The sequence below is a fragment of the Heptranchias perlo genome, chromosome 3 (assembly GCF_035084215.1).
Source record: "Heptranchias perlo isolate sHepPer1 chromosome 3, sHepPer1.hap1, whole genome shotgun sequence".
Lineage (NCBI taxonomy): Eukaryota > Metazoa > Chordata > Chondrichthyes > Hexanchiformes > Hexanchidae > Heptranchias > Heptranchias perlo.
Genome location: NC_090327.1, coordinates 68406145 through 68694502, shown reverse-complemented (window position 1 = coordinate 68694502; position 288358 = coordinate 68406145). Strand labels below are relative to the sequence as shown.

Below are 288358 nucleotides of genomic sequence, written 5' to 3'. Positions count from 1 at the left end.
TGACTTGCTATTTATTCTTTAACAGCTGTAACTGGCAACATTCCTGTAACTACCTGCCATTTCCATGAATCAGGTTAACACCCTGTTGCTTGCCAGCTGTTACAAAACAATTGGACACCACTTTTGGATTGTCAGTTCTAAGGGCAGCCTGGGGACTCTCCTTTTATCAGGTCCGACGGCAGCAAAGATGCTGTCAACTCCACTCACTTCTTTTCTCTGTTTTTTGCTGTCAGTTTTACAAAGTTTAAAAAACTGAAATGTCAGTTTATGGCTGATTGCTGTGCTGATAAGAAACACAGGAAGTACGTAGGTGGTTTAAAGGTATAAGAATAACATGTTTTACACACAGTATGGTATTGCTGTTAGTCACCTCATGAAAGAGAAAACCACAGTTTGCAGCAGTTATATGCAAACTACAAAAAACTGCTACAAATGGTGATCAAAGGTAGCGTAGATTTCTGAAAATAGCCTTTTTGTCATTCCAGCCAGAAGCATATAGATAAACATGTAGAATAGTGTTAAAATAATTACTACAAAAGTTTGTACTAAAAACCTTAAACCTTAGCCTATGATGTGAAAGCATTCATAATCAATGTTTGCTTTCTGCTGGATGATCAATTTTGTATTATCTTGCGGATATAAAAAACATAGTCCAAACTAACTTACAGTAAACTATATAACATCATTCACATTAGCAATTTCTGGAAATGTGTGGGTAAGTGGGCCAATACTTATTTTGACCTGCTTACTGCAACTCGTTAGAAAACTCTTTAAAAAAATACGATTGGATGATCAGAAACAAAAGCAGACTGTAACGTTCCAGTCACAATGAGAATGTTTTTCTTCTTTTTGTGCTCATTAAAGTGAGGGAGGCCGCTGAAGGAGAATAGAACACTTTCCCATTTCAACTATCAAACACTGCCAGGTCAGATATGGCACAGTTCATTGCAAAATAAAGCTCCCTCTATTCTGCCCCAACATTAGGTTGGAATTGGGCTCTGCGATATTAGTGATGAATACATTCTAATTAAGTCATTAACCAGATGAGTGTCTTCGTTAAAATGGCGGTCAAAGGAATTAGTTACTAATATCGCACAGCGCGATTTCAACCCAAATGTGCCTTAGCCCCAACCTCTGCACAGTACCAGTGAGACATTTCCATATCCCATTAACCCACGCAGTATTTGTGTATATGAGTGAATAATTTCACGCGTGCTATGGACTGCAAATTTTACCTAGTTTTACTGTGCGTAACAGGGCACTTAGAAAATCATAATATGGGAAATCGTGTTTGACAAATCTATTAGAGTTATTTTGAGGGTGTAACTGGCAGGGTGGATAAGGGGACACCAATGGGTGTAGTATATTTGGATTTTCAAAAGGCATTCAATAAGGTGCCACACAAGAGGTTGTTACACAAGATTAGGGCTCATGGGATTGGGGGTAATATATTAGGATGGATTGAGGATTGGTTAATGGACAGAAAACAGAGAGTAGGAATAAATGGGTCATTTTCAGGTTGGCAGATTGAAACTAGTGGGATGCTGCAAGGATCAGTGCTTGGACCTCAGCTGTTTACAATATATATCAATGACTTAGATAAGGGGACTGAGTGTAATGTATCCAAGTTTGCTGACAATACAAAGCTAGGTGGGAAAGTAAGCTGTGAGGAGGACTCAAAGAGGTTGCAAAGGGATATAGACAGGTTAAGTGAGTGGGCAAGAAGGTGGCAGATGGAGTATAAATGTGGAGAATGTGAAATTATCCACTTTTTTAGGAAGAATAGAAAAGCTGAATATTTTTTAAAAGATGAGAGACTAAGAAATGTTGGTAGTCAGAGGGATTTGGGTGAGCATGTACATGAATCACAGAAAGTTAACATGCAGGTACAGCAAGCAATTAGGAAGGCAAATGGTATGTCAGCCTTTACTGCAAAGGGGTCGGAGCATAAGAGTAAGGATGTCTTGCTGCAATTGTATAGGGCTCTGGTGAGACCACACCTGGAGTACTGTTTACAGTTTTGATCTCCTTACCTAAGGAAGGATATACTTGCCTTAGGTGGGGTGCAACGAAGGTTCACTAGATTGATTCCTGGGATGAGAGGGTTGTCCTATGAGGAGAGATTGAATAGAATGGTCCTATGTTCTCTAGAGTTTAGAAAAATGAGAGGTGATCTCATTGAAACATATAAAATTCTTAGAAGGCTTGACAGGGTAGATGCTCTGAGGCTGTTTCCCCTGGCTGGAGAGTCTAGAACAAGAGGTCATAGTCTCAGGATAAGGGGTTGGTCATTTAGGACCAAGATGAGGAAAAATTTATTCACTCAGAGGGTCCTGAATCTTTGAAATTGTGTACCCCAGAGGGCTGTATATACTCAGGTGTTGAGTATATTCAAGCATATTGAGTATATTCAGATCGATGGATATTTGGACACTAAGAGAATCAAGGGATATGGGGATAGGGCGGGAAAGTGGAGTTGAGGTTGAAGATCAGCCATGATCTTATTGAATGGCGGAGCAGGCTCGAGGGGCCGTGTGGTCTATTCCTGCTCCTATTTCTTATGTTCTTATCTTCTTAAAATTACTCCCAGCATGAAGTGCTATAGTCGGTGTTATAGTGCTGAATCCATGTGGCAGCATCGTTTAGCTTGATATTGTTGACTTACCTACTATTTATTGATTTCTAAGCAGTGTTACAGCAACAGCTGCAGACTGCTTCATTCAGAACAGATCACTCAGACAAGTGAGCAATTGCTTAAGCGGCATTGAGGACACAATGGGAATTGCATTTGGTGTGCCATTTGCACTGCACTTGGTTGAGAATGATCAGGAAGTATGCAGAGACAGCCCAGGACCCAATTTACTCAATGGTCTAAAGTTAGGATGGGGTGGGGGGGGGGGGGGGTGGTCTCTCCTCCATTCAAGTTTGCTCCCATCATGCACTGCCTTATGGATGGGAAAATTATGCATGCCACAAAGATTTTTCTCTCATCCTGTTATGACTGAGGCTGCATGCTAAGCCCTCACGAGCATCACTTTCCAAGCTCCATATTCATGTTCCTACTGCAGCAGAGTGCACTCTGATTCCTGCTGCTTCATACAGCAACTGTTGTCACATTACTAATTGAAAAGGTGAATCCATAAGCCAACCTTGCAACACAACCTGCCTGTATGGTGCATGTTGAATTACTCACACACAAGCTGGGATATAGATGGACACATGGGTATCATTCAATGTGTTCTACAAACTTCCAACATCTCAACACTACTTCACAGCTTGCAATCGTGAGTCTGTGGAACTCCCTTCCCCAGAGAGTGGTGGAGGCAGGGTCATTGAATATTTTTAAGGCTGACTTAGATAGATTCCTGATCAACAAGGGAGTCAAAGGTTATAGTAGGTAGACGGGAACGTAGGGTTAAGGTCACAATCAGATCAGGCATGATCTTATCAAATGGCAGAGTTGGCTCAAGGGGCCGAATGGCCTACTCCTGCTCTTAATTCGTATGTTTGTATGTAGATCATGGTCCCCTAATTTTAGACCAGTGAGTAAATTTGAACAAACATTTCTCAGCATAGAAGGAGTGGCTAGGACTGGAGGCCTCCCAGAAGTTCAAGACTGGTATAATCCTTTCTCTATTACTGTTCCTCCACTCCATTCACTTACTCACTCACTCAATCACATGCCGTCAATCCAGCACACCACCATAACACATATTATTAGCTTTGTAAGTTCTGTTTGAAGAGGTGTCTTGTATTCAGCATATGACATATGTTCCTTGCCTGTTTCTAAAAGTGAAACTCAAGAACAAGAAACAGGTCCCAGTATCTCAAAACACCCTACACCACTCACTTCATTTGTAGCAGGGACCAGCACAAGTATATCTACTCTGGAGGATTTAGTTACGCGGTCTGAAGAGGATATACTGGCTGATACACGAGGCACGAGTGAACAGGAATAGTGAGGTGGCAGAGGAGAACCAGGTGCCTGATGGACAGTCCGTCAGCTAACATCTTTCCTCAGCTAGACGATAATGATTCTGACCTCCTGTGACCTGCATTAAAAAGATCCTATCTAAGCACCAATGTATTTTGCTGTCATTAAAGAATGTGACAAATGCTATTTGGTGGCGATTGTGACGGAGTCCACTACCTGCGTTTGTACAATTATGTCTGACTGCTCAACAGAACTGTAGTCCATTGTGGCATTGATGAGAACTCCAGGGCCATTTGCAGTGAAGTGAAGCCAGCTAACAAGCTTATTGTGTTGCTGGTCACTAACCATTTGGCCATTGACAGGGTGAAATCCCATGTGGTTTGTGAAGGGCATGATCCTCAGCTCAGTTAGAGTATCTCAGGAAAGTGACTGGGGTAAGGATAACCAGATTGTGTCAGGAAGGGACAGAGCGAACAAACAAAAGACAACAAATAGGATCCAGGTAAGAAAAAATAGTAATAAGACAAATAGGGCCATAGTACAAAAAAATGTTAAGATGTCAAAAAATGTTAAAAAGACAAATCTAAAGGCAATGTATCTGAATGCACGAAGCATTCATAATAAGGTAGACGAATTAACAGCGCAAATAGATATAAACGGATATGATATAATAGCAATTACAGAGACATGGCTGCAGGGTGACCGAGGCTGGGAGCTGAATATCCAAGGGGATTCAATATTAGGAAGGACAGGCAAAAAGGAAAAGGAGGTGGGATAGCGTTGTTAGTAAAGGATGAAATCAGAGCCATAGTGAGAAAGGATATTGGCTTAAAAAATCAAGATGTAGAATCAGTCTGGGTGGAGTTAAGAAGCACCAAGGGGCAGAAAACACTGGTGGGAGTTGTCTATAGGCCTCCAAACAATAGTGGTAATGTAGGGGATGGCACCAAACAGGAAATTAGAGATGCATGTAACAAGGGCACTACAGTAATCATGGGTGACTTTAATCTGCATATAGACTGCCCAAACCAAATTAGCAATAATACTGTGGATAATAATACTGTACAAGATGTTTTTTTAGACCAATACGTTGAGGAGCCAACCAGGGAACAGGCTATCCTAGATTGGGTATTGTGCAATGAGATGGGGTCAATTAATAATCTTGTTGTGCGGGGTCCTTTAGGGAAGAGTGACCATAACATGATAGAATTCTTCATTAAGATGGAAAGTGAAATAGTCCAATCTGAAACTAGGGTCCTAAATCTAAACAAAGGAAACTACAAAGGTATGAGGAGTGAGTTGGCTCTGATAGATTGGGAAGCTTCATTAAAAGGCATGACGGTGGATAGGCAATGGCTAACATTTAAGGAACGAATGCATGAATTGCAACAATTATACATTCCTTTCTGGCGCAAAAACACAAAAGGAAAAGCGGCCCAACCATGGCTAACAAAAGAAATTAAGGATAGTATTAGATCCAAAGAGGAATCATATAAAGTTGCCAGAAAAAGTAGCAAGCCTAAGGATTGGGAGCAGTTTAGAATTCAGCAAAAAGGGACCAAGAGATTGATTAAGAGGGAAAAATAGAGTGAGAGTAAACTTGCAAGGAACATAAAAGTGGACTGTAAAAGCTTTTACAAGTATGTAAAAAGAAAAAGATTAGTGAAGACAAATATAGGTCCCTTACAATCAGAAATGGGAGAATTTATAATGGGGAACAGGGAAATGGCAGAGCAATTAAACAAATACTTTGGTTCTGTCTTCACGAAAGAGGACACAAATAACTTCCCAGACATGCTAGGAAACCAAGGGACAAGTGAGAAGGAAGAATTAAAGGAAATTAATATTAGTAAAAAAATAGTGCTGGAGAAATTAATGGGACTGAAAGCCGATAAATCCCAGGGCCTGATAATCTGCATCCCAGAGTACTAAAAGAGGTAGCCATAGAAATAGTGGGTGCATTAGTTGTCATCTTCCAAAATTCTATAGATTATGGAACAGTTCCTGCAGATTGGAGGGTGGCAAATGTAACCCCACTATTTAAAAAAGGAGGGAGAGAGAAAACAGGGAACTACAGACCAGTTAGCCTAACATCAGTAGTAGGGAAAATGCTAGTCTATTATAAAGGATGTGATAACAGGACATTTAGAAAATATCAACGGGATTAGACAAAGTCAACATGGATTTATGAAAGGGAAATCATTTTTGACAAACCTACTGGAGTTTTTTGAGGATGTAACTGGTAGAATAGATAAGGGAGAACCAGTGGATTTGGTTTATTTGGATTTTCAGAAGGCCTTTGATAAAGTCCCACATAAGAGGTTAGTTTGCAAAATTAAAGCACATGGAATTGGGGGTAATATACTGGCTTGGATTGAAAATTGGTTAACAGACAGGAAACAGAGAGTAGGAATAAATGGGTCTTTTTCATGGTGGCAGGCAGTGACTAGTGGGGTACCGCAGGGATCAGTGCTTGGGCCCCAGCTATTCACAATATATATCAATGATTTAGATGAGGGAACCAAATGTAATATTTCCAAGTTTGCTGACGACACAAAACTAGGTGGGTTCATGAGTTGTGAGAAGGATGCAAAGAGGCTTCAAGGCGATTTAGATAAGTTGAGTGAGTGAGCAAATACATGGCAGATGCAGTATAATGTTGATAAATGTGAAGTTATCCACTTCGGAAGGAAAAACAGAAAGGCAGAGTATTATTTAAATGGTGATAGATTGGGGAATGTTGATGTACAAAGGGACCTGAGTGTACTTGTACACCAGTCACTGAATGCAAATATGCAGGTGCAGCAAGCAGTTAGGAAGACAAATGGTATGTTTGCCTCCATTGCAAGAGGATTTGAGTATAGGAGCAAGGATGTCTTACTGCAGTTATACAGGGCCTTGGTGAGACCATACCTGGAGCATTGTGTGCAGTTTTGGTCTCCTTACCTAAGAAAGGATATACTTGCCATAGAGGGAGTGCAGCAAAGGCTCACCAGACTGATTCCTGGGATGGCAGGACTGTCATATGAGGAGAGATTGGGTCGACTTGGCCTGCATTCACTCGAGTTTAGAAGAATGAGAGGGGATCTCATTGAAACATATAAAATTCTGACAGGGCTAGACAGATTGGATGCAGGGAGGATGTTTCCCCTGGCTGGGGGGTCCAGAACAAGGGGACACAGTCTCAAGATACTGGGTAGGACATTTAGGACTGAGATGAGGAGAAATGTCTTCACTCAGAGGGTGGTGAACCTGTGGAATTCTTTACCACAGAAGGCTGTGGAGGCCAAATCACTGAATATATTTAAGAAGGAGCTCGATAGATTTCTAGACACAAAAGGCATCAAGGGGCATGGGGAGAGAGCAGGAATATGGTATTGAGATAGAGGATCAGCCATCATCATATTGAATGGTGGAGCAGGCTCGAAGGGCCGAATGGCCTACTCCTGCTCCTATTTTCTATGTTTCTATGTTTCTCTGATGAATGCACAGTCTGTTGTTATAGAAGCCCTGGGGTCCAATCTACAACAGGCCCACATATGATGCTTCAAATTACTTGGAGATAGGATGGAGAGAGCCATTACACACGTTTTCACTGGCCTTATAGATACACAGTAGTCTGACCCACACAAGTGAGTGGATATGTCAAGAGAGTTCCCTGCAGTAGGCCTCTGACTGAAACAAGCATGGAAGAAGCTGCTGCCTTTCATTATGATGACACATCTGGCCCATCCTGCACCTCCCCAAATGGCAAAAGCTATGCCAGAAAGTGAACAAGACCAGCCAGTCACTGCAGCAATGGATATAGCAGCAGCAGCTGCAGAGCCATTTCATGATCCAGCCCAAGGAGGTACAGGGCCACCACTATCCCAAGAGCTCCTACTGACAGGCAGAAACCAGCCACCTCATTTACTCCTGCCACCAAATCAGCACCTAGAAGTTGCACAAGATTAGGATGGACAAACGTACACTATCACCAATGGGAAACACTGGGACAAAAGAACACTACCCACATGCACTTAAACTTGGTTGCAGTTTATGTCAACCATGTCCAGAGAGTTTTGTTCTGAGAATGTAGAACAAGGTGTTAACAGATCATGTTGGTTAATTTGGTGCATGGGTCAATGTTTCTGTAAGGCCACACCATTGTGCACATATTAATGCAGTGGGTGGATGTGGCACTTAGCTAAAGGTCTTCTTTATGAGAGCTTGCCATGTGGCTCTTGCTGCCTGCAGCAGTCTTTCAACAGGAACATCTTCTGGCTGGTTATCGCTCCACACTCTTCAGGCTCACAAACCCCTCACTTCTTCCTATCTTGGAAAATCCTCATTCTAACTTAATGCAGCTGTCTCAGCAAATCCTGCCAACAGCTGCACCTTATAATTCCCATTCTAACTTACCCCGAGTGCAAAGCAGGAAACTTAGAGCTACGGAGGTCACTGGCCCTCATTATAATATATGTAAATTAGCCCACTTGGCCCTTGGTAGAGAAATCACGGGAACGGCCAAAAGGACAAGGGAATTTGGAGGATTGATTTTGGGGTGAAAAACCAGCCTAAACGGCTTCTTCCCCATTTTGCTGCCAAATAAAGTTACTTGTCCCAATCATACACTGAAAATGTGCTGAAAACAATGTGAAATTTCTACCCCATGGACTCTAACATGGAGCAAGCAATCCTCATCAAGTCTATTGGTCTACATTTCTTTGAACTATACTGAATTGATCAGTAAGAAGTTGATTTTCTCTTCAACCTGTCAAACAGTATTCCATCACTGGGTGTTTATAGGTTTTGGATGACACAAAGGGTGTTAACAATGACAAATATGACTCAGATATCTTGAAGGATGCAGCTTTTGCAGCCATCTTTGCAAGTTCTTTGCTCCAGGATGGATCAGATGTAATTACCAAACCAAAGAGCCCAAGGTTTGTAACAGAAGAGCTTTCAACTGCTACTGAATAGAGATGGGTGGATAGTATCAGTCAATCTTTCTCAACAGAGTTATTTACCTGGCCTGAAGAATACACATCATTTATCTACCTATGGTTGGATTCTGTCTATATCTGCTTGCAGTGATTTGGGCACCAATTGTCCTTCAAAAGGCGAATTAACTACTTTATAGAGATATTTCTATGATACTCATTGTCAATGCCATTCTGAGTTCAACTGACAGGAAGATTCAGTCCTTTAGCTATGTGTGGAACATCTTCATGGATCTTGATCCAGGTTGCAAGGTGCCTTTTTAAAAAATACTGGCAATATTGCTTTTTTGAGCTTCTTACTAGTTATTGTGTAGTGCGGCATTGATTTAGAGAAACCTATGGACAACTCAAGAATTTTCTGAGTTGGAAAAGGACATCAAAAGTGAATGACTATTGAAGAGGAGAAAAGAGAAATAAAAAGGGCTAAATGTTTATTTTTAAAAGTGCATTGGTTACCAGAAGTTGGCATCCATATGGTGGAAGTGGGCAGGAAGCGGGAGCCAGCCTGTGAAAAGTCAGGTTGCCAGCTGGCATGCAGGTAGGTGTGGGTCTATGAAGGTCTTGTGGGAAGGAAGAAGAGGGGTATCCAGAGCAGGGGAGGCCTAAACTTTCCTGCTCCTTCTGTCCTCACAAGGAAAGTAAAAAACCTTCTTCTGGTCTCGAAACGTCTCCTCAGCAGCGTGTCCACTCAGGCCAGCATTTCAATACCAGTTAGGGCCCAATGACATGATCGGACCCCAATCTGCATATGTCAATGAGGACCCCGCTATCTTTGGGTGGGAAGATTAGCCACCCATCTAGGAGCCTGAGTCAAAATCGTGAGTGGAGGGATCCCGGCATCTGGAGGGCGGGTAAATTTCCTGGACGATTTTATTGCCTACCTGCCCAATTTCCACCAGGCAGGTAGGCTAAAATTGACATCTGAGAGTTAGTAGACCACGTTGCCTTATTAATCATCAAAGTTGAGCCCAATTTGGTCCATTAAGTGTCTGCACACTTGCACTTCCAGCAGGGATAGCTAGGTAGTAATCAAAAACAGAAACCTTAGCTCATTTTTTCCCCTCCCTAACCCAAACACATTAAGACCAATTGTAGCAACCCTACTGTCACTGGAGCTGAGGTCGGATAACTTGACATAGATTGGAGATTCAACCTGGAACCTTCTTGGTCTATATGGCTTGGTTACTTTAAATTAACTAACTGAGCCAACAGAGAAGCCCCAGCCATCCTATTTAATACATCAGCAAAGACTGAAAGAATACTAATCATAGAAGCATAGAAAGGTTACAGCACAGAAGGAGGCCATTCGGCCCATTGAGCCCATGCCAGCTCTTTGTAAGAGCGATCCAGTTAGTCCCATTCCCCCGCTCTTTTCCCGTAGCCCTGCAATTTTTTTTCCTTCAAGTATTTATCCAATTCCTTTTTGAAAGCCACAATTGAATCTGCTTCCACCACCCTTTCAGGCAGCGCATTCCAGATTGTAATTACTCGCTGCGTAAAAAAGTTTTCCCTCATGTTGCCTTTGGTTCTTTTGCCAATCACCTTAAATCAATGTCCTCTGGTTCTCTACCCTTCTGCCAATGGGTACAGTTTCTCTTTGTTTACTTTATCTAAACTCTTCATGATTTTGAACATTTCTATCAAGTCTCCTCTTAACCTTCTCTGCTCTAAGGAGAATAACCCCAGCTTCTCCAGTCTATCCACGTAACTGAAGTCCCTCATCCCTGGAACCATTCTAGTAAATCTTTTCTGCACTCTCTCTAAGGCCTTCACATCCTTCCCAAAGTGTTGTGCCCAGAATTGGACACAATACTCAATTGTGGCCGAACCAGTGTTTTATAAAGGTTCAACATTACTTCCTTGCTTTTGTACTCTATGCCTCTATTTATAAAGCCCAGGATCCCGTATGCTTTTTTAACCACTTTTTCAACCTGTCCTACCACCTTAAAAGATTTGTACAAATATACCCCCAGGTTTCTCTGTTCCTGCACCCCCTTTAGAATTGTACCATTTAGTTTATATTGCCTCTCCTCATTCTTCCTGCCAAAATGTATCAATTCGCACTTGTCTGCGTTAAATTTCATCTGCCATATGTCCGCCCATTCCACCAGCCTGTCTATGTCCTCTTGAAGTCCATTACTATCCTCCTCACTGTTTACTACACTTCCAAGTTTTGTGTCATCTGCAAATTTTGAAATTGTGCCCTGTATACCCAAGTCCAAGTCATTAATATATATCAAGAAAAGCAGTGGTCCTAGTACCGACCCTTGGGGAATACCACTGTATACCTTCCTCCAGTCCGAAAAACAACCGTTCACCTTTACTCTCTGTTTCACTTAGCCAATTTCGTATCCATGCTGCCACTGCCCCTTTTATTCCATGGTCTTCAATTTTGCTGACAAGCCTATTATGTGGCACTTTATCAAACGCCTTTTGAAAGTCCATATACACAACATCAACCATATTGCCCTCATCGACCCTCTCTGTTACCTCATCAAAAAACTCAATTAATTAGTTAAACACGATTTGCCTTTAACAAATCCATGCTGGCTTTCCTTTATTAATCCACATTTGTCCAACTGACTGTTAATTTTGTTCCAGATTAACGTCTCTAAAAGCTTCCCCACCACCGAGGTTAAACTGACTGGCCTGTAGTTACTGGGTTTATCCTTAAACCCTTTTTTGAACAAGAGTGTAACATTTGCAATTCTCCAGTCCTCTGGCACTACCCCCATGTCTAAGGACGATTGGAAGATTATGGCCAGTACCTCTGCAATTTCCACCCTTACTTCCCTCAGCAACCTAGGATGCATCCCATCCGGATCTGGTGACTTATCTACTTTAAGTACAGCCAGCTAATACCTCCTCTTTATCAATTTTTAGCCCATCCAGTATCTCAACTACCTCCTCTTTTACTGTGAATGTGGCATCATCTTCTTCCTTGATAAAGACAGATGCAACACACTCATTTAACATCCCAGCCATGCCCTCTGCCTCCATGCATAGATCTCCTTTTTGGTCCCGAATCAGCCCCACTCCTCCGCTTACTACCTGTTTACTGTTTATATGCCTATAGAAGACTTTTGGATTCCCTTTTATGTTGATACTTAAAAATATTTCCAGCAGAGGTAGCTAGACAGTAAAGAAAGAAATTTCATGTATAATACTTTTCACATCCTCAGGATATCCCAAAGCACTTCACGGCCAATAAATTACTTATGAAGTGTAGTCACCGTTGCAATATCGGCAAATGCACTAGTCAATTTGCATACAGTTAGATCCTCAAAACAGCAATGAGATAAATGACCAGATAATCTATTTTTTTTAGTAATGTTGGTTGAGGGATTAATGTTGGCCAGTCAATCAAAAGAACTCTCCTGCTCTTCTTCAAATACTGCCATGGGATCTTTTAAATCCGCGAGAGGGAATGCAAGGCTTCGGTTTAACATCTCATCTGAAAGATGGCACCTCTGACAGTGCAGTACTCCCTCAGTACCGTAATGAAATGTCAGCTAGACTGTGGGCTCAAGTCTCTGGAGTGGGGCTTAGATACAAGAGGCAAGAATGATACCACTGAGTCAAGGCTAACATGCCCAATCAAGAGTAGGAACCCTGCCTGATTTTTCCCGTTCCGAGCCTGCGAATACCAAGTCCGACTGTTGTCCTAGCTGACAGTGGCTAACGCAGCATGGGAGCATTCTAATTTTTATTTTTGTGTTATTTTCTTTCGGGCCCACCCTGATTTTAGGAAGATATATATATATATAGAAAACTAATCTTTAATGCCACTCAGAGACAATGCACAGTGGACCAGGAACTGGAACTCATTTTAACGTCTTGCAGTACTGATACAGAATGTAAAAATGGAGTGGCCAATTGAATGAGATAGAGACTACAGCAGAACCGCAGCAATCTAGACCTGTGAGAAATAATTCACCATCATACCGCTCAAGGGAAGGTTATCATTTCTTGTGGTAAATGACGTGGTTGCCTTGAATACTTTCGAGTCATGTAAGAAATACACTATACAAAACCAGTGAGAAACTTGAAAATGAATTTTAAATGTCCAATGCATTCGAGGGCTAGATGACAAATCCTTGTTGTGTAAATTTCTTTATTGCTCTAGGCAATACATCATTTACATTTTGATATCAATTTCTTCATTTCCAGACTAGGTTTGTACCACTTATAATAAAAACCCTACAAACTGATCATTTTTTTAAAAATTGAATTTGAAGAAGCATATTATCAAAGTCCAGTAACCAGTAAAGTAATAAAGGACAAGGGGTGCAAAGACACCGAGTTACATCGAAACTACAGCCCTTTGGCCCAACTGGTCTATGCCGACATTTATGCTCCACACAAGCATCCTCTCTCCCTACTTCATCCAACCCGATCAGGAGACCTTTCTATTCCTTTCTCCCTCATGTGCTTATCCAGCTTCTCCTTAAATGCATCTATGTTATTTGCCTCAACTACTCCTTGTGTTCCAAATTCTTATTGGGAATCAGGGGAAAAACTCTCCAGTGGCTGGAGTCATACCTAGCACAAAGGAAGGTGGTAGCCCCAGGACATTGCTGCAGGAGTTCATCAGGGCAGTGTCCTAGGCCCAACCATCTTCAGCTGCTTCATCAATGATCTTCCCTCCATCATAAGGTCAGAAATGGGGATGTTCGCTGATGATTGCACAGAGTTCAGCTCCATTCATAACCCATCAAATAATGAAGTAGTCCGTGCCCGCAAGCAGCAAGACCTGGACAACATCCAGGCTTGGGCTGATAAGCGGCAAGTAACGTTTGCGCCAGACAAGTGCCAGGCAATGACCATCTCCAACAAGAGAGAGTCTAACCACCTCGCCTTGACATTCAACGGCATTACCATTGCCGAATCCCCTACCATCAACATCCTGGGGGTCACCATTGAACAGAAACTTAACTGGACCAATCACATAAAAACTATGGCTACAAGTGCTGGTCAGAGGCTGTGTATTCTGCGATGAGTGACTCACCTCCTGACTCCCCAAAGCCTTTCCACCATCTACAAGGCACAAGTCAGGAGTGTGATGGAATACTCTCCACTTGCCCAGATGAGTGCAGCTTCAACAACACTCAAGAAGCTTGACACCATCCAGGACAAAGCAGCCTGCTTGATTGGCACCCCATCCACCACCCCAAACATTCACTCCCTCCACCACCGCACATCGTGGCTGTAGTGTGTACCATCTACAGGATGCACTGCAGCAATTCGCCAAGGCTTCTTCAACAACACCTCCCAAATCCGTGATCTCTACCACCTAGAAGGACAAGGGCAGCAGGCTCATGGGAACAACACCAACTGCACGTTCCCCTTCAAGTCACACACCATCCCAACTTGGAAATATATCGTCGTTCCTTCATCATCGCTAGGTCAAAATCCTGGTACTCTCTTCCTAACAGCACTGTGGGAGAACCGTCACCACACGGACTGGAGCGGTTCAAGAAGGCGGCTCACCACCACCTTCTCAAGGGCAATTAGAGATGGACAATAAATGCTGGCCTTACCAGCGACACCCACATCCCATGAATGAATTTTAAAAAAACACTCTTTTGGTAAAGAAGTTTTTCCTGAATTCCCTTTTGGATTTATTAGCAACTATTTGATATTTATGACCCCTAGTTTTCGACTCCCTGATAAGTGGAAACATTTTCTCTACATCTACCCTATCAAACCCTTTCATTATCTTAAAGACCTCTTTCAGGTCACCACTCAGCCTTCTCTTTTCTAGAGAAAAGAGCCCCAGCTTGTTCAGCCTTTCCTGATAAGTATATCCTCTCAGTTCTGATATCTTCCTTGTGAATCTCTTTGCACCTTCTCCAATGCCTCTATGTTCTTTCTTTAATATGGAGACCAGAAGTGTTCACAGTACTCCAAGTGTGGTCTAACCAAGGTTCTATACAAGTTTAACATAACTTATCTGCTTTTCAATTCTGTCCCTCTAGAAATGAACCCCAGTGCTTGATTTGCCTTTTTTATGGCCTCATTAATCTGCGTCACTACTTTTAGTGATTTGTGTATCTATACCCTAGATCCCTTTGCTCCCCTATCCTGTTCAGACCCTTATTATCCAAACAGTACGTGGCCTCCTTATTCTTCCTACCAAAATGCACCACCTAACACTTATCTATATTGAAATTCATTTACTAATTACATGCCCATTCTGCAAGTTTAATGTCTTATTGCATTTTGACACATTGTTCCTTTGTATTAACTATACCTCCCAATTTAGCATCGTCCGCAAATTTTGAAATTGTACTTCCGATCCACTAATCCAAATCGTTAATTAAATTGTGAGCAACAGTGGTCCCAGCACCGATCCCTGTCGAACACCACTTCCAGTCTGAAATGCTACCCCTATCCCCTAATCTCCGTTTTCTGTTTTGTAGCAAACTTGCTATCCATTCTGCATGGATGACTCTACATCACGCTCAGTTCTTAAAACTGTAATAGCCTCCTAGTCACAAGATGCTCCTTACGTCAACTATAGGAAGCATACTTTGTTCAAACCAATGTGCATTGGTGGAAAACATCATCTGTAGACAAATATGAGTCATTTTTAATCATCGGCCACATCTGTCAGCATCAAAATTAAGTATTACAAAACTGAGGAATTTCATTGTTTTTGTAAGGAACTGTTTGAAATTGTCTTGACACATTGTGCTATGCGATCTGACTTTTTTCTCAACAGAGGCAGCTGTTATATTGACCTGATATTTAAGCAGTTTATGTGTTTTTGCTTCTGTGTGCTATGGACATAACCACAAAAGACAGCAGCAGTATTTTATTTGTAGAATGGGTCCAAAGCAGACTCTGAAACCTGAATCAAATCATGAGCTTACCTTCAAATTGCCACGTATTAGCACCACCATGAGTTTAATTTTTTTAATAACTTTTGAAATTATTGCAAAGCTTATGAATACCTTGCATTGTTTTGAATATAAGTCTAATATCAAAATTACTGGTTCATTAGTGGAGAATAATCCATGTCTAAAATATACAAATGCAATGGGGAAGTTTCCTCTGTGCAAATTACTACAGACATTGTAAACCTGTTTTTCATACATTTAGTCCACAGAGGAAATCTTCCTCCATTTTGAGCAAAGAAGCTTTGAGTTGCATAGTTATAAAATATAATTATGACTAATACTTCAATTAGCAAAAATAAGTGTGCATGAAATTGGGGGTAACCTTGTAACATGGGTTGGTAATTGGTTTGGAGGTAGAAGACAGAAAGTAGGAATAAAAGGTTCGTTCTCTGATTGGTGGGATGTGACAAGTGGTGTTCCCTAGGGATTTGTTCTGGGGCCTCAGCTTTTCATTATATATATTAATGACTTGGATGAAGGAAAAGAGAGTTGTATATCCAAGTATGCGGATGGCACTAAGTTAGAAGGCACAGTAAGTTGTGGGAATGGGAGCAGGAAGTTACAAAGGGACATGGACAGACTGAATGAGTGGACGAAGCTATGGTAGATGAAGTTCAATGTAAGGAAATGTAAAGTCATCCACTTTGGATCTTAGAAAGACAGATCAGAATATTTTGTTAATGATGTGAGATTAGGAGCTGTGCAGGGGCAAAAGGATTTAGGTATTCATGCACACAAATCACTAAAAGCTAGCGCACAGGTACAAAAAGTAATCAGAAAGTCTAATGGAATGCTGGTCTTTATCTCAAGGGGGCTGGATTCAAAAGTGAGGAAGTGATGCTTCAGTTGTACAGAGCCTTAATCAGATCCCATCCGGAGAACTGCATTCAGTTTTGGGCACTGAACCTCAGAAAAGATATATTGGCCTTTGAGAGGGTACAGCACAGATTCATCAGAATGCTACCAGGGCTTAAAAGATTAAATTACAAGAACAGGTTTCATAAACTTGGCTTGTTGTATCCCTTGAGTTTAGAAGGTTGAGGAATGACCTAAGCGAGATGTTTAAAATAATAAAGGAATTCGATATGGTAGATACAGAGAAACTATTTTCTCTGGTGAAGGAATCCCGAACAAGAGGGCATAATCTTAAAATGAGAGCTAGGCCATTTAGGAGTGAAATCAGGAAGCTCTTTTTCACACAAGGGGTAGTGGAAATCTGGAAGTAGCTCGCCCAAAAGGCTGTGCATGCTGGGATAATTGACATTTCCAAGACTGAGACCGCTAGATTTTTATTAGGTAAGAATATCAAGGGATAGGGAACAAAGGTGGGTAAATGGAGTTGAGATACAGATCAGTCATCATCTAATTGAATGGTGGAACAGGCTCAAGGGATTGAATGGCCTACGCCTGTTCCTATGTTCCTATTACTGATGCTAAATATTTGCAGAAGAGCACAGTTTCTTAAACTAAACCTGGCTACATTGTACTCCAGAAGAGCACCACACAGAAATATGCCACAATCCATCTGTGATGTTTTTACTAATAATGCACTTTAGTACTCAGTGTAGCTAATGTGCTACTGTAGTAACTCAATGGGGGTTATGTTGACTTCGGGCGGTAGTGTAAAAAACATAATGAAAACGTGACGACAGCTTCCTAGGTAGCTGCATTAATGTGCAAAATAAGGTGACTGGCATCGCACACATATTGCACATTAATTGAATGAAAACCTTTCCTATTCATAAAACTTAAGGAGTTGTCATAAAGGGCTTTCAGTGCCACATGTGTTCTTTCAATTGCTCCTTGCACCTATAGGAACCCTGTCAGTCTGCAGAATTGGATAGCTCTCTCTTTATCTTGTTCATTAAGAAAGAAATGAACTGCACAGCCCACCTGAAGAGGCTATCAGTGATCATCTTTACACAATGGTGAGCTGCTGCCTGTCTTATGTGGCAAAAGTCACCAGATGCTACCTAGAAGGATTCAGTTGCAAATAAATTCAAGGCAGTGGCGACTTTGACTGGTACAGATAATACTGTTCTCCTAGTGGAAGTGCGCTGCTAGTCTTCAGCCAGCAGCTGATATATCTTCCGAGTAGCCTCCAAGGGGAAGGTCAACCTTCTGAGGCTGCAACATGCAGAAAAAACTTAGTAAGACCTTTTGGGTTTGTAAACCCTATGGAATGGGTAGCTACATAGAAGAAACAAATGTCTTCTGTGATGGCTCACTCTAATAGCTTCCAATCTAGTTTCTTCCATATTCTCCTCCTCATCCTCTTCAAAATATAGGAATAGAGGGATTCCCATTGGAAAATTTATGTCCCCTGTCCAAATCTGTACTTTCTGCAGAGCTGACTAAATATTGCAGGAATAGTGTTGAAAGAACCTTCAGAGCACCAAACAGTTAAAATTGATATGCAGGCAAAGTAACACCAACATCCAGCTCCAGCAAGCAAAATGGCCACCTGAAAGTGATAATTTGCCTCAGGAATATCACTGCTGCTCATACTACCAGTTACATGGTAGTGGTTTTAATCTCGATTGGGCTTGGGAAAAATGCAGTGGGAATGTTGGCCGCGCCCATCCTACTCATTTAAGTACAGTGGGGCGGGCTCTGGACTGGCATTAAAAGGGAATGTTGCACTTGGGGGGTAAAGTTCCGGTGCAATTTTTGAGGCAGTAATTCTTACTGCCCCATTTTATTCAGTTCAGTCAGCTTCAAACCCGCCCTAAAACAAGCAATGATTTGAAGGAAAATGCAGGCCATTATGTCTATAGTTTATTTTGTTTACATCTGTCCTAAACACATAGGACAGCATGTAAATCTACCAGTCTCACATTTAGCACCAATACAAAGTAATTCTCAATAACTTGGTGGCAGAAATACATCTTACATTACAGTATGGAACTATGCACCACTAGATCAATATTTAAAATTTAATTTAAGATGGCAAATATCTGGATTATGGGGAGTTTTCTAGCACACCGACAAGAATATCCAGATAACATTTCATGCAAACATTACACTTACTTGTTCTACATAATTGTGTCTGTAGTATAGTGTCACACTAAGAACTGTTAAATGAATACAGTATTTGGCAAGTACAAAACAAAGTGTCCAGTTGCTCTTATGTTATCAATAGTTGGAAATAGAAGCAGGAAATGCAAAAAAAAATGCAGAGGTATTCTGTATATAAAAAAAATTGTTAGCATTCAACAAAAATGGTGCAGTGGTTATTTAATATACAGATAATTATTTTTATAGTTGCTATAAACATGTGCCGGGGACAGATTACAATGACCTTGAAATCCCTTTTGACCGCACAGTATTGGGGCAGAAATTGCTTGGAAAATAACGGTGAGCTTAACAGCTCTCACTGTTGTTAGTGGCAAAATGGAGCAGCAAATTCCGTCGTTCCCACATGCACAGTGAAACACGGAAATCCCGAACTTGCTCCTATTGATTCGCCGGCAATATGACAGCTTCGAATTAAAGGTATATCGCCGGCTGCAATCAATGAAATCATTGAAAAAGCGCCAACTTGCTCATCTGGCCAGCTGTAAAGTAATTAATATTGCCACAAAACAGGTACGTTTAAAAATACCATGTCTAAACTAAGTATTATTAGTCTTAGTGACTGCCAAACAACTAAAAATTAACTTATAAAAATGTGGAGTCTCATTACTCCTTATTTTAATCATTTTTAGTCATTAAAAAAAATTAAAATTAAATTTAAAAAATGTTTCCCCCTTCTATCTCTTTTATTTAATTCTAACTATAATTGTTTTTACAATGATTTTAATGTTGTACCTTTCACTTCCTGGTTTTCATGCAGAAACAATTTCGCAGCTTGTTAAAAATGCTGCAGTCTGAATGCTCGCTTCTCCCAGGGTCCTAGCTTCGCTTGAACTAATGCTGGGCTCTTCTCCACTTCCTATTCGAGGAAGTGCCCAAAGTAAAGACCGCGGTAAGTAAGTTTGTTCATTTAAAACTATGGAGTAGCGATAACCGTTACTTTACCACTCCAAGCAATTTCTGCCCCGCTATCATTAAAAAACCTGTAACAGAGTGCATGCTGTTTCTGATGTTACCAAGATGACAGAGGCCTCTTGACATAATAGTGCTAATTTTGGAAAGTTGAATATGGAAACAGTGGGAACATTTTAGTATTGTGCTACCTCTATAGTCACAATATAATAAAATCCTAATGCTGCAGTTTGGCATGCTGCATGATGTGTATTTACTTATCCCTACCACTTCCTTAAGGGTGCAGCACACAAATCATGTCGCACCATTAATAATGTAAGTACCACATAATCACTGGGGTTAAAGCAATCTAATGGCAATTAAATTAGAATATTGAGACTGTAAGGATATTTTTTTATGACTAGTTTTCTCTCCTCCCCTCTTCCAGTCCTGAAGGTATTGACTCCTTGCAAGGGTTTGGTTCCACAGGTGCAATAACCCTCCAGTACCTTGTCTACGTGCTCATTGTTCATGTGTGAGCCTGAATAGTAGGCTATTTGACAATGTGGGCCATTACAGCCGAGCCAGATCTTGTCCCAACTGATGTCCACACATTGTCACTTCCAGCAGCAGTCACTGAATAGCAATTGGAGAGGAAACCCCAAACAATTTTTCTCTACCACCACCTGGGCTGAGATCAACTAATTCAGCACAGGCCAGGGATTAAACCTGATACTCTCCTGGTGTCTTTGGCTCAACTACCCACTGAACAAGCTGAACAAGTGGAGGAGCTGTGACAATTCTTTTTAAGACCAGGATGTTGGGTTTAGGATACTCACTATCCTTCCCTTACTATACAGGCACATGGACTCAAGAGATAGAGAGACATCTGGTTAATAAGCATTATTATAAACACACTAATACAACATCAGTGCTCATTAGATTGGTACCAATAATACTCATGAACAGAGAACTCATCGGGAGTTCGTAAGCTGCATCCTCAAGACCATGGTAGCGCTATGCAAGGCTAGCTAAAGTTCCAGCAGTTGCTGCAGTGCATCTTGTAGATAGTATACACTGCAGCCACGGTCCGCCGGTGGTGAAGGGAGTGAATGCACCAGGTTGCAGTACCTTTATATGGTTAATCACGTAAGTGAGGGTTTGGGATTAATATGTCAGTGCATTTCTATTGTGTGCGATTAGTGCATGAGTACACACGGCTAATTCGTTACCGCGTTCACAGACGCATGGATAATTTCTCCTTCCTGCGCAAGTTCATTAGTACTACTATCTGTTTATTGTTCTCTGGACATTCCCCACAGATGAGTGACTGTGCCTGTCCTTGACGGCCTTCACTTCTTTATCTCTCTTAGATATTTAATACATAGAGACATACTCTCCTTTCACACTCTCCTCCTGATTTTGAGATGCCCTGGCACTAGTCCAACAATTAATATTCCAATCTCACCCCATCCTACTCCTAACTGTTGTGTCCTGCATCTTCCTGTGTTCGGAGACTGATTCATTCCTATTTAACCCTTACTACTGCTATAACTTAACCATCCACATAATTTTCTTGTCATTCGGCTGAGATGATTGGCCTCCAACAACCACTACCATCTTCCTTTGTGCTAGGTATGACTCCAGCCACTGGAGAATTTTCCCCCTGATTCCCATTGACTTCAATTTTACTAGGGCTCTTTGGTGCCACACTCGGTCAAATGCTGCCTTGATGTCAAGGGCAGTCACTCTCACCTCACCTCTGGAATTCAGCTCTTTTGTCCATGTTTGGACCAAGGCTGTAATGAAGTCTGGAGCAGAGTGGTCCTGGCAGAACCCAAACTGAGCATCGGTGAGCAGGTTATTGGTGAGTAAGTGCCGCTCGATAGCACTGTCGATGACACCTTCCATCACTTTGCTGATGATTGAGAGTAGACTGATGGGGCGGTAATTGGCCGGATTGGATTTGTCCTGCTTTTTGTGGACAGGACATACCTGGGCAATTTTCCACATTGTCGGGTGGATGCCAGTGTTGTAGCTGTACTGGAACAGTTTGGCTAGAGGCACGGCTAGTTCTGAAGCACAAGTCTTCAGCACTACAGCCGGGATGTTGTTGGGGCCCATAGCCTTTGTTGTATCCAGTGGACTCAGCCATTTCTTGATATCACGTGGAGTGAATCGAATTGGCTGAAGACTGGCTTCTGTGATGGTGGGGCTATCAGGAGGAGGCTGAGATGGATCATCCACTCGGCACTTCTGGCTGAAGATGGTTGCAAACGCTTCAGCCTTGTCTTTTGCACTTATGTGCTGGACTCCGCCATCATTGAGGATGGGGATGTTTACAGAGCTTCCTCCTCCAGTTAGTTGTTTAATTGTCCACCACCATTCACGACTGGATGTGGCAGGACTGCAGAGCTTTGATCTGATCCGTTGGTTGTGGAATTGCTTAGTTCTGTCTATAGCATGTTACTTCCACTGTTTAGCATGCATGTAGTCCTGAGTTGTAGCTTCACCAGGCTGGTACCTCATTTTTAGGTATGCCTGGTGCTGCTCTTGGCATGCTCTTCTGGGTTGTTCCCCTGGCTTGTTGGTAATGGTAGAGTGAGGAATATGCCAGGACATGAGGTTACAGATTGTGCTGGAATACAATTATGCTGCTGCTGATGGCCCACAGCGCCTCATGGATGCCCATTTTTGAGCTGCAGGATCTGTTCTGAATCTATCCCATTTAGCACGGTGGTAGTGCCACACAACACGTTGGATGGTGTCCTCAGTGCGAAGACGGGACTTTGTCTCCACGACGACTGTGTGGTGGTCGCTCCTACCAATACTGTCATGGACAGATGCATTTGCGACAGGTAGATTGGTGAGGACGAGGTCAAGTAGGTTTTCCCCTCGTGTTGGTTCGCTCACCACCTGCCGCAGGCCCAGTCTGGCAGCTATGCCCTTCAGGTCTCGGCCAGCTCAGTCAGTTGTGGTGCTACCGAGCCACTCTTGGTGATGGACATTGAAATCCCCCACCCAGAGTACATTGTGTGCCTTTGCTACCCTCAGTGCTTCCTCCAAGTGGTGCGCAACATGGAGGAGGACTGATTCATCAGCTGAGGGAGGGCGGCAGGTGGTAATCAGCAGGAGGTTTCCTTGCCCATGTTTGACCTGATGCCATGAGATTTCATGGGGACCGGAGTCAATGTTGAGGACTCCCAGGACAACTCCCTCCTGACTGTATATCACTGTACCGCCACCTCTGGTGGGTCTGTCCTGCCGGTGGGACAGGACATACCCAGGGATGGTGATGGAAGAGTCTGGGACGTTGGCTGAAAGGTATGATTCTGTGAGTATGGCTATGTCAGGCTGTTGCTTGACTCGCCTGTGGGACAGCTCTCCCAATTTTGGCACAAGTCCCCAGATGTTAGTGAGGAGGACTTTGCGCGGTCGACTGGGCTTGGATTGCCTTTGTCGTGTCCGGTGCCTAGTGATCCGATGCCGGGTGGTCCATCCGGTTTTATTCTTTGTATTCACTGCAGCAACTCGCCCAGGCTTCTTCGACAGCACCTCCCAAACTCACGACCTCTACCTCCTAGAAGGACAAGGGCAGCAGGCACATGGGAACACCACCACCTGCACGTTCCTCTCCAAGTCACACACCATCCTGACTTGGAAATATATCGCCGTTCCTTCATCATTGCTGGGTCAAAATCCTGGAACTCCCTTCCTAACAGCACTGTGGGAGAACCTTCACCACACGGACTGCAGCGGTTCAAGAAGACGGCTCACCACCACCTTCTCAAGGGCAATTAGGGATGGGCAATAAATGCCGGCCTCGCCAGCGACACCCACATCCCATCTTGGTATAGGAGTTAGCGCAGGCGCAGATAACAAACACTGGAATCATGTAAAGTAGGGAGAAAATGGCTTCAATCAGTGTGCAACGCTGATTTAAAATGATATTCACCATTTTGCAACTTAATGCTCAACTCAACGCACGGTCTTAACCCCAACCATCTGAACGTGTCTTAGACGCCTGCAGGACCCCCTCCAGCCCTATTTTAAGGAACCATGCAGGATTTACAGGTTAGTGGCTGGGTTATTGCTTCTGGCTGCCAAGATATTTGTAAGTGCTTTTGGAGGTCTCCTGGACTTCAATTCTAGGATGTGGGGACATAGCTTAACATTTTGAGCTAGGACGTGCAGGAGTGAAGTTAGGAAATGCTTCTACATGCAAAGGGTGGGAGACGTGTGGAACACTCTTCTGGAGATGGCAGTTGATGCTAGCTCACTTGTGAATGTTAAATCTGAGATTGATAGATTTCTGTAAACCAAGGGTATTAAGGAATATGGGGCTAAGGTGGGTATATGGAGTTAGGTCACAGGTCCACCATGATCTCATTGAATGGCAGAACAGGCTCGAGGGGCTAAATGCCTCTGCCACTTGATATGTGCCACCTTCTGCAGGAATGTGGGATGTGTGTCTGGGTGATGTGCCTGTCATGGTTGAATAGCTGTGTGGCCTGTGAGTTGTGGGTGGGTGGCTTGAAACAATGGTAATGTTTAAGAGTGAGAGGAAGCATCTGATTGGAAGAGTTGAGTACTGATGGAAGGAGTTAATTGGTATGCGGGGGATGGGGGGTGTAGTGTCTGATGCAGATGGTAGGAGACGCCATTTGACAGTTGACCTCATTCATCTTGACCACTCATTTCAAAGCATTGAACTTCCTCCTGCACTGCATCCATATTCGTGATGTTGTGCACCTGGCATTGACTTCGTCCCCCACCGCCTCCCACTGTCTTTTAAATATATGTCTGGAGGTCCTCTTGCTCCCCCTCCACCCCCCGCGGATATAGGATGTCCCTCCTTCTGTCCACCTCTGAACCAAGGCTTCTAGTGCATCAGCAGAGAACCTTGGTGCATGCACTCTCGCAGGCCTGGTACCAACTCAGATCAGCAGATTGGTGAGGTGTGGCGTGCAGATTGGAGGATGTGGGATTTAGTAATGCGCAACCTTTTTTCAATGTTTTAACATAACTCATCAGTGTGTAAACATAGGGATGGGATCTACATCTGTGTTTTACATGTGTGATGTTTGATCTCCATTCAGACTCCATGCAGACAGTAGACTGTTATTTTCAGCCAGTAACAGGTACCAGCTACCTTTAAGAGATTTCCACAAAACATCTTTAAGAGGTGGAGCTCCCCCTGCTGGTGGAAAGTGTGAATTGCATTGATTCCACGTGCAAGGCCTGGAAAGGAAGGCTTTTTGCAGGTAAGTCCTCGGGTGGGTCCAAACTTGCGTCCAGGCTGCGTAGGGTCCATTGGGCACGGGGTACTTGCACATCGTGCTACCCCAGGCTGAAATGGACCCTTATCCAATTTTACCCCCTCAGTATCTTTCAAATGTGGATAAATATAATTACTGCAGAAGAAGCTAGTTAAGCCAGAAAAGGAAGCTTTCTAGGATAAGGGAAGTTGCCAGTGTTTAAATCTGCTCTGGGATATATATTCAGTGAGGTCAAAGTCTATAATGATCCCTGAGATCCCAACATTATCAGCAATAAAAATGTTGTTTCTCAATAGTCTTTACTTAAAACCAGCAGTACTTAATTCAGCAAAATGCTGGCCTTATTTACATCAATTTACACCAATTGTAATGACCTTTCTTATTAAATTTGGTAGTTGCTATATTAACTGCCTAGCTACGAGAGTTTTTTCTTCCCAAAAGATATTTTTCAATTCCACGATTGGAATTTACAACGGTGATGCCCAATACTGACCTAAAAAAAAGCCTATCTTGAAACGGAAAATAAGCCTAAATTTAGGTAACATTTTAATCCTGGTGTATCTTACTTTTCATTTGAAAAAGAATGTCTGCAACAATATTTTTGTATTCCTGACACCTGCTGGCTTCTATTTAGAAAACAACAGCTGTTTTGATGCTGAGAGAATACTGTGGAGCAATTGTTATCATTGTTGCTGACAGAGGATAATGCTGCATTTAGGTTAAGTTTATTACAAATGCCAGGTGGTCCAGCAGCTCCAGAGGAGGGCATTGGATTTCTGATTCTAAGGGGCTGGTGTTTGAATCCCATCCTTAAATGACAATCGAACTGCTTGGCTTGATGGGGCAAGTGTTTTCAGTTCTCAGCTGGGCTGTTCAGTGTACTATCTTGAAAGGATCATGGGGTAGAGAAGATAGTCCTACACAACAGAAGCACACATCTCGGGCTTGATTTTATAAGGGTGGTGGGATGGCAGCGGTGTGGGAGTGCAATGGGCAAGTGGCAAACCTGAATAATAAAAAATTATCTACCCCACGCGATCGCGACTTAATTGGTGGCCATTAACCTTATTTCCGGGTTTGCCGTCCGAAAGCTGTGCAGTGGGTGGACTGCGCACCCACATGACAGGCTTTGTCAGCTGGAGCATGTGGATTTAAAGAGCTATTGCTCCAATGGATTTTGCTGGAGCAAAGAGCCAGAAGACCCAATGGAGCAGCACAGGGGCAAGGCTGCTCCAAGATTCAGCAATTCTTCACTTCAGCTGCTACTGGCCAGGATGAGGAGGAGGAGGGAACTATTTAACCAGCCGACTGTAGGAAGCGCCCTGCCTCTACCACCAAGAAGGCCTAGCTCAAGGTGACAGAGGAGATCACCAGCAGGAGCAACATCTCCCGCTCATGGATCCAGTGTAGGAAGAATTTCAAGGCCTAACTAGGTCAGCAAAAGTGAGGATACTTACTGATTCTCCTGCATTCCATGTCGCACATCACCACCCCGCCCACCCCCCAGTCCCCCAACTCATTCTGCAGTGTCAAGACTACTCCATCACATCACTCCTCACACCCACTTAAAGCTCATCCTCTACCTATCTTCACTTCCTGAGCACTTGCTCACCTCCCTATTTGTGACCCCATCATTACCACTCACCCCAATTCTGATCCAATGTGATGTCTCTGTCTGATACTCACCCTCTGATGCACCTCTTTCACGGTCAGCCTCACCCAAAGCAACGCATTCATTGATTGGCCACTTCACCATCACTCACTCACACGTCTACTTTCTCCCCTTCTAGGAGAAGAGAGCGCAAAATACACACAAGAAGGTGAGGACTGGAAGGGGGCTACAACAAATAGTGGTCCTCACAGATGCAAAGGAGGAGGCCCTGGAGATCAGCCACACCCTCGAGTGCCTGTCCGTCGGGTACGCCGAAACTGGCAGCCGACAAACGTCTGGTGACATAACTTTAACATTCATCACACACAACTTGAATTGATGTTAACAATGCTTGGCATGTTGAACACCTCATTGTGCTCATCGCAACATTTCACATCTGAGATGATGCTTAATATTGCCTTCTGCTCTCTTACAGGCCCTTCAATGACCTCAGTGACAGCAGAGGGTGATTCCTCAGAGGACCTGCGAGCCTCTGAGGGCGCACCTTTGCATCTTAACGAGCTATCCACCAGCGCAGATACTCACACTTCGGTGGGTCCTAATAGTCAGTTAGTTGGGTTGACACCTGGTGAGTCACCACACACAAGTGAGCACGAGCAGACACTGGTGGCAGGGGCAGCTGTGGAGAGTCCATGTCGGTGGGAGCACTCCTGTCCAGGCTCTGCTCAGCTGGACGCAGATGCTGAACCCTGGGGGCCATCCTTTAAAAGGAGAATGATCGAGGGACAGCAGCACATTTGCGAAGGTACTGGAACAGGTGCCATGCACACTCTCCACAATAGCGCAAAGGAGGAGGAATCCAACTCCTGCATTAGTGGAATGGTGGCACAGGTACGGGAGGGAATCTCTGAGATTGTATCACAGGGATGTGAGGGAATCTCTGAGATAGTGTCGCATGTAACTGCGGAAATGTCTGAGATAGTATCGCAGGTAAGTGCGGTAAGTCTGCGATGGAGAGGAGGCTAGCCTCTGTTGAGCTTCAAGCACGGCTCACAAATGAATCCATTCAGGCCCTGACAACAGCCGTTCGGACTCATGGTGAATAACATTTTGCCACCTTAAACAGGCAGACAGGAACTTTAGAACTGGCCTTACAAGGCCTCATATCCTTACATATCCTCCAAACTGTTGTCCAGCAGGGTGGTAGGAGTGATGTGGCCCTGGCCCAGGAGAGGGATGATAGCGAAAAGGGATATGGAAGTAGGGACTCCACTCAAAGCGCTCCCACGTCTCATCCATTGCCCCCCCCAACCAATACCTGCAATGCTGCCTCCTCTCCAGATGGCCGAGTCTACCCCTACACAGATGCAGGTGGAGCAGTCTTTGGAGGGGCCCTCACAGGCTCCAAAACCCAGAGGTCATAGGCCGAAAGCTTCTAAGCAGTCTGGGCATGAATCTGAGCAACCTGCCACTACGTCTGCTGCAGCCAAAGGGGATGCACCACATCGAAGCTGTAGGAAGAGGAAGTCGAAGGTTTTGTAATCACCAAGGGTATGCAGAAGGGTGGCTGACAGACTGTCATATTTTTCATTTATATTTGGTTTATGTTAAAATCAGATTAAATGTTATGATTATCACCAATACTGCCACGTTTTGCCCATTCTTGAGTCCTGTTTGTGAAGGCGGCCTTCCATGTGGTTGCTCATGAACAGCGAGACTTGATGCCACCCATTGGGTGCATTTGCAGTGGGTGTATGTGTTGTTGTAGGACTGTTTTGTACAACCTGGGGGGGGTCTTGTGGTTGTGGTGGTCCTTACAGGCGGTCTGAGTACTTGGCTGTAGTCACTTTGCAGATCTCCCGATGAGAACCTATCAAATATGAGTTACTCCCTGGCATGATGAGCAGCCAGATGAGACGCTGCTCTGCCGATGGTTTGCCCATCGTCCTCCTCCTCATCCTTCTCGTCTTCCTCTTCAATGTTGATGGTAGGTGCGGCTGCTTGTGAAGCACATAGGAACTCATCCACCGGTAACTCTATCTGTTGAGCAATGTAGTGCAGGATGCAACACACGAGTATTATTCTACACACTCGTCGGTGAGTACTGAAGAGCTCCCCCAGATCGATCCAGGCACCAGAAGCACATCTTCAGCATTCTATGGCTTGTTCAATGATAGACCTGGTGGTGATGTGACTGTCATTGTACTGCTGCTGTGCCTCACAGGTGGGGTTTCCCACAGGTGTCATGAGCCACATCTGCAGGGGGTATCCCTTGTCTCCAAGCAGCCATCCCTTAAGTGTGTTTTGTGCATGGAAGAGGGCCAGGATGTTGGATTCACGCTGAATGAAGGAATCATGGCATCTGCCTGGGAATTTGGCACACACCTGCAGAAACCTCTTCTGGTAGTCGCAAACCAGCTGCGCATTGACAGTGTTTTTGGTTGATGAACATTCCTGGGTCATGTGGAAGTCCTCGGATTGCTACGTGTGTGTAATCAATTGCGCCCTGTACCCGTGGGAAGCCAGCCAAAGAGTGGAAACCAACTGCCCTCTCAGTCTGGCTGATGTCGTCGATGGGGAAGTTGACGTAGTGGGATGCCCTGGCAAACAAGCCATCTGTGACCTGTCATATACACTTATGGAAAGACAACTGAGAGATCCTGGTGATGTCACTGATGGCGCCCTGGAAGGATCCGGAGGCGAAGAAGTTGAGGGCAGTGGTGTCTTTAACTGTGACGGGCAATGCATGGCCACCAGGCCCAGTCGGGAGCAGCTTTGCATAAAGGAACCTGCAGATATTTACGAGCATCTGCCCACGCAATCTGAGCCTTCGTAGGCATTGCTCCTCAGACAGGTTCAGGAGCTCAACCTCTGCCTGTAGACCCTCTCACAAGGGTAATGCCTCCTGCAGTGTCGGCCCCTCCGTTGTTTCCCTTTCTGCTCTTCTGCAGGTCCCTGTGGTGCACCTCTGTCTTGTGGAGCTGCAACTCCCAGAACTGCACGCCGTGCCTGGCGCGGATGGTGATGTGCCTCCTCCTCGGATGTAGTGCTGAATACATCCATTGCGCCCTCCACCCTGATGGTGTCAGCTTGAGGGGGTCCAAAATGCAGGTAAATATGTCTTGAAAAAAAGAATCCTGAGTGTAAACAAAGAAATCTGAGTCTAAACACTAAGAACTCCCAGGCAAATGTTTTTCTGAGAGAACTGCTTGCCCTGCTGTAAAAACTCACCTTTTATCCCCATTTGTCAATTTCTGGTCTAAATGTCCAAATGGCTGCCGGCTGCAACTCGCCTCCTTTTCGATGGCGTGTTTCAGAGGCCACGGGAGACATGTTCAGGCAGAGTTAAAATCGTTTGTCTGCCTCACTCCCCACAAATTTAATTGATTTAAGTACTTCAACGATCTTAATTCCCCCTTTAAATGTCATCCCGCCAGTTGTGATTGCTGGCCAGATGTGTCTGGGTGAAATTCATTTCTCGGCACGTTGGAGCCGGGACTCGTTCCCGCTCCAAACTTTAACATTTTTTACTGCCCCCCCCTTCCCGTTCCCCCCCCCCCCCCCCGTCCCCCCGTCCCCAACGCAACCATTCTTTGGGGTTAAAATCATGCCCAGTAAGTGTGATGGTAGGTGGCAGTGGTGGGGCCTCGAGAGCAAAAATGTGAGAAAAGTCTAAGGAAAAATGTGCAGGGCTACGGGGAAATGGAGGGGGAGTGGGACTGATTGGATAGCTCTTTAAAAAAGCTGACACAGGCACGATGGGTCGAATGGCCTCCTTCTGTCTTCTATGATTCTATAAAAAGTAGTCACAACTAATCAGATTATGTCAATAATAGGTTTTAATACTTGCAGTAATGGAAATAATTATAATGTCACCTCACTGTAAATTTATCAGGAAACTGCAGCCATTTGAAGTTTATAGTTGTAAATTGACCCCTGAATTTTAAAAAAACTGTGTGATTACATATACGCAAGGAGTGTATAGTAGTTCCATTGTGTGAAGGATTTCATCTTTCCCAAGTGACGCGAGCGATGGGTGGAGTGACAATCTACTTTGTCCCAGGAGGAGTCATTTTAATCTGCAATTATATTTGAGAATTCACCACACAGACCATGTTATAAATGGTAATTCACTCTATTAAAACATTGTTTTACTATTCCATTCTCCCTGTCCTCCTTCACCCCAGACTAGTTAGCCTCCAACATTCATGCTATCCTCCTTTTTAAGAAGGAGGAGCAGTGAAGCTCAAGGATATTTCTACAGATTTTAAATCCACTTGCTGGGCACATTGGAGGATGAGCTTGAGCTATTTAGGGAAGAAGCTCGTGCCAGCGTTCCCTCTGTTTCCCAACAACTTAACCAAAATGTACATATCTTGCCCTTGAGGGGAAGCTTGGGGACAAATATCAATGGTCTGCGATGTGAACTTAGCTTTTCCTAACGGAAGTTTAATGTTACAACTGCTATTGCCATATGAATTTTAATTTTAGAACATATACAGTTTACTTTATCTTTTTCTCAAAATTCTATCCCTATAAATTGCATGTTCAACATTAGCAAATGCAAATATTTTGTCTGTTAATTTTGAACATTCAGCATCAGATGTCCATTAATACAGTGTGTCTGGGAGATCACTGCTGCTCGCTATTGACGACCTCCTTACTTGTAAGCTCAGATGAATCCTGACACATCCTCCTTATTTTTTGGGGCAATAACATGCAGAAAAAAGTGATTATCAAAATAACAGATGGTTGGGATGCATTACATATGAGTATTGGCAAGGACCTTGTTGATTTGGTGCCTATGCATGTATTTGTGGTTTTACTGTACTTGTATATACTTGACTCAAACCAACTTGACACTATCTACATACATCTACATCTACAATTCACTTCTGACCATCTGTTATTTTATGCTCATTTCAATACAGTGAATTGTCATATCCCTGAGCAGTCAGACTAGAATGCATTGAATTACCCTTTATAACTTCATTCAGAGCATCCTGTATTTGAAGGAGTCTTTATGCCATTCCACATTTTCCTAATTCTTCAGTTGTGGCTAGAATTAATCTTTTTGCAGAGGCAAGTATGTGCTGTGAGAAATTTTTAAAAAAGAGTTCTCAGAAGGTTTAGTATATGAGGTTATAAAGCTTGGCTAAAACATTAGCTCAAACCCACACAGTGGACACATTGTAAATTAAAAGGAATGACATTTGTTTCCCCTTGAGTATTGTTAATAGATTTTACAAGATAAGGTGCTGATTATCTAATATTAGCCTGATTGTGCTTTATTGGTTTCTATTAACTTTATTTAATGAGTGAGGTTTGTCTGCCCCCTACTGGTAGGCACCATTTAATATAACTAGCAAATGAGGAATACAGAGAAATTCAGAAATATATGGGGATGGAAAGAAAGAAAAACATTACAGTATATAACACAATTAAGGTCTCAGATGAGAGAGGATAATGCTGTTAAAATTAATAAATTAGAATAACTTAAAAAAATTACTTTTGCTACATGTGTTTGGGAAGTAGAACAATACAAAGCAGCCCGCTTGATTGGCACCCCATCCACCACCCTAAACATTCACTCCCTTCACCACTGGTGCACAGTGGCTGCAGTGTGTACCATCCACAGGATGCACTGCAGCAACTCGCCAAGGCTTCTTCGACAGCACCTCCCAAACCTGTGTCATCTACCACCTAGAAGGACACGGGCAGCAGGCACATGGCAACAACACCACCTGCACGTTCCCCTCCAAGTCACACACTATCCCGACTTGGAAATATATCGCCAGTCCTTCATCGTCGCTGGGTCAAAATCCTGGAACTCCCTTCCTAACAGCACTGTGGGAGAACCTTCACCACACGGACTGCAGCGGTTCAAGAAGGCGGCTCACCACCACCTTTTCAAGGGCAATTAGGGATGGGCAATAAATGCTGGCCTTGCCAGCGAAGCCCACATCCCATGAATGAATAAAAAAAAACAAATGGACAATAAAATATTCAGAAGTGAAAAAGATTTGAGGATCTTCCTCAAGACCAAAAATGATGGCTCAGCATGATGAAGTCACAATTGAGCTATCAAGATCATCCTCAAGAGTAGGACAAACTGATGTTTGGCTGTTCCCCACTGTGGAATTTTTTTAAACAAATCTGTTTTTCTGTAGGTATATGCAGATATTCACTGACTGTATGGGAAGCAGTTCCCCTCCTTTCAATGGTCTTTATTGAGCTTAAAGTTAAGAACAAAATCAAGGGCATTTATATAATACCTTTAATGCAGAAATACGTCCCAAAACGCATCACAAAGGCGTAATCAAAATATGGACGCAGGCCAAAGAAGGAAAATATTAGGAGGAGAGACCAAAAGCTTGGTCAAATGAGTGGGTTTTAAGGAGATTCTTACAGAAGGAGAGGGAATTGGAGAGGTGGAGGGGTTCTGGGAGGGAATCCCAGAACATGGGCCCTAGGCATCTGAAAGGGATGAAGGGAGGGGGGGATGCACAAGAGTAAAAGGAAGAGAGAGTTTGGGGGGGGGGGTTGTAGGGCTGAAGGAAATTACAGAGGTAGAGAGTGATGAGGACATGAAGGGGTTTAAACATGAGGATGAGAATTTTAAATTTGAGGTGTTGGAGGATTGGGAGCCAAAGTAGGTCGGCAAAGACAGAGTGATGGGTGAGCAGGATAGGATATGAGCAGCAGAGCTTTGGACAAGCTGAAGTTTACAGTGCATGGAGGGCGGGAAGCCAGCCAGGAGAGCTTTGGAATAGTGGAGTCTGGATGAGGGTTTCAGTGACAGATGGACTGAGGTAGGGGCAGAGACAGGCAATGTTACATAGGTGGAAGTAGGCAGTGTTTGTGATGGAGAGGATATGGGTTGGAAGCTCAGCTCAGGGTCAAGTTGAATTCTGAGGTTGCAAACTGTCTGTTTTAGCTTGAGACAGTGGCTGGTGAGGGGGATGGAATCAGTGGCAAGGGTACAGAGTTTATGGCAAGGGCTGAAGACAATGGCTTTGGTCTTTCAAATGTTTAGCTGGGGGAAATTGTGGCTCATCCAACACTGGATGTCAGGCAAGTAGTCCAACAATAGTGAGGCAGTGGAGGGGTTTAGAGTGATGATGGAGAGGAATAGCTTGGTGTCATCAGTGTACATGGAAGTTGATCCTATATCTGCGGATGATGTCACCAAGGGGACAGATGAGGAAGAGAAGGGGCCAAGAATAGATCCTTGGGGGACTTCCGAGCTGAAATGTGGGGGTGCAAAGAGAACCCTTTGCTGGAGATACTCCGGGTTTGATCAGATAGGTAAAAGCGGAACCGAGCTGGACAATGGAGGAGACAGTTTATAATCATGAATGCTGTACTGTGGAGATTTTACTCCCAGTTGCCAGTAATTGACGTGACTCCAATTTGGTAAAAAGATGCTTTATTGAACTTCACAAAAGAACCAACACACGCAGTGTTGGGGCAGTGGTTTACAACACAAAGAGATCATATCACCTGTTCCGCTCTAGGTAGAGTCGTGTCTGTCTAGGAGTCTTGAAGAAAATGCGCTTTCCACCCCGCTTGGGGTACCTTCGTCGATTGGTTATCTCTCACGTCTTCTGCCCCGCCTGGGGTACCTTCGTCGATTGGTTATCTCTCACGTCTTCTGCCCCGCCTGGGGTACCTTCGTCGATTGGTTCTCTCACGTCTTCCACCCCGCCTGGGGTACCTTCGTCGATTGGTTATCTCTCACGTCTTCTGCCCCGCCTGGGGTACCTTCGTCGATTGGTTCTCTCACGTCTTCCACCCCGCCTGGGGTACCTTCGTCGATTGGTTATCTCTCACGTCTTCTGCCCCGCCTGGGGTACCTTCGTCGATTGGTTATCTCTCACGTCTTCTGCCCCGCCTGGGGTACCTTCGTCGATTGGTTATCTCTCACGTCTTCTGCTCCGCCTGGGGTACCTTCGTCGATTGGTTATCTCTCATGTCTTCTGCCCCGCCTGGTTACCTCTTGGACTCCTCGTCCTCAGTCCTGCTCCGCCTGGAGCCACTTCTGTTGATCCGGATTGTTCGTTGAAATGTCAAATAGCGGTTTGGCTGGTCTCCAATGCTGCCAGTCGTTACTCCTGCCAAGTCTCTACAACCTGATACCAGCGCAGGGTGCTCCTTTTATGCCACTTTTGGGGGTGGACCCAGGGTCAGCTATTGACAAGGGCCCTTGCCCTTTTGGGGTCTCCCAAAAGGGCAAGGTGCCCAATAGTGCCTCGAGTTCTTTGTTTCTTTAAGAAAAAGGGGTCAGTCTCCCCTGTTATCTTCCACCTTTCAGGGGTCTGCAGAAACAGCTTGTGTCCCACCTATGGTCTTAATCATCACCTTACACAATGGCTCAAGACTATTTTGCCTCATCTTATCTAGTTTTGCCTTGTTGTCAAGGCTGGGAGACCCTGGTGCTCCAGGCCTCAGTTGACTCCTTCAGATTCCAGGCCAGGTTTCATGGACCTGCTTTGTAAGGCTCCATTGTTTATGGTTGCCCAGTATCTGAATAAGGGTCCCAGCTCTAACTAAGTCAGGAATGTTTGTTTGTTACATCTTTTAGCTTGTTCGTATAAACAAGCCAGAAGGTAGAATGCTGAGACTGCCTTTCTTGCAAGCTGATGTGAACTAGGAGCTCCCGGCCCTGATATCAGTCCTGCTCGGTTCATATGTCCAGCACCAGAGTATTTAATTATATACAATCATATAAAAGAAAAAGATATGCATGCAAACCCCATTATAGCTATTTCACTTGCCCACTGTACTATGAGCAAGGGTCATGATCTTGTAGTACTTTCTTTTGTCTTCAAATGGAAATATAAATGAAATGATGCAAAGTAATTTGGGGCTGAAAACAGTGAAAATGCTTCCAAAAGCTCTGCACTGTGTACATCCTAGGAAGGATCCCCACGCAGCAGTACAATGAAGTGCACAGATCATGAGGACACGAAATAATGGAAACTGAAACCTGCACAAAGAAATCTGTCCGTTGAAAAGTAATAAAATAATAAAACAAGTATGGTTGTAGCGACGTTGAAGTGAACGTTACGTTCTGAGATGTGTCTGTGATCTCGAGTTGGTTTGAGTCAGGTCAGAGGTGTGAGAAACTTGGGAGAGAAGTTATGGCGGGAGATCGGAGAACCCCCACAGAAATAAGCGGTGTTTGTGTCAATTTGTACAAATGAAGTGAGAATGTTGGTGTCAGTGCTGGAGGGCATGACCCTAGCATAACGACCAGGATGGCGGACCAAGCAAATTTGGGACCATAGTCACATTCCAAGAGTGCACCCTTTGGAGAGGGCTCCAAATTTAGCGAGGTCCAAATTTTTGGAAGCCTTGCACAGAGCTTGTGCAAGCTTATTACTTCTCTTAATTTTATGCAATCCTGTGTAAAGTGGTCCCACACCAAAATCTGCGATCTTTTTAATCTATTCACTCTTTCAACGCTGCCCACTTGTTTAAAATAGGCACTTCTGGGATTCCCTACTCTTGCCTTTAGAGGTTTGATTCTAAAAGATGTGATGGACAGTATAGTGTTCGCCTGGAACATCTTACACAAAGAGAAAAGGATCATATGTTACCGTGGTGTCTGTATCAAATAGTTGAACACACAATATCAATGCTTATATATTGAGTGTCATGCTGCTGATGGGCAGAAGGGCCTGTGTGTAATGAGGAAGTAAGTCTGAATGAAGAGCAATAAGAAGTTAAGCAGAACACTTGCCTTGTTGGGCTGCCAGCAAGCCACCAAACTTTTCCTGGCCTGCATCTTCTATTACCATGATTTGAAGGTCTTTTTCCTCATGGTGGTAAAGAATTTGAAAGTTGGCAAGGCCTCCAACAATCTAATTTATCTCTCTGGTTTTATGCAGCCTTTTCCTTCTAAAATAGACAAATAATATTATAAAGAGCACCCTAGTGCCTAGTCTTCACCCCACCTTGTGTAAATGAATGACTTAAAAAGCATGAAAATACTTTCAGGTGGCATCTTACTTGATGGCACAACATGCAACAATTTGTGTAAAATTAGAAGTATTTTTATGTGCCAACCACAAAGTTCAACCTGAAGTATTATAGACATAGAAGTACAGAAGTGAAAGACACAAGAGGTGGTGCCATTGTGTTCCATGCTCCCTTGCTAACACTGCACCATGTTTAGTGCACAGTGCCTGTGGGACTCCATAGGCATAGGCTTAATCTGAGGTATCAAACTGTGGGCAGCCTTACCTTGGCATTCATCCTCAGGTCTGAGAATTCCTTCCTCCACGAGCTATGGACATGGGAGACAGTATTCACTCTATATTCACTCTATGCACTATCTCCTGTCATGTTTCTTGCACATTGTGACTCCCCTGAGCCTCAAATATGCCAACCCTCCTCAGCTGTACCTGTTCCAGCAGAATATCCAAACTGTCATAATCAAAGGGGTCAGTTCTGCCCACACTCCTTTGCTGACCATCTATAGCTGCTCTTCAATGCAGCTAAAGCAACCAAATATGTTCAAGTGGAGCAGTATCTGCTATTCTCAGCATTCCCCACTCCCACCTATTCCTTGCACACCCTGTTCTCATGAAAACATGCAGAGAGCACATGCAAATTATTATGAATTACTGACCTCACTGAATCTAGGGAGGTCACCTCCCTTCTCCAGTGCTACAAAGAATCTTGAGCGTATACTGATCATGGCTCCATTTTTGCAAATGTCACTGAATCTTCCCACAGACATTTGCCCTGAACTGCCACTGGGTTAGTGTGACTGGCTGGAGCAATTAGGCCAGAGCTGATCATGGTAGCAGCAAAACTCTGTGTAGGTGACATCAATTCTGTTATGGGTAAAGAATTTTCTAGTAAGCTTCTCAATTGCCATATTTCACAGGCCAGGAGTTATGAATATCGAGTTTTATCCTGCATGCCGAACTAGAAAACCAGGAAAACCTGACCGACATCGTCAAAAAAGCTTCCACTGCCGCAAAATGCTTTAACCACTCGTCATAGGAATATATTCCTATGACGTGTGGTTACACTGAAAATGCAGTGGACATGGGGCTTATCATAACTTAAGTTGTATGTATGTTAATTGGTGGGCCTTGAGATTCTGCTGTTTGCTGGTGAAACATGGACCTTATGCTTTGAAGGACACTGCTGAGGAGCTGACATTTATGCAGTTATTTCTCTCCAGCAAACCTGTCTCGTTATCACAATAAATTGATACCGGGGTGGGGGGGGGATTTTAACCCCAAAGAATGGGTGGGTTGTAGTCAGAAGGGAGGTAAAAATAACAGATATTGGAAGCGGGACGGCATCCCGGCTTCAACACGCCCACTTCCAGGTTTAACCCAGGCGTGTTAGGGTACACGTGCGCAACCAAAACCCAAAAGTCCTGTCCCCACTTAATGCCAGTGGCCAGCTTGTTAAAGGGGCAATGTAGGTAATTCAAACAGTTGAGGTATTTAATTTTTTGTGGATTCTGCAACAGAAACAGATGTAACTTCTGATGCATAGGTTTTCCATGGCTTCTGAAACACAACATTGAAACAGAGGCGAGATGCAGCCGTAGCTCGTTTGGTCAATAAAAGGTCAGGTGTTGCAGCTGGTCACTCAGTGCTCTCAGGCAAACATTTGGATGGGAGTTCTTTGTGTTTAGAATGAGATTTCTTTGTTGAGACTGAGAATTCTTGTGTTCAGACAAATTTACCTACATTTTGGAGCCCCTCAAACTGACAAGATCAGGATGGGGGTCGCAATGGATCTATTCCACAGTACATCTGAGGAGGATTCACATTACCATCTGCGGCAGGCACGTCTTGCAGTTCTGGAATCTGCAGGTGCACAATACAGAGGTGCGCAACAAGGACCTGGAGAAGAGCAGAGAGAGGACCAGGTCGCAGGAGGCACTACCCACGTGAGAACATAAGAAATAGGAGCAGGAGTAGGCCCCCTCGAGATTGCTCTGTCTATCAATAAGATCAAAGCTGGTCTTCGACCTCAACTCCACTTTCCCACCTGATCTCCATATCCGTTGATTCCCTTAGCGTCCAAAAATCTATCAATCTCAGTCTTGAATATACTCAATGACTCAGCATCCACAGCCCTCTGGGGTAGAGAATTCCAAAGATTCACAACCCTCTGAGTGAAGAAATTCCTCCTCATCTCAGTCCTAATTGGCCAACCTCTTATCCTGAGACTATGCCCCCTAGTTCTAGACTCTCCAGCCAGGGGAAACAGCCTCTCAGCATCTACCCTGTCAAGCCCTCTCAGAATCTTATATGTTTCAATGAGATCACCTCTCATTCTTCTAAACTTCAGAGAGCATAGGCCCATTCTACTCAATCTCTCCTCATAGAAAAACCCTCTCAACCCAGGAATCAATCTAGTGAACCTTTGTTGCACCGTCTCTAAGGCAAGTATATCCTTCCTTAGGTAAGGAGACTAAAACTATACACAGTACTTCAGGTGTGGTCTCAGCAAAGGCCTGTACAATTGCAGCAAGACTTCCTTACTCTTGTACTCCAACCCCCTTGCAATAAAGGCCAACATTCCATTTGCCTTCCTTATTACTTGCCATACCTGCATGTTAACTTCCTGTGTTTCATGTACAAGAACACCCAAATCCTTCTGAACACCAACATTTAATAGTTTCTCACCATTTAAAAAAATTCTGATTTTCTATTCCTCCTGGTGGCTTTCAAAAGGAAATTGGAAAAGCACTTGAAGGGAAAAAAATTGCAGGGCTATGGGGATAGGGCGGGGAAGTGGGACTAGCTGGATTGCTCTTGCGGAGAGCTGGCACAGACTCGAAGGGCCAAATGACCTCCTTCCATGCTATAAACATTCTATGATTCCTACCAAAGTAAATAACCTCACATTTCCCCACATTATACTCCATCTGCCACCTTCTTGCTCACTCACTTAACCTGTCTATATCCCTTTGCAGCCTTTTTGCGTCCTCCGCACAGCTTACTTTCCCACCTAGCTTTGTATAGTCAGTAAGCTTGGATACATTACACTCAGTCCCTTCATCTAAGTCATTAATATAAATTGTAAATAGCTGAGGCCCAAGCACCGATCCTTGTGGCACCCCACTAGTTACAACCTGCCAACCTGAAAATGACCCGTTTATTCTTACTCTCTGTTTTCTGTCCATAAACCAATCCTCAATCCATGCTAATATATTACCCCCAATCCCATGTGCCCTTATCTTGTGTAATAGACTTTCATGTGGCACCTTATTGAGTGCCTTTTGAAAATCCAAATATGCTACATCCACTGGTTCCGCTTTATCTAACCTGCTAGTTACATCCTCAAAAAACTCTAATAGATTTGTCAAACATTATTTCCCTTTCATAAAACCATGTTGACGCTGCCTAATCATGTTATGATTTTCTAAGTGCCCTGTTACCACGTCCTTAATAATGGATTCCAACCTTTTCCTTATGAATGATGTCAGGCTAACTTGCCTGTAGTTCCCTGTTTTCTGTCTCCCTCCTTTCTTGAATAGCGGGGTAATATTTGCTACCTTCCAAACCAGTGAGACCATTCTAGAATCTAACGAATTTTGGAAGATCAAAACCAATGCACCTCTTTTAGAACCCTGGGATGTAGGCCATCAGGTCCAGGGGATTTATTGGCTTTTAGTCCCATTAATTTCTTCAGTACCTTATCTTTACTAGTATTAATTACTTTAAGTTCCTCAGTCCCATTATACCCTTGGTTCTCCACTATTTCTGGTATGTTTTTTGTGTCTTCTACCATGAAGATGGATATAAAATAATGTCTCTGCCATTTCTTTATTCCCCATTATAATTTCTCCTGTCTCATCCTGTAAGGGACCCATGTTAACTTTTGCTACTCTTTTTTTACATACTGTAGGAGCTCTTACAATCTGTTTTTATATTTCTTGCTAGTTTACTCTCATAGTCTATTTTCTCTCACTTTATCAATTTTTTTGTCATCCTTTGCTGGTTTCTAAATTTCCCCCAATCCTCCGGCTTACTACTCTTCTTGGTAACATTATAAGCCTCTTTTAATCTAACACTATCCTTAACTTCTTTAGTTAGCAATGGATGGATCACTTTTCCCATGGAATTTTTATTTCTCAGTGGAATGTATATTTGTTGAGAATTATGAAATATTTCTTTAAATGTTCATCATTGCTTATCTACATCATATCTTTTAATATTTCCGTCATATCTTTTAATGTAATTAGCCAACTCACCGCTTATACCTATGTAATTGGCTTTGTTTAAGTTTAAGATGCTAGGTTCAGACTTAAGTACATCACACTCAAACTCATTATGAAATTCTATCATATTATGATCACTCTTCCCTACAGGATCCCTTACTATGAGATTACTAATTAATCCTGTCTCATTACACAAGACAAGATCTAAAATAACCTGTTCCCTGGTGTATTCTTCTAGGAAACTGTATCGAGTGCATTTCATGAACTCGTCCTCCAAACTACTTTTGGTAATTTGATTTGCCCAGTCTATATGAAGATTAAAGTCCCCCACAATTATTGCACTACCTTTGGTACAAGCTCCTGTTATTTCTTGATTAATACTACTGTTAGGGGGGCCTATAAACTACTCCCACCAGTCTTTTCTGCCCCATGTTATTTATTATCTCCACACATACTGATTCTACTTCCTGATCTTCAGAGCCAAGATCCTTTCTCACTGTTGTCTTTATGTCATCCTTTATTATCAGGAGCAGTGCCTACGCAGGCTCAGATTGAGTTGGCATGTGGTCGCAGACATCTGGAACCCCCTTGAGGAGGAGTTGCTCCCCTGGTGGTCATGCATTGCCCATTGCAGTAAAAGTCACCACTCGCAGTGACATCTCCAGGGTGTCTTAATTAAGTGCACTTAAATGTATAAGGCAGGTGCCGCATGGCTTGTTTGCCAGGGCATCCGATTACGTGAACATCCCCCACGACGGCACCAGCCAGAATGAGTGGCAGTGGATTTCACCTCTCTGGCTGGCTTCCCACAGGTGCAGAGTGCAATCGATTGTATACACATGGCAATCTGAGGACATGAACCAGGAGTATTCGTTAACTGAAAGGGCTATCACTCCATCAATGCACTGCTGGTGTGTGATCACAACCTGAGATTTCTGCAGGTGTGCGCCAGATTCCATGGCAGCATTCATGATTCATTCATTTATTTTGTGCCAGTCAAACATTCCAGACCTCTTCCAGACAGGAGACAGAATTAACAGCTGGTTCTTTGGAGACAAGGGATACCCTCTGCAAACGTGAATTGTGACACCTGTGAGGAACCCCACCAATGAGACACAAGAGCAATACAACCAAAGTCACATGACCACCAGGTGTGTTATTGAGCAAGTCATAGGCATGTTGAAGATGTGCTTCAGATGCCTCAACAGGTCTGGGGGAGCCCTTCAGCACTCGCCAGCGAGGGTCTTCAGGATAATCATGGTGTGCTGCGTCTTGCACAACATAGCATTGCAGAAAGGTTTAGAGGTGGTCGGGGACGAAAGGCTCGACAAGCATCCTCTATCGGCGGCAACATGGAAGATGAGGAAGATGAGACGGAGGACGAGGAGGAGGAACATGACATTGGTGCACCCATCGCAAGATCAGCCATGCACATTGCTGCCTGTGATGCCAGGGATGCCCTCATCTCTCACAGGTTCTCATATTGACAGTCCAAAAATAAAGATATTTGAGCTACTCATGCCACCTGGCACAATCCCACCACAAACACCAAGCCCCGCTCTCTCCCACCCTCCCTTAGCACAAAACAGTCCCTCAACGAAGCATACACCAATTGCACAACCACCCAATGGGTGTCGTCATGTATTGGCATTCATCATGAAGCAAATGAAAGGTCCACTTGAAAGTCTGGAAGCAATAATGGCCAAGACTTGGAAGTGTTGATAATGAATAATTTTGATGTGCCATCTAAAAAAATAGAAATCACAACATAACATTTGCCCAACAATTTGTTCTAAGACCGGCACAGGCTTGATGGGCCAAATGGCCTCCTTCTGTGCTGTAACCATTCTATGATTCTAGAACACCCTTGTGCATACCCTTGGTGAACTAAAAGTGCTTAAACTTACGCTTCCTACTGCTTCTACGTGATGCATCCCCTGTGGCCTCAGCAGAGTTAGAGGCAGGCTGCTCAGATCCTTGCCCTGACTGCTGAGATGCTTTCAGCCTACGACCTCTGGGTTTTGAAGCCTGTGACTGCCCCGCCAAAGACTGCTCCACCTGTACCTGTGTAGGGGCAGACTCGGCCATCAGGAGAGGAGGCAGCATTTTGGGTACATGTTGGGGGGGGGGGGGGGGTGGGGGAGTCAATGGGTGAGACATGGGACTACTCTGAGTGGAGTTCCCACTTCCATGTCCTCTTTCGCCATCATCCCTCTCCTGAACCAGCGCCACATCACTCCTACCACTCTGCTGGACAGCAGCTTGGTGAAGATCAATGACGCATTGATAAGGTGTCTGTCATCTTGTTTAAGGCGGCAGACATGCTGGCTTCCAAAACTTTCATGGCCGAGATAATGCTGTGCATAGACTCACTTGTGAGCCATTCTTGAAGCTTAGTGGAGCCGGCCACTCTCTCCATGGCAAACAGCCTCGTAATTACCTTGACATCACTCCACTGATGCTGGGGTTGGACTCCTCCAGCCTCTCAGCTATTGTGGAGAGTGTGCGTAGCACATTTTCCAGTCTCTCGCAAAGGTGCAACTGTACCTCACTCATTCTCCTTCTCAACAATTGCCCCCAGGGATCAGCATCTGTGTCCAGCTGAGCAACATTTGGAGAGGAGTGCGCCCCCCCTGACGCGGACTCACCACATCTGCCCCTGCCACGAGTGTCTGCTCGTGCTCACTGGTGAGTTATGAATCACCAGGTGACAACCCAACTATCTATAGAAGAGGACCCACCAAAGTGTGAGTATCAGCGCTGGTGCATGGCTGTATGTCCTGTGATGGTACATCCTTAAAAGAAATGAGATCCTCTGCGGAATCGACATCATCCATATCCGCGGATTGTTCTTATAGACGTGAATGCCCTGGAAGACAAAATAAAGCGAAATGACTTAGCCTTGGCACAATAACAATCTTGCCAATGTCCACCCTCAAGCTTCTCATACTTCAGGCATTGATTATATAGAGTCATCATCTTTGTGAAAGATGTTTTAAATTGTGTTACCAGCCATCTGTGAGCTCCCAGTCTGTCCATCTCTGATTGAGAGGACCACAGATGCCTCCATTGAGTCCTCCTCAGCATCAGTTAGTTCCACAATTTGTGGCGGTCCACCGCCAGTCCTCGCCCTCTCTCTTGCATTTTGCACACAAGGGGTGACAGCACAAATCTGTGAGTGACGTCTTCAACCGATGGTGCAGTGCATTGGGTGAGGATGACTATCATACAGATGCATCAGAGGGTGACTGTCACACAGATGCTTCACATTGCATCAGGCTTGGGGTGAGTGGTAGTGTTGGTTGCATAAATGGGGAGGTGAGCGAGTGGATAGAAAGTGAAGGATGGTTGCTGGTGACATTTAAGTGGGTGTGAGGAGTGGTGTGATGGAGTAGGCTTGCCAAGACAGTGTGATGAAGGAAGTGGGGGGGGGGGGGGGAGGGGGTTGTTGTACACAACTAGAAGTAGGTGAATCAGCAAATATACTCACTTTTCCAGACCTGGTCAGGTCACTGAAGCACTTCCTGCACTGCAGCCAAGACCTGGGCACCGTGCTCTGCTTGTCACCTCTTGTGCTACCTCCAGCCAAACCTTTTTGGTGACAAAACCGGGTTTCTTCCTGCCATCCCTTGGATAAGGAACCCCCTCCAGCCGACTCTCACTGCAGCCAGTAGTACATCTAGGGAGGCATCAGTAAATATAGAAGCTCCCTTTGCTCTCCTGGATTCCATTTCTCCTTTCTCCTCCAAAATCCATTTTTGAATTGTCCCTTTAAATAGTAGGCATTAAATCGTGTCATTCGGGTGCGCAGTACGCCCGCTGCACAACTTGGTGACATGAAACCTGGAAGCAAAGATAATTGCCTGCAATCAAGTGGCGATCGCAGATTTAAACGCACAATCTTGACTTCCGGGTTCCCCACGCGCAAATCCACCCACCCGCTGAGTTCCCAGCTCCAAGTTAAAATCCAGGCCCAGATTTCCAAATTGTGAACTGGAATGATATTTGTGAAAAACAGACTAGAGTCATTCAAACAAACTACTTGGCCTCAGAAAATGTTGACAACAATCGTTACGGGGAATATGGGCATGGAAATACTGGGTTGGCAGTCATGTTACAGGGTACAGATTTTCAGGGATGTCCATTGTGCTGCTTTACATTAAAAGAGGCAATCTGTACTTCAAGCTTGCTCTCAGCTCTCCCGGTCTCCATAAGTTTTTCTTATGCCAATATACCTCCAGTAATCACGAGCCTGCCTCGTCCCTTCAATGACAAGTACATTCTGTCTGGATCAGTAGGAGAGCAGTTGTGGACAAGATGATGATGTCCTATGTGACAATGGCACTGGGTTTGTGCTAACAATGTGAGGACTGCACCATTGATTCCGATGTTTCACATTGCTTTTAACACTCTGAGCTGGTTACTGTTTTGCAGACATATATTTTTGGCTTGATGCAAAATACTCCTAATAGTATTTCACCTTTAATTCAATTTCAGGTTGCAGCAATTCTACTTCAGGGAATTTAATTTGCTCCGGTTGTGCACTGGTTAATGTGCTTGTACAGAATTCCTTTGTGTGCTATTTTAACACAGTCGTTAATTTGTTTATTTTGAACAGTTTAACAACTAATTAAAATAGCGCACAAAGGATTGCAAATACATTAACCACTACACAGCCAGATGAAATATCCCCAACAATTTTAATAGAGCTCTCAAGCTTTTATTCAATTAATAAACTATTAAGATGAAACTTGACACTGACCTGTCATTGGCTCCACATCACAGCCTGAAGTTATTTTTTAACAGCTGTCTTAAGTTTGGAGTTTTAATGCACCAGATGAATTATGGCAGCTTTTCATTTTACCTCTTTAGCACTTCTCATTCAAAATGCCAGGAATTTCAATTATTTTGATGTCAATTTGTAGCTCTTCAGTGGCTATAGATGAGAGATGGCTGATACAGGACTGAAACAGAAATGTTCACTTTCCACTTTATGCTTTTAATTCTCTAACATGCCCATTAATATGAATACAGTAGTTTGCATAATTTATGTAAAATGTCTTTTGGTTCCTTTGATATGAATTTTAATAATTTAAATAGTGTTGTAGTTCAATAAAGAATATAGAGTGGCTTGCTTTCAAGTCTGAATTAGACATTTTAATTTACATACAATATAAACTCTTCCTTCACAGTTCACTAAAACTACACCAGAAAATGTATTAGAGCAATCTGACCCTCCAGAATGATAAATTTGTAGTAAAACTATATGCACCTTAATCTGATAGAATTTCAATTTGTTCCAGTATACTAGCAACTATTCCAATATTAACATCTATCTGCGAAGTAACCCTTTGGTTTCAATAATACCTCACACTTCAAACAGTTTTTACATGGCTTAAAGGAATAAGTTTTGCAAGACTGCACACCAACAGGACCTCACATTCAGCTGACAGGAATTGCAAAATCATAAGCAGGGGCATGGTGACTACAATTTTGTAATTCCTGCCATCTGAGTACGCTTGTACCACAAAATTGAGACCCTAAAATTATGTTGGGGTTCTTTTAATCTCAGAACGCAATTTTGGCAGGGGACCAATGAAATCCCCAGTTGTTTACAGCTGTTTACACTGTTTCTCCGGTGTAGCACTGGTCTCCCACTAGAGGCCTGGACTAATAATCCAAAAGACATGACTTCAAATCTCACCATGGCAGTTTGAGAATTTGAATTCAGTTTTTTTTAAATCTGGAAATAAAGACCTGGTATCTGCAAAAGTGATTCAGTAATGTCCTGTTCGGAAGGAAACCTGCCACCCTTACCCAATATGTGACTCCACTCCCACACTAACATGGTTCACTCTTAACTGTCCTCTGAAGTGGCCTTGCAAGTCACTCAGTTGATTCAAACAACTATGGGTAATAAATGCTGGCCTTGCGAGTGACGCCCACAGAATTAATTTTTTTAAAAGACCAGGAGAATACTCGTAGAATTTCAGGGCCTTACATTTTAATCTAGCACACTGAACGTAAAGGATACTACAGGGTAAGTTTTGTATTAAAACTTAGATATTAAAATCCAGCTGAAAAGGGCCCCATACCGAATTTGACAACTTTAGGCCTCGCCATAAAAACTGGGCGTGCCAGGTTCCTGCTAAATGTGACCTCTGTTATTTTTGTGCTTTCATGTGTCTTTTGCTGCATTCTGCTCATGCATTGTTCATTTTGCAGGGTAGTTCTCCACTTTTGCATTTTTTTCCCCGCCAGTACTTTATTATTTTTGGTTTCTGCTGGCTTTAATGTTGCACCTTACAAAGAAGCATGATACACATTACTTTAGGGGTTCCTAATGTACTGCATAATTGAAATGAGGATGAGGAGTTTTTCAGATGCCAACAAATGCAGGTGGTAACAACCCAGAGGCATCTTGGCCACACCGTCATGATCAGAACCTGTACCTCGTTGTGTCAGAGGAGTCCTGTCTTTGCCACCTCTGTTTTACAAGACAGACTGCCACATAGTTGTACCAACCTCTGGATCTGGGACTGGATCTTCCCATAGAAATGAAGGTCACCAAAGCATGAAGTATTCATGTTACCGCATCCTTCCAAACACCTCCCCCCACCCCACTCCTCCTGGAAACATCTGCATTGCATATATGCATCAGGGAAGAGACAACCACTATGTTTGCAAAGGGGAACCACCTTAATCATTTTTCCAAGGAAAAGAGGCTTCAACTGAACAGGATGCACAGCTTTCAGAGGCTGGCAGTGGTCCCTCAAGTGTGAAATGTCTCACATAGTACCCCCTGTGTGCATCTGAGCTTTTCATAATAACCCCGTGGCCTTTAGGAACAGAAAGTGTTTGCATTCAATAAATATTAACCTGGTATCTGCCAAAGAAATGTCAGCATGCATGGGCTTTCATTTATATCCATGGCTGTTGACCCTGTTTAGAAACCACTTAACAGCAGAGGAGTACCTCAGCCTAGACACCTCAGCATATGTTGCTGTTCATCAGCTGCCACCTCCAATTCAAGAAAAGCATACCCTGCAGTTTAAGCACAATGAAAGAGAATAGAAAAGGGAAATGGTTTGCACAATGCTTCAAATGATACCTCCCAACTTCGGCATGTGCAATGCATGATTAGCCTTACAAGGATTGTGTGCAAAAGTGAAGAGCACACTCACCTTCACTTTGCTCCTGATACCAGTACACTTCTTTTTCAAGGGGACATAGATTAAAAATCAAATGTGAAAGACTTAGGACAGAGAGCAGGAGAAACTTTTTTATATAAAGGATTGTGTGGTTGTGATTGAAGCACAGACCACGTTAACAGTTAAGAATAGGTTAAATAGGTTGTGGAAGGAAAGGGGAATGAAGAGATATGGGAACAGAGCAGGCATATGGGATTATGACTACTGCTCATGCAGAGGATAAACAATAACATGGACTGGTTGGGCAAAATGGCCTGTTTCCATGTTGTAATTTCGATATAATTTGCAGACAGGTACAAGGGAACTGGGTGCCTGCATTGACTCGGTTGGCGACCTCCTTCCATTTAGCTGGCATCCATGCTTTTGAATGGTGGCCCTGAGCCCCAAATAAAGCCACTTTCCTTTAGTGCACCTTCTGCTGCAACACCTATAACTCATCAACAAAGAGATTAGTGTTGCCCACATTTCTCCACTGTACCATTATGAACAGTTAGCCCAATGTTCTGTCAATACCAAAACTTCCAATTTTATGGCGAGCTGCAGCCCTTTAAGAATTGCTGTCTTGAAGGACTTTGTGCTCCTCATCCAAGTGTGCTCTCTGGACAAACTTTTCTGTGCTTATGACTTCTTCAAAATAAGGAGCGTGTCGTGTATCACAAAATTCACCAGGGCTTACTGCTACATTATGGATTTAGCACCTCTTCCATGGGCATGAGCAGCCCCAATTTTGCCAGAATCGCACAATTGGGGCATATAAATCATTGTGGTTATTCTTGGCAATCACAGGCACAACCAAGCTGAATACAGAAAGTACAGGGGAGAACTGAAAAAGGAAACAAGAGGGGCAAAGAGAGTGTATGAGAATAGATTAGCGGGTAACATAAAAGGGAACCCAAAAGTCTTTTATAAACATACAAATAGTAAAAATGTAGTCAAAGGAAGGATGGGACCGATTAGGGACTAAAAAGGAGATCTTTTTGTGGAGGCAGAGAGCATGGCTGAGGTACTAAATGAGTACTTTGCACCTGTCTTCACTAAAGAGCAGAAAACTGCCAATGTCACAGTAAAGGAGGAGGTAGAAGAGAAATTGGCTAAGTGACAGAAAGAGTAGTGGTGAATGATTGTTTTTCAGACTGGAGGGAAGTATACAGTGGTGTCCCCCAGGCGTCGGTATTAGGACCAATGCTCTTTTTCACATATATTAATGTCGTGGACTTGGTATACAGGGAATAATTTCAGAGTTTGCAGATGACACAAAACTCAGAAATGTAGTAAACAGTGAGGAGGATAATAACAGACTTCAGGAGGACATAGACAGACTGGTGAAATGAGCAAACATATGGCAGATGCAATTTAACACAGAAAAGTGTGAAGTGATGCATTTTGGTAGGAAGAATGAGGAGAGGCAATATAAACTAAATGGCATAAGTTTAAAGAGGATGCAGGAACAGACAGATCTGGGGGTGTATGTACACAAATTTTTGAAGGTGACAGGACAAGTTGAGAAGGCTGTTGAGAAAGCATATGGGATCCTTGGCTTTATAAACAGATGCATAGAGTACAAAAGCTAGGACGTTATGCTAAACATTTATAAATCACTGGTTAGGCCCCAGCTGGAGTATTGTGTCCAATTCTGGGCATCACACTTTAGGAAGGATGTCAAGGCCTTAGAGAGGGAGCAGAAGAAATTTATTAGAATGGTACCAGGGATGCAGGACTTCAGTTACGTGGAGAGATTAGAGAAGCTGGGGTTGTTCTCCCTAGAGCAGCAAAGGTTAAGGGGAAATTTGATAGAGGTGTTCAAAATCATAAAGGGATTTGATAGAGTAAATATGGAGAAACTGTTTCCTGTGGCATAAGAGTCAGTAACCAGAGGACACAGATTTAAGGTAATTGGCAAAAGAACTAGAGGCGAGATGAGGATAATTTTTTTTACGCAGTGAGTTGTGATCTGGAACGCACTGATTGAAAAGGTGGCAGAAGCAGAGTCAGTAGTAACTTTCAAAAGGGAATTGGATAAATACTTGAAGGGAAAAAATTTGCAGGGCAATGAAGAAAGGGCAGGGGAATGGGACTAATTGGATAGCTCTTTCAAAGAGCCGGCACAGGTATAATGGGCGGAATAGCCTCCTTCTGTGCTGTATCATTCTATGATTCTATGAGTCTTCCACCAAAAATACTGAGTGGAAGATTATACTCAGCCTCTACCTGAGGTCCCCACTATCATTGACACCAGTGTCCAGCCAATTCAGTTCACTCCATGTGACATCACTCCACTGATGCTGGGGTTGGACTCCTCCAGCCTCTCAGCTATTGTGGAGAGTGTGCGTAGCACATTTTCCAGTATCACGCAAAGGTGCAACTGTACCTCACTCATTCTCCTTCTCAACAATTGCCCCCGGGGATCAGCATCTGTGTCCAGCCGAGCAACATTTGGACGCGGACTCACCACATCTGCCCCTGCCACGAGTGTCTGCTCGTGCTCACTGGTGAGTTGTGAATCACCAGGTGACAACCCAACTATCTATAGAAGAGGACCCACCAAAGTGTGAGTATCAGCGCTGGTGCATGGCTGTATGTCCTGTGATGGTACATCCTTAAAAGAAACGAGATCCTCTGCGGAATCGACGTCATCCATATCCGCGGATTGTTCTTATAGACGTGAGTGCCCTGGAAGACAAAATAAAGCGAAATGACTTAGCCTTGGCACAATAACAATCTTGCCAATGTCCACACTCAAGCTTCTCATACTTCAGGCATTGATTATATAGAGTCATCAGCTTTGTGAAAGATGTTTTAAATTGTGTTACCAGCCATCTGTGAGCTCCCAGTCTGTCCATCTCTGATTGAGAGGACCACAGATGCCTCCATTGAGTTCTCCTCCGCATCAGTTAGTTCCACAATTTGTGGCGGTCCACCGCCAGTCCTCGCCCTCTCTTTCTCTCCCAATCCTTTGTGCACCTTGTTTCTCCTTTCCAGTGCTACATTATGGTGCCCATCCCCCTGCCAAATTAGTGGGAGTGTCTCGATGGATTGCAGCTAGTTCCTATGGGATAGTCTGTAGCTGCTGGTTCCTGTAGGAGTGTTTTTTGCTCTGTATCTCTGCTGGTTCCTGTTGAAGTGTCTTTCAGCTTGTCTCTCTGCTGGTTCCTGAGGAACAAGCCTGTCCCCCTTTGTTCCTGTGGGAATATTTCTGGGTCCTTTTCTCTGCTGGTCCCTATGGGATGGTCTGTCTCTGCTAGTTCTTGTAGAGCTGTGTTGCGGTTTATGTCTCTTTTGCTTCCTATGAAAGTACCTCTCAATTCGTATCTGTGCTTTTCTGTAGGGTGCTCTGTCTCTACTGGTTTCTGTGGGAATGTCTCTGGGTTTGTGTTTCTGCTGGTTCTTGTACAGCTTTATCTTGGTCTGGGTCTCTGTTGGTTCCTGTGGCTGTCTTTTCTGGGTCTTTGTTCTGTCAGTTCCTGTGCAACAATCTCTCTCAGTCAGTGTCTCTGCTGGTTCCTATGGAGGTGTCTCTCTGGCTGTGTCTCTGCCTCTTTTTGTGGGAGTATCTCTGGGTCTGGGTCTCCTGTGGGAGTGTCTGGTTTGCAGCTAGATGCCATAGAAATGTCTGCTGCTTCCTATGACAGTGTCTCTCTGTTTTCCAGCTGATCACAGTGAGAGAGTCTCTGAGTCTGTGCCTCTGCTGGTTCCTGTGTGAACGTCTCAGTCTCTGTCCTTGATGGTTTCTATGAGAGTGTCTTTGGTAAGCAGCTGGTTCATATGGGAGTGTTCCTCTCTGGGTCTGGGGAAATGGAGTTGAAGTACAGATCAGCCATGATCTAACTGAATGGTGAAACGGGCTCGAGGGGCCGAATAGCCTACTCAATTCTTATTTCTGTGCCCTGCAGTTCCTGTGGGTGTATTTCTCAGTCTGTGTCCCTGCTGGTTCCTGTGGGAGTGTCTCTCTGGGTCTGTACCCCTGCTGGTTCTTGTGCGGGTGTGCCTGGTTTACAGCTGGTTCCTGTGGGAGTGTGTCTCTGATCTGTGCCCCTGCTGGTTCCTGTGGGAGTGTTCCACTCAATCTATGTCCCTGCTGGTTCCTGTGGGAGTGTCTCTGGTCTGTGCCCGTACTGGTTCCTGTGGGAGTATCTCTCTCAGTCGATGTCCCTGCTGGTTCCTGTGGGAGCGTCTCTCTCAGTCCGCGCCCCTGCTGGTTCCTGTGGGAGTATCTCTCTCAGTCTATGTCCCTGCTGGTTCCTGTGGGAGTGTCTCTCTCAGTCCGCGCCCCTGCTGGTTCCTGTGGGAGTGTCTCTCTCAGTCCGTGCCCCTGCTGGTTCCTGTGGGAGCGTCTCTCTCAGTCTGTGCCCCTGCTGGTTCCTGTGGGAGCGTCTCTCTCAGTCCGTGCCCCTGCTGGTTCCTGTGGGAGTGTCTCTCTCAGTCTGTGCCCCTGCTGGTTCCTGTGGGAGCGTCTCTCTCAGTCCGTGCCCCTGCTGGTTCCTGTGGGAGCGTCTCTCTCAGTCCGTGCCCCTGCTGGTTCCTGTGGGAGCGTCTCTCTCAGTCCGTGCCCCTGCTGGTTCCTGTGGGAGTGTCTCTCTCAGTCCGTGCCCCTGCTGGTTCCTGTGGGAGCGTCTCTCTCAGTCCGTGCCCCTGCTGGTTCCTGTGGGAGTGTCTCTCTCAGTCCGTGCCCCTGCTGGTTCCTGTGGGAGTGTCTCTCTCAGTCTGTGCCCCTGCTGGTTCCTGTGGGAGTGTCTCTCTCAGTCCGTGCCCCTGCTGGTTCCTGTGGGAGTGTCTCTCTCAGTCTGTGCCCCTGCTGGTTCCTGTGGGAGTGTCTCTCTCAGTCCGTGCCCCTGCTGGTTCCTGTGGGAGTGTCTCTGATCTGTGCCCCTGCTGGTTCCTGTGGGAGTGTTCCACTCAATCTATGTCCCTGCTGGTTCCTGTGGGAGTGTCTCTGGTCTGTGCCCGTACTGGTTCCTGTGGGAGTATCTCTCTCAGTCTATGTCCCTGCTGGTTCCTGTGGGAGTGTCTCTGGTCTGTGCCCGTACTGGTTCCTGTGGGAGTATCTCTCTCAGTCTATGTCCCTGCTGGTTCCTGTGGGAGTGTCTCTCTCAGTCCGCGCCCCTGCTGGTTCCTGTGGGAGTGTCTCTCTCAGTCCGTGCCCCTGCTGGTTCCTGTGGGAGCGTCTCTCTCAGTCTGTGCCCCTGCTGGTTCCTGTGGGAGCGTCTCTCTCAGTCCGTGCCCCTGCTGGTTCCTGTGGGAGTGTCTCTCTCAGTCTGTGCCCCTGCTGGTTCCTGTGGGAGTGTCTCTCTCAGTCCGTGCCCCTGCTGGTTCCTGTGGGAGTGTCTCTCTCAGTCCGTGCCGCTGCTGGTTCCTGTGGGAGTGTCTCTCTCAGTCCGTGCCCCTGCTGGTTCCTGTGGGAGAGTCTCTCTCAGTCCGTGCCCCTGCTGGTTCCTGTGGGAGCGTCTCTCTCAGTCCGTGCCCCTGCTGGTTCCTGTGGGAGCGTCTCTCTCAGTCCGTGTCCCTGCTGGTTCCTGTGGGAGCGTCTCTCTCAGTCCGTGCCCCTGCTGGTTCCTGTGGGAGCGTCTCTCTCAGTCCGTGCCCCTGCTGGTTCCTGTGGGAGTGTCTCTCTCAGTCCGTGTCCCTGCTGGTTCCTGTGGGAGTGTCTCTCTCAGTCTGTGTCCCTGCTGGTTCCTGTGGGAGTGTCTCTCTCAGTCCGTGCCCCTGCTGGTTCCTGTGGGAGTGTCTCTCTCAGTCCGTGCCCCTGCTGGTTCCTGTGGGAGTGTCTCTCTCAGTCGGTGTCCCTGCTGGTTCCTGTGGGAGTGTCTCTCTCAGTCCGTGCCCCTGCTGGTTGCTGTGGGAGTGTCTCTCTCAGTCCGTGCCCCTGCTGGTTCCTGTGGGAGTGTCTCTCTCAGTCCGTGCCCCTGCTGGTTCCTGTGGGACTGTCTCTCTCAGTCCGTGCCCCTGCTGGTTCCTGTGGGAGTGTCTCTCTCAGTCTGTGCCCCTGCTGGTTCCTGTGGGAGTGTCACTCTCAGTCCGTCCCCCTGCTGGTTCCTGTGGGAGTGTCTCTCTCAGTCCGTGCCCCTGCTGGTTCCTGTGGGAGTGTCTCTCTCAGTCTGTGCCCCTGCTGGTTCCTGTGGGAGTGTCTCTCTCAGCCTGTGCCCCTGCTGGTTCCTGTGGGAGTGTCTCTCTCAGTCCGTGCCCCTGCTGGTTCCTGTGGGAGTGTCTCTCTCAGTCTGTGTCCCTGCTGGTTCCTGTGGGAGTGTCTCTCTCAGTCCGTGCCCCTGCTGGTTCCTGTGGGAGTGTCTCTCTCAGTCCGTGCCCCTGCTGGTTCCTGTGGGAGTGTCTCTCTCAGTCCGTGCCCCTGCTGGTTCCTGTGGGAGTGTCTCTCTCAGTCTGTGCCCCTGCTGGTTCCTGTGGGAGTGTCTCTCTCAGTCCGTGCCCCTGCTGGTTCCTGTGGGAGTGTCTCTCTCAGTCTGTGCCCCTGCTGGTTCCTGTGGGAGTGTCTCTCTCAGTCTGTGTCCCTGCTGGTTCCTGTGGGAGTGTCTCTCTCAGTCTGTGTCCCTGCTGGTTCCTGTGGGAGTGTCTCTCTCAGTCTGTGCCCCTGCTGGTTCCTGTGGGAGTGTCTCTCTCAGTCTGTGTCCCTGCTGGTTCCTGTGGGAGTGTCTCTCTCAGTCTGTGCCCCTGCTGGTTCCTGTGGGAGTGTCTCTCTCAGTCTGTGCCCCTGCTGGTTCCTGTGGGAGTGTCTCTCTCAGTCTGTGCCCCTGCTGGTTCCTGTGGGAGTGTCTCTCTCAGTCTGTGCCCCTGCTGGTTCCTGTGGGAGTGTCTCTCTCAGTCCGTGCCCCTGCTGGTTCCTGTGGGAGTGTCTCTCTCAGTCTGCGCCCCTGCTGGTTCCTGTGGGAGTGTCTCTCTCAGTCCGTGCCCCTGCTGGTTCCTGTGGGAGTGTCTCTCTCAGTCCGCGCCCCTGCTGGTTCCTGTGGGAGGGTCTCTCTCAGTCCGTGCCCCTGCTGGTTCCTGTGGGAGTGTCTCTCTCAGTCCGCGCCCCTGCTGGTTCCTGTGGGAGTGTCTCTCTCAGTCTGTGTCCCTGCTGGTTCCTGTGGGAGTGTCTCTCTCAGTCCGCGCCCCTGCTGGTTCCTGTGGGAGTGTCTCTCTCAGTCTGTGTCCCTGCTGGTTCCTGTGGGAGTGTCTCTCTCAGTCTGTGTCCCTGCTGGTTCCTGTGGGAGTGTCTCTCTCAGTCTGTGCCCCTGCTGGTTCCTGTGGGAGTGTCTCTCTCAGTCCGTGCCCCTGCTGGTTCCTGTGGGAGTGTCTCTCTCAGTCTGTGCCCCTGCTGGTTCCTGTGGGAGTGTCTCTCTCAGTCTGTGTCCCTGCTGGTTCCTGTGGGAGTGTCTCTCTCAGTCTGTGCCCCTGCTGGTTCCTGTGGGAGTGTCTCTCTCAGTCCGTGCCCCTGCTGGTTCCTGTGGGAGTGTCTCTCTCAGTCCGTGCCCCTGCTGGTTCCTGTGGGAGTGTCTCTCTCAGTCTGTGCCCCTGCTGGTTCCTGTGGGAGTGTCTCTCTCAGTCCGTGCCCCTGCTGGTTCCTGTGGGAGTGTCTCTCTCAGTCTGTGCCCCTGCTGGTTCCTGTGGGAGTGTCTCTCTCAGTCTGTGTCCCTGCTGGTTCCTGTGGGAGTGTCTCTCTCAGTCTGTGTCCCTGCTGGTTCCTGTGGGAGTGTCTCTCTCAGTCTGTGCCCCTGCTGGTTCCTGTGGGAGTGTCTCTCTCAGTCTGTGCCCCTGCTGGTTCCTGTGGGAGTGTCTCTCTCAGTCTGTGCCCCTGCTGGTTCCTGTGGGAGTGTCTCTCTCAGTCTGTGCCCCTGCTGGTTCCTGTGGGAGTGTCTCTCTCAGTCCGTGCCCCTGCTGGTTCCTGTGGGAGTGTCTCTCTCAGTCTGTGCCCCTGCTGGTTCCTGTGGGAGTGTGTCTCTCAGTCCGTGCCCCTGCTGGTTCCTGTGGGAGTGTCTCTCTCAGTCCGCGCCCCTGCTGGTTCCTGTGGGAGTGTCTCTCTCAGTCCGTGCCCCTGCTGGTTCCTGTGGGAGTGTCTCTCTCAGTCCGTGCCCCTGCTGGTTCCTGTGGGAGTGTCTCTCTCAGTCCGCGCCCCTGCTGGTTCCTGTGGGAGTGTCTCTCTCAGTCTGTGTCCCTGCTGGTTCCTGTGGGAGTGTCTCTCTCAGTCCGCGCCCCTGCTGGTTCCTGTGGGAGTGTCTCTCTCAGTCTGTGTCCCTGCTGGTTCCTGTGGGAGTGTCTCTCTCAGTCTGTGCCCCTGCTGGTTCCTGTGGGAGTGTCTCTCTCAGTCTGTGCCCCTGCTGGTTCCTGTGGGAGTGTCTCTCTCAGTCCGTGTCCCTGCTGGTTCCTGTGGGAGTGTCTCTCTCAGTCTGTGACCCTGCTGGTTCCTGTGGGAGTGTCTCTCTCAGTCTGTGCCCCTGCTGGTTCCTGTGGGAGTGTCTCTCTCAGTCTGTGCCCCTGCTGGTTCCTGTGGGAGTGTCTCTCTCAGTCTGTGCCCCTGCTGGTTCCTGTGGGAGTGTCTCTCTCAGTCTGTGCCCCTGCTGGTTCCTGTGGGAGTGTCTCTCTCAGTCTGTGTCCCTGCTGGTTCCTGTGGGAGTGTCTCTCTCAGTCTGTGTCCCTGCTGGTTCCTGTGGGAGTGTCTCTCTCAGTCTGTGCCCCTGCTGGTTCCTGTGGGAGTGTCTCTCTCAGTCTGTGTCCCTGCTGGTTCCTGTGGGAGTGTCTCTCTCAGTCTGTGCCCCTGCTGGTTCCTGTGGGAGTGTCTCTCTCAGTCCGTGTCCCTGCTGGTTCCTGTGGGAGTGTCTCTCTCAGTCCGCGCCCCTGCTGGTTCCTGTGGGAGTGTCTCTCTCAGTCTGTGCCCCTGCTGGTTCCTGTGGGAGTGTCTCTCTCAGTCCGCGCCCCTGCTGGTTCCTGTGGGAGTGTCTCTCTCAGTCCGTGTCCCTGCTGGTTCCTGTGGGAGTGTCTCTCTCAGTCTGTGCCCCTGCTGGTTCCTGTGGGAGTGTCTCTCTCAGTCCGCGCCCCTGCTGGTTCCTGTGGGAGTGTCTCTCTCAGTCCGTGTCCCTGCTGGTTCCTGTGGGAGTGTCTCTCTCAGTCTGTGCCCCTGCTGGTTCCTGTGGGAGTGTCTCTCTCAGTCCGTGCCCCTGCTGGTTCCTGTGGGAGTGTCTCTCTCAGTCTGTGTCCCTGCTGGTTCCTGTGGGAGTGTCTCTCTCAGTCTGTGTCCCTGCTGGTTCCTGTGGGAGCGTCTCTCTCAGTCTGTGTCCCTGCTGGTTCCTGTGGGAGTGTCTCTCTCAGTCTGTGCCCCTGCTGGTTCCTGTGGGAGCGTCTCTCTCAGTCCGCGCCCCTGCTGGTTCCTGTGGGAGTGTCTCTCTCAGTCCGTGCCCCTGCTGGTTCCTGTGGGAGTGTCTCTCTCAGTCCGCGCCCCTGCTGGTTCCTGTGGGAGTGTCTCTCTCAGTCCGTGCCCCTGCTGGTTCCTGTGGGAGTGTCTCTCTCAGTCCGTGCCCCTGCTGGTTCCTGTGGGAGTGTCTCTCTCAGTCTGTGTCCCTGCTGGTTCCTGTGGGAGTGTCTCTCTCAGTCTGTGCCCCTGCTGGTTCCTGTGGGAGTGTCTCTCTCAGTCTGTGTCCCTGCTGGTTCCTGTGGGAGTGTCTCTCTCAGTCTGTGCCCCTGCTGGTTCCTGTGGGAGTGTCTCTCTCAGTCTGTGTCCCTGCTGGTTCCTGTGGGAGTGTCTCTCTCAGTCTGTGCCCCTGCTGGTTCCTGTGGGAGTGTCTCTCTCAGTCTGTGTCCCTGCTGGTTCCTGTGGGAGTGTCTCTCTCAGTCCGTGCCCCTGCTGGTTCCTGTGGGAGTGTCTCTCTCAGTCTGTGTCCCTGCTGGTTCCTGTGGGAGTGTCTCTCTCAGTCTGTGCCCCTGCTGGTTCCTGTGGGAGTGTCTCTCTCAGTCTGTGCCCCTGCTGGTTCCTGTGGGAGTGTCTCTCTCAGTCCGTGTCCCTGCTGGTTCCTGTGGGAGTGTCTCTCTCAGTCCGCGCCCCTGCTGGTTCCTGTGGGAGTGTCTCTCTCAGTCTGTGCCCCTGCTGGTTCCTGTGGGAGTGTCTCTCTCAGTCCGTGTCCCTGCTGGTTCCTATGGGAGTGTCTCTCTCAGTCTGTGCCCCTGCTGGTTCCTGTGGGAGTGTCTCTCTCAGTCCGCGCCCCTGCTGGTTCCTGTGGGAGTGTCTCTCTCAGTCCGTGTCCCTGCTGGTTCCTGTGGGAGTGTCTCTCTCAGTCTGTGCCCCTGCTGGTTCCTGTGGGAGTGTCTCTCTCAGTCCGTGCCCCTGCTGGTTCCTGTGGGAGTGTCTCTCTCAGTCTGTGTCCCTGCTGGTTCCTGTGGGAGTGTCTCTCTCAGTCTGTGTCCCTGCTGGTTCCTGTGGGAGCGTCTCTCTCAGTCTGTGTCCCTGCTGGTTCCTGTGGGAGTGTCTCTCTCAGTCTGTGCCCCTGCTGGTTCCTGTGGGAGCGTCTCTCTCAGTCCGCGCCCCTGCTGGTTCCTGTGGGAGTGTCTCTCTCAGTCCGTGCCCCTGCTGGTTCCTGTGGGAGTGTCTCTCTCAGTCCGTGCCCCTGCTGGTTCCTGTGGGAGTGTCTCTCTCAGTCTGTGCCCCTGCTGGTTCCTGTGGGAGTGTCTCTCTCAGTCCGCGCCCCTGCTGGTTCCTGTGGGAGTGTCTCTCTCAGTCCGTGCCCCTGCTGGTTCCTGTGGGAGTGTCTCTCTCAGTCTGTGCCCCTGCTGGTTCCTGTGGGAGTGTCTCTCTCAGTCCGCGCCCCTGCTGGTTCCTGTGGGAGTGTCTCTCTCAGTCCGTGCCCCTGCTGGTTCCTGTGGGAGTGTCTCTCTCAGTCTGTGCCCCTGCTGGTTCCTGTGGGAGTGTCTCTCTCAGTCCGCGCCCCTGCTGGTTCCTGTGGGAGTGTCTCTCTCAGTCCGTGCCCCTGCTGGTTCCTGTGGGAGTGTCTCTCTCAGTCTGTGTCCCTGCTGGTTCCTGTGGGAGTGTCTCTCTCAGTCCGTGCCCCTGCTGGTTCCTGTGGGAGTGTCTCTCTCAGTCTGTGCCCCTGCTGGTTCCTGTGGGAGTGTCTCTCTCAGTCTGTGCCCCTGCTGGTTCCTGTGGGAGTGTCTCTCTCAGTCTGTGCCCCTGCTGGTTCCTGTGGGAGTGTCTCTCTCAGTCTGTGTCCCTGCTGGTTCCTGTGGGAGTGTCTCTCTCAGTCCGTGCCCCTGCTGGTTCCTGTGGGAGTGTCTCTCTCAGTCCGCGCCCCTGCTGGTTCCTGTGGGAGTGTCTCTCTCAGTCCGCGCCCCTGCTGGTTCCTGTGGGAGTGTCTCTCTCAGTCCGCGCCCCTGCTGGTTCCTGTGGGAGTGTCTCTCTCAGTCTGTGTCCCTGCTGGTTCCTGTGGGAGTGTCTCTCTCAGTCCGTGCCCCTGCTGGTTCCTGTGGGAGTGTCTCTCTCAGTCTGTGCCCCTGCTGGTTCCTGTGGGAGTGTCTCTCTCAGTCCGCGCCCCTGCTGGTTCCTGTGGGAGTGTCTCTCTCAGTCCGCGCCCCTGCTGGTTCCTGTGGGAGTGTCTCTCTCAGTCTGTGTCCCTGCTGGTTCCTGTGGGAGTGTCTCTCTCAGTCCGTGCCCCTGCTGGTTCCTGTGGGAGTGTCTCTCTCAGTCTGTGCCCCTGCTGGTTCCTGTGGGAGTGTCTCTCTCAGTCTGTGCCCCTGCTGGTTCCTGTGGGAGTGTCTCTCTCAGTCTGTGCCCCTGCTGGTTCCTGTGGGAGTGTCTCTCTCAGTCTGTGCCCCTGCTGGTTCCTGTGGGAGTGTCTCTCTCAGTCTGTGCCCCTGCTGGTTCCTGTGGGAGTGTCTCTCTCAGTCCGTGCCCCTGCTGGTTCCTGTGGGAGTGTCTCTCTCAGTCCGTGCCCCTGCTGGTTCCTGTGGGAGCGTCTCTCTCAGTCTGTGCCCCTGCTGGTTCCTGTGGGAGCGTCTCTCTCAGTCCGCGCCCCTGCTGGTTCCTGTGGGAGTGTCTCTCTCAGTCTGTGCCCCTGCTGGTTCCTGTGGGAGTGTCTCTCTCAGTCTGTGCCCCTGCTGGTTCCTGTGGGAGTGTCTCTCTCAGTCTGTGCCCCTGCTGGTTCCTGTGGGAGTGTCTCTCTCAGTCCGTGCCCCTGCTGGTTCCTGTGGGAGTGTCTCTCTCAGTCCGTGTCCCTGCTGGTTGCTGTGGGAGTGTCTCTCTCAGTCCGTGCCCCTGCTGGTTCCTGTGGGAGTGTCTCTCTCAGTCCGTGCCCCTGCTGGTTCCTGTGGGAGTGTCTCTCTCAGTCTGTGCCCCTGCTGGTTCCTGTGGGAGTGTCTCTGCTCCGTGTGCCCGGTTTCTTGTGTCGCGGTCTAACTCTGGCCCTCCGGCTTCGCTCGGCTCCCGGTCCCTGGTCTCTGCGGATGCTTCTTTACCCGGATGGCATTTGTGAAGAAGCAGCAGCGCCACAAGGAGAGGTCGGTACCGGCCCGGCGGGCGGGCGGGCAGTGCTGCAACTTCACGCCAACCCCCGGCTTTAGGATAGAAACCAGGCCCAAGAACTGGGCCAAACAAACCTGTCGAGCTGGTCGGTGAGGGGGGTCCCGGGGGTCGGTCGGTCGGTGAGGGGGGTCCCGGGGGTCGGTCGGTCGGTGAGGGGGGTCCCGGGGGCGGGTCGGTCGGTCGGTGAGGGGGGTCCCGGGGGTCGGTCGGTCGGTGAGGGGGGTCCCGGGGGTCGGTCGGTCGGTGAGGGGGGTCCCGGGGGCGGGTCGGTCGGTCGGTGAGGGGGGCCCCGGGGGCGGGTCGGTCGGTGAGGGGGGTCCCGGGGGTCGGTCGGTCGGTGAGGGGGGTCCCGGGGGTCGGTCGGTCGGTCGGTGAGGGGGGTCCCGGGGGCGGGTCGGTCGGTGAGGGGGGTCCCGGGGGCGGGTCGGTCGGTCGGTGAGGGGGGTCCCGGGGGCGGGTCGGTCGGTCGGTGAGGGGGGTCCCGGGGGTCGGTCGGTCGGTCGGTGAGGGGGGTCCCGGGGGTCGGTCGGTCGGTGAGGGGGGTCCCGGGGGTCGGTCGGTCGGTGAGGGGGGTCCCGGGGGTCGGTCGGTCGGTCGGTGAGGGGGGTCCCGGGGGTCGGTCGGTCGGTGAGGGGGGTCCCGGGGGTCGGTCGGTCGGTGAGGGGGGTCCCGGGGGTCGGTCGGTCGGTGAGGGGGGTCCCGGGGGTCGGTCGGTCGGTCGGTGAGGGGGGTCCCGGGGGCGGGTCGGTCGGTGAGGGGGGTCCCGGGGGTCGGTCGGTCGGTGAGGGGGGTCCCGGGGGCGGGTCGGTCGGTCGGTGAGGGGGGTCCCGGGGGCGGGTCGGTCGGTCGGTGAGGGGGGTCCCGGGGGTCGGTCGGTCGGTCGGTGAGGGGGGTCCCGGGGGCGGGTCGGTCGGTCGGTGAGGGGGGTCCCGGGGGCGGGTCGGTCGGTCGGTGAGGGGGGTCCCGGGGGCGGGTCGGTCGGTCGGTGAGGGGGGTCCCGGGGGCGGGTCGGTCGGTCGGTGAGGGGGGTCCCGGGGGTCGGTCGGTCGGTGAGGGGGGTCCCGGGGGTCGGTCGGTCGGTGAGGGGGGTCCCGGGGGCGGGTCGGTCGGTCGGTGAGGGGGGTCCCGGGGGTCGGTCGGTGAGGGGGGTCCCGGGGGCGGGTCGGTGAGGGGGGTCCCGGGGGCGGGTCGGTCGGTCGGTGAGGGGGGTCCCGGGGGCGGGTCGGTCGGTCGGTGAGGGGGGTCCCGGGGGCGGGTCGGTCGGTCGGTGAGGGGGGTCCCGGGGGTCGGTGAGGGGGGTCCCGGGGGTCGGTGAGGGGGGTCCCGGGGGCGGGTCGGTCGGTAATTAGTCGTGACCCGAGGCCCTGCCGTGGGTTTCCGGGCTGCAACTCTTCATGTGAAGCCTTACTTTTGTGTTAAGTTTTAATCACAATATGTTGCACTTAGAGAACCTTTTGTTTTCAGGTAGTTACTGTATTAAAACTTGGATTTGGTGTAAATAATGTGATAATTTTCTGTGGTAAATATACATTGTATCAAATCACTAAGTTTTGTTTTTTTAATCCCCTCCCTGTTCAGTATTTGCTGCAGCTTTCTTCCTTTGTTTGTTGGAGGAGTTGGCTTCCTTGTCCTCAGGATTGCAGTTTTAAATTATTTCACAGGGTTTTTTGTTCTATAGTTGCTTCAATGGTGGTGTAATTTACAAAATAAAACTTGCCGTACTAATCAGTTTTAAAAAATGACAGTCACAACTATTTTGCATTCCAAGCCATGCACTGTATGGTAAAGATGCCAGGAAGCTTTCATTGGCCTCCACCTCAGCTGTTTTGAACTGGCTGCTATATTTTCTCTGTTCTGTGCTGGGAACATAGGAACAGGAGTAGGCCATTCAGCCCCTCGTGCCTGCTCCGCCATTTGATAAGATCATGGCTGATCTGTGATCTAACTCCATATACCTGCCTTTGGCCCATATCCCTTAATACCTTTGGTTGCCAAAAAGCTTATCTATCTTAGATTTAAATTTAGCAATTGAGCTAGTATCAATTGCCGTTTGCGGAAGAGAGTTCCAAACTTCGACCACCCTTTGTGTGTAGAAATGTTTTCTAATCTCGCTCCTGAAAGGTCTGGCTCTAATTTTTAGACTGTGCCCCCTGCTCCTAGAATCCCCAACCAGCGGAAATAGTTTCTCTCTCTCCACCCTATCCGTTCACCTTAATATCTTATAAACTTCAATCAGATCACCCCTTAACCTTCTAAACTCCAGAGAATACAACCCCAATTTGTGTAATCTCCCCTCGTAACTTAACCCATGAAGTCCGGGTATGATTCTAGTAAACCTACGCTGCACTCCCTCCAAGGCCAATATGTCCTTCCGAAGGTGCGGTGCCCAAAACTGCTCACAGTACTCCAGGTGCGGTCTAACCAGGGTTTTGTATAGCTGCAGCATAACTTCTGCCCCCTTGTACTCCAGTCCTCTAGATATAAAAGCTAGCATTCCATTTGCCTTCTTGATTATTTTCTGCACCTGTTCATGACACTTCAATGATCTCTGTACCTGAACCCCTAAGTCCCTTTGGACATCCACTGTTTTTAACTTTTTACCATTTAGAAAGTACCCTGTTCTATCCTTTTTTGATCCAAAGTGGATGACCTCACATTTGTCTACATTGAATTCCATTTGCCACAGTTTTGCCCATTCACCTAATCTATCAATATCGCTTTGTAATTTTATGTTTTCATCTACACTGCTTACAATGCCACCAATCTTTGTGTCATCGGCAAACGTGGATATGAGACTTTCAATGCCTTTATCTAAGTCGTTAATAAATATTGTGAATAATTGAGGCCCCAAGACAGATCCCTGCGGGCTCCACTCGTCACATCCTGCCAATGTGAGTACCTACCCATTATCCCTACTCTCTGTCGCCTTTCACTCAGCCAACTTCCTAACCAAGTCCGTACTTTTCCCTCGATTCCATGGGCTTCCATCTTATCAAATGCCTTCTGGAAGTCCATTTAAATAACATCCATTGACATTCCCCTGTCCACTACTTTAGTCACCTCTTCAAAAAATTCAATCAGGTTTGTCAGGCACCACCTACCTTTCACAAATCCATGCTGGCTCTCTCTGATTAACTGAAAATTCTCGAGGTGTTCAGTCACCCTATCCTTAATTATAGACCCCAGCATTTTCCCCACAACAGATGTTAGGCTAACTGGTCTATAATTCCCCGGTTTCCCTCTCACTCCTTTCTTAAAAAGCGGAGTGACGTGCAATTTTCCAATCTAGAGGGACAGTTCCTGAATCTAGAGAACTTTGAAAAATTATAGTTAGGGCATCCGCAATGTGCTCGCCTACTTCCTTTAAAACCCTGGGATGGAAACCATCTGGTCCTGGGGATTTGTCACTCGTGCTTTTATTTTCTTCATTACTGTTGCTTTACTTATCGAGTCCCTGTCCCCGATTCAGTATAAGCTTTCTTGGGATTTCCGGCATGCTATCCTCTTTTTCGACTGTAAATACTGACGCAAAGTAATTGTTTAACATGTCCGCCATTTCCCCATTGTCAATGACAATATCCCCACTTTCAGTTTTTAAGGGGGCAACACTGCTCCTGACCACCCTCTTTTTTCCTAATATAACTATAAAAGTTCTTTGTATTGGTTTTGATATCCCTTGCGAGTTTCTTTTCATACTCTCTTTTTGTAGCTCTTACTATCTGTTTTGTGACCCTTTGTTGATCCTTGTATCTTTCCCATTCGCCAGGATCTGTGCCATTTTTTGCCTTTTTGTATGCCCTTTCCTTATGTCTTATACTGTCCCTTACCTCTTTAGTTGTCCATGGCTGTTTTTTTTTTGCCCCTCAGGGGTATAAACCGATTCTGTATCACGTTAAATGTTTCTTTAAACATTTCCCACTGATCATCAGTTGTTTTACCCATTAACAGATTTGCCCAGTTTACTGCGGACAGTCTCTGCCTCATCCCATTGAAGTCGGCCTTGCCCAAGTCTAGAATCTTAGCAGCTGATTCACTTTTTTCCCTTTCAAACACTACATTGAACTCGATCATGTTATGATCACTATTGGATAGATGTTCATGCACAGTTAAGCCGTTAACTAAATTTGATTCATTACTCATTACTAAATCTAGTATGGCTTGCCCCCTTGTTGCCTCCAGGACATACTGCTGTAGAAAACTATTCTGGACACACTCAAGAAATTCTGACAGTTGCTAGTCTGCTTTTCCCAATCTATGTGAAGGTTAAAGTCCCCCATTAAGACCACTATGCCTTTCTTACACACTTGTCTAATCTCTGCATTTATACAATCTAGAACTTCAGAGCTGCTGCCAGGGCTCCTATACACAACTCCCACTATAGTCTTAGATCCTTTCCTATTTCTCAATTCAACCCATAAGGTCTCTGTTGGCTGCTTACCTCTCGTTATATCCCACTTTATCATTGAAGTGATTTCATCTCTAATCATTAAGGCTATTCCTCCCCCTCTTCCATTTTCCCTATCTCTCCTGTAGACCTTATAACCTGGTATATTTAGTTCCCAATCCTGACCATCCTGCAGCCATGTCTCAGTAATAGCTATCATGTCATTCCCTCCAATTTGAATTTGAACCTGTAGTTCATTTAATTTATTCCTTATACTCTGTGCATTTGTATATAGAACTCTTAGTTAGGCCACACACCTTCGCCTGACCTTCAGCTTTGATGCTGGGTTAATCACCTTACGCCTTCTAGTTTTTATTTTATCTGTAGTGCCTAAAGTACACTTTCTTTACGCTGCTCTACGCTTTTCCCTTTCACTTGTTCTTGAACAACTGTTTGTACTATTTGTATTGTAAATTTCCTCTGGGTCTTCCCCTCTCTTGCTGCTCTGAACTTTACTCCCTTCTGACTCCCCGCTCAGGTTCCCATCCCCCTGCCACTCTTGTTTAAACCTTCCCCAACAGCACTAGCAAACACCCCCGCGAGGACATTGGTCCCGGTCCTGCTCGGGTGTAACCTGTCCCGCTTGTACAGGTCCCACCTTCCCCAGAACCGGTCCCAATGTCCCAGGAATCTAAATCCCTCCCTCCTACACCATCCCTGCAGCCACGCATTCATCCTGTCTATTCTCCTGTTCCTATACTCACTAGCACGTGGCACCGGTAGTAATCCTGAGATCACTACCTTTGAAGTCCTGCTTTTTAATTTAACTCCTAACTCCTTAAATTCGCCTTGCAGGACCTCATCCCTTTTTTTACCTATGTCGTTGGTACCAATATGGATCACGATTACTGGCTGTTCACCCTCCCCCTCCAGAATGCTCAGTGCTTCCCCACATTGATTTGGCAAAAATTGAAACTCAGAAGTGTGAAGGATCATAGACAAACTCATGCTGTGTTGTGCAATGTATTTGTTACCCCGCTATAGATTGTGTATAGAATTAAGTGTACTTCGCTGATGGCTCACAGAGTTTATCTGATGAGTAGCTGAGCCAAAGAGATCAGGAAGGTTCCAAGTTTAATAACTCTTCTTTGATGGCCTCAGCCAGACTGGTGACAGGCATTACATTTTCTCTCAGTGCATCAGAGCTAGGGAGCGGAAAATCAGCTAAACTTTATGCACTTGATCGCTATGCAGGAAATTATGTTAGAAGTGCAGAATGTGGACATAGGGTGAGGATAGGATTGTCATGGTTCTGCAGTTAAATAATCTGCTGACGCTCATTGTCATAGTTCGAAGATGAATAATGGGTATGGCCAGTTGGACAAGTTATCAGCTGGGATCCAGTGCTTGTGGAACTGAATACTGTCAGGAAGGGAGAAAATTGATAAGAACTTTTTAAAAAATTAAGTGCGAGCCATAAGGTTGTAATTTAATAGCTTTCTGATTGTTGTCCAGCCAAGAGTTATTTGTAACCTGAATCAGAGCATTGAGTTGCAGCTTTTAACTGTGTTGTCCTTTATTTGAGTAAAGTGTGCAGAGTGGCTTATGTGGCTCCTGGGCTGGCAGCTCCTTAATTAGACATATCTATGTAATCTGAATTTCCTCTGTGTCCATTTGTGTGTCCATTTTGGCAGCGACTCTGGACCTGAGCCCAATACGTCTATCTCCCTTTTTCTTTCTCTTCTCTTTCACCCCTCTTAATAGCTCCTTCTTTGGCTCTGTGTCAATTTTTGTCTGATTACACTCCTGTGAAGCACCTTGGGACGCTTTCCTACATTAAAGGCGCTATATAAATGCAAGTTGTTATGCAGTATAAGTCATTGAATGATGTCTGACCTAGTGTGAGTTTTAGCTGTGCAAGTCCACTGTAACTGTGTATTTGTGAGTAGTTTAATTTCTTTAATCAGCATCTACCAGTATGTATATAAATTTCATATTTCATCATTTTAAATGTATTAAAAATAAAAGTGAGCGCTGTGCCTGTTGGAGGTTCACTGTATTTTGATTTTGCTTCCCTTTTAGCATTCACTCCACAGTTGTGCAAAATGTAATTGTAGAACAGCAACTATATTAAAGGTAGTGCTGAAATTATATTGAATGCTGTGAGAGGCTCGTACAATGCTTGTGATTCACAGGATAGTATCATAAGGGAATTATGTTGCAGTTGGGAATCAAAGCTGTAGGGTACTTGAGACAAATTGTGTTTTAGAAAATACACTGTACATTGTATTTTCTATCATGTCCATATTACTTCATAGTGCACTGGTAACGAGACACTGAACCACAAATGTTGCTTTTCTGCACATCAAAGTTCTGCTTTTTTGGACAGGGAGTATGTATCGCAGAATATACATTATTGATAATATACTGTCAGGTAAAATGTCTCTTAATAGCCTCTTTTTGTGGAGCCCAGTTTATGGAACGTCATGAAAATACTTGCAAATTGTGAAGGAATAAGAAACATACATCACATAATTTAAGTTCTATGGGTAATTATCTAGAATCCTCTCAAAACAAATTGAATCCCACTACATAGTTGAGTATTGAAGCCATGCCTTCTTCCAGTATGTGCGCACCAAACAATAACAACAACTTGCATTTATGTAACGCCTTTAACATAGTAAAATGACTTAAGGCGCTTCAAAGGAGTGATTATCAAATAAAATCCACATAAGGAGACAGGTGACCAAAAGCTTGGTCAAAGAGGTAGGTTTTAAGGAGCATCTTAAATGAGAGAGAGGTAGAGAGACAGAGAGGTTTAGGGATGGAATTCCAGAGCTTAGGGCGTAGGCAGCTGAAGGCACGGCCGCCAATGGTGGAGCGATTAAACTCGGGGGTATGCAAGAGGCAAGAATTGGAGGAGTGCAGAGATCTGAGGGTTGTAGGGCTGGAGGAGGTTACAGAGATAGGGGTGAGGCCATGGAGGGATTTGGAAACAAGGTTGAGAATTTTTAAATCGAGGTGTTCCTGGACTGGGAGCCAATGTAGGTCAGCGAGCACAGGGGTGATAGATGAACGGGACTTGATGCGAGTTAGGATACGGGCAGCAGAGTTTTGGATGAGCTCAAGTTTATGGAGAGTGGAAGATGGGAGGCCAACCAGGAGAGCATTGGAGTAGTCAAGTCTAGAGGTGACAAAGGCATGGATGAGGTTTTCGGCAGCAGATGAACTGAGGCAGGGGTGGAGACGGCGATGTTACGGAGGTGGAAGTAGGCAGTCTTGGTGATGGAGCACATATGTGGTCGGACGCTCATGTCAGGGTCAAATAGGATGCCAAGGTGATGGAGCCATGTGATAAAGCCACATCTTGATCTACTGATTTTATTCATGTGACGTTTGTAGCAAAAGATTATAGGTTATTAAGGTCTGACTGATCCATCGGAGCCGTGTAACCCATGGGGATAGGGACTTGACATCTTTTTTTAACAGTTAGAATCATATAGCACAGAAGGAGGCCATTCAGCCCATCGTGCCCATGCCAGCTCTTTAAAAGAGTTATCCAATTAGTCCCACAGTTATAGCTGTTCTTTTGTCTTACTTTTTCCAGACTACGATGTCTTGCCCAACCTGCCTAGAGCCACGGGTGACCCTTCTGGCCTACAGTGTCACTATCCCAGGCATCCTGAGTGCTTCGGCTTTGCACTGGCTCAGGCATCCTCACCAATCTAAGTGCTACGGTTGAGCAGTAACATGAGCCTGAGATACCCACTATCACCGGCCTTGGTCACATTAAAATCTCTATACACCTTGCCCGATTGCTCCATGCGAGGCCTCTGCTTCTTTCCCCAACCTGTACTGTCTCATGCTGGCTGCTGTTAAAGTATTCCAAGTTTCAATGCTGCATTCCCTGGCCTCATGTAGGGCCAGTCTGATGAAGTGCAGTTTCTCACCCAGTCCTGGAGAAGATGTAATGCCTCCCCTGTTGAAATGTTGCTGTATCCTTATGCTGACTTACACATTCCCACTGGGTCTCCCTGCCTCCTCACTCCCTTCCAGCCTAAGGCCTTAAGTGCCTACCCAGACTTGCCTCCCATATTCTCAGACAGTACTAAAAATTAATTTTTCCTCATTCAGTCAAAAGTGCCCCCATTTTGATTGCAAACTAGACTAGAGTAATGCCAGCAGTAGCCTTGCTCCCTTTTGGAAGGTGAGAAGGTAGAAGACAGACAAATAACAGCCATGGGGGGGTGGGGTTGGAGTTGGAGTTGGAGTTGGAGTTGGAGTTGGAGTTGGAGTTGGAGTTGGAGTTGGAGTTGGAGTTGGAGTTGGAGTTGGAGTTGGAGTTGGAGTTGGAGTTGGAGTGGGGGTGGAGTGGAAGGCTGATCATTGACCAGGTACAATATCACCGTCCAGCATAGGGGCTTTAGAGCGAAGGGGGTCAGTGAACAGGTGGATCTTACCTACAGCAGTGTCCAGTGTTGTAACATAAGATAAAGAATTCCAACAAGGATAGTCTTCTTTGAATTTGAAGGACCACTGCCAGTATTTTAGTGCAAGAATATAAAATTGGCAGATCTGTATGTGGTGCCTTGAAACCAAATGTATAGATTTTAAACTCCATTATGGCAGATTTCTTGTCCTTGCTTATATTTTGAGTTTCACTGACTTTTACCCAGCTACAAAGCCCCACCCTCATTCCTCCTAGCCTAATGCCACTGACCCCAATCTCTCCCAGCCCTCGCACCCCAGCATCCCTGCTACTTCCCAGGTAGATCCTATTTTTCTTTTTATCAGTAAGATTCTTTCTTCTATATTGTCTTCTTGTCAACTTCCTGCCGATCCAAGTCCTTTGAGTTCTCTCACTACACATGTTGGTTTCTCCTTTCTGTGCCTAGCCCGTGACTTCTCCACTCTGTTCCAGTAATCATGTTGACTCCCATTTTTCTGTGGGATTTTTTAAAAAAGGTAAAAGATGTAAATTGAGTAAATCAGTAAAGTAACATTTGTGAGAGGTGCACAGAAAAAGTGGAATGCATACAGGAGATCGAATCGAAGGAATGAGTGTCACAGAAACAGTGAGAAAAAGAATGATTAAGAAGAGTCAGATGGAATCAGAGCGGTACAGAGAAAATAAGAAAGCATCCAAGCTGTACAGAGAGAGAAAGTGGAAGACAAACTGCAAGACAGATCAACTACCAGCCTAGCTACCTGCTCATGATTGAGTGGGTACACAAAGTTAGATCCCAGCCCAGCCCAGCCCACCCCAACACTCTTGGTCGTATGCCAATGAAGAGCACACCTGTGCTCCAAAACAACACATCTGGTCATCACAGCCACCCAGGTCCAAGCTTCCTATCAATATTAAATAGAAGAGAGAAAGGGACAGATGGACTGAGAGGATAGGCCCAAAGCAGCATGGCCTAGGACCCAGGATTGGGGGCAGATGGTTGGTTGAAGAAATGCAGGAGAAGTTCCTAAGTACCAAACCAATTACTTTTTTATCTGCAAGCAAGACTCTGAGGATGCCCTAGTTTCCTATGTATTATTAGTAGTGACCTTTTTATATTAAAGATATGGTAATGTTGGCAGTATCTTTGCTGTTTACTGTTTGTGAGGAAGATTGGCAGTTACCAGATATTTGCCGAGTAAGTTCCAGATCCTGTTGGATGCTTAGTGACAGCTCTGAGAGGCTCTGTTTACTAATTATTTGGACAAAGACAGGTGAGCAATAGATTCAGAGATTTAACTGCGAGTCATAGATTGCACTGTTTATATTGATCTTCAGAAACATAGCTATGGGAATGAATTACTGTTTGACACAAGCTGGCAATTTGAATATATCTGCTATAAATTGTGATTTCTGCTGAAAGCTAGAAACCATTTTTTTTGTTTGCCGCAGTCCCTTGTTCTGACTGGAAAAGTTCGTCCTAATTTTAGTTTTTTTTATTCATTGATGGGATGTGGGCACCGCTGGCAAGGCCAGCATTTATTGCCCATCCCTAATTGCCCTAGAGAAGATGGTGGTGAGCCGCCTTCTTGAACTGCTGCAGTCCGTGTGGTGAAGGTTCTCCCACAGTGCTGTTAGGAAGGGAGTTCCAGGATTTTGACCCAGCGACGATGAAGGAATGGCGAAATATTTCCAAGTTGGGATGGTGTGTGACTTGGAGGGGAACGTGCAGGTGGTGTTCCCACGTTCCTGCTGCCCTTGCCTTTCTAGGAAGTAGAGGTCACGGGTTTGGGAGGTGCTGCCGAAGAAGCCTTGGCAAGTTGCTGCAGTGCATCTTGTAGATGGAACACACTACAGCCACGGTGTGCCGGTGGTGGAGGGAGTGAATGTTTAAGGTGGTTGATGGGGTGCCAATCAAGCAGGCTGCTTTGTCCTGGATGGTGTCGAGCTTCTTGAGTGTTGTTGGAGCTGCACTCATCCAGTCAATTGGAGAGTATTCCATCACACTCCTGATTTGTGCCTTGTTGATGGTGGAAAGGCTTTGGGGAGTCAGGAGGTGAGTCACTCGCCACAGAAGTCAAGGGGAGGTGGTTAGACCATCTCTTGTTGGAGATGATCATTGCCTGGCACTTGTCAGTCCAAGCCTAGATGTTGTCCAGGTCTTGCTGCACGTGGGCGCAGACTGCTTCATTATTTGAGGGGTTGCGAATGGAACTGAACACTGTGCAATCATCAGCGAACATCCCCACTTCTGACCTTATGATGGAGGGAGGGTCAATGATGAAGCAGCTGAAGATGGTGTTGAATTTTAGTGTAGTGCTCTGTATTTTGACTCGACATATTTGTATACAATTTTGTAAGTTTGTAGAACTGTTCTTGCAATTTTGTGGATATTGCTCAAAATAAGACCTAACACAGATTGATCAATTTAATCTAATTGCAGCTTCAGTTTATCATTACAAGGAAGGTTCTTGTTAAAGAGAGGTTCACAGGAAAGGAAAAGGGTTGGACCCGTTATTTTGATCCAGTTACATTTAGACTTGGTAAAATATTAAAATTACTAACGGCTCAGATACTACACAGCCCGGAATGGTGATGTCCTTCCATAAGCTTATGGCATAATAAACCACGAGGCAAATTTCTGTCTGGAAGGAAATGTTGAGCTGTAATTTCCTCAATCCGACTTGTGCAGAAATCTATGCTGATTTCTGCGCTGATCTTGCCAATAGCAACTTGCACCGAAATTTCCTGAGAATCTCATTAGCACATGGCAGAATGTAGAAACCGAACTAAAACAAGTGGAAATCAGTGTAAGCAATCGGGGCCCGAGGAATGCATGGAACATACACCATTTTCCTTCTTTAAGTCTCTCCTTATTTTATTGATGATTTGGTATAATTTTCATAACATTCATGCGCATTAAACACAGCATGTTTTAACAAAATGTAGTTTTTCTCTTATTTATGTGTCAGATTCTGATGCGATTTAAAAAAAAAACATTCACGGGTATAAAAAAAATACTTTGTAGGTCTCATTAAAGAGAAATCAAAGGAATCGCTTTAAAACACAAGAAATAGTCACTTAGGATCTTGCTGCACCTAAAATATTGGGTGTAAATTTACGCTGTTCAGAATTGGCGTAAATGCAGGAAAATCATGTTCTCTGGCCTTTTGCATGGAGATGGAGCTATGTTAATCAGCTAAGTTGGGTTTCAGTGGATATAACGTGGGAAATGATTGAGGAAATTTGCATGTATCAGTGTTTCAGTGTAAGACTGGCATAAGTCATGTGTGAATTTCTGCGGGGTGTAATGGCACAACTCCGCTCATACGCCATTGTTATGCTGAAACTTTCCAGGAAATTCAAAGCCAATGTTTACTTTCAGAGGACTTTTGAATAGTCATTCTTAAAAACTGGTTTCAGTGCACTCCTTTGTTTTCAGAAGTAAATTGCTGTATGTTGTATATATGCTTGGCTCGTTGGTAGAATTTCCTCATTTTATACTTCGTTGTGTATGTATGTATGTCTGAGCGACATGCATTTTAGTTCTGTAATGTCAAGGGTACATGGTTCTTGAATACATTATTTTGAATGTGTTTGATTTTAAAAGCGGCTGTGACCGAGTGTACAGATATAGTGTGCATAAATCTTATGGCTGTTCCTCTTAATATTTACTAAACAATAACCTAAATATATAGCTTTGGTATTTGGAAATGGAAAATCATTTCTTTTTGGTGCCCTGGTTCATATTTATTTTTTATATCAAAACAGGTTTTCTCTGCTGCTGCTTGACCTCGAAGAGTATTATTTTGACCATCACACGTTTTATTATGTATTTGCCAATAACAAAGGAGAAAAAAGGTACTATAAATATGAATTCTGGAAATGTTGACTCAAATTATTGTGTTGGGTAATTGATGCCTGCTTCTTACTACTGGTGTGCTCAAGCAGCACTGCTAACGTGTCTCAACTAACCTATTGCATGGCAAATGTGAGGTGGTGTGAATTATAGCTGTGATATAGAAAAACAGCTAATCTCTAGGGTAAGAAAGAAACAGACCACAATGTATTTGGGGGATAATTTTCCCTGAGGTGACCCGCAAGTTGTAAAATTACTTTACTTTTAAGCTTGCCATAGGCTAGAAGCTGATTCGAATTTCTAGTCCTTGCTCCAGGAAGTTAAAGGACACTTACCGTGGCCCATGTTCTTCTGGACATTTTAAAAAATAATTAAATGATGCATTTTTAAAATACAGCAGAGATGCTGCAATTGGCTTCTGTCATTCTGGGCTAGAGAGAAGATTCAGTATGGGGTCCCACTCCCGATTGCTATCTGGTGACTGTTGCTGGAAATGGATATATATGAACATCAGGTGAGGCTAGGAGTAGGCTCAGTTGTGATGTCCTTTATGGATGAATATGCTGTCACTATCTACACTCACATAGAAACATAGAAAATAGGAGCAGGAGTAGGCCATTCGGCCCTTCGAGCCTGCTCGTCCATTCAATATGATCATGGCTGATCCTCTATCTCAATACCATATTCCCACTCTCTCCCCATACCCCTTGATGCCTTCTGTGTCTAGAAATCTATCTAGCTCCTTCTTAAATATATTCAGTGACTTGGCCTCCACAGCCTTCTGTGGTAGAGAATTCAACAGGTTCACCACCCTCTGAGTGAAGAAATTTCTCCTCATCTCAGTCCTAAATGTCCTACCCAGTATCCTGATTCTGTGACCCCTCGTTCTGGACCCCCGAGCCAGGGGAAACATCCTCTCTGCATCCAGTCTGTCTAGCCCGGTCAGAATTTTATGTTTCAATGAGATCCCCTCTCATTCTTCTAAACTCGAGTGAATACAGGCCGAGTCGACCCAATCTCTCCACGTACGACAGTCCTGCCATCCCAGGAATCAGTCTGGTGAACCTTCGCTGCACTCCCTCCATGACAAGAATATCCTTTCTTAGGTAAGGAGACCAAAACTGCACACAATACTCCAGGTGTGGTCTCACCAAGGCCCTGTGTAACTGCAGTAAGACATCCTTGCTCAGGTACTCAAATCCTCTTGCAATGAAGGCCAACATACCATTTGCCTTCCTAACTGCTTGCTGCACCTGCATATTTGCTTTCAGTGACTGGTGTACAAGGACACCCAGGTCCCTTTGTACATCAACATTTCCCAATCTATCACCGTTTAAATAATACTCTGCCTTTCTGTTTTTCCTTCCAAAGTGGATAACTTCACATTTATTCACATTATACTGCATCTGCCATATATTTGCCCACTCAGACAATTTGTCTAAATCGCCTTGAAGTCTCTTTGCATCCTCCTCACAACTCACAGTCCCACCTAGTTTTGTGTTGTCAGCACACTTGCAAATATTAGATTTGGTTCCCTCATCCAAATCATTGATATATAGTGTGAATAGCTGGGGCCCAAGCACTGATCCCTGTGGTACCCCACTAGTCACTGCCTGCCACCCCGAAAAAGACCCATTTATTCCTACTCTCTGTTTCCTGTCTGTTAATCAATTCTCAATCCATACCAGTATATTACCCCCAATCCCATGTGCTTTAATTTTGCACACTAACCTCTTACGTGGGACATGGTGGTGGTGGGGGTCGGGTGGCGTGGAGGGAGGCTACCAGCACTAATGGCATGTTTTCAGTCATTCTGATTTATTTTAAAAAATGTCAACTAATGTTTTTCAACCTTTATATTTAATCTTTTTGTGGTGTACGATCAACATAAAAAGCTGAGACGTCCAGAGAAATCTTTCTACTTGTTTGCTTAAAGAAATTTCTGATGAAAAAGAACTGTGTGCCCCCATCAAATGTTTTTCATACTTGATGTTTATTCTTTTTACAGTTGATAAGAAACTGAATCTGTTCAACTTTGGGTTGTGTTAAAAACTATAGTGAGTAAGTTCCTGGGACTTAGGTTTTAATATTTAAAAAAAAAAGTCTACAACACACTTGACAGCACTGCTGTTTGTTTCTTTCTCCTTGCCTGTTTCAATTATGTTCTTTTGTTTCATTAGCTTACATCTGTGTATCGATGGGCGAAAGTTTTATTTATTTTTTCAACACTTTCTGCTCTGGTTCTGACTGACTAGTTGCTGTGGGGCAGAAAAAGAGATGCGTGGGCCTGTTTTCACTGTAATAGTTATCTATCATGATATGTTTATATGACACCAACACTTATAAATGCCTTTGTTTGTTGCAGAACAATTAAAGGTTCCCTGAAGATATGTTCTAAATCACTGATCTTTGAACCAGATCAAATAGCAGAACCTATTTTAAAGGTACAGACAGTAAGAACTGTTTTGCATGTTGACAGTACCTGATGTGTATTAGTATATATTTATGTATCTCCAATGTGGAAAATTGCCTAGGTATGTCCTGTCCACAAAAAGCAGGACAAATCCAATCCGGCCAATTACTGCCCCATCAGTCTACTCTCAATCAACAGCAAAGCGATGGAAGGTGTCGTCGACAGTGCTATCAAGCGGCACCTACCAATAACCTGCTAACCGATGCTCAGTTTGGGTTCTGCCAGGACCACTCTGCTCCAGACCTCATTACAGCCTTGGCGCAAAGATGAACAAAAGAGCTGACTTCCAGAGGTGAAGTGAGAGTGACTGCCCTTGACATCAAGGCAGCATTTGACCGAGTGTGGTACCAAGGAGCCCTAGTAAAATTGAAGTGAATGGGAATCAGGGGGAAAACTCTCCAGTGGCTGGAATCATTACCTAGCACAAAGGAAGATGGTAGTGGTTATTGGAGACCAATCATCTCAGCCCCAGGGCATTGCTGCAGGAGTTCCTCAGGGCAGTGTCCAAGGCCCAACCATCTTCAGTTGCTTCATCAATGACCTTCCCTCCATCATAAGGTCAGAAATGGGGATGTTCTCTGACGATTGCTCAGTGTTCAGTTCCATTCGTTACCCCTCAGATAATGAAGCAGTCCGTGCCTGCATGCAGCATGACCTGGACAACATCCAGTCTTGGGCTGATAACTGGCAAGTAACATTCGTGCCAGACAAGTGCCAGGCAGTGACCATCTCCATTAAGAGAGGGTCTAATCACCTCCCCTTTACATTCAGCGGCATTACCATCGCTGAATCCCCTACCATCAACATCCTGGGGTCACCATTGACCAGAAATTTAACTGGACCAGCCACATAAATACTGTGGCTACAAGAGCAGGTCAGAGGCTGGGTATTCTGCAGCGAGTGAGTCACCTCCTGACTCCCCAAAGCCTTTCCACCATCTACAAGGCACAAGGCAGGAGCGTGATGGAATACTCTCCACTTGCCTGGATGAGTGCAGCTCCAACAACACTCAAGAAGCTCGACACCATCCAGGACAAAGCAGCCTGCTTGATTGGAACCCCATCCATCACCCTAAACATTCACTCCCTTCACCACCGGCGCACAGTGGCTGCAGTGTGTACCATCCACAGGATGCACTGCAGCAATTCACCAAGGCCTCTTCGACAGCACCTCCCAAACCCGCAACCTCTACCACCTAGAAGGACAAGGGTAGCAGACACATGGGAACAACACCACCTGCATGTTCCCCTCCAAGTCACACACCATCCCGCCCTGGAAATATATCACCGTTCCTTCAACGTCGCTGGGTCAAAATCCTGGAACTCCCTACCTAACAGCGTCGTGGGAGAACCTTCACCACACGGATTGCAGCGGTTCAAGAAGGCGGCTCATCACCACCTTCTCAAGGGCAATTAAGGATGGGCAATAAATGCTGGCCTTGCCGGAGACGCCTACATCCCATAAACGAAAAAAAAATTTGAAATGTTTTTCATCTACCGCATACTTATTCCTCACAACTGGCTATTCGGTGTAAGCTGGTAGGGTTTAAATTTGCCATATACTTATTATATTTACCTTTCAGACCTTCCAGCTCATGATTTGCATCTCCAATATAGGTGGTGCTATTTTCCAAGGCGCCACTCCCTTCATATTACATTTTTTTCCTGGGTACGATCGTCTTCTGGCCCCAGAGTCAGAGCTTTGTCCCTGGCCAGATTAGACCCTTGCCCCAACCTGCACCCACCACCAGAAAATGTGCCTGGTGCCCTAGGTCACTCTGCCGGCCACCACCAGCAGCTTTTGGCAGCGCCCTTCCCTGCCATGCTACTCCACCCCACCAGCTCCCATTCAAAAGTACAGAAAGGAAGGAGAGAAAGAGAGACACACAAGCATGAGAGGACACGAGGGAAAAGGAGAAAATAATTGATCACAGTTGCACAAGCAGAAAAGCAGATTGATTTGAGAAAGTGTTTGTTTTGATGGATGATGCTTTTGGACCCTTGTGCACTCGAAGTTGTGCTATGTTTTCTTTGTTTTTGGCCAGGGTTGGCATTGCCACATATAAAATGTGATCGTTTCATTTAAAAGTAAAATTTGGACTGACTGTAATAGTTTAACTTTTTTGATGGGTTGGTGTCATTGAAATAGGTGCTGCAGCTGTAGGCAGGTAATGCAAAAGATGTGCTATGAAATTCCTTACTTCTCAACTGCTCCATTTTTTTTTTAGCAGAAATAGGTACAAAACATGGCAATGATCAGAAGTTTCCATCTAAATTTATATTTTGTTGTAATACAAAATGGAGTATAAAATACCTCTTTATAAGAGTTGTTTTTCATGGGAGACTCCCTGCAAATATTGGTATTTTCCCACAGATCCCTTTTGCTAAAATTTCCAAAAGTCACCTTCAACGAGCCAATAATACAGTGCTGTTAGTGCGGACTTTTATTAATATCGACAACAGAAACATTGTGCTTGGATGCCGATCTGTTGGAATTGTAGATGCATTAACAGAAATCTAGGTTTCACATTATGACCTCATGAGTCCTTTGGGAACATCTTGTTGACTCAAGAATATGCAAATTTCAGTTCAAAAACCACTGCTTTACAATCCATTCTCGGATAGCATTACTACAAGGCTCCGCTCTTTAGTACCCGATATGTAAAATAATTTTATACGTGTACAATTTTGAACTAAGATGGGAATCTTTCCACTGTGAAGTCTGCCATTAGCAGTCTGTGTATAAAGTCTTTACATTTCTTGAATAATAATTTGCTGTGTTTGAACTCTGGTCCTTGCGTATAGAGATTGGAATTGTTAATGTACACTGACCTTTGAAAATTTGCAGTTCCCTTTCAGAGACTGCAGCAGAATTGAAGAGAAAGAAGATAAGAACAGTAGTAATCCTTTTGAAGAGTGAGTTTAGACTTATCTATATACACATTTTCAATTTCATTTGAGGTACAGTAGCCAGTGGTGAATTCATGTTTATTTGCAATAAAATATTCTTTTCCAGAAACCAAATTTGTGGATTCTGCATCACGTGCCGCCAGGTAAGGACCTCTCCATCTTTATTTCTCTTGCATGCACTCTGTCTCTCATGCTCACTCTTTCTCTTGCTTGCTCTCTCACATGCAGCCACTGTTTCTCATGCTCACACTTTCCCTATCACTCAGTCTATCACTTGCTGGTTCTCGTGCTGTATTGCTTGCTTAGTGCCTCCTTCCTCCACTTTTGTTTCTCTTTTTATCTCTCTCTCTTTCCCTGCTCTTTTTCTTGTCCCTCTTCTTACTGTTTTCAATCTCTCGCTCTCTCTCGTTTGCCTTTGCAACCAAGGCCAGGGAAAGGTAGCAACACTGGAATCTGGCAAGTAGGTTAGAGGCTGCAACATCGGGTGCTTAATGGGAAAAGGCTATTTGCTATACTGGGAGAGAGTAGTCTGAGAGACTCTGGGTTGCTGCTTTCCATGGACTGTAGGAGCAGGGGTGCTGACGTATCTAGCCTCAGCAGCCTTCTGTAAGGCATTTTTAGGGTTTGTTTTGTGGGCTGGCCAAGATTTGCCTCAAGCCTCTCTCCCATTTGCAGCATTGAACCACATTGAGTGAGGTTAATAAAAAGTGTTTGCCTCCAGAAACAGCTGATCTTTTGCTAGGAAATAAAACAGATGGTGGCTTGAAGTATATCCCACCTGTAACATATAACCCCTCTTAATCCATCCTGGAACAGATGAAATAAACTCTCCCCTTCAACAAAATGAAGTTCCTGCCCCAAATAAAGTTGCCTTTAAAACATATTCACTAAATTCTTACCCAGGGAGATTTTATTTTGAACTAAAATCAGTAGAAGGGGTTGTATTGGCTGGATTTTTTTGCAAGGATATAAAATTTAAAAATGACTCTGAGCTGCCCACCAGCAGAAATAGCTGATCCGTTGGATTATAAAACAGACAGTTAGCTCTGCCAATTCTGTTGCCTGGCACGCTGTTCTCCTCCAGTCAGGACCTGCCTCTGCAATTCACTGCTCCAGCTTCCATTGGGGAAGGATATTTAGAATGCATGGATATTGTGCATTGGTGTGTAATTAGCATTACAGAAGGTTAACCTACTGAAATAGATTTCATCTGTTTCCTTGAAATTAGATTTATTCTAACCATTTCTGAAACAGTGCACAAAATTGATGTCATGAATTCGGTGTTACCTGTAACAAATCCCATCCCCTCCAGGGTGCTCTCCAACGTACAAAATGGAATTTAAGTAATCCTTTTGAAGATTGAATCTCAGAAGCATTCACTGTGTATGGAAGCATCTCCATTAACACCTGGACATTATTGCAAGAAAATGTCTTCTTCAGCTGAAGTTAAATTCTGTTATTTGTGCTATGTGGGTACAATGGCTCAAAATTTAATAATGTAAAGCCCAAATTAATTTACTTTTATCATTTTTAAAAAAGGCATCTATATTTAAGGGCAATAACATAAATTCATTACATGCACTGGAATCATTAAAACTTCTCCAAACAACTGCTGTCCTGTAGAAATGCTACAAATCCTAGTTAGTGTTTGGAGGTGAATAATTTTCACTCTTCTCTTCAAAATGTAAATGTTTCTGAATAATCTTTTTGAGGAATATGGCATTGGTTTCATACTAAATTTTAATGGTCTGATTTCTGTAAATTTTCTTGTATTCTTGCCAGAACATATTTTTAACATAGGGACTATGTATTGATTACAACAAAGGAAAACTTTAAAACCAATGGAGCAATAATCCTGGAAAAATTAGCAGTATTTGTTTCTAAGGCTTTCCATTTTTTTTATCACTTTACATTATTAGAGGGCACACATCAGCACATCCATGTGCCGTGGAATAGTTAAGAGTGTGAGTTCATGTCTATGTTCATGCTGAGTTTTCAGTTTCAGCTGTGTCAGCATGACATGGCACAAGATGGAGGCAAAGAAATTGGACAGTTTCAGAATGGCATTGGTGGAAACCTGAGAACAGGTCCACTTGCCTGCCATTTTGAGTGTGGATGATGCATATTTCAGTGACAATTTTGGGAAAGTGGAGGAAACATAAAGGCTGCAAGGGAAATCTTGCCCTTAAGTTACTCCAGCACAATAATTATAAACAAATTGGCTGCATTATATTGTATGTGTCAGAATTGCACTGACTACCAACTAAACTCGACTTTACTCTTGAAGTTGCAGTTGAAGACTGCAAATTTGGGACTTGAACTGTTGTATTTTGCAGTGGCAGTAATTGTGTTTTGTTTTCTCTTTTAGATCTGCTTAATCAAAGAACAAAGTCTAGTGGCTCCATATAAAATTGAAAGAGTAGGTTGATGGGTCTCCCTTATTTTCCTTAGTTATTAAACTTTGTTAGTGAACTGTTGAACTCTGTGTATGTGTGCACTAAACTTAATCCTATAAAAGAACAGAATGATTTTAACTTGCATTAAAATATGTATAATGCCTGCAGCAAGCCCTCACTGTGTTTGATGTATTCTTTGCTTGTACCGATCTCTTGAAGTATAGATCAGTGTGATCTGATCAGAAGTTCATTGTAACTCCTTTAAAATTAAATTTATCAGATTGTGACCTTTGAAGATGTGGTATTTGTAGACCTGTGCCAGGCACCTCCTGCATTAGGCGAAATTGCATTGGCCCCAGTTTGTTTTGTAAGTGTCTCAAGTGGCCTTATTACTGTAGATCCACCTCACCTATATGAAGGTGAGGATGGGTGAATAGATTAAATTCTACTTGCCCATTCAAAAGCCCTTTTTTGTTTGTTTTAATTTATTTATTTTTTCAAAATCATTTAGTGATGCTTTTGTTCAGAGTATTACTCAAGTATTTTTGTCACGTTTTTATCTGTTTACTTGAGCTAGTGTTGCTGCTTTTGGCAAGATTTCAGTTATGTGTTACAACACAATTATCTAACTATTCTGGATGGTCTGCCTGTGAAAAATTGCAATGTATAAGCCTTTGCAATGTATTTATATTTGTACAAGTAATATCAGATGTGATATTGATGTCATTGCATACCTTGCCCTTTGAACTATCCAGACTATGCCTGTTCAGACTGAAAAGTCTTGTGTTAAGGTTTGCATGTTGGAGTGGACTACAGAGTCTGTTTTATTTTTGTGTTTCTCTTCAAGCATTTTAACCCATCTTAACATTTAGGTCACGTCAGGAATTTGTTATTGCAGGATAAAGCAGATTGGGAGCACTACAACAGGCAAATTCCGGTCTGGTTTGCCTCCCTTTTTAAACTGTAATTGCATATAAGGTGGACCAAGAGTAGAAGTGATTTGCTTTTAGTTGATAAAGAAAACAAATATTTCAGCTGATAAGTTTTTGTAGCATATGTAGCACACAAGGCTTTTTAGCAGACAGTAGGGATACTTATAGCTTTCCTAATATAAAAAGCTAATAATTTTTTAAAAAATGGATTTATTTAAAGTTTCAGATGTCATTTTTTTAAATGTTTGTGGTAAAATTAGATAAATTCACAAATATACAAATCCCTGTTGTGTGAATTTTAAATGATGCTCAATTCCTTTACAATGTGAGGTCAGCGATGTTTTGTGTAAGGCAAGTTATTTGTAACTTTTTGTTCTGGGGGACGAGGGTCAGATGTGTCCTAGAATTGAGCTCAATTATGCAAAAATGTAAGTATTATAGACTACATTTTCTATGTGGTATATGAATGCGTACAGGGGCGTTTGCAGCGAGACACCACACACCTGCTGTTTTGTCTTTTTTATGCCTATCATTTTCTTTTTGTACAAGTATAATTTGCATAATTTTTGAATGTGTTCGTGTTCACATAAATTATGCTATAATACATTTCTAAAAATGCAATGGAGGTAGTTTGCCTCCATTGCTCAATTACAAAAATAATATATATTTTTCTATTCTAGATGCATTCTTTAGACTTAGGTGCCAGGTCTAATTTTGCAGATTGGAACGTGTTTTTGAGGGGGGGGAAAAGGATATCAGTCATAGGCAGAAATTAGATAAAACACTGCTGTCCAAGCTTTTCCCAACACTTTTTCTGTCTTTACAACATTTTTGCTTGAGCCACCATGCCAGGTTATAAAATTAATCCCTAATCACAGTATATTGCTCATTGATTCGAGGTTCTTGCAACCCTTGTGGACAAGTGCAGGGACTGCGGGGAGGACGAGCAAACTGACCACGACACCGTGGTACAGGAAGCCGTTCAAGTGGGGGGAGTAAAAAGGAAGGTGGTTGTAGTAGGTGATAGAGGATAGACACTGTTCTCTGCAGCCAGGTGCATGAGTCCCGAAGGCTATGTTGCCTGCCCAGTGCCAGGGTTAAGTACATCTCCTTCGGGCTGGAGAAGAACTTGGAGTGGAAGGGGGAGGATCCAGTTATCGTGGTCCATGTAGGTACCAACGACATAGGTAAGACTAAGAAAAAGGCTCTGCTGAGAGAGTTTGAGTAGCTAGGGACTAAATTAAAAAGCTGAACACAAAGGTAATAATCTCTGGATTATTACCTGAGCCACAAGCAAATTGGCATAGGGTCAATAGGATCAGGGAGATGAATGCGTAGCTCAAAGATTGGTGTGGGAGAAGTGGGGCACTGGCACCAATACTGGGGAAGAGAGAGCTGTTCTGCTGGGACGGATTACACCTGAACCATGCTGGGACTAGAGTTCTAGCGAACGGAATAACTAGGGAGGTAGATAGGGCTTTAAACTAAATAAGGGGAGAGGGTCCCGGTGGAGAGAAATCTAGAATGCTAAAGAGAAAAGACAAGGAAGCAGTGCAGGAAAGTGATTGGGGTAAGGATAACCAGATTGTGTCAGGAAGGGACAGAGCGAACAAACAAAAGAGTGTACTAACAAATAGGGACTGGGTAAGAAAAAATAGTAATAAGACAAATCGGGCCATAGTACAAAAAAATGTTAAAAAGACAGATCTAAAGGCACTGTATCTGAATGCACGAAGCATTCGTAATGAGGTAGATGAATTAACAGCGCAAATAGATGTAAACGGATACGATATAATTGTGATTACGGAGACATGGCTGCAGGATGACCAAGGCTGAGAGCTGAAAATCCAAGGGTATTTGATATTTAGGAAGGACGGGCAAGAAGGAAAAGGAGGTGGGATGGCGTTGTTAGTAAAGGATGAAATCAGAGCAATAGTGAGAGAGGATTTTGGCTCAGAAAATCAAGATGTAGAATCAGTCTGGGTGGAGTTAAGAAGCACCAAGGGGCAGAAAACATTGGTGGGAGTTGTCTATAGGCCTCCAAACAGTAGTGGTAATGTAGGAGATGGCATCAAACAGGAAATTAGAGATGCGTGTAACAAGGGTACTACAGTAATCATGGGTGACTTTAATCTACATATAGACTGGCCAAACCAAATTAGCAATAATATTGTGGAGGATGAATTCCTGGAGTCTGTACGAGATGGTTGAGGAGCCATCTAGGGAGCAGGCTATCCTAGATTGGGTATTGAGTAACAAGAAGGGGTTAATTAATAATCTTGTTGTGCAGGATCCTTTAGGGAAGAGTGACCATAACATGATAGAATTCCTCATTAAGATGGAAAGTGAAGTAGTCCAATCCGAAACTAGGGTCCTAAATCTAAACAAAGGAAACTACAACGGTATGAGTTGGCTATGATAGATTGGGGAGCTTCATTAAAAGGCATGATGGTGGATAGGCAATGGCTAACATTTAAGGAACGAATGCATGAATTGCAACAGTTATATATTCCTTTCTGGCACAAAAACACAAAAGGAAAAGCGGCCCAACCATGGCTAACAAAAGAAATTAAGGATAGTATTAGATCCAAAGAGGAGTTATATAAAGTTGCCAGAAAAAGTAGCAAGCCTGATAATTGGGAACAGTTTAGAATTCAGCAAAAAAGGACCAAGTGATTATTTTTCCCCTCTTAATCAGAGTATGAAAGTAAACTTGCAAGGAACATAAAAGTGGACTGTAAAAGCTTCTACAAATATGTAAAAAGAAAAAGATAACTGAAGACAAATGTAGGTCCCTTACAGTCAGAAATGAGAGAATTTATAATGGGGAACAGGGAAAGGCAGAGCAATCAAACAAATACTTTGGTTCTGTCTTCACACAAGAGGACACAAATAACTTCCCAGACATGCTAAGGAACCAAGGGTCTAGTGAGAAGGAGGAATTAAAGGAAATTAGTATCAGTTTAAAAAAAAAATAGTGCTGGAGAAATTAATGGGACTGAAGGTCGATAAATCCCCAGGGTCTGATAATCTGCATCCCAGAGTACTAAAAGAGGTAGCCATGGAAATATTTGGATGCATTGGTTGTCATCTTCCAAAATTCTATAGATTATGGAATAGTTCCTGCAGATTGGAGGGTGGCAAATGTAACCCCACTATTTAAAAAAGGAGGGAGAGAGTAAACAGGGAACTACAGACCCGTTAGCCTAACATCAGTCGTCGGGAAAATGCTAAAGTGTATTATAAAGGATTTGATAACAGGACACTTAGACAATATCAACAGGATTAGACAAAGTCGACATGGATTTATGAAAGGGAAATCATGTTTGACAAACCTACTGGAGTTTTTTGAGGATGTGGCTGGTAGAATAGATAAGGGAGAACCAGTGGATGTGTTGTATTTGGATTTCCAGAACGCCTTTGATAAAGTCACACGTAAGAGATTAGTGTGCAAAATTAAAGCACATGGGATTGGGGGTAATATACTGGCATGGATTGAAAATTGGTTAACAGACAGGAAACAGAGAGTACAAATGAATGTGTCTTTTTCGGGGTGGCACGCGGTGACTAGTGGGGTCACAGGGATCAGTCCTTGGGCCCCAGCTATTCACTATATAAATCAGTGATTTGGATGAGGGAACCAAATGTAATATCTCCAAGTTTGCTGACGACACAAAACTAGGTGGGCTTATGAGGAGGATGCAAAGAGGCTTCAAGGAGATTTAGACAAGATTAGACCTCCCAAACCTGCGACCTCTACCACTTAGAAGGACAAGGGCAGCAGGCACGTGGGAACAACACCACCTGCACGTTCCCCTCCAAGTCACGTACCATCCCGACTTGGAAATATATCACCGTTCCTTCATCGTTGCTGGGTCAAAATCCTGGAACTCCCTTCCGAACAGCACTGTGGGAGAACCTTCACCACACAGACTGCAGCGGTTCAAGAAGGCGGCTCACCACCACCTTCTCGAGGGCAATTAGGGATGGGCAATAAATGCTGGCCCCGCCAGCGACGCCCACATCCCATGAACGAATAAAAAAAAGACAAGTTGAGTGAATGGGAAAATACATGGCAGATGCAGTATAATGTGGATAAATGTGAAGTTATCCACTTCGGAAGGAAAAACAGAAAGGCAGAGTATTATTTAAATGGTGATAGATTGGGAAATGTTGATGTACAAAGGGACCTGGGTGTCCTTGTACACCAATCACTGAAAGCAAACATGCAGGTGCAGCCAGCAGTTTGGAAGGCAAATGGTATGTTGGCCTTCATTGCAAGAGGATTTGAGTACTTGAGCAAGGATGTCTTACTGCAGTTATACAGGGCCTTGGTGAGACCACACCTGGAGTATTGTGTGCAGTTTTGGTCTCCTTACCTAAGAAAGGATATACTTGCCATAGAGTGAGTGCAGCGAGGGTTCACCAGACTGATTCCTGGGATGGCAGGACTGTTGTATGAGGAAAGATAGGGTCGACTCGGCCTGTATTCACTCGAGTTTAGAAGAATGAGAGGGGATCTCATTGAAACGTATAAAATTCTGACAGGGCTAGACAGACTGGATGCAGAGAGGATTTTTCCCTTGGGGAGGTCTAGAACGAGGGCTCACAGTCTTAGGATACGGGGTAGGACGATTAGGACTGAGATGAGGAGAAATTTGTTAACTCAGAGGGTGGTGAACCTGTTGAATTCTCTACCACAGAAGGCTGTGGAGGCCAAGTCACTGAATATGTTTAAGAAGGAGCTAGATAGATTTCTAGACACAGAAGGCATCAAGGGGTATGGGGAGAGAGCAGGAATATGGTATTGAGATAGAGGATCAGCCATGATCTTATTGAATGGTGGAGCATGCTCGAAGGGCCGAATGGCCTACTCCTGCTCTTATTTTCTGTGTTTCTATGTTTCTCTTGAAGACTATATGGGATGCCCACTGTGTTATCCTGTTCCTTCTCAAAGATAGGCAATAATACTGTCAGACCAGTACACACAACCTTAAACTGCTTGGCCAGGTTTTATAACAGTTTAAGTAATCCACAGAAGCCAAAAGAAACTGCAAGATATTAAAAATTAAAATGAGTCCACAAGGGGTCAATGTATCCATTCTAGAATGGTATCCTTAGTCTGATAGGCAGCAAGACTTCTAAATATAGCAAGTTTGTTTCTTGATAGATCTTCAAAATGAGATGTTTGTGAACAATGCAAATTTTAGTTTGCCCGAGGAATTTGGTTGCCTTTGCCAGAACTAAAGCTTTGCAGCCAGGGTTGTGTTTTATGCCTTGATGTTTTCATTTTAAAACTATTTCTTTGAAGAAAACAGCAGTTCTTGTGCATTGTGAGGTGAGGCTTTAGTGTTTGGATGGAGTTATGCCCTATAATGAATTCTTATAAAGGCACAGTATTTTGTATAGCCTAATAAGCTTTGAAACAAGTGGAGGAAAACCTTTCAGAGCAGACATTTCTCATTGAATACGATGTCTTGGTCTAATTATATATGTCCATTTACATGTATGACAAGTTCAATATTTATTTTTGGTACGGTTATAGTGAACTGTACAGGAGAGATTTAAAAATAAACTGATTCAAACAATGGGGTCCTCACATTGACCTCCCAAAGATCTAGCTGGCTGAAGCCATTTATTTTTAAATTGAATTTACTCTGACTATCTAAAATTACATCAAATAGAATCTCTCTTATTTTAAAGTGATTACATTTTCCCTGTATTGTAAAATTTAGTTCATGTATCATTGACAAGTTCAGTATTTATTTTTGGTACAGTTATAGTGAACTGTACAGGAGAGATTTAAAAATAAACTGATTCAAAGTAATTTGGGTAATTTAAGTAATTTCATCTACTGCTTAACTAGGGCCCAAAGGACTACGTTTTCAGGATAGAGGACACTTCAAAAGCAGAAGATGTTGTGCAAAGTTTACTTCAGGTAAAATGTTATGAAGTGAAAGTACTTTTACAAGTCATTTCTGTGATTCCTTGTAAAATATTATTTCTTTCACCATACATACTTCATCATGCGTATGTGATTTTCTACAATGGGGAATGTTTTCCTCACCACTGTAGGCACATTGCACTTGTGAGCTCTGTAACAAACTCTTTATCCCACATATGGAGATCAAACATAAGTCACAATCTCCAAGTACAGCTCTACAACGTATTTGTGCTATCCATGTTCAAACATGGCTCAGAAACCTGGGTACGCACCAAAGTAATGAATAGGCAAATCGATGGATTTGATTCTAGATCACACACTACTAAAGGTTAAGCCTCAGGGCAAAATCTTAAATGAGATTTTACACAAACTGATTAACCACCATTGCCCTGGTTGGTTGGTCATTACAAGCTCCTCTTGTATGGACTCCCCATGCACCATCTGACCCTACCAGAGCATTCACCACCAATATGAGAAAGGCCATGAGGCAGACCCAAAACAAAATGGGATGACAACATAAAAGTGCTCTTTAACACCATGGCCCTTACTGCCCATGAGGTTCAAATGAGAGCCCTGAAACATAATGATTGGAAGAAGCAGCAACGTCCTCTAATGGATAAATCCCTAGATGATGATGACCTTACATTGCTGTGGGAATTTAATTAAATAGTTATATACAGCATCAGCTGAGTTGCTAAGTGTTTGAAGTTATTTGCTTTGTGTTTATCTTAACAGTAACAACAATAGTAGTTTTGGTTAAAATACTTTAGTTCTATAATAAACCTACTAAAATGATTAATTATGAATGTTCCTTTCCTAGCTTCACAGAGCTTCTCAGTTGGACAAAATGGCAGACCAGATTGCCATGGTAAGTGATTTCTGCATGAAGATACAAGTACATGTTTTTTAAACACTTAGTGTAGCTATATTTGTTTTATTGAATTTAACTCCAGAATCAAGTTATGGATAGCAGGCTATTTAGATTCTGAGCAATAAAGCATTCCAAACAAAAATCCAGTCCCAAATCATTCTTATTAAATTTGTGTTCAACTTCATGAATTGTAATCAAATGAATGTAATTTTTGTCAGGGTTTGTAAAGTTTAGAAAAGTGTGCATGTATATTTGTAATGAAGTAGTTTCTTTTACACATTGTGCTTTCTTTAAATATCAGTTAATTTAATATATCAACATTAAAACTAGTTTATTGCTTTAATCTTAGCACATTACTTTCATTTTATTAGTACTAATGTTTTTTTGTGTAAAACCTTTTTATATTCTCTCTCTCTCTCCCATTGTAGATCACAGCCATCTTGCAATCTCGATTGGCTCGGACTTCATTTGATAAAAATAGGTACTATACACAAGATTTAATGATTAGATGTGTAATATTCAGCCTATTTATATGTCTATTAAATAGTGTTTTGTGATCTAATGCACAAGATTCAGAACAGGTTACCAGTATCTAAATCGAAATTTCCACTGCTTTTAGTTTTAAGTAGTTTTTGGTGGGGAGTGCTAATAGTACTTGATCATAACACTTGGTTCTCACTGTTTACTGTGCAGTGATGTTTTTACTGGGTGATGCTTTACTAATGAAAGCATGTAACAAAATAGTAGAAATGAAGTGAAAAAAACTTTTCTTGTAATTTCTGAAATTTTTTGCACTTTTACTTGTACTACTAGACTAGGTTATGAATGCTGGACAAATTAAGAACCAGTTACTGAAGCAATGTTCGTTAGTTTTGATGTAACTTTTTCGAGGACTCTTGACTATGTATGTGAATGTGTTTCCTCTTTTTTTATTTCACTGTCTCTTGTGTCTTAGAATATTTTTAATGCTGTGCTTTTTTAATGGAGCAAATGGTATTTGATAGTCAACAAATAAATAAATGTTTATGGCTAGATACTTGGATGACCAGCTACCCAGGAACAAATCTGTCAGATGAGCCATTTCTCCTGCCAATAAGAGGTTAAAGCAGGATCCTCACTGCCGGTTCCGGTGCATGTTAAAAGATAAAATGGGCTGAAGAGTATGAATCTGATCATATCTCATGAAGTTAATTTTCAACTTTGGGTTAAAAATCTACACTGCTTTAAGTAATATTGTTGTATTTTCACCCTCCACCCCAACCACTACTATAACAGCCTGCATTTATATAGTACTTTTAAAGCAGTAAACGTCCCAAGACCATCACAGAGTCGGACAGAATGAGAAGAATTAAGGGAAGCAGCCAAACACATGATCAAAGTGTTTTGAGGAGGTGTTTGAAGGTGAAAGGGAGAGTTCGAGTGTAGTGTCCAGACAGTGGAAAGCTGCTTTCTTTGCAATTAAATACTGGGAAGACCAAGGTCTTCGATCCCCACCACAAACTCCATTCTCTAGCCATCAACTCCATCCCTTTCCCTGGCCACTGTCTAAGGCTGAACAAGACCCTTCGCAATCTTGGCATCCTATTTGACCCTGAGCTGAGCTTCTGACCCCATATCCTCTCCATCACAAAGACCCCATACTTCCACCTCAGTAACATCACCCATCTCCACCCTGCCTCAGCCTATCTGCTGCTGAATCCATCATCCATGCTGTTGTTACCTCTAGACTCGACTATTCCAATGCTCTCCTGGCCAGCCTCTCATGTTGCACCCTCTGTAAACTTGAGCTCGTCCAAAACTCTGCTGCCTGTATCCTAACACGCACCAAGTTCTGTTCACTCATCACCCCTGTGCTCGCTGACCTACGTTAGCTGCAGGTCCGACAATGGCTTGATTTTAAAATTCTCATCCTTGTTTTCAAATCCCTCCATGGCCTCGCCGTTCCCTATCTCTGTAATTTCCTTCAGCCCTACAACCCCCCCGCCCCGAGATCTCTGCGCACCTCCAATTCTGGTCTTTTGCGCACCTCCGATTTTCATCGTTCCACCATTGGGGGCCGTGCCTTCAGCTGCTTAAGCCCTATGTTCTGGCATTCTCTCCCTAAACCTCTCCATCTCTCTCCCTCTCCTCCTTTAAGACACTTCTTAAAACCTATCTTTTTGATCAAGCTTTTGGTCACCTGTCCTAATATCTCTGTGGCTTGGTGTGAAATTTTGTTTGATATTGCTCCTGTGAATCGCCTTGGGATGTTTTATTGTGTTAAAGGTGCTATATAAATGCAAGTTATCACCTTATGGCCTGTTGCTGCTGACTAATCAATTTCAGGAACCAATTCCTCCAACAGTATTTGGTAAATGAAAAGAAAACTTACTGGAATTCAAGCACCATAACAAAAAAGTAATTTTATGATCTGTACAGTTTTGTAATTTGTATAATGTCTGTTTTCTTATTAAGCACATTGCTTTTAGGCTGATATTGTTTGCTCCCCATATTTTAGCAATCAGTGGTAACTGATATCTCTTGTAGATTTCAGAGTGTTACTGAAAGGCCCCACATGGAGTGTGTGGCTGAAATGGTCACTCCTTTGGTGTCTAATCCTGGACATGTCTGCATCACAGACCAAAACTTGTATTTCCAGCCTCTGAATAGCTACCCAGTAAGTTATTTGCTATCATTATATTACACAATATAATTTCAATATTTTGTTTAGAATCTAGAAGATTCCTTGATGTTGTACATTTACTGTTAAATCTTAGTAATTTTTTTTGTAATTCTTTTAAAAGGTTTTTAAATTGTTCTTTTCCCACTCAGTTTTTTTTTAAAGTTGCACGCATCCCTTGTTGACTCACTGAGTCTGTCTCCTGCCTGTTGTTGTGCTGAGCCTTACAGACCAAGAAATCCCAGATTTAATCAGTGGCGGCTGGTGAACTGTTTGACAAGTGTGGCACACACTATACAGGCTGAGCCACGCCAGCTTGTTACCATGGCAGCGGGCCTTTGCACATGTGCAATCAACTATATCTTTACACTTTTTCAATCTGTTGTAGTCAAACTTGTTGGAATTATTTTCTCATTTTATTTTAACTTTATTATATCACATTGAAAAAGCAGCATTTCAGAATCCCAAATAATTCACCCAAAGCACCAAGGAATTTGGTGTTTGATGTTGGTTCTCGGGTGACCAGGACACCAGTTAAAATAGATTCTTGTTTGTGTAGTATTTAGGTTAAAAAGTTTAAAGACTTGTAATGAATTTAGTGTTTTTAATAGTTTTCACATTTGACATTTGTTAATATTTGTAAGGAAAAGAATGAGCAAGTTACTAATAATTTGAGTTTTTGGATAAGAAAGGATTGATTGGCTTGTACAACTTCTAAGGATGCATTTAGCAGTCCTACTTTAAAGTTGTAGTGTAAACAAAGAGTCAGAAGTGATCATGGTCACACTTGGAACGGGAAAACCCAAACTACTGAACCCTGATTTCATATAATTATGATCTTCAACAGTTTGGGTACCAAGCTATTTTTTCCCGTGTGTGTAGTCTTGTAAAGTCATCACATCAGAATGCCACCTGGCATGAAAACTGGCTTCAGAAAGAGAAAGAAAATAATTTGCTCTCCGATCGCTGTATGCTGTGTAAGTGCACCCTGAGTCAGCCTGTTGACCGTGATGCTGCTTAGTATTGGCTGAACTATATTCAGTGAACATGATCACTGCATTAAATGTGAAAATGTGTAGGTTATAGTGTGAGAGACATCTTTGCTCACAGGGCTTTTTATGGAGCTCAATAATCCTCCCATTCTCAATTGGCTAGTATGGAGTAGGCATGTCTGGACTGATATAAGCCAGGGATTATCTTTGGCATGTCTGCTCCACAGCAAAGGATCTTCCTTTGTCAGTCTGGTAGCAACTGATCTTATTGAGATATTTTTTCCGAAGTCTCTGTTTATGGTGCATTGAAAGGGATTCCTGTTGCCTAACCTCATTCCAGCCTGTGAACTGTATACAGGCTACCAGGGATGAATGTTTAGAGAAGAGAAAAGTGACAAAATATTTCTCCCAAACCAAAAATTCCAATTCTTTTTTAAATTAATCTAATATGGAAGAATTGACAAGAAAAGTGGGTCTCCGAGACAATTAGATGTGTTTCTGGTCAGAAAAGGGACTGAAACCTATCCTCACAAGGGACAGGCTTACCTGTTAAATAAGGAACACACCTATGACAGCGCATATCCACAGAGTTGTCGTCTTCGACATTTACTTTGTGGTCTACTATGTGTAAGGTGTGCAAGCACTGAAATTCAGAGCTTAAAGTTTTGTGACCAGTGAGTACAGCCATCTCTTTCAGTCTCCTAGTATTTGGGTGCATACAGGAGAGCATTTTCTTGAGGCTCACTTCTACTGAAACTTCTGCAGTGTATCTGCAATGTAATTTTTGGTGCAGAAAAATATTGAGATCTGAACAGACTTTTATTATGCAATACTGAGATACATTGTAATCTGATTTCTCGTGCTTGAAGCCATACTGCATCATATATTTGATGTAGTTCAACATGTTGCAGTTTCTTCAACCGTTGCATCTCACATCACACAGTAAGCATGATTTCTAATTTCTTTGTCATAACTATTTGAAGTACTTAGTGAAGCTTTTAGGGTGAATGACTGACAGAATATCAAAGAAATCAGCATATAGGTTGCACTCAGGTGCACACTTCATAAAAGCCTGAGTAAATGTGTGACACCAACATCTTGTTTTATACTACTCCTAAATAACTGATAAACTTTGCATTATCATCCTATTATGTGTTTTAGGAGCCAGTTGTACAAATAAAGTTGCATGATATAAGACGCATTTACAAAAGGCGGCATGGATTGAAACCTTTGGTGAGTAACTGGTGACTTTAATTTGATTTGTTTGACTTTATTTTGCAACAATTTACATCAACAATCAACGTGCGTAAATAAAATATTTTAAAAATTGGAAAATACTTCAATCATTGTTCGGTGTTATATTTTCTAATATTATCCATAGTACACCAAGGTACTATGCTTTTAAAGTGAGACCTATACTTTAATTTTACCATAGAACTTTGGAGGTTATACAATGTTTGCTGTCATATGGGTTGACCTCGAGTAATGTGGTGACATTAACTACTTTTTTTTTGCCTACTTCACTCTCTCCCTTTAGGGTCTTGAAGTTTTTTGCACAGAAAATGACCTTTGTTCTGATATCTACTTGAAGTTTTACAACTCCAAAGATCGTGATGAACTCTATTACTATATTGCAACCTTTTTAGGTCAGTTAATTTACAAATATGGTACCCATGTATTTTAACTGATTTACCACTTAATTGTTGAATATAGATATAAAATGCCAATTCTGGGAAAAGAAAATGTAACCAATTTTCTTCTCTCAAATCTGCTTGAAAACTGACTACATTTTTGTAACTGAGATAGGCTGATTTAAGTGGTGGTCAGCTTTGGAACTTGACCTGGTGTCCATTTGGTCAGCTGAAAGTGATACAACACATACCATTTTATTTGTTGACATGTCAAAGGATTATTTTGACATATAGCAAAATAATTCAGTAAAACCAATGTCAGACTTGTGCACATTGAACTTATACTTTGATATGATTCTTTTTCAAGTGAAATCTTGCAACAAAAAAAATATTGTGAATCACTGTAATGTCCTTTTCTGCCTGTTTCTGATAATTTGTGTAAGCAATGTTCAGGGACAATCAAGGGAGCTGGCATAGAAGATTTATGAAAGCCCACTGTGCAAAGAAGCTGAATTGATGCACAGTAATGATTGCTGAAATACTCTGCATTACTAAATAATAATTTTAGCTCCACCATACACAGTCTGACTATAACTCCTCCAAGCTAGCTCCCTGTTTTCAGTCACTATTTAAATAAGTGTTTATCAGAAATATTTTTATAGGACTACTTGATGATGAGGCTTCTTCTCTACTTTGCATTTTGTGGCCTAGCAGATGTGAATTTATATAACTGCAACATTGCAACATCAATGAAAATGAACTTTGTTTGCTACTTCTGCCACGTACCATATGTTATCTTCATTCCACTTCATAACTTAACATTGTAAATTGCCCCACAAGTATCCACATTTTGAGCAGTTTAAGGGTTTTTAGCTTCCAATCAGAATAATAAAGTAACTTCTTGTTGCTCGGTTTGTCTACTTTTGCGGCTCGACCCAAGTCTAAATCATAGGCTGCATTGGTAAGGGTGAACTGAGGTGCCAACATGGTAAGAGGTGGGATTTATGTCCATAAATCCCTGCGTGACTATTCCCAATCTCAGGGGAGATGCTAAGTGAATTGGGTCCTTCTCAAGGCTACGGACCAAGAGCTGGAAAGTGGGATTAGGCTAGATGGTCCTTTTTCGGCCGGCACAGACATGATGGGCTGAATGGCCTCCTTCTGTGCCGTAAATTTCAATGATTCTTTGTTAACAGAAGGAAGGAAAACAAGCAAGCCACAATTGGGTTCTTGTGCACCTGTTTCCTCTGTCACAGAATGTTACACATCATGGCAATGGAACAATGAAGATGAGGGAGATAAATTAAGTCAATTGTTTGGGTTTAATTTGTTTGGTTTAAATTTTTTTTCAGTTATTACATGAGGTTTTTAAAAAAAATATAAAATCCTTGATCTTGCCCACTACTGTAGCCACCTGCAGCCCTACATCTCAGCTTGCACATTCTGCTGTTCTAACTCTGATCTACATACAGCAGGAGTAATTTTGATGGTTTAAACGGATGTTATACATCCCTCCCGATTTTCATTTCCAACATCAATGGAAATGAAAATCAGGAGAGATGTAAAACGGGTGGCTGAATCGATATCGGTCATTTTACACTATCACCCAAAGTCAAAATTACCCCCAGTGTGTCTACGTTATTCTCCCTCTCCCCGCCGCGACCCCCTCCCCCACTCAGCAATCAGTCCCCTGGACTCTGGAATACTCTTTCTAAACCCCTCCACCTTGCTGCCTCTCTTCCTCACCTTCAAAAGTCTTCTACCTATCTTTTTGACCATACATTTGGTCACCTTCCCTAATTCTGCTCTTCCTACTCCCCTTGATATTCAATAGCATTACCATCGCTGAATCCCCCACCATCAACATTCTGGGGGGTCACCATTGACCAGAAATTTAACTGGACCAGCCACATAAATACTGTGGCTACAAGAGCAGGTCAGAGGCTGGGTATTTTGTGGCGAGTGACTCACCTCCTGACTCCCCAAAGCCTTTCCACCATCTACAAGGCACAAGTCAGGAGTGTGATGGAATACTCTCCACTTGCCTGGATAAGTGCAGCTCCAACAACACTCGACACCATCCAGGACAAAACAGCCCGCTTGATTGGCACCCCATCCACCACCCTAAACATTCATTCCCTTCACCACCGGCGCACCGTGGCTGCAGTGTGTACCATCTACAGAATGCACTGCAGCAACTCGCCAAGGCTTCTTCGACAGCATCTCCCAAACCTGCGACCTCTACATCCTAGAAGGATAAGGGCAGCAGGTACATGGGAACAACATCACCTGCACGTTCCCCTCTAAGTCACACACCATCCCAACTTGGAAATATATTGTCGTTCCTTCATCGTCGCTGGGTCAAAATCCTGGAACTCCCTTCCTAACAGCACTGTGGGAGAACCTTCACCACATGGACTGCAGCGGTTTAAGAAGGGGGCTCACCACCACCTTCTCAAGGGCAATTAGGGATGGGCAATAAATGCTGGCCTTGCCAGCGACGCCCACATCCCATGAACGAATAAAAACAAATGTCTGTTTCTCTCCTCACCCACCCACCTTTGCCTCAGGAGTTTTGCTGTGGTAAAGGTACCATATAATTGCAAGCTGTTGTTCGGCTGTCTTCACACATCACATGATGATATTGGCCAAGGATCCCAGGGCCCCTATCCTTCTCCTGAAAGAAGAGATAGTGAGTGAGATGGGGAGTAACTAAACTCAATTTATTAAAACTATGTACCAGCAAAAGCCTTTGAGAATAAGTGTAAATCTTTCCTAATTTAAAAAAAATAAAAACCATTATGACATTTCATTTCAATCTGCAAAATATTCACAATTTAAAAGAATAAGATGAATACAGAATTACTGGTTCCTTTATAGAAAGAAACTACTATTTTTAGTTATATTCTGAATCAGTAATTGTGACATGTTTTCTTCCCTGCTGCCCACCACCCCCCCCCCCCCCCCCACCCACCATCCCTCAAAATTTCTTTCCACAGAAAATCACATTACCGAGCACACGGCTGAAAGCTACATGCTACAGTGGCAAAGAGGACATCTCTCAAATTATCAGTATCTTCTGCACCTCAATAATCTGGCTGACCGCAGCTGTAATGACCTGTCTCAGTATCCCATCTTTCCTTGGATCATAGCTGATTACACTTGCTCAGAACTAGGTAACTTTGATATCAATCATTATTTTCAGAAACTTAAGGGCACACTTGTACCTTAAAATCAGCATATTCTTTTAAATTGTGTTTTGTATGTATCTGTGTGCAGATATAATGGCACATCTCTAACTTTTGTTTTATAACAGATCTGTCAAATCCTGAAATATTTCGTGACCTTAGGAAGCCAGTGGGTGCCTTAAATAAAGAGCGGCTAGATCGATTGTTGGTAAATGTTCTTTTCAAACAGCAAACCATTTTTTGGTGATATAATTATATCAGTATAGCTTGTCTGCTTTTTGGTTGAATGTAAATCTCCCGATGGCCAACTCACTATTGGATAACCATTGATAATTCCAGATGGTTTTTCCATTTTATCATTTGGCCAGATCTGGTGTTCAGGCTATTTGTGTTTCTAGGTATTAATAGCTTTAAAGGCAATGTAGTGCAAACGAATAACCCTCTTGACATTTCCCATCTCCATTTTTCTAGTGCAGGCTTCTTAAAATGGAGATGTTAAACTTGACTACATGCAGTGAGCCCAGGACAAGATGAGGTTTCTCAATAATGTGTCGCCCACAAATAATCTGTTCACTCCCATCCTAGTTACTACTGACCAGAGGTTTTTTTCACCTTCACTTGTCTGATTCGATTTAACCTGTTTTTTACCTGTATTTAATGTTGGTGAATGCTGCATGGCCCAAATCCATCACTGGTGTGAACAAAAGTAATGTCAAGTGATTAGCGATGAAATCACTTCAATGATAAAGGAGGATATAATGAGAGATAAGCAGCCAACAGAGACCTTATGGGTTGGAATTGAGAACTAGGAAAGGATCTAAGACTATAGTGGGAGTTGTGTATAGGACCCCTGGCAGCAGCTCTGAAATTCTAGATTGTATAAATGCAGAGATTAGACAAGTGTGTAACAAAGGCATAGTGGTCTTAATGAGGGACTTTAACCTTCACATAGATTGGGAAAAGCAGACTAGCAACCGTCAGAAAGGTAGTGAATTTCTTGAGTGTGTCCGGGATAGTTTTCTACAGCAGTATGTCCTAGAGGCAACAAGGGGGCAAGCCATAGTAGATTTAGTAATGAGTAATGAACCAGATTTAGTTAACAGCTTAACTGTGCGTGAACATCTATCCAATAGTGATCATAACATGATCGAGTTCAATGTAGTGTTTGAAAGGGAAAAAAGTGAATCAGCTGCTAAGATTCTAGACTTGGGTAAGGCCGACTTCAATGGGATGAGACGGCGACTGTCCACAGTAAACTGGGCAAATCTGTTAATGGATAAAACGACTGATGATCAGTGGGAAATGTTTAAAGAAACCTTTAACGAGATACAGAATCGGTTTATACCCCTGAGGGGCAAGAACTCTACTTGCCAAAAAAAACAGCCATGGACAACGAAAGAGGTAAGAGACAGTGTAAGACATAAGGAAAGGGCAAACAAGAAGGCAAAAAATGGCACAGATCCTGGAGAATGGGAAAGATACAAAGATCAACAAAGGGTCACAAAACAGATTGTAAGAGCTACAAAAAGAGAGTATGAAAAGAAACTCGCAAGGGATATCAAAACCAATACGAAGAACTTTTATAGTTATATTAGGAAAAAGAGGGTGGTCAGGAGTGTTGGCCCCTTAAAAACTGAAAGTGGGGATATTGTCATTGACAATGGGGAAATGGCGGACATGTTGAACAATTACTTTGTGTCAGTATTTACAGTCGAAAAAGAGGATAGCATGCCGGATATCCCAAGAAAACTAATATTGAATTGGGGACAGGGACTCGATAAAATTAACATAAGTAAAGCAACAGTAATGAAGAAAATAATAGCACTAAAGAGTGACAAATCCCCAGGACCAGATGGTTTCCATCCCAGGGTTTTAAAGGAAGTAGGTGAGCAGATTGCGGATGCCCTAACTATAATCTTTCAAAGTTCTCTAGATTCAGGAACTGTCCCTCTAGATTGGAAAATTGCACATGTCACTCCGCTTTTTAAGAAAGGAGAGAGGGGGAAACCAGGGAATTATAAACCAGTTAGCCTAACATCTGCTGTGGGGAAAATGCTGGAGTCTATAATTAAGGATAGGGTGACTGAATACCTCGAGAATTTTCAGTTAATCAGAGAGAGCCAGTGTGGATTTGTGAAAGGTAGGTGGTGCCTGACAAACCTGATTGAATTTTTTGAAGAGGTGACTAAAGTAGTGGACAGGGGAATGTCAATGGATGTTATTTATATGGACTTCCAGAAGGCATTTCACATAAGAGACTGTTAGCTAAGATGGAAGCCCATGGAACCGAGGGAAAAGTACGGACTTGGTTAGGAAATTGGCTGAGCGAAAGGCGACAGAGAGTAGGGATAATGGGTAGGTCCTCACATTGGCAGAATGTGACTAGTGGAGTCCCACAGGGATCTGTCTTGGGGCCTCAATTATTCACAATATTTATTAGATGAAGGCATAGAAAGTCTCATATCTAAGTTTGCCGATGACACAAAGATTGGTGGCATTGTAATCAGTGTAGATGAAAACATAAAATTACAAAGGGATATTTGATAGATTAGGTGAATGGGCAAAACTGTGGTAAATGGAATTCAATGTAGACAAATGTGAGGTCATCCACTTTGGATCAAAAGAGGATAGAACAGGGTATTTTCTAAATGGTAAAAAGTTAAAAACAGTGGATGTCCAAAGGGACTTAGGGGTTCAGGTACAGAGATCATTGAAGTGTCATGAACAGGTGCAGAAATAATCAATAAGGCAAATGGAATGCTGGCCTTTATATCTAGAGGACTAGAGTACAACGGGGCAGAAGTTATGCTGCAGCTATACAAAACCCTGGTTAGACCGCACCTGGAGTACTGTGAGCAGTTCTGGGCACCGCACCTTTGGAAGGACATATTGGCCTTGGAGGGAGTGCAGCGTAGGTTTACTAGAATGATACCCGGACTTCAAGGGTTAAGTTACGAGGAGAGATTACACAAATTGGGGTTGTATTCTCTAGAGTTTAGAAGGTTAAGGGGTGATCTGATCGAAGTTTATAAGATATTAAGGGGAACGGATAGGATGGATAGAGAGAAACTATTTCCGCTGGTTAGGGATTCTAGGCGTAGGGGGCACAGTCTAGAAATTAGAGCCAGACCTTTCAGGAGCAAGATTAAAAAACATTTCTACACACAAAGGGTGGTCGAAGTTTGGAAAACTCTTCCCCAAGCGGCAATTGGTACTAGCTCAATTGCTAAATTTAAATCTGAGATAGAAAACTTTTTGGCAATCAAAGGTATTAAGGGATATGGGCCAAAGGCAGGTATATGGAGTTAGATCACAGATCTGCTATGATCTTATCAAATGGCGGAGCAGGCACGAGGGGCTGAATGGTCTACTCCTATTCCTATGTTCCTATGTTGAATGCCATTCCTGTTTCTCTCTCACTTATGTTTGATAGTACTGTATTTTGCTCTTCTCCTCTCAGCCCCATGTTTTGATGCTCCTGACTTCAGAGCAGGACCATGAGAATAACTAAAGTGAAGAATGTTTGTCACTTTAGTGATTTAATTCATATTAGACTGCTTTGTGTCTAGTTTAATTTCCAAAAATGAAAAGAGATGTAGCCAGAAGCATGTCTTGCTTTGTTTATGCTGAGACACACCCAGTGTTCTAATGGATCAACACTAAAATTTGCTGCTTTCCTTTTATGGATCTGCCTTGTTTATACAGTGTGCAACTCCAAAAACAAATAGACAACAAAATATCCTTGCTTGAGCTGCTTCCATCTTCCTGTTACTAGTTCATTCACCCTCATGCATGACCATGCAGATTTTTCTTTGCCTGATATTAATTTTGCTTAGTGAACGTGAAGTTGAAGAAGGAAAAAACAATTCTTTGTTCAATGGAGGGAATGGTCAGAGCCTCTTGACCATACTATTCAAGAAAAAAATTAAAAGTGGTCTGGCAGGGGTCCAAATAGAACTCTTAAAATAATAAGTTAACTTTAAGTAGAAATACAGGCTTAAAACTGATAGAATTCAATATTACCAAGTCCTGATTGAAAATTACGACATGTTTGGAGGACTGGATGTTGCAATGCATTAAAGCAGTGTTCTCTCACCTTATTTGTGCCTTTGTTGCCTCTAGTCTCAACTATTCAATTGCTCTCCTGGCTGGCTTCACATCCTCCACCCTCCATAAATTTCAGCTCACCCATAACCTCTGTGTTCGTTGACCTACATTGGCACCCGGTCCCCTAATGCCACATGTAAAATTCTTATCCTTATGCTTAAATCCCTTCAAGGCCTCGTTCCCTCTCCCCTTTTCTCTGTAACCTTCAACCCAACGCGAACTCCGCATTCCTCTAACTCTCGCCCCTTATGCATCCCCCACTCCTTTTCACCACCATTGGTAGCCGTGCCTTCAGCCGTCTAGGTCTGACGCTCTGGAATCCCATCTCTAAACCTCTCCATCGCCCTCTCCTCCTTCAAAATCCTCCTTAAAACCCACCTCTGACCCAAATCACTACTCCTAATTTCTCCTCCTTTTGACTTAGCGTCAATTTTTGTCTTGGTTATGCTTCTGTGAAGCACCTTGGGACGTTTTTCTATATTAAAGGCGCTATATAAACGTAAGTTGTATTGTCGTATGGCCTGGGTTGGATTCCAGCCTAAGCTGAAGACAGCTCTAATGCATTCCTGCATGAAATGAGTTGGGAGGCCTCTGCCTGGTTCCTAATGAGTGTGAGCTCATGATTCAAAATTGCCCACAGGTTGGTTCTAGTTGATACAAGTCATCAATCATAGAATGATTGGAACATAGAAGGAGGCACGTTGAGCCCGTGCGGGTCTCTGCAAGAGCAATCCAGTAAGTCCCACTCCCCCGCTCTTTCTCCGTAGCCCTGCAAATTTTTTCCCTTCAAGTATTTATCCAATTCCCTTTTGAAAGCCACGATTGAATCTGCCTCCACCACCCCCAAAAGCAGTGCATTCCAGATCCTAATCACTCGCTGTGTAAAAAAGTTTTTCCTCATGTCGCCTTTAGTTCTTTTGCCAATCACCTTAAATCTGTGTCCTCTGGTTCTTGACCCTTCCACCAATGAGAACAGTTTCTCTCTATCTACTCTGTCTAGACCCTTCATGATTTTGAATACCTCTATCCAATCTCCTCTCAACCTTCTCTGCTCTAAAGAGAACAACCCCAGCTTCTCCAGTCTATCCATGAAACTGAAGTCCTTCATCCCCAGAACCATTCTAGTAAATCTTTTCTGCACCCTCTCTAAGGCCTTCACATCCTTCTTAAAGTGCGGTGCCCAGAATTGGATACGATACTCCAGTTGTTGCCAAACCAGTGTTTCATAAAGGTTCATCATAACTTCATAGCTTTTGTACTCTATGCCTTTATTTAGAAAGCCCAGGATCCCATATGCTTTATTAACTGCTTTCTCAACCTGCCCTGCCACCTTCAACGATTTCTGCACATATACGCCCAGATCTCCCTGTTCCTGCCCCCCCCCCCCCTTTAGAATTGTACCATTTTGTTTATATTGCCTCTCCTCATTCTTCCTACCAAAATGTATCACTTTGCACTTCTCTGCGTTAAATTTCATCTGCCACGTGTCCGCCCATTCCACCCAGCCTGTCTATGTCCTCTTGAAGTCTTTCACTATTCTCCTTACTTTTGACTACACTTCCAAGTTTTGTGTCATCTGCAGATTTTGATATTGTGCCCTGTACATCCAAGTCCAAGTCATTAATATATATCAAGAAAAGTAGTGGTCCTAGTACCGACCCTTGGGGATCACCACTTATACCTTCCTCCAGTCCGAAAAACAACCCTTCACCATTACTCTCTGTTTCCTGTCACTTAGCCAATTTCGTATCCATGCTGCCACTGCCCCTTTTATTCCATGGGCTTCAACTTTGCCGACTAGCCTATTATGTAGCATTTTATCAAACGCCTTTTGGAAGTCCATATACACCACATCAACCACATTGACCTCATCAACTCTCTCTGTTACCTCATCAAAATAACTCAGTCAAGTTAGTTAAACACGATTTGCCTTTAACAAATCCATGCTGGCTTTCCTTTATTAATCCACACTTGTCTAACTGACTGTTAATTTTGACCCGGATTATCATTTCTAAAAGTTTCCCCACCACCGAGGTTAAACTGACTGGCCTATAATTGCTGGGTTTATCCTTACACCCTTTTTTGAACAATGTTGTAATATTTGCAATTCTCCAGTCCTCTGACACCACCCCCCGTATCTAAGGATGATTGGAAGATTATGGCCAGTACCTCTGCAATTTCCACCTTTTAATTCCCTCAGCAACCTAGAATCCATCCCATCCGGACCTGGTGACATCTATTTTAAGTACAGCCAGCCTTTTTAGTACCTCCTCTTTATCAATTTTTAGCCCATCCAGCATCTCAACTACCACCTCTTTTACTGTGACTTTGGCAGCATCTTCTTCCTTGGTAAAGACAGATGCAAAGTGCTCATTTAGCACCTTAGCCATGCCCTCTGCCTCGTGCGTAGGTCTCCTTTTTGGTGCCTTATCGGCCCCATCCCTCCTTTTACTACCCGTTCACTATTTATATGCCTATAGAAGACTTTTGGATTCCCTTTGTTAGTTGCTAGTCTATTCTCATACTCTCTCTTTGCCCCTCTTATTTCCTTTTTCACTTCCCCTCTGAACTTTCTATATTCTACCTGGTACTCACTTGTATTATCAACCTGACATCTGTCATAAGACCCCTTTTTCTGCTTCATCTTACTCTTTATCTCTTTCATCATCCAGGGAACTCGCGCTTTGGTTGCCCTACCATTCCTCCTCGTGGGACTGTACCTAGACTGTACCCGAACCATCTCCTCTTTAAAGGCCACCCATTGTTTGATTACAGTTTTGCCTGCCAATCTTTGATTCCAATTTACCCGGGCCAGATCCGTTATTAACCCACTGAAATTGTCCCACCTCCAATTAAGTATTTTTACTCTAGATTGCTCCTTGTCCTTTTCCATAGCTAATCTAAACCTTATGATACTATGATCGCTGTTCCCTAAATGTTCCCCTATTGATACGTGCTCCACTTGACCTACCTCATTCCCGAGAGCCAGATCCAGCAATGCCTTTTTCCTAGTTGGGCCGGAAGCGTACTGATCAAGATAGTTCTCCTGGACACACTTCAGAAATCCTTCTCCCTCTCTGCTCTTTATACTATTACTATCCCAGTCTATATTAGGATAATTAGAGTCCCCCATTGTCACTATTCTATGGATCTTACACCTCTCTAATTTCCCTGCAAATTTGCTCTTCTGTATCCTTCCCACTAGTTGGTGGCCTATAGAATACATCCAGTAGTGTAATGGTATCTCTGTTGTTTCTTAACACTAACCAAATAGATTCTGTTCTTGACCCCTCCAGGACATCCTCTCTCTCCAGCACTGCAATATTCTCCTTAATCAATACTGCCACCCCCCCACCCCCCCCACTCCTTTCTTCCCTATCTTTCCTGAACACCTAGTTTCCAGCAATATTTAGTACCCAATCTTGCCCTTTTTTGAGCCAGGCCTCCGATGTCGCCACAACATCATGTTCCCTTGTGGCTGTTTGCGCCTGCAGCTCACCAACCTTGTTTAGCATGCTTCGTGCGTTTACACACATGCACTGTAAACCTATCTTAGACCTTCTTGTATTCTCTCTTATGTAGGGTTGTTCTCACCCTATTGATCGGTGCAGATATCTGGTCCCCGGTCTAGCCAAGGAACACTTGTACCTCATGGATCGGGGGTTTAGGAAACGGGACTTATGCTAACGCACCCGGTGATGGATCACTTAGCCGAATAGCACAGAGGACACACAAACTCGGTGTTTGAATTGAATTGGAATGTTGGTTTTATTATACCGTCAACACAAGGAAAATAACGATAAAAATGGTCCTACACAGTACATTGAGTTACACACACCCACTACTGTACTTTATCCCGCTAAACTAAGAGGTTGGTGCGGACCCTGGAGACACCTATCTCTCTCTCCACACTCACTCACTCTCTCACACACACACACACACACACACACACACACGGTCGAGGCTCACCAATCCTTTGCACTTGCAGGTCTGGCTGACCGGTTCTCTCTCGTAGGGTTCGTTGGTTTCGCTGGAAGCTGCTCTCCTCCCTGGAGAGCTCGGGAGAAAAAAAAGAGCAGGAACTAAGGGGAAGAGAGAGAGAGAGCTGGAAGAGAGCAAAACAAGAGAGAGGGGGGTTTCGAGCTTCCACTTATATACCCCTCTCTTGCAATGGTCTTTGTCGTTAAATGAGGCACTTCATGTCTGTTTAAACAGTTCTTACAAAGTCATCATGTTACAATTGCTTCTCTCGATGGGTCATTGTTCTACGAATTCATTCCGATTTGTTGAGCACTTGCCACACAAGGCTTCCTTTTCATCCCACGTCCTAGGTGTCGATTGGTTTTGCATCAGAATTGAGGCATGGTCAATGGCCAAAGTTTTACATACTCAGGGACAAGGTGGAATTCCCAGAATTCTTACACTTAGTCTGATCCCATCTAATAGTGTACTATTTCTCACTCTATTGCACAATTCTTTGTGCCCCTTGTTTCTCCTTTCCAAAGCTACATCTTGATACCCATCACCCTGCCAAATTAGTTTAAACCCTCCTCCACAGCACTAGTGAACCTCCCTGCAAGGGCTTTGGTTCCAGCTCTGTTGAGGTGCAACCCGCCCGGCCTGTACAGGTCCCACCTCCCCCAGAACTGGTCCCAATGCCCCTCACTCAGAAAAGTCATAATGGTGAATATTGTGAGAAGTGGAGACATTACGCTGTATTTGGGACTAAGGTACATTGTTAGTGTAGAACGGGAGGAGTCTTAATTTTGTACCTGGCCATCCAGTACCTTACCTGGGAGTACTTACTGACAGTCTGTGCCCAAAATGGAAAAGCGTTCTATTTCCCAATACTAACATTTCTCCCCTTGATTAGTACAAAAATTCAAGGGGTTGGTGCGGTGGGGGGGGGAAACAATTTTACAAAACACATAGGTGTGTTCCTTATTAGCTCGATCGAAATCAGACTGAGTAAATAAGCACAATCACAGCAAATAGATTCACAATGTTCTTTAATTTTAGAGTCGCTATCGAGAAATGCCAGACCCAAAATTCATGTACGGAAGTCATTATTCTTCTCCGGGCTATGTCCTCTTCTACCTTGTGAGAGTTGGTAAGCTTACATTTTTTGATACTGTTTGGTGGAAAATTCTCTGACTTTTTTTTGTAAAGGCAATAAGCATAACTTCTATCGTAACTTGCCCAGGGTAATACTGTTAAATCTGCTGCTGATGTTACCCTTGGTGTTACATCATCTGTGATTTAAAAAAATTCAAATTGTGCATCAGATTTCCAGGTCTTTGAAAAGCTGTCTGAAGGGGTGACCTAAGAACAGTTTTTTCTGATATAAAACTTCTGATCAAATTGCAGTTTGTAAATGTGGAACTTATTTAATGTTGTGCTGAAGAAAATTTATATTGAGTAAACAACTTCAAATTTATAGAATTTTTATTTACTATTCACCATCCTGTCCCCTCACCAAAGTCAACTTCAGCTGTGAACATGGTGCAGCTGCTTAATCAGGAAACTGAAATGGAAAAGAATGTTCATAAGTGTGTTCTAATGCTGCATCCTTTACTTGACAAATAGTGTCACTGTGGAGTAGTGCTACCTGCATACAAGTTGCTAAAACTGTACAATTCTGTAAGTGGAAGGGGGAAACTGTGAAAGGGGGGAGAGGAAGGTCAAGATTAAAACAGTTTTTAATCTGGACACTAAGGGAATCAAGGGATATGGGGATAGGGTGAGAAAGTGGATTTGAGGTAGATGATCCGCCATGATCTTATTGAATGGCGGAGCCGTATGGCTTACTCCTGCTCCTATTTCTTATGTTCTTATGTTCTTAAATGACTATTGTCATTGGATTGCCAGTGCTCTATTTGTCTGCCCTTCAATTCTTTTCTGTGGATGTTCGTTAGTGATAGATATAAAGATAAATATTACAAATGTGTGCTCCTGGCATGGAGCCTTGGTGCCTGGAGCTCATTTTGGGATTTTGTGCATATGTTTTGACCCACCCCCACACTGTTTATCATCCACTAAAATTAATAGATAGAAAATTATTGGAAGCATGTGTGATTTCACAGTATAGGCTCCTGGTGAGTGAGGCTCCCTTTAATGTCTTTTTAACTTGGATAGTTGTTGCAAATTAAGTGTATTTTAAAAAAATCTTTTTCCTGGGAAAGTTCCACTGTACTCAAAGGGTTAAAATTAATCAAGTTACAACTTAAATATAAATAAACCCTGCGAATTCTGGAAATCTGAAATATAAACAGAGAATGCAAGAAATACACAGCCAGCACAAAATATTAACTGGTTTTTACTCCTTAAAGATATTGACAGACCTGCTGTATATTTGTAGCATTTTCTGTTTCTAAGTTGGATGATTATGCATATAGAAAGTTTTTTTTAAAAAAATGATTCCCATTTCTTTTTCAGCCCCTGAGTACATGTTGTGTTTACAAAATGGAAAATTTGACAATGCAGATAGAATGTTCAACAGGTTAGTATTAATACCTTGGGACAATCTGATACTTCATTATAAATATTCATGTGTGTGTATATGTGTGTATATATATATATATATATTGCACTAAATATCTCTACTATGTTCAGTATTGCAGAGACCTGGAGAAATTGTTTAGAAGGTGCTACAGACTTCAAAGAGGTAAGAGATGATTGTTATATTTATTCTGGTGTCTTGCATATGGAACAAAGTATCTGAATTACCAACTGTTTTGCTAATCATTATTTCACTTTCTAGTTGATCCCAGAGTTTTATGGCACAAATTCCAGCTTCATTGTGAACAATTTGAAGTTGGATCTTGGAAAGAGGCAGGGAGGGAAGACTGTAGACTCTGTGGAACTTCCACCATGGGCTTCAGGTAATTAGATCTGATATAGCTTCTCAAGTTCTTCTTTCTGTTATTCAGTGCACGGAGGAGCCGCACATATTTCAACACGTTCTTTATTCATGCTCACGTATCCTGGACATCAAAGCATTTATTCCCTAATGAATGCAGCAGGTGTTTTTGAATTGATCAAAGCCTTCTGTCTATCAGGAATATGGATCGTGCTTGATTTAATAAAGAGCATACAGTCCAACTCCCGGACCTTTAGTTTTAGAGATCCTTAATGGACCAAGCCATCTTTTCCCTTCGCTGGAAGGCTTCAAAGTAACTTAAGGATGAAATGTGAACAATAATGATGTGCATTTAATTACTAAAATAGAGATTGCTAGTTAGCATACTTCCCTTGACATAAATTTTTAATTTATAATCTTGCCCCCACCCCCCTCCCGCCAAATAAACATGGGGTTTGGCAGGGTTGGGGGGGAGCAAAAATATTGTAACTCGCTCACATTGTTTTATATTTCATATATTTCACACAGGAGTACTTGTAATCAGGTAATCAAGATTTTATATTTGCTTCCAATTCCTCCACTATTCTCTATTTCCATTTTATACATAGTTTTTTTTAAAATTTGCTTTCGGGATGTGGGTGACACTGGCAAGGCTACATTTATATTCCATCCCTAGTTGCCCTGAGAATATGGTAGTGTGCCTTCTCCTTGAACTGCTGCAGTTCTTGGGGTGATGGTGCTCCCACATTGGTGTTAAGTAGGGACTTTCAAGATATTGTCCCAGCGATAATAAAGGAACGGCAATATATGTCCAAGTCAGGATAGTGTGTGACTCGGAGGGAAACTTGCTAGTAATGGTAATTCCATGACATTGCTGCCCTTGTCCTTTTTGGTGATAAAGGTCAGACAGGACAGTGCTTCTGCTAGAGTAACCTTGGTGAGTTGCTTCATTGCATCCTGTAGATTGTACATATTGCAGCCACAGTGTGCAAGTGGCGGAAGCAGTGGATATTCAGTCCATCTGCAGGAGAACCGGTCAAGCAAATTGCTGTGTCCTGGATGGTGTGCAGCCTCTTGTGTGGTTGCAGCTGTACCCATCCAGGCGAGAGATCAGGTATGGCCTTGTCTGTGATTGAAACAAAGGGAATAGAGAGGCCACATGAGATGGCAAGGTAGAGAGCTGTGCAAATGGGTCGGAGAATTTATATGGAGGGAGAGGTTAAGGGTAGACAGAAGGCCAGTGAACACAGAGGAGAGAGGGCAAGGTGAGTTGAGATAGAGGTTGAAATTACCGTGGTTGAAAAGTTGCTTGGTGCAGAGACTGAGGGAGGAAAACAGTGAAGATATCTCAGTGAATAATTGATAGATATTTCATCTGTTTTGTTTTGGAACTAGCGTGTTCGTGCTTGTAGATGGGTCTTTGCTTTTACTTTTGAAGATTTTGTCTAGCCGAAACTGTGGATGCCCTTGGGATTAACAAGCATTGGTTAGAGCTGATTTCTTCACTGTTGTCTACTGGTGTTTCGCGAGAGGCTGCATTTTCCAAAGTATGAATTAGCACATGCATTGGCCTAGAAATTTGAGTGCGCCCAAAAATGGGGATGAACTGAATGATTCCTGTGCTTGAATGAATAGGCCCACGGTGCACATTATATTGGACCTCGGACCTAATTATCATCAAGCTGCTGCAGACACCTTGTAGGTGTCCCCAGGCAGCTCGCCGGCGAAGAGGACTCGAAGATTGAGTAAGTCATTAAAGGGAACCGGGAAGGGGCGATCGGATCAGGAGAGAGCGGCATCTGGTCAGGAGAGTAGATGTGGCCAGGCAGAATGGTAGCGATGGCTGGGAGAGGGGTTAGTGGTGACTGGGATCAGGAAGGGCGGATAGCAGTTAGCAGCGAGCGGAGAGGGTAGAGGCCGAGATTGGGGGAGGAGGTGCTGAGGCAATCGGTGGGGGAGTCGCAGTGGGGGTGGGGGTTGACCAGCAGCATCCAATGTGGTTTTAATGCAAGTTCAGGAGGAAGACTCCTGCTCTGCCCAGTTCCAAATTCAGGTGAGTATATTTTAAACACTTACCTTGTTGGTTACGGCCTACAGCGATCCCTTTAAGGACTACCTGTTATGCTGCATGTGGACTCGGTGTTCCTGGCCGGCTGCGTCCAGGGCAACTCAATATTGCAGAGGGGGGTTTCAAACAGTCGTTAGGGCCCCTTATTTGAATATGCACCAAAATCTGGGGTGGCGCATTTCTGGCTTGTAATGAGTGCGTGCTTCCTGCCTGCCGTTTAGGAGACCATCCAGCACCTGAATAACGGGTGCTGCGTGGTTGAATTTCTAGGATAATATATTCCAACATTCAAAATTATGAAATTGGGCCAGTACTTTCAGGTTGTGTGAATATGCAAGAAAGAAAAAAAAAATGGTGATTGAATTCAAATTAATAAAATAGCCCTCTGTTGTACTTGGAAATCATATTATTTTCAATACATAATTGATGAATTTATTCTAGTTTTATTGAATTGCCGGTACTCTATAATGAGATGAATAGCCAGTCTCATGTAATAAATGTTAAGTTTCCCTAGCTCTCAACATATTTACTCTGACAACTAGCGTGCATCTACTGGTTTAGCATCTTCCACAACTGCTAATCCCGTAGCAATGATATGTAGTCCCAACCTTATTAAGGGTGTATTTACAATGAAACTACTGGTCTGAAACTGGTAGCTGCAGGTCAGTTTCCAGCCAGGCAGAACTCTATTCACATTGCTTAGTTCGTGCCTGTCTGGAACGCAAACTATCCCATTAGTAGGTAAGCTCTGTTCATTTCTGGATACACACATGCATATAGAGCGTGCGTCCAACAATTAGAACTTTAAATGTTTAAAGAGTAAGAAGGGGCGAATCCCTGTACTTTCAACATTGAAATTGAGGTACAGTTGGTTTAACAAGTGCCTAATAGATCCCAGAAAATCCCCTGAGCATTTTGTAAACACTCCATGCAATATCCAACTGAAGTGGTGTGAGACTAATGCCTCCAGGGAATCTCTCTTTACTTCATTCCAGAGCTACGTTGGTTCTCAACGCCAGATTTATACTACAATCTTAGTATTGGTCCAAAGTGGAAATCACTTTGCAGTGATTCTAAACTTGCAGTGTATGCATCCTAAAATTCTGGGTATTATAACAATTTCATAAATTTAATGTTTGTTCATGATTCATCATTCATCCACTGTGCAATGTAACATGAAGTTTAAATTCAGTACTTGATTTTCAATCAAAATTATTAAAATTATCTGAAATAAACCAATATGATTGCTCTTAATTTGGTTTGAGCAAAACTGCAATAACACCACAAAATGCAACTTAGTACTAATTACTGTGATAGAACTGTTTGTTAGAGCACTCATCACTAGTGAAATTTGAGATTAAAGGCATTTCAGACTATGATAGATGCTTTATAAAACACAGCATTGAAAAATCAACAAAACTCAGTGACCAGCCAATTTGAAAACTAGGACAATGTTGAGGGAATATATTGTTAAATCTGCTATTTTGCCCTTTGTATAAAAATACTATTTGCATTACTGAGTTGATGTGGCTAAACAAGAGTTAAAATTAATTGTGCCTTTTAGGTCCTGATGATTTCCTCCAGAAGATCAGAGATGCTTTAGAGAGCCAGTATGTTTCTGAACATCTGCATGAGTGGATCGATCTAATATTTGGCTATAAGCAAAGGGGGAGTGAAGCCATTGCATCCTACAATGGTATGATTTGCCTTGCATTGCCTGTTTTAAAAATAAAAAAATCTGTTAAATTGTGAATTGTTGTAATACGGAATTTTGGTAAGTAATGCATATTTATGTGTAAACATTTGTTTTCCCTTGCCAGTTAAACTTTTCAGTGGTGAAATGTCAAAACGTTGAATTTAAAGGCATAAAATGCATTTGTAACTTAATTTTACAGCCTTGCTGTCTGCGCAGTGTTTACTGAATTAAAAGCTTAAGCAGTTTAGCAGAAGTGGAACCTGTAGAGACTGAATAGGGAGGGGACAAATCTTCTTCCTCTTATCCGCAGCCCACGAACTCTGATTCAGACATCAGATACAGTATGCTATTATTGATTTACCAGCCCCTTTGAAGGTAAGTTCCGACAGTCTGACTGGACCATATTTTGTGCACAGCCATCAGTACACTCAGTACACAACATTAGGGGCTGATAAAGTAGACCGATAGGGATCAGGCTAGAAAGGGTGGTGTGGAGAGTATGGGAGGAGAGTGAGCAACACAATTGAAAGGGAAACACTGACACAAGAGAGTTCCACATTAAGACCCAGCTATAGAGACGCCACAACTGCTCCCACGATTTGCAGCATTTTTTGCCATTAACAAATTACTTGCCAGCTATATTATATTCAGTCAAAGAATGATTTAAAGATGAATAATTTACCTTTTGTCAATCTATACAACCTTTTGATCACGCTTCAGGAAGAATCTAATGGAGTCCTATTTGTTCATCAAGTCTGCCAAAATTAATTATGATGCCTATGCTACATTTTTAAGGCTCTATCAGATATGGCAAAAGAACCAGGGGGGAGTTAAGAATTTTGTTTTTCTTTATTCGTTCATGGGATGTGGTGTGTAACATTTTCAGTCCTCCAGTCCTATGGCACCACTCCCATTTCCAAGGAGGTATAAAAGATTGTGGCCAGAGCTTTTGCTATCTGCACCCTTGCTTCCCTCAGCAACCTAGGACACATCCCATCCAGACTGGTGACTTATTAACCTTGAGTATGCATTGCTGTGGGTCTGGAGTCACATATAGGCCAGACCGGGTAAGGACGGCAGGTTTCCTTCCCTAAAGAGTATTAGTGAACCAGATGGGTTTTTACGACAATCCGATTGTTTCATGGCCACCATTACTGATACTAGTTTTTTTTAATTCCAGATTTTTATTTAATTAATTGAATTTAAATTACCCAGCTGCCTTGGTGGGATTTGAACTCATGACTCCGGAATATTAGTCCAGGCCTACTGGATTACTAGTCCAGTAACATAACCACTATGCTACCGTACCCATCAAGTGAGTTGTAATGATCTGGAATGCGCTGCCTGAAAGGGTGGTGGAAGCAGATTCAGTAGTAACTTTGAGAAGGGAATTAGATAAATACTTGAAGGGAAAAAATTTACAGGGTTATGGGGAAAGAGCAGGGGAATCGGACCTATTGAATAGCTCTTTCAAAGAACTGGCACGAATGGCCTCTTCCTGTACCATACCTACTATGATATTTCTATCCTGCTCCATGCCAGAGACCACTCCCGTAAGCAAACCCTTGTTCTCTACAAATCGAAGTGTGATTTTATACATCTAATATTTAGTAATGTAGTATTGCCCAAGGGTCAAACTAAAACCTTTGTCAGCTTAATTAGCTCTGAATTAAAATGAGCCCTCTTTTGTTCCCGCAGTCTTTGAATAGTGAAAGAATAAACACACTATTAGACCGTTTGGGCTAAAACTAGATCAAGTTTATTGAAAAAAAACAGCAGAAAATCAATACAGCCAATTTCACTTGTTTACAGTACAAAAATAACAAAAGAGACAATACCTCACTAACCCTCTCACTAGTACTAGCATTCAGCATTCGTAAACATTAACTTATTTTTCTAATCATCACAAAGCCATCAGCCTTTCTTGATTGTGTCCTTTAGGTCCTGACAGTTTCCTCCAGAAGATTTAGAGTTAAGGAACAGAAAAGGAGCTGTTACATTGTTGAGTGTTTAATATAGAGCCCTAATAGTGAGAAGGAGATGGAGGAGCAAATCCTCAGGCAAATTTCAGAGAAGTGTAAAAATAATAGAACAGTAATAGGGGACTTCAATTACCCTAATAGACCGGGGAAAAAAGCAGTGTAAAGGGCAAGGAGGGTGAAGAATTCCTAAAATGTGTACAGGAGAACTTTCTTAATCAATATGTTTCTAGCCCAACAAGGAAGGAAGCAGTGCTTGATTTAGTTCTGGGGAATGAAGTAGGGCAAGTGGAGTGTGTTTCAGTGGGAGAACATCTGGGTACTAGTGATCATAATAAAATTAGGTTTAAAGTAATTACAGAAAGGGTCAAAGAAAAATCAATGGTGAAAATACCCAACTGGAAGAGAGCCAATTTCAGTAATTTGAGAAGGGATCAAGCACAGGTGGACTGAAAACAAAGATTGGCCAAGAAAACAGCAAATGAACAATGGCAGGTTTTCAAGGTGATGTTAGTTCGGGTACAAACCACGCACATTCCCATAAGGAGGAAAGATGGGGCATCCAAAGCTAGAGCTCCCTGGATGTCAAAGGAAATAGAGGTTAAAATAAAATGAAAAAGAGTTTTATGACAAATATCAGGTACAGAATACAGAGTGCAGGGGGGAATTGAAAAAGAATATAAGAAGGGCAAAGGGATAGTATGAGAAAAGATTAGCGGGTAACATAAAAGGGAACCCAAAAATCTTTTATAAACATATAAAAAGTAAAAGTATAATTAAAGGAATGGTGAGGCCAATTAGGGACAGAAAAGGAAATCTTGTGGAGGCAGAGGGCATGACTGAGGTACTGAATGAGTACTTTGCATCTGTCTTCACAAAAGAAGAGGAGGAAGCAAAGAGGCTACAAGACGATTTAGACAAGTTGAGTGGGCAAATACATGGCAGATGCAGTATAATGTGGATAAATATGATGTTATCCACTTCGGAAGGAAAAACAGAAAGGCAGAGTATTATTTAAATAAGAACATAAGAAATAGGAGTAGGCCAATCAGCCCCTCGAGCCTGCTCTGCCATTCAATAAGATCATGGCTGATCTGATCCTAACCTCAAATTTAAATTCATGTCCAATTTCCTGCCCACTCCCCGTAACCCCTAATTCCCTTTACTTCTAGAAACTGTCTATTTCTGTTTTAAATTTATTTAATGATGTAGCTTCCACAGCTTCCTGGGGCAGCAAATTCCACAGACCAACTACCCTCTGAGTGAAGAAGTTTCTCCTCATCTCAGTTTTGAAAGAGCAGCCCCTTATTCTAAGATTATGCCCCCTAGTTCTAGTTTCACCCATCCTTGGGAACATCCTCACCGCATCCACCCGATCAAGCCCCTTCACAATCTTATATGTTTCAATAAGATCGCCTCTCATTCTTCTGAACTCCAATGAGTAGAGTCCCAATCTACTCAACCTCTCCTCATATATCCACCCCCTCATCCCCGGGATTAACCGAGTAAACCTTCTTTGTACTGCCTCGAGAGCAAGTATGTCTTTTCTTAAGTATGGAGACCAAAACTGTATGCAGTATTCCAGGTGCGGTCTCACCAATACCTTATATAACTGCAGCAATACCTCCCTGTTTTTATATTCCATCCCCCTAGCAATAAAAGCCAACATTCCGTTGGCCTTCTTGATCACCTGCTGCACCTGCATACTAACTTTTTGATTTTCTTGCACTAGGGCCCCCAGATCCCTTTGTGGTGATAGATTGGGAAATGTTGATGTACAAAGGGACCTGGGTGCCCTTGTACACCAGTCACTGAAAGCAAACATGCAGGTGCAGCAAGCAGTTAGGAAGGCAAATGGTATGTTGGCCTTCATTGCAAGAGGATTTGAGTACTTGAGCAAGGATGTCTTACTGCAGTAATACAGGGCCTTGGTGAGACCACACCTGGAGTATTGTGTGCAGTTTTGGTCTCCTTACCTAAGAAAGGATATACTTGCCATAGAGGGAGTGTAGCGAAGGTTCACCAGACTGATTCCTGGGACGGTAGGACTGTCACATGAGGAGAGAGTGGGTCAACTTGGCTTATATTCACTCGAGTTTCAAAGAATGAGAGGGGATCTCATTGAAACGTATAAAATTCTGACAAGGCTAGACAGACTGGATTCAGGGAGGATGTTTATCCTGGCTCGGGGGTCCAGAACAAGGGGTCATAGTCTCAGGATACAGGGTAGGACATTTAGGACTGAGATGAGGAGAAATTTCTTCACTCAGGGTGGTGAACCTGTTGAATTCTCGACCACAGAAGGCTGTAGAGGCCAAGTCACTGAATATATTTAAGAAGGAGCTAGATAGATTTCTAGACACAAAAGGCATCAAAGGGTATGGGGAGAGAGCGGGAATATAGTATTGAGATAGAGAATCAGTCGTGATCATACTGAATGGCGGAGCAGGCTCGAAGGGCCGAATGGCCTACTCCTCCTATTTTCTATGTTTCTAAGTTAGTGTCGCAGTAAAAAGGTTAGCATACTCAAGATTAACAAGTCACCAGTCTGGATGGGATGTGTCCTAGGTTGCTGAGGGAAGCAAGGGTGCAGATAGCAAAAGCTCTGGCCACAATCTTTTATACCTCCTTGGAAATGGGAGTGGTGCCATAGGACTGGAGGACTGAAAATCACTAATACAGACAAAAGATATTGGGACAAAGGATCAGGATAATGAAACAGTTTGGGTAGAGATAAGGAATAATAAGGGGCAAAAAGCACTCGTGGGCGTAGTATATAGGCCTCCTAATAGTTGCAACTCTGCTGGAAGAAGTATTAATCAGGAAGTAGTCGGGGCATGTAATAAGGGAACAGCTATAATTATGGGGGATTTTAACTATCATATTAACTGGACAAATCAAATTGGGCAGGGTAGCCTTGAAGAGTTTATTGAGTGTATTAGGGATGGATTTCTTGAGCAGTATGTAACTGAACCAACAAGGGGGCAAGCAACCTTGGACCTGGTCCTGTGTAATGAGCCAGGATTAATTAATAATGTCCTAGTTAAGGATCCCCTTGGAATGAGTGACCATAACATGGTTACATTCCATATCCAATTAGAGGCTGAGAAGGTTGGTTCTCAAACAAGCGTACTGAGCTTGAATAAAGGAGACTATGATGGTATGAGAGCGGAATTGATTAAAGTGGACTGGGAAAATAGATTAAAGGGTAAGACGGTACATGAGCAGTGGTGTTCATTTAAGGAGTTATTTTACAAATTTCAAAACAAATATATTCCACTGAGGAAAAAAGGGTGTAAAAGAAATGACAGCCATCCGTGGCTAAGTAAAGAAATTAAGGATAGTATCCGACTAAAAACAAGGACATATAAGGTAGCCAAACTTAGTGGGAGGATAGAAGATTGGGAAGTCTTCAAAAGACAGCAAAAAGTAACAAAAGGATTGATTAAGAAAGGGAAGATAGATTATGAAAAGAAATTAGCAAAAAATATAAAAACAGATAGCAAGAGTTTCTACAGTTATATAAAAAGAAAAAGGGTGGCTAAGGCAAACGTAGGTCCTTTAGAGGATGAGACCGGGAAATTAATGGTGGGAAACATGGAGGTGGCAAAAATGCTGAACAAATATTTTGTTTCAGTCTTTACGGTAGAGGACACTAAGAATATCCCAACACTGGACAAACAGGGGGCTCTAGGGGGGGGGAGGAGCTAAATACGATTAAAATCACTAAGGAATTGGTACTCAGTAAATTAATGGGACTCAAGGCGGATAAATCCCCTGGACCTGATGGCTTACATCCTAGGGTCTTGAGGGAAGTGGCAGTAGGGATTGTGGATGCTTTGGTAATAATTTTCCAAAATTCTCTGGACTCGGCAAAGGTCCCGGCAGATTGGAAAACTGCCAATGTAACACCCTTATTTAAAAAGGGTAGTAGGCAGAAGGCTGGAAATTATAGACCAGTTAGCTTAACATCTGTGGTGGGTAAAATTTTGGAGTCTATTATTAAGGAGACAGTATCAGAACATTTGGATAAACATAATTTAATAGGACAAAGTCAGCATAGCTTTACAAAGGGGAAGTCATGTCTGACAAATTTGCTTGAGTTCTTTGAGGATATAACGTACAGGGTGGATAAAGGGGAACCAGTGGATGTAGTGTATTTGGACTTCCAGAAGGCATTCGACAAGGTGCCACATAAAAGATGATTGCTCAAGATAAAGAATCACTGGATTGGGGTTAATATTCTGGCATGGGTGGAGGATTGGTTATCTAACAGGAAGCAGAGAGTTGGGATAAATGGTACATTCTCGGACTGGCAACCTGTAGCCAGTGGTGTTCCGCAGGGGTCAGTGCTGGGTCCCCAACTCTTTACAATCTATATTAACGATTTGGAGGAGGGGACCGAGTGTAACATATCAAAGTTTGCAGATGATACAAAGATGGGAGGGAAAATAGAAAGTGAGGAGGACATAAAACACCTACAAGGGGATATAGACAGGCTGGGTGAGTGGGCGGAGATTTGGCAGATGCAATACAATATTGGAAAATGTGAGGTTATGCACTTTGGCAGTAAAAATCAGAGAGCAAGTTATTATCTTAATGGCGAGAAACAGGTAAGTACTGCAGTACAAAGGGATCTGGGGGTCCTAGTGCAAGAAAATCAAAAAGTTAGTTTGTAGGTGCAGCAGGTGATCAAGAAGGCCAATGGAATGTTGGCTTTTATTGCTCGGGGGATAGAATATAAAAACAGGGAGGTATTGCTGCAGTTATATAAGGTATTGGTGAGACCGCATCTGGAATACTGCATACAGTTTTGGTCTCCATACTTAAGAAAAGACATACTTGCTCTTGAGGAAGTACAAAGAAGGTTCACTCGGTTAATCCCGGGGATGAGGGGGTGGACATATGAGGAGAGGTTGAGTAGATTGGGACTCTACTCATTGGAGTTCAGAAGAATGAGAGGTGATCTTATTGAAACATATAAGATTGTGAAGGGGTTTGATCGGGTGGATGCGGTAAGGATATTCCCAAGGATGGGTGAAACTAGAACTAGGGGGCATAATCTTAGAATAAGGGGCTGCTCTTTCAAAACTGAGATGAGGAGAAACTTCTTCACTCAGAGGGTAGTAGGTCTGTGGAATTTGCTGCCCCAGGAAGCTGTGGAAGCTACATCATTAAATAAATTTAAAACAGAAATAGACAGTTTCCTAGAAGTAAAGGGAATTAGGGGTTACGGGGAGCGGGCAGGAAATTGGACATGAATTTAGATTTGAGGTTAGGATCAGATCAGCCATGATCTTATTGAATGGCGGAGCAGGCTCGAGGGGCCGATTGGCCTACTCCTGCTCCTATTTCTTATGTTCTTATGTTCTTAAAATGTTACACCCCTGTTCAAAAAACAGGAGAGGGATAAACCTGGTAATAGGCCAGTCAGTCTAACGTAACTGGTAGGAAAACTACTAGAGACTATTGTCAAGGACAAAATTAATTCTCAATTGGAGAAGCATCAGGGGCAGCCAGCACGGACTTATTAAAGGCAAACCGTGTCAGACTAACCTGATTGAAATCTATAATGAAGTAACAAAGATGATTAATAAAAGTCGTGCAGTAGACTTTCAAAAAGCATTTGATAAAGTACCACATAACAGACTTATTTGGAAAATAGAAGCACATGAGATTAAAAGGACGGCAGTAACTTGGGTACATAATTGGCTAAGGGATAGGAGGCATAGAGAAGTGGTGAACGGATATTTTTCTGACTAGAGAAGTTTGCAGTAAAGTCCCTCAAGGATTGGTATTAGGAACATTACTTTTCTTGTTATATGTAAATGACCTGGACTTGGATATAGGGAGTACAATTTCAAAGTTTGCGAATGATGCAAAACTTGGCAATGCAGTAAATAGAAGGATAGAAGCAGACTTCAAGAGGACCTGGATAGGCTGGTGAATTGAGCACATAGAAGGCAGATGCAGTTTAATGCAGATAATTGTGGAGTGATGCACTTTGGGAGGAACAATGTGGAGGGGCAGTATAATCTAAATGACACTATTTTGAGTTGCATCGCGTCTACAGCACAGAAACGTGCCATTCGGCCCAACTGGTCTATGCCAGTTTTACTCCTCCTTCCCTACTTCATCTAACCCTATCAGCATATCGTTCTACTCCTTTCTCCCTCATGTGTTTATCTAGCTTCCCCTTAAATGCATGTATGCTATTTGCTTCAACTACTCCTTGTGGTAGTGCGTTCCACATTCTTACCACTCTTTGGGTAAAGAAGTTTCTCCTGAGTTCCCTATTGGATTTATTAGTGACTGTCTTATATCGATGGCCTATAGTTTGGACTCCTCCACATGTGGAAACATTTTCTCTACATCTGCCCTATCAAACCCTTTCATTTTTTTTTATTCGTTCATGGGATGTGGGCGTCGCTGGCGACGCCGGCATTTATTGCCCATCCCTAATTGCCCTTGAGAAGGTGGGTGGTGAGCCGCCTTCTTGAACCGCTGCAGTCCGTGTGGTGAAGGTTCTCCCACAGTGCCTTTAGGAAGGGAGTTCCAGGATTTTGACCCAGCGACAATGAAGGAACGGCGATATATTTCCAAGTCAGGATGGTGTGTGACTTGGAGGGGAATGTGCAGGTGGTGTTGTTCCCATTTACCTGCTGCTCTTGTCCTTCTAGGTGGTAGAGGTCGCGGGGTTGGGAGATGCTGTCGAAGAAGCCTTGGCGAGTTGCTGCAGTGCATCCTGTGGATGGTACACACTGCAGCCACTGCGCCGGTGGTGAAGGGAGTGAATGTTTAGGGTGGTGAATGGGGTGCCAATCAAGCAGGCTGCTTTGTCCTGGATGGTGTCGAGCTTCTTGAGTGTTGTTGGAGCTGCACTCATCCAGGCAAGTGGAGAGTATTCCGTCACACTCCTGACTTGTGCCTTGTAGATGGCTTAAAGACTTCTTCTATCAGGTCACCTCTCAGCCTTCTCTTTTCTAGAGAAAAGAGCTCCAGCCTGTTTAGTCTTTCCTGATAAGGGTGATACCAGAACTGAGAGGATATACTTGCAAATCTTCTTTGCACCTTCTCCAATGCCTCTGTGTCCTTTTATAATATGGAGACCAGAACTGTTCACAGTTCTCCAAGTGTGGTCTAACCAAGGTTCTATACAAGTTTAACATAACTTCTCTCCTTTTCAATTCTATCCCTCTAGAAATGAATCCCAGGGCCTGGTATGCCTTTTTTATGGCCTTATTAACCTGCAGCGCTACTTTTAGTGATTTGTGTATCCCGAACCATTAAAACACAAATGTGCAGTAAAATGCATGATGAAATATACCCATAGAATGTTTACACTGTATTAATAATAAAGCAAATCATATCACAATATACTACCCTTAGATGAAACTGATCCAGTGGTTGTATGCAGTTTTTCTGCATTGTGGTGAGTTTATTTGGTTGGGCCATGTGCTAATCCACTCCTGATCGTGCATGTAGACATTTTATGGTATAAGCTTCAATTGGAAGAAAATGCTCAAAAAAAAATCACGGTAAACCACTGTAGGAATCACAACTATATTATTTTAAAGTTACAGCAGCTTTAAAAACAAAATGGTTACAAAGAGGTGATTTCATTTCTATTTGTTTACAACTCACATTAACTTCAGGAAAGATTCATTTTACAGTGATGCCAGATATCATGTCATCAGCCATTGTGCAATTGGAAGTAATGGATGCATTAATAATCAAAAGTGTAGCAGCCAGAAGATAAGAGTCAACAGAACTGGTTTCTGTTCAGTTATTTCTCTCCCATCACCCCACCCCCAATTTTGGTTTTGGTCATTGTTGTAGTACATCAGAGAATTTTTTTTTCCTTTTTTTGATCAAGCAAGTTATTAAAATACACTCCCTCAAAAAAAATATTGGGATAGTTGTAATAACATGCATAACTAGGGTTATTGACTCTTCTAGGATGTATTCCTGAAGGTTTCATCACATGGTTTGACTGGCCTCCACCTGCCCAGTCAAACAACCTTTATTCCCATCTCTGATATTTTTATAACTAATAAACAAATGTGTTCAAAGAAAATGGAAAAAAACACACAATTTTCTTTTTAATGCCCCTATGATTTTTCTCTTGGCTCACAGCAGCATCCAGGAGATTAATCTTTAATTCCTGGAGACAATCCTGGCGAGCTGACAACCCAGTGTGTAACATGTTAGATTAGCAATGTGTGTAATTTATGGCTGCTGTGAATTGCTGGGTCTTAAAACACTTAAGGTTAACCTTATCATGTTGGACAGAAGTTGGACTACTGTTTCTGCTGCACACAGAAACAGTAACTGCAATATTTGCCAACTGCCATTGCCTCTGTTGACATAACTAAAATTGAGAAAACTGCAATATTTATTATAGTTTATCATCGCACACCAGCCAAAGTACAACTAGATGCTATTAGAAGCAGGGAATCTGACGTTAGTGGACACAGATGATGTAGATGTCAGCCTTGGCTCAGTTGGAGCACTCTCACCTTTAAGTCAGAAGCTCATGAGTTCAAGCCCCATTCCTTGAGTACATAGACTGGCACTTCAGTACAGTACTGAGGGAGTGCTGCATGACGGAGGTACTGTCTTTCAGATGAGACATTAAACTGAAGCCCCATCTGCCCTCTCAGGTGGCTGTAAAATATTTCATGGCACAATTCAAAGAAGAGCAAGGGAGCTTTCCTGGCCAATATTTATCCCTTAACATTTATTGTGTACAAAGCACTTTGGGACAGCCTGAGGTCGTGAAAGATGTTATATAAATGCTAGTTTGTTTTTTCTTTTTTTCAAATGGCATTCTTCAGCATATCAGTTGTCTGAGTGGGTGGAAACTTAAAGTTTGAAAACTTGTTCATTAAAGTGTTTATTAAAAATCATAAGAGGAGCCTTCAAGTTAAACCTTTACTTGTAGCCTACACTTTTATCTTTTACTTCTTGTTAATTTTATTGAAAGTTTTACAAAAAGATGTGATGAATTTTGGATTTTTTTTAACCTCCAAACCAGTTTCTTTTGAATGCTTATTTTCACTGTACTGGATCCAAATCGGAGTACTTTCTGGATGTACTTGAGTGTTGACCAATCAGCTTTACCCTATCAGTGCTGTTTTGTGTTTCTTTTCACTTCAAAATGGGTGAACGCAGGGCTCTGTGGAGGAGCCATGTAATTTGGATTATTAATTATGTCATAGCTAATTCTTGTATAGTTTCAAGGACTATACATGCATAATGGATTGTCTCACTTTTTTATCCCAAGTTATTTGCATAGTTACAAACTATGCATTGTATTACTTTTTCTCAACTGTAGAGTATTTTAGTGCGTTTTGTGTGCCAAAAACAATCTTCAATTTGGCTCGATTGTAACTATAAAACGGAATGAAATGACCCTTTTCATTTTTGGGTGGGTTTCATTTATTTTCACTATTGTAATGGAGAGTTCCTACTGGTACAAACACTTGAAAGGCCCCCAGCTGGATTTATGGTGGTGAGAAAACATGCTCATCTGCCTTCGCCCCTCCTGCCCAGTCAATTCCTTTTAATAGCACTATACTTGCATTGAATCATGCTTCTTTTCTGACTGGCATAGAAAAAATGAAATTTTTGAAACTTTCCCCCCTTTTAGATTTATAGTAATGAGGAGACAACCCCAGTTCAATACAAGTCTTGTAAAAACAGCTTACATTCCTATAGCAATCCACATGTAAATAAAATGTTTGAAAACTTAACTTGTGGAAGAGAAAAGCTAGACATTTGAGTAGGAGAGGAAAAGGAAAAGAAAAAATTGGGAGTTGGGTAGGAGCTGAAAACGTTCAGAGTTTTAGGAAGTCTTTTGCAAATTGAGATGAGGTGGGAGGGATTTAGGGAGGCTTATGGCTGGCAGACATCACTTGAGGTACGGTGTCAGTCGGGGGGAGGATGAGACAATAGTGGAAGTCGGCTGGCTTTGCTTTTTATCACTGCATCAATTTTTTTTACATGCAGCAAGACTCTGTGCCTTGGAATGCTTGGGGCCAGAATCCAGCTGTGAGACTGAGCATAAAAGAGATACTTGGTGTTTAATTTATATATTGCTTAATAGTTGTTCCTGTTTGAGTTTTTCTTAAGTCACTGTCATTAACTCTGGTATGAAAACAATTTTAAAAATTAAATTAAAAAAACCTTACTGTAATAATTCTACTTTGTCACAGTGTTTCATCCTTTGACTTACGAGGGAGGAGTTGATTGGGACAGGTAATTAATATTTTTGCTTGGTTCTTTGAAACCTAATTTACATAATCTTGTAAAAGTGTTAAAAGCATCAGGATGACGGACATAATTTAAAATGTACGGTACTATACGTGAACTGTTTTTCAGCCAATCTGGAAATGAAATGTTATCATCTTGATAGTAGCTTTTCCATTTAGCAGCTGTAAATGCAACACTGGGATCTGTTCAATACTCACATTTACAATCACTTGTCCTCAGCATTGAGGATCCAAATCAGAAGATAGCAATGCTAACCCAGATCCTGGAGTTTGGACAGACACCAAAACAGTTGTTCATCAGTCCACATCCTCAAAGAATAATGCCAAAGTTTCAGAGCCTTTCCAGAGGATACAACCGAAGTACTTCTATGGCAGAGTTGTCTCCAGGTAAAGTTGCAAGATCAGTGAGCTGGAATGATAGTTACTGTGTACTAATAATGAACACATCAGTGATCCAGAGTTCTGTGCCTTTATTATGATAGGGTCATTTCTTTTTTCAGACCACATTTATTTCAATGCTTTGCCACCAATTGCAGCAATACGTTTGGTGGCAAAGCAGTAAATTAAATCAACTGGTTCTGTGTACCACCAGTGAGGTAGTATGAGGCATTGTGTACCACCAATGAAATGGTATGTGGTGATGTGTACCACCAACGAGATGGTATGAGGCATTGTGTACCACCAACAAGATGGTATGATGCATTGTGTACCACCATCGAGATGGTATGATGCATTGTGTACCACCAACAAGATGGTATGATGCATTGTGTACCACCATCGAGATGGTATGATGCATTGTGTACCACCATCGAGATGGTATGATGCATTGTGTGCCACCAACGAGATGGTATGATGCATTGTGTGCCACCATCGAGATGGTATGATGCATTGTGTGCCACCAACGAGATGGTATGATGCATTGTGTGCCACCAACGAGATGGTATGATGCATTGTGTACCACCAATGAGGTGATAGGCATTATGTACCACCAACGAGATGGAATGAGGCATTGTGTATCAACAAGATGGTTTGAGGCCTTGTGTACCACCAATGAGATGGTATGAGGCAGTATGAGCAGGACCTCCAATTTTAATGACACCACTGACAGCAGTCAGAGCCATTGGAGCACACCTTGGGCTCGATTTTCGCGTCGGGTTTCCAGCGGGGGGGGGGGGCCTGAAAATCCCGATATCCGGTCACGTGACCGGATCGCGACGAAATCCCGGCCACTTCCGGGTACCGCGCTGACGTGCGGGGCAGCGCGCGCAAGCCCCGCTGGTGGGAATCCCGCAGGCAATTAAAGCCAGCGGGGTTCCACTTGAGAGTACTTACCTTGCTTGTTGAGGTCAGTTAATGAGCTGAAGCAGCTGTCAAAAGAGGAAGTGTGGGATTTTAGGTTCAAGGCAGTGAGTTTCACACACAGGGGGAAACAGTCTCTCTCCAACCAGGCGTGTTGCAGCCAGCAGCCTGTGGCAGGTGCCAAGGTGCACTCCACGGGGGAGAGCCCTCACCCACGCAGGAGGCCACCGCGTCACATTGGGCAACCCCTGCCCCCCACCACCCCCCGCCAAGCCAGAGGACAGACCGACACGAAACCGCTGCCCCAGTCCGAGGAACCACCCACCTACCCTGCACAACCTCTCAGACCAACACCTGCCAGATGGGTGGTGCGTGGACACCCTCGGAGGACGAACAGCATGACCAGCCCCAGCAGCCTCGCAGTCCACGCCGTCCGCCGCAGAGACGTGGAGCCCCCCAACACGGTGTTGTTGCACGCCCACCTGCACAGCAGGAGGGAGGGCTACCGCAGAGAGAGACGCATCGCAGAGGGCACTACCCTCGCCACAGGGTCCACAGACCGAGGCGCAGCTCCCCGGACCTCTCCGAGCAGCAGTGCACAGGGAGGCGCAGATTCGCTCGACATGTAGTCGTGGAGATCTGCAGGCTCTTTCATGCCGAGCTGCTCCTGGCTGGCCCCAGCACCAACTGCTTACCTGTCGCTGTCAAAGTCACCACTGCCCTCCACAACTTCTCCTCCGCATCCTTCCAGGGTGCAGCCGGCTACACCGCCGATGTCTCTCTGTCGTCGGCGCGGAAGAGCCCTGCAAATACACCTGCACCTACTCTGCAGTAACACGATGGGTGGCATCAGTGGTGGGTCCTCATCGTGATACCCAGGAGCGGGCATTATTGGACACAACGGACAGGATTCGCGGAGACATGGCAGTGGTGGTGTCAATATAATGTGTGCTGTTTGTTGCTCTGAAATTCAATAGAGGTAACACCCATGACAAACCCTCAGACACCCTTGTGCACCCCCTTCATGCTCACGACACGTTTGCCTTACGCTGCCTACCGCACATATGTGATGCATGCCCTGTGGCTGCAGCACAGGTGGTGGCAGGTTGAGTGAGGCTGGCCGTGAGGGAGATGCACGAGAGGGTGAGTATGGGATAGAGCAATGAGATTGTATGAGGATTGGGTTGCGTGTTAGTGGCAGGATGAGTACTGGCGAGGTGAGTAGGTGGAGGTAAGATGAGGATGGGGTTTGAGTGGGTATGAAGGGTGATGTGACACAGTAGTGTTGGCGGTGCCGAAGGAGATGTGGGGTGGGGGCAGTGTTGTGGCAGACGGAGTGAAGGGGAAAGACTTCGTGTTCTCACTGCGGCTGACCTACTGCGGTCATTGCAGCGCCTCCTGCACTGTATGCAGGTGGGCGATATGTTGGTGGCGCAGGTGACCCCCTCTGCCACCTCGAGCCAGGCCTTCTTGGTGTCAGAGGCAGGCCGCTTCCTCCCGCCCGCCGGGGGGAAGATCTGTGTCTTCCCCCCCCCCCCCCCCCACCTCCTCACCCCATCTGATGATACCTGGGGTGAGGCATCATTAAACTGGGAGCAGCCTTCCCCCTGGGCTGCTCCATGCTGCAATTTGTTCCTTTGGTTGCAGCATCTGTCAGTGGAGGACTGCCCCTTTAAGTAGAGAGCCTCCAGCTGACAGATCGTACTGCGCATGCGCAGCCCGCCCGACGCGCAGGCCAGCGCCGCGGACCCCGGAGGATCAGGTAATTGATTCCTATTAGTGTGTTGCCTGCTACGATCGCGCGGGCAACCCACTAATTTCACCGAGCGTGTTGACCACGCTCCCGAAACCCAACCCGCCGGAAACCCGCCTGGTAACATCGAGCCCCTTATAACCGCCCCCGATGGTCGCAATTTGTTGTTCATTGGCCTGCGTGTTGTCTTGTCCAGGCTTAGCCATGTCTCGTGAAAAAGCTGGCCTTGTTAGAAACTGCTGTGTAAAATATACTGTGGGTTTTTAAAGCACAAGGAGCTGCAATCTGGCATTGCAGAATAATTTCTTAAATTCATTCTGCAATATATACACTGTATTTTGCAAGGGAAATTATATATGTTAAATTTATACTCTTCATGATTTTAATCTCTTGCACTTATAAAAGTTGTGGGGGGAGAACAGGGCCGCAGGATTAATTTTTGATTGCTCTAGCAAAGAGGTGCCGCGAGTGATTGAATTGCCTTCTGTACTGTAAACTTCTAAGGTGATGCAGGTTTCCCCTATATTATTTGATTATGATAATGGCCAAATTGTAACCTTGAAAATGGATGTACCTACATGGCACTTTTTTTATTGAATTAATGCTGACTTTAAGCAGTTTTATGATGTGAACTCATTTCAACTAGGAGAGGGATTTAAGGGTATGCAAATGTATTTTATCAAAGAACATTTAAAAATGGATAACGTTGAAGGTTTGATGTGGGATCAAGCCATGTGTGAACAGATGGGATTTTATCGAGCTAAGTTTTTTTTTAACTAAAATTAAATTATGTTTTGATTTAAATATTAATATAAAGCAGTACTGTGCTTTCTCTTTGAACGCTGGAGTTTTCTGTACCACAGTAACCAAATTTTCTGCATTGCAGTTTCTCCCTGTGAAGATTCTTCATTTGAAGATTTGACAGAAGAAAGCCTAAAACTAGCATGGAGTAATATCAGTAAACTGAGTATAGTTTACCAGCAAAAGATTCACAAGGAGTAAGTTATATATATTTATTCCATGCAATTAAGTGACCAACAGTGTAATGCATGTGGTGATGTAAATATATTGTAGTTGGACTGTAGTACTGATGTTTACGTATCCAGGACCGAGAAAAGGCCATCAGGAATGTCATACATGGTCACTCCTATCCTTTGACTGATGTCGTCCACGTGTACCAACCCTTTCGCTCCCTTCCCACATCCAGGGAAAGGCAAAAAACTAGAGACTTGTAGTCAATTCAGAAATTAATTTCTTTCCAGCTCCCCATGGGTGATCAGGCAAGCTCCTGGATGCCCCAAATCCACTAATTATTTTTTAGAATGATCTATTCTTGCCTTCCATATGCTGTGATCACCTCATTTTCCAGAAGTCCATCTACTGCTTTCTTAAAGGACTGTAAAGAATCACTCTGGGTAATTTTAACTTTTATCACAAGTTTTAAAAAAAAAAGTGGGATAGCGAATCGGCAGCCTGTTTTACACCTCGCCCGATTTTCTTCTCCATTATTCAATAAATAAACAACATTGGCAGTAACTTCCATTATGGAAAAGAAAATCAGGCGTTGTGCCAATTCGCTAATGCCCATTTTCCGGCCAGTGATAAAAGTTAAAAATATCCTATCAGTCTTCACTGCCTTCTCCGGAAGGTTTAACTGTTACTGTTGTGGCTTTTGATTATCCTTGGATTTTATCTTGGATCCCTTTTTACAATTAGGGCAGTGACTGGAATCGCTGTAGCTAGGAATGGAACTTCAATCTTCACAACTTCGCAAGGTATTTATTAAACTCAGTACGTGATCGCTTGTAACTAGCAAAACTAGCCATGTGTTATGTCTTCAGCTTGGTACCAGGTTACAAATTTAGATTTGATGAAGTAAAAGCAAATTTTTACAAGACTTTGTTAAGTCTATGGCAGTGATCCTGCCAGTCTCTAATTTTTAATATCTGAAATGGTTTCCACTGTCACTCAATTGAGCTCTAATGATATTTTGTGAGTACACTGTAAGATGATTTTTTTTAAAATTGTTTAGCAATTTGTGTTCGTGACTAGCACAATCTTTTATAGTACATGCCTCTGTTTTTTGTTTGCATTCTGTAACGTCTATATAGCTTCCAACTCCATATTCATTAACTTATGTTGTACATTTTTTTAATTCACATCATAGATTCAACACTAAAAATGTTCTCCAAGGAAACAAAATTGTTACAACGGAGCATGTCCTTTTCAACTATGGTGAGACCTGATGCCGTAGAAAAAAAAATTAATTGTCAAACAAAGAATGCCCAATTGTTCTTTGCTCCTGAGGGTAAAGTAACAAATAACTTTAAACCAAGGAAAGAAGTCTACTCTAATACATGTCTTCATCAAGGACTATTCCAGAGGCTAGGTGGGAAACTGCACTGTGTGCAGCATACCACTGAGATATTCTAACCTAGAGCATGCCTGATACCTGAATGATATGCTCAGGTGACGACAGGGTTGAGTTTGGCTCTACTATCCCATAGAGGGAATAGCGTACTGATCATCATCTAGGCTTCCAATTGAAGAATGGCCTCTTAGATGAAGTATTGGAGGACTACTTTCAAAAGAGATGGGGAAAAATCAGCAAGACAACTGGAGGAAATTAAATATATTTTAGTCCATAGAAATCTCCTTGTTTAACAGAGTTAGATTATATAGCTTCCATATATTTAAAGTCTAGGTGTCATTCTGTGTTCATTCCTGTAAAGCCCTCACCTTTGAAGTTGCTTCATGGTATAAAATCAATAATTATCTGCTTCTGTCTTCTTTGAGGGGAGAAAGAAAAAGTAATTTTTTTTTCACTTTTCTGTGATGATACTGCTGATCTTGATTAATATTTTTGCCCGTACGCTAATTTAAAAATTGTAGCCATGAGGGCCGATATTAAAATGGTTGCAATATGTAAAATCATTAAATAAATAAATAAATAAATAACATTGTCAGTAATTTCTGCAGGGTTTACCTGATCTCTCGCTGTAACTTCGGCAGGAGATTGATGGAAACCCCAGAGAAATGGCAGAAACCTTGATTTTTTTTTAATCTTCTGCCGAAGTTACAGCGGAAGATTGGAGTGTCGCTGCAGAACGTCTACCCCCGTATATTTAATTCTTTGGTCTGTGAACAGCCTGCTAAACTGACCCCTACGTTTTTTTGTTAGGCCCTGTCATCCTGTTTGTTACTGGAGGATACGACTGTTCTATGTTCATCGTGGGATAACAATGTGTAAGTATTGAATGGTCTGTTTACCAAATGGTGCTAATTATGGAAACTTGCTCAAAAAAAAAGATATTGTTCAAGTAAGTGTGTTTAGTCAGCACATCAGTACAGTAGGTAGTCTCTGATGTTTTTCTGGATTCCCTGTTATAGATATTTTTACTCAGTAGCTTATGGACGAAGGCAAGATACGCTCATGGGTCACGATGATGCTGTTAGCAAGATCTGCTGGTACAATGATCATTTATACACTTCTTCCTGGGACTCTACAGTCAAGGTTAGTGTTGCTGTTTATAGTCAGTACTAATTGATCTCGTGTGGCATTGCACATGGAAAGTCCAGACAAGTGTAATCTTCACGTGAAGTGGGTTTAGAGGAAGGGGAATAATTGAACCAGAGTGCACAAAAATGTATTACAGATCTTATATTTACATTTCCATTATTTAGCTGTCAGCCTTGGCTCACTCTCTCCTCTGAAGCCCTACTCCAGGTATTTGAGCACATCATCTAGGTTGACACTTCAGCGCATTACTGGGGGATGCTGCACTGTTGGAGGTGCGGATTTTCAGATGAGACGTTAACTGAGACCCTGTCTGCTTCTCAGATGGATATAAAAGATCCCATGGTACTATTCAAAGAAGAACAAGGGACTTTTCCCCGGTGTCCTGCCCAATAGTTATCTCTCAACGAGCATCACAGGAAAAAAAAGGCTATCTTGTCATTACTCTCATTGCTGTTTGTTGGGCCTTGCTCTGCATAGATTGGCTGCAGCATTTAAATTACAACAATGACTACATTTCAAAAATACTTGATTGGTTGTGAAGTGCTTTGGAATGTCCTGAGGTTGTGGAAAGTGTATATAAGTACAAGTTCTTTCTTTCCTTCCTTTCTTTTTTTCAAATTCCTATAACTCTGTTTGCAGTGGAAACTGCTTGTAACTGTCATGCTGTAATTATACCCTCCCTCCATTGGTGGAGGTGCAATGTATCCACTGGTGGGAGAGCGTAATTACAGCTTGACAAGTGTTCATACAGTTACTATTATAAAAGTGGACATAGGAATTTATAATAGGAAAAAATTGAAGGAATCATAGAATCATAGCATTGTTACAGCACAGAAGGAGGCCATTCAGCCCACTGAGCCCTTGTTGGCTCTCTGGAAGAGCAATCCAGCTAGTCCCACTCCCCCGCCCTTTCACCGTAACCCTGCAAATTTTTTCCCTTCAAGTACTCACCCAATTCCCTTTTGAAAGCCACGATTGGATCTGCTTCCACCACCCCCTCAGGTAGTGCATTCCAGATCATAACCACTCGCTGCGTAAAAAAGTTTTTCCTCATGTCGCTTTTGGTTCTTTTGCCAATCACCTTAAATCTGTGTCCTCTGGTTCTTGACCCTTCTGCCAGTGGGAACAGTTTCTCTCTATCTGTCTAGACCCCTCATGATTTTGAATACACCTATCAAATCTCTTCTCAACCTCCTCTACTCTAAGGAAAACAACCCCAGCTTCTCCAGTCTGTCCATGCAACTGAAGTCCTTCATCCCCTGGAACCATTCTAGTAAATTTTTTCTGCACTCTCTCTAAGGCCTTCACATCCTTCCTAAAGTGCGGTGCCCAGAATTGGACACAGTACTCCAGTTGTGGCTGAACCAGTGTTGCATAAAGGTTCATCGTAACTTCCTTGCTTTTGTACTGTATGCCACTATTTATAAAGCCCGGGATCCCGTATGCTTTTTTTAATCGCTTTCTCAACCTGCCCTGCCACTTTCAACGATTTGTGCACGTATACCCCCAGGTCTCTCTGTTCCTGCACCCACTTTAGAATTGTACCCTTTAGTTTAGATTGCCTCTAATCATTCTTCCTACCAGAATGTATCACTTCGCACTTCTCTGCGTTAGATTTCATCTGCCACTTGTCTGCCCATTCCACCAGCCTGTCCATGTCCTCTTAAAGTCTATTCCTATCCTCCTCACTGTTCACTACACTTCCAAGTCTTACCTCATCTGCATATTTTGAAATTGTGCCCTGTATACCCAAGTCCAAGCCATTAATATATATCAAGAAAAGCAGTGGTCCTAATACCAACCCCTGGGAAACACCACTGTATACCTCCCTCCAGTCCGAAAAACCCTTCACCACTACTCTCTGTTTCCTGTCGCTTAGCCAATTTCATATCCATGCTGCTACTGCCCCTTTTATTCCATGGGCTTCAACTTTGCTGACAAGCCTATTATGTAGCATTTTATCAAACGCCTTTTGGAAGTCCAAATACACCACGTCAACCACATTGCCATCATCAGCCCTCTCTTCAAAAAACTCAATCAAGTTAGTTAAACACGATTTGCCTTTAACAAATCTGTGCTGGCTTTCCCTAATTAATCCACACTTGTCCAAGTGACTATTAATTTTGTCCCAGATTATTGTTTCTAATAGTTTCCCCACCACTGAGGTTAAACTGATTGGCCTGCAGTTGCTGGGTTTATCCTTACACACTTTTTTGAACAAGGGTGTAACATTTGCAATTCTCCAGTCCTCTGGCACCACCTCATTCCCGGACGGACCACCTGGCATCGGACCACTAGGCACCGGACACGACAAAGGCAAACCAAGCCCAGTCGACGCTGCAAAGTCCTCCTCACTAACATCTGGGGACTTGTGCCAAAATTGGGAGAGCTGTCCCACAGGCTAGTCGAGCAACAGCTTGACATAGCCATACTCACAGAATCATACCTTTTAGCCAACGTCCCAGACTCTTCCATCACCATCCCTGAGTATGTCCTGTCCCACCGGCAGGACAGACCCACCAGATGTAGTGGTACAGTGATATACAGTCAAGAGGGAGTGGCCCTGGGAGTCCTCAACATTGACCCTGGACCCCATGAAATCTCATGGCATCAGGTCAAACATGGGCAAGGAAACCTCCTGCTGATTACCACCTACCGCCCTCCCTCAGCTGATGAATCAGTCCTCCTCCATGTTGAGCACCACTTGGAGGAAGCACTGAGGGTAGCAAAGGCACACAATGTACTCTGGGTGGGGGACTTCAATGTCCATCACCAAGAGTGGCTCGGTAGCACCACTACTGACTGAGCTGGCCAAGTCCTGAAAGACATAGCTGCCAGACTAGGCCTGCGGCAGGTGGTGTGCGAAGCAACATGAGGGAAAAACTTACTTGACCTCGTCCCCACCAATCTACCTGTCGCAAATGCATCTGTCCATGACTGTGTTGGTAGGAGTGACCACCACACAGTCCTCGTGGAGACGAAGTCCCGTCTTCGCACTGAGGACATCATCCAACGTGTTGTGTGGCACTATCACTGTGCTAAATGGGATAGATTCAGAACAGATCTAGCAGCTCAAAACTGGGCATCCATGAGGTGCTGTGGGCCATCAGCAGCAGCAGAATTGTATTCCAGCGCAATCTGTAACCTCATGGCCCGGCATATTCCTCACTCTACCATTACCAACAAGCCAGGGGATCAACCCTGGTTCAATGAAGAGTGTAGAAGAGCATGCCAGGAGCAGCACCAGGCTAAAAATGAGATGCCAACGTGGTGAAGCTACAACTCAGGACTACATGTATGCTAAACAGCGGAAGCAACATGCTATAGACAGAGCTAAACGATTCCACAACCAACGGATCAGATCAAAGCTCCCCAGTCCTGCCACATCCAGTCGTGAATGGTGGTGGACAATTAAACAACTAACTGGAGGAGGAGGCTCTTCAAACATCTCCATCCTCAATGATGGCAGAGTCCAGCACGTGAGTGCAAAAGACAAGGCTGAAGCGTTTGCAACCATCTTCAGCCAGAAGTGCCGAGTGGATGATCCCCACCATCGCAGAAGCCAGTCTTCGGCCAATTCGATTCACTCCACGTGATATCAAGAAACGGCTGAGTGCACTGGATACAGCAAAGGCTATGGGCCCCAACAACATTCCGGCTGTAGTGCTGAAGACTTGTGCTCCAGAACTAACTGCATCTTTAGCCAAGCTGTTCCAGTACAGCTACAACACTGGCATCTACCCGACAATGTGGAAAATTGCCCAGGTATGCCCTGTCCACAAAAAGCAGGACAAATCCAATCCGGCCAATTACCGCCCCATCAGTCTACTCTCAATCATCAGCAAAGTGATGGAAGGTGTCATCGACAGTGCTATCAAGCGGCACTTACTCACCAATAACCTGCTCACTGATGCTCAGTTTGGGTTCCGCCAGGACCACTCGGCTCCAGACCTCATTGCAGCCTTGGTCCAAACATGGACAAAAGAGCTGAATTCCAGAGGTGAGGTGAGAGTGACTGCCCTTGACATCAAGGCAGCATTTTACCGAGTGTGGCACCAAGGAGCCCTAGTAAAATTGAAGTCAATGGGAATCAGGAGGAAAACTCTCCAGTGGCTTGAGTCATACCTAGCACAAAGAAAGATGGTAGTGGTTGTTGGAGGCTAATCATCTCAGCCCCAGGACATTGCTGCAGGTGTTCCTCAAGGCAGTGTTCTAGGCCCAACCATCTTCAGCTGCTTTATCAATGACCTTCCCTCCATCATAAGGTCAGAAATGGGGATGTTCGCTGATGATTGCACAGTGTTTGCAACCCCTCAGATAATGAAGCAGTCTGTGCCCGCATGCAGCAAGACCTGTACAACATCCAGGCTTGGGCTCATAAGTGGTAAGTAACATTCGCGCCAGACAAGTGCCAGGCAATGACTATCTCCAACAAGAGAGTGTCTAACCACCTCCCCTTGACATTCAACGGCATTACTATCGCCGAATCCCCCACCATCGACATCCTGGGGGTCACCATTGACCAGAAACCTAACTGGACCAGCCATATAAATACTGTGGCCAGAAGAGCAGGTCAGAGGCTGGGTATTCTGCGGCGAGTGACTCACCTCCTGACTCCCCAAAGCCTTTCCACCATCTACAAGGCACAAGTCAGGAGTGTGACTGAATACTCTCCACTTGCCTGGATGAGTGCAGCTCCAACAACGCTCAAGAAGCTCGACACTATCCAGGACAAAGCAGCCTAGTTGATTGGCACCCCATCCACCACCCTAAACATTCACTCTCTTCACCACCGGCGCACTGTGGCTGCAGTGTGTACCACCCACAGGATGCACTGCAGCAACTCGCCAAGGCTTCTTCGACAGCACTTCCAAACCTGCAACCTCTACCACCTAGAAGGACAAGGGCAGCAAGCACATGGGAACACCACCTGCACGTTCCCCTCCAAGTCTCACACCATCCCGACTTGGAAATATATCGCCGTTCCTTCATCGACGCTGGCTCAAAATCCTGGAACTCCCTTCCTAACAGCACTGTGGAAAAACCTTCACCACGCGGACTGCAGTGGTTCAAGGCGGCGGCTCACCACCACCTTCTCAAGGGCAATTAGGGATGGGCAATAAATGCTGACCTTGCCAGCGACGGCCACATCCCATGAATGAATAAAAAAAAAACTCCCCTCCTTTCTTTCCTGAACACCTTGTGTACGCAGACATAAGATATTTTTTTCTAATCCACAATAGAACCTTTCTTCTGAGAGAAATATCTGAAATTGCTCCACATAAAGTGAATTACTTTGAGGTGCAATTACCATTGTAACATTTTGCCCCTAGCAAAATCCTGCAACAGCAGTGAGATGAATGACTCTTTAATCTGTTATGTGGTGTTGATTGAGGGATAAATGTTGGCCAATTCATCAGAAGATCTCCTCATGCTTTGAATATGAGATATTTAATGTACACCAGAAACGGTAGCTCTGATAATGCAGCATTCCCTCAGTACTGCACCGGAGTGTTGGCCTCAGATTATGTGCTCAAGTCCTGCAGTGGGCCTTGAACCCACAACCAATTGAGTCAAGCTGACATTTCAAAAAAAACTTAAAAATTGTTTGTGTGAAATCAAGTAAACGTTAGGTGCTGCGAACCCTTTAGCCCAAAGGAGTAAAACTCTGGTTCAGTAGTTCTAAAGTATGAGTTGGCTGCTAAACTTTAAATGTTGGAAGTTTAGTTGACTCACTGATGATTAATGTTTGCTCTAGCCTTAGAAAACTGAAATACCCTATTTTTAACCACATGGGGATAGTTACTGGCTCTTTTTCAATACTGACAGACTGTCTGCATATTTCTGGTATTTGCATTTTTTAATTCTAATCCCAGTAGTCTGGATTGATTTGGAAACTAAACCCAGAGATGAAAGGGCACTATTTAACCTACTGGAAATTTCCACTTGTCTGGCTTTTATTTTTCCTTTTCACTCAGATGTTTTATCCACCAGTAAAATTGTGTATATTTTGAGGGAGTGAGCGTGGGGGCCAGAATCTCCTGGAAGCAGTAAGCTATAACATATTTTCCTGAGTGTAATCTCTTGTGGTTTACACTGCAAATTTCCTCTTTTAAAATGAAAGCCCTGTTTCGTTTCCAAAGTGATATGCGAAGTGTACATCAGTGTTAACTCTCTTATTTTTCCTCCTCCTCCTAACTTACAGTGATCAGACCTCTGAAAGCTTTCCAGCACATTGAGAACACTAGGAATATCAGTTAGAGGCCATATTACATATAAAGCAGAAGTCTATTTGTGTTTGTCGCCTAACCTGTAAAACTATATGCACAGACATAGGAAGATAGGAACAGGAGTAGGCCATTTAGCCCCTCAAGCCTGTTCTGCCATTCAGTGAGATCATGGCTGATCTGTGACCTAACTCCATAAACCCGCCTTAGCCCCATATCCCTTAATACCTTTGGTTAACAAAAATCTATCAACCTTAGATTTAAAATTAACAATTGAGCTAGAATCAACTGCTGCTTGCAGAAGAGAGTTCCAAACTTCCACCGCCCTTTGTGGGTAGAAGTGTTTCCTAACTTCACTCCTGAAAGTCCTGGCTGTAATTTTTAGGCTATGTCCCCTAGTCATAGACTGCCCAACCAGCGGAAATAGTTTCTCTCTATCAACCCTATCAGTTCCCCTTAACATCTTCAAAACTTCGATCAAATCACCCCTTTATCTTCTAAATTCCAGGGAATACAACCTTAGTTTGTGTAATCTCTCCTTGTAATTTAACCCTTGGAGTCCAAGTATCATTCTAGTAAATAACGCTGCACTCCCTCCAAGGCCAATATATCCTTCCTAAGGTGCGGTGCCCAGAACTGGACACAGTACTCCAGGTGCGGTCTAATCAGGGTTTTGTATAGCTGTAGCATAACTTCTACCCTCTTGTATTCTAGTCCTCTAGATATAAAGGCCAGCATTCCATTAGCCTTTTTGATTATTTTCTGTATCTGCCATGACATTTTAATAGTCTATGTGCATGGACCCATTTCCCTTAGCAGAGAGGTCAATAACTAGAGGGCATAGATTTAAAGTGATTGGTAGAAGGATTAGAGGGGAGCTGAGGAGAAATTTTTTCACCCAGAGGGTGGTGGGGGTCTGGAACTCACTGCCTGAAAGGGTGATAGAGGCAGAAATGCTCTTCACATTTAAAAAGTACTTGGATATGCACTTGAAGTGCCGTAACCTACAAGGCTATGGACCAAGTGCTGGAAAGTGGGATTAGGCATGATGACTCTTTTTCGACCGGCACGAACACGATGGGCTGATTGGCCTCCTTCTGCGCAGTAAATTTCTATGTTTCTAACTCAAGACCATAAGAAATAGGAGCAGGAATAGGCAAAATGGCCCCTCGAGCCTGCCCTGCCATTTAATAAGATCATGGCTGATCATCGACGTCAACTCCACTTTCCCGCCCGATCCCCATATCCCTTGATTCCCCTAAAGTCCAAAAATCTGTCTATCTCGAGCTTGAATATATTCAATGACTCAGCATCCACAACCTTCTGGGGTAGAGAATTCCAAAGATTCACAACCCTCTGAGTGAAGAAATCTTTCCTCATCTCAGTTTTAAAAGGCTGTTTTATCCTGAGACTATGCCCCCTAGTTCTGGACTCTCCAGCCAGGGGAAACAACCTCTCATCATCTACCCTGTCAACCCCCCTCAGAATCTTATATGTTTCAATGCAATCACCTCTCATTCATGTAAACTCCAGAGAATACAGGCCCATTCTACTCAGTATCTCCTCCTAGGACAACCCTCTCCTCCCAGGAATCAATCTAGTGAATCTTCGTTGCACCCGCCTCTAAGGCAAGTATATCCTTTCTTAAGGAGTCCAAAACTGCACAGTACTCGAGATGTGGTCTCAGCAAAGCCCTGTACAGTTGTAGCAAGACTTCCTTACTCTTGTACTCCGTCCCCCTTGCAATAAAGGCCAACATGCCATTTGCCTTCTTGATTGTTTGCTGTACCTGCATTCTAACTTTCTGTGTTTCTTGTACGAGGATACCCAAATCTCTCTGAACACCATTTAAATCTGTTTTTTTATTCTTCCTACCAAAGTGAATAACCTCACATTTCCACTCATTATACTCCATCTGCCACCTTCTTGCCCACTCACTTAATTTGTCTATATCCCTTTGTAGACTCTTTGTGTCCTCCTCAGAGCTTACTTTTCCACCTGGCTTTGTATCGTCAGCAAACCTGGATAAATTACACTCGGTCCTTTCATCTAAATCATTAATATAGATTGTAAATAGCTGAGGCCCAAGCACTGATCCTTGCGGCACCCCACTAGTTACAGCCTGCCAACCTGAAAATGACCTGTTTATCCTTACTCTCTGTTTTCTGTCCGTTAACTAATCCTCTATACATGCTAATATATTACCCCCAACCCCATGAGCCCTTATCTTGCGTAACAACATTTATGTGGCACCTTATCGAATGCCTTTTGGAAATCCAAATATACTACACCCACTGGTTACCCTTTATCTACACTGCTAGTTACATCCTCAGAAAACTCTAATAAATTTGTTAAACTTGATTTCCCTTTCATAAAACCATGTTGACTCTGCCTAATCATATGATTTTCTAAGTGCCCTATTACCACTTCTTTAATAATGGATTCCAGCATTTTCCTGACGACTGATGTCAGGCTAACTGGCCTGTTGTTCCCTGTTTTCTTTCTCCCTCTTTCTTGAATAGCGGTATTGCATTTGCCACCTTCCAATCCGCTGGGACCGTTCTAGAATCTAGGGAATTTTGGAAGATCATAACCAATGCATCCACTATATCTGCAGCCATCTCTTTTGGAACCGTAGGATGTAGGCCATCCAGAGGATTTGTCGGCATTAGTTTCTCTAGTATTTTTTCTCTACTGTTATCAATTACTTTAAGTTCCTCACTCTCATTAGCCCCTGGGTTCCCCACTATTTCTGGTATGCTTTTTGTGTCTTCTACTGTGAAGACAGATACAAAATATTTGTTCAACATCTCTGCCATTTCCTGATTCTCCATTATAATTTCTCCGGTCTCAGCCTCTAAGGGACCAACACTTACTTTTGCTACACTCTTTTTACATACTTGCAGATGCTCTTATAACCTGTTTTTATATTTCTTGCTAGTTTACTCTCATTCTATTTTCTCCCTTTTTTATTAATTTTTTTGGTCATCCTTTTCTGGTTTCTAAAACTCTCCCAACTCTCAGGCTTACTACTCTTCTTGGCTACATTATAAGCCTAATCTAATACTATCCTTAACTTCTTAGTTAGCGACAGATGGTTCACTTTTCTCATTGAGAATTTTGAATTATTTCTTTAAATGTCTGCCACTGCTTATCTACTGGCATACCTTTTAATCTAATTTCCCAACTACCTTAGCCAACTCGCCCCTCATACCTGTGTAATTGGCTTTATTTAAGATTAAGATTCTAGGTTCGGACTTAAATACGTCACTATCAAACTCAATGTAAAATTCTATCATATTATGGTCACTCTTCCCCAGTGCATCCTTTACTATGAGATTACTAATTAACCCTGTCTCATTACACAATACAAGATCTAATATAACCAGTTCTCTGGTTGGTTCCATGATGTATTGCTCTAGGAAACTGTCTCGAATGCATTCCATGAACTCGTCCTCCACATTACATTTGCCAATTTGATTTGCCCAGTCTATGTGAAGATTAAAGTCCCTCACGCATATTGCATTCCCTTTGTTACAAGCTCCTATTATTTCTTGATTAATACTGTGTCCAACACTATAGCTACTGTTGGGGGGCCTAAAAACTACTCCCACCAGTGTTTTCTGCCCCATATTATTTTTTATCTCCACCCATGCTGATTCTACTTCCTGATCTTCTGAGCCAAGATCCTTTCTCACTACTGTCCTTATGTCATCCTTTATTATCAGGGCAACCCCCCCTCCTTTTACATTCTGCCTGTCTTTTCGAAACTACAAGTATCCTGGAATATTTAGTTCCCAACCATGTCTCTGTAATGGCTATTAGATCAAACCCATTTATCTCTTTGTGCCACTAATTCATCTATCTTGTTACAAATGCTTTGTGCGTTCAGATAAAGAGCCTTTAATTTTAACTTTTTACTACTATTCCCTGCTTTGACCTTATTTGTTGATGCACTATCTTTGTTAAACTCTCTCTCCTTTCCTGTCACACTCTGCTTATCTTTACCCAAATCGCTAAACTGCTCTATTGCCTTGTCTTTTCTCTTTAGATTTCTGAATTTCCCCTCACCTGACCCCTTCCCCCCCCCCTTTTTAATTTAAAGCCCAATCTATCGACCTAGTTATTCGATTCACCAGGACACTGGTCCCAGCCCGTTCCAATAGAACAGCTTCCTCTTTCCCCAGTACTGGTGCCAGTGCCCCATGAATCGAAAACCCCTTCCTCCCACGCCACACTTTGAGCCACGCGTTCAACTCTCTGATCTGTTTGACCCTTTGCCAATTTGCGAGTGGCTCAGGTAGTAATCCAGAGATTATTATCTTTGAGGTTCTGCTTATTAATTTAGATCCTAGCTCCTCAAACTCCCTCAGCAGAACCTCATTCTTAGTTCTACCAACGTTGTTGGTTCCTACATGGACCACGACAACTGGACCCTCCCCTTCATGCTCCAAGTTCTTTTCCAGCCCGAGGAGATGTCCTTAACCCTGGCACCGGGCAGGCAACATAGCCTTTGGGACTCCTGCTCGCGACTGCAGAGAACAGTATCTATCCCCCTGACTATACTATCCTGCACCACTACCACATTCCTTTTTACCCCCCACCCCCCACACTTGAATGGCTCCCTGTACCACAGTGCTGTGATCAGTTTGCCCATCCTCCCTGCAGTCCTTGTTCTCATCCATACAGGCAGCAAGTACCTCTTATCTGTTGGACAAGGTCAAGGGCAGAGGCTCCTCCATCACTGCATCCTGGGTCCCCACACCTGCCTGACTCGCAGTCACACCCTCTTGTCCCTGACCACTGACTAACTCTAAAGTGCTACTTAACCTAACGGGTGTGACTGCCTCCTGTACATTCAGCCCCTTGAACCTGTTCTGCCATTCAACGAGATCATGGCTGATCTGTATCCTAACTCCATCCACCCACCGTGACTCCCTATCCCTTAATACCCTTGGCTAGCAAAAATCTATCAATCTCAGATTTAAAATTATTAATTGACCTAACATCTACTGCTTTTTGTGGGAGAGAGTTCCACACTTCTACCACCCTTTGTGTGAAAAAGTGTTTCCTAACTTCTCTCCTGAATGGCCTGGCTGTGATTTTAAGGTTATACCCCTTGTCCTAGACTCCCCCACCAATGGAAAAAGTTTCTCTCTATCTGCTCTATCAGTTCCTTTCAAAATCCTAAAATCCTCAATCGAATCACCCTTAACCTTCTATAGTCCAGGGAATACCAGCCTAGTTTATATAATCTGCCCATATAATCTAACCCTTGGAGCCCTGGTAACATTCTGGTGAATCTGCATATTGGCCTTGCACTCCTTCCAAGGCCAATATATCCTTCCTAAGGTGCGGTGCCAATAACTATACACAGGAATTTTACTGATATCAAACTAAGCTCCATGGCAAGATGTGAGGAAGTATACAGGAGGACAAAGTTGCAAATGACATTCTCTGTGACTGGTGTATTATCCCTCCTCATCCTCTTCAACCTCTCTGCAGCCTTTTACACAGTCAACTACATCATCCTCCTCCAATTTCTCTGCTCCATTGTCCAGCTCAGTGGGACTGCTCTCGCTTGGTTCCACACTTGCCTATCCGATCTTAGCCAGAGCACCATTGCATCTGGAGTCCCCCAAGGATCTATTCTCGGCTCCCTCCTGTTCCTTATCTAAATGCTTCCCATTGGTGACATCTTCTGCAGACGTGGAGTCAGCTTCCATATTTTTTTGTTATTCGTTCACGGGATGTCGGCGTTGCTGGCGAGGACAGCATTAATTGCCCATCCCTAATTGCCCTCTAGAAGGTGGTGGTGAGCCGCCTTCTTGAACCGCTGCAGTACGTGTGGTGACGGTTCTCCCACAGTGCTGTTAGGAAGGGACTTCCAGGATTTTGACCCAGCGACAATGAAGGAACGGCGATATATTTCCAAGTTGGGATGGTGTGTGACTTGGAGGGGAACATGCATGTCGTGTTGTTCCCATGTGCCTGCTGCTTTTGTCCTTCTAGATGGTAGAGGTCGTGGGTTTAGGAGGAGCTGTCGAAGAAGCCTTGGCGAGTTGCTGCAGTGCATCCTGTGGATGGTACACACTGCAGCCACTGTGCGCCGGTGGTGAAGGGAGTGAATGTTCAGGGTGGTGGATGGGGTGCCAATCAAGCGGGCTGCTTTATCTTGGATGGTGTCGAGCTTCTTGAGTGTTGTTGGAGCTGCACTCATCCAGGCAAGTGGAGAGTATTCAGTCACACTCCTGACTTGTGCCTTGTAGATGGTGGAAAGGCTTTGGGGAGTCAGGAGGTGAGTCACTCGCCGCAGAATACCCAGCCTCTGACCTGCCCTTGTAGCCACAGTATTTATATGGCTGGTCCAGTTAAGTTTCTGGTCAATGGTGACCCCCAGGATGTTGATGGTGGGGGATTCGGCGATGGTAATGCCATTGAATGTCAAGGGGAGGTGATTAGACTCTCTCTTGTTGGAGATGGTCATTGCCTGGCACTTATCTGGCGCGAATGTTACTTGCCACTTATGAGCCCAAGTCTGGATGTTGTCCAGGTCTTGCTGCATGTGGGCTCGGACTGCTTCATTATTTGAGGGGTTGCGAATGGAACTGAACACTGTGCTGTCATCAGCAAACATCCCCATTTCTGACCTTATGATGGGGGGAAGGTCATTGATGAAGCAGCCGAAGATGGTTGGGCCTAGGACACTGCCCTGAGGAACTCCTGCAGCAATGTCCTGGGGCTGAGATGATTGGCCTCCAACAACCACTACCATCTTCCTTTGTGCTAGGTATGACTCCAGCCACTGGAGAGTTTTCCCCTGATTCCCGTTGACTTCAATTTTACGAGGGCTCCTTGGTGCCACACTCTGTCAAATGCTGCCTTGATGTCAACGGCAGTCACTCTCACCTCACCTCTGGAATTCAGCTCTTTTGTCCATGTTTGGACCAAGGCTGTATTGAGGTCTGGAGCCGAGTGGTCCTGGCGGAACCCAAACTGAGCATCGGTGAGCAGGTTATTGGTGAGTAAGTGCCGCTTGGTAGCACTGTCAATGACACCTTCCATCACTTTGCTGATGATTGAGAGTAGACTGATGGGGCGGTAATTGGCCCGATTGGATTTGTCCTGCTTTTTGTGGACAGGACATACCTGGGCAATTTTCCACATTGTCGGGTAGATGCCAGTGTTGTAGCTGTACTGGAACAGCTTGGCTAGAGGCGCTGCTAGTTCTGGAGCACAAGTCTTCAGCACTACAGCTGGGATGTTGTCGGGGCTCATAGCCTTTGCTGTATCCAGTGCGCTCAGCCGTTTCTTGATATCACGTGGAGTGAATCGAATTGGCCGAAGACTGGCTTCCGTGATGGTGGGGATATCGGGAGGAGGCCGAGATGGATCATCCACTCGGCACTTCTGGCTGAAGATGGTTGCAAACGCTTCAGCCTTGTCTTTTGCACTCACGTGCTGGACTCCGCCATCATTGAGGATGGGGATGTTTGCAGAGCGTCCTCCTCCCGTTAGTTGTTTAATTGTCCACCACCATTCACGACTGGATGTGGCAGGACTGCAGAGCTTTGATCTGATCCGTTGGTTGTGGAATTGCTTAGCTCTGTCTATAGCATGTTGCTTCCGCTGTTTAGCATGCATGTAGTCCTGAGTTGCAGCTTCACCAGGTTGGCACCTCATTTTTAGGTACGCCTGGTGCTGCTCCTGGCATGCTCATCTACACTCCTCATTGAACCAGGGTTGATCCCCTGGCTTGTTGGTAATGGTAGAGTGAGGAATATGCCGGGCCATGAGGTTACAGATTGTGCTGGAATATAATTCTGCTGCTGCTAATGGCCCACAGCGCCTCATGGATGCCCAGTTTTGAGCTGCTAGATCTGTTCTGAATCTATCCCATTTAGCACGGTGGTAGTGCCACACAACACGTTGGATGGTGTCCTCAGTGCGAAGATGGGACTTCGTCTCCACGAGGACTGTGCAGTGGTCACTCCTACCAATACTGTCATAGACAGATGCATTTGCGACAGGTAGATTGGTGAGGACGAGGTCAAGTAAGTTTTTCCCTCGTGTTGGTTTGCTCACCACCTGCCGCAGGCCCAGTCTAGCAGCTATGTCCTTCAGGACTCGGCCAGCCCGGTCAGTAGTGGTGCTACCGAGCCACTCTTGGTGATGGACATTGAAGTCCCCCACCCAGAGTACATTGTGTGCCTTTGCTACCCTTAGTGCTCCCTCCAAGTGATGCTCAACATGGAGGAGGACTGATTCAGCAGCTGAGGGAGGGCGGTAGGTGGTAATCAGCAGGAGGTTTCCTTGCCCATGTTTGACCTGATGCCATGAGATTTCATGGGGTCCAGAGTCAATGTTGAGGACTCCCAGGGCCACTCCCTCCTGACTGTATATCACTGTACCGCCACCTCTGGTGGGTCTGCCCTGCCGGTGGGACAGGACATACCCAGGGATGGTGATGGAAGAGTCTGGGACGTTGGCTGAAAGGTATGATTCTGTGATTATGGCTATGTCAGGCTGTTGCTCGACTAGCCTGTGGGACATCTCTCCCAATTTTTGCACAAGTCCCCAGATGTTAGTAAGGAGGACCTTGCAGGGTCGACTGGGCTTGGTTTGCCGTTGTCGTGTCCGGTGCCGGGTGGTCCGTCCGGTTTTATTCTTATTATGACTTTTCGTAGCGAGATTTTACAACTGAGTGGCTTGCTAGGCCATTTCAGAGGGCAATTAAGAATCAACCACATTGCTGTGGGTCTGGAGTCACATATAGGCCAGACCGGGTAAGGACGGCAGGTTTCCTTCCCTAAAGGACATTAGTGAACCAGATGGGTTTTTACGACAATCCGGTAGTTTCATGGCCATCATTACTGATACTAGTATTTTAATTCCAGATTTTATTTAATTAATTGAATTAAATTAATTAATTGAATTTACATTCGCCAGCTGCCGTGGCAGGATTTGGACTCACGCCTCTGGATTACTAGTCCAGTAACATAACTACTATGCTACTCTCCTCTACCTCTCCACTGCTTCAGTGTTGTCAGGCTGACGTTCTCAGTCTTGGATGAGCTGCAATTTCCTCCAGCTAAACATTGGGAAGACCAAAGCCATCGCCATCTGCCCCCACATACCTTTCCATTGATTCCATCCCCTCTCCAGCCTCTGATCAAGGCTGAATCAAACTGTTTTCATCTTGGCATCCTATTCAACCCTGAGCTGAGTTTTCAACCCCATATCCTCTCCATCACAAAGATTGCCTACCTCTAACATCGTCTGCCTCCGCCCCTACCTCAGACATCCATGCATTTGTTACCTTCAGCCTTGACTTTTCCAATCTCTCCTGGCTGGCCTCTGATTCTGCTCGCTCTGTATACTTCAGTTCATCCAACACTTTACTGCCCATATCTTATCCTGCGTTGTCCTGCTCACCCATCACCCCTGTTCTCACTGACCTAAATTGGCTTCCAGTCCCTCAGCATCTCAATTTTAAAAAAAAATTTAATCGTGTTTAAATCCCATCATGGCCTTGTCCCTCCCAATCTCTGTAATTTCCCCCATCCCTCCAAGCCCCCTCCCCACTTCCCCCGAACTCTCTCTTGCCCTGACTTTGGCTCCTTGTGCAACTCCTCTCTTCACCCCACCCCAGCAGCTGTGCCTTTAGCTGCCTAGGCCCTCTGGAATTTCCTCCCCAAACCCCTCACCTCTCTACCTCCTGCTCTTCCTTTTAAGACCCTTCCTTTAAAACCCACCTCTTCTGCCAGGCATTTGGTTGCCTGCCGTAATATTTCCTTCTTTAGCTTGGTGTCCAGTTTTTTTGATTAGGCCTCTGTGAAGTGCCTTGAGCCATTTTCTACATTAGAGGTGCTATATCAATGCAAGTTGTTGTTGTTATCGTTTAGATCAGGATTTGGGCAAAAACAAGAATATATATGCCAGCAATGACTTGTGATGCCTGTCTGTAATGAAAGTCATCCTGTGATTGATGTGATATGATCCCTTTGAAGAGGCGACTAAAGTAGTGGACAGGGGAATGTCAATGGATGTTATTTATATGGACTTCCAGAAGGCATTTGATAAGGTCCCACATAAGAGACTGTTCGCTAAGTTAGAAGCCCATGGAATCGAGGGAAAAGTACGGACTTGGTTAGGAAGTTGGCTGAGCGAAAGGCAACAGAGAGTAGGGATAATGGGTAAGTATTCACATTGGCAGGATGTGACTAGTGGAGTCCTGCAGGGATCTGTCTTGGGGCCTCAATTATTCACAATATTTATTAACGACTTAAGTGAAGGCATAGAAAGTCTCATATCTAAGTTTGCCGATGACACAAAGATTGGTGGCATTGTAAGCAGTGTAGATGAAAACATAAAATTACAAAGCGATATTGATAGATTAGGTGAATGGGCAAAATTGTGGCAAATGGAATTCAATATAGACAAATGTGAGGGCATCCACTTTGGATCAAAAAAGGATAGAACAGGGTACTTTCTAAATGGTAAAAAGTTAAAAACAGTGGATGTCCAAAGGGACTTAGGGGTTCAGGTACATAGATCATTGAAGTGTCATGAACAGGTGCAGAAAATAATCAAGAAGGCAAATGGAATGCTGGCCTTTATATCTAGAGGACTAGAGTACAAGGGGGCAGAAGTTATGCTGCAGCTATACAAAACCCTGGTTAGCCCGCACCTGGAGTACTGTGAGCAGTTCTGGGCACCGCACCTTTGGAAGGACATATTGGCCTTGGAGGGAGTGCAGCGTAGGTTTACTAGAATGATACCCGGACTTCAAGGGTTAAGTTACGAGGAGAGATTACACAAATTGGGGTTGTATTCTCTAGAGTTTAGAAGGTTAAGGGGTGATCTGATCGAAGTTTATAAGATATTAAGGGGAACGGATAGGGTGGATAGAGAGAAACTATTTCCGCTGGTTGGGGATTCTAGGCGTAGGGGGCACAGTCTAAAAATTAGAGCCAGACCTTTCAGGAGCGAGATTAGAAAACATTTCTACACACAAAGGGTGGTAGAAGTTTGGAACTCTCTTCCACAAACGGCAATTGATAAGGGATATGGGCCAAAGGCAGGTATATGGAGCTAGATCACAGATCAGCCATGATCTTATCAAATGGCGGAGCAGGCACGAGGGGCTGAATGGCCTACTCCTGTTCCTATGATCCCTTATCGAGCTACAAATAATATTAGGAATGTGCTTTATTACAGTTCTGTTGAATACTGCTTCATCTGCATTGAAATCAATATCCAGTATTACTTCATTTGAAAACTGGTCAAGGCAAGCTACTTTTATACAATGAAAGTGGCCCTGTGACTGATACGATACATTTCTCAGCATTTTCACTTTCACTTTAGTAACTGAATACTGTTTGGTTACTGTTGGTTTATTGTGCTTATGCAACGAATGGCCCCATCAGGAATGAAGACATTTGCGGTTTTGTCATAAGTGTGTTATACTTTCAGGCCCATTAAATGCTTAAGTCTGATATCTCAATGGTAGCCATGAGATATCCGTTTAGTAGTCTGTGTCAATGTAAGAGAGGTCACAACTGTTTGGGCCTGTTATTGTTTGCTTTTTTTTAAAAAATTCTACCTCTTTCCAGTACTGAAAGTTGTTTTTCTTTAAATTAGTAAAATAATCTAACAATTTAGAAGCATTCTTAGTTTCTAATGATGAATAATCAAGTTTCAGTCACTGAAAAAAAAAGTTTTACATTTGTTTCATTGTAGGTCTGGAGATGTGCCTCTGCAGATATCTCTAACTCTAGAAAAAATAACTGTGAACTAATGGCTGAGTTGGAACACGATGCAGGTGTAAGTACACAGCCTTTCAAATATCTTGTTACCCATGCATTCATATGACAACTCAATGGTCAAATTATTTGTTTCTCTTCAATGTGGCCAAATCTTGATGAAAGGGAACTTTTTCAGTGAAAGAAACATGAGCAAAATATCAAATTTATGCCAGCTTCATCTGAAAGGAAATTTGGGGTGCAGGACAACAGCTTGAGGCAAAGAGCAATCAGTAATGAAAGTAAAACTTGCATTTATATTGCATCTTATCACGTTGCAGAAACATCCCAAAGCACCTCACGTACAATGAATTACTTAGAATTGTTATGTGGGCTAAAGCAGGAGTCATTAAGCACAGCAAGAGCACATCAATAGCAATGAGATGAATGTCAAGTGCATCTGTTTTTAGTGGTGATTGAGGGAAGAATATTGCCCAGGACACTGGGGGGGAACTGTGCTTCAAAAAGTGCCATGGATCTTTAATGTCCACACAAACTACAGGGACAGGCAGATGAGCCTTGAATATCTCATCTAAAGGATAACACCTCTGTTAATACAACACTTTTTCATTACTGTGCCAGCCCAAATTATGTACTCAAGCCCTGGAATAGGGCTTGAACCCACAACCTACTGACTCAGAGGTGAGCCGACTGAATCAAGCTGACACAAAAGTACTTAGGCAATTTTATTAGATTGTTTTGCATGTAGTGTCAGTTTTGTAATGTTTCCTATCGAACAGTAATGACTAAATATTTCAGCTTCTCAAGCTTATCGTTAAATAGTTGTTTTTAGTAAATGACCTACGATCGTTAATAATAGTTCTGCCTCACATTCTTTTTTTCTCTTTTTAAAATTTCTCCCTTACCCATCCCCACATGCATTCTCTCCCTCTTCCAACTTGCTCTTTTCCACTTCACTTGCATTTTCCCTACTGCCCACTCCACCTACCCCTTCCTTAATCTTTCTAGCCTTCCTTTCTTTTTCGCTCCCCCTGGCGTTCTTGCTCCCCCCGCCCTGGCTCTCTCCTCTCACTTCTCCTTCTTCCTTTCTCTTATCGCTGTCTTTTCTGCTGTCCCTCCCCTCCACTCACACTCACTTCTCCTCTTCTCTCATCTCATCTTGTCTCTGAGGCTACTGATTTAGATGGAAAATGTCAGATGAAGAGCCAAGGCCCATGTGTCTTCAGGGTTGAAAAGAGCAGAAGCTAGTCAAGGAATCATGGTTACACTACATTGAATTTGACTTTTTAAAACATCCTTGGTAGGAGAGAGGTAGAGTTTCATAGCTGAGGTCCTGAGAAGAAATGTGTTTAAGGTCATGTGACGAGTCTTGATTTCAACCCTGAAAAGGAAGTGAATGTAGGATGCAGTATTTGAAAGGTGCAAGAGAAGATATTTTAGAGACGGAATGAAACAAGAAGTTTGCAACACAGAGAAGGGATAGAAGGCTAGAGGTTAGAAAAGGTTCACCTATCACATCATCAGCTTTTCTTGAATCCTGTCCTGGAAAATGAAGAAATGCTAAATAGTCTAATAGCCTTAAGACCATGCTAATAAATAATGTTTTGCTGCATTATTTTGATTGTCAGCATCCATGTTGCTCTAATGAGCAGCAGGGGGAAGGTGGCAGGAACTAAGGCTCGGCATCAAAAAGTAAGACTATAGAGTTCCAATTAGGAAGTCAGTCACTACGTGGTGAATTATAAATTCCTTTAGAATTAGATACAGGGCTGTATTCTCCGGTCAAATAATACGCTTGTTTATACAAACATACATACGAACATACGAATTAAGAGCAGGAGTAGGCCATTCGGCCCCTCGAGCCTGCTCTGCCATTTGATAAGATCATGGCTAATCTGATTGTGACCTCAACCCTACTTTCCCATCTACCTACTATAACCTTTGACTCCCTTGTTAATCAGGAATCTATCTAACACAGCCTTAAAAATATTCAATGACCCTGCCTCCGCTGCTCTCTGGGGAAGGAAGTACCACAGACTCACGACCCTCAGAGAAAAAATTTCTCCTCATCTCCGTCTTAAATGGGAGACCCCTTATTTTTAAACTATGGCCCCGAGTTCTAGTCTTTCCCACAAGGGGAAACATCCTCTCAGCATTTACCCCTTCTAGTCCCCTCAGGATCTTATATTTTTCAATAAGATCACCTCTCATTCTTCTAAACTCCAATGTATACAGGCCCAACTTTTCCTCATAAGATAACCCCCTCATCCCAGGAATCAGTCGAGTGAACCTTCTCTGAACCGCCTCCAAAGCAATTATGTCCTTTCTTAAATAAGGAGACCAAAACTGCAGACAGTATTCTCGATGTGGTCTCACCAATGCCCTGTACAACTGTAGCAAAACATCTCTACTTTTATATTCCATTCCCCTTGCAATAAATGACAACATTCCATTTGCCTTCCTAATCACTTGCTGTACCTGCATACTAACTTTTTGTGATTCATGTACTAGGACACCCAGATCCCTCTGTACCTCAAAGTTCTGCAATCTCTCCATTTAAATAACAAACTGCTTTTCTATTCCTCCTGCCAAAGTGTACAAGTTCACATTTTCCCACATTATACTCCTTCTGCCAAATTTTTGCCCACTCACTTAACCTATCTATATCCCTTTGCAGACTCCTTATGTCCTCTTCACAACTTGTTTTCCTACCCACCTTTGTGTCATCAGCAAATTTAGCAACCATACATTCGGTCCCTTCATCCAAGTCATTGATATAGGTTGTAAATAGTTGAGGCCCAAGCACTGATCCCTGTGGCACTCCACTTGTTACATCTTGCCAACCTGAAAATGACCCATTTATGCCTACTCTCTGTTTCCTGTTAGCTAACCAATCCTTTATCCATGCTAATATGTTACCCCCTACACCATGAGCTCTTATTTTGTATAGTAGCCTTTGATGTGGCACCTTGTCAAAAGCCTTCTGGAAATCCAAGTACACCATGTCCACAGGATCCCCTTTATCCACTTTGCTTGTTACTTCCTCAAAGAACTCTAATAAATTAAAAAATCTTACAACACCAGGTTATAGTCCAACAATTTTATTTGAAAATCACAAGCTTTCGGAGATTATCTCCTTCGTCAGGTGAGCGTGGGACTCCTTGAACGTTTCGCATTTATAGTCAGAGAACAATACCTGGTGATTACAGATAATCATTCCAACTGCCCGTTGTCAAGGCAATCAAAGTGTTCACACAGAGAGGTGTTACCTACAGGACAGAGAGAGGGAGAAATATCCGAAAGGAAGAGAAAGACAGAGAATGACCCATTGTATTAAAAACAGATAACCTTTATTCGCTGGTGGGGTTACGTGTAGCGTGACATGAACCCAAGATCCCGGTTGAGGCCGTCCTCATGGGTGCGGAACTTGGCTATCAATTTCTGCTCGACGATTTTGCGTTGTCGTGTGTCTCGAAGGCCGCCTTGGAGAACGCTTACCCGAAGATCGGTGGCTGAATGTCCTTGACTGCTGAAGTGTTCCCCGACTGGGAGGGAACCCTCCTGTCTGGCGATTGTTGCGCGGTGTCCGTTCATCCGTTGTCGCAGTGTCTGCATGGTCTCGCCAATATACCATGTACCTTCACTGCACAGGACCTCCAACCAACGCGATACACCAGATACATCGATGACATTTTCTTTCTATGGACCCACGGCGAAGAATCATTGAAGAGACTACACGATAACATCAACAAGTTCTATCCCACCATTAAGCTTACCATGGACTACTCCTCAGAATCGGTTTCTTTCTTGGACACACGAATCTCCATCAAAGACGGGCACCTCAGCACCTCACTCCACCGCAAGCCCACGGACAACCCCTCGATGCTCCACTTTTCGAACTTCCACCCTAACCACGTCAAAGAGGCCATCCCCTATGGACAGGCCCTGCGAATACACAGGATCTGCTCAGACGAGGAGGAACGCGATGAACACCTACAGACGCTGAAAGACGCCCTCGCAAGAACGGGATATGACGCTCGACTCGTCAATCGACAGTTCCGACGGGTCACAGCGAAAAATCGCATAGACCTCCTCAGAAGACTAACACGGGACGCAACCAACAGAGTACCCTTCGTCGTCCAGTACTTCTCCGGAGCGGAGAAACTACGCCATGTTCTCCGCAGCCTTCAACATGTCATCGATGACGACGAACACCTTGCTAAGGCCATCCCCACACCTCCACTGCTCGCCTTCAAACAGCCACCCAACCTCAAACAGACCATCGTTCGCAGCAAATTACCTAGCTTTCAGGAGAACAGCGTCCACGACACCACACAACCCTGCCACGGTAACCTCTGCAAGACATGCCAGATCATCGACACAGATACCACCATCACACGAGAGGACACCACCCACCAGGTACATGGTTCATACTACTGTGACTCGGCCAATGTTGTCTACCTCATACGTTGCAGGAAAGGATGCCCCGGAGCACGGTACATTGGCGATACAATGCAGACGCTGCGACAACGGATGAACGGACACCGCGCAACAATCGCCAGACAGGAGGCTTCCCCCCCCAGTCGGGGAACACTTCAGCAGTCAAGGACATTCAGCCACCGATCTTCGGATAAGCGTTCTCCAAGGCGGCCTTCGAGACACACGACGACGCAAAATCGTCGAGCAGAAATTGATAGCCAAGTTCCGCACCCATGAGGACGGCCTCAACCGGGATCTTGGGTTCATGTCACACTACACGTAACCCCACCAGCGAATAAGGGTTATCTGTTTTTAATACAACGGGTCATTCTCTGTCTTTCTCTTCCTTTCGGATGTTTCTCTCTCTCTCTCTGTCTTGTGTTCTGGCCGTTTGTATATTCGATGGTCCTGTAGGTAACACCTCTCTGTCTGAACACTTTGATTGCCTTGACAACGGGCAGTTGGAAAGATTATCTGTAATCACCAGGTATTGTTCTCTGACTATAAATGCGAAATGTTCAAGGAGTCCCATGCTCACCTGACGACGGAGATAATCTCCGAAAGCTTGTCATTTTCAAATAAAATTGTTGGACTATAACCTGGTGTTGTAAGATTCTTTACATTTGTCAACCCCAGTCCATCACCGGCATCTCCACATCATGTCTAATAAATTAGTCAAACACGATTTCCCTTTCACAAAATAGTATTAAAGCAAAGATTGTAAATGAACCTGTATAACCAGAAGTGGGCTACAAATATTCAAAACCCATTGTTTGTTTTTGTCATGCCAGGCAGACTCTGGAATTAGATAAAGATATTTGAAGTAGCTGCCAGTCTTACCTGCTGGAGGTTTTTTTTTTGTGTTTTGCATGAAGGGAAATTCTGGACTCGTGCAGTTTAGGATGAAAGTAATTTAGTTTGGATTTTTTTTTTGACAGGTAAATACAATCAGCCTGAATCCTATAGGAACAATGCTTGTTTCGGGCACCAAGGAAGGGACTGTTAGTATTTGGGACCTCACCACCTTAACTGTTTTACATCAAGTCCTTTGTCATTTAGGCACCATCAATGATGTTGCATTCAGCCCTGGTATGTTTCAGGCTTAAAAGTATTTTATCAAATGTAGACCTCAATACATAGTCTTACATTGTGGAACATTTTTCAGGTACATTAATTTGATGGCTTGCTTTAATTATGAGTGCTGTGTAAACAAATCCTTGCTATGTCATTTAAGGTAAAGCCTTTCTAAGCCAAAAATGTTCTAAATGATTATGATTACTGTAATTTACATTATTAAATAAGTGCTCTGAGAAATTATTTATGACCTGTATTTGATTACCACACTTAAATGTGTGGTTGCTTTTTAAAAATGCAACTTGAGCTTATGTTGATGTGATGAAAAACAGTTTTAAAGTTTAGTATAGTGTCTAATTCAGTAAATTCTGATAATTGGTCAAACTTACGTATGACTTAATTGCAGATAGTCGACATATTCTCAGTGCAGGAGAAGACTGTTGTCTTAAAGTTATTGATGTACAGACAGGGATGTTGATCTCTTCTTTGCCCACAGATCAGCAACAAAGGTAAAAACTGTTACAGTAACATAGAATATGGCACTTATATGAAAAAAACAATGGGATTGCTATACTTTATGTTGTCGACAGAAAATAAGGCAATATTATTTCTTTAAGTAGAAGATTATATTTAGCTATTGTAATAAACATGGGAGAGAAAAAAAAATAACGAAGCTCTATTTGTAGGTGTTTCTGCTGGGATGGAAACACTGTTCTTTCAGGCAGCCAGTCTGGTGAACTTTTAGTATGGGATCTGATGGCAGCAAAAATTACTGAAAGAATTCTTGCACATTCAGGTATGACCTCAATATTGTTTTTCTATATTTGCTTAGTGAAAATATGTAATTTTTCCTTATTGTATAATTTAGGATTGTCTATTGTACTCTCAAGTCATGTAATCATTTCCATTCCTACATTTCATATCTCCCTCCCTCAGTGTCTAATTTTCTTCTTTCTATAATCTGCATCAGGGTCTTCATTTAGAAAAATATTTGAAAAGGCTTTTCTGCTTTGGAATTGACCAATTTATAAAGCCTCAATTTCCAAGATGTTTTAGTGTCACAAGTTATATATATTTTCAAATTCTGGACATTCTGTTGTGGGACTTACCATAGCAAAGTAATGGTGATGGAATGGGAATAACTGAGGAAATTCCCAGCTTTTGAAATTGGGCACAGTCCAAATCTAAATAAAACACCAACACCATTCCAGGTCAGAAAGATTTGTCTAGCTTATGATACTATCATAGTTGGTTGTGGGATTCATTTTCTTTCCAGAATACCAGTCAAGGCCAGGTCTGTATATTTTTGTATGTCTGAAGAGAAACGTTAGATTCCTCCATGATCCAGCAGTCTTCCAACTCTTAACAATACATTCTCTGCCATTAGATGCTGAGAAAATTATGTAGGTGAGAATATCTGCTGTGAGGTCCTTCAGGGAAAAGGTGTTACTTTTGAATGGTACCAATTTTGATCTGACTGGAGGCTCAATCTGGAAGGTGTGTGCCAGCCACTGGTTTTGGTACTCTCAACTCCAGGCAGAGTGCCCTGTTCCGTACCTTGGGTCTTCCTGAAGACCAATTGAAGTTGTTAGGACTACTTTTTCAGAGTTTGGAAAACAGATTGAAAGTGCTGGAACATTTTCCTAGAAAAAAATCTGAGAGCCATCCCTTAATGGACAGTGTAAAATGGACAACTCCAAAGACAGCAGGCCATCCATCACTCTAAGGTGAAATAAACATTTAGTGGACAAAGGCACTTTTATGTACTTGTGTTTATACACTCCGAAATAGGAAATTAATTGCCTATCTTTCATGGACTGTTTGCCTTGATGGCCAGCAGTGACCGTTGGTGACTCTTTCACTTCTTTCTGGGCCAACCACCTTTTTTCAAAAAAAAAACAATTCTGGGCATGTCAGCATCACTGGCAAGGCCAGCATTTGTTGCCCAGAGAAGGTTGTGGTGGACCACCTTCCTAAAATGCTGCAGTCCGTATAGTGAAGGTGCTCTTTTGTGGCGGTTTGATACAACTGAATGGCTTGCTAGGCCATGTCAGAGACCAGTTAAGAGTCATTCACATTGGTGTGGGATTGGAGTCACATATAGGCCAGACCAGGCAAGGTTTCCAGTGGCCGCCTTACTTCCATGGCCTTGATCACTGACAAGGCCATCTCTAATCACTTCGTTGTAGCCCTCACCACCCATATCTCTCCACCCTCTTCCAACTCCACTTCCTTTTGCCTCCCCCTTTGGGAGGAAACAAAACTCCCACAAGTAGCTTACAATTGCACTTTTAAACTCCCAGCTGCCTAGCCCTTGGCGCTCCATTCATCACAATACCTCTGCAGTTGTTGATTTGCTCATCTCCATTTCTGCTGGTCTTGTCCCTAGCAAAATGTTTGCTGTCTCCCATCCTGGTCATTTCTCCAGTATGGCCCTCATTTTCACTTCCTCAATTACAAGGGATGCAGATTTAAGTTTATCTGGCTCGCATTTCTTTTAGCCATTCATCACCAGATCTGGCTGGACAATATCAAGCAGCCCGTTTGATTGGCATCCCATCCACCACCCTAAACATTCACTCCCTTCACCACAGGCGCACAGTGGCTGCAGTGTGTATCATCTACAGGATGCACTGCAGCAACTCGCCAAGGCTTCTTCGACAGCACCTCCCAAACCCGCGACCTCTACCACCTAGAAGGACAAGAGCAGCAGGCACATGGGAACAACACCATCTGCATGTTCCCCTCCAAGTCACACACCATCCCGACTTGGAAATATATCGCCGTTCCTTCATCGTCGCTGGGTCAAAATCCTGGAACTCCCTTCCTAACAGCACTGTGGGAGAATCGTCACCACATGGACTGCAGCGGTTCAAGAAGGCGGCTCACCACCACCTTCTCAAGGGCAATTAGGGATGGGCAATAAATGCCGGCCTCACCAGCGACGCCCACATCCCGTGAACAAATTTTTAAAAAATTTATTCAGTCTCCTCTTCCAAAACCACCCATTACTCTAGGAATCATCCTGGAGAGCAAAGATAACCCTGGCTTCTTTTGTCCATTATCAACTGTCGTCTTAAACCCTTCCACCCTCACTTCTGACAAGAAGTGGGAGGAGCTCATGGACTTCTTTGTCACCAAGAGACCATCTGTTCAGCGGCTTCCTGCCTTTCCAAGCCAAATATTGTCCCTGGATCCTGGTCCCGAACCCCTTCTCTTTTTAGTTTCTCTTTTATCTCCCCCCATGACCTCGCAGAGCTCATCTCATCCATGAAATGCACCTCATGCTCCCCAACCCCACTTCTCTCTCTTCAGACACTGTACAATGTCCTAGTAGCAACAAATAAAGTTACCTTCCACAAATGGTTCTAGTCAAGAGGAACAGACTTATTTTGCAATCCTTTTTTACACCAATTTCTTCCCCACCATTTCTCTCCTGAAGCTGTTGCTTTCTTGCTGGGATATGATTTCACAGGTAGTGTCAATAGGCTGTGATATGGGGTAAGTTCCAATATGCTGTCTCGTCTCACATAAATAAAACACTATACCGATCCTGTATGAGTGGATTAAGCCAGACGTGGCACACATGGCATATTACCCAAGTTAGTAAAATCCACTCATTGTATAAATTTCATATTAAAACAAGACCATTGTTTTTGCTCCATGTGTCACCTTGTCCCTGGACAAAATATGAAACCTGGAGTGTTCCATTAACCTTGTAGCACCCATTAATTGCTTGTGGAGTTGGTCTTTTTTGTCACCAGATTTAGTTACCAATGGTACAGGATAAAATCATAATCTCTTTTGATCGCAGTTTAATCCTGTACAAATGAATCAGCCTTATTCTTGGAGGGTTGGATTGTATCCCAGATTTATTAATGAAAGCACTATCTGATTGATTAAATGCAGCTTTGTTGCAGCTTCAAATAGAAATCTCAGTTGGCTGAGCATCATTCAAGGCATGTGCTTAAGACAGAATACAGCCATAGTAATATTGGAGTGTGAGCATAGTAAAATTGCATAGTGAGGCATCAGTTTAACTCAGAGAACCATGTGCAATGATTCTGAAAATAATCTAATGAAATTTGTTTTTTATATTTTTTAAACTTGGCTGTTCCATTCGTATCTCAGTCTGTATGATTTATTTTATTGTAACTGCTGGATAACGCTGGATACGTTTGGATTTTGTAAATTGCCAAAGGAATTTGTTTTCTTTGAAGCATCATTTGATTTCATTGGTTTTCTTTTGTTTTTGTCAGGAGCTGTCACGTGTATGTGGATGAATGAGCAATGCAGCAGCATCATAACAGGAGGAGAAGATAAACAGATTATTTTCTGGAAGCTGCAGTACTGATTGCCTTTTTCTGAAATCCTTTGAGACTTCAGCACTTTTTTAAAAAAAAATAACATGAAGCAAGAACTGTTTTAAAGCTGCATTGTCCACAATCTATAAGTACTTATTAAAACAGTAAGATTAACCTATTTCTCCTACTCCCTGTGGAAATACTTATCTCCACTCAATAAACCCACAAAGCTGAGAATTCAGCAGCATGGAAACATTAGACCTTTGTCTTGATAGTTTGCGAGATCTTGCATTGGTCCTCCCAACATGCTGTATCACTGTGCAGCCCAGGAGCAAAATATTTTTGTGTGTTTCTGGTGCTGGAAAAAATTGTAAAATATGGTGAAATGGAATTAATTTTACTTGGATTTGACCAAATATTGCACTGTTAAATATATTTATTGCATTTTAGTTGCTATGTAGTCAAGTGTTCTGCATCAAGTACAAGATATAGGAATATGCATTTATCATAAGTTTGTGTAGTTCATCTACTATTAAGAATGTGTATGAATCTAGTCAGTTGAGTTGAGTTAAGATTAGTCGTGAAGTAGCAGAATCATCTGTCATAAGAATTCTGAACCTGAGCTGAGCTAAGGTTTTACTTTCATTAGTAACTCGTGGTGGTTTGACTCATTTTCAGTTCAGTGGACTGGAGCCCATTCATGCCAAACCAAATTGCCTGTCTGTGAAAACAGATGTACCTTCAGAACACACAAGTGCTTTTATCTTTAGATAAATTGTGAAGTTTAAAAAATGTTCTGACACAGCTAATGTGAATATGTTTGAGTGTCTTTAATAGTTTTTTTTATTATGATTGTGCCTTGATGCCCTTTAGTGGCTGTAAGAAATTTCTTGAGGACATATGCATCTGTGATACTGAAGAAAAATCAAAGGTTACATGAAGTATTTCAAGTAGTGTAGAAGATAAAGACTTTAAGTGAGTAAGTCCTCTGGGTAAATGATTTTGTAGAGGGATGCTGTTGTTACCGATGTAGCTAAGTAAACCCTGCCATTCCGCAGAATATTTCATCACAAAACAAAATTTACTGCATGTGGCATCAAAAGTATTTCTTGTCAACTGAAATAATACTAGTTAATCTTTAGAGTTATTATAAAGAATAATTTTGGTGTGCGTGGGTACAGATTGGATTTTTTTATGTACTCTGGTTCATCTACTGATGGATCATATTTCAAGGTGACAGCAGGTTTACATTTATCTTTTAGATTCAGTTCGGCACAACAGCATTGCATGGCAGAAACTGTCACTAAAATTGGATATCTAATCACAAATATTAGAATGTCTCCCTCCCTGTTCCCACTTATGTAGTAAGAACCCTTATAGTGGAGATTTGTTTCCATCCCCCTGTATAGTTTTAGATAGCCATTGTCTCCCAATTGTCTAATTCCTTGTGGAAATGTCAGTTAAATCTCTGCACCATTTGGCACAAATTACCATAAAAGTAATTTATTTTAAATTAAAATAAAGTTGAAGGATGTTTTCTCCATAGGAAAAGGACATATTTGTTCATTACAAGGATAATTTAACAGATTATTTGTGGTAAATATTAGGCCCATTCCATCTGCTGAGCTACATCGGCTGAATCTTCTACACACCGTAAACTCTGCAAATGTATTTCTTGCTCAAAGGTGAGAGAGTGCATTAAAACCGATTTTTATCTTACTAGCATATTTGACTTGAGAGCACCAAAATATTTGTGTATAGTATTCCAAGTTACAGTTAGAAAGATCATCACAGAGAAGGGAGATTAAAACAAATGTGGAAATGGGAAATATTTAACTTGCACAAATGTTTTTCAGCTGGAAATGAAGAACTGCTGCTGATTTACATCATTCAGAATTCAAGGGTTTACAGTGTTTTTGGAGATGCATAACTTGGAATGAAAAGGAAGTTTTTATTCTGTACTTTAAAGTTGTTGTGGACATGCTTAGCTGTTTGTTACATAGCACCAAATATTACTTGTTTCTTTACTGTTTTCAATAATGATCAGTCATAATTTAAAAGGATATATTGAATGTGTTTTGATTAAATTTATGTAATTTTGGATTTCATTTTGTTCTGCGGTATTTGAAAATACATCCTCATTGGTGTGAAAGCATAGTTAAATTTAAAAATTGTGCTATATTTTTGCACGTTATAACATCAATGACCTACATTTTTCCCAGTTTTAAAATTTTTTCTTAAATTAAAAAAAATATATAAACCAAGTACTTCAGTTTAGGCTGTGGACTTGATGAAGCTGACGACAGCTAATTGTATGACCACCATGCACATGGAAATAAACTGTATTCTGATACACCTCAAGAAGTATCCAGTGTTGTAGGTTTATTCTTTTTACTCAAGTATAAATAAATTTACTATTCTGCAATTTATATAGCTGAATCAGCCTATCGGATAATCATCCCAAACTTGAAAACAACTCATGACCACAGGTTTAATCAGCATTATGGTAATTAGGTACTGTGGTTATTATGTCTTTTCACCCTGCTAAAGGAATTAAAAGCAGTTGGCTTTCATAGTATAAGGAACAGGAGGCTTTGCTAGTCAGCAGACGCATAGTTACCAGTGCTTGGATTAAGAAGAGCACAAAGGCTGAGAAATTGGATTTGTGCCCAAAACAGGAAGTTGTGGGGATGGTGGGGGAAAGCCAGCAAAGCAATTGCTTTGAACGCTGGTCACCATTGGCCTGTGGCCCGATCTAAATTAAGCCTTGGGCCTCATTTGGCATGCCGATGCAGCTTCCAGGTTGGGGCCTGACTAATTCCAGCCAGCTCCAGTGCAACGGCTGCCCTGCAGGTAGTTCCTGGGGTGGGGGGGGTAGGAGGAGAAGACAGCGAGGTGGAGGACAGCAACATGCAATATTGTTGTGGAACTACTCCTGGCTCCACAGAAATCTAACTATTGAAAAGTTGTTTAGCTTTTTTTGAGCGACCTCCAGCAGTTAAGCAGCGCTGATTAGGATGCTCAAGACCTGAAACTGGGTGGAGCATGCACAGCACAAGCTCTGCCCATTGTAGACTACTTTCAATCAGGGTCCTACAACGAGTAGTTAGGACTACGATTTGCATATGTGAGGCACCTAACACTCTTTTCAGATGGGCACCTTGCACACCTAAAAGTTGCCAGCTTTCAATTTGACAGCCAATACATTTCCAGGGGCAGTCGGGCAAGATCACAACCCAAAATTTGTCCCCGTATTTATTTCTTGCCCAAAAAACAGGCAAAACGATGTTGAGTCTCCCCAAAGTGTCTTTTTAAATGCTTGACAGTATAGCCTATAAATTACTCTTTATAGCAATTAAGGTTTAACTGAACATTGCTTATACAGTGTGAGTTATAAAGCACACTCCTGAACTTGCATTTTTGTTTAGTGCCAGAGCCAATTAAATACTAGCTGCAAAAGTCTTGTGGATGTAATGCACATGGTCTTTAAGAAAGCCTTTGACAAGATTCCACATCAATTCTAGGGAAGATTAAGGGGTATGGCATTAGTGGAGGATAGTAATCTGGATTAAAAATTGGTTAGAAGGGAGAAAACAGAATGTAGAGTCTACAGCACAGAAACAGACTATTCGCCTCAACTTGTCTATGCTGGCATTTATGCTTCACACGAGCCTTCTCTGACCCCTCTTCATGTAACCCTATCAGTATATCCTTCTATTCCTTTCTCCCATCATGTGCTTATCTAGCTTCCCCTTAAATGCACTCAATGCTATTTGCCTCGACTGCTTCTTCTGGTAGTGTGTTCCACATTCTTACCACTCTTTGGGTAAAGAAGTTTTCCTGAATTCCCGAATGGAATTACAAGTGACTATCTTATATTTATAACCTCTAGTTTTAGACATCCCCACAAGTGGAAACATTTTCTCTACATCTGCCCTATCATTATCTAAAGACCTCTATCATCAGGTCACCTCTCAGCCTTCTCTTTTCTAGAGAAAAGAGCCCCAGCCTTTTCTGATAGGTATATCTTCCCAGTTCTGATATCATCCTTGTGAGTAGGAGTTGAAGGCAGTTTTTCTGAGTGGTTGGACAGGGTTCTGGGGCCACTTCTGCTTGCTGTGTATAATCAATGAATTGGGTCTAGGCCGACAGTGGTGTTGAAATTTGCAGATGATACCAAACTAGGAGGTATAGTTAATTGTTTGGAAGACCAAAAATGTGGATCTGTAGTTGGCTAGAGGTCAGAGGCACATGGCATAGGGATTGCACATTTCTTGGATACATTTCCTCACAGCTCATGGGCTCTAGGGGCAACGAGAGCTGTGGCGTACTTAGTGAGCAGTGCACAGTCTTCAGTGTGCTGGAGCAAAGGAAAAATAGTTTTAATTGCTACCATGACAACTCTATTTGAACTTAACAGTAGGGTTGCCAACTCAAACAAAAGCCAAATGTTGGAAATCTGAAATAAAAACTGAAAATGCTGTATGTACTCAGGTCAGGCAGTATCAGTGGAGAGAGAAACAGATTTGACCTTTCCTCAGAACCTGACAAAAGGTATTTGACCGGAAACATTAATAGATTCTCCACCAATGCTGCCTGACCTGAGTATTTCCTGCATTTTGTTTTTATTTCAGGTTGCCAACTCCAGTTGGAGACATTCTTGGAGGATGGATCACATGACATCCTGACAAGACATTTGCTCTTATTTCTTAGCAACATTTGCAGGAGTAGGCCACATGACTTCAAGCCTGCTCCGCCATTCAATCAGATCATGGCTGATCTTCGCCCTCAACTCCACTTTCCTGCCTGTTCCCCCATCTGCCTTGATTCCCTGAGATTTCAAAAATCTATCCATCTCAGTCTTGAATATATTCAACGACTCAGCATCCACAGCCCTCTGGGGTAAAGAATTCCAAAGATTGACAACCCTCAGTGAAGAAATTCCTCCTCGTCCCACTCTTAAATGGCCTGCATTTACCTTAGAGGTTGGGTCCTTGTGGTCAAGTATCTTTGCTTGTGGTTTTGAGCAAGCAGTTGTCGTAAGAACCAGGCAACCAGACGTGAGGGCAGGGAAGAGGGGGAAACCGGGGTGTGGGGGAGGAGGGGGAAGATCCAGAGGTGGGCGGAACTTGAGCAGTGTTTGGGAGACGAACTGCCAATTTTGGGAGATTCCCTCCGAAAGAGAGGGGGTTGGGAACCATACTTCCCCCTCCGTAACATCACCCATCTCCGCCCCTGCCTCAGCTCATCTGCTGCTGAAACTCTCATCCGTGCCTTTGTTACCTTTGGACTTTACTTTCCAATGCTCTCCCGGCCGGCCTCCCACCTTGCACCTTTCATAAACTTGAGCTCATCCAACACTGCTGCTTGTATCCTAACTCGCATCAAGTCCCGTTCACCCATTACCCTATGCTCGCTGACCTACATTGGCTCCTGGTCCGGCACTACCTCGATTTTAAAAATCTTGTTTTCAAATCCCTCCATGGCCTTGTCCCACCCTATCTGTAACCTCCAGCCTGACAACCCTCCAAGATCTCTGCACTCCTCCAATTCTGGCCTCCTGGTGCATCCCCAATTTTAATCACTCCACCATTGGCAACCATGCATTCAGCTGCCTAGCCCCAAGCTCTGGAATTCCCTCCCTAAACCTCTCCATCTCTCCTCCTTTAAAATGCTCCTTAAAACCTACCTCTTTGATCAAGCTTTTGGTCACCTTGTGTGGCTCGGTGTTAAAATTTGCTTGGTGACGCTCCTGTGAAGCACCATGGATCAATTTACTACGTTAAAGGGGCTATATAAATGCAAATTGTTATCAGGGTTCATTAACAAGTTAGCCTGCTGCATTCCATTCTTTTGGCCGGGGGGAAGGGGGGGGTGGAAAAAGAGAAACCAAAAGGGAGGGATGGTGGTCAGTTTGACTAAAGGCTGACCCTGAAGTTAGGCCAAGAGTAGAAAGACAAGAAACCTCAGAGAGCTGGTTCTGCCCTGAGCTGATAGCAGCATAACTCCTGTGAATTCTGGCCGAGTCAAGAAAGATGACCCACTGATGGTCAGATAGTTGTGGGTACAAGTCCTAGTCTAGAGACTTGAGCACAATCTAAACTGGCACTTCAGTGCAGTACTGAGGGAGTGTTGCACTGTCAGAGGTGCTGTCTTTCGGATGAGATGTTAAATAAAATGTTAAACATCTGCCCTCACTTGGATGTAAAAGAACCAACGGCAAGTTGGTCTGAGCAAATTACCCGTCGTGTTTCCTACGTTACAACAGTGACTACACCTCAAAAGTAATTCATTGGCTGTAAAGTGCTTTGGGACGTCTGAGGTAGAGATCTAAATCCAAGCCTTTCTTTTTCTTTTCCACATCCTTCCTCTGTATCCCTTAAATACTAATACTTGATAAGCAAGTATCTACCTAAATTTTAAACAATTGGTTCATCCACTCTGGCCTTCTGGGACACTGCATTCCACATTAAATAACACCATGAAGAAATGTATTTTTAACAGTGATTAAGGATGCTTGCCAATATATATTCGTTGAGCAAGGGTTTTATTCTGTTATATTACAACACTGCCACATGCTAAAAAGAACCCCCCCAAAAAAAGGAGCAGGGTCATAATGGCAGCAAGTACTCATCATCCCAATTTTATATCCTCAAATTTTGTGATAACATTTTACCTCACAGTGTGATGGAAGAAAATGGTGAGTGATGCCAGGAAGTGGAAATGAAGCAAAAAATGCTTTTAAAACTTAATAAATGAAAAACAAACAATAAATGGTCAAGATTCTTTATTTGTACGTAATCAAATTAACTGCATTCAGATGTCTTACAACATTTTTGCAGTGTTTAAGGACAATGATAAGTTTTGAAATTTACTAGCAGGCTACACAGAATAAATGTCCTAATATAATCAGAACCAAAAATAATTGAGAAAAAACTACATGACATCCCAGCCAAGAAGATACACAGCTATTGATTAGCTAGAGTATGGAAATCAAGATTCACAATTTTACTGGAGTTAACAGCTCTGAATACTGTCAAATCACAACTCCACACCTTGTGTAAATAATCAAAGGATATTGAACAATGAAGGGTTTAAAAGGAATGATCAGGAACAGAATGCTAATGCACCATTTCTTTGTAAGCAAATGGCACTGAGTAAATAAAACAGCTCAAACTGTATATTATTATTTTAACAGTAAGTATGTAGTCAGGCAGCAACAGTTAATAGCCATGTTACACTTAAAGCTGCTTTGATGTGTAAGCCAGGTACTGTCCAAGCTGTTGTTTTAACTAGACTAAGTTAAAAGCCTAATGCGTTGAGTCACCATAAATCACTCCATTTATGTCAGGAGACTTTACACCTCAGGAATACCGTGATCCATAAGGGACTTAACGATGCTTGAAGCCATCCTACAAAATAGACAGAAAGGAAAAAAATTCTTTAAAATTAAACATAAAATTAACTTGCTTTGTTTACAATGACAAACAGAAGCTGAATAGCCATGAATGCCATTTGGCTTAGACTGCCAGCTATAAATCTCGTCATATTAGTATTCCCAAATGGTTAGAGCTACATTCTAAATTCAAAAAATTACAACTTGCATTAAAGTATAATCAATTTAGATATTTATGTACAGTTTTATGCACTATTTGTTGTACAAACCAGATAGAGGAGTACAACCTGTACATGTTCAGTAGTTTAACATTGTACTTTGTAGTCCACATCTAAAGCGGGAAACCCTTATATCTGGACCATATCATACGATTGACTGCTCCCACAGGTTTTTCCATAACTGTCACCCCACTACCATTTGCTATCAGGTTCTGTGTAATTTGCATTCCATCAGAACCCCACCACTGTTCTAGTGATTTTGATCAGCTTCCATGTCATTACCCAGTTACCCATTGCATGTATTTTTTTTTGGCAAGCAAAACGTTAAAAAATGATTTAACTTCAGATCATCTGTACTCAGTAGGCCAGAGAAAGTCAAATTCTACCTGTTACATGATTAACAATAAATTCCAAGATTGTGGTAGTTCAGTGAAACCAACAGACTGTACCAGCTTCTACATTGCTTTAGAATCAGGTACAAGGACAAATACAACAGTGGTTTTGTTGTATCTGTTCTTGTACAACAGCAGAGTATTAACATTTAAGGTGGTTAAAACCTTTAGATTCCAGCTTCCAAAATCACTAGTCTTTGTAAGTGAACCTCCATTCAAGCTAACTGAGTATCTGTTATACTTTTATACTGGATCCATAATAAATACTTAATCTAAGAGAAAATTGCATCTAAAATTTGGCAATTGGTCAGTGTTAATATGAAATGCTAAGTTTCCACTTGAGTAAATTTAACAATTTAAAAAACACTTGTCAAGTCTACCTCTAGGGACATCCCAACTAATAATTTTACACTTTAAAATTAAATCACACTTCTTCCTACTTCAATTTTCTCATCTTATTACTCTTTGGCACAGGGTAAATCAGATCAGAGAGATGAATGTGTGGTTCAAAGGTTGGTGTGGGAGAAGTGGGTTTTGATTCATGGGGCACTGGCACCAGTACTGGGGAAAGAGGGAGCTGTTCCATTGGGACGGGCTTCACCTGAACCATGCTGGGACCAGTGTTCTGGCAAACCGAATAACTAGTACGGTGAAGGCGGCTTTAAACTAAATGGGGGGGGGGGCGTGCTCAGGTGGGGCGAAGTTTAAATTGATAGAGAAAAGACAAGGAAGTAGTACAGGAAAGTGAAGGGGGTAATGATAAACAGAGTGTGTCAGGGAGGGACAGAGCGTACAAACATAAGAGTGCACTAGCAAATGGGGCCGGGGTAGGAAAGAATGGTAAAAAGACAAAATTAGAGGTTCTTTATCTGAATGCGCGCAGTATTCTTAATAAGATAGATGAATTGACGGCACAAATAGAAACAAATGGGTATGATCTCGTGGCCATTACAGAGACATGGTTGCAAGGTGATCAAGTTTGGGAGCTAAATATTCTGGGTTATTTAACAATTCGGAAGGATAGGAAAAAAGGTAAAGGTGGTGGGGTAGCTCTGTTAATAAAGGATGAAATTGGTATAATAGTGAGAAATTATCTTGGCTCAGAAGATCAAGATGTCAAATCAATTTGGGTGGAGGTAAGAAATAGCAAGGGAAAGAAATCACTGGTAGGAGTAGTACATAGGCCCCCTGACAGTAGCTACATTGTAGGGCAAAATATTAATCAGGAAATAAGGGAGGGGCTTGTAAAAAAGGTAATGCAATAATCATGGGCGATTTTAACTTTCACATAGATTGGTCAAATCAAATTGGCAAAAATAGCCCTGAGGAGGAGTTCATAGAGTGTATCAGGGACTGTTTCTTAGACTAATACGTGAGGGAACAGGCCATTTTGGATCTGGTAATGGGTAACGAAACAGGATTAATGAATGATCTCAAAGTAAAGGATCTCTTGGGAAGCAGTGATCATAACATGATAGAATTTCACATCCAGTTTGAGAGCGAGGATCTTGGGTCTGAAACTACTGTATTAAACTTCAATAAGGGCAATTATAAAGGAATGAGGGTGGAATTGGCTAAAGTGGACTGGGTAAACAGATTAGATGCAATGATGGCGGATAAACGGTGGCAAACATTTAAAAAGATATTTTATGACTCACAATAAAAATATATCCCTGTGAGGAGGAAGGACTCCACAAAAAGGGTGAACCAACCATGGCTAACTAAGGAAGTAAAAGGATGGCATAAGGTTAAAAGAAAAAGCATACAACATGGCAAAGATTACAGGTAAGCCTGAAGATTAAGAAAACTTTAAAAACCAGCAAAAGATGACTAAAAGAATAATAAAGAGGGAGAAAATAAATTGAGAGAGTAAACTAGCAAGAAATATAAAAACTGACAGTAAAAGCTTCTACAAGTATATAAAAAGGAAGAGGGTAGCTAAAGTAAGCATTGGACCCTTAGAGGATGAGACTGGGGAAATAATAATGGAAAACAAGGAAATGGCAGAGGAATTGAACAGATATTTTGTATCTGTCTTCACAGTAGAAGACACTAATAATATACCAATAATAGTAGAAAATCAAGGGGCAAAGGGGAGGGAGGAACTAAAAACAATTATCACTAGAGAAAACATACTAGGTAAACTAATAGGTCTAAAGACTGACAAGTCCCCTGGACCTGATGGCTTGCATACAAGGGTCTTAAAGGAAGTGGCTACAGAGATAGTGGATGCATTGATTGTAATCTTCCAGAATTCACTAGATTCTGGAAAGGTCCCAGCGGATTGGAAAACCACAAACGTAATAGGCCTATTCAAGAAAGGAGTGTGACAGAAAGCAGGTAACTATAGACCAGTAAGGCTAACATCTGTCATTGGGAAAATGCTAGAATCCATTATTAAGGAAGCAGTAGCAGGACATTTGGAGACTCATAATACAATCAAGGAGAGTCAACATGGTTTTATGAAGGGGAAATCGTGTCTGACAAATTTATGAGAGTTCTTTGAGGAAGTAATGGGTAGGGTGGATAAAGGGGAATCAATGGATGCAGTATATTTGGATTTCCAAAAGGCATTCGATAAAGTGCCACATAAAAGATGACTGCACAAGATAAAAGCTTATGGTAATAGGGGTAATATACTGGCATGGATAGAGGATTAGCTAACTAACAGAAAACAAAGAGCCGGGATAAAAGGGTCATTTTCAAAATGGCAATCTGTAACTAGTGGGGTGCCGCAGGGCTCAGTGCTGGGGCCTCAACTATTTACAATATATATCAATGACTTGGATGAAGGAACAGAGTGTCTTGTGGCCAAATTTGCTGATGATACGAAGATAGGTGGAAAAGCAAGTTGCAATGAGGACACGGTGTCTGCAAAGGGATATTGACAGGTTAAGCGAATGGGTAAAAATTTGGCAAATGGAATATAATGTGGGAAAATGTGTCCAGCTGCAGCTATTATTTGACCGCTTGACAGCTCTGGAGCTGCGGATGGACTCACTTTGGAGCATCCGCGATGCTGAGAAAGTCATGGATAGCACGTTCAGTGAGTTGGTCACACCGCAGATAAAAATTACTGAGGGAGATAGTGAATGGGTGACCAACAGACAGAGGAAGAGTAGGAAGGCAGTGCAGGGGTCCCCTGCGGTCATCTCCCTCCAAAACAGGTATACAGTTGTGGATACTGTTGGGGGAGATGGCTCACCAGGGGAAGGTGGCAGTGGCCAGGTTCATGGCACCGTGGCTGGCTCTGCTGCACAGGAGGGCAGGAAAAAGAGTGGCAGAGCTATAGTGATAGGGGACTCGATTGTAAGGGGAATAGACAGGCGTTTCTGCGGACGCAACAGAGACTCCAGGATGGTATGTTGCCTCCCTGGTGCAAGGGTCAAGGATATCTCGGAGCGGCTGCAGGACATTCTGGAGGGGGAGGGTGAACAGCCAGTTGTCGTGGTGCATATAGGCACCAACGATATAGGTAAAAAACAGGATGAGGTCCTACAAGCTGAATTTAGGGAGTTAGGAGTTAAACTAAAGAGTAGGACCTCAACGGTAGTAATCTCAGGATTGCTACCAGTGCCACGGGCTAGTCAGAGTAGGAATGACAGGATAGCTAGGATGAATACGTGGCTTGAGATGGTGCAAGAGGGAGGGATTCAAATTCCTGGGACATTGGAACCGGTTCTGGGGGAGGTGGGACCAGTACAAATTGGACGGTCTGCATCTGGGCAGGACTGGAACCAATGTCCTAGGGGGAGTGTTTGCTAGTGCTGTTGGGGAGGGTTTAAACAAATATGGCAGGGGGATGGGAACCGATGCAGGAAGTCAGTGGGAAATAAAGTGGTGACAGAAACAAAAGGCAGTAAGGGAGAGTGTACAGAACATGATCGGACAGATGGTCTGAGAAAGCAGGGCAAAGACCAAGGGAAGTCTAGATTAAACTGCATTTATTTCAATGCAAGAAGTCTGATGGGCAAGGCAGATGAACTCAGGGCATGGATGGGTACATGGGACTGGGATGTTATAGCTATTACTGAAACATGGCTAAGGGAGGGGCAGGACTGGCAGCTCAATGTTCCAGGGTACAGATGCTATAGGAAAGATAGAGCAGGGGGTAAGAGAGGAGGGGGAGTTGCGTTCTTGATTAGGGAGAACATCACGGCAGTAGTGAGAGGGGACATATCCGAGGGTTCGCCCACTGAGTCTATATGGGTAGAACTGAAAAATAAGAAGGGAGAGATCACTTTGATAGGATTGTACTACAGACCCCCAAATAGTCAACGGGAAATTGAGGAGCAAATATGTAAGGAGATTACAGACAGCTGCAAGAAAAATAGGGTGGTAATAGTAGGGGACTTTAACTTTCCCAACATTGACTGGGACAGCCATAGCATTAGGGGCTTGGATGGAGAGAAATTTGTTGAGTGTATTCAGGAGGAATTTCTCATTCAGTATGTGGATGGCCCGACTAGAGAGGGGGCAAAACTTGACCTCCTCTTGGGAAATAAGGAAGGGCAGGTGACAGAAGTGTTAGTGAGGGATCACTTTGGGACCAGTGATCATAATTCCATTAGTTTTAAGATAGCTATGGAGAAGGATAGGTCTGGCCCAAAAGTTAAAATTCTAAATTGGGGAAAGGCCAATTTTGATGGTATTAGACAGGAACTTTCAGAAGTTGATTGGGAGAGTCTGTTGGCAGGCAAAGGGATGTCTGGTAAGTGGGAGGCTTTCAAAAGTGTGTTAACCAGGGTTCAGGGTAAGCACATTCCTTATAAAGCGAAGGGCAAGGCTGGTAGAAGTAGGGAACCTTGGATGACTCGGGAGATTGAGGCCCTAGTCAAAAAGAAGGAGGCATATGACATGCATAGGCAGCTGGGATCAAGTGGATCCATTGAAGAGTATAGAGATTGCTGGAGTAGAGTTAAGAGAGAAATCAGGAGGGCAAAAAGGGGACATGAGATTGCTTTGGCAGATCAGGCAAAGGAGAATCCAAAGAGCTTCTACAAATACATAAAGGGCAAAAGAGTAACTAGGGAGAGAGTAGGGCCTCTTAAGGATCAACAAGGTCATCTATGTGCGGAACCACAAGAGATGGGTGAGATCCTGAATGAATATTTCACATCGGTATTTACAGTTGAGAAAGGCATGGATGTTAGGGAACTTGGGGAAATAAATAGTGATGTCTTGAGGAGTGTACATATTACAGAGAGGGAGGTGCTGGAAGTCTTAACGCGCATCAAGGTAGATAAATCGCCGGGACCTGATGAAATGTATCCCAGGATGTTATGGGAGGTTAGGGAGGAAATTGCGGGTCCCCTAGAAGAGATATTTGAATCATCCACCGCTACAGGTGAGGTGCCTGAAGATTGGAGGGTAGCAAATGTTGTGCCTTTATTTAAGAAGGGCAGCAGGGAAAAGCCTGGGAACTACAGACCGGTGAGCCTGACATCTGTAGTGGGTAAGTTGTGAGAGGGTATTCTGAGGGACAGGATCTACAGGCATTTGGAGAGGCAGGGACTAATTAGGAACAGTCAGCATGGTTTTGTGAGAGGAAAATCATGTCTCACGAATTTGATTGAGTTTTTTGAAGGGGTAACCAAGAAGATAGATGAGGGTTGTGCAGTAGACGTGGTCTACATGGACTTCAGCAAAGCCTTTGACAAGGTACCGCATGGTAGGTTGTTACATAAGGTTAAATCTCATGGGATCCAAGGTGAGGTAGCCAATTGGATACAAAATTGGCTTGACGACAGAAGACAGAGGGTGGTTGTAGAGGGTTGTTTTTCAAACTGGATGCCTGTGTCCAGCGGTGTGCCTCAGGGATCGGTGCTGGGTCTGCTGTTATTTGTTATTTATATTAATGATTTGGATGAGAATTTAGGAGGCATGGTTAGTAAGTTTGTAGATGACACCAAGATTGGTGGCATTGTGGACAGTGAAGAAGGTTATCTAGGATTGCAACGGGATCTTGATAAATTGGGCCAGTGGGCCGATGAATGGCAGATGGAGTTTAATTTAGATAAATGTGAGGTGATGCATTTTGGGAGATCGAATCGGGCCAGGACCTACTCCGTTAATGGTAGGGCGTTGGGGAGAGTTATAGAACAAAGAGATCTAGGAGTACAGGTTCATAGCTCCTTGAAAGTGGAGTCACAGGTGGATAGGGTGGTGAAGAAGGCATTCGGCATGCTTGGTTTCATTGGTCAGAACATTGAATGCAGGAGTTGGGATGTCTTGTTGAAGTTGTACAGGGCATTGGTGAGGCCACACTTGGAATACTGTGTACAGTTCTGGTCACCCTATTATAGAAAGGATATTATTAAACTAGAAAGAGTGCAGAAAAGATTTACTAGGATGCTACCAGGACTTGATGGTTTGACTTATAGGGAGAGGTTAGACAGACTGGGACTTTTTTCCCTGGAGAGTAGGAGGTTAAGGGGTGATCTTATAGAAGTCTATAAAATAATGAGGGGCATAGATAAGGTAGATAGTCAAAATCTTGTCCCAAAGGTAGGGGAGTCTATAACGAGGGGGCATAGATTTAAGGTGAGAGGGGAGAGATACAAAAGGGTCCAGAGGGGCAATTTTTTCACTCAAAGGGTGGTGAGTGTCTGGAACGAGCTGCCAGAGGCAGTAGTAGAGGCGGGTACAATTTTGTCTTTTAAAAAGCATTTGGACAGTTACATGGGTAAGATGGGTATAGAGGGATATGGGCCAAGTGCAGGAAATTGGGACTAGCTTAGTGGTATAAACTGGGCGACATGGACACGTTGGGCCGAAGGGCCTGTTTCCATGTTGTAACTTCTATGATTCTATGATTCTATCCACTTTGGGAGGAAAATAGAAAAGCAAAATATTATTTGAATGGAGAAATACTACAAAATGCTGCAGTGCAAGGGGATCTGGGTGTCCTTGTACATGAAATACAGTCAACATACAGGTACAGCAGGTAATCCGGAAGGCAAACGGAATATTGGCCTTTATTTCTAGGGGGATGGAGTATAAAAGCAGGGAAGTCATGCTACAACTGTACAGGGTGTTGGTGAGACCACACCTCAGAGTACTGCGTATAGTTCTGGTGCCCTTATTTAAGGAAGGACATACTTGCATTGGAGGCAATTCAGAGAAGGTTCACTAGGTTGATTCGGGGTATGGAAGGGTTGTCTTATGAGGAAAGGTTGAACAAGTTAGGTCTATACTCATTGGAGTTTAGAAGAATGAGAGGAGATCTTACTAAAACATTCAAGATTCTGAGGGGACTTGATAGGGTAGATGCTGAGAGGATGTTACCCCTCATGGGGGAAATCTAAAACTAGAGGGCATAGTCTCAGAATAAGGGGTCGCCCGTTTAAGACGGAAATGAGGAGGAATTTCTTCTCCCAGAGAGTCGTGAATCTTGGAATTCTTTACCCCAAAAAACTGTGGAGGCTGAGTCATTGAATACATTCAAGGCTGAGTTAGACAAATTTTTGATCAGCAAGGGAGTCAAAGGATATGGGGAAAGGGCAGGAAAGTAGAGTTGAGGTAAAAATCAGATCAGCCATGATCTCATTGAGGGGGTCGAGGGGCTGAATGGCCTAATGCTGCTCCTATCTCTTATGGTCTTATTTTCTAGCATTAAGAAGTCATTCAGGGGAGAGAGTTCTACAAGTGGCAGGAACCCTACAGTACTTCACTGAAGTGGTCATTCTTCGAGTGCAAGTCTTGGCAATAGTAGTAGACTATAGTTCTGATGAAGGGTACACCTGAAACATCATAACCTGTCTTTTCTTTTTAGAGATGACTGACCTGCTGTTTATTTCTAGCTTCTATTTTTCAGATTGCCAGCATTTTGGAATTTTCCTTTTTACTTTTCAATAATAGACTATTCAATTGTGGGGACCAGAGAGGAGAACAATCACCTTCAAAAGTACAATTCCAACAGGGTTCAGTGGCTAACAATCAGGAGCAGAAGTCTGGCCTATTTTTCTCCTCCCTTTCCTGGGGGCAGCTTATATCCACACTTCCATCTCAGCTGCCCAAGAACATAAGAAATAGGAGCAGGAGTAGGCCATACAACCCCTCCAGCCTGCTCCACCATTCAATAAGATCATGGCTGATCTTCAATCTCAACTCCACTTTCCCACCCGATCCCCATATCCCTTGATTCCCCTAGAGTCCAAAAATCTATACCTCAGCTTTGAATATACTCAACGACTCAGCATCCACAGCCCTTTGAGGTAGAGAAGTCCAAAGATTCACAACCCTCTGAATGAAGATATTCCTCCTCATCTCACTCTTAAATGGCTGACCCCTTATCCTGAGACTATGGCCCCCTAGTTCTAGACTCTCAAACCAGGGGAAACAACCTCTCGGCCTCTACCCTGTCAAGCCCCCTCAGAATCCTATATGTTTCAATGAGATCACCTCTCATTCTTCTAAACTCCGGAGAGTATAGGCCCATTCTACTCAATCTCTCCCATAGGACAGCCCTCTCATCCTAGGAATTAATCTAGTGAATCTTCGTTGCAGCGCCTCTAAGGCAAGTATATCCTTCCTTAGATAAGGAAACCAAAACTGTGCACAGTACACCAGGTGTGGTCCCAAAAAAGCCCTGTACAGTTGTAGCAAGACTTCCTTACTCTTATACTCCAACCCCCTCGTAATAAAGGCCAACATGCCATTTGCCTTCCTAATTGCTTGCTGTACCTGCATGCTAACTGTGTGTCTTGTATGAGGACACCCAAATCTCTCTGAATATCAACATTTAATAGTTTCTCACCATTTAAAGAATATTCTGTTTTTCTATTCTTCCTACCAAAGTGAATAACTTCACAATTCCCCACATTATACTCCATTTTAAAAAAAATTCGTTCATGGGATGTGGGTGTCGCTGGCAAGGCCAGCATTTATTGCCCATCCCTAACTGCCCTTGAGAAGGTGGTGGTCAGCCGCCTTCTTGAACCGCTGCAGTCCGTATGGTGAAGGTTCTCCCAGTGCTGTTAGGAAGGGAGTTCCAGGATTTTGACCCAGCGACGATGAAGGAACGGCGATATATTTCCAAGTCAGGATGGTGTGCGACTTGGAGGGGAACGTGCAGGTGGTGTTGTTCCCATATGCCTGCTGCCCTTGTCCTTGTCCTTCTAGGTGGTAGAGGTAGCGGGTTTGGGAGGTGCTATCAAAGAAGCATTGGCGAGTTGCTGCAGTGCATCCTGTGGATGGTACACACTCTAGCCATGGTGCACTGGTGGCGAAGGGAGTGAACGTTTAGGGTGGTGAATGAGGTGCCAATCAAGCGGGCTGCTTTGTCCTGGATGGTGTCGAGCTTCGTAAGTGTTGTTGGAGCTGCACTCATCCAGGCAAGTGAAGAGTATTCCATCACACTCCTGACTTGCGCTTTGATGGAAAGGCTTTGGGGAGTCAGGAGGTGAGTCACTCACTGCAGAATACCCAGCTTCTGACCTGCTCTTGTAGCCACAGTATTTATGTGGCTGGTCCAGTTAAGTTTCTGGTCAATGGTGACCCCCAGGATGTTGATGGTGGGGGATTTGGTGATGGTAATGCCGTTGAAAGTCAAGGGGAGGTGGTAATTGCCTGGCACAAATGTTACTGCCACCTACTTGCCCACTCACTTAACCTGTCCAGATCCCTTTGCAGACTGTGGCCTCCTCACAGCTTACTTTCCCACCTAGCTTTGTATCGTCAACAAACTTGGATACATTACACTCATTCCCTCCATCTAGGTCATTAACATAGATTGTAAATAGCTGAGACCCAAGCACTGATCCTTGCGGCACCCCACTAGTTACAGCTCGCCAACCTGAAAATGACTTGTTTATCCCTACTCTCTTTTCTAATTGTGTTAACCAATCCTCTATCCATGTTAATATATTACCCCCAACCCCACGAGCCCTTATCTTGCATAACAACTTTTTATGTGGCTCTTTATTGAATGCCTTTTGGAAATCCAAACTACATCCACTGGTGCCCCTTTATCCACCCTACTAGTTACATCCTCAAAAAAAACTAAGAAATTTGTTAAAACCATGTTGACTTTGCCTAATCATATTATGATTTAAATGCCCTGTTACCACTTCCTTAATAATGGATTCCAGCATTTTCCTGACAGCTGATGTCAGGCTAACTGGCCTGTGGACCCCTGTTTTCTCTCTCTCTTGAATAGCGGGGTTACATTTGCTACCATCCAATTCGCTGGGACCATTCTAGAATCTAAGTAATTTTTGAAGATCACAACCAATGCATCCACTATCTCTGCAGCCACCTCTTTTAGAACCCTAGGATGTAGGCCATGAGGTCAAGAGGTTTTTTTCCCCATTAGTTTCTCTAGTACTTTTTCCTCTACTGTTATTAATTACAGTAAGTTCCTCATTGTCATTAGCTCCTTGGTTCCCCACTATTTTGGTATACTTTTTGTATCTTCTACTGTGAAGACAGATACAAAATATTTGTTTAACGTCTCTACTATTCCCTTATTCCCCATTATAATTTCTCCTGTCTCAGCCTCTAAGGGACCAATGTTTACTTTTGCTACTCTCTTCCATTTTGCATACTTGTAGAAGCTCTTACAATTGTTTTTATATTTCTTTCTAGTTTACTCATTCTATTTTCTCCCTTTTTAATCAATTTTTTGGTCATCTTTTGCATGTTTCTTAAACTCTCCCAATCCTCTTACTACTCTTCTCGGTAACATCCTTAACTTCTTTAGTTAGCCACAGATGGATCACTTTTCCCGTGGAGTTTTTACTTCTCAATGGAATGTATATTCGTTGAGAATTTTGAAATATTTCTTTAAATGTCTGCCATTGCTTATCTACTGGCATATCTTTTAATCTAATTTCCCCAACTACCTTAGCCAACTCGCCCCTCATATCTATGTAATTGGCTTTATTTAAGTTTAAGACTCTAGTTTCAGACTTAAGTACATCACTCTCAAACTCAATGTGAAATTCTATCATATTATGGTCACTCTTCCTCAGAGGATCTTTTACTATGAGATTACTAATTAACCCTGTCTCATTACACAATACAGATCTAAAATAGTCTGTTTCCTGGTTGGTTTCACAATGTATTGTTCTAGAAAACTGTCTCAAATGCATTCCATGAACTCATCCTCCAGTGTACCTTTGCCAATTTGATTTGCCCAGTCTATATAAAGATTAAATTCCCCCACGATTATTGCATTACCTTAGTTACAAGCTCCTATTTCTTGATTAATACTTTGTCCAATGGTATAGCTACAGTTAGAGGGTCTATAAACTACTCCCACCAGTGTTTTCTGCCCCATGTTATTTCTTATCTCCACCCATACTGATTCTACTTCTTGATCTTCCAAGCCAAGATCCTCTCATTACTGTCCTTATGTCATCCTTTATTATCAGGGCTACCCCCTGCCCCTTTTCCATTCTGCCTGTCTTTTCAAAATATCAAATACCCTGAAATATTTAGTTCCCAACATTGGTCATCTTGCAACCATGTCTCTAATGGCTATTAGATCAAACCCTTTTATCTCTATTTGTGCCACTAATTTGTCTATCATGCATTCAAATAAAGAGCCTTTAATTTTAACTTTTTAACCATTATTCTCTGCTTTGACCTTACTTGTTGATGCACTACTTCCGTTAAACTCTCTGTCCCTTCCTGTCACACACTGTTTATCTTTACCCAAATCGCTAAACTGCTCTATTGCCTTGTCTTTTCTCTTTAGATTTCTAAATTTCCCTTCACTTGACCCCTCCCTTCCCCCCACCCACCTTTTTAATTTAAAGCCCTAGTTATTCGACTCGCTATTAGCAAACTAACAGCACGAAACCAGTAGCTGCTTGGACTGTGCGTCTCAGTACTACAAGTGATGCACTTGCCCACAAACCAATTGAGAGAGATCAAGCATCTTGCTTTGCCATGTGCCACGTTCCAGCCAAACCATCCATTGTATAAAAGACAAAGGGCACATTCCAGTTGTTAAGATGCAAGCAGTTTTGTGTGTGGATCACATCTTTATAAGAGCATGGAATACTGGTTAGGTGGTGTCAAACTGAATTTAAAAAGGTTATACAGACTAAAAAAAAATCAAATCATATCATGGGGTTAAATCTGCAGAAGTGCCCAATGGTTAAAGAAACTATACTCTCAAATAAAAAAATGTATGTAATCTTGTTTAAGGGCAAAGGCTGCAGCTTTTAGAAGTGAAATTTATTTATAGTACAATATATAGTAATTGCAGCACAACATTAAAAGCATTGCCAAGACAAAAAAAAAATAAAATGTAATTGTTTTTGAACAGACAAAATTGTATTCATAGAATTTCACATTTACATTTTGATCTGTTATTTTTTTTAAAAATTTGTTCTTGGGATGTAGGTGACTCTGGCAAGGCCACATTCATTGCCCATTCCTAGTTGCCCTGCAGTAGTGGTGTGCTTTGTCCTTGTGCTAAAAAGTGTTCATCCAGAAGTACGCTATAACTGATTTTTAGGAGGTTCCATTTTCAGCATTCATACTATGGACAAAAAGCTCCTCTAAACATGCTTTAATCAACATTTACCTTTTCATCATATGTTCATGAATGTAGGCAGGCATAATGGTAATGGTTATTACATTCTCTGCTGTTGCCAGAATGTCAGCAATTTGTGTATCCTATTTAGAGATCAAGAAAAAAAAATTTAGCAACTTCATAAATTACTTCAATTAAACTCTCTCATATACTTCAAATAAAAACAGAAAATGCTGAAAAAGGACCAATGGCCCTTTGTATTTCCAGCATTTGCAGTTTTTTTTCCCCCTGTACACCCAGTTGTAGTTTGAAGAGAGATGATAACCGACTGTGGGGGTCAGTTGCTTTAACGCATCTACAGTGCTAGGATAGATTTGCACCCATAATTTACCACACAGCACGTTCTATTTAGTGAATGCCACTGACTGTCCCACAGGGAGTAAGAATCAAAAGGAACAGTCAACCCAATAGCCCATCAAGAGTGGCATCTGTAGAAAACCAGATTATTTGTGCATTAGGGAAAGTGGGAAAAATTCTTTGGAAATCATTGCAGGGATATTTTTAGACGTAATACGCTGCTAGAAATTTTAAAAGCTCTTGGACTTAACTGCCAGAAAAATTGCCGAAATAGGGGAAAAAAATTATTTGGTAATTGAAACGTTAAAATAATTTTCCAATCATTAAGATGTAAAGTGCAAAAATTCATCATTCAAGCAAACCACTGTGCCACACAATTTAATTTCAGTGGGTCTTGAATCTTGTTTAAGCACAACCAAATTGTAGATGTATTGTAGGAGTTAAACCCAATTAAAAAGAATTGTAAACAATTTTACAACACCAAGTTATAGTCCAGCAATTTTATTTTAAATTCACAAGCTTTCGGAGGCTTCCTCCTTCGTCAGGTGAACGATGTGAACAATTAAAAAGAGATTAATGATATAGATATATACACACACACACACAACTAAAGACGTTTATCTTGCAACACAATTTTCTAAAAAAAGCTCCTGAGTGCATTTCCTGCAAGGTCGCCTAATTTGCAACAATTAAAATATCACCATTTCTCACCTTCAGTCCAATGACATTCTGCCCATTAACCTCACAGATATTATGTTCTGTTAGGAGTCCATTTCTGGCTGCTGAGCTGTCTTTTACAATTGAGGTGATTTTTCCATTTTTGAAAATGAAACCAACATGTCCTGTGCTGTCTTTGTGCATAGTGATGGTGCGTTCAAAAGGCCTGTGCAAAAAAAAAAATCCTATGAGACAACTTATACACACCAATAAACTAATCAACTAACTCCAGTATGAAAGATCATTGCTGCTACAACTCCCAAGTCAACATTTAACTTTCCTCTCTCGTTCTTTCAAAGTTTCAAATATACTATTGTACATGTTCTTGCTCCTCCCTACATTCCCGTGATGCTGAAATTGAGATTTCCTACTTTTGGATTAAATGTTAAATCAGAGGTCCCATCTACCGTCTCACGCGGATATAAAAAAAATCCCATGGCACTATTCGAAAAGTGGAAAGTTCTCCCAGTGTCCTGGCTAACATCGAACCTGAAACCAACACCACGAAAAACAGACATTCATTTGCTGTTTGTGATCTTGCTGAGCACAAATTGACTGCCACATCTGTATGCACAACAGTGGTTGCACTTCAAAAGTAACCTTTGACTGTAAAGCACTTTTAAGATGTCCCCAGGTGGCAATAAGGTGCGATATAAATACAAACACATCTGTCCGTTCTCCTATTTTCCACTTTAAACTCATTCCTTCCCAGGGCTTCAAAACTGTGGAACTCATCTTCCTAGTTCAATATTTAAGACTGTTAAAACCAAGCTTACTGTCACCCTTAACTCCTCATTTCAACTTTGATGGTCTAGTGCACTACAAGCCATGACTCTTCATATTGGATTCTCAAAAGGGTCTTCATAAATTATGTTCCCTAGGATTTTTTTTAATAAAGCTTTTATGCTTCTCAGCAATTTCTTTGGAGAAAATTGCTCCAATATTCTTTAAACCCAGGTAAAGTTAGTTTGCATTTCCATTGCCCACAGCAGCTATCCTTATGTAGCTTCTCTGAACATAAATTACTAAGTAGAACCATAGAATGGTTACAGCACAGAAGGAGGCCATTTGGCCCATCGAGCCCATGCCAGCTTTTTGTAAGAGCAATCCAGTTAGTCCTATTCCCCTGCAACCCTGCAAATTTTTTCCCTTCAAGTATTTATCCAACTCCTTTTTGAAAGCCACGATTGAATCTGCTTCCACCACCCTTTCAGGCAGCATTCCAGATCATAACTATTTGCTACGTAAAAATGTTTTTCCTCATGTCGCCTTTGGTCCTTTTGCCAGTGATGTGTAGTTCTGCTGTAGACACTGTAGAGAGTTACTGAACAATTCACTTCATCCTGTTTGGCTGATGAATCAAGCCTTTCTAAACTGCATTTGAATAGCACTAAAAGGCAAAAGGATGGTATATTAAACCACTTTAGCCCAATTTACCTTTATTTCAAACAACTATAAAAACACAACAAATATAAATCCAAGAGAAATGAATGCTCATAATAGACATCAGAATGTGGAGTAACCCTTTTTCTTTGGCAATATTTTAATCCAAAAAGGCAATTTAAAAAAAACACAAACATGCATTTATATACTACCTTTAACATGAAAGAGATGTTCCAAGATGCTTCACGGAAGTATAAGAAGAAATAAACGGATACCAAACCAAAGAAGGACATATTAGAAGGAGTTACCAAAAGCTTGGTCAAAGAGGTGGGTTTTAAGGAGGGCCGTGTGGAGATGGAGGGGCTTAAGCAGGGAATGTTAGAGCATGGGGTTTAAGCAGCTGAAGGCAAGGCTACTAATGGTGGGGATGCACAAAAAGTCAGTCAGAGGAACAGAGTGTTCGGAGGGGGGCAGGGGGGTTAGGGCTGGAGGAGGTTACAGTGGTAGGGAGGGGCGAGGCCTTGAAGGGATTTAAACACTAAGATGAGAATTTTAAATTGGAGGTGTTGAGAGACTGGGAGCCACTGTAGGTCAAGGAGAACAGGGATGATAGCTGAACAGGACTGGTGCATGCAGCAGAGTTTTGGAATGCATATTTGGGTCTTGCCTGATTGCCTGAGGGGTTAGAAAAGAATTTTTAGCAGCAGTTCCTCTATTGGCTATCGGTCTCTTTTTTGCCTCTCCCAGTAGGGTGGGTGGGTGGGGGAAAAAAGAGGAAGAGTCAAGTAAGAAAAATTAGGTGAATCTGCAAGGGCCTGATGGCCATTTCTTACCCTGAGTAACAGTTAGACGCACCATCACTACCTCATCTGTATTAGATTACCAAAAATGTCAATATACACATCTAAACTGAGAATAGAATGTCTCAATATTAGCCAAGTCCCTATACTTTACGTGGGGATATCCATCTCATTTTATTTTAGTCCCCTCCAATTCAGTCTTCACAGAGCATTCTCCAGCCAGCTGGGGACCACACTGGTTCGTTGCTTCCCTAAAATGGCCTAACCAAGATACTGGAAAACTAAATTGCCCTTGAGAAGGTGGTGGTGAGCCGCCTTCTTGAACCACTGCAGTCCGCGTGGTGAAGGTTCTCTCAGTGCCGTTAGGTAGGGAGTTCCAGGATTTTAACCTAGCGACGACGAAGGAACGGCGATATATTTCCAAGTCGGAATGGTGTGTAACTTGGAGGGGAATGTGCAGGTGGCGTTGTTCCCATGTGCCTACTGCCCATGTCCTTCTAGGCAGTAGATGCGGGTTTGGGAGGTGCTGTGGAAGAAGCCTTGGTGAGTTGCTGCAGTGCACCCTGTGGATGGTACACACTGCAGCCACAGTGCGCCGGTGGTGGAGGGAGTGAATGCTTAGGGTGGTGGATGGGGTGCCAATCAAGCGGGGTGTTTTGTCCTGGATGGTGTCGAGCTTCTGGAGTGTTGTTGGAGCTGCACTCATCCAGGCAAGTGGAAAGTATTCCATCACACTCCTGACTTGTGCCTTGTAGATGGCGGAAAGGCTTTGGGGAGTCAGGAGGTGGGTCGCTCGCCACAGAATACCCAGCCTCTGACCTGCTCTTGTAGCCACAGTATTTATGTGGCTGGTCCAGTTAAGTTTCTGGTCAATGGTGACCCCCAGGATGTTGATGGTGGGGGATTCGGCGATGGTAATGCTGTTGAATGTCAAGAGGAGGTGGTTAGATTCTCTCGTTGGAGATTGTCATTGCCTGGCACTTGTCTTGCATGAATGTTACTTGCTACTTATCAGCCCAAGCCTGGATGTTGTCCAGGTCTTGCTGCATGCGGGCACGGACTGCTTCATTATCTTAGGGGTTGTGAATGCAATTAAAATAGAAATTAAAATAGAGAAAAGGAAAAAGAGCAATGCGTTCTTACCTGTCACGAACTATGACACTAATCTTTTGATCAGAAGCTTGTTTCAGCACTTTATGACTCTTGTCACTGCTCCAGCCTGCACAATTCTCACCATTTATCTGTAGGACCTGGTCACCAAACCTCAAACCAGCTAGAGAAGCGGGAGAGTTTGCTTGTACGAGTTGAACAAAGATACCCTGCAAACAAAGAGAAAAAAAGTGACCCCATTATACAATGGAAAAATATGTATTTACACTCTTTTGTTCCCCACTGCACCACAAAAAAAAATGGAATACACTTGTGTTACCACTGGGCATAGACCATACTACTACTTATATTAATCTGTCTCTTTTAGCAACCACTGAGTTGCAAATGTTTCCTCCAATTCATAATTTAGGAAACAAATGCGCATCAGAAAAATCAAACATAAAAAACAGAAACCATTAAAAAAAACAATTGTTGGAGATTTTGTGGGGGGCAGGGGGGCGGTTATAGCAAAGATTGAGGGAAATGGAAAAACAAGCCACATTAAAATCCACTTCAACTCAGTCAAACTGTGGAGCAACTACGACAGTCAGGAAAGACTTCGGTGTTCAGTTCACTTTCTAAAAAAAGTTGATAAACTCCGTAGCTACTTTACTGCAAATTGGAAAACCCAACTGGTTCACTAACATCCTTTAGGGAAGGAAACATGCTGTCCTTACCTGGCCTGGCTTATACACGACTCCAGTTGACTCTTAACTGTCCTCTGAAGTCACCTAGCAAGCAACTTAGTTGTATCAACCGCTACAAAGAATATTAGCAGTTCAAGGAAGCCCATCACCATCCTCACAGGGCAACTAGAAATAGGTAATAAATGCCAGCCTTGCCAGAGCTGCCCACATCCAGGGAATGAGTTTTTAAAAAAATGATCAGTGCATTTCCAATTGTGCCAAGTGATTTTAAAACCCATCAAGTGCAAAATATAGATCTGAGGCTCTTGAAAAAGGTCCTTATCCCCAATATACCTGATAAACAACTTTAGTTGTTTCAATATACTGGAAATATATTTTAGGATACTTTGTATAAAACAGGCACTCTCCTTCATACCACAAACAGTTATTGGTCTGGGAAAGATGTATTTTGAACTTTAGCAGAATAATCCACTGAAGAATTGAACAGCTGTAGCACAATGGTACTTCAACATTTAACATCAGAGTGGTGGGGTGCAGCTTTGAACCCGTCCTCCCATCTGCACCATTTTAAATTCCTAACTTTGGACGGATTAACAGCTTTTTAAAATCTTCCAGTGTCTCAATACAATTGTAAATATCATGTACACATTTTGACAAAAGAACATTTGGATATTTCTTTCAATCTTCTCATTTGAAGTCAAATGGGATATTCAAACCTGCAACTGGAGGCCAGAATTTTAAAGTTACAAAGTGGCAAATTGGAGTCTTTTGAAGGACATTAGTTCATACATTATATGTTTGCATATTATAAACACCAAACAGTTAACAAAGGGCAATTTGGCAGTCCTAAAAACTTTATGTACAGATATATTAACCTATAAAACTTGCAAAAGTTGAAAAACAGCTTTCGAAAAGCTGTCACAGCCCCAAAAAACATACAACTGAAACAGCCCTGAATGAAGGCCGATAACCAAGGCACTGCTTTAAGGCAATTAACCAAGTTAAATTACTTTTTATTACATTGAATTTCAGGATGTAAGTGTTTCAGCAATTTAATTTGTTTTTCTGTGAAACTGTAACCCAATGACCTCATTCATGTCATATGAAAAGAAGTAGTTACAATGAGTGCTGTGGGACATTAGCTTGTCATGACTTAAAGTACAGGTATACCAAATATTCCATCAGTTGTATCATAAGGAAAAAGGAGGAAAAACTATAGCATACAAAAGTGCAATTTTTACAGTGGTGGATTTAGAAACTTTTGAAAGTGGAATGGAGCACTAATGGTGCAATAAATTTATTTTTGGGGGGAGGGAAGCGGTCTAGGGGACGATTCTCTCTTCTCCCTCCTCTCTCTCTCCTCTCCACCCCCCCCCCCCCCCCCCCCCAAGGAATTGTGATTTAAGACTTTTGAAGTTTACTGTATTTCTGCTTTTGGAGCCAAAAGTGGTGAGTGAAGCACATCAAATCCCCAGTTGAGTCTGGTAACAACACAATGTCAGTCAAAAAGCAGCATTTTTCGGAAGTGCTCAGAATTAACATGGAGACTGTCCCTTACTATGCCACACAACAGGTTACTGACAAAGCAGACATTGAACAGGATTAGGTGACAGTGGACAAACTTGCCTCACTCCGAGATATAGGTTCAGCGAGTTTCTGAGCTCGAAGGGCGGCTGGCGTCACTACAGTGCATACAGGATGTGGAGAATTTCATGGATTGCACGTTTCAGGAGGTGGTGACCCCGCAGCTACAGAGCGTTAAGATGGAGAGGGAATGGGTGACCACCAGACAGGCTATGAGAAACAGGCAAGCAGTGCAGGAGTCCCCTGGGAGCGTGGCACTCAGTGTTGAATACCAGTGAGGGTTGTTGCACCTCAGGGGAGTGCAATCAGGAGTTAATCCACAGCACTGTGGGAGACTCGGCTGCATGGGGGGTAAAAGAAATGCAGATGTTATCGGGGATTCAAGAGTCAGGGGGATAGACAGGCGTTTCTACGACCGCTGATGTCAGTCCTGCATGTTGTGTTGCCTCCCTGGTGCCAGGATAAAGAACATCACCGAGGAGGTGCAGAACATTTTGAGGGGGGGGGGGGGGGGGGGTGTGGAAATAGCAACAGCCAGAAGTCGTGGTCTATGTTGGACACAGGAAGTCAGAGTTTCACAGGCTAGGGAGAAAATTTAAAAAGCAGCACCTCAAAAAGGTAGTAATCTCTGGATTACTCCCACTGCCACGTGCTAGTGAGTATAGGAATAGTAGGAGAAGACAGGTTAATGCGTGGCTGGAGCAATGGTGCAGGGCTTGAAATTCCTGGGTCATTGGGACCGGTTCGGGGGCAGGAGGGATCTGTTCAAGATGGACGGGTTGCACCTCAACAGAGCTGGGACCAATGTCCTCACGGGGAGGGTTTGACTAATTTGGCAGGGAGGATGTGCACCAGGATGGTGCTCAGAGAAGCAAAAACAAAAACATTCTTGGCCAATTCAAGAAAATAGGAAATCTGTGAAATTTCTCTGATCCACGAAGGCAATCAAAAACAAGTTCTAGAATTAGCTGATTAAAGCGGCAAGTATATAATTTCTGAAAATAAATGTTATATTTGAAGTGAGTCATGTCTTACTGAGCATTTGACATGGTTGATAGACTGTCCAAATTCTACTACTGCACATAATGGTGAGCACTTACAAGTGCAGCCACACAGAACTGTATTGGCAGAGCCTTGGAAGCAGATCAAATGCCTTGAACTTTGTGTGTTTTACGGCACTGGGTGACCTAATGATGGTAAGGGTTTAAACTTTGCAAAGCTAGAATCTGAATTTATCACACTACACAATTAATGGCGCTGCCAGCACCAATGATTTCTAGATGAGAACCATAGGAATTTAGCTTAAATTCCATCAAAATATCTCCAATCAGCATTTCACACTGATGGTCAGTGTTTCTTACAGCCTGTCAGCTCATCAGCGGGTAGGCCTCACAAACCAGCGTTTTTGTAAACAAAGAAGTTTTTGGTATTAGTCATTTCAAAAAGCCCTGCATCCACAGAGTTCTACACATAGATTAATGCTACCAACTTGTGTACATGGAATGCATGGGTTCTACATTGACTTGGCAGCACTCAGGTTTATGTTTTGAGAATTACAAGATGGAAAAGGGTAACACCAAAGTAAAAGAAGAAAATGAAATATACCTTTTACAGTGAACAAAGGCAGAGAAGATAAAAAAGAGAAAATGAGTTGTGCAGAGTCAAGCATGTGGATTGATTAGTTGGTCCAGCTACAAATATTGGCATCGATAGCAACTAAGTTTTCTCTTTGGACTGGTGCAGATCTACTTCATTCCCAATTGACGTTGCTTACTTCCAGGCAGTTTCCTCAGCTTGTTCGGCAGGAGGGAGGGAGACAGAAGAGTTTGGGATACGGCCTTCACCATGACCTTGGTGCATAGTGCTCTGTGATTGGCTGATAAAGAACATAAGAAATAGGAGCAGGAGTAGGCCATCCGGCCCCCCGAGCCTGCTCTGCCATTCAACAAGATTATGGCTGATCATCTACTTCAAGGCCATTTTCCTGCACCATCCCCATATGCCTTTAATATATAGAAATCTATCAATCTCTGTTTTGAATGTACTCAATGACTGAGCCTCCACTGCCCTCTGGGGTAGAGAATTCCAAAGATTCACCATGCTCTGCATGAAGAAATTTCTCCTCATCTCAGTCCTAAATGGCCTACCCTTTATTCTGAGACTGTGATCCCTGGTTCTAGATTCCCCAGTCAGGGGAAACATCCTCCTTGCATCTACCCTGTCGAGCCCTGTAAGAATTTTGTACGTTTCAATGATATCACCCCTCATTCTTCTAAACTCTAGAGAATACAGTCTACTCAATCTCTCCTCATACGACAATCCCACCATCCCAGGAATCAGTCTGGTGAACCTTTGTTGCACTCCCTCTATGGCAATATATCCTCTCTCAGGTAGAGACACCAAAATTGTACACAATACTCCAGGGTGCGGTCTCACCAAGGCCCTATTTAATTGCAGTAAGACATCTTTACTCCTGAATTCAAATCCTCTTATAATAAAGGCCAACATACCATCTGCCTTCCTAATTGCTCGCTGCACCTGCATGTTAGCTTTCAGTGATTCATGTTCAAGGACACCCAGGTCCCTTTGAACATCAACATTTCCCAATATCTTACCATTTTAAAAAAACTCTGCATTTCTGTTATTCCTACCAAAGTGGATAACTTCACATTTTTCCACATTATACTCCAACTGTCATGTTCTTACCCACTCACTTAGCCAGTCGATATCCCCTGGAAGCCTCTTTGCATCCTCCTCACAACTCACATTCCCACATAGTTTTGTGTCATCAGCAAACTTGGAAATATTACATTTGGTGCTCTCATCCAAATCATTGTGAATAGTTGGGGCCCAAGTACCTATCCCAGCGGTATCTCAGTCTGCCAACCTGAAAAAGATCTGTTTATTCCTACTCTGTTAACCAATTCTCAATCCATGCCAGTATATTACCCCCAATTCCACATGCTCTAACTTTGTTCACCAACCTCCTGTGTGGGACCTTATCGAAAGCCTTCTGAAAATCCAAATACACCACATCCACTGGTTCCCCCTTATCTATTCTACTAGTTACATCCTCAAAGAACTCCAATAAGTTTGTCAAACATGATTTCCCTTTCATAAGTCCATGTTGACTCTGCCAAATCCTATTACTATTTTCTAAGTGTCCTGTTATCACATCCTTTGTAATAGATTCTAGCATTTTCCCTTCTACTGATGTCAGGCTAACAGGTCTGTAGTTCCCTGTTTTCTCTCTCCCTCCTTTCTTAAATAATGGGGTTACATTTGATACCTTCCAATCTGCAGGAACCGTTTCAGAATCTATAGAATTTTGGAAGATGACAACCAATGCATCCACTATCTCTATAGCCAACTCTTTCAAAACCCTGGGATGTAGATCATCAGGTCCTTGGAATTTATTGACTTTAAATCCCATTAATTTCTCTAATACTATTTTTTTTTACCAATACTAATTTCCTTCCGTTCCTCATTCTCGCCAGATCCTTGGTTCTCTAGTATCTCTGGGAGGTTTTTTGTTTCTTCTTCCGTGAAGGCAGACACAAAGTATTTGTTTAATTTCTCTGCCATTTCCTTATTCCCCATTATAAATTCTCCCATCTGTCTGTAAGGGACCTAAATTTGCCTTCGCCAGCCTTTTCCTTTTTAACATACCTATAGAAGCTTTTACAGTCCTTTTTTATGTTTCTCGCTAGTTTACTCATATTCTATTTCCCTTTATCAATTTCTTGGTCCTTCTTTGCTGAATTCTAAAATGCTCCCAATCCTCAGGCTTACTGCTTTTTCTGGCAACTTTATATGCCTCTTTCTTTGATTTAATACTATCTTTAATTTCTCTTGTTAGCCATGGTTGGACCACTTTTCCTGTTGGGTTTTTGTGCCTGAAAAGGAATATATATTTGTTACAAATGGTGTATTAATTCTTTAAATGCTAGCCATTGCCTGTCTACCGTCATACCTTTTAACGTAGTTCTCCAATCAACCATACCAACTTGCACCTCATACCTTCATAATTTGTTTGTTTAGATTTAAGACCCTAGTTTCGGATTGAACTACATCACTTTCAAACTTAATGATGAAGAATTATATCATATTATGGTCACTCTTCCCGAAGGGCTCCTTTACAACAAGATTATTAATTAACCCTTTCTCATCACACAATACTAGATCTAAAATAGCCTGTTCCCTAGTTGGTTCCTCAAAATACTAATCTAGAAAACCATCTCATATACCTTCCAGGAATTCATCCTCCACAGTTTTAGTGCTAATTTGGTTTGCCCAATTACTGTATTACCCTTGTTACATGCACTTCTAATTTCCTGCTTTATACCTTAAAAGGACATACTTGCAATAGTATAAGCTAACCACAAACATGCCAGTCTGCATTTCTTCAGCCCTATCAGTGGCAACCCTCAAAAATCAGCATTTGGTAGTCTGAGGCACATTTTGCACAATGTATGCAAAGGCTAGCTGATTAAGCTAGGAACTATGTAATTTCTGAACTAAAACATTTAAATTCCAAAAATAAATGACCTTGAAACTGTTGGCCCAACTTTCCTATAGCTAGAACCTCCCCTGTTATGCAATAACAAAATATTGAAAAAGCTACCCTTTTTCAGTAATCACCTTAGTAACAACAATTTGCATTATATAGTGCCTTTAACATTGTATCATTATTAACATGAAGAAATATGAAGCATTTTCTGGTACATTTTGTTTACTATGATGTTAACATCGCAAGCCTATGAATAGCTCAAAATTAATACTAAGTGGCACTTACATTGTCAATCGATTTAAGACGAATGCCAATCTTTCCATCCTGATCCTTGCAGAGAATTAATTCCCGGATACCATGTTTGACTTCAGCTCTCCGAAGACCCAAATCATTTCCAGTTACTGGTGCCACCATGTAATTTATACTAGATGGTCTAGCAACAGCTTGCTGTTACATATTAAAAAAATTATTTAAAAAACCCATTTTATCATAATTTACAATATATTTTTAGAAAAACAAACAGAATTTCTCATGCAGTATCGTAAAAGGTTTAAGAAATGCAATCACTTACCTCTGTTGCTGCAACCACAGCCATGTTCTTTTGTATGTCTTCATCATTCAGACTCAGGCCCATATACTGAGATAATTCAGGATACAGACGAGGATAAAGGTCTGTGAAAAATTGCAAAAAAGTTTTGCCGACAGTGCAATTTATTCTACAAAAATGTAGTCTACATATAAAAATAATCAGCTTTAAATCAAACGGTATATATGTAATAGTTTCAAATGACAGGATGCCAAAACTGAACTCAAATCTAGATTCATCAGAGCCTTTCCACCTATTACTAGCAATTATATGACTAACGTAGAAAACGGCCCAAAGCACTTTTTAAAAAAAAATGGGGGTGGGGGAGGGAGAAGGAACAAAAAAAATGGATACGGTAATGGACATCATACCATGGAGGGAGGAGGTGGGGAAAAAGACATTAGGAGTGACTGAAAGCATGATCAAAAAGATTGATTTTCAGAAGGTTTTTTTTTTAAAAAGAGGTAGGAGGGTTTAGATAGAGAATCCAAGAGAGTACGGCCAAACTGTCTGAAGCTTATGCCACCAATGATGGGACCTGTACTATAGAACAGACTTGGAGAACCAAAATGGTACAGATGGAGCATGACTATGGAGGAGTTTGAAGAAAATATATACATATTCACACATATACATTATATATACACACACACATTTAATTTCAACTCCCAATCCCTGTATTCATAAACTTCTAAAGTAAATAAAATAAAATCTTCCAATATACAATATCATTTTCAATTAAATTAATTTCAATTTCTCAATCATTCACCCATTTCCCAATCATTTATTTCTTTTAAATTAACATTGCTTTTATACCAGCATAGTATATTCTCCACTACACTATAGTCCTCTCAAATATATTACGTAAAAATACATACACAAATCAGGAAATAGAGCCTGAAAAAAAAACAATTTGACTTATTCAATCACCACAAATCAGTGGCCCTTATAAAATATTGTACAAAAGATAAAATAGTGCATCTTCTGATACCATGAGTTATGTCCACCGCGCACACACACACACACACTGAAGATCCAGTGGCATTGCTTTCAAGTCAATGCTGTTTTGCAAGGACAGGAGCATTGCGCCACATATTACACAATGTGCTGTCCTACTACTGAAATTCAATAGCCTCTAAGGCCAAAGTCTAAGTAAGTAAAATATAAGACTCCTATCCTAAAACGGTGTATTATCCAACTAACTATGACTAATGATCATGAAGGGTCTAGACAGAATAGATAGAGAGAAATTGTTCCCATTGGCAGAAGGGTCAAGAACCCCAGGACATAGATTTAAAGTGATTGGCAAAAGAACCAAAGGTGACACGAGGAAAAACTTTTTTTATGCAGCGAGTGGTTAGGATCTGGAATGCACTGCCAAGGTGGGTGGTGGAGGCAGATTCAATCATGGCTTTCAAAAGGGAGCTGGATAAGTACTTGAAAGGAAAAAAAATTGAAGGGCTACATGGATAGGGCGGGGGAGAGGGACTAGCTTGAGTGCTCTTGCATAGAGCCAGCACGGACTCAATGGGTCGAATGGCCACCTTCTGTGCTGTAACCTTTCTGTGATTCTAACGCCACGCACAAGAAAGTGGGGTCTATCTTACATATCCTGTCCATCACATTAACAAAAATAAGGAAACATAAGTGACTTCTCATGAGCAGTGCCACATTACAAACCCCCTCTCTTCCTGTCCCTCCCACACAAAAAACAGTAACTTACTACCATCTGAAGGCAGAGAGGTTGCAGTTTCAGACAAAATTGCGAGAGTTCCAGAATTTGCCGCATATGAACTTTGAGCCTGAAAAACATGTTGAACATTTGACATACTGACATTTCAATAAGCAATTTAAAAATGTTTAAAATATTCTTGTTGCATATAAAAAGGAAAAAAGAAAAAAAATGAAAGGAAAAAAGGAAAAAAAACAAACTTGCATTTATATATAGTGTCTTTCACAACCTTAGGATGTCCCAAAACACTTTACAACCGATAAAGTACTTTTGAAGTGTAGTCACAGTTGTAACGCAAGAAACGTGCTTCCCATGACGTTCCATGTGGGATGTAAAGACCAAGTGCAGTCTCAAGGTGAAAATAGGATTAAAGGATGGGGTATAATTGGACCAGGGTGTGCAGATGTAATTCAGTCACCATTTTGTCATACTCTGTTTTTCTTTTTGTATTTCTATTATAACTTCATATGTTCACATAAAAAATGGAAACTGCTTATGTAAACATGCTGTAATTACATTGAGGGGAGGTAGGATAAGGATTGAGGCTGAATAGGTAGTTCCCTGAGGAAGAGGTAGGAGATGGGATCCATAGAAAAGATACAGCACTGAAGGGCCATTCGGCCCATCGTGTCTGCGCCGGCTCGAAGAACAACCAGGTGCTCATTCTAATCCCACATTCCAGCACCCAGTCCGTAGCCCTGCAGCTTACAGCACTTTAGGTGCAAGTCCAGGTACGTTATAAAAGAGTTGAGGGTCCCTGCCTCTACCACCAATTTGGGCAGTAAGTTCCATACACCCACCACCCTCTGGGTAAAAATGTTTTTCCTCATGTCCCCTCCAATCCTTCCGCCAATCAGCTTAAATCTATGTCCTCTAGTTCTTGAACTCTCCACTAGGGGAAACAGGTACTTCCTGTCTACTCTATCTGGGTCCCTCATAATTTTGTACAACTCAATCAAGTCTCCCCTCAGCCTCCTCTGCTCCAAGGAAATCAACCCCAGCCTATCCAATCACTCCTCGTAGCTGCAATTTTCAAGCCCTGGCAACATTCTTGTAAATCTTCTCTGCACTCTCTCCGGAGTAATTATGTCCTTCCTGAAATGTGGTGACCAGAACTGCACACAATACTCCAACTGTGGCCTTACCAGCGTTTTATACAGTTCCATCATTACATCCCTGCTTTTGTATTCTATACCTTGGCTAATAACGGACAGCATTTCGTATGCCTTCTTCACAACCTTATCTACCTGTACCGCCACCTTCAGGGACCTGTGCACATGCACTCCAAGGTCTCTCACTTCCTCTACCCCTCAATATATTCCCGTTTACTGCGTATTCCCTTTTACTGTTTGCCCTCCTTAACTGCATTACCTCACACTTCTCCGGGTCGAACTCCATTTGCCACTTTTCCGCCCACTCCACTAACCCATTGATATCTTCTTGGAGTCTACAGCTATCCTCTTCACTATCAACTACACGGCCAATTTTTGTGTCATCTGCAAATTAGCCAATCATGCTCTCTACATTCAAATCCAAATCATTAATATGACACAAACAGCAAGGGACCCAACACTGAGCCCTGTGGCACACCACTGGAAACGGATTTCCATTCGCAAATACATCCATCGGCTTTTACCCTTTGTTTCCTGTTACGGAGCCAATTTTGGATCCAATTTGCCACATTTCCCTGCATCCCATGGACTTTCACCTTTCTGACCAGTCTGCCATGTGGGACCTTGTCAAATGCCTTACTAAGATCCATGTAGACAACATCCACTGCACTACCCTCATCAATCCTCCTCGTCACTTCCTCAAAGAATTCAATCAGATTTGTAAGGCATGACCTTCCCTGAACAAATCCATGCTGGCTATCTCTGATTAAACCATGACTTTCCAAGTGACAGTTTATCCTATCTCTCAGTATTGATTCTAATAGTTTGCCCACCACCGAGGTAAGACTGACCGGCCTATAATTGTTCGGCCTTTCCCTTGTACCCTTTTTAAACAATGGTACAACGTTTGCAGTCTTCCAGTCCTCCGGTACCTCCCCTGTATCTAGTGAGGATTGGAAAATGATCCTCAGAGCATCTGTTATTTCCTCCCTGGCTTCCTTCAATAGCCTAGGAAACAATCCATCCGGCCCTGGTGACTTAACAACTTTCAAGGATTCCAGTCCCTCTAGTACTTCCTCTCTCGTTATGTTTACCTTATCCAATATTTCACACCTCTCCTCTAACTACTACGTCCGGATCATCCCTTTCCTTTGTGAATACGGAGACAAAATGTTCATTTAAAACCCTACCCACATCCTTTGCTTCTACACACAAGTTACCTCATCACCCCTGACAGGTCCCACCTTTTCCTTAGCTATCCTCTTGTTCTTAATGTAGTATGATAAAACATCTTTGGGTTTTCTTTAATCTTACTAGCTAATATTTTTTCATGCCCTCCCTTTGCTTTCCTTATTTCCTTTTTTACGTCATCCTTGTACTTTCTATACTCCTCTAGGCTTTCGCAGTATTTAGTTTTCCGTGACAGTCATAAGATTTTAATATCCCCAGCCTGACTCCCTCTCTTCCCTTCTCACCCTTTCCCCAAGTGGCAGGGGTGTGGAATTAGCAAATGTGCAGCATAACTTCTTAGTGGGGAGGAATAGAATGAGGTGAGGGTGAGCTTGTTCTGTTGAAGGGGGAGGGAGAAGAGGAAGAGAGTGCTGGTAATTCAGGTGACCCTGGTCAGTATGGGGAGCTGCTGAATATCCCGATTAGGGGGCAGCAGAGGCTCTGAAGCCACTCTGCTACTTTAATGAATTTATAATAGAACTTGGGTCATAGTCTCAAGATAAGGGGTCGGCTATTTAAGGCTGAGATGAGAAGAAATTTCTTCACTCAGAAGGTTGTGAATCTTTGGAATTCTCTACCCCAAAGCGCTGTGGATGCTGAGTCGTTGAGTATATTTGACACTGAGGTCAATGAATTTTTGGACACTAAGGAAACGAAGGGATCTGGGGATAGGGCGGGAAAGTGGAGTTGAGGTAGATCAGCCATGATCTGATTGAATGGCTGTGCAGGCTCGAGGGGCCATATGGCCTACTCTTATTCCTATTTCTTATGTTCTTTAAATGGCATTTTTGTGATGGGAGGGGTTTGGTTGCACCTTAGATCAACATGTTCACACACATGTTCACAAGGCTTCAGCTGGGAAAGATGCACTATGTGCTAGGGGTGGGGAAAGGGGAAGAGAAATGAATGGTAGTTAGCACATCTTCAAATAGAGTCATGGGACCTTTTACATCTGCTCAATCAGGTGTCAGGGCCTCGCTTTAACATCTTATCCAAAAGCTGTGCACTGCACTGAAGTGTGAACTTAAACTAGATTATGTGTTGAAGTCCTGGAGTGAGGTTTGAACATGAAACCTTCCAAAACAAGACTGCTACCATAGTGTATTCTCATTCCCTGATGAAAGGGTGTGAGAACATGACATGAAACAGTTGCTCAATCATCTTAAATGTGAGAAAGGGATGCAATATAAGAAAAGGATGCAATATTTTAGATTTTAGCTAGGCTTTTGATGCTTTGTCACACAAGCAATTAATCCACAAGATAGGAATGCATGGAACAGGAGGCAAGCTTCTGATTTGGATTGAAAACTGGCTAACCCAGAGAAAGCAAATTCATCAACCTGGCCAGGATCTGGCTCTGCCAAATGGTTACACTCAAAGGTTGTGTATTCCAGTATTGTTTTATTTTTAGTATCTACAGTATTTTTGCCCATTTTATTGTAAATACAAATGGATTTGGATAGGTTGGGTTCATGAGCAGCAAATGAGCATAAGTACAAAGTTATCAGACTAGGAAAGGAATTAAAATATGAGAATATAAACTAAACAGCTCTAAGCTAGAGACAAGATCTGGGGATATTAATGGATAGCTCACTGAAACTAACAGCAATTTGTGAAAACAGGAAAGAAAGCTAACTAAATGTTTCACCAGCAAGATAGAGCACAAATCCCAGAAAGATGAGTCTGTACACGATATTGGTACGGTTATACCTGGAGTACTGTGTACAATTCTAGTCATACTACAGCAAGAATATCCAGGCACTGAAGACAGTGGAGAAAAGGGCAACCAAACTGATATCTAGCTAAAGACATCTGATCTGCAAGGAGACATTAAACAGCCTGGCATTGTTTACTCAGAACAAAAAGCCCAGGAGAGATATTATTCAAGATTCTTAAGGGAATATATAATTTGAACATCAATAATATGTTTTGAGATTGCCACAAATTCTAGAGACATGGATTATGGGCCCATGCTTAGAAAAGGAAGGATCCAGATTTAACTAATTTACAGAGGATGGTGAATATGTGAAACAGACTGCCCATGGAGACATTGGAAACAGCACAGAAATATTTAAAGGAAAAGACTATTGGAAGGACCAGATAGACTGCACAGTCTTCTCTGGTCCTGGACTTTACTATGGTCCTGTGTAAGGGAGACTGGCTGGCTCAGCATAGCAAATTATCACCTTTGGGACCTGGGCTCAAATCCAGCACAAGTTGATAGGATGAAGAGTCCTCTGCAAAATGAATTGGAGCAGCCTCAACGCAATATCTAGTGTGCATGCATCCACAGCATAAGACTACCCTTAATTTACCACTGGCATTGGCAACATAACTCAGAGAAGCCATAAGGATGCCAGCTTACGAAATTGAATGTCGCACTCATATAGTAGAGGTACTCTTCAGAGGTTGATGCCAAGAAATGTCAGGGCAGAATATAGGAAATTTATTATGCAACTGACTGGAAGGGGAGCACATTCACTTTTTTAAAAAAAAAAGATAGCTTTATTTCACTTTATACCTTCATACAACAACAACTTGCATTTATATAGCACCTTTAACATAGAAAAACATCCCAAGGTGCTTCACAGAAGTGTTATCAAACAAAATTTCACACTGAGCCACACAAGGAGATACTAGGACAGGTAACCAAAAGCTTGGTCAAAGAGGTAGGTTCTAAGGAGCATTTTAAAGGAGAGAGAGGCAGAGAGGTTTAGGGATTGATTTCCAAAGCTTAGGCCCTAGGCATCTGAAGGCACGGCCACCAATGGTGGAGCGATTAAAATCAGGGATGCGCAAGAGGCCATAATCGGAGGGGTGCAGAGATCTCGGGAGGGTTGTAGGGCTGGAGGAGGTTACAAATAGGGAGGGGCAAGGCCATGAAGGGATTTGAAAACAAGGATTAGAATTTTAAAATCAAAGCGTTGCTGGACCAGGAGCCAATGTAGGTCAGTGAGCACAGGGAGAATGGGACTTGGTACGAGTTAGGATACAGGCAGGATACGAGCTCAAGTTTATGGAGGGTGGAAGATAGAAGGCCAGCCATGAAGCGCATTGGAATAGTCAAGTCTAGAGGTAACAAAGGCATGGATGAGGGTTACAGCAGCAGATGAGCTGAGGCAGGGGCAGAGATGGGCAATGTTATGCAGGTGGAAAGAGGCGGTCTTGGGGATGGAGCAGAAATGTAGTCGGAAACTCATCTCAGCGTCAAACAGGATTGCACGGTTGCAAACGGTCTGGTTTAGCCTCAGACAGTGGCCAGAGAAGTATGGAGTCGGTGGCTAGGGAACAGAGTTTGTGGCAGGGGCTGAAGACAATGGCTTCGGTCTTCCCAATATTTAGCTGTACTTCGGCTATTTCCTTCCATTTCTCCATCTGCTTCTCATTTCCCTCCCTTTCAGGTAATTTCCTCACTGTGCACTCTATCTTCCTCAACCCAAGAAGGTAAAGGTGTGTGTAATAAAACAACTGCTGTAATTTTATAGCAGTCAGTATCTGTAAAGTTCTAATGAAGTGTACTCATCTTTAACGTCATAACCTGTCTTTCCTCCATACAGATACTGACAAACCTGCTGTATGTTTCCAACATTCTGCTTTTCTTTCAAATTTCCAACATTTATAGGTTTTTTTTCCTTATTAGAGAAACAAGATGCAGTCTTACATCAACTGTGAACTTTGATTACTGATCAAAAATAATCAAACCACACTTACTGACAATTTTCTATGAATGGGGTCTAATTAATGACACAGTATTAACCTAGACTCAACTGAAATCATTAGAACCAGTCACCAGTGCTCCTATTAAAAACGAGTGTTACTTGTCTCCAGCGTGTCATAACCGCACCTGTATTATCTCTCCATTCCTCAGACCCTGGCCCCTTGTGCACTACCCCTGCTGCTCCACCACTGGCAGCAGTGCCATCATCCTCCTAGGCCCCAAGCTTTGGAATTCCATCTCTAATCCCCTCAGTTTTCCCACCTCCCTCTCCTCCTTTACGACCTTCCTTAAAACCCACCCATGATCAAGTTTTTGGTCAACCCTCCTAATATATCTTCTGTCTTGGCTTCCTCTTTTCCTTACAACTCTAAGTTTGCATTAAACTCTAGCTATATGATTCATATTTACGCTCAAATCCAGCACTTGTATATTCCTGATTGCATTATCACAGTTACGGCACCTTAACTGACAAGTACAAAGTATTATCTTTTACACTTACCTGGATCACCTTGTCCACTTTAAGGTCTTCCAAGGATGGGTACAAAGACATCGTTGGTCAAATGTAAAAGCCTGAAGAGAAAAAAGAAACTTGACTATTTTGTTCAGCATACATTCTTGTGATTTAAAATGTTACAAATCATCCCAACACAATACATATTTTTAAAAATTGCAGAAACAGACTTCTGTCCTTTTCAATGGTGAAATGTTATAGTGAGGGTTCTGTTATGCAAGACATTATCTTTCACCTATCATTCCCTATTCTCCAGATCCCTGTACATTAACAGGGAAATAAAAACATAACACAACCCATCATACTTGAATTGGGTAAGGAGGCTGAAATTTCCATAGACTTTTGTCCAGGACATCGTTAGTGTCTAAACAGATAATATAAATCTAGTTGGAGTAAATTGAAATACTGCATCATCTACCTTCTGCCACTGCAAAAGTGCTAACATATACAAAAGGTCACCAGCTATGTAGAGTTCAGAAATAAATGTACTGCAGCACTATGGCACTGGGAAGATACGTATGTGTAATTATTGGTTCTCGGCCAGCTTTCCTACAACATATTATGGTACCTGAAGATCATTCAAACATGTACTGTGATTGGATTCCCCGGAAGGCAGCATATATCTATTTAATACCAGGATGTTTGGGGAGGTGGGGAGAAATGAGAAAGAGGAAAGATGATAGATAATTTTTTCACCTTTACACTTTCAATGTGAGGTGGCCAAACTGTATATCAGAATGCAGTATGATGTATCATCCCAGATTGCTGAATAAGTAAGATTTGCATTGTTTGCATTCACATGATCACCCTGATCATAATTTCAACAGCCTTACAATCTAATATTCCCACTTGATACTCAAGTATATGCCCCCTCCCAACCATATGTACATAAATTTCAAATCTTATATGCGAGTAAATACAGCATTGAGTATATAGAGCATATCTAAATACAAGATACTGCAACGGTTTGGTCAGTCTCAAAATGTAAAGTCATCTTAATCATTAATCCACTTCAGTTGTTGATGCTAAATCATGTGACTGATGCATTCATGGGATACACTAAACTAGCTACACGTGCTGAAATCATTGATGCTGAGGCCAACAGGAACAAATGGACTGACCCACTTCCTATTGCAACACCCTCCTGGCGAAACAATCTACTGTAGAGGATCAATCTATTTTCACCCTTAGATTTTTGAGAAGAGAAAAAAAAAATCTAGTTATCACAAGGGATGAAACATCACATTTCTAATCCAGTTAACAATTAGTAATATTAAAAGACATTTCTAAAGTGAGTGCCATTCAACATCAAGCAGGTGTCAGTTATGATATAAATTGTGATGTCCATACCCACTGGATTTTTCAGGCAACATCTCAACATTAGTTGCATTATACAGCAGTAAAATATATTTTCAGTAGAACTGTAGCTTAATTTCTGTAAAAAAAATCCCAGTTGCACAACACAAAGCTTTGTCACAGAAGAAACACTCAAAAGGGAATTAAAACCTTATTGTAACCAATTAGAGAATGCGTGCTTGGGTTAGAAAGTAGATAATTGGTGCGAGAGGAAGAAATATACCTAGTACAACTTTTACTATAAATTACAAATGATCCTTCATGGACATATTTTATTGCATAACAGGCAAACTTAAAGTATAGCATCTAGAAGCATAGAATATATATAAATGTACACTTATATGAAAAACATCCAAAAGTGGTTTGCATATAGACACAATGAAAGCAGACACCATGTCAGGTAAACAGATGCGTTTTCAGTAGGTTTTTAAAAAGATAGAGAATACAGTACAGAGTCAGAGATGATTAAAGAGCAAGTTCCAAAGAACAGACTGAGGAAGCTCTACCAGCAGCAGCTGGACCAAGGTAAGGGACCAGTGCATTGCAGGCTGCAATCAGAGGAATAGATTGTGTTGCATGGAATATTAAGACTCAGAGATTGAAATGACGGTGTATGTAAGGTTAAGGAGGATTTACAGACAAGGACAAGAATTTTGAATTGAATAGGTTGGGAAGACTGTAGGACAATGAAAATGGAGATGATGGGTGAGCAAGGTTTGGTGGGGGACAGGTTACCTGCAGTCAGAGTCCACATGTATACTGCGACATCCAGCTCTACCTCACCACAACCTCTCTCGACCCCTCCACTCTCTCTCATTTGTCAAACTACTTGTCAGACATCCAGTAATCGATGAGCAAAAATTTCCTCCAACTAAATATTGGAAAGACCGAAGCCATTGTCTTTGGTTCCCTAGCCACCGACTCCATACCTCTCCCTGGTCACTGTCTGAGGCTAAACCAGACCGTTCACAACTTTGGTGACCTATATGACCCCGAGATGAGCTTCCAACTACATATCCTCTCCATTACCAAAACCGCCTCCTTCCATCTCCGTAACACTGCCCATCTCCGTCCCTACCTCAGCTCATCTGCTGCTGTAATCCTCATCCATGACTTTGTTACTTGTAAACTCGACTATTCCAATGCTCTCCTGGCTGGCCTCCCATCTTCCACCCTCTATAAACTTGAGCTTATCCAAAACTCTGCTGCCCATATCCTAACTCACGCCAAGTCCCACTCTCCCATCAACCCTGTGCTTGCTGATCTACACTGCCTCCTGGTCCAGGAAGGTCTCAATTTTAAAATTCTCATCCTAGTTTTCAAATTTCTCCATGGTCTCGCCCCTCCCTACCGCTGTAACCTTTTCCAGTCCTACAACCCTCAGAGATCTTTGCGCTCCTCCAATTCTTGCCTCTTGCGCATCCCTGATTTTAATCACTCCAACATTGGCAGCCATGACTTCAGTTGCCTAGCCCCTAAGCTCTGGAATTCCCTCCCTAAACCTCCCCACCTTTAAGACGCTCCTTAAAACCTACCTCTTTGACCAAGCTTTTAGTCACTTGTCCTAATATCTCATGTGGCTTAGTTCAAATTGTGTTTGATAATGCTCCTGTGAAGCTCCTTGGGATATTTTACTATGTTAAAGGCACTATATAAATGCAAGTAGTTGTTGTTGGACAAATTGTACTTTATGAAAGTTGTTTAAGAATAGTTGAGTCTGGAGGTGACATTGGCACATAGAAGGGTTTCAGAGAGAGACAAGCAACACTGCAGAAGTGGAAATAAGCCACCATGATGATCGATTAAATATGGGTTCTAAAGCTGAGTCAAACAGTATGCCAAGATTACAAATGGTCTGGTTCAGTCTGACAGGGTAGCCGGGGAGGAAGATAGAATCAGATCAGCCAAAAGATGATGGCTTTGGTTTCCCAATGTTGAGCTGGAGTATGTTGTGACCCATCCAGGACATGATGTCAGACAAGCAGTCCGACAGCACAGGGTCAGTTAAGGGAATTGAGAGAAGTGGTGGAGAGGTAGTAACGGATATGATCAGCATACATGTGAATGCTGACCTCATGCCTGCAGATGATGTCAATAAGCACATAGATGTACAGGAAAGATCCTTGAGGGACGCCAGGGTGGACAATGCAGGGAGGGGAAGAGAAGACACAGAGATAACTTGCACTTATATTTTTAAAAAATTTGTTCATGGGATGTGGGCGTCGCTGGCACAGCCAGCATTTATTGCCCATCCCTAATGGTCCTTGAGAAGATGACGGTGAGCCACCTTCTTGAACTGCTGCAGTCCGTGTAGTGAAGGTTCTCCCACAGTGCTGTTAGGTAGGGACTTCCAGGATTTTGACCCAGTGACGATGAAGGAACGGCGATATATTTCCAAGTCAGAATGGTGTATGACTTGGAGGGGAACGTGCAGGTGGTGTTGTTCCCATGTGCCCGCTGCCCTTGTCCTTGTCCTTCTAGGTGGTAGAGGTCACGGGTTTGGAGATGCTGTCGAAGAAGCCTTGGCAAATTGCTGCAGTGCATCCTGTAGATGGTACACACTGCAGCCACGTACACCGGTGAAGGGAGTGAATGTCTAGGGTGGTGGATGGGGTACCAATCAATTGGTGTTATGCTAAACATTTATAAAACACTGGTTAGGCCCCAACTTTAGAAAGGATGTCAAGACCTTGGAGAAGGTACAGAGGAGATTTACTAGAACGGTGTCAGGGATGAAAGACTTCAGTTATGCAGAGAGACGAGAGAAACTGGGGTTGTTCTCCAGGGCAGAGAAGGTTAAGGGGAGATTTGATAGAGGTGCTCAAAATCATGAAGGATTTTGATAGAGCAAATAAGGATAAACTGTTCCCAGTGGCAGAGGGTTGTTAACCAAAGCACACAGATTTAAGGTAATTGGAAAAAAGAACCCCCAGAGGTGACATGAGGGGGAAAAAAATTATGCAGAGAGCTGTTATGATCTGGAATGCATTGCCTGAAAGGGTGGTGGAAGCAGATTCAATATAACTTTCAAAAGGAAATTGGATAAATACTTAAAGGGCTATGGGGAAAGAGCAGGGGAGTGGGTCTTATTGGATAGCTCTTTCAAAAGCCGGCACAAGTACGATGGGCCGAATGTGAAGCACGTTGGGGCATTATACTACCTTAAAAGCGCTATATAAATGCAAATTGTTGTTGTATCATTCTATGATTCTATTAAATGTAGAAGTGTCTCAAAACGTTTCACAGAGGCATAATCATAAAATGGGCGTCCAGCCAAAGAAGAGGATATTAGGAGGGGTGACCAACAGCTTGGTCAGAGGTGGGTTTATAGGATGGATTTAAAGGAGGAGCAAGAAGTGGAGCGATTTAAGGAAGAAATCTCAGAGTGCGGGGCCTAGGTGTCTGAAGGCACAGTCACCAATGGTGAGGTGGAAAGGCATGAGAGGCCAGAGTCAAAGGAGCCAAGAGTTCAAATGAGAGGGGAAGGGGAGTTGTAGGGCTAGAGGAAGTTACAGAGATAGAGAGGGACAAGGCCATAAGGAATATAAACACGAGGATGAGAATTTTAAATTCTAAGCATTGGCAAGACTGGGAGCCAATATAGGTCAACAAAGACAGGGATAATGGGCGAGCAGGATTTGGCATGGGATAAAAATACAGGCAGCAGCATTCATAGGTTGGAATGGAACCATGCAAGTTCAGACCCGTGGATAGTAACAAATATTCACTGCAATACTACATATATACATTATTAATTTTAAATAAAGATTGAGCCTCTTCACAAGATGGCTGTCACACACTGCCTATTATGAACATTGGCCCCAGACCAGTTCATTTGCAGCCTTACCCAAGTTGGTACATCGCCCAGGTCAATACCTTGCTAGCCACAGCAAGAACTATTAAAAGGAAAGAAAATTAAAATGACACCACACCATCAGGCTGTGCTATCAAATAAGATCCGTGTTATGCTTTTTGTTTGGGCGACGGTGGGAGGGAGAGGTTTATAGAATTATTTCATTTGAAGTTTTTGGACAAGATCACTTCCTGAATATAGAGACGCATGCAAGAAGTGTACAACTATAAGCATGGGTGACTTTAATGTACATATAGATTGGTCAAACCAAATTACCAATACTACTGTGGGGGAGAAATTCCTGGAGCGTGTACGTGATGGTTTTCTAGATCAATATGTTGAGGAACCAACTAGAGAACAAGCGATCCTAGACTGGGTATTGTGCAATGAGAAAGGATTAATTAACAATCTTGTTGTGCAGGGTCCCTGAGGGAAGAGCGACCATAACATGATAGAATTCCTCAATAAGATGGAGAGTGAAGTAGTTGAATCTGAAACTAGGGTCCTGAATCTAAATAAAGGAAATTACAGAAGTATGAGGTGCGAGTTGGCTAGGATAGAGTGGGGAACTTTACTAAAAAGGGATGACGGTGAATAGGCAATGGCTAATATTTAAAGAACGTGTACAGGAATTACAACAATTATTCATTCCTGTCTGGCGCAAAAATAAAACAGGAAAGGTGGCTCAACCGTGGCTTACAAAAGAAATTAGGGATAGTATTAGATCCAAAGAGGGGGCATATAAAATTGCCAGAAAAAGCGGCAAGCCTGATGATTGGGAGCAGTTCAGAATTCAGCAAAGGAGAACAAAGAGATTGATTAAGAGGGGAAAAATAGAGTATGAGAGTAAACTAGCAGGGAACATAAAAACTGACTGTAAAAGTTTCTATAAATATGTCAAGAGAAAAAGATTAGTGAAGGCAAATGTAGGTCCCTTACAGTCAGAAATGGGGGAAATTATAATGGGGAACAAAGAAATGGCAGAACAATTAAACACATACTTTGGTTCTGTCTTCACAAAGAAGGACACAAATAACCTGCCAGAAATGTTAGGGAACCAAGGGTCTAGTGAGTGGGAGGAACTGAAGGAAATCAGTATTAGTAAAAAAAAGTGCTAGGGAAATTAATGGGGCTAAAGGCTGACAAATCCCCAGGGCCTGATAATCTACATCCCAGAGTACTAAAGGAAGTGGCCTTGGAAATAGTGGATGCATTGGTGATCATCTTCCAAAATTCTAGAGACTCTGGAACAGTTCCTACAGATTGGAGGGTGGCAAATGTAAACCCATTATTTAAAAAAGGGAGAGAAAAAACAGGGAATTACAGACCAGATAGCCTAACATCAGTAGTGGGGAAAATGCTAGCGTCTATTATAAAAGATATGATAACAGAACACTTGGAGAGCATTAACGGGATTGGACAAAGTCAGCATGGGTTTATGAAAGGGAAATCATGCTTAACAAATCTACTGGAGTTTTTCTGAGGAAGTAACTAGCAGAATAGATAGGGGAGAACCAGTGGATGCGGTGTATTTGGATTTTCAGAAGGCTTTTGGTAAGGTCCCACACAAGAGGTTAGTGTGCAAAATTAAAGCACTTGGGATTGGGGGAATATACTGGCATGGATTGGGGGAATATACTGGCATGGATTGAGAATTGGTTGACAGACAGGAAACAGAGAGTAGGAATAAACGGGTCTTTTTCCAGGTGGAAGGCAGTAACTAGTGGGGTCCCACAGCGATCAGTGCTTGGGACCCAGCTATTCACAATATATATCAATGATTTGGATGAAGGAACTAAATGTAACATTTCCACGTTTGCAGACGACATAGCTGGGGTGGAATGTGAGCTGTGAGGAGGATGCAAAGAGGCTCCAATGTGATTTAGACAAGTTGGGTGAGTGGGCAAGAACATGGCAGATGCAGTATAACGTGGATAAATGTGAGGTTATCCACTTTGGTTGTAAAAACAGAAAGGCAGATTATCTGAATGGTGATAGATTGGGAAAAGGGGAGGTGCAACGAGACCTGGATGTCCTTGTACACCAGTCGCTGAAAGCGAGCATTCGGGTGCAGCAAGCAGTTAGGAAGGCGAATGGTATGTTGGCCCTTCATTGCAAGAGGATTTGAGTACAGGAGCAGGGATGTCTTACTGCAGTTATACAGGGCCTTGGTGAGACCACATCTGGAGTATTGTGTGCAGTTTTAGTCTCCTTATCTGAGGAAGGATGTCCTTGCCATGGAAGGAGTGCAACAAAGGTTTACCAGACTGATTCCTGGGAAGGCAGGACTGATGTATGAGGAGAGATTGGGTCGACTAGGCCTATATTCACTAGAGTTTAGAAGAATGAGAGATGATCTCATCGAAACATTTAAAATTCTAACAGGACTAGACAGACTAGATGGAGGGAGGATGTTCCCGATGGCTGGGGAGTCCAGAACCAGGGGGTCACAGTCTCAGGATATGGGGTATGCCATTTAGAACCGAGATGAGGAGAAATTTCTTCACTCAGAGGGTGGTGAACCTGTGGCATTCTCTACCACAAGGCAGTGGAGGCCAAGTCATTAGATGTATTCAAGAAGGAGATAGATATATTTCTTAATGCCAAAGGGATTAAGGGACATGGGGAAAAAGCAGGAACAGGGTACTGAGTTAGACGATCAGCCATGATCATTTTGAATGGCAGAGCAGGCCTGAAGGGCCGAATGGCCTACTTTTGTTCCTATTTTCTATGTTTCTATGTTTAATTCAAAAAGAAACTAATCCAAGGCTAAACTAACGACATGGAAGTCTCTTTAAATTTTTCCTTTTTTTCTTGATAAGTTACACTATATTTAAATGAGGCTGCTTTTTTGAATAGTTTGTACACAATCTAAATAAAATATAGAATTTTTAAAAAAACAACTGGTCTGTGTGCCAAATATGATCAACTTAAACACAAAGCAGGTTTCTTCCCTGATCTCTTTTTCCATTACATGGACGACCATGTTGCTGCTGCTTCCTGCCCTCACCCTGATCTGGAGAATTTCATTAATTTTGCTTCCTAGACTTCTCTTTACCTCTAGCAATGAGCTTTCCACTGATATCTATTACAAGCCCACTGACTTATACAGCTACCTGGATTATACTTTTTCTCAACCTGTTTTCTGTAAGGGCTCCATTCCTTTCTTCCAGTTTCTAAATCTCCATTGCATCTGCTTTGATGACTCCACCTGCCACACAAAAGCTTCGGAAATGTCCTTTTTCCTCAGCCGAGGATTCCACACCATTGTGATAATTGTAAACAATTTTACAACACCAAGTTATAGTCCAACGATTTTATTTTAAATTCACAAGCTTTCGGAGGCTACCTCCTTCCTCAGGTGAAGGAGGTAGCCTCCGAAAGCTTGTGAATTTAAAATAAAATCGTTGGACCATAACTTGGTGTTGTAAAATTGTTTACAATTGTCAACCCCAGTCCATCACCGGCATCTCCACATCATGGCTACCATTGTGATAGACAGGACTCTCGACCGAGTCTGTCCCATTTCCCCTGCTTCTACCCTCATCCCCCTCTCAAAATTGAGATAGGGCCCTCTGACCTTACTTTACACTCCATCAATCTCCGTAATAGACAGACAGTCATCTTCCACACGATCCCACCAAACACATCTTTTCCTCTCCTCTCAGCATGCCAAAGGGACCATTCCATCCGTGACAGCCTGGTTCACTCTTTCATTGCACCTACTTTTCTTCCCATGCAAGCACAGAAGAGGAAACGCTTGCCCATTCACCTTCTCCCACATCACTGCCCAAGGCTCCAAACACCCCTTCCAGGTAAGACAACAGTTTACATGTACTTCCTACAACCAAGTATACTGTATTGCTGCTCATAGTGTGGTCTCCTCTATATTGGGGAGACCAAACATAAATTAGGTGATCGCTTTGCTGAACATCTCCATTCTGTCTGCAAGTGCGACCTCGAGCTGCCTGTCGCTTGCTACTTCAATTTTCCATCCCACTCCCACCCCTTTATTTTTGGTCTTCTACACTTCTCCAGTGAAGCTCAACAAGCTCAAGGAACAGCACTTCATTTCTTTGATTTTTCTCATGCAAATATCACTCCACCTAAGTAAACCATTTACAAGACATTCCTTTTTTTTTGTGTGGTCCTTTTCTCTGCTTTCAGTGGCCCTGTTCCTTTCTGAATATTGTTCATCTGTATTATCTTCCAGTTCTGAGGAAGGAGGTATACCCCAAACATTGATTTTTCTTCTCTCCACAGACGCTGCCTGATCTGATGAGTGTTTGCAGCGTTTTTTGCCGTTTCAGATTTCCAGCTGCTGTAGTATCTTGTTTTTTTTAAAAAAAGGCACGTCCAATGCCCGGCTCCATTACTCACCACTAACACTGATCTTCAATTCACCCACTGACGTCACCGCGAAGGAGGGGCGGTGACTTGAGCCCGAAGGGCACTGCCTAAAATTACTAAATCACTGTTCAGTAACTGCAATGTCCCGCTATATGGGGACGGGAGTCGCTGGCCCGTAATTTTAAACTAGTTAATTCCTTCCCCAGTTCCTTTGCCAAGGACGTTGCTGCCCAATGTTCTTGATGCGACTACAAACGGTTTCTTTAGACCGACACCTCCCTCCTCTCTCCCTTCCTTCCTTCCTTCCTTCCGTCTTTCTCCCCCCCCCCTATAGGTGGCGGAAAGAATGTCATTTTAACAAAGAGATGATGGTAGATCCAGAGTGCCTCACCTGAGTGAAGAGAAGCTGGTCTGCCGGAGCTGCACCCACCGGAGGATCTCTTTCAACAAACTTCCTTCTCTCACTTTGACTGTTGCAGCGTCTCGTGACGCGACTCCAGACACCGGCAGGAAATACGTCACGGAAACAAGCCCTTAGCAACGCCTTAGCAGGAGGGGGGCGCCTAGCAACGTGCGGGCGAGTTGCTGGAGGAAGAGCCTGACAGACAGCGACTTGGGAGGAGAGGGATAACGTGTGGAAGAAAGCGGCAGGATCTGTAGCGAATATCTCTGTGAATGGCCAGTCTTACTGTCAACACTCTCAGAAATGGCCTCACAATTGTGTAAAGGGGATGTTTAATCCCACTGCCGCAGAAAAAATTCACCGCAGGTTCATCCTCGTGTAATGTAGATGATTTTCCAGTCATCGTTTGAGTATCGATTTCATTTGTAAGCAGGTTATCAAGCGTTTGTGAGTAAGGTGTCCAACACCCACCAAAGTATGTGCAAAAGAACCAAAGACCGTGTGAGGAAAAACTTTTTTACACAGCGAGTAGTTATGATCTGGAATGCACTGCCTGAGCAAGCGGTGGAAGCAGATTCAATCGTGGCTTTCAAAAGGGAATTGGATAAATTCTTGATCTAGATTATTGGCCTAGATAGAGTGGATAGGAATGATCTATTTCCATTAGCGGAAGGGTCAATAACCAGGGTTTAAAGTGATTGGTAGAAGAATTCGAGCGGAAATTAGGAAATTTTTTTTCACCCAGAGGTTGTTGGGGGTCTGGAACTCACTGCCCGAGAGGGTGGTAGAGGCAGAAACCCACAACTCATTTAAAAAATACCTGGATGTGCACCTGAAGAGCTGTGACCTGCAGGGCTATGGACCAAATGCGGGAAAGTGGGATTAGGCTGGGTGGCTCGTTTCTCAGCCGGCACGGACATGATGAGCCGAATGGCCTCCTTCTGTGCCGTAAATTTTCTATGATTCTATTGTCTATGATTCTATAAAGGGGAAAAAATTTGCAGGGCTACGGGAAAGGCGGTGGAGTGGGACTAGCTGGATTGCTCTTGCAGAGAGAGCTGCCACAGATTCGATGGGCCGAATGGTCTCCTGCGCTGTAACCATTCTATGATTTTATATATATATAAGACGTGTGTATATTATATAATGTGTATATTATGTAATATATAAATATACATAAACACACAAATGGCTGCTCATTTATAGTTTTCACAGAATACTGGACAATAAGGGGATTTGATTCTTACTAAAAAATACTATGTAATAAAAAGGGAATTTGACTTATTTGCTCACTGTAAATCAGTGGACCTGATAATACATTGCATGTTAACATGTCAATACATTCTTATTGCTAGAAAAAGCACATCCACTGACTCATCATAAGCAATACATAAGAACACAAGAAATAGGAGCAGTAAGCCATATGGCCCCTCGAACCTGCTCTGCCATTCAATAAGATCATAGTTGATCTTCGACCTCAACTCCACTTTCCCAGCCGATCCCCATATCTCTTGATTCCCTTAGAATCCAAAAATCTAACAATTTCAGTCTTGACTTTACTCAATGACTGAGCATCCACAGCCCTATGGGTAGAGAATTCCGAAGATTCACAACCCTTTGAGTGAAGAAATTTCTCCTCATCGCAGTCCTAAATGGCCGACCTCTTATCCTGAGACTATGTCCCCTAGTTCTAGCTGGTGGAAACAGCCTCTCAACCTCTACCCTGTCAAGCCCTCTCAGAATCTTATATGTTTCAATGAGATCATCTCTCATTCTTCTAAACTCTGGAGAGTATAGGACCATTCTACTCAATCTCTCCTCATAAGACAACCCTCTCTTGCCAGGAATCAAACTAGTGAACCTTCGTTGCACCCCGTCTAAGGCAAGTATATCCTTCCTCAGGTAAGGAGACCAAAACCGTACATAGTACTCCAGGTGCGGTCTCACCAAAGGCCTGTACAATTGCAGCAAGACTTCCTCACTCTTGTACTCCAACCCTCTTGCAATAAAGGCAAACATACCATTTGCCTTCCTAATTGCTTGCTGTACATGCATGTTAACTTTCTGGGTTTTGTGTACAAGGACACCCAAATCCCTCTGAACGCCAGCATTTAATAGTTTCTCACCATTTAAAAAATATTCTGTTTTTCTATTCTTTCTACCAAAATGAATAACCTCACATTTCCCCACATTATACTCCATCTGCCACCTTCTTGCCCGCTCACTTAACCTGTCTATATTCCTTTGCAGCCTCTTTGTGTCCTCCTCAGAGCTTACTTTCCCACCTAGCTTTGTATCGTCAGCACACTTGGATACATTACACTCGTTCCCCTCATCTAAGTCATTAATATAGATTGTAAATAGCTGAGGCCCAAGCACTGGTCCTTGTGGCAATCCACTAGTTACAGCCTGCCAACCTGAAAATGACCCGTTTATTCCTACTCTCTCTTTTCTGTGTGTTAACCAATCCTCTATGGCCGACCCCTTATCCTGAGAATATGCCCGCTAGTTCTAGACTCCAGCCAGTGGAAACAGCCTCTCAGCCTCTACCCTGTCAAGCCCTCTCAGAATCTTATATGTTTCAATGAGATCACCTCTCATTCTTCTAAACTCCAGACAGTGTAGGACCATTCTACTCAATCTCTCCTCATAGGACAACCCTCTCATCCCAGGAATCAATCTAGTGAACCTTTGTTTGACCCCCTCCAAGGCAAGTATATCCTTCCTCAATATATTACCCCCAACCCCATGAGCCTTTATCTTGTGTAACAACCTTTTGTGTGGCACTTTATCGAATGCCTTTTGAAAATCCAAATATGCTACATCCAATGACTGGTTCTCCTTTATCTACCCTGCTAGTTACATCCTCAAAAAACTCTAATAGAACTGTCAAACACTATTTCCTTTTCATAAAACCATGTTGACTCTGCCTAATCATATTATGATTTTCTAAGTGCCCCATTACCACGTCCTTAATAATAGATTCCAGCATTTTCCCGACTACTGATGTCAGGCTAACTGGCCTGTAATTCCCTGTTTTCTCTCTCTCTCCTTTCTTGAATAGCGGTGTTACATTTGCTACCTTCTAATCCACTGGGACTGTTCTAGAATCTAGGGAATTTTGTAAGATCACAACCAATTCATCTACTATCTCTGCAGCCATCTCTTTTAGAACTCTAGGATACCGCTGGGAGCATGTTAGTAATTTAAAGAAAAGTTGGAGGACAAATTTTGAAAGTTTTTTTTAAGAGAAAATTTTCACAATACAAAGGATTTTTTAAACTTCAAACGGGGAGGCTCTGTGTGTGATAGACAGAAGGGCAGATTTTCTGCTGGTGTTGTGCTGGAAGTGACAGAGAATGCAGATGGCATCTGCTGAAGTATGGGCAAGTGTATTTAAAGAACATGTAAATGACATTGTGTTCCTGATATCCAGCATTATTTTGGCGTGCAGAGGGGAATTTCAATTTTGAGTATCCCAAATGAAGTTTAATAAATCATGGAGTGATCGCTTCAACCCCCCAGCACCACATACTGAATCTTTAAAAAAAGTTGCAGTCCTCTTCACCTGCCCCAGAGGGACCAGCCCAGTTATGCCACAGCAGGCATTCAAGGACTGCTACTGCCATGTTATTCCCTCCCCAAGACAGTCTACCCATCAGAGGTGCAACCTGAATTTTGGAAGTTGAGGTGAAGTTTCAGAGCAAACTATTGTGAAGTTTATTTTATATTTCAGAAAGAGAGACTATATCATAGAAAATACAGACAGTGATACAATGAGAAATAGGATGATTAAACACCTGTGCTTAAATTGTTCAGACTTAGAATTTCAAATCAATGATTTATTTTCAGAAACATTTAATTTTGCAGCTGTGCTAGCTACTTATCTAGCTATAATTGATATGGGTAAACAAGCTTCCAGATTAAAATAATCAACCCACACTAAATGCCAGGACTTGGACTTTTAAAAAAAGAGATAAAATGAAGTACATATGTAAGGCACCTGATGGCTGGGAAAGGGTCAGGCCAACTCGCACCAGATATTCCTAGACCCGAATATTTTCTTAACGGCAAGAGACTAGGAGGAGCAAAGGGATTTGGATTTCCAGGTACACAAATCACTAAAAGCTAAAGCACAGGTACAAAAAGTAGTAAGAAATGCTAATGGAATGTTGACCATTAACTCAAGGGGGCTGGAATACAAAACTGAGGAAGTGATGCTTCAGTTGTACAGGACCTTGGTCACACCTCACCTGGAGTACGATGTTCAGCTTTAGGCACCGCACCTCAGGAAAGACATATTGGCCTTGGAGGGGAAGGGGTACAGTGCAGATTCCTCAGAATGATACCAAGGCTTAAAGGGTTAAATTATGAAGACAGGTTGCATAATCTTGGCCTGTAGTCCCTTGAGATTAGACGGCTGAGGGGTGAACTAATCGAGGTATTTAAAATGATAAAAGGATTCAATAGGGTAGATACAAATAAGCTATTTCCTCTGGTGGGGGAATCCAGTACAAGGGGGCACAATCTTAAAATTAGAGCCAGGCCAATCAGGAGTGAAATGAGGAAGCACTTTTTCACACAGAGCATAGTTGAAATGTAGAATTCTCTCCCTTAAAAAGCTGTGGATGCTGGATCAATTGAAATTTTCAAGACTGACATCGACCCCCAGATTTTTATTAGTAAACGTTTCAAGGGATATGGATCAAAGATGGGTAAATGGAGTTGAGGTACAGATCAGCCATGATCTAATTGAATGGCAGAACAGGCTCAAGGGGCTGAATGGTCATCTGTTCCTATGTTTCCTCCTGCTGGATTCTGGGAAAGCAAAAGGCTTAATATTAGAATTCAGGGAAGTTAAGACAACACTGTCTGAGAAATGAGATGAACAAAAGGCTCTTGAAACAGACAACTGTTTCCATTTACTGGCCAAAACGTGGTGTCAAAGCCACTAATTCAGAGATATGGGGCACTAAATTGGGCCGTATAGCACCGAAACAACGGCGACATCGAAGATGGCGTCATGGATGCGCACGCACATTTCCTGCATTACATGCACCAGACGCCATTTTTTTTTATTCGTTCATGGGATGTGGGCGTCGCTGGCAAAGCCAGCATTTATTGCCCATCCCTAATTGCCCTTGAGAAGGCAGTGGTGAGCCGCCTTCTTGAACTGCTGCAATCCGTGTGGTGAAGGTTCTTCCACAGTGCTGTTAGGTAGGGAGTTCCAGGATTTTGACCCAGCAATGATGAAGGAACGGCGATATATTTCCAAGTCGGGAGGGTGTGTAACTTGGAGAGGAATGTGAAGGTGGTGTTGTACCCATGTGCCTGCTGCCTTTGTCCTTCTAAGTGGTAGAGGTCATGGGTTTGGGAGGTGCTGTCGAAGAAGCCTTGATGAGTTGCTGCAGTGCATCCTGTGGATGCTACACACTGCAGTCACTGTGAGCCGGTGGTGGAGGGAGTGAATGTTTAGGGTGGTGGATGGGGTGCCAATCAAGCGGGCTGCTTTGTCCTGAATGGTATCAAGCTTGAGTGTTGTTGGAGCTGCACTCATCCGGGGAAGTGGAGAGTATTCCATCACACTCCTGACTTGTGCCTTGTAGATGGTGGAAAGGCTTTGGGGAGTCAGGAGGTGAGTCACTCGCCGCAGAATACCCAGCCTCTGACCTGCTCTTGCAGCCACAGTATTTATGTGGCTGGTCCAGTTAAGTTTCTGGTCAATGGTGACCCCCAGGATGTTGATGGTGGGGGAATCGGCGATGGTAATGCCGTGGAATGTCAAGGGGAGGTGGTTAGACTCTCTCTTGTTGGAGATGGTCATTGCCTGGCACTTATCTGGCGCAAAAGTTACTTGCAACTTATCAGTCCACACCTGGATGTTGTCCAGGTCTTGCTGCATGCGGGAACAGACTGCTTCATTATCTGAGGGGTTGCAAATGGAACTGAACACTGTGCAATCATCAGCAAACATCCCCATTTCTGACCTTATGATGGAGGGAAGGTCATTGATGAAGCAGCTGAAGATGGTTGGGCCTAGGACACTGCCCTGAGGAACTCCTGCAGCAACGTCCTGGGGCTGAGATGATTGGCCTCCAACAACCACTACCTTTGTGCTAGATATGACTCCAGCCACTGGAGCGTTGTCCCCCTGATTTCCATTGAGTTCAATTTTACCAGGGCTCCTTGGTGCCATACTCGGTCAAATGCTGCCTTGATGTCAAGGACAGTGACTCTCACCTCACCTCTGGAATTCAGCTCTTTTGTCCATGTTTGGACCATGGCTGTAATGAAGTCTGGAACCGAGTGGTCCTGGCGGAACCCAAACTGAGCATCGGTGAGCAGGTTATTGGTGAGTAAATGTCGTTTGATAGCACTGTCGACGACACCTTCCATCGCTTTGCTGATGATTGAGAGTAGACTGATGGGGCAGTAATTGGCCGGATTGGATTTGTCCTGCTTTTTGTGGACAGGACATACCTGGGCAATTTTCCACATTGTCGGGTGGATGCCAGTGTTGTAACTGTACTGGAACAGTTTGGCTAGAGGCACGGCTAGTTCTGGAGCACAAGTCTTCAGCACTACAGCCGCAATATTGTCGGGGCCCATAGCCTTTGTTGTATCCAGTGCACTCAACCGTTTCTTGTTATCACGTGGAATGAATCGAATTGGCTGAAGACTGGCTTCTGTGGTGATGGTGGGGATATCGAGAGGAGGCCGAGATGAATCATCTACTCGGCACTTCTGGCTGAAGATGGTTGCAAATGCTTCAGCCTTGTCTTTTGCACTCACGTGCTGGACTCTGCCATCATTGATGATGGGGATGTTTACAGAGCCTCCTCCTCCCGTTAGTTGTTTAATTGTCCACCACCATTCACGACTGGATGTGGCAGGACTGCAGAGCTTTGATCTGATCCGTTGGTTGTGGAATCGCTTAGCTCTGTCTATAGCATGTTGCTTCCGCTGTTTAGCATGCATGTAGTCCTGAGTTGTAGTTTCAACAGGTTGGCACCTCATTTTTAGGTACGCCTGGTGCTGCTCCTGGCATGCTCATCTACACTCCTCATTGAACCAGGGTTGATCCCCTGGATTGTTGGTAATGGTAGAGTGAGGAATATGCCGGGCCATGAGGTTACCAATTGTGCTGGAATACAAATCTGCTGCTGCTGATGGCACACAGTGCCTCATGGATGCCCAGTTTTGAGCTGCTAGATCTGTTCTGAATCTATCCCATTTAGTGTGGAGATGCCGGTGATGGACTGGGGTTGACAATTGTAAACAATTTTACAACACCAAGTTATAGTCCAGCAATTTTATTTTAAATTCACAAGCTTTCGGAGGCTACCTCCAACCTGAAGGAAGGAGGTAGCCTCCGAAAGCTTGTGAATTTAAAATAAATTTGCTGGACTATAACTTGGTGTTGTAAAATTGTTTACAATTATCCCATTTAGCACAGTGGTAGTGCCACACAACATGTTGGATGGTGTCCTCAGTATGAAGACAGGACTTTGTCTCCACAAGGACTGTGCGCTGGTCACTCCTGCCAATACTGTCATGTTCAGATGCATCTGCGACAGGTGGATTGGTGAGGATGAGGTCAAGTAGGTTTTTCCCTCGTGTTGGCTCGCTCACCACCTGTCGCAGGCCCAGTCTGGCAGTAGTCTTGCTACCGAGCCACTCGTGGTGATGGACATTGAAATCCCCACCCAGAGTACATTCTGTGCCCTTGCTACCCTCAGTGCTTCCTCCAAGTGGCGCTCAACATGGAGGAGGACTGATTCATCAGTTGAGGGAGGGCGGTAGGTGGTAATCAGCAGGAGGTTTCTTTGTCCCTGTTTGACCTGATGCCATGAGATTTCATGGGGTCTGGAGACAATGTTGAGGACTCCCAGGGCCACTCCCTTCTGACTGTATATCACTGTACCGCCACCTCTGGTGGGTCTGTGCTGCCGGTGGGACAGGACATACCCAGGGATGGTGATGGAAGTGACGATCCGGATTCTTTCCCCTCAGTCTGGTTCAGTAAAAACTGAAGTCGAATACATTTTAAAGTTCATCACAACTTTAATAGCAGGTCTTAGTCTGTAGCTTCTATTCAGATTCTGGAGAGAATCCGAACGATTCTAACAGAATAAGGAGACAAAGACAAAGACAAAAACTCATACCTTTATACAGATCGATAGGGGTTGGAACATCATTAACACAAGAGTCAACACCAATCATAAGCCGGGCACAGGTTGCCATGCGAGATTACATTATTTCCAGCCAATCATAGATCGTCCATGTGCTGACCATGTTGCTGTTAGACATCAAAGGGGATACTTCCTTACCTTCCAACTTGGAATGTTCTTCCCTGTTCCTTCTGCTCCTTATCTCCCAACTTGGAATGTCTTTCAACTTTGGCTAAGCTCGTTACCTATATTGATCTGCCATAAACATGGAGACATTCAGACCAGTCCTTGAATCACATCAAAGACCTATCATTGATAAGACAATGCAGGCCTGCTGACTAAGCAAACATATGGCCCAGCAGGAGGGCCAGGCCACCTGTTTCAATCTCAGTTACTAACTAATTAACCCTTTCTAACCATTTTGCATTCTGCTTCTTTGCCACGTAGGCATCTTAATATTTTACCAAAAACTGACCACGTAGGGATTCGCAGAAGAGTCTGGGACATTGGCTGAAAATTATGATTCTGTGAGTATGGCTATGTCAGGCTGTTGCTTGATTGGGACAGCTGTCCCAATTTTGGCAGAAGTCCCCAGATGTTAGTGAGGAGGACTTTGCAGGGTCGACTGGGCTTGGTTTGCCTTTGTCATGTCCGGTGCCTAGTGGTCCGATTCCGGATTCCGTCCGGTTTTATTCTTATTATGACTTTTCGTAGCGAGACTTTACAACTGAGTGATTTGCTAGGCTATTTCAGAGGGAAATTAAGAATCAACCACATTGCTGTGGGTCTCGAGTCACATAAATGCCAGACTAGGTAAGAACGGCGGTTCCCTTCCCGAAAGGACATTAGTGAACCAGATGTGTTTTTACGACAATCGGGTAGTTTCATGGCCACCATTACTGATACTATTTTTTTAATTCCAAATTTTTTATTTAATTAATTGAATTTAAATTCCCCAGCAGGATTTGAACTCACAACTCTGGATTATTAATCCAGGCCTCTGGATTACTAGTCCAGTAAAATAACCACTATGCTACCATACCCCGGTATAGGAGTTAGCACAGGCGCAGATAACGAACGCTGGAATCATGTAAAGTATGGAGAAAATGGCTTCAATCCATGTGCAACGCTGATTTAAAGTGATAGACACCATTTTGGGACTTAACGCTCAACTCAACGCACAGTCTTAACCCCCGACCATCTGAAAGTGCTTTAGAGTGCCTGGAGGACCCCCCACCGGCGCTATTTAAATGGACCGTGCAGGATTTTCAGGTTAGTGGCTGGATTATTGCTTCTGGCTGCAGAGACATTTGTAACTGTTTTTGGAGGTCTCCTAGACTTGAATACTAGGACACGGGGACATAGCCTAACATTTAGAGCCAGGACGTGCAGGAGTGAAGTTAGGAAATGCTTCTACATGCAAAGGGTGGGAGACATTTTGAACGCCCTTCTGCAGACGGCAGTTGATGCCTGCTCAATTGTGAATGTTAAATCTGAGATTGATAGATTTCTGTGAACCAAGGATATTAATGGATATGGGGCTTAGGTGGTTATATAGAGTTAGGTTAGAGGTCCACCATAATCTCACTGAATGCTGGAACAGGCTCGAGGGGCTAAATGCCACTGCCACTTGTTGATGGCGTGTTGGCACTGAGGTGAGGCAACACATACACTCCTTACCCCACGTCCACACACATGGGGCATGATTTTATCATGGCGGTGGGATCACAGTAGTGGGGGGGGGTGGGGGTCAATGGATATGTGGGAAACCTTGGAAAAAAATTCTTACTTCTCGCCACATGATTACGAATTAATTGAAGGCCCGTAATGTGGCTTCCGGGTTTCCCACGCGCCAGGCAGCCAGATTGACAGGCTGATTGGCTGTTGGCAGTGAAAAGAACTGCAAATCAGAGTGGGGGGGCGGGAGCGAGCGAGAGCTCATGGGACTTGGCAAAAATCAGAGGTGGGAGGACGTGGACGACATCGGGGGGCGGGGGGATCGGCGTTCATTGGGTGGGGTCATCAGGGGCTCTGGCATGGGGGAGTTGGCCATCGGGGGGGGGGTTGGACATCGAGAGTTGGAGATTGGAGAGTTGGTGGACATCGGGAAGTTGGAGATTGGAGAGTTGGTGGACATCGGGAGTTGGAGATCACATTGGGAGTTGGACATCGAGGCTCGGACGTTGGAGAGAGGACATCGGGGAGTTGGAGTTCGGAGAGTTGGTGGACATCAGGAGTTGGAGATCACATTGGGAGTTGGACATCGGGGCTCGGACGTTGGAGAGGGGACATTGGGGCTCAGACATCGGACATCAGGTTTTAGGGGTTTGGACATGCGGGGCTCCGATCACACCAGGTAGTCTTGTTGGACCTGGATGAAGCACTCCTGCTCCTCCTGGCCCACAAGCATTGCAATAAAAGCACTCACTTCATGGATCCGACCCTTCCCACCTGCTTTCACCTGGCGTGAATCAGAAGCTATGGAAAACCCGAATAGGTAAGGTTAAAATCATTTTAAGTGTTCAATACACAAAATATAAAGTATCTTAAGTATCGCAATGAGGTACATTGCCCCTTTAAGTATCGAATTTAAGTGGGGGTGGGACTTCCTGGTGACTGCTGTGCACGCGCACACAGATCTGCCTGGGTTAAACCCAAAAATGGGCAAGTTGGAGGCGGAGTTTCTGCCCATTCCCAAAAACATTGATTTTCTCTGCCCACCCTCCCTGCCCCGCACCCCCAACCCACTCGATCTTGGGGGCTAAAATCATGCCCATGGACTTTCAGCAGGAGTTGTAGGAAGGCGATCAGGAGCAGAAACCTTAATCAACTTTTCCCCTTCTCTTACTCAGGTTTTCTGAGTACAAATTGTCACAGCCCCAGCTGAGGTTAGCTAACAGTTACAGCCAAGACTGAAGTTGGTACTTTCAGCTCTAATTGGCTTGGTTACTCACTGGATAAATTCGCTGAGTATGATTTTTAATACAGTGTTTCAAAAAATCCTTAAATCAGACGATGAGGTACAGTTATCACATATTTATGCCTTGTATAGCCAACTTGCATTGTTATTTAATTATTTCTCTCAAATATTTAATTGAGAAAAATTATGTTTTCTTGATGTGTTTTGACAGAAAAACTAAAGATAAATAAGAAAAACATTTTTTTAAATTTTCTGAAATACTGGAAACAAATTCTTTAAAGTCCAGTGATTCATCCTAATATTGCATCTTATTGCCATTGTGCCAATTTTCAGCTTTCCATGAGTTTGCTATGTCATTATTATTTAATTCAGAATGGAATTGACCATCATGGAATATAGTTTCCGCCAGTAACATCAACGCAATCCGGGCGGAATCGGCCGAACCAGCGCAAAAGATCGGAGAATTTTAAACTCAAGCAAGTTATGCCCAAAACCGCTTATGTTCGTGTTTTCCACGATCTTTTCCACTGGTTCAAGATTCAATCCACCCGGATCAGGCCCCGCCCACAAAACTGGCCACACCCCCCAGGTCGAAATTACAAGATTCCAACGATTGCGCTAGTTAGGAAAGGCTCTTCAAATTGTGCTAATTTTCTAGGCGCATGGGCACTAGTAGGCACATTTTAAAAGTTTTTTCATATCAAAAAATATTTAATTTACTAAGAAACTGACTAGTGTACATCAATTTAAATATATCAAGGAATTTTTTTCTTATTCATTCATGGGATGTGGGCGTCGCTGCTAAGGCCAGCATTTATTGCCCATCCCTAATTGCCCTTGAGAAGGTGGTGGTGAGCCGCCTTCTTGAACTGCTGCAATCTGTGTGGTGAAGGTTCTCCTACAGTGCTGTTAGGAAGGGAGTTCCAGGATTTTGACCCAGCGACGATGAAGGAACGGTGATATATTTCCAAGTCGGGACGATGTGTGACTTGGAAGGGAACGTGCAGGTGGTGTTGTTCCCATGTGCCTGCTGCCCTTGTCCTTCTAGGCGGTAGAGGTCGTGGGTTTTGGAGCTGCTGTCAAAGAAGCCTTTGCGAGTTGCTGCAGTGCATCCTGTGGATGGTATATACTGCAGCCACAGTGCACCGGTGGTGAAGGGAGTGAATGATTAGGGTGGTGGATGGGGTACCAATCAAGCGGGCCACTTTGTCCTGGATGATGTCGAGCTTCTTGAGTGTTGTTGGAGCTTCACTCATCCAGGCAAGTGGAGATTATTCCATCACACTCCTCACTTGTGCCTTGTAGATGGTGGAAAGGCTTTGGGGAGTCAGGAGGTGAGTCACTCGCCGCAGAATACCCAGCCTCTAACCTGCTCTTGTAGCCACAGTATTCATGTGGCTGGTCCAGTTAAGTTTCTGGTCAATGGTGACCCCCAGGATGTTTATGGCGGGGGATTCGGCGATGGTAATGCCATTGAATATCAAGGGGAGGTGTTTGGACTCTCTCTTGTTGGAGATAGTCATTGCCTGACACTTGTCTGGTGAGAATGTTACTGCCACTTATCAGCCCAAGCCTGGATGTTGTCCAGGTTTTGCTGCATACGGGCATGGACTGCTTCATTATATGAGGGGTTGCGAATGGAAAGAAAAAAAAGAAACAATTACATTCTATTATGCTGCCCGATTGTGCTGATTCATGGAAGATTTTACATTGGTGATTGTGCAAATGAATTTTATTGGAAGCTTGAACTGTAACCTAACCAGCGCAATTTTGCGTGCATTTGAAATTGTGCCCAGAGCAGAACCTCTACCCCCATGAGTTGGCTACACAATTCCAAGTTCTGCCTTTGAGCTGTCAAAGGGGGCTGCTGAGGTATCAAACAATTCATGAAAGAAATGATGCAGAGACATTTTGGGCGCTAAACTGGGCTGTGTAGAGCCCGTTGTTTTGTGTAAAGTAGGGAGAAAATGGCTTCAATCAGTGTGCAAAGCTGATTTAAAGTGATAAGTCCCAAAATGGTGTCTAACGCTCAACTCAACACACAGTCTTAACCCTGACCATCCGAACGTGTCTTAGAGTGCCTGGAGGACCTCTCCACCGGGGCTATTTAAAGGGGCCATGCAGGATTTACAGGTTAGTGGCTGGATTATTGCCCAGTAAATTAATGGGACTCAAGGCGGATAAATCCCCTGGACCTGATGGCATACATCCTAGGGTCTTGAGGGAAGTGGCAGTAGGGATTGTGGATGCTTTGGTAATAATTTTCCAAAATTCTCTGGACCCGGCAAAGGTCCCAGCAGATTGGAAAACTGCTAATGTAACACCCTTATTAAAAAGGGTAGTAGGCAGAAGGCTGGAAATTATAGACCTGTTAGCCTAACATCTGTGGTGGGTAAAATTTTGGAGTCTATTATTAAGGAGACAGTAACGGAACATTTGGATAAACATAATTTAATAGGACAAAGTCAGCATGGCTTTATGAAGGGGAAGTCAAGTCTGACAAATTTGCTTGAGTTCTTTGAGGACATAACGTACAGGGTGGATAAAGGGGAACCAGTGGATGTAGTGTATTTAGACTTCCAGAAGGCATTCGACAAGGTGCCACATAAAAGATTATTGCTCAAGATAAAGAATCACTGGATTGGGGGTAATATTCTGGCATGGGTGGAGGATTGGTTATCTAACAGGAAGCAGAGAGTTGGGATAGATGGTTCATTCTCGGACTGGCAACCAGTGGCCAGTGGTGTTCCGCAGGGGTCGGTGCTGGGTCCCCAACTCTTTACAATCTATATTAACGATTTGGAGGAGGGGACCGAGTGTAACATATCAAAGTTTGCAGATGATACAAAGATGGGAGGGAAAGTAGAGAGTGAGGAGGACATAAAAAACCTACAAGAGGATATAGACAGGCTGGGTGAGTGGGCGGAGATTTGGCAGATGCAATACAATATTGGAAAATGTGAGGTTATGCACTTTGGCAGGAAAAATCAGAGAGCAAGTTATTATCTTAATGGCGAGAAACTGGAAAGTACTGCAGTACAAAGGGATCTGGGGGTCCTAGTGCGAGAAAATCAAAAAGTTAGTATGCAGGTGCAGCAGGTGATCAAGAAAGCCAACGGAATGTTGGCTTTTATTGCTAGGGGGATAGAATATAAAAACAGGGAGGTATTGCTGCAGTTATATAAGGTCATGATGTGGAGATGCCGGTGATGGACTGGGGTTGACAATTGTAAACAATTTTACAACACCAAGTTATAGTCCAGCAATTTTATTTTAAATTCACAAGCTTTCGGAGACTTCCTCCTTCCTCAGGTAAATGTTCAGGAGCTCCTGAACATTTACCTGAGGAAGGAGGAAGTCTCCGAAAGCTTGTGAATTTAAAATAAAATTGCTGGACTATAACTTGGTGTTGTAAAATTGTTTACAGTTATATAAGGTATTGGTGAGACCGCACCTGGAATACTGCATACAGTTTTGGTCTCCATACTTAAGAAAAGACATACTTGCTCTCGAGGCAGTACAAAGAAGGTTCACTCGGTTAATCCCGGGGATGAGGGGGCGGACATATGAGGAGAGGTTGAGTAGATTGGGACTCTACTCATTGGAGTTCAGAAGAATGAGAGGCGATCTTATTGAAACATATAAGATTGTGAAGGGCTTGATCGGGTGGATGCGGTAAGGATGTTCCCAAGGATGGGTGAAACTAGAACTAGGGGGCATAATCTTAGAATAAGGGGCTGCTCTTTCAAGGGGAGCGGGCAGGAAATTGGACATGAATTTAGATTTGAGGTTAGGATCAGATCAGCCATGATCTTATTGAATGGCGGAGCAGGCTCGAGGGGCCAATTGGCCTACTCCTGCTCCTATTTCTTATGTTCTTATGTTCTCTGGCTGCCGGGACATTTGTAACTGTTTTTGGAGGTCTCCTACACTTCAATACTAGGACGCAGGGACATAGCCTAACATTTAGAGCCAGGACGTGCAGGAGTGAAGTTAGGAAATGCTTCAACACACAAAGGGTGGGAGATGTTTGGATTGCTCGTCTACAGACAGCAGTTGATGCTAGCTCACTTGTGAATGTTAAATCTGAGTTTGTTAGATTTCTGTGAACCAAGGGTATTAAGGGATATGGGGCTAAGATGGGTATATGGAGTTCGGTCACAGGTCCACCATGATCTCATTGAATAGTGGAACAGGCTCGAGGGGCTAAATGCCATGGCCACTTGCTGCCTCTTGATATGCGCCACCTTCTCCTGCAAGAAAGCGGGATGTGTGCCTGGGTGATGTGCCTGTCATGGTTGAATAGCTGTCAGTGTGTGTGGCCTGTGAGTTGTGGGTGGGCGGCTTGAAACAGTGGTAACGTGTAAGGGTGAGAGGAAGCATCTGTTTGGAAGAGTTGAGTACTGATGGAAAGAGTTTATTGGTATGTGGGCGACGAGGGATGTAGTGTGTGGTGCAGTTGGTAGGAGACGCCACTTGACAGTTGACCTCACTCACTTTGCCCACTCATGTCAAAGCAATGAACTTCTTCCTGCACTGCATCCATGTTCATGATGCTGTGTGCCTGGCATTGACTTCATCCCCTGCTGCCTCCCACTGTCTTTTGAGTATATGTCTGGAGGGCCTCTTGCTCCCCCTCCACCCCCCGCGGATATAGGATGTCCCTCCTTCTGTCCACCTCTTGCACCCAAGGTCTCTAGTGCATCAGCAGAGAACCTTGGTGCATGCACTCTCGCAGGCCTGGTACGAACTCATCGGCAGATTGGTGAGGTCTGGTGTGCAGATTGGAGGATGTGGGATTTAGTAGTGCGCAACCTTTATTCAATGTTTTAACATAAGTTATCAGTGTGTAAACATAGGGATGGGATCTACATCTGTGTTTTACGTGATCTCTGTTCTGACTCCATGCAGACGGTAGACTGTTATGTTCAGCAAATAACAGGTACCAGCTACCTTTAAGAGATTTCTAAGAAACATCCTCCCTTTAAGAGATGGAGCCCCCTCTGGTGGTGGAAAGTGCAAATTGCATTGATTCCACGTGCAAGGCCTGGAAAGGAACGCCGATTGCAGGTAAGTGCTCCCTTGGGTCCAAATTTGCGTCCTGCCTGCCCAGGGTCCGTCGGGCGCAGGGTGCCGCGCTAACACCACCCAAAACGGACGCTTATTGAATTTTTCCACAGAATATCTTAAGATATACATAATTTATTGATTACCATTTTGAATAACAATAACCTTATTGAACGTAACATGCAAAGTACTGGATACATTTCAAATCATGATACACTTGCATTGCTACTCTGCAGTAAGAATAATGAATATCCATTAATGCAAATCATAATACACGAGCTTCACAGCATTTTAAAGCTGGCAATACAAATCTCAATGCAACATTTTCATGCATTTCACATTTTAATCCATTTCACATTTTAATCCATATTTCCTTCTGACATTTCCCATAACAGTTGTGCATCATAATAGAACAATCTACAGCCAGAAGAAAATGATAGTCTGTGTTATGAAGTATTTTATGACTACCCTGAATTCTACCCTGCGCTGTTTGACACTTCCAGCAGGGCAAGCTGACTATCATTGTTTCTCTTCTCCACATATTCTCTTGGCACACTGTGGACATTCCGTCAGTAACTACCAAGAACAGGTAATACTCACTCCCAAAATAGTGCAGTATACTCCATATACCTTAAATCCAGTGTACAAATGTAATATCCTTTATTTTGCAGTTGCCATTTCAATTAGGACCCAAAGTCATACTAGTGTAAAAGTCACTATCTTGTCTTTAGAGGACAGAACATATATGAAGGTGAGACTTATACATCAGATTTTACAGTAAGTCTAAATCTTTTACATTTTTGTTAATTTTGTACTTATCAATTTGAGAAATGTTAGTGCTAGAGAATGAAACATTCTCCATTTCAGTTATCCAGTGTCACCACCAAGCACTCCCAGGTCAGCTATGAGATACAAAGTTCTCTCTGCTCTACCTCAGCAATATGCTTCATTGCCTACCTCACCTTTTATATCATTTTTCCATTTCCCACACCAACAATCTTGTGGGCCTCTCTGAATGAGATAGCTAATAGTACCAATTAGTACCGAATTAGAGGCAGTTTTGACCTCTAAACCATGCCCTCCAGGAACTGGAGAGATGAAGGAGGCAAGTTTGTGGTGTAGGCCAAGGGAATAGCAGAGATACTAATAAGCACTTTGTCTCAGTTTTCAGAGAAAGTGGATAAAGGGATTGTAAAACCACCAGAGATGTACTCAGAACAGTTAGTGGAGGTTACTATTCAAAGAGAAATGGTAGTAAAAAAGTTACTATAACTTAAGGTAGAAAAATTATCGGGATTTAATGATTTACATATGAGGATTGTGAAGGAAGCTAGGGAAGAAATAGCAGAGGCTGTGACCATAATTTTCCAAAATTGTGCAGAAAGAAAAATTGTGCCAGAGGACTGGCGATGACAAATGCGACTTCTCATCTCCAAAAAGGAGATGTGGTTAAGTCGGAAATTACGAAACAGTTAGTCTTACTTCTGCTGTTGCTAAACTACTACAGTCTATAATGTGGGATGAAATTATGAAGGCTTTGGAGAAACATAAAATAATCAGGCCTAATCAGCATGGATTTCTAAAATGCAGGTCTTGCTTGACAAACCTTATAGAATTTTTTTGAAGAAAATGTTGGGCCGACTGGCCTGTTTCTGTGCTGTGAATTCTATGTAATAACAGAGAGGACAGATAAAGGGAAAGCAGTGGGTGTGATTCATATGGATTTTCAAACAGCATCCGATAATGCATCACTTAAGAGACTGTGGCAAAGATGGTGATGCATGGAATTAAGGCAATAGTAGCCACATGGATAGGGAGATGATTGGAGGGTGGAAAACAGGGTATGGGTTCAAGGAAATTTCTTGTACTCAAAAGATGTTATGAATGGTGTTCCACAGAGATCTGTTGAGATTGCTTTTATTTACTAAATACATGAATTATCTGGATTTAAGAATTATGGGGACAATATTCAAATATACTGATAACAGCAAATTCAGGGGTATGGCAAATTGTGATGAGGACTGTGAAAAATTGCAGGACACAGACATGCTATTAAGATGGACATTTGGTGGCAGATGCAGTTAAATATAGAAAAATGTGAAGTAATATATTTTGAAAGTAGGAATAGGGAAATGAAACACTTAAATGGCAAGATTTTAAATAGAGTAGAGGGACCCTGGTGTCCAAAGACAGAGATCATTAAAGGTGGGAGTGCAAGTAGCAAAGGCCATTAAAAATGGCAAGTAGAATTCTTAGTTTTGTATCTATAGGCATAAAATGCAAAAGCAAGGAGGTAATATCTACCTTTTTCAAGATCTTAGTTAGGCTCCAGTTGGAGTATTATGTATAGTTTTGGACACCCTGTTATAAGAAGAATATAAAAGCTTCTTAGTTTCAATAATATGTTACCAGAGCTGAGGTGTTGTAGTTATGGAGAGACTTAAGAAGCTAGGGTTTTTTCACTAGAGGTGAGAATGACCTGCAAGAGGTCTTCAAGATTATGAAAGGTTATGATAAGGTAAATAGTTACAGATTGATTCTACTGCTCCCAAGACAGGCACAAAGTTAAGATAATCACAAAAAGATTGAAGTGGAGGCTGGGAAAAATGTCTTTACAGAGGGTGGTTAGAATGTAGAATTCTCTGTCATAATTCATTGTTGAAGCAGAAAATGCTTTGAAAGGGAATTTGCTGCTTAATAAGGGTGGATATTAAAGGATATGAGGAGCAAACAGGAGATTAGGATTACTCTAGGAGACTCATATTGAGAAAAAAAACATTAGCGTATATTTGATGAGCCAAATGATCTGCTTCTGCACTGTAACATTCTATGATTCTATGGACTGAGACTGCCCAGATTCATTTGATTTGGACCCTTAGGGGTCAATTTTTGGATGGCGGAGCGGGTGCATTCGTGGCAGGGGAGCTCCTAAAATTGGGGATTCCCGGAGGGGGCCCGGAGCCAACCCGCCCACTTCTGGGTTCCCCAATGATGTGAATCAGTGCGCACGCAGCCCCCGCATGCGGGACTCCCACCATTAAGATCATTGCCTGGGTACTCGAGGTCGTTTACAGACCTCATTAGTTGGAGGTTTTAGGAGGATTCGGATTTTGGACTACCCAGAACGTGTTTCCTATGCTGGGGGAAACACTCCCTATTTAAACCAACGTGTTGCAGCCAGCAGCCAGTGGCAGCTGCAAAGGTCCATTTAACAGGTGCGGGGTAAACCCTCATTCATTGCAGCAGGGCACTTTGTCACCTCAGACAAAGTTTTGCCTGCCACACCGTTGTCTACACACTCCAAATTATTAAATCATATCCTAAACTCTGCTGTACAAACACATATACCTACTTTGTGGATCCCCTCACACTCACACCGTCAGGATGGGTGGGGGGGGGGGCGGGGTCCATTGCTGCATTCATCACTCCATTGGAGGACGACCAACATCACCAGCCTCGCCAGGCATGCCGTCCACCTCCGCCACGTGGAGCTACACAACACAGTGCTGCGCAACAGGCACCTGCACAAAGTAGTCGTGCAACTACACATACACCCACTGTAGGGTGACCCAATGGGTGACATCAAGGGTGTTCATGGAGAACCTCATAAAAGGGCATTATTGCACAAGCCAGTCAAGAATGGCCAACACGTGGCAGTAGTGGTGACAATATAATATGTAATGTGAGTTCATCAGGAATCAAATATATGTAAAAACCATGACAAACCCTCAAACACCCTTGTGCAACCCCTTCATGCTCACGACAAGTTTGCCTTATGCTTCCTACTACACATATGTGATGCATACCCTGTGGCTGCAGCACAGGTAGTGGCAGGTGGGGTGAGGCTGACCGTGAAAGAGATGCATGAGAGGGTGAGTATGAGACAGAGCCATGAGATTGTACGAGGATTGGGTTGAGTGGTAGTGGTGGGATGAGTACTGGCGAGGTGAGTAAGCGCAGGTAAGATGAGCATGAGGTTTGAATGGATGTGAGGAGTGATGTGATAGAGTAGTGTTGGCAGTGCAGAAGGAGATGTAGGGTGGGGGTGGTGATGTGGCAGATGGAGTGTAGGGGAATGAGTAAGTGTACTCACTTTGGCTGACCTACTTAGGTCATTGAAGCGCCTCCTGCACTGTAGTGCGTGATATGTTGGTGGTGCTGGTGACCTCCTCTGCCACCTCGAGCCAGGCCTTCGTGGTGGCAGAGACAGGCCACTTCCTCCCGTCCGCCGGGGAGAAGATCTCTGTCCTCCCCCTCCTCCTCACCCCATCCAGTAGGACCTGGAGTGAGGCATCATTAAACCTCGGAGCCGCCTTCCCCCTGGGCTGCTCCATGGTGTAATTTTGGCTCCTTTCTGCAGCATCCGTCAGTGGAGGACTGCCCCTTTAAATAGGGCTCCTCCAGCTGACAGCCTATGATGCGGGTGCGCAGTCTGCCCGCTGCGCAGCTTTCCAGCGCAAAACCCGGAAGCCAAGGTAAGTGGCTTCAATTTACTTACGATCGGGTGGGGAACCCACCGATTTTACTGGGCGGATTACCCACGCGCCCAGTCGACCCCCTGCTGGCAACCTGCCTCCCTCGTAATATCGGGCCCTTAATGTCAGCAGGCTGAATATCATCCCAGGTCAAAAGCATATCTTCCTTTGTTTACTTCAATGAAAGCTTTTTTCTTTTAACTGTTAGTAAAAAGAACCAAAATTAAAGTTCTTTAAAGGAAAAGGAAAGTGTAGGAGGAATAGTTTTTGTTCAAAGTATTGTCCCTTTTTGTAATAGCAAAACAACCCTTATTCAATATTTCTTTAACTTTAAAAAAATTGTCACCAACACAGAGACCTGGAGGTAGACTCTCGTTAGGCCTCTCTGCTGACATTACGGATTGGGAGCATTATAGAAAGGATATTATTAAACTAGAAAGAGTGCAGAAAAGATTTACTAGGATGCTACCGGGACTTGATGGTTTGACTTATAGGGAGAGGTTGGATAGACTGAGACTTTTTTCCCTGGAGAGTAGGAGGTTTAGGGGTGATCTTATAGAAGTCTATAAAATAATGAGGGGCATAGATAAGGTAGATAGTCAAAATCTTTTCCCAAAGATAGGGGAGTCTATAACGAGGGGGCATAGATTTAAGGTGAGAGAGGAGAGATACAAAAGGGTCCAGAGGGGCAATTTTTTCACTCAAAGGGTGGTGAGTGTCTGGAACGAGCTGCCAGAGGCAATAGTAGAGGCGGGTACAATTTTGTCTTTTAAAAAGCATTTGGACAGTTACATGGGTAAGATGGGTATAGAGGGATATGGGCCAAGTGCAGGGAATTGGGACTAGCTTAGTGGTATAAACTGGGCGACACGGACATGTTGGGCCGAAGGGCCTGTTTCCATGTTGTAAACTTCTATGATTCTATGATTCTATCCCAGAACAGCTCCATTGCAAATGGTGGGGTCACAAATTCAGGCCAGTATCATAAGAATTGCCTTTCAATTGGTAGTAGAAAAGTTAATAAAGAGTCTGATGAGCAGCTAATTTTAATGGCTGATTACAATAAAAACTATCATATTCTCAGTAGCTAGCATATGAAAGCAATGCAGAAATATATTATTTTTGATCTAGACTTCAATTGAGAAAAATGAAATTTCTTTACTTGGCAATGTACCAAATTCCAGCTTTCTGTGAAGTCACTATATCGTTAATATTTCAGCCGGTAACGGAATTGAACGTCATGAGATGGCTGCAGAATTCCAAAACCAGCCCTTGAGTTGTCAAGGGGTGGACTGGGTGCTGAGGCATCAAGCAGTTCCATATCATAAAAACACAGTAGTAAAGCCAAAAACTGTTTTATCTCATTGACTGCAAAATAGCGACCAGGACACATACTGACACCAGAACCAAAAGGCATGAAATAGTACTTAAGCTTTCTACCATTTTTGTAGAATGTGGTCTTCTCTTTTCCATTTTCATCCAAAAATCTGTCATACTTAAATTCCTGAAAAGACAAGAATGATTGTTTTAGTATATTTAATAAACTAAGTATCAAATGAAAATCAGCTATTTGCAATATTTTTAAGGCACAATGGTATATCTACACTTTCTGTACAACAAAATTTTTGATACTACTATAATTAAGAAAGTTTTATCATACTAAAGCAGGATAGGATAAATGCATAAGATTCTGTGGTTATATCACAGGGTTTGCAGCACTCTTATTTTTTTTAAATGGCAGCTGAAATGCAAGATAACACAAAATAATTACAGTATGGTTCTGATCATTTAACCTAAAAAATAGATGTTTTAAATTTAGGTCCCTCATAATGACACTTGTCATTGTACATACTCTTTAGGAAAACAACTTTCTTTAGATCCAACTGTAGAAGTGTACCCCTTACTGCTCCGGAGTGACATTTTCACCCTTGTGCCCTCCTTGAATGAGAGCAGTAGGAGTGCAGGAAGGCAGAGGAGTTGTGGTGAGTTGGAGTAGGGATTGGAGGGACAATGTACCCGAGTCAGGAGAAATGAAAGATGGCATGACTGGATGACAGGAAGGGGAGGAGACAGGAGGCTCCATGAACATCCTCAACAATGCCGAAGCCCAGTGTATGAGTGCAAGAGATAACGCTGACATGTTTGCAAAAGTCTTCAGCCAAAAGTGCTAAACGGACAAACCCGCTCAGCACACTCCTGAGGACCTCACCATCATAGATACCAGTGTCCAACCAATTCAGTTCAGTCCATGTGAAATTAAGAAGCGGATGAATGCACTGGACACAACAAAAGCTATAGATCCCGACAACATCCCAGCTGTAGTGCTAAAGACGCGAACCAGAATGAACTGGTCCTCTAGCAAAGCTAGTCCAGTGAATTTATGACACTGACATCTACTCATCAATGTCAAAAATTGCCCAGGTATGTTCTATCTACAAAAAGCAAGTCAAATATAACCCAGTCAAATGCCTCCTGATCAGCCTCCTCCAAATCATTAGCAAAGTGATGGAAAGAGTCATTAACAGCACAATCAAGCAACACCTACTCCTCAATAACCTGCTTGCTGGGCAATTTGAATATTTAGCATAAACTCCTAGCACAGCTTGCGCCAGCAATGAACTTTATGGGGAAAGCTGAAACTTTAGTTAGCAGCTCATTTTAAAAGGTATATAAGTGTATGGAAGCAAATATTTGTCCCTGCCATTATACATGTCTTCAATAAGGGACCACATAGTAGACTCACGACTAAGGTCAGAGCATGTGGAGGTGGGGGACAAGTAGCAGAATGGATAGCAAACTGGCTACAAAACAGAAAATAGGAGTAGGAGTTAAAGGTAGTTACTCAGACTGGCAGAAGGTGACACGTAGTGTTCCACAGGGATCAGTGTTCATCACTTACATAAATGATTTGGACTCAGGAATCGGAAGTACAATTTCAAAATTTGTGGACAACACAAAATTGGGAAGTATAGTTAATACTGAGGAAGACTCCGACAAAATACAAGAGGACGTTATAAAAACTTGCAGAATGGGCATGTAAATCGCAAATGAATTTCAATATAGATGTGTGAGGTGGTGCATTTTGGTAGGATGAATAAGGAAGCCACATACTCCTTGGAAAATAAAAGAGTCTAAATGGGGTAGACGAGCAAAGGGATCTAGGGGTACAGATTCACAAATCATTAAAAGTAGCAACACAGTTTAACAAGGCCATAAAAAATGCAAACAAAGTACTGGGGTCATTTCTAGAGGAATAGAATGCAAAAGCAGAGAAGTTATGTTAAACTTATATAGAACCTTCTCTACACCACACTTAGAGTACTGTACTCAGTTCTGGTCTCCATTTACAAAAAGGATATCGAGGCATTAGAGAAGGTGCCAAAAAGATTTACAAGGATGATACCAGAACTGAGAGGTTATAACTATCAGGAAAGACTGAACGGGAGGGGCTCCTTTCTATAGAAAAGAGGAGGCTGAGAGGTGACTTGATAGAGGTGTTTAAAATTATGAAGGGGTTCGCTAAGGTAGATGTAGAGAAGATATTTCCACTTGTGAGGTAGTCCAAAACTAGGGGCCATAAATATAAGATAGTCACCAATAAATCCAATAAAGAATTCAGGAGAAACTTCTTTACTCAGAGAGTGGTTGGAATGTGGAACCTACTACCACATGGAGTAGTTGAGGCGAATAGCATAGATGCGTTTAAGGGAAAGCTAGATAAGTACGTGAGGGAGAAAGGAATAGAAAGATATGTTGATAGGGTTAGATGATGTACAGTGGAAGGAGGCTCGTGTGGAGCATAAATATCGGCAGAGACCTGTTGGGCCAAATGGCCTGTTACTGTGCTGTAAATTCTATGTAATTATACAGTATTAAAATGGATGAGATATTTGTCAACCTTTGCCTAGATTGGGGGAGATGTACAGAACGAAAAACATGCAAGAAAAAAAGGAAATGAAAGGAAACTCAATGTGGCGGTACAAGACGGAGAGCTTTGCAAAATCAGTCTAATATCGCGAACATAGTTTTCAAAGATGAAATGAAGATCCATAATAATACTTAACTCAAATGCTTTTGTAAAACAAAATACTCAGGATTCCTAAAATTCTTCACACTAAAATTTAATGTGCACAATTTTGATATTACTTTACCTACCAAAGGATCCTCATAAACTTCTGGATCCAAATGCAGTTGTTGAGGATATAAACAAATTTGGTCTCCTTTTCGAATAGCCAGCTTTGCATCCAAATCCAGAGTTAGTACAACGTTTTCAGTGGCAACACGCAGCATTATTGATGCACTGGATAAGCGTAGTGCTTCATTTATTAGACTACCTGTTCAAATTTTTTCAAAAGATAGTTTAGTAGAGATTCACAAAGCATTGCATAAAACAAAGCCACAAATTGCTTCTCTAAAGAATTATTATATAATGGCCCAGATTTTCTTCTGAGCGATGAAAGAAAGGCACCGATCGCATTAGACTTGCACTTATCCATACATTTTCTTGTTTTTTTTCATGGCAAGTTCCTCTCATGGGGCGCTGAATGCAAAACGGCACCCTCTACATTGCAGTTGGGACCTCTGTGAACGGGGCAAGCAACTGTCTATCCTCTTAACCAATCAGATTAAAGCATCAGATCAGCAGCAAGTGTAAGTTAGAATAGTGAATTCAATGTCAGATCAGGTACAGAAAGTGAAATAAAGAGAGGGTAAGAAATATTCAATTAAGAGACAGAGATAAAAGAGATAGAAAGAGTAAAAAAATAAAAATTATTTTTTAAAAAAATGTCCAACAATTAAAATCTGAAGGAATGGGACTCTACACTTGTAAAAGTTAATTTTCAGTGCCAGAGAGGTTGTTTGGCACCAAGACCTGGACAACATCCAGGCTTGGGCAGATAGGTGGCAAGTAACATTCGTGCCAGGCAATGACCATCTCCAACAAGAGAGTCTAACCACCTCCCCTTGACATTCAACGAAATTACCATCGCTGAATCCCCCACCATCAACATCCTGGGGGTCACCATTGACCAGAAACTAAATTGGACCAGCCACATGAATACTGCGGCTACAAGAGCAGGTCAGAGGCTGGGTATTCTGCGGCAAGTGACTCACCTCCTGATTCCCCAAAACCTTTTCACCATCTACAAGGCACAAGTCAGGAGTTTGATGGAATACTCTCCACTTGCTTGGATGAGTGCAGCTCCAACAACACTCAAGAAGCTCGACACCATCCAGGACAATGCTACCCGCTTGATTGGCACCCAATCCACCACCTTAAACATTCATCCCTTCACCACCGGCGCACCGTGGCTGCAGTGTGCATACCATAAGAAATAGGAGCAGGAGTAGGCCACATGGCCCCTCGAGCCTGCTCTGCCACTCAACCAGATTATGGTTGATCTTTGACCTCAACTCCACTTTCCTGCCAGATCCCCTAGAGTCTAGAAATCTGTCTATCTCAGCTTTGAATATATTCAACGACTCAGCATCCGCAGCTCTCTGAGATAGAGAATTCCAAAGATTCACAACCATCTGAGTGAAGAAATTCCTTCTCATCTCAGTCTTAAATGGCCGACCCCTTATCCTGTGACTATGCCCCATCGTTCTAGACTCTCCAGCCATGGGAAACAACCTATCAGCATCTACCCTGTCAAGCTCGCTCATAATCTTATATGTTTCAATGAGATCACCTCTCATTCTTTGAAACTCCAGAGAGTATAGGCCCATTCTGCTCAATCTCTCCTCATAGAACAGCCCTCACATCGCAGGAATTAATCGAGTGAACCTTCGCTGCACCGCCTCTAAGGCAAGTATATCCTTCCTTAGATAAGGAGATCAAAACTGGACACAGTATTCCAGGTGAGGTCTCACCAAAGCCCTGTACAATTGTAGTAAGACTTCCTTGCTTTTATACTCCAACCTCCTTGCAATAAAGGCCAACATGCCATTTGCTTTCCTAATTGTTTGCTGTACTTGTGTACTAACTTTTTGTGTTTCTTGTACGAGGACACCCAAGTCTCTCTGAATACTAACATTTAATAGTTTCTCACCATTTAAAAAATATTCTGTTTTTCTATTCTTCCTACCAAAGTGAATAAACACACATTTCCCACATGATATTCCATCTGCCACCTTCTTAGAAAAGCTTTTTTACACAGCGAGTGATTAGGATCTGGAAATGCACTGCCCAACGGAGTGGTGGAGGCAGATTCATTCATGGCCTTCAAAAGGGAACTGGATAAGTACTTAAAAGGAAAACATTTGCAGGGCTATGGGGATAGGGCGGGGGAGTGGGACTAGCTGGATAGCTCTTGCATAGAGCTGGCGCGGACTTGATGGGCCGAATGGCCTCCTTCTGTGCTGCAACCTTTCTATGATCCGATGATTATTGCCCATTCTATATCTGTCTATATCCCTTTGCAGACACTTTGGGGGTGATTTTAGGAGGCAAATGCGGGTGTGTTGGGGGTGGGGGGGCTCCGAAAATCACGCAAATCCCGTTTGGATTCAGAAGCCAGCTCTGAGTTTCCCAGGGACCCACCTGTGTGCGCGTGGGTGACCCGAAAACAGAAATCCCGCTGGCAATTAAAGCCGGGTGGATGACAGTTAAACAGCCAAATGTACCGCATTGAGGTACTTAAGGCACTTTACCTGTGACAGATCAAGGAATTAGAAAGATTTTTTAACTTACCTGGGCGGCTTGCCCACCGGTTCAGGGCCGGATCAGGGAACAAATAAAAAAACATGCAATGAAGTGAAAACACTAAATGCACCTACCTTTGAAACCTGCTCCGATGTCCAATGTCTCCGGCTCCGATGGCCCCCTCTTCACCCTCCTAATGTCCCCCCAATCTCACCCTCCCGATCTTCCCCTCTCCCCCCCACCGATCTTCCCCTCTCCCCCACCCCGATCTTCCCCTTTTTTTAAATTTGTTCATGGGATGTGGACGTCACTGGCAAGGCTAGCATTTATTGCCCATCCCGAATTGCCCTTGAGAAGGTGGTGGTGAGCCGCCATGTTGAACGCTGCAGTCCGTGTGGTGAAGGTTCTCCCACAGTGCTGTTAGGTAGGGAGTTCCAGAATTTTGACCCAACGACGATGAAGGAACAGCGATATATTTCCAAGTCAGGATGGTGTGTGACTTGGAGGGGAATGTGCAGGTTGGGTGTTCCCATATGCCTGCTGCCTTGTCCTTCTAGGTGGTAGAGGTCATGGGTTTGGGAGGTGCTGTCGAAGGAGCCTTGGCGTGTTGCTGCAGTGCATCCTGTGGATGGTACACACTGCAGCCACTGTGCACTGGTGGTGGAGGGAGTGAATGTTTAGGGTGGTGGATGGGGTGCCAATCAAGTGGGCTGCTTTGTCACGGATGGCGTTGAGCTTCTTGAGTGTTGTTGGAGCTGCACTCATCCAGGCAAGTGGACAGTGAAAAGGCTTTGGGGAGTCAGGATGTGAGTCACTCGCCGCATAATACCCAGCCTCTGACCTGCTCTTGTAGCTACAGTATTTATGTGGCTAGTCCAGTTAAGTTTCTGGTGAATGGTGACTCCCAGGATGTTGATGGTGGGGGATTCGGCGATGGTAATGCCATTGAATGTCAAGGGGAGGTGGTTAGATTCTCTCTTGTTGGAGATGGTCATTGCCTGGCACTTGTCTGGCGCGAATGTTACTTGCCACTTATCAGCCCAAACCTTGATGTTGTCCATGCGGGAACAGACTGCTTCATTATCTGAGGGATTGCAAATGGAACTGAACACTGTGCAATCATCAGCGAACATCCCCATTTCTGACTTTATGATGGAGGGAGGGTCATTGATGAAGCAGCTGAAGATGGTTGGGCCTAGGACACTGCCCTGAGGAACTCCTGGGGCTGAGATGATTGGCCTCTAACAACCACTACCATTTTCCTTTGTGCTGGTATGACTCCAGCCACTGGAGAGTTTTCCCTGATTCCCATTGACTTCAATTTTACGAGGGCTCCTTGGTGCCACACTCAAGAAGCTCAACACTATCCGTGACAAAGCAGCCCGCTTGATTGGCACCCCATCCACCACCATCCAGCAAATGCTGCCTTGATGTCAAGGGCAGTTACTTTCACCTCACCTCTGGAATTCAGCTCTTTTGTCCATGTTTGGGCTAAGGCTGTAATGAGGTCTGGAGCCGAGATGTCCTGGCAGAACCCAAACTGAGTATTGGTGAGTAAGTGCCGCTTGATAGCACTGTCAACGACACCTTCCATCACTTTGCTGATGATTGAGAGTAGACTGATGGGGCGGTAATTGGCCGGTTTAGATTTGTCCTGCTTTTTGTGGACAAGACATACCTGGGCAATTTTCCACATTGTCGGGTAGATGCCAGTGTTGTAGCTGTACTGGAACAGTTTGGCTAGAGGCGCGGCTAGTTCTGGAGCACAAGTCTTCAGCACTACAGCCAGGATGTTGTCGGGGCCCATAGCCTTTGTTGTATCCAGTGCACTCAGCCGTTTCTTGATTTCACGTGGAGTGAATCAAATTGGCTGAAGACTCTATCCATGCTAATATGTTGCTCCCCAACCCCATGAGCCCTTATCTTGTGTAACAACCTTTTATGCGTCACCTTGTGAAAATCCAAATGTACTACATCCACTGATTCCCCTTTATGTACCCTGCTAGTTACATCCTCAAATAACGCCAATAGATTTGTCAAACACGATTTCCCTTTCATAAAACCATGTTGACTCTGCCTAATCATATTATAATTTTTTAAGTGCCCTGTTACCACTTCCTTGATAATGGATTCCAGCATTTTCCTGACGACTGATGTCAGGTTAACTGGCCTATTGTTCCCTGTTTTTTCTCTCCCTCCTTTCTTGAATAACGGGGTTACATTTGCTACCTCCCAATCTGCTAGGACCGCTCTAGAATCTAGGGAATTTTGGAGGATCATAACCAAGGCATCCATTATCTCTGCAGCCACCTCTTTTAGAACCCTCGGATGTAGGACATCAGGTCCAGGGGATTTATCAGTTTTTCGTCCTATTTGTTTCTCAAGTACTTTTTCTCTACTGATATTAATTACTTTAAGTTCCTCACTCTCATTAGACCCTTGGTTCCCCACTATTTCTGGTATGTTTTTGTGTCTTCTACTGTGAAGATAGATAGAAAATATTTGTTTAATGCATCTGCCATTTTCTGATTTCCCATTATAATTTCTCCTGTTTCAGCCTCTAAGGCACCAACTTTTCCTTTTGCTACTCTCTTCCTTTTTACATACTTGGAGAAGCTCTTACAATCAGTTTTCTGTCTCATTACATAATACAAGATCTAAAATAGCCTGTTCTCTCGTTGGTTCCAGGAAACCGTCTCGAATGCATTCCATGAACTCGTCCTCCAAACTACCTTTGCCAATTTGATTTGTCCAGTCTATATGAAGATTAAAATCCCCCACAATTACTGCATTACCTTTATTACAAGCTCCTATTATTTCATGATTAATACTCTGTCCAACGGTATTGCTACTATTAGGGGGCCTATAAACTACTCCCACCAGTGTTTTCTGCCCCTTATTATTTCTTATTTCCACCCATACTGATTCTACTTCCTGATCTTCCGAGCCAAGATCCTTTCTCACCACTGTCCTTATGTCATCCTTTATTATTAGGGCTACACCCCCTCCCTTTCTATTCTGCCTGTCTTTTCTAACCGTCATGGACCCTGGAAAATTTAGTTCCCAACCTCGGTCACTTTGCAACCATGACTCTGTAATGGCTAGTAGATCAAACCCATTTATCTCTACTTGTGCAACTAATCCATCTTGTTACGAATGTTTTGTGCATTCAGATGAATAGCCTTTAATTTTGACTTTTTACCATTTTTGCCTGCTTTGACATTATTTGCTGATGCACTATTATTGGTAAACTCTCTGTCCCTTCCTGCCATACTCTGCTTATTTTTACCCAAATCGCTACACTGCTCTGTTGCCCTGACTTCCTGATTAGATTTCTAAATTTCCCCATACCTGACCCCCCCCCCCCCCTTTTAGTTTAAATCCCTATCTGTAGCCCTAGTTATTCAATTCGCCAGGACGCTGGTCCCAGCCCGGTTTAAGTGGAGCCGTCCCAATGGAACAGCGACAAGATGCACTGCAGCAACTCGCCACAGTTTCTTCGACAGCACCTTCCAAATCCGTGACTCTACCACCTAGAAGGACAAGGGCAGCAGTCGCATGGGAACACCACCACCTGCACATTCCCCTCCAAGTCACACACCATCCCGACTTGGAAATATATCGCTGGTGCTTCATCGACGCTGGGTCAAAATCCTGGAACTCCCTTCCTAACAGCACTGTGGGAGAACCTGCACCACACGGACTGCAGCGGTTCAAGAGGGCGGCTCACCACCACCTTCTCAAGGGCAATTAGGGATGGGCAATAAATGCTGGCCTTACCAGCGGCACCCACATCCCATGAGTGAATGAAAAAAGACTTACAACACCGTTAAAAGTGTGCTTAGACTTAAATAACTTGACGTACCATTTTTTGGCAAGGTTAGTTTGTATCCATCAGGGCTGTGCAGAAATTTCACGCCGTTCCATTCATTTAAACAGTGTGTCAGCCGGTGAGATGTCATTCTTGTGGAATTTACGGAGGAGCAGGACATCTGATACAGCAACTTCCAGATTTCCGCGTTTGACTGCGCATGTGCGGTCACTGGAAGTTGCTGTACCAGATGCACAGAAATAATGGTGAGCCCTGTCAATCTCGCCGTATGGCCCAATAATGAAATATTAAAAAATGACTGAATAACGTCCAGGTTTATTTCTGAAATTAGCTACCAATGACAAAAGATGACGGATGACGGCAGTAAGATATAAAACAATTCAACTGAATGGTTCTAATAGCATTGTAAACCACAAAAAAGCTTAGGCAGCTTATGAATGTCACTGGAACCTGCCTTAAACTTCTTGTGAAAAGTTTGTTAAAGCTAATTTTTAGATTGTCTTACCAATAAAAGGGAAATTAAAGAAACCTGCTGTCCAACCCACACCTGATTTATGCAAGACTCTGACTATTTTGACCTCTAGTTGTGAGACTAGTTAGCCTAATATCTCATGTCATGCGCATTCCTATTGCAAAGATATATATTAGAATAACAGAATTTATTATGTTCTTACCCATAGCTGTCATACTATCTAGTTGCTCTCTGGTGAAGGTAATTGGGATATTGTCTGCAGGCTTCTGATTCGTCACACGAAGTATGTTTTCAATTTCATTTTTCACTGCTTGCAATGCTTCTGGAGACCTGCAGATTATGTAAAACCAGACTGATGATGGTGTGAATAATGTGTGATAGACAGCAATGGTGACAGTTTTTCATCTATATATTAAAAACCTTAGCTCTGCATGCATTTCTTGTCAACAAACCTTGGATTCTGTTATCGTGTTTTTTTTTGGTCACACTTTTGTGCCAACTTTTTCCATTGTACATTCCTCTGTCCACTTCTCCCATTCACTTTTCCTATGTCAACTTCCACCAATCAAATCAAATTACTCTTAAGTTTTTTCAAAACATTTTGTTCACCAATTTTTCCTCAGTAACTGAAATTTGTAATAACCAAAATAAGGTTTTAAACAAAATTCAAAAAATTACATATTTCACAATAACATGATATTATTTATCAAATGAATTGTTTTTATGCCATTTAATACCTTCATTAAAGTTTTTATTTGAAGGCCTCAGTCTCTCGGAAAATTCACGATTTGGACTTGATATTTCTGCCCAGAGCTGAAATGCAGGTCCTGGAGTCTGAGCATGTGCAATCATAGAAAGGTTACAGCATGGAAAGAGGCCATTCGGCCCATCAAGTCCGCACCAGTTCTATGCAAGAGCAATTCAGCGAGTCCCACTCCCCTGCCCTATTCCCATAGCCCTGCAAATTTTTACCTTTCAAGTATTTATCCAGTTCCCTTTTGAAGGTCATGATTGAATGTGTCTCCGCCACCCCCTCGGGCAGTGCATTCCAGATCCTAACCACTCGCTGTGTAAAAAAGTTTTTCCTCATGTCACCTTTGGTTCTTTTGCCAATCACCTTAAATCTATGTCCTCTGGTTCTTATCCCTTTCGCCAATGGGAACAGTTTCTCTCTAGCTACTCTGTCTAGACCCTTCATGATTTTGAATACCTCTATCAAATCTCCTCCTTGGAACAGAGACCGTTGCGAGAACAACCCCAGCTTCTCCAATCTATCCACATAACTATAAAGTCCCTCATCCTTGTAATCATTCTAAATACACCCAATTTGCCAGGATGCATCAGTCATATTTAGATAGCTGAACTGCTAAATATGCTTCTTTAGCTTCAAATCATTTTTCAAAATTATTTTAAGAAAATCTAGAGGAAAATTTCAAAAGTTTATTCAGGTAAAGTTAATGTTAATGTTTTTTTTAAAAAGCAGCTGTGTGTGTGTGGGAGACAGAGAAAGAAATGGCAACAACACTGAATATACCTTTTGTAGCTTTTGTTTTCTGTTCGATAAACTTCATAAAGTGTATTAAGTTAAGATATCTGTGTCCTTCCTCATCTTAATTTGAGTTAATTTTTCAAATTAAGCAACAGCAAGCAGTTTACAAAAAGCAGGACAAATCCAATCGGGCCAATTACCGCCCCATCAGTCTACTCTCAATCATCAGCAAACTGATGGAAGGTGTCATCGACAGTGCTATCAAGCAGCACTTACTCACTAATAACCTGCTCATCGATGCTCAGTTTGGGTTCCGCCAGGACCACTCGGCTCCAGACCTCATTACAGCCTTGGTCCAAACATGGATAAAAGAGCTGAATTCCAGAGGTGAGGTGAGAGTCACTGTCCTTGACATCAAGGCAGCATTTGACCGAGTGTGGCACCAGGGAGCCCTAGTAAAATTGAAGTGAATGGGAATCAGGGGGAAAACTCTCCAGTGGCTGGAGTCATACCTAGCACAAAGGAAGATGGTAATGGTTGTTGGAGGCCAATCATCTCAGCTCCAGGACATTGCTGCAGGAGTTCCTCAGGGCAGTGTCCTAGGCCCAACCATCTTTGGCTGCTTCATCAATGACCTTCCCTCCTTATAAGGTCAGAAATGGGGATGTTCGCTGATGATTGCAGTGTTCAGTTCCATTCGCAACCCCTCAGATAATGAAGCAGTCTGTGCCCACATGCAGCAAGATCTGGACAACATCCAGGCTTGGGCTGACAAATAGCAGGTAACATTCGTGCCAGACAAGTGCCAGGCAATGACCATCTCCAACAAGAGAGAATCTAACCACCTCCTCTTGACATTCAATGGCATTACCATTGCCGAATACCCCACCATCAACATCCTGGGAGTCACCATTGACCAGAAACTTCACTGGACCAGCCACATAAATACTGTGGCTACAAGAGCAGGTCAGAGGCTGGGTATTCTGCGGCGAGTGACTCACCTCCTGACTCCCCAAAGCCTTTCCACCATCTACAAGGCACAAGTCAGGAGTGTGATGGAATACTCTCCACTTGCCTGGATGAGTGCAGCTCCATCAACACAAGAAGCTCGACAGCATCCAGGATAAAGCAGCCCACTTGATTGGCACCCCATCCACCACCCTAAACATTCACTCCCTCCACCACCGCGCACAGTGGCCTCAGTGTGTATTATCCACAGGATACACTGCAGCAACTCGCCAAGGCTTCTTCGACAGCACCTCCCAAGCCTGCGACCTCTACCACTTAGAAGGACAAGAGCAGCAGGCACATGGGAACAACACCACCTGCACGTTCCCCTACAAGTCACACACCATCCCGACCTGGAAATATATCGCCGTTCCTTCATCGTCGCTGGGTCAAAATACTGGCACTCCCTTCCTAACAGCACTGTGGGAAAACCTTCACCACACGGTCTGCAGCAGTTCAAGAAGGCAGCTCATCACCACCTTCTCAAGGGCAATTAAGGATGGGCAATAAATGCTGGCCTTGCCAGCGACGCCCACATCCCATGAACGAATAAAAAAAAGTTAATTATCACATATCTGGTTGACAGTTAAAAAGTTAAAAATTCTAATTATTGACACTTGTGAGACTGAGACAAAGAGAGAAAGCACGACAGAAACAGAAGAGAGCAAGAGATATAGGGTAGATTTTTAACTATCGGGTAGCCAGTTGATGGAGTGTACTGGCCAGCTACCCAATAGTGACAAAGGGAGGCCAGTCTATTTTGAGGGCCAGGCCTCAAGATCATGTTGCTGGTGAGTTGCAAGCACCAAATGGGCGCCCCGTTGCAGCTTGCCTGCTCTGGGCCGGTGCAATATTGGGCAGGCCAGAAGCTGATCCTACTGGAAGGTCTTGGAAAGCCAATCTGGTGAAACCTGATAGCAAACAGGGGCGGGACCAGAAGAGGCCCAGAAAAGTTAGTAAAATTATTTTGAGGTGGGAAGATTAGGAGTGCTCCGGGAATATGGTATTGAGATAGAGGATTGGCCATGATCATATTGAATGGCGGAGCAGGCTCGAAGGGCCAAATGGCCTGGTCCTGCTCCTATTTTCTATGTTTCTATGTTTCCTCTGGGCCCACAAGGAAACCTAGAGCCTCCCCTCCCCCGGGCTTCCCTCCCGCCCACAACCGTAATTGCCGTCGGACCTCCCCTCACCACTTACCTTATGCCAGGGACCATTCCCTCGGGTGCCTAGCGTTGTCCTACCACCCAAAATCCCATTTCCTCCCGCTGGCTAGGTAGCTCTCCTGCCGGGTTCAGATGGGAGACTCACGGCCAACATTTAAATAAGGCCCAGGAGTTAAAATCTCTACAGGCCTCATATGGTGCTGTGATGCAGGCTTGCTGTTCGCCACAGATCCCACATGCTGCACTTACACCCCAAGTTAAAATTGGGCTTGAGGAGTGAGCTAGCTGAAACGAGGTGGAATTGGAAATTTGCACACCGGACTGTAAATCAACAGTAGGATATTTTTAAAAAGGAGATTGCAGAGTTGCAGAATAAATATATACTATTAAAAAAGGAGAGTACTTCAAGTTTCAGAATGCCATGGATAAACAAAGGGATGAGAAACAAACTAAAATTGAAGAAGAGGTCTCGTGGAGCCTATAAGATAAAAATTATAAAAATAAGAGAAAATACCAGAAATTATGGAAAGAGGTTAAGAGAGGGTTAAGGAAAGCAAAGAAGGAACATGTGGAGAAAATCTCAAAATATTAAAAAGACTATTATTGTACAAATAAAAAGAGAATTGCTAAATGTGAGGTGGGACCTCTGAGAGGAGAGGATAGTGAATTGCTAGAGGATAAATGGAAATTGCCAGGGATACTTAATAAGAGGAAGAAATAAATCCTGAATTGGTTAAAAGCAAGCTGAGAGATAAAAGGAATAAAAAGTATTCGAGAAATTAATCAAGCTAAAGGAAAGCTCTAGCGGAGGGATAGAAAATTCTTTGAGAGTTCTATTGAGAGTGGATGTGTTGTAGCACCAGCGTTCTGGCCATTTTTATGAATCATATTTTAAATCCAATTCCCCCAAGAAAGAACTGTACTGTTTGGCAAGCTTGTGGGAGCGGCTTAGGGAATAGGATTGACTGGCAGGAGTTTTGAGCCAGGCTAACCTGACTAAGATGCATTCATATGCAAACGGACATTTCACACTGACAGGCTGGGTGGAAGGGAACCCAGGCCGATTGATGTCATCACCATTTAACATGATTACTGGGAACAATACCCAGAGAGGTAAACAATTTTACAACACCAAGTTATAGTCCAGCAATTTTATTTTAAATTCACAAGCTTTCGGAGGCTTCCTCCTTCCTCAGGTAAATGTCGGTAACTCAGAGATACTCAGCCCACCGAAACTGGTGGAAGGCAGGAGATGGCCGGGCTGTTGTCTTCCAGGAGAGAAGCCAGTTAAGCAAGATCGGTTTGAGATCGAAACCCACTACCTGCTAATGGGGGCCATCAACTCAGGAAACGACAGTAATCAGCTCCCATTGTCTCTCCAGGTGCAAGGCCTGAGAGCGGGAAAACAAAATAGCATTTTTCAGAGTTCAAAGGTTACGAGTCACTCCAGGCCACGGGTGGTCCAGACAGATCACCTGAGTCAATACATCGATCAGTATTGACGGGAGAAAAGGTGATGGGTTTTGGGGATATAAGGAGCCGTTCGGCAACGGCTCCTGGCTTGGCTCTGCTCTCTGCTCTTCTCCTCGGCATCAATCTACAGTGAGTCTCCAGAGTGGGGCTCGGCTCGATTCAACAGAACACCGCCAGAAGCTGAGCGCTGCTCTTCACCCCTCATCAATGGACCTCGACTCAAACTGGAACTTGGATACTGCGTCGGCAGTACAGAACCAGGAGCGCGACGTGCAGGAAGAAACTGCAAGCAACAACGGTCAATCGGGGTGAGCATATTGCCTGCGCCTACACATCCACAAGATCACTTAGCTGTGTGAGGGGGTGATTGTAAGTCCCAACCAAACCTTAGAGGGTTTTAGTGCTGGGGGGGAGAGGTCCTATGTTAGTTTATTTCACGGGAGGGTTCTCTTTTTCGGCCGTGGTAATTTAGCACGGTAGGGCTTATTGGACAAGTAAGGGTTGTACTGTTTGTACTGTTTACTAGTATTATTGTTAATCTTATTAAACAGAATACGGTTGAGCCCAAAAACGTGTGTCCGAGTCTGATCTGTCCTTATAATCATTATCGTTCCAGAACTTATAGTAAGAGGTGTGTTTTCAGTACGCCCGAGAAAACCACTTGCAGTGTGTCGGAGGACTGGAGAGTGGCCAATGTAATACCCATTTTCAAAAAGTAAGACAGAGCTAACCCAGATAATTATAGGCCAGTTGGTTTAAGGTAGGGAAAACTAGGGAATTTTTAATTAAAGATGAAATTACTAAATATGTAGATAAAAAGAAAATGATTATAAGCAGCCAACACAGATTTCAGAAAGAAAGATGGTGCTTTACAAACCTGACACAGTTCTCTGAGGAGATTACAGATATGGTCAATGTGGGAAATACAATTGATGTGCTGAACATGGATTTTTAGAAAGCCTTTGACAAGGTACCGCACATTATTAGGGAAGATTAAGGGGAACTAAGGGAAGGGTTGCAAATTGGATTAAAAGCTGGCTAGAAAGGAGGAAACAAAGAGTAGGAGTTAAGGGCAACTTCTCAAAATGAATGGAAAAGCATAGCAGTGTCCCACATGGTTCTGCCCTAAGACCAGAGAGAATGGTGTTCAAATTTGCAGATGATATTAAAATATTATTGTAAATAATTCTAAGGACCAAAGGGAGGTGCAGCAAGGAAATACGGATAAGATGGCAGAATGGGCAAAAAAGTGGCAGATTGAAACTAATGTCGTACGCGTGAGCTGGTTTCGTTGTGGTGAAACAAAAAGAAGTAATAACATTTTGATTGGAGGAAGGTTGGGTGATGTGGAAAATCATAGGGATTTTGGGGATTCAGGTTCGCAAGACATTGAAAGCAGCACCTCAAGTAGATAAGGCCATTAAAAAAAAGTTAGTGGAATACTGGGTTTTATGGCAAGAGGTATAGAATATAAAAGTCAAGATGTAATGGTGAATCTATACAAAACCGTAATACGATCACAGGTTGAGTACTGTGTGCAATTTTTGGCTCCACACTATAGGAAGGATGCTAAGGCAATAGAGAGGGTATAGAACAGATTCACCAGCATGCTGCCTGGTGTGAGGAAATACAAAAAAGACTTCTAAAATCAGGACTTGAGGTGCTGCTTTTATTGTCTTGCGAACCTAAACCCCCAATATCCCTATGATTTTCCACATCAACCAGCCTTCCCCCAATCAAAATATTATCCCGATTATGTTTGAACAGAGGATTACAGGGTGATTTGAAAGAGATGTTTGAAATTATGAAAGGATGGGACAGGGTAGATAGGACAGTGCTTGTGGGTCGAGAACAAAGTGACAGATATAAGAATAAATGTAAGAGTTAGGGCAGAGAGCAGGAGAATCTTTTTCACATTGAGGGTAGTGGGGCTGTGGAATGCACTACCAGAGTTTGTAATGATGTGGAGATGCCGGTGATGGACTGGGGTTGACAATTGTAAACAATTTTACAACACCAAGTTATAGTCCAGCAATTTTATTTTAAATTCACAAGCTTTCGGAGGCTTCCCCCTTCGTCAGGTGAACGATGTGAAATGAAATTTCATTTCACATCGTTCACCTGACGAAGGGGGAAGCCTCCGAAAGCTTGTGAATTTAAAATAAAATTGCTGGACTATAACTTGGTGTTGTAAAATTGTTTACAAGAGTTTGTAATAACAGCAGAGACCTTGGGATAAATTTTCATCTTCACCACTTGGGTGGTACTCCGGCAGAGCAGATTGCCCACCCATTACAGATCCTGCTTGATTTTCATCCCATTTAGAATGAACAGGCTACCCACTCCATCCCCAGGCAGTGAAGGTAAAAATCATGCTCCATGTAAACATGAATAGGTTGGAAAGGTGGTTGAAGGAAAGGGGGATAAAGGGATATGGGAACAGGGCAGGCAGATGTTATTAGGACTACTGCTCACGTGGAGGATAAACATCAACATGGATTGGTTGCGCCAAAGGCCTGTTTCCATGGCGTAGTTTCTAATCCGTTCTATGTAATTTTGTGTAACTACATTAAATCAAATCTCTTTCCCCCTGTATATCAATGAATAGAAGATTTTTGTGTTTAGAATATTCAGGTTTAAAATCACTACATATTGATCAAACTTGTACTGTGTATTTTGTAAGTAACAGTACCTTATTAAATAATAAATACTCCAGAAGGTAGCAGGAAGGGTATTAGCCTGTGAAGCCCACAGCATTGCGATATGAGCTTTTCCTTTGCTGAGTTCTTCAAGTATAGGTGAACTATCAAGAAGGTTCATTCTTTCCTCTGTGAGAAAAGATTTTTTGTCCTTCTGTCTTAAGTTTTCATGCAACAATACTTGTGCTAGAGCCGTTCTTGATTCCTTGGCAGCTTTGAAAAACAACAATGGAACACCGCCAGCTAAAGCAGGAAATACATTGTCCAACACTTTAAACTTCTCCATGACAGACTGAATGGCAGTATGTTGTGCCTCTATCTTTGCAGTATTATTTTGTTTCATTGCTTTTTCATTTTTTCCAAACATTGTTAAGTACCCAGCTTCAAACATTATCCTGCATGAAAATGCATAAAGGCATCCTGTGGACCAGCTGCAAGAGTCTGATAATGACTTGGTCTGTAAAATTACAAACTGGAGATTTTCCATCATACTTGAGATCAGAGGGTCCAAGGCGAATCCCTGTAGGGTCTTGTTGAAGATTTGATGTATCGCTTCATAACTTATTCCATATTTGGCATCAGCAAAGTCTGCATGATCAAATGCCTGTAACAGACAGAATGGAACATTGTTTTAGGAACATGAGTAGGCCATTCAGCCCCTCGTGCCTGCTCCGCCATTTGATAAGATCATGGCTGATCTCTGATCTAACTCCATATACCTGCCTTTGGCCCATATCCCTTAATACCTTTGGTTGCCAAAAAGCTATCTATCTCAGATTTAAATTTAGCAATTGAGCTAGTATCAATTGCCGTTTGCGGAAGAGAGTTCCAAACTTCGACCACCCTTTGTGTGTAGAAATGTTTTCTAATCTCGCTCCTGAAAGGTCTGGCTCCAATTTTTAGACTGTGCTCCCTACTCCTAAAATCCCTAACCAGCGGAAATAGTTTCTCTCTATCCACCCTATCCGTTCCCCTTAATATCTTACAAACTTCGATCAGATCACCCCTTAACCTTCTAAACTCCAGAGAATACAACCCCAATTTGTGTAATCTCTCCTCGTAACTTAACCCTTGAAGTCCGGGTACCATTCTAGTAAACCTACGCTGCACTCCCTCCAAGGCCAATATGTCCTTCCGAAGGTGCGGTGCCCAAAACTGCTCACAGTACTCCAGGTGCGGGCTAACCAGGGTTTTGTATAGCTGCAGCATAACTTCTGCCCCCTTGTACTCTAGTCCTCGAGATATAAAAGCTAGCATTCCATTAGCCTTATTGATTATTTTCTGCACCTGTTCATGACACTTCAATGATCTATGTACCTGAACCCCTAAGTCCCTTTGGATATCCACTGTTTTTAACTTTTTACCATTTAGAAAGTACCCTGTTCCATCCTTTTTTGATCCAAAGTGGATGACTTCACATTTGTCTACATTGAATTCCATTTGCCACAGTTTTGCCCATTCACCTAATCTATCAATATCGCTTTGTAATTTTATGTTTTCATCTACACTGCTTACAATGCCACCAATCTTTGTGTCATCGGCAAACTTAGATATGAGACTTTCTATGCCTTCATCTAAGTCGTTAATAAATATTGTGAATAATTGAGGCCCCAAGACAGATCCCTGCGGGACTCCACCAGTCACATCCTGCCAATGTGAATACTTACCCATTATCCCTACTCTCTGTCGCCTTTCGCTCAGCCAATTGCCTAACCAAGTCCGTACTTTTCCCTCGATTCCATGGGCTTCTAACTTAGCTAACAGTCTCTTATGTGGGACCTTATCAAATGCCTTCTGGAAGTCCATATAAATAACATCCATTGACATTCCCCTGTCCACTACTTTAGTCACCTCTTCAAAAAATTCAATCAGGTTTGTCAGGCACGACCTACCTTTCACAAATCCATGCTGGCTCTCTCTGATTAACTGAAAATTCTCGAGGTGTTCAGTCACCCTATCCTTAATTATAGACTCCAGCATTTTCCCCACAACAGATGTTAGGCTAACTGGTCTATAATTCCCCGGTTTCCCTCTCACTCCTTTCTTAAAAAGCGGAGTGACATGTGCAATTTTCCAATCTAGAGGGACAGTTCCTGAATCTAGAGAACTTTGAATTCATTATTCATTATACAGGATAATCAAATGAAATCAATATTTACTATCAGTATTCTTACTTATGGTAGCACATTTATCTATGTATGAGAGTATCTATTTATGAGCGTTGCATTTATCGCAACATAAACAAAAAAAAATCACTTTGCGGGTAATAAATTGCTTTCTAAACCACAATCTTCAAATGAAAGCTGTCTTTAACGCACAGATGGTTCTTGTTTCGTGCTGCATGTGTCCAGGGAAGAAAAGATAAAATCAGCTATTCTGATCTGCTTTATATGCTCAGCTCACAATATTGCCTCATGTCTCAAATTTTAAACTGCTTTTGTTCCATTTTCAATTAAAAGTTCACCACATGTTAACTTCCAGTGAAGTGATAATTCTTTGAACTTAGAGCAGTTTGGTTCACTGATTTGCATTGATGGAAATCACAGGGGTTTCCTGTGAGTTGAATAAGCTAATTGAATACTCAGAAACAACTTATATTTATTTAAAAAGAACATCTCAAAGCGGTTTATATGGCAATGAGTTGGAGGCAGGAAAAAGGAGGAATTTGTAGGCGGGGGAGACAAATGGTATGCTCAAAAACATAGAAATATAGAAAATAGAGTAGGCCATTCGGCCCTTCGAGCCTGCACCGCCATTAAATATGATCATGGCTGATTCTCTTATCTCAATACCATATTCCTGCTCTCTCCCCATACCCCTTGATGCCTTTTGTGTCTTGAAATCTATCTAGCTCCTTCTTAAATATATTCAGTGACTTGGTCTCCACAGCCTTCTGTGGTAGAGAATTCCACAGGTTCACCACCCTTTGAGTGAAGAAATTTCTCCTCACCTCCTATGTCCTACCCAGTATCCTGAGACTGTGACCCCTCGTTCTAGACCCCCCAGCTAGGGGAAACATCCTCCCTGCATCCAGTCTGTCTAGCCCTGTCAGAATTTTATACGTTTCAATGAGATCCCCGCTCATTCTTCGAAATTCTAGTGAATACAGGCCTAGTTGACCCAATCTCTCCTCATATGACAGTCCTGCCATCCCAGGAATCAGTCTGGTGAACCTTCGCTGCATCCCTCTATTGCAAGTATATCCTTTCTTAGGTAAGGAGACCAAATCTGCACACAATACTCCAGGTGTGGTCTCACCAAGGCCCTGTATAACTGCATTAAGACATCCTTGCTCAAGTACTCAAATCCTCTTGCAATGAAGGCCAACATACCATTTGCCTTCCTAACTGCTTGCTGCGCCTGCATGTTTACTTTCAGTGACTGGTGTACGAAGACACCCAGGTCCCTTTGTACATCAACATTTCCCAATCTATCACCATTTAAATAATACTCTGCCTTTCTGTTTTTCCTTCCGAAGTGGATAACTTCACATTTATCCACATTATACTGCATCTGCCATGTATTTGCCCACTCACTCAACTTGTCTAAATCGCCTTGAAGCCTCTTTGCATCCTCCTCACAACTCTCAATCCCACCTAGTTTTGTGTCGTCAGCAAACTTGGAACTATGAATATGAACTTCCCCCGCGATGATAACAGCCAGATTGAGAGGGTAGTAGGTTTCAACTCTCTGGCTGGCTTCCCAAGGGTGCAGGGCGCAATCAATTGCAGACAGATAGAAATCCGAGGAGCCAGGACTGTTCATAAACCGAAAGGGCTGTCACTCCATCAATGCACAGCTGGTGTACGACCACTGGAAGAGATTTCTGCAGGTGTGTGCCAGATTCCCTGGCAAATGTCATCATTCATTCATTTTGCGCTAGTCCAACATTCCAGACCTCTTCCGTACAGGAGGTGTGTCACTGAGCAAGCCATAGGAATGCTGACGATGCGTTTCAGGTGCCTGGATAGATATGGGGGATCCCTTCAGCACTCACCAGCGAGGGTGTTCAGAATAATTGTCGTGTGCTGTGTCCTGCACAATATAGCGCAGCAGAGAGGGTTACAGGTGGAGGAGGTCGAATACACTCATCAAGCATCCTCAGCGGCGGAAACATTGAAGATGAGGACAAAGCAGTCCGCTTGATTGGCACCCCATCTACCACCTTAAACATTCACTCCCTCCACCACCGCCGCACTGTGGCTGCAGTGTGTAGCATCTACAAGATGCACTGCAGCAACTCGCCAAGGCTTCTTCGACAGCACCTCCCAAACCCGCGACCTCTACCACCTAGAAGGACAAGGGCAGCAGGCACATGGGAATAATACATTCCCCTCCAAGTCACACACCACCCTGACTTGAAAATATATCGCCGTTCCTTCATCGTCGCTGGGTCAAAATCCTGGAACTCCCTTCCTAACAGTACTGTGGGAGAACCTTCACCACACGGACTGCAGTGGTTCAAGAAGGCGGCTCACCACCACCTTCTCAAGGGCAATTAGGGATGGGCAATAAATGCTGGCCTTGCCAGCGATGCCCACATCCCATGAATGAATAAAAAAAAGGAGGATGAGGAGGAAAATGAAGATGGGGAACCCATCGCCAGAGCAGCCGTCCAACATTGCTGCCCATGATGCTCAGCTCTAACAGGTTCTTATAATGAGATGTGGCAAATCGAAGACTTTGAGTTACTCAGGCTGCGTGGAACAAAAGCTTGGTCAAAGAGGTAGGTTTTAAGGAGCATCTTCAAAGGAATCATAGAATCACAGAATGGTTACGGCACAGAAGGAGGCCATTCAGCCCATCGAGCCTGTGCCAGCTCTCTGCAAGAGCAATCCAGCTAGTCTCACTCCCCTGCTCTTTCCCCATAGTCCTGCAAAATGTTCTCCTTCAGGTACCTATCTAATTCCTTTTTGAAAGCCACAATTGACCCTGCTTCCACCACCCTTTCAGGCCGTGCATTCCAAATCCTAACCGCTCGCTGTGCAAAAAAGCTTTTCCTCATGTCGCCTTTGGTTTTTTTGCCAATCACCTTAAACCTGTGTCCTCTGGTTCATGACCCTTCCGCCAGTGGGAACAGCTTTTCTTTATTTACTTTGTCTAGACCCTTCATGATTTTTAATAACTCTATCAAATGTCCTCTAAGGAGAACAATCCCAACATTTTCAGTCTATTCACGTAACCGAGGTCACTCATCCCTGGAACCATTCTAGTAAATCTTTTCTGCACCCTCTCTAAGGCTTTCACATCCTTTCTAAAGCGTGGTGCACAGAATTGGACACAAACTCCATTGGAGTGTTTTATAAAAGGTTCAACATAACATCCTCGCTTTTGTACTCCATGCCTCTATTTATAAAGTCCAGTATCCCATATGCTTTCTTAACCGCTTTCTCAACCTGTCCTGCCACCTTCAATGACCTGTGTACATATACCTCCAGGTCTCTCTGTTCCTGCACCCCCCTTTAGAATTGTACCCTTTAGTTTATACTGCCTCTCCTCGTTCTTCCTAACAAAATGTATCACCTCACACTTCTCTGCATTAAACTTCATCTGCCACGTGCCCGCCCATTCCACCAGCCTATCAAAGCTCTCCTACTACACTTCCAAGTTTTGTGTCATCTGCAAATTTTGAAATTGTGCTCATCCAAGTCCAAGTCGTTAATATATATATAAAAAAAACTGGTCCCAGTACCGACCACTGGGGAACAGCACTGTATACCTTCCTCCAGTCTGAAAAACAGCCATTCACCAATACTCTCTGTTTCCTGTCACTTAGCCAATTTTGTATCCATGTTGCCACTGCCCCTTTATTCTGCGGGCTTCAATTTTATTGACAAGCCTATTATTTGGCACTTTATCAAACGCCTTTTGGAAGTTCATATACACATCAACGGTATTGCCCTCGTCGACCCTCTCTGTTACCTCATCAAAAAACTCTTATCAAGTCAGTCAAACACGATTTGCCTTTAACAAATCCGTGCTGGCTTTCCCTTATTAATCCACACTTGTCCAAGTGACTATTAATTTTGTCCCAGATTATCGTTTCTAAAAGCTTCCCCACCACCGAGGTTAAACTGACTGGCATGTAGTTGCTGGGTTTATCTTTACATCCCTTTTTGAACAACGGTGTAACATTTGCAATTCTCTAGTCCTCCGGCACCACCCCGAAGGGTTGGAAGATTGTGGCTAGTACTTCCGCAATTTCCACCCTTACTTCCCTCAGCAACCGAGGATGCATCCCATCCAGACCAGGTGACTTATCTATTTTAAATACAGCTAGCCTTTCTAGTACCACCTCTATCAATTTTTATCCCATATAGTATCTCAACTGCCTCCTCTTTCATTGTGGCTTTGGCAGTATCTTCTTCCTTGGTAAAGACAGATGCAAAGTACTCATTTAGTACTTCTGCCATGCCCTCTGCCTCCATACGCATATCCCCTTTTTGGTCCCTAATCGGCCCCACCACTCTCATACTATTTATATGCCTATAGAAGACTTTTGGATTCCCTTTTATTTGAGGGGTGTGAATGGAACTGAACACTGTGCAATCATCAGAGAACATCCCCATTTCTGACCTTATGATGGAGGGAAGGTCATTGATGAAGCAGCTGAAGATGATTGGGCCTAGGACACTGCCCTTAGGAACTCCTGCAGCAATGTCCTGGGGCTGAGATGATTGGCCTCCAACAACCACTACCATTTTCCTTTTTGCTAGGTATGACTCCAGCCACTGGAGAGTTTTCCCCTTGATTCCCATTGACTTCAATTTTACTAGGGCTCCTTGATGCCACACTCGGTCAAATGCTGCCTTGATGTCAAGGGCAGTCACTCTCACCTCACCTCTGGAATTCAGCTCTTTTGTCCATGTTTGGACCAAGGCTGTAATGAGGTCTGGAGCAGAGTGGTCCTGGCAGAACCCAAACTGAGCATCGGTGAGCATGTTATTGGTGATCAAGTGCCGCTCGATAGCACTGTCGACGAAACATTCCATCACTTTGCTGATGATTGAGAGTAGACTGATGGGGCGGTAATTGGCCGGATTGGATTTGTCCTGCTTTTTGTGGACAGGACATACCTGGGCAATTTTCCACATTGTTAGGTGGATGCCAGTGTTGTAGCTGTACTGGAACAGCTTGGCTAGAGGCGCAGCTAGTTCTGGAGCACAAGTCTTCAGCACTCCAGAAGGGATGTTGTCGGGGCCCATAGCCTTTGCTGTATCCAGTGCACTCAGCGGTTTCTTGATATCACGTGAAGTGAATCGAATTGGCTGAAGACTGGCTTCCGTGATGGTGGGGATATCGGGAGGAGGCCGAGGTAGATCGTCCACTTGGCACTTCTGGCTGAAGATGGTTGCAAACGCTTCAGTCTTGTCTTTAGCACTCACGTGCCGGACACCGCCATCATTGAGGATGGGGATGTTTACAGAGTCTCCTCCTCCCGTTAGTTGTTTAATTGTCCACCACCATTCACGACTGGATGTGTCAGGACTGCAGAGCTTTGATCTGATCTGTTGGTTGTGGAATCGCTTAGCTCTGTCTATAGCAGGTGCTTCCGCTGTTTAGCATGCATATAGTCCTGAGTTGGAGCTTCACCAGGTTGGCACCTCATTTTTAGGTATGCCTGGTGCTGCTCCTGGCATGCACTCCTACACTCTTCATGGAACCAGGGTTGATCCCCTGGCTTGCTGGTAATGGTAGAGTGAGGAATATGCCGGGCCATGAGGTTACAGATTGTGCTGGAATACAATTCTGCTGCTGCTGATGGCCCACAGCGCCTCATGGATGCCCAGTTTTGAGCTGCTAGATCTGTTCTGAATCTATCCCATTTAGCATGGTGGTCGTGCCACACAACACGTTGGATGGTGTCCTCAGTGCGAAGACGGGACTTCATCTCCACGAGGACTGTGCAGTGGTCACTCCTACCAATACTGTCATGGACAGATGCATTTGCGACAGGTAGATTGGTGAGGACGAGGTCAAGTAAATTTTTCCCTCGTGTTGCTTCGCTCACCACCTGCCGCAGGCCCAGTCTGGCAGCTATGTCCTTCAGGACTCGGCCAGCTCGGTCAGTAGTGGTGCTACCGAGCCACTGTTGCTGATTGACATTGAAGTCCCCCACCCAGACTACATTCTGTGCCCTTGCTATCCTCAGTGCTTCCTCCAAGTGGTGTTCAACATGGAGGAGGACTGATTCATCAGCTGAGGGAGGGCGATAGGTGGTAATCAGCAGGAGGTTTCCTTGCCCATGTTTGACCTGATGCCATGAGATTTCATGGGGTCCAGAGTCAATGTTGAGGACTCCCAGGGCCACTCCCTCCTGACTGTATATCACTGTACCGCCACCTCTGGTCGGTCTGTCCTGCTGGTGGGACAGGACATACCCAGGGATGGTGATCGAAGAGTCTGGGACATTGGCTGAAAGGTATGATTCTGTGAGTATGGCTATGTCAGGCTGTTGCTTGACTAGTCTGTGGGACAGCTGTCCCAATTTTGGCACAAGTCCCCAGATGTTAGTGAGGAGGACTTTGCAGGGTCGACTGGGCTTGGTTTGCCTTTGTCGTGTCTGGTGCCTTGTGGTCTGATGCCGGGTGGTCCGTCCAGTTTTATTCTTATTATGACTTTTTTTAAGCGAGATTTTACAACTGAGTGACTTTCAAGGCCATTTCAAAGGGCAATTAAGAATCAACCACATTGCTGTGGGTCTGGAGTCACATATTGGTCAGACCAGGTAAGGACGGCAGGTTTCCTTCCCTAAAGGACATTAGTGAACCAGATGGGTTTTTACGACAATCTGGTAGTTTCATGGCTACCATTACTGATACTAGTATTTTAATTCCAGATTTTATTTAATTCATTTAAAAAGGGTGTAAGGATAAACCCAGCAACAATAGGGCAGTCAGTTTGACCTCAGTGGTGGGGAAACTTTTAGAAACAATAATCCAGGACTGAATTAACAGTCACTTGGACGAATGTATATTGATTGATTAGGGAAAGCCAGCACGGATTTGTTAAAGGCAAATCGTGTTTAACTAACCTTATAGAGTTTTTTGATGAAGTAACAGAGAGGGTGGATGAGGGCAATGCAGTTGATGTGGTGTATATGGACTTTCAAAAGGCATTTGATAAAGTGCCACACGGTAGGCTTATCATCAAGATTGCAGCCCATGGAATAAAGGGGACAGTGGCAACATGGATCCAGAATTGGCTATGGGACAGGAAACAGAGTACTGGTGAACTGTTGTTTTTTGGACTGAAGGGTGGTATACTATACTGGGACCACTGCTTTTCTTGATATATATTAAGGACTTGGACTTGGGTGTACAGAGCACAATTTCAAAATTTGTAGATGACACAAAACTTGGAAGGGTAGTAAAGAGTGAGGAGGATAGTGATAGACTTCAAGACAATATAAACAGGCTGGTGGCATGGGCGGACACGTGGTAGATAAAATTTAACACAGAAAAATGTGAAGTGATACATTTCGGTGGGAAGAACGAGGAGAGGCAATATAATCTAGAGGGCACAACTCTAAAAGGGGTACAGGAACAGAGAGATCTAGGGGTATACATGCACAAATCGTTGAAGGTAGCAGGGCAGGTTGAGAAAGCAGTTAAAAAAGCATACGGGATCCTGGGCTTTATAAATAGAGGAATAGAGTACAAAAGTATTGAAGTATGGATCCTTCCAGGTTGCTATCGGTGACATCTTCAGGGTGTGTCAGTCATCTGCACATTAGTGTATAAGCCAGCTGATGGATGGGTTGTTAAACAGGACTTCCAAGACCTTTATAAAACACTGGTTCGGCCACAACTGGAATACTGTGTCCAGTTCTAGGCACCGCACTTTAGGAAAGATGTGAAGGCCTTAGAGAGGGTGCAGAAGAGATTTAATAGAATGATCCAGGGATGAGGGGCTTTAGTTACGTGGATAGACTGGAGAAGCTGGGGTTGTTCTGCTTGGAACAGTCGTTGAGAGGAGATTTGATAGAGGTATTCAAAATCAAAGAAGGGTCTAGTTAGACAGTTAGAATAGTTAGACAGAAACTGTTCCCATTGGTGGAAGGTTCAAGAACCAGAGGATATAGATTTAAGGCGATTGGCAAAAGAACCAAAGGAGACATGAGGAAAAACTTTTTTTACACAGAGAGTGGTTACGATCTGGAATTCACTGCCCGAGGGCATGGTGGAGGCAGATTCAATCATGGCCTTCAAAAAGGAACTGGATAAGTACTTGAAAGGAAAGAATTTACAGGGCTACGGGGATAGGGCAGGGGAGTAGGATTAGCTGGATTGCTCTTGCATAGAGCCGGCACGGACTTGATGGGCCAAATGGCCTCCTTCCGTGCTGTAACCTTTCTATGATAATATCATAACTCCATCACAAAAATCTCTTCTTTAAAATTAAATGCTCCATTAATTTAAGTTGCTGACACAGTTGCGAGTATTCTGATCTGGCCACAACTATCAGTTTGCCAAATGTGTTAAAAGCAAAATACTGCGGACGCTGGAAATCTGAAATAAAAACAGAAAATGCTGGAAAAGCTCAGCAAGTCAGGCAGCGTCTGTGGAGAAAGAAACAGAGTTAACGTTTCCTCAAGGAACAGCACCTCATCTTTCGTTTAGGCACTTTACAACCTTCTGGACTCAACATTGATTTCAATAACTTCAGATCATAACCACTGCTCCCATTTTTTTGGACAGCAGATGCTGGTAATGGTTCTGCTATTGCCATTTACAGCTCCTCTAAACTCTTCTTTTGTTTCTTAACCTGTCCCATTACCACCCTCCTTGTCTTGCACCATCATCCCTTTTGTTATTTAATCATTCTTGCCCTCCACCCTATCACACACCTTCTCTTTTGTTCTTCCTCCCCTCCCATAAGACCAAGAGATAGGAGCAGGAGTAGGCCATTCAGCCCCTCGAGCCTGCTCCGCTATTCAATGAGATCATGGCTGATCTGATTTTTACCTCAACTCCACGTTCCCGCCCTTTCCCATGTCCTTTGACTCCCTTGCTGATCAAAAATTTGTCTAACTCAGCCTTGAATGTATTCAATGACTCAGCCTCCACAGCTTTTTGGGGTAAAGAATTCCAAAGATTCGCGACCCTCTAGGAGAAGAAATTCCTCCTCATTTCCATCTTAAATGGGCGACCCCTTATTCTGAGACTATGCCCCCTAGTTTTAGATTCCCCCATGAAGGGTAACATCCTTTCAGCATCTACCCTATCAAGTCCCCTCAGAATCTTGTATGTTTCAATAAGATCTCCTCGCATTCTTCTAAACTCCAATCTTGCCTCATAAGACAACCCTTCCATACCCCGAATCAACCTAGTGAACCTTCTCTGAACTGCCTCCAACGCAAGTATGTCCTTCCTTAAGTAAGGGCACCAGAACTATACGCAGTACTCCAGGTGTGGTCTCACCAGCACCCTGTACAGTTGTAGCATGACTTCCCTGCTTTTATACTCCATCCCCCTAGAAATAAAGGCCAATATTCCGTTTGCCTTCTGGATTACCTGCTGCACCTGTATGTTGACTTCTTGTGTTTCATGTACGAGGACACTCAGATCCCTCTGTACCGCAGCATTTTGTAGTATTTCTCTATTCAAGTATTATTTTGCTTTTTAATTTTTCCTCCGAAAGTGGATGACTTCTCATTTTCCCACATTATATTCCATCTGCCAAATGTTTGCCCATTTGTTTAACCTGTCAATATCCCTTTGCAGACATTTTGTGTCCTCATCGTAACTTGTTTTTCCACCTATCTTTGTATCATCAGCAAATTTGGCCACAAGACACTCTGTTCCTTCATCCAAGTCATTGATATATATTGTAAATAGTTAAGGCCCCAGCACTGAGCCCTGTGATACCCCACTAGTTACAGATTGCCATTTTGAAAATGACCCTTTTATCCCGACTCTTTGCTTTCTGTTAGTTAGCCAATCCTCTATCCATGCCAGTATATTACCCCCAACACCATGAGCTCTTGTGCAGTCATCTTTTATGTGGCACCTTATCGAATGCCTTTTGGAAATCCAAATATACTGCATCCATTGGTTCCCTTTTATCCACCCTGCCCATTACTTCCTCGAAGAACTCTAATAAATTTGTCAGACATTATTTCCCCTTCATAAAACCATGTTGACTTTCCTTGATTGTATTATGAGTCTCCAAATGTCCTGCTGCTACTTCCTTAATAATGGATTCTAGCATTTTCCCAATGACAGATGTTAGGCTAACTGGTCTATAGTTACCTGCTTTCTGTCTCACTCCCTTCTTGAATAGGGATGTTACGTTTGCAGTTTTCCAATCCGCTGGGACCTTTCCAGAATCTAGTGAATTCTGGAAGATTACAACCAATGCATCCACTATCTCTGTAGCCACTTCCTTTAAGACCCTCGGATGCAAGCCATCAGGTCCAGGGGATTTGTCAGCCTTTAGACCCATTAGTTTACCTAGTACTTTCTTTCTAGTCATGATGTGGATTTCTAGTGATAGTGATTGTTTTTAGTTCCTCCCTCCCCTTGATTTTCTACTATTATTGGTATATTATTAGTGTCTTCTACTGTGAAGACAGATACAAAATAGCTGTTCAATTTATCTGCCATTTCCTTGGTTTCCATTATTATTTCCCCAGTCCCATCCTCTTAGGGACCAATGTTTACTTTAGCTACCCTCTTCCTTTTTGTATACTGGTAGAAGCTTTTACTGTCAGTTTTTATATTTCTCCCCTCCCCCTCTTCCTCTGGCTCTGTACTTGCTTAAAAACTTTAACTCTTTTAACACCTTCCAGTTCTGACGAAAGGTCTTCGACTTGAAATGTTAACTGTTTCTTTCCCCACAGATGCTGCCTCTCTTGCTGAGCTTATCCAGCATTTTCTGTTTCATGCCAAAGCTCTTTTTACAAGCGATTTTGTCAACATGTGAAAATCAGCTAGTAACCAATTCAGTGATGTTTCAGAGTCTTTTTCACCTCATCAGGTGCCAGGGCTCGAGCACTTTTGGCAATGAATGTGATATGCGCTTTTGGTTAGGTGTGAAAAGCACCTCATCAGGTGCTAATGCACAAGCTTTTTGATGCTTAGGGCTGATGAAATGTCCATACCTGAGGACAACAATTCTGAAGGACACAGTTCATGTGGTGCCTCTAGCTAAAAAGCAAGTGAACTGTTTAAAAAAATTATTGTTAAATACTGTACAGTATTGCTAGATGTGATTAATCTGTTTTTAAAGGTAACCTGCAAATTGTATAATCTGTATTGTGTACGTTTGGAAAGTGATATGACAACTGTTTTGTATGTACTGCTGCAAATTTTATGAATAAAGTATATTTTTTGAAAAAAAAAATCTGTTTTTAAAGGTCCTTTTTTAAACAATTTTATAAGTTATTTTTAAAAAAGATTTTTAAGTCCTTTGTTTAAAGATTTGTTGTGTGCACTGTATATATTGTAATAAACTAAAAGACATATATACACTTTCATTTATCCATTACAACCCTGACCATTTTTACAGTACTATAATTGCAAACCAGCTTGCATTCCATTGTTAGCTTTTTGCCAAACTTGATACAACAGTTAAAACAATAGAACGTTGTGACTAAAATTAGTAGGCAAAATCATTCATTTAGCAGTTTTGTACTGTACTACTTAAAAAAACAATACCTCAGAAAACAAGTAAGATTTCTCACCCTTCTTGAAATTTTAAGTGCAATGTTCTGAAAATCAAGACTTTTTCCATGCCGAATCACAGAACTGTATGAGAAAGGGTCAGTGATGAAAGTGATGAAGTTCCCAGCTATTTTACATGTAAAAACATCTCCATATTTCTTCTGGCGAATTTGCAGAAATTTGAGAGGATTTGCACCAAACTCTAAAGCACAGCCCAAGTATGGAATCCAGCTATTTTCTATTGGAGGCTCCCCCTCTCGTCTGTGAATAGAAAAACATTGAAATAAATCAAAAGGAACAAATAATCCCTGCACATCATCCAGCTGCAGCAGACGAGCAGGAGAACCCCGGCATAAATTCACCCCAATAATGTGTCACTTTAGGAAGGCTTCTATTAAATATTTGGATAGGGTGGGGGGAATGGGACTAGCTAGATTGTTCTTGCATGGATCTTGCGCAGACTCGATGGGCCGAATGGCCTCCTTCCATGCTGTAACCTATGATTTTATTTAATTTAATAAAACATCTACAATCCGGCCAGTTCAGTTTCACGTTGCTAAGAGTTACAATAAGGAGCTGTTCACACCAAACACTGCGCAAGGTAACCGTGTATTAGTGCCACTGGCTAAAGGCTGCTACATTTATGCACTCAAATGTAAATAGAGTTCATGACCCAATCAGAAAATGAAACCTTTCCTATTCAGCATTTTCAGAGATCTCCATCATTTTCAGTGTGAATTCAACATCTGCTTGCTGAAAAACAGCTTAAAATAAATATAAAACTGCATTTTAAAATGACAGTAAGGTAGTTTCCATACTCTTAACCATATTTACGATATTATACCATGGAAAATTGCATCATATGGAACAGTAGGATAGATTTTACCAATCCACGCACCTGCCACAGAGCTTTGCAAACTGGAACTGCCTATCAGTCGTGAAGGGCCGGTGTCTATCAGTCTTTTCGAAGTTTAGGAGGCCCAAAATTGCACACATTATAAATATGATCTCACTATTGTATCACACAGAGTTAAATTAACCTGCTTGTATTTTTAAAACACTTGAGATATACTAATTACGTAAGAAATAGAAGCAGAAGTAGGCCATACGGCTCCTCGAGCCTGTTCCGCCATTCAATCAGATCATGGCTGATCTTCGACCTCAACTCCACTTTCCCAGCCAATCCCCATATCCCTTGATTCCCTTAGAGTCCAAGAATCCTGCAGTGATTGCTTAGCCCTTTTAATAACAGCTTCAATTGGCTGGTACTATCAATGAGTGATCAATAATCATACCTAAATCCTATTCTTTTTCCACATTTGCTAATGTACATTCATTCATTATGTTTCATAAATTCTGTTCCAAATGACTTTATATTTATCTAAAACTGCCATACCTCAGTTCATCAATTTAGCTGGCCTGCATCTCTTCGATTGGTATTAATTTCTTTTGTCCCCGACCAAATAGCTTAATGTCATCAGAAAAATTTACGATATTGCTAGAATTATGCTCTTCCATATTATTTATGAATAGTGCGAACAGCAGAAGGCCCAGAAATACCATTTTCTGACAGAGCTTTTTCCATTTATTACCTTCTGCTTTGAACTAATTATGATGTGGAGATGCCGGTGATGGACTGGGGTTGACAATTGTAAACAATTTTCCTGTTTGTTTTTTTGTTGAATGTGTATTCGGGGGTTCTGCAGGTGACACCTCTCTGTCTGAACACGGTGATTGCCTTGGCAACGGGCAGTTGCAGGGGCATTCTGTAAACACCATGTATTGTTCTATATGTATAAATGCGTAGGCTTCAAGGAGCTCCTGAACATTTACCTGAGGAAGGAGGAAGTCTCCGAAAGCTTGTGAATTTAAAATAAAATTGCTGGACTATAACTTGGTGTTGTAAAATTGTTTACAATTGAACTAATTAGCCAGATCCCAATTCATTTATTTAATATGCCACTGATTCCATGTGATGTGGGGATAAATTTTCACCTTTACTACCTGGTCAAGCGCATCACCCGCTGCAGAGCCCACCCGAATTTCACCCCATTGCCTTGCTGACCTACGTTGCATTCTGGTCCTCCAACACTTTCAATTTAAAATTCTCATCCTTGTGTTTAAATCCTTTCATGGCCTCGCCCCTCCCTGTCTTTGTAACCTTCTCAAGCCCTACAATCCGGCCCCAGAATTCACCATTCCTCTTGTGCATCCCTCCTTCCCTTTGCTGCACCATTGGTGGCCGTGTATTCAGTTGTCTGGGCTCTGGTTTCTGGAATTCCTTTCCTAAATCTCTCGGCCTCTCCACCTCCCTCTCCTCTTTTAAGACCCTCCTTAAAACCCGCCACCTTGACCAAGCTTTTGGCTATCCCCCTCCTAATATCTCCTTCTTTGGCTTGGCATCCATTTTGGTTTGCTTATGCCTCTGGAAGCGTCTTGGGATGTTTTTATATGTTAAAGGTACTATATAAATGCAAGTTGTTGTTTCTCTCCCCCAAACCCTCTCCCCACCTCCCACCACCACCATAATAATATGTATAAAGTTGAATAAAGCGATCTAGTGATCAGTGGTGGAACTGATATAAAAAACACCAGCTGATATTTTAGAACAAAACTTGAGACAGGCTGATGACAGTCTCCTGAGTGTTGTTTTTAAAAGACTATAAATCATTACATGGTATCAGAACTGGGATAGAAGTGGAAGGTTTAAAGCTTCTAGATCATTTGAGACAAGAAGGAAGTATCACAGAAGTGTGGAGAAAATGGAAACAGAGCTTTGAATTATATGCAATAACAACAGGCCTAGAAAACAAAACAGACAATTTGCCAGCTAGAACTTTACAGCATACGTTAGTGGGTGTATAATATATTTATGTATGGTGAGGGAAAGGATAAATAGAGCTAAAGCTATCACTGGAGGAATATTTTATACCTCAGAACATTACATAAGAATGACATGTGTTTGAGATTTCAAACAAGGAAAAAATATTGATCAATAGGTAACAGATTTGAAAAATTCCAATTCTTGTAAGTACAAATCCCCCATAGACAGCCTCATTAAAGACAGAATTGTAGTTGGAATAATAGATGATCATGTCAGAATCAGATTGCTGAGAAAGAAGTCTAGATCCATTTAGAAAGCATTTCATACTTGCAGAGCAGCAGAAGCCAGAAAAATAAAGATACAACTGCTATGAGGTCCTAGCAGTGCTGTAATTAATGAGTGGGGCAGAGATATCAAAAAATCAGATCTAGCAGTAGATCGCACGAGAGGAAAAGGTGTTCAGCTTATGGACAAATGTTTGTGTTGAGAATAAACAAAATTACTTTAGTAAAGTATGCAAAATCATCCATACCTGATAAACAAAGAATTAAAGAGAAAGTTTATAGAATTTAATTCAATCTGAGAGTGAGAGTGGATTTTTTATTGATGCAATTCGGACAGGAGATGACGATGATTGGACAATTAACCTCAAAATGAAAGGGGACGCAGTTTATTTTAAGCTAGCTATGGCAGCTCAAAGTAATCTCATGCCGTAGTCAATTTACAAGAATATAAGTACAAAATTGAGCTGCTCTAATCGAGGTGTGTGAATATAAAGACAAATACAAATGTCTAAAATTTCAAGTCCTTGGACTTTGAACATGTCAACACTGAGGGCTGATCAAAAGAACTGGTACTATCACTAGCGAATGCCTCAAAGTGATAAGAGAAATATGCTGATCTATTTAAAGGCTTGGGATGCATTGTGGGAAAGCAGAGCATGGGATTAAAGCCAAACACTCAACCATTTATACATTCACCAAAGAAAGTACCAGCTTGTACTTCATGATAAAGTTTATGATGAGGTGGATAGAAGAAACTTGGTGTAAGAAAGAAAGTCAAAGAACCAAGTCAGTCGGTCAGCAGTATCGTGACATTAGTCAAGCTAAACATTGAACAAGTGACAATATGCCTCACCAACAAGGATTTAAATAAAGTCGTAGAAAGTGAACAGTTTTCAATGCAGAACATTGAGGAACTGGAGTCATGGATATCAAAAGGCAAAATCTTTAGCACAACTTCTGCAAATTGCATCTACTGGCAAGTATAATTGAATGAAAATTGGATAAAATTATGCATATTTAACAGTCCTGTTGGCAAATATGCATATACCCTTAGGGATCACCTCAGCTTCAGAATTTTTTGAGTGCATAATATGACAGATGCTAGATGATACTGAAGGATGGAAATTATTAAAAATGATATCCAGATTTGGGGAGAAAATAAACAGAATCACGACAAAAAGTTGGAAAAAATACAAGTAAGAGAACACAATTTGAAGCTGATTTGAATAATTGCAAGCTTTAAGTGCAAAAAGTCAGTTACGTAGGACACATACTCACAGCGGCACTCAAGATGATAGAAAAAATTTGGAAGCAAACACATGAAAACACCAAGCAACCAAAATGACCTGCAACAATCTTGGCAAGATGAATTACTTAGGCAAATTCCTGCCTAATTTATCAGATATCACAAAACCACTAAAAGCTACTTGAAAAGACATAGCTTGGCATTGGACTTATGAGTATGATGAGGGAATTGAATAATGGCTTGTAGTGAAAAACTACAACATAAGCAGTAGTAGCACTGATGTTTCAATTTCAGGAATGGATGCATTCCTACTACAGGAGAATCAACGCCTAGTGTACATCTCAAGAGCATTTATACCAATTCAATGCAGGTATGTCCAAATAGAAAAAGAATTTGCAGCTGTAGCAATTGGATGCAAAAAGTTCCATAAATATGTATATCCAAAAAAATGTGTTGGAAAGTGATCATACACCTCTTGAGACAATTATGAAAATGATGCTTTACAAGATCCCACCTTGAATACAGAACATCTTACTTAAGTTTCAAAAGTATGTAGCAAATACGCTGAGTTTAAACTACATACCTAAACCCAATGACGCAGATGACGAAGATTATCAAATTACTGTACCTGGTATCTTGACTCCCAATGTCACAAGGGATAACAACTTGCATTTATATAGTGCCTCTTAATTTGAGAAACATCTCAAGGCCCTTTACAAATAAGCAACACTACTGAGATTTAACAGTAAATCTGTAACAGTTTTGTAACAGTTTGGTGGTTACAGAAACTGAGAAAAGAGTCATGGGGCTCGATTTTAGGATCGTGTTTCCGGCGGGTTCCCAGCGGGGTGGCCCCGAAAATCCCGATATCCGGTCACGTGACCGGATCGCGACGAAATCCTGGCCACTTCCGGGTACCGCGCTGACGTGCGGGGCTGCGCGCGCAAGCCCCGCTGGTGGGAATCCCGCAGGGAATTAAAGCCAGCGGGGTTCCACTTGAGAGTACTTACCTTGCTCGTTGTGGTCAGTTAATGAGCTGAAGCAGCTGCCAAAAGAGGAAGTGTGGGATTTTCGGTTCAAGGCAGTGAGTTTCCCACACTGGGGGAAACAGTCTCCCTCCAACCAGGCGTGTTGCAGCCAGCAGCCTGTGGCAGGTGCCAAGGTGCGCTCCACGGGGGAGAGCCCTCACCCACGCAGGAGGCCACCGCGTCACATAGGGCAACCCCTGCCCTCCACCACCCCCCGCCAAGCCAGAGGACAGACCGACACGAAACCGCAGCCCCAGTCCGAGGAACCACACACCTACCCTGCACAACCCCTCAGACCAACACCTGCCAGTTGGGTGGTGTGTGGAGACCCTCGGAGGACGAAGAGCATGACCAGCACCAGCAGCCTCGCAGTCCACGCCGTCCGCCGTAGAGACGTGGATCCCCCCAACACGGTGTTGTTGCACGCCCACCTGCACAGCAGGAGGGAGGGCTACCGCAGAGAGAGACGCGTCGCAGAGGGCACTACCCTCGCCACAGGGTCCACAGACCGAGGCGCAGCTACCCGGACCTCTCCGAGCAGCAGTGCACAGGGAGGCGCAGATTCGCTCGACATGTAGTCGTGGAGATCTGCAGCCTCTTTCATGCCGAGCTGCTCCTGGCTGGCCCCAGCACCAACTGCTTACCTGTCGCTGTCAAAGTCACCACTGCCCTCCACACCTTCTCCTCCGCATCCTTCCAGGGTGCAGCCGGCTACACCGCCGATGTCTCTCAGTCGTCTGCGCGGACGAGCCCTGCAAATACACCTGCACCTACTCTGCAGTAACACGATGGGTGGCATCAGTGGTGGGTCCTCATAGTGATACCCAGGAGCGGGTATTATTGGACACAACGGACAGGATTCGCGGAGAAATGGCAGTGGTGGTGTCAATATAATGTGTGCTGTTTGTTGCTCTGAAATTCAATATAGGTGACACCCATGACAAACCCTCAGACACCCTTGTGCACCCCCTTCATGCTGACGAGACGTTTGCCTCACGCTGCCTACTGCACATATGTGATGCATGCCCTGTGGCTGCAGCACAGGTGGTGGCAGGTTGAGTGAGGCTGGCCGTGAGGGAGATGCACGAGAGGGTGAGTATGGGATGGAGCAATGAGATTGAATGAGGATTGGGTTGCGTGTTAGTGGCAGGGTGAGTACTGGCGAGGTGAGTAGGTGGAGGTAAGATGAGGATGGGGTTTGAGTGGGTATGAAGGGTGATGTGACAGAATAGTGTTGGCGGTGCCGAAGGAGATGTGGGGTGGGGGCAGTGTTGTGGCAGACGGAGTGTAGGGGAAAGACTTCGTGTTCTCACTGCGGCTGACCTACTGCGGTCATTGCAGCGCCTCCTGCACTGTATGCAGGTGGGCGATATGTTGGTGGCGCAGGTGACCCCCTCTGCCACCTCAAGCCAGGTCTTCTTGGTGGCAGAGGCAGACCGCTTCCTCCCGCCCGCCGGGGGGAAGATCTGTGTCCTCCCCCTCCTCCTCACCCCATCTGATGATACCTGGGGTGAGGCATCATTAAACTGGGAGCAGCCTTCCCCCTGGGCTGCTCCATGCTGCAATTTGTCCCATTGGTTGCAGCATCTGTCAGTGGAGGACTGCCCCTTTAACTAGAGAGCCTCCAGCTGACAGATCGTACTGCGCATGCGCAGCCCGACCGACGCGCAGGCCAGCGCCTTGGACCCCGGAGGAGCAGGTAATTGATTCCTATTAGTGTGTTGCCTGCTACGATCGCGTGGGCAACCCACTAATTTCGCCGAGCGTGTTGACCACGCTCCCGGAGGACCACCCGCTGGGAACCCTCAGGCCTGCTAAATTCGAGCCCATGATCTTGGATTTTCAGACACAAAATCTGAAGATGCTACAACAATTTTGGGACTTTGAGACAAATTAATTATTGAAGAGTGACATCTTCAAGAGTCATAAAGTTCTTGTAAGAACATAATAACGTAAGAAATAGGAGCAGCAGCAGGCCATACAGCCCCTCGAGCCTGCACCGCCATTCAAGAGCATTGAATGGCTGATCTTTGACCTCAACTCCACTTTCCCAGCCGATCCCCATATTCCTTGGAGTCCAAAAATCTATTGATCTCTGTCTTGAATATATTCAATGACTGAGCATCCACAGCCCTCTGGGGTAGAGAATTCCAAAGATTCACAACCCTCTGAGTGAAGAAATTCCTCCTCATCTCAGTCCTAAATGGCCGACCCCTTATCCTGAGACCATGCCCCCCTAGTTCTAGACTCTCCAGCCTGGAGAAACAGCCTCTCAGCATCTGCCCTGTCAAGCCCTCTCAGAATCTTATATGTTTCAATGATTTCACCTCTCATTTTTCTAAACTCGAGAGTATAGGCCCATTCTACTCAATCTCTCCTCATAGGACGTTGTACTTGCCGAGAAAATTTCTGTTGGTAAAAATATATCAAATCCACCAAGGAATTGAAAAATCCAAAAGGTTAACAAGAGATGTCTTGTTCCTGCTAGCATGAAGGCACAAATTGCAGATGTGGTTAGCCATATCCAACATGCAACACATAGTAAAAGTATAACTACAATTACTTCCATTTATCTAGTGACTTGATGTAAAAAAAATCCCAAAACACATCACAGAAGGGCACATGGGAAACAGACGGCAAGCGTGAAAAGGAGAAATTAGGAGGGGTGACCAAAAGCTTAACCAATAGATGTGTTCGGAGAAGGTTTTTAAAAGGAGGAGAGGCAGTGGGGTTTAAGGAGGGAATTCCAGAAAGTGGAACCCAGGAGGCTGAAGGGTCTGCCGCCAATGGAGGGAGGGACACACAAGAGACTAGAGTCGGAGGAATGGAAAAGTTGGGTTGTGGGAATAGAGGGCTGGAGGAGGGTGCGGAGGTAGGGTAGGTATTGAAACCTAGAATTCTGTTAGTTTTTTCAGTCTCATCAACCTGAGGTTATGCCTTTAATATTCTGTGAACCTATACTCCCAAGTCCCTTAGCTCTTCCACAACACCAAGCCTACTTCCATTCAGAGTATAATTACTGCTGTTATTTTTTTTAACCAAAATGCATCACCTCACACTTATTAACATTTAATTCACTCAAAGTATTATTATTACTTTTTTTAAAACCACAATGTACCACTTCACACTTATGGACATTGAATTCCACCTGCCACCATTCCCCCATCTTTCCAATATCCTTTTGCAGTTTCCTATGGTCTTCTAAACAATTAACTATATCTTCTATTTTGATATCATTTTCAAACTTCGATACCACTCCCTCCAGGCTTATGTCCAAATCATTGATACACATAGTGAATAGAAGTGGCCCCAGAACGGAATCCTGAGGGACACTATTACCACATTCCAACTGCTCTGGAAAGCTGCCCTGAACTCCTACTCTGTTTTCTCCCTTCTAACCAATTTTAATCCAGTTTGCTATCCTCCCCCTAATTCCAAACCCCTTAATCTTCTCCAGTGATTTCCCATATGATACCTTGTCAAGGCCTTTACATAGGTACACTATATCCACTGTATTTCCCCCATCTACCATGTCTAGATCTTTTTGGATTTGTGCACGTCGATAAATTGTTAGAGCTACGGGCTTTATTTACCTCGGGCTTCTATAACTTCTTTTGTGATTTCAACAGTTTCTAATCTACAGTGATCAGTAAACTGTATCTTCATTTTTTATATTTCTCTCTTATTTCATTTGTGGACACCATTGCAAAGTATTTCACTTCTCTGTTATCAGCACTTCTAGGCTAAAGAGCTCATACTTTAAGGCAGTATTGAACTTTATTCTGAAAGCTTTAGAGAATTTAATAAGGGACATCTAATGACATTTGTGACTCACTTTTACTTTGTCATTGTAACAGTGTAATAGATAGAGAAGAGAAAGAAATAATGTACAGCCTACTATTGCGAAATATGTAGAATACAGTTAGTACAGAGAACAGATTACTTAATTATACTAATTGGACCTTATGTAAATCAAATGAATCCGAAAATAAGCTTTCCATAAAAATTTGAATTCCTATCTGAAACTTGATAGGATTTTTTTTCCGACTATTAGCAGTGAATATTAATGAAATCAAACTTCAATAGGTAAATTAGGTTAATTAGAAAGCAGACTTTCATCAATAAATCATAAATCCTATGAAACTAGAAGGTCAAGTAAACCTAACTTTAGGAAATAATATGTTGCAGCACCTCATGAATTTTTTTAAGACATTTTCCCTCCAAATTTCTCCCCTCCTTTCCTGAAGGAAATCAGTCATGCTAGTGAATGATTCTGCAGTCAAAGGATGTCCTCCAGTATCTTGCCCAAGTAGCCATTCTTCGCTTGTGATCCTAAGAGTGAGTATCGCAGGCCACTTTAGTATGATACTGGAGGGTGTCCATCATCTGTAGATGAATATACCAGCATGAATAAGCTAAAACTTTATGTCACCCAAGAAAAAATGGCCCTATCCATCATGGCTGCCCCAGAGGAGGGCGAGGAAAGTGAGTACATTTTCTGAAGCCCTGCTGTTGGGAATACGTTACTTACTTCCCAGTTCCGAAAGATTCGAGTCGACCCCAATTAGTTACAGTGGCACGTACTTTATTATAAAGAACAGTTTAATACATTCAGTATTTAAGCAGCAGTTTACAGGATGGAAACAGGAGATATATTACCCGCTTCCACTCTGGGTAGGGCTCACACGCCTTGGCCTCTCGCGATCCTCATGGCCCCCACCCTCTTGGATCCTGCCTTTTGCAGACTTCTTTCCTTCTTCCAACACGGGCATTGGGCTCCTGCCAGCACGTCCGCCTTAACAACTGGTCTGCTGCCTTCTGAGGGATCCCCTTCAAAGATTCTTGGTTGAGCTGTGTCTTTATACACTGTTTAGCAGGAAGTCCTGTGGTCAACTGACTACACATCCCTAGTCCAGATAGTAAAGCAGACAGTAGTCCATCAGCTTGACAAAAGGATCTCACTTGCTGGCACCAGGCTGACATCATCGACTTGCTGGGACAATAGCAAGACATTCAACCTCGTTAGGAGGAGATGGGTTAAATGTTCCCTAATCAATATGTTGATGTTGTTAACGACATGGGACAATGGCCAGGTATTCAGCCTCATCAATATGATGTGGAGATGCCGGTGATGGACTGGGGTTTACAATTCATCAATATGCCGGTGATGGACTGGGGTTTACAATTCATCAATATGAGATGAACAGCTCACCCATTTCCAGTATCGCAAAGAAAGGATGAGCTGTGTCTCTACAATACACATCCCCCAGTCTAATCACTTCAAAATACGGAGTATCTGTAGCTATCCCCAGTAACAGCTAGTGATCCAGGCTTATAATTTGTACAGCTAAATGTATTTCATAAAATAATTCTTTATTACACTTATAACATATACCTTCATAATCTAACACTGCATAACTGGCAGGCCTTTCAGGCAATGGGCAGCTTATTGAAAAATCATAGGTGTACTGCAATTTCCATCTGTTCGCACTAATGGGTGGAAAATCGCATGTATTGTACCCATGCTTTCGTAATAAGTCATCTGCTGTGTACAAAGCTCCATTGGTGGCACAGGGTCTCAGAAAGTAAAATAGATTCCTCAGATATTTCAGCTCAATTATCTCCCCGACAGAACTATTAAGCTATGAAAATGTTGCTATGGCTTCAGTCACTTTGTTTGGGCTAACCAGGCTATGCAAAGCAGTTTGTCAACAATTTAAACATAGGCACTTTAAATTAGGTGCAGCAATACATATACCCCATGCCACATAAGGTGAGGGAACATGCAGCTAGAAAAGTGCAGGGAATTCTGAACCCGAGAGGAATGCAGCCATCCTAGAATCCATGGCATCGCAGGCAGTGTAGGTCGCTGACTGCAGGATTCTGTGTAGATTGTCAACAACTAAATAAACTGACAGTGGTGGGTGTTTGCTCCATGCCTCGCACAGAGAAGATCCATGAGAGGTTAGGAGGTACCGAGTGTCTGATGGCTCCAAAGCTAACAAAACGTTACCAGCAGGAGCCAATAAACACAAGGACTCAATCAGCTTTGCTAAATAATCAAGGGTATATGGATATATGGTTGTGCTGATCAAGATGCAGAATGCATCTGCCACATTACAGCAGCTGATAAAATCCCTGGCCTGTTAAAATGTTACACCATTTTCAGGCCAATTCGATTCACTCCACGTGATATCAAGAAACGGCTGAGTGCACTGGATACAGCAAAGGCTATGGGCCCTGACAACATCCCAGCTGTAGTGCTGAAGACTTGTGCTCCAGAACTAGCTGCGCCTCTAGCCAAGCTGTTCCAGTACAGCTACAACACTGGCATCCACCCGACAATGTGGAAAATTGCCCAGGTATGTCCTGTCCACAAAAAGCAGGACAAATCCAATCCGGCCAATTACCGCCCCATCAGTCTACTCTCAATCATCAACAAAGTGATGGAAGGTGTCGTCGACAGTGCTATCAAGCGGCACTTACTCACCAATAACCTGCTCACCGATGCTCAGTTTGGGTTCCGCCAGGACCACTCGGCTCCAGACCTCATTACAGCCTTGGTCCAAACATGGACAAAAGAGCTGAATTCCAGAGGTGAGGTGAGAGTGACTGCCCTTGACATCAAGGCAGCATTTGACCGAGTGTGGCACCAAGGAGCCCTAGTAAAATTGAAGTCAATGGGAATCAGGGGGAAAACTCTCCAGTGGCTGGAGTCATACCTAGCACAAAGGAAGATGGTAGTGGTTGTTGGAGGCCAATCATCTCAGCCCCAGGGCATTGCTGCAGGAGTTCCTCAGGGCAGTGTCCTAGGCCCAACCATCTTCAGCTGCTTCATCAATGACCTTCCCTCCATCATAAGGTCAGAAATGGGGATGTTCGCTGATGACTGCACAGTGTTCAGTTCCATTCGCAACCCCTCAGATAATGAAGCAGTCCGAGCCTGCATGCAGCAAGACCTGGACAACATCCAGGCTTGGGCTGATAAGTGGCAAGTAACATTCGCGCCAGATAAGTGCCAGGCAATGACCATCTCCAACAAGAGAGAGTCTAACCACCTCCCCTTGACATTCAACGGCATTACCATCGCCAAATCCCCCACAATCAAACATCCTGGGGGTCACCATTGACCAGAAACTTAACTGGACCAGCCATATAAATACTGTGGCTACGAGAGCAGGTCAGAGGCTGGGTATTCTGCGGCGAGTGACTCACCTCCTGACTCCCCAAAGCCTTTCCACCATCTACAAGGCACAAGTCAGGAGTGTGATGGAATACTCTCCACTTGCCTGGATGAGTGCAGCTCCAACAACACTCAAGAAGCTCGACACCATCCAAGATAAAGCAGCCCGCTTGATTGGCACCCCATCCACCACCCTAAACATTCACTCCCTTCACCACCGGCGCACTGTGGCTGCAGTGTGCACCATCCACAGGATGCACTGCAGCAACTCGCCAAGGCTTCGTCGACAGCACCTCCCAAACCCGTGACCTCTACCACCTAGAAGGACAAGGGCAGCAGGCGCATGGGAACAACACCACCTGCACGTTCCCCTCCAAGTCACACACCATCCCGACTTGGAAATATATCACCGTTCCTTCATTGTCGCTGGGTCAAAATCCTGGAACTCCCTTCCTAACAGCACTGTGGGAGAACCGTCACCACACGGACTGCAGCGGTTCAAGAAGGCGGCTTACCACCACCTTCTCGAGGGCAATTAGGGATGGGCAATAAATGCCGGCCTTGCCAGCGACGCCCACATCCCGTGAACGAATAAAAAAAAAGTTAGATGAGATAAACACTTCACCCATGTCACTAACATACTAACCCAGGTAAGCAAAGCAGGGTGCTAAGGCTGAGAAGTGCATCATTGGCTAAGGCTAAGGTATTGTACTTAAGGACACTGCTCTGCATCAAATAGCATGGAGGCCTCCCAGTGCCGTTTAAAACAGGCACTCAATGAATGAAGAACTGTGCTGCAAAAGCCCACGAGGAATTCATCCTGGGTTCCATTAACATTTATTTACATAATTATAGTGGGTCTAATGAAGCCAGCACATAATTGCAGGGTACGGTAGCATAGTGGTTATGTTACTGGACTAGTAATCCAGAGGCCTGGACTAAAATCCAGAGTCATGAGTTCAAATCCCACCACGGCAGCTGGCGAATTTAAATTCAATTAATTAAATAAAATCTGGAATTAAAATACTAGTATCAGTAATGATGGCCATAAAACTACTGGATTGTCATTAAAAACCCATCTGGTTCACTAATGCCCTTCAGGGAAGGAAACCTGCCATCCTTACCCGGTCTGGCCTATATGTGACTCCAGACCCACAGCAATGTGGTTGATTCTTAATTGCCCTCTGAAAAGGCCCAGCAAGCCAATCAGTTGTAAAATCTCGCTACGAAAAGTCATAATAAGAATAAAACCGGATGGACCACCTGGCATCGGACCACGAGGCACCGGACACAACAACGGCAAAACACCAAGCCCAGTCAACCCTGCAAGGTCCTCGTGCCGAAATTGGGAGAGCTGTCCCACAGACTAGTCAAGCAACAGCCTGACATAGCCATACTCACAGAATCATACCTTTCAGCCAACGTCCCAGACGCTTCCATCACCATCTGCCGGTGGGACAGGACATACCCACCAGAGGTGGCGGTACAGTGATATACAGTCAGGAGGGAGTGGCCCTGGGAGTCCTCAACATTGACTCTGGACCCCATGAAATCTCATGGCATCAGGTCAAACATGGGCAAGGAAACCTCCTGCTGATTACCACCAACCGCCCTCCCTCAGCTGATGAATCATGTTGAGCACCACTTGGAGGAAGCACTGAGGGTAGCAAAGGCACACAATGTACTCTGGGTGGGGGACTTCAATGTCCATCACCAAGAGTGGCTCGGTAGCACCACTGCTGGCCGAGTCCTGAAGGACATAGCTGCTAGACTGGGCCTGCGGCAGGTGGTGAGCGAACCAACACGAGGGAAAAACTTACTTGACCTCGTCCTCACTAATCTACCTGTCGCAAATGCATCTGTCCATGACAGTATTGGTAGGAGTGACCACCGCACAGTCCTCGTGGAGATGAAGTCCCGTCTTCGCACTGAGGACTCCATCCAACGTGTTGTGTGGCACTACCACCGTGCTAAATGGGATAGATTCAGAGCAGATCCAGCAGCTCAAAACTGGGCATCCATGAGGCGCTGTGGGCCAACAGCAACAGCAGAATTGTATTCCACCGCAATCTGTAACCTCATGGCCCGGCATATTCCTCACTCTACCATTACCAACAAGCCAGGGGATCAACCCTGGTTCAATGAGGAGTGTTGAAGAGCATGCCAGGAGCAGCACCAGGCGTTCCTAAAAATTCCACAACCAACGGATCAGATCAAAGCTCTGCAGTCCTGCCACATCCAGTCGTGAATGGTGGTGGACAATTAAACAACTAACGGGAGGAGAAGGCTCTACAAACATCCCCATCCTCAATGACGGCGGAGTCCAGCACGTGAGTGCAAAAGACAAGGCTGAAGTGTTTGCAACCATCTTCAGCCAGAAGTGCCGAGTGGATGATCCATCTCGGCCTCCTCCCGATATCCCCACCATCACGGAAGCCAGTCTTCGGCCAATTCGATTCACTCCACGTGATATCAAGAAACGGCTGAGTGCACTGGATACAGCAAAGGCTATGGGCCCCGACAACATCCCAGCTGTAGTGCTGAAGAGTTGTGCTCCAGAACTAGCTGCGCCTCTAGCCAAGCAGTTCCAGTACAGTTACAACACTGGCATCTACCTGACAATGTGGAAAATTGCCCAGGTATGTCCTGTCCACAAAAAGCAGGACAAATCCAATCCGGCCAATTACCGCCCCATCAGCCTACTCTCAATCATCAGCAAAGTGATGGAAGGTGTCATCGACAGTGCTATCAAGTGGCACTTACTCAACAATAACATGCTCACCGATGCTCAGTTTGCGTTCCGCCAGGACCACTCGGCTCCAGACCTCATTACAGCCTTGGTCCAAACATGGACAAAAGAGCTGAATTCCAAAGGTGAGGTGAGAGTGACTGCCCTTGACATCAAGGCAGCATTTGACAGAGTGTGGCACCAAGGAGCCCTAGTAAAATTGAAGTCAATGGGAATCAGGGGGAAAACTCTCCAGTGGCTGGAGTCATACGTAGCACAAAGGAAGATGGTAGTGGTTGTTGGAGGCCAACCATCTCAGCCCCAGGACATTGCTGCAGGAGTCCCTCAGGGCAGTGTCTTAGGCCCAACCATCTTCAGCTGCTTCATCAATGAACTTCTCTCCATCATAAGGTCAGAAATGGGGATGTTCGCTGATGATTGCACAGTATTCAGTTCCATTCTCAAACCCCTCAGATAATGAAGCAGTCCGTGCCCGCATGCAGCAAGACCTGGACAACATCCAGGCTTGGGCTGATAAGTGGCAAGTAACATTCGCGCCAGACAAGTGCCAGGCAATGACCATCTCCAACAAGAGAGAATCTAACCACCTCCTCTTGACATTCAACGACATTACCATCGCCAAATCCCCCACCATCAACATCCTGGGGGTCACCATTGACCAGAAACTTAAATGGACCAGCCATATAAATACTGTGGCTACAAGAGCAGGTCAGAGGCTGGGTATTCTGCGGTGAGTGACTCACCTCCTGACTCCCCAAAGCCTTTCCACCATCTACAAGGCACAAGTCAGGAATGTGATGGAATACTCTCCACTTACCTGGATGAGTGCAGCTCCAACAACACTCAAGAAGCTCGACGCCATCCAGGACAAAGCGGCCCACTTGATTGGAACCCCATCCACCACCCTAAATATTCACTCCCTCCACCACCGGCGCACTGTGGCTGCAGTGTATACCATCCACAGGATGCACTGCATCAACTCGCCAACGCTTCTTCGACGGCACCTCTCAAACCCACGACCTCTACCACCTAGAAGGACAAAGGCAGCAGGCACATGGGAACACCACCACCTGCATGTTCCCCTCCAAGTCACACACCATCCCAACTTGGAAATATATCGCCGTTCCTTCATCGTCACTGGGTCAAAGTCCTGGAACTCTCTACCTTCACCACACGGACAGCAGCGGTTCAAGAATGCGGCTCACCACCACCTTCTCAACGGCAATTAGGGTTGGGCAATAAATGCTGGCCTTGCCAACGAAACCCACATCCCATGAACGAATAAAAAAAGTCTAAGTAAGTTCAAGCTCTTAGCTCAAACTCCGCCAGGGGCAAAGTAGTTCTCCACTCTGGAATTCTCCAACGGTTTTTGGAGTGTCCCCGTTCAAAAAGAGGACCAGTGTAAGTTTGCTTTTCCCTTCACTGATCAACAATACATCTGGATGTGCCAACTACAGGAATTCCATAATACACCCACCATCTTCCACAAAAGTATGGCACAAGCACTGAAGGGTTTCTCAAGACCGAAATGTCTCCTGCAGTATGTTGATGATTTATTACTGGCGACTAAAAAGGGCAGAGCATAAGGTACTACTAACGGAACTGCTGCAAATGTTGCAGGATGTGGGCCTCAAGGTCAAACCAAACTTACTCAGCCACAAGTGACTTTCTTGACATATCCATCTCTGATAAAAGTTTAACCCCCGACCAGCATAAGGTGCACATTATGTAACGATTGCCCTAGCCGGCATCCAAGGCAGCACTGAGGTCTTTTCTCGGACTTGTCGGTTATTAAAGAGTTTTTATTCCCCGGTTTGCGGAACTCACAAAACCACTGTATGAACTGCTGAAAGGGGGAGACCAACGAACTATGTGAACACTGGGTGAAGGAACACACCAGCAGGCACTGAAGGAAGCGATGATGCAGGCTACGTGTCTTATTGCACCAGACTCCGCTCAATCAGTCCACCTCGAGGTGAGGTCGTCTGAAATCCACCCCATCCAGAAGTCTAGCGGCCGTCCTGTGTCAGACGGTACAAGGGAAGCTCCTCCCTATCATCTACGCCTCCAGAATTATTAGGGGACTGGAGCGTATGTACGATCTCTGCGGGCACCACTAGTTGGCGACCTTCTGGCCTGTCAAACATTTTACTTTCATTACCGGCCTCCAAATTCTGGTCCTCCACTCCCCACACATGCCTTTGAAATTACTCATATGACCAGGCAACACATTGGTGTCCAACGCCCGCCTCAGCTACTGGTCTTTGTTACTTATGGAACGATACTTGGACATTACCCCGAAACAAATGACACTTCTGCCACAGTTGATGCTCTGCTAAGGTGAGCCTCACGAGTGCCCGCTTCCCCTGTTGCAGTTTGAAATCCACCCCATCCAGAAGACCCCAATCTCAAAGGCAACTGACATGTACATTGATGGCTCATCCTTTCATAAACACGGGACCCCCTACACCCGGTTCGCTATCGTCTTTCCCGCTAAGACTCTGCAATATAAAAGTGTGACATTCACTCGGCCCAGTATGCAGCCCTCTTGACCGCAGTCTCAATTACATCCCAACGGTCTGTGAACATTTTGTCCGACTGTGCGTATGCCATTAAAACCATGTTGTTACTCCCACTGTATCAGAAAAAACAGTTCAATATCACAGAAAGTAAACTCCTGGTGCACACCCACCTTTTCCACCAATTATGACAGGCTCTCAAAGGTCGGGAAGTCACATGTTTCATCAGGACGGTTAAAGTCCACTCTGCGGCAACTCAGCAGCCAAACAGGCAGCAAATGTCAGGTAACCTTGGGAGGCCATGGCATCGGTCAAAGCCGCCGTGTCCTGCATACCCTCCGGCCGTCGTGAACGCTGTATGCACAGGTCATCACATGGCATGCAGAGGATAGGCCCCTTCTGCAGCCAACCCCATGGGTGGGGGACACTGTACTCGTTAAGGCCAAACAACCCCTCTTAATGTACCAACCCCGACCCGATTTAATTCCGGTCACCTGTGTCCCATCACTGGCCAAGGATTTCTTTCAGATGGCACACGCCCACCCGGTGGGAGGGCACTATTCAGCAGGCACCACTTCTCAGAAACTGAATAAATTGGCTTGGTGGCCTGATTGTCACGACTATATCACCTGGCGCGTCTAACGTTGCTTGGTCTGTCTACTGCATAACCCAGCCCCACATACTAACCGCGCATTTCTGCGGACTGCTCCACCACCTGATGGCCCATGGGCCCAAATTCAGATCGACTTTATAGGCCCTTCCACAAGATCCCATCAGGTCACCTCCATTGCTTGGTCATTATTAACAAATTTGCCTAATGGATGGAGACCTTCCCCTGCAGGGCTAACACCGCCATTACCGCCACTCGCATTTTACTGAGTGAGGTAACCTGCAGGTGGGAAGTACCGGTACAGGTGGATAGCGACCAAGGATCCCACTTTACAGGCAAAACTTTCACTGCACTACAAAAAGCAATGGGAATCACCCAGAAATTGCACATTTTATACCACCCGCAGTCATCCAGGGTAGTAGAAAGTGGGAATTGGACCCTACAAACTATGTTAAAGAAATTTTGTGCAGATCACCCCATTCAGTGGGCCAATATGTTGCCAATGTGTTTGATGGCAATACGGTCTATTCCATGTGCGACAACAGGAATAGCCCCTTATCAGGCAATGATGGGGAGAATTATGCGCACCCCAGGGCACCAGTTGTAACAGTGGGGTGGCCGTGGGTGACAAGGAATAATAGGAGGTGCTTGGATGGGAAAAATGATTAAACATTTGATCCAAGCAACCAATCGATGGGTACGACCATTTGAGTATGGAGTAGGGGATGTGGTGATGGTACTGGATTATGGAAAACAAGCTCATGTATTTGAACCAAAATGGAAAGGGCCATTCCCCATTATAGAGAAAGCCAGCCATGCTGTTTACCTAATCCAGTGCACCAGCTTGAAAAGAACAAAGTGCAACTGGTGGCACCACATCAACCAGTTGAAAACAGAGACAAAAAGGTAACCAAATTAATAAGTAACAAGTCACTGTGCTTGATTTAAGGAGTTAAAGAGCAGTGAGTGTTCTAGAGAACCGTAGGTGGTCAAGGGAAGACATGCATCAGGACTCTAGAGACTGAGATCAGGAAATTGTGGTGGCTTCTCCTATTGGGCCTCATGACAGAATACGTACTGAAGAAGAGAGCGGTCGACATCCAGTGACCTACAGATGAAAGGCAACCACCACAGAACGCTACCAATCAGGAATATATAGAGGTAATCGAGGCCCCGTGCCAGAGGACCGCTTGCAAATATGCCTCTCCACATTGAATGGTATCGTCCTCAACGACAACCACAGCCAATTCACAGTACAAGTAACCAGCGGTGAAGAACTGACCATCATGTGCGCCATCTCCTTTTCGGGCGGAGTTCTGACTCGTATGACTAACGATAGTAAGACATGTCAATGTTCGGCAGCAAACGAGGATGGTCAATGCTTTGAGCCACAATTTAATAAAAGTAACAAATGAGTTACAAAGGACAAAGATCCATTTGTTATGGACCCAACCACTCCACACCCATGCAACATCTCCTTGCTCAAACTACATTTCCCATATACATATTACCGACTGGGGGGTGAATATTCTTGTCAGACAGGTCACAAAAATAGAAAAAGTACCACTGTCACCATTGTAGTGGTGGTGGTACAACAATCAGAATGCCATTCCCCTGTCCAGAGATCACGGAGGGCCCCATTAATTGATTGGTTGCACAACCCACTCCCCAGATTCTATACTCCGGAGTAAAATGGGAATGTATACTGTTAATGCTGGACATGTCTAAGGTCATTATGTCCAAAGTTTGTCACAAGGTTTACTTCAACTGGACCAACATCTCCCTTGCTCATAGACTTCAACAGTTCCAACAGCAAACAGGTGGAGGCCGGTGTGATGAGGATGAGACCCGGATAAGTGGGAAACAGAACCAACCCCGGGTCCGCCAGAAACAAAACACACTAGTCAAAATCACACCCAGAGGATGAGGTTATTACGGGACTGGGTGGCGGGAGGAGGCGCAATAGGAGCCGGGGTCAACAGACAGATATCGAGAACCAGTACACCAACCAACAGAAATTGGAAAATCAAGTAAGGGACTTGTTAAACCAACACAATATAGCAGGAAGGCAACAGATTGATGAACAATTAAAAGCTACCCTGTCATTTATCGAACTGGCAAAGGGGGAGCTGAATGAAATAATTCAAAATCAGGATGAGATAGCAGATAACGTCACTAAGGCTACGGCATGTGGCATGTATGTATCATATTGGGAAAACACCATTAGTGAGAGTCTAAGGGATTTGTTAGAAGGTCAAATACTGGAATTTATTTCTGATGAGGTCCTTGAAGGGTTGCTGGGGTAGATTATAATACCTGTTTGGCAAGGCAATTTGGACAGACCTTGGATTGGTACAATCGATCGGTCAAGTGCGACAGGGTTGCTTGCTTCAGTATCAAGACCCAGTCCACTATTCAGCTAAAAGAAATAATAAATGGGAAGCAGTAGATTTAGAACCATAAAACCATAGAAAAGTTACAGCACAGAAGGGGGCCATTCAGCCCATCGTGTCCACGCCGGCTCGAAGAACAACCAGGTGCCCATTCTAAACCCATCTTCCAGCACCCAGACCGTAGCCCTGCAGCTTACAGCATTTTAGGTGCAGGTCCAGGTACTTTTTAAGAGTTGAGGGTCCCTGCCTCTACCACCAATTCAGACAGCGAATTCCATACACCCACCACCCTCTGGGTAAAAAAGTTTTTCCTCATGTCCCCTCCAATCCTTCTGCCAATCAGCTTAAATCTATGTCCTCTAGTTCTTGAACTCTCCGCTAGGGGAAACAGGTACTTCCTGTCTACTCTATCTGGGTCCCTCATAATTTTGTACACCTCAATCAAGTCTCCCCTCAGCCTCCTCTGCTCCAAGGAAAACAACCCCAGCCTATCCAATCTCTCCTCGTAGCTGCAATTTTCAAGCCCTGGCAACATTCTTGTAAATCTTCTCTGCACTCTCTCCGGAGTAATTACGTCCTTCCTGAAATGTGGTGACCAGAACTGCACACAATACTCCAACTGTGGCCTTACCAGCGTTTTATACAGTTCCATCATTACATCCCTGCTTTTGTATTCTATACTTCGGCTAATAACGGAGAGCATTCCGCCGTATGCCTTCTTCACAACCTTATCTACCTGTACCCCCACCTTCAGGGACCTGTGCACATGCACTCCAAGGTCTCTCACTTCCTCTACCCCTCTCAATATATTCCCATTTACTGCGTATTTGCTTTTACTGTTTGCCCTCCCTAAGTGCATTACCTCACACTTCTCCGGGTTGAACTCCATTTGCCGCTTTTCCGCCCACTCCACCAACCCATTGATATCTTCTTGGAGTCTACAGCTATCCTCTTCACTATCAACTACACGGCCAATTTTTCTGTTGTCTGCAAATTTGCCAATCGTGCCCCCTACATTCAAGTCCAAATCATTAATATATACCACAAACAGCAAGGGACCCAACACTGAGCCCCGTGGCACACCACTGGAAACGGATTTCCATTCGCAAAGACATCCATCGACTTTTGCCCTTTGTTTCCTGTTACTGAGCCAATTTTGGATCCAATTCGCCACATTTCCATGTATCCCATGGGCTTTTACCTTTCTGACCAGTCTGCCATGTGGGACCTTGTCAAATGCCTTACTAAAATCCATTTAAACAGCATCCACTGCACTACCCTCATCAATCCTTCTGGTCACTTCCTCAAAGAATTCAATCAGATTTGTAAGGCATGACCTTCCCTGAACAAATCCATGCCGACTATCCCTGATTAAACCATGACTTTCCAAGTGACAGTTTATCCTATCTCTCAGTATTGATTCTAATAGTTTGCCCACCATCGAGGTAAGACTGACCAGCCTATAACTGTTCGGCCTTTCCCTCGTACCCTTTTTAAACAATGGTACTATGTTTGCAGTCTTCCAGTCCTCCGGTACCTCCCCTGTATCTAGTGAGGATTGGAAAATGATCCTCAGAGCATCTGTTATTCCCTCCCTGGCTTCCTTCAATAGCCTGGGAAACAATCCATCCAGCCCTGGTGACTTATCAACTTTCAAGGATTCCAGTCCCTCTAGTACTTCCTCTCTCGTTATGTTTACCTTATCCAATATTTCACACCTCTCCTCTTTAACTACTATGTCCAGATCATCCCTTTCCTTTGTGAATACGGAGACAAAATTTTCATTTAAAACCCTACCCACATCCTCTGCTTCTACACACAAGTTACTCTTATCATCCCTGATAGGTCCCACCTTTTCCTTAGCTATCCTCTTGTTCTTAATGTACTGATAAAACATCTTTGGGTTTTCTTTAATCTTTCTAGTTAATATTTTTTCATGCCCTCTCTTTGCTTTATTTCCTTTTTTACGTCACCCCTGTACTTCCTATACTTCTCTCGGCTTTCTGCAGTATTTAGTTTTCTGTGACAGTCATAAGCTTTCTTTTTCTGCTTTAACTTGCCCTGTATACTTCTAGACAACCAGGGGGCTCTAAATTTGGCAGTGCCATCCTTTTTCTTTGAGGGGACGTGTCTGCATTGTACCCGTAGAATTTCACTTTTTAGTGCTCCCACTGGCTTGCCACTGATTTCTCCTCAAGTCGTTGTGACCAGTCCACTTCTGCCAAATCACCTCTTAGTTCTGTAAAATTTGCCTTCCCCCAATTTAAAACGTTTACTCCTGACTTAACTCTGTCCTTTTCCATAATAATGCTAAAACTGAATTGTGGTCACTATCCCCAATATGGTCACCCACTGTCACTTCACCCACTTTTCCATTTTCATTTCCCAGGACTAAATCTAGAATTGCATTTCCTCTTGTTGGGCTGGTCACGTACTGGCTAAAAAAGTTCTCCTAGACACCGATCAAGAATTTTGCACCCTCTGTGCCCCTCACACTGTTTGAATCCCAGTTGATGTTCGGGTAGTTGAAGTCCCCTACTATTATTGCCCTCTTATTTTTGCACTCAGAAATTTGCCTACATATTTGTTCTTCTATCTCCCTTTCACTATTCGGGGGTCTATAGTACACTCCTAGTGGTATGACTGCCCCTTTTTTATTTCTTAGCTTATTTGAGTGAAGGTGAATCGAGAGGCAACACCTGGCTACGTGGGTATGACATGACCAAGGATAATGCCTGCGGGTACACCCTGTCACCTCAGTCTCCCGAGTGTGTTATTGGGACTAGGTTAGCATATAGGGGAAAAGGGAGGTACTGCTTCACTACCTCTGAAAGTAGTTATATGCAGAGGAATACCTCCTGCACCTTGCCATCACACAGCTGATGGATTAGTCCCCGATGCAAGGTGGTAATGGGAGACAAGGTGACTGTCCCATGGAGATGGCATAACGTGACCAGGGTCTGAGTGGAAACCCCATTAGAAAGAGAAGCCGAATAGTCCTTTACCCAATTTGGAAATCCCGTACCCACCAGCCCCCCGTCATTTAGCCCACAATCAGTCCTGGAGCGAAGTACCATGTCGTCCAAGCATTTAGTCCACATGCAGCAGGACAACATCAGAATGGCTCACGCGATTGGCAAGCATGCATGGTGGGAGAAGGTATACAATGCTGGACAGTAGTATCGCGTAACATCAATTTGTTTTGTAATAGCTCAAATTGCGGTCCTAATAGTCCACACTTTTTGGTATGTTGGCTTAAGCATGTCATAAAATGATTGTCAAAACAAATGACGCTTTTGAATTAGTGGCATTAGTAAAGAAATGAGGGATCAGAATGAGTTCTTCAACCTCAAAATAGGGACTGTAAAGGGTACGTCATGAGGGTATAGGGTAATAAGGGTGTATGATGTGCTTAATATCCAAGTAAGTTCAAGCTAATGTGTTAATGTACCGAGTGCACAACTTAACTGACTGTGCTGCTTATTCTGTTGAAATGCACACTGTACTAAGTGAAGAAGGCAGAGAGGGGGCGAAATTGGGCTGTGTAGCACCCGTTTTGTAGGCACTACGCGGATACCTAAGCTCCAAAAATAGCGTTCAAGATGCACGCGCGCACTTCTGACTCAAGTACGCATGACACCATCTTGATAAAGAGGTTTGCGCCACCGCTGGCATCATGTAGAGTAGGGAGAATATGACATAAATCAGTGTGCAATGCTGATTTGAAGCAACCAGCGACAATTTGGAACTCCACGCTCCAGCCAACACACTGTCCTAACCCCGCACAGCTCAACAGGACGTAAACAGCATGAAGGACCCCCCACCCCCACACCAGCGCTATTTAAAGGGATCATGCAGAAGTTATAGGATTATTTATTCTGGCTGCTGGTACAATTGTGGGTGTTTCTGGCAGTTTCCTATACTTGGCGAAAGTTGCAATATTATAGAGAGTGGTCTAGATGGTTGTGCAGTACTGTTAGTGGCATTTAAAATAGTGTGCTGAACAAGGTTGCTTCCAGACATGGGTGGCCTGCTAGGGCTTCCTCTGGGAATTGAACATGACTGGGAGCATGCAGAGTGGTCACACAGAGTAGAACAAGCTGCTAGAAGGGGAGAAGGAGGAGGAGGCGGCGGCGGCAGTGCAGGGCAGGGTCTTCAGGGACCAATTCTCTTACCTCAACTTCAGCCACGACCAGTGCATCCGATGGCTGCGGTTCACTAAAGAGGTAGTAACTGAGATTTGTCCACTGCTGTAGCCACAATTGCAGCCTCAGGAGCAAGGCAAGGACAGCATTGCCGTAACTGTCAAGGTAACCGTGGAGCTTAATTTCTACAGCTCTGGCTCCTTTCAGGCTGCTGCAGGAGATATAAGCAACATCTCGCAGTTTGCAGTGCACTGCTGTATAAGGGAGGTCACTGAGGTTCTGTATGCACTCAGTAACAGATTAATCACGTTCCTTCTTGACATACACAAGCAGCAGGAGCAAGCATGAGGGCTTTCTCGCATTGCAGGCTTCGCCATGGTGCAGGGTGCCATTGACTGCACACATATTTCCATGCATGCTCCACATCTCAACATGGCTGTATTCATGAACAGAAAGGGATTCCACTCCCTCAATGTGCAGCTGGTGTGCAACCACAGGCAACGCATCATGCAGGTCAATGCCCAATATCCTGGCAGCAATCATGATTCCTTCATTCTGCAGCAGTCCAACATGCCACCTATATTTCAACCAGCACGGCAAGTCAAAGGCTGGCTAATGGGCAATAAGGGCTATACCCTCATGAAGTAGCTCATGACTCCGGTCTGGAATGAACACACACGTGCACAGCAGACGTACAACGAGAGCCATTCTGCCACACAGAACATCATAGAGCACACCATAGGCATCCTGAAGCAATACTTCTGCTGCCTGGACTGCTCTGTAGGAGCCCTGTAGTACTCAGCTGAGCAGGTATCAAGATTTTTCGTTGAATGCTGCATGCTGCACAATCTGGCCACTATGAGGGAACAGCCCTTGTCACCGTCTATCCGGCGAGAACCTGAGCAGCAGGCAGAGGAAACGGAGGAAGTAGGCGGAGGAAGAGGGCAATTAGGGATGGGCAATAAATGCTGGCCTCGCCAGCGACGCCCACATCCCGTGAACGAATAAAAAAAAGAGGCAGGGAGGCTACAAAGTAGACAGGTCCTTTCTGCCTGGACTCTGCATGATTAGATTATTAATGAATGATATCAGTAACCTCAACGACACCTCCCCATTTACCAACAGTCCCACACTCC

General features: G+C 43.7%; 3 protein-coding genes across 4 annotated transcripts; 1 reads left to right on the top strand and 2 right to left on the bottom strand.

Annotated features, from left to right (window-relative positions):
- Positions 1 to 60335: 60335 nt before the first annotated feature.
- Positions 60336 to 161029, top strand: nsmaf (neutral sphingomyelinase (N-SMase) activation associated factor). The gene is made up of 31 exons (XM_067980109.1): positions 60336 to 60551; positions 73179 to 73268; positions 75632 to 75710; positions 78587 to 78654; positions 78755 to 78791; positions 81017 to 81067; positions 87843 to 87914; positions 88741 to 88788; positions 89220 to 89272; positions 91318 to 91447; positions 93604 to 93675; positions 93980 to 94088; positions 97073 to 97249; positions 97390 to 97469; positions 106388 to 106478; positions 107804 to 107867; positions 107981 to 108032; positions 108129 to 108249; positions 111860 to 111991; positions 124188 to 124230; positions 124465 to 124631; positions 128183 to 128294; positions 129013 to 129071; positions 129464 to 129531; positions 130478 to 130542; positions 130687 to 130810; positions 148786 to 148869; positions 154226 to 154376; positions 154768 to 154870; positions 155048 to 155157; positions 158621 to 161029. The coding sequence occupies exons 1-31, from the start codon at positions 60514 to 60516 to the stop codon at positions 158713 to 158715; spliced, it is 2745 nt and encodes a 914-aa protein (XP_067836210.1). The 5' UTR covers positions 60336 to 60513; the 3' UTR covers positions 158716 to 161029.
- Positions 161030 to 165437: 4408 nt separating this feature from the next.
- On the bottom strand, positions 165438 to 209269 carry LOC137315362 (syntenin-1-like). 2 transcript variants are annotated; one of them, XM_067980104.1, is made up of 9 exons: positions 209145 to 209268; positions 199183 to 199253; positions 192615 to 192693; positions 190877 to 190977; positions 190591 to 190752; positions 183559 to 183734; positions 180227 to 180398; positions 179210 to 179301; positions 165438 to 166077 (listed from the first exon to the last, which is right to left on the bottom strand). In XM_067980104.1, the coding sequence occupies exons 2-9, from the start codon at positions 199231 to 199233 to the stop codon at positions 166023 to 166025; spliced, it is 888 nt and encodes a 295-aa protein (XP_067836205.1). In that variant the 5' UTR covers positions 199234 to 199253; positions 209145 to 209268; the 3' UTR covers positions 165438 to 166022. The 2 variants fall into 2 exon arrangements, with proteins under 2 accessions (XP_067836205.1, XP_067836206.1); XM_067980105.1 differs by lacking the exon at positions 165438 to 166077 and having other exon boundaries at positions 179206 to 179301; positions 209145 to 209269.
- A 16213-nt stretch (positions 209270 to 225482) lies between these two features.
- Positions 225483 to 262597, bottom strand: LOC137308286 (cytochrome P450 7A1-like; the record flags this gene model as incomplete). Its single annotated transcript, XM_067977103.1, has 5 exons — positions 225483 to 231293; positions 233945 to 234123; positions 240942 to 241069; positions 248568 to 249178; positions 262262 to 262597. Coding segments are annotated over 5 exons (1551 nt in total), but the record flags the coding sequence as incomplete, so codon positions are not given.
- Positions 262598 to 288358: the final 25761 nt, after the last annotated feature.

Coding starts and splice junctions, on each gene's coding strand:
- LOC137315362 (XM_067980104.1), bottom strand. CDS start 199,233: ATGTCTTTGTACCCATCCTTGGAAGACCTTAAAGTGGACAAGGTGATC. Junction 192,694..199,182: donor AAGTGGACAAGGTGATCCAG/GTAAGTGTAAAA, acceptor CATGTTTTTCAG/GCTCAAAGTTCATATGCGGC. Junction 166,078..179,209: donor CATGAACATATGATGAAAAG/GTAAATGTTGAT, acceptor TCTATTTTGTAG/GATGGCTTCAAGCATCGTTA.
- nsmaf (XM_067980109.1), top strand. CDS start 60,514: ATGGCATTTGTGAAGAAGCAGCAGCGCCACAAGGAGAG. Junction 89,273..91,317: donor ACTTCATTTGATAAAAATAG/GTACTATACACA, acceptor TATCTCTTGTAG/ATTTCAGAGTGTTACTGAAA. Junction 148,870..154,225: donor AGTTGGAACACGATGCAGGT/GTAAGTACACAG, acceptor TTTTTTTGACAG/GTAAATACAATCAGCCTGAA.